Here is a 288358-nt window from a genome sequence, read left to right as displayed (position 1 = left end):
TGTGGGTACGACAATAGACCAACGGGTTGGGGATCGAACCACCACCCTCGGTGATGAGTCCGACCGCTCTTACCGTTGAGCTAATGAGGCTATTGAATCTACTAAAACGCTATAATATATACGAGTTGCCACAGTCAATAATCACACTTAACATTATAAAGCCGAAAGTATGGGTGTGTATGTGTAAGTATGTTTGTTCCTCCTTTACGCTGCGGCTACTGAAGCGATTTGTGAAAAATTGAATTCTACGCGGACGAAGTCGCGGGCGTTCGCTAATAAATACATGAATGGTTGTCAATTGCGGGATGCAGTATCTCATATCATTAAACACTAATCCGCATTTATTCCGCTATCTGGACAGTAATCGAATAGAAGTAATGAAAGGACTCCGATAATGAAGACCATTACTGTGTTTACTCGACTCTTCACATCGCTAATTCACAACAGAAGTCGTTCCACGATATAGCGGTCCATGCAATTTAGTCTTTCAAGGAGTCTTGATAGCATACATTTAAGCTTTATGTAAAAAAAAAAAACTGCATTATAGTTTTTTTATGTGATAGGTTATTGAGCTCCTATGAATAAAGAATCTAGCTAATTGGGTTAACACTAGACAAGCGCTTACTTCTTGAAATTCGTGGTGTCACCTATCCTCATCAAAAGAATATTGAAAATTGAAATCTGTTCTTATATCTAATAATATCATAGAGAGGAAAGATTTGATTGTTTGTTTGTTGGCATTGAATATTCTCTGAAACTACTGGACCGATTTTATTGTTGGGAAGCTATTCTATCCCCAAGTGCTTTAGGCTATAATTTTATTATCCCCGTATTCAGACGAGAACGGGAACCATAGGCGTCTACTAGTCTATAATGAAGACAAATTTAGCTAAAAAATAATAGCGCTCAAGTTTTTGTCACTTTTCGGTATCGATTCTTCATCGCAATTTTTTTTCTATCAATTAAAGTAGCTGTTGGTCCTTCAACCAGCTGTTGGTACTACTACGTTAGATAGATTTCGTGATGAGTGACCTTTCGCTTTTTATACACATACATTTTTAATTATATTTAGAAGAAAAATAGAAGATGACACAAACACAATGTATGAATATGTTGACTTGCCAAGTTAAAATAATCTAGATATAAGCAACAATGTGGCAACAAAAATATAGCAGGTGCGATAAGAAGCGGCCCCTTGTGATTAGACTCTTATAGCCGGCACACCCTCAATGTTTATCACAGTATGTGCCATTCACCTACATTTCCTTAATATACTAGCAGACACACTGCGAATTCACCCGCGTAGTTCCCGTTCTCATAGAAAAATATAGCCTACTAGCGAACGCCTGCGACTTCGTCCGCGTGGAAATTTAGTTTTTCACAAATCCCTCGGGAACCGTGGATTTTCCGGGATTAAAAGTAACCAATGTGCTAATCCAGAATAAAATCTATTTCCATTGCAAATTTCAGCCAAATCGGTGCAGTTGTGGCAGCGTTAAAAAGTAACAAACATTCAAACATCCATACAAACTTTCGCGTTTATAATATTAGTAGAAAGTAGGATGACACTCAAAAATAACGTAGCTTTCAGTTGGTAATGGAATTTTAAAAATCGGTTATCCTCTGGTATAACACAAACTTTACCTCTTAGTAATACCAGTATAGGAATCAGGACAAGTGTGATTTTCAAACTAGTGAGAAGAGGGTCCCGTAATGTAAGTTGGTATGCACAAGATTTAGTGAATTGCTATATTATTCTAAGATCATGGACTTCTTTTATAGATTTTCCCACAGTCTAGAAGTAAAAGATGTACCTATAATTTAATGTATTTTTTATGAAATTGTAAATTTAGTAGTTACGAATTCTGGGGGGTTGGGATCAGATTTCAATTTAGTCGGTCTAGTAATTTGGACGAAAAAATATACTGTGACCGACGGACAGGCGGAGTGATCCTATAAGGGTCTCGTTTTTTTATTCGGACATAATATGGAACCCTGAAAATTGAGCTTGGGGCTGTTTGAAACTGTTTCTGGATCCACGCAAAATTGATTTGACCCGCAACTTCATTTTCTAGGATCACACTCACAACTAAGTATACCTATTATTGGTGAAACACTGTTACCTAATACATATGAACATCTGTGTACCTATCACTAAATTTAATGTTTCTTGCAAAAAAATTATTCTATCTCCGATTTTGTTTGATGGTATTAAATGAAAAGTTGGACCCTATTACAAAATGAAACCATCTTCAAAAGTAATACAGTGATTGTTTCGTATATGTACCAATCATCATAATAATAATTTATTTCAACAGAACAGTTTTAAACTGGTAGTTTAATAGAATATTCGCTAAGTAGGTACTAAGGCAAAAAATGTTCACTATGCAAACCCAGTATAAGATTAAACTATCCTAATTTACCATTATCAACCCATATTTGGCTCATTGCTGAGCTCGAGTCTTCTCTCAGAATGAGAGCGGTTAGGCCAAATAGTCCACCACGCTGGCCCACTTGGCACTTCAAATCTCATGAACTCATCATCAATGAACCTATTCTACTCATAATTAGTAACACGAAAATACATACCCGTTACACTTTTTGTACGCTACAATTTCGACAATAAAATACCACATGGCTATCGTTACTCCTAATAGCAAATATTATCGATCGTAGGATATCAATGGATCGGAAAAAATGATAATAATTAATCAGTTACGTAAAATAAAAGGGAAAAATGATAATAAATAATACTGTCAGACTAATAAAATGAGGTCAAATTACGAGTACAGCTCGTGCGATTAACTTGACACCAGCCTCGAATGATGTTTGTACTGTGTTTGTTTGGATGTGTTTGGCAACCAGGTGTCAAGTTAATGCGCACGGGTTACATTTACATTTATCCCCAACTAGCGGACGCCCGCGACTCCGTTCGCGTGAAATAACGTTATTTACAAATACCGCGGGAATCATGAATTCCTAAATAAAAGTAGCCATGTTCTTCTCCAGTATCCAATTTATCAAATCTATACACCAAATTTCATCAAAATCGCTTCAGCAGTAAAGCCGTAAAAAGGTGACAGACAGACAGACAGACTTATTTTCGCATTTGTAATACTAGTATGGATGGATTCCGTCCCGCCAAACTGTAAGCAAGCCAAAAAAGGAAAGGTCATCAGTATGAATAGGCTGTTTGCCTTGGCCAATTTTTTTCTTTTGTAGGCACTGTAAGAATAAAAGTTAAACAATTTATGAAATTTTAAATGCAACTGGCAACTCTGTCCTCAACTTTTCTCATATAATATTTATCGGCTCGGACCTCCCGACCATTCAACACAGTCCCCGAAGCTATAGAGCACCTCATCCGTTTTTGAAAAACTTTTTCAATGGACTGCTGAACCTAGTTGAACTGACCCTATTTTCAAGCTATTAAACTGCTTCTACACTATGCTTGTACACAGTTAAATCTACGAGTATATATTATGTGGGGTAATCTCTGAATCTACTGAATCGATTTTGAAAATTCTTTTACCACTAGAAAGCCGCGTTACTAGTGAGTGTTATAGGCTATATTTATTTTCGTATTCCCACAAATACGGGAAATACACGGGTGAAAACGCGGGGCGTGGAGCTAGTAATCCTAAAAAATAGAAGAGTAAGAATAAGGTAGGTACTAACGTTTATTTTAAACCCATTAAGACAGAGAGGACTAAACAGAGGGGAAAAATAAAGAGCCTAGCCATATTCGGACTTTATTGTTACATTATTAGATGGACGTCCTTAACCCTACACCATCGGTCACAAGTCTGGGGGATCTGCTCGGGTTTTTTGGATGGACGATGGACCCGGCAACCGCACGGTGAATCCTGAGATATTTCGTCTCTTATTTAATAGCACTTAATTAAACATTTAAAAATGTTAAATAAGTATACAGAATAATTAATTTTATCTCAATATCATAATCATTATCATTATTATCAACCCATATTCGGCTCACTGCTGAGCTCGAGTCTCCTCTCAAAATGAGAGAGGTTAGGCCAATAGGCTGGCCCAATGAGGATTGGCAGACTTCACACACGCAGAGAATTAAGAGTTGTCTGGTATGTAGGTTTCCTCACCATGTTTTTTTTTCACCGTTTGAGACACGTGATATTTAAGTTCTTACAATGCACCTAACTGAAAAGTTTGAGGTGCATGCCCCGGACCGGATTCGAACCCACACAATATGTTTGTGGGCAAATAATTTTTGTTTAGTTTTTAAAATGTGTGTCCTTTATCTCAATAACAAAGATAATGTCGCGGTTATACCATACTTATCGCAACTACTTAATGTGAACTAGGAAAAGACGAGCATCATAAACTGACTGAAGCGACGTCTTCAAAACTGCACCTATTGCATTTCTCGACTACAAAAGGAAGACCCCGTTTACACGGCATTGTCCTGCACGTTTTTTTTTACAGTATACGACCTAATAAATAGTGGCATATACATAGAACCGTAACACACATAACACATAGAACCGTTTTCACGGCGTTAAAACGTATGACTATTATTATTAACACTATACCTACATTTAAAAGTACTTGTTGTTATAATCCCCCCGAAACCCCGAAAATCTGTCTAACTGCTGACAGACCGACAAACGGTCAGCGAAGTCTCAGTAGGGTTCCGTTTTACCTAACCTTTCAGTACGGAACCCTAGAAACGTGCAAGAAATTGTCAAGTGGAAGGGTCGCTCCTCTATCAAAATATGACACAAGCTCACGATCATTGTGTTATGTAAAACATATCAATTTCCAGTGGCCGTGATAGACGCTGCGTGCTCGCACAATGTGACGGTCATCGGAAAACATTACGTGATAACTATCGACATAACGATGGTTACGTATACGTATTGGTATTATATTAAACGCCGTGTTATACGGAGGCACGGCTAACTAGGCGCGCAGTTAACAGTAAAGACAAAATTAAACTAAACGAAATATTACTTTGAACCTCAACTTCTTTTTTATTCTTTACAAGTTAGCAATTGACTACAATCTCACCTGATGGTAAGTCATGATGCAATCTGAGATGAAAGCGGGCTAACTTGTTAGGAGGAGGATGAAAACCCATATCCCTTTCGGTCTCTACACGACATCGCAAAATCGTTTGGTGGTACGTTATCAACTTATTTTAACGGCCTTCATAATACATGGCCAGGCTATCTTCTCTTCATAAGAGAACAGACATGGAGACATGGACTCACGACACTGCTCTTAAGCGTGTTGGCGGACTAGTTAATGTTGATATTAATGACCAGATACGGGACCGACGGACTTAACGCACTCTCCGAGGCACAAGGTGTAACACCACAAAATACTCAGCTCAGGGCTGACAAATTTTACTGAGAAATTCTCAGAACTAAGTAAAACTCAATATTTCGTATCCCGACCTGGTGTTCGAAGAATTTTTACTGTGAATTTCTTAGAAGAAAAAAAAGCTCAACTGCTCAATACGTAACCCGACCTAGTGTTCGAACCCAGGACCTCCTGATCCGAAGTAACTAGGCTAAATACCAGACTAACAAAGCAGTTAAATCACTAGCACTACAGGTTATTTTAATAATAGCCTGTAGTACTGTTTGTGCTTAAATGAATATGTAATCCATGTTTTTCATTTTAATTACTCTACTATGCAAATTGTAATTACACACATGCGCTTTCAAAGCTTTGTACAGTTTTCCAAGGTAATAACCACGATTAATCCAGTTTACAACTATAGTAGCATTTATATCACCTATCGGTCAGCAAACGAGAATAACATAAACGCAATAACTCGTACAGTTCTGTTAGTAAAACGCAATAAATCCACGACCTACTTGCAATATATTAGTCTTAGATATGCTTTATATAACAAACAATAAAAAAAAATACTGGCGTAAGCATCTCCTGCCCATAAAAGCTTGAGGAAACTGTGTACTTACTTCGGAAATTGTTTTGGCTACACAAATACTTCAGGACTTAGCTCGTTCTTTATTAACTCTTTATTATAATAAAACTAGACTAGAAATGTTTCTGTTGGAATTCCTTTGATATAGATCGCCAACATAGCTTTACAAATTCAAAATATGTGTTTTCTTTTCATTCATTTTATGAATGAAAAACATAAATCAAATCGGAGAGACTAAAATCGTTTAGTATTGACTTCTATAGAAAACAAATTCTAAAATCTAAATATAATATTGTAGGTAATCAGTTAGAGATGTTTTATTTTTGATTCGATATCGTGAAGTATAATACGAATAAACGATATATTATTACGTATTCTGTGGTAGGGACCATATATGTACCTAGTACCTACTTACATAATTACCAAGAAAGGTTCGCAGCGTGTAGTAACTTTCCACTCAACTTTCGCTCTCGTTACGAACTAAAACTTTGTACCGTAAACGTACTCGAACGTACTCTAAAAACTGAAAGCCCGTAAGTAATTATCCGATCTACTTAAAGTTTTCCGATTTAATGCCAACATTATGATCCTTGTTCCATTAAAACTCCATAATAAACTAGTCGATTCGAGGAAACTTTTCAGAAAAGTATCCGATGCTCAGGGCTATTCAGTAACGATGTTTTGTATAACTCGCAAGTGCGAGTTTTGGATTCACCTCTGTCTCTCTCTCTCTCTCTCTGTCTTTTTCTCTGTCTGACACGATACTATAGAAAGAGAAAGATGGAGGTGAATTCGAAACTAGCACTTGCGAGTTATACAAAACATCGTTACAGAATAACGCTACTTCTCCGAAATAAATATGTTTACAAGTTAAACATAATGAAATAAGGTATGCAGCCCCTGCGATAGAAAATGTTAACGTTGTTTTCATTTCAGAATTAAGAGCCTTGTAAATCAATGAAGTGACCAAACTTATAATTTTTTTTTTGTCAAACAATTCGATCGTCTGCGGCTTCGTTTGAAGCGAAACATGATCATTATCAACTCATATTCGGCTCACTGCTGAGCTCGAGTCTCCTCTCAGAATGAGAGGTGTTAGGCCAATACCACCACGCTCGCCCAATGCGGATTAGCAGACTTCCCACACGCAGAGAATTAAGATAATTCTCTGGTACGCAGGTTTCCTCACGATGTTTTTCCTTCACCGTTTGAGACACGTGATATTTAGTTTCTTAAAATGCACATAACTGAAAAGTTGTTGGTGCATGCCCCGGACCGGATTCGAACCCGCACCCTCCGGAATTTGAGGCAGAGGTCATATCCAATGGGCTATCACGGCTCTTCTGCTTCGCGGGCGTCCGTTAGACAGTAATATGTTTGTTGTTTTGTTGTGTACAGCTAATGAGTATAATTCCTCACCTCCCAAAATCGCTGGGTAAACTCGTGAGGGACATATCATTGAGGCCGAGGACTGTGAGTGCTCGCAGCTGGCTGAACCCCGCCGGCAGCCGCGGTATGGGGTTGCTACTGAAGTCGGCGATCTGCAGCGCTCGCAGCTTTTTGATGTCTTCTGGTATGTCGGGAATGTCTGAAAAAGATAATTCAGATAAATAACCGACTATCTAAAAATATAAAAATCTGCAAGCTAATTCATTAACATTGATAAGTGTTAGTTGACATATACGAAATTGAGACCATTCGTGGATCTCATACAGTAAGTAGATGACACTTCTCAGTTATTTTAATAGGTTGTTAATAAAGACCAAATTAGTGAATAGGTCAGCTGGTCCTCCCCCAATATTTAATCGCGATTTTAGTATCTCTATATGAAATATATCTGGCGAAATTATACTTCCGTGTCAGCTAGTAGGTATATTTTACAACAACGGCGGAATACAAACAAATTGCAAATTAATTAGGCGTATAAAGTACGAGTAAGCATACACTTAGAAATCTGTCTCTAATCTAGCTTACTTCTACCTATCTGCATTGTTTTTCTTTATTTAAAAAGTACGGTAAAAATTACAAGAAAATGAGGCGTAACAACTATACCTCGGATTCACAAGAGCAACAGGGTAGCGCATTGTAGAATGAGTACCTTGAATGCTTTGCTAAGTGTTAAATAAAAGTGATGTTATGCACTTAACATGAAGTTGGCCATAAGTTTCTCAGTCGATAGTCGAGAAAATATAATAAAATCTTGTGTGGTCGTTAAACTTAAAAAGCTATAAAATATCTTTTATGGCTGAAATAATAGTATTTGCTACTTCAATATTAGACTAATTAAAAACAATTTGCAGTAGAGCGCTGCGAAATTGTCCTCCTTCCATGATAAGTACACTATTAAGGATGTTCACTATACAATAATAAGTAATAACACACCCAAAAAACTTGTGCTAGCCACCCGCCATCCAATAAGCCCTCATGCCAACAGCGCAAACGGCTTAACATCCGATAAAACTGATCGTGTCTTGGTTCATACACACGATCAGTTTTATCGGACCGTGGGTTGCTCGCATTAGAGATGATAGAATGGCCGCAAAGCGTAAACAACCGCCGTAACCCACTTTTTTAATTAAATATAAGCTGTAACTAAATATTTCCTGGTTCAATGAACAAAATCCACTGTTCCATTGTTGGGTTCTCATTAGTTAATTGTTTTGTCATTTCGTTTCGGTCGGATTTGTGAATGGTTAAAGATTGTGACGGTCTCTGTTGATTTATACAAATTGCCATCAGGGCAGAATAAAATATTCCTATTGCACAGTGAAGTAGGAATATTCCTACTTTATAGCGAAGGAGGAATATTTTATTTATGTTTATTTGAGAGCGAGACGATTGCTATTAATATTTAAAATTTGTTTGTACTAAAAGATTTTACGTTATCATTATCCTTGGTATATGGAAGGCATTTATTTTCCTGTCTCTAAATAGTTACAGATTTAGGCATTAGGCACTGTGATCCTTAAGTTACATTATTCATTCGGAATAGAATAAATGTAACTTTTAACAGCCGAGTGGCGCAGTAGGTAGTCACCCTGCCTTCTGCATTCAAAGATGTGGGTTCACGACTGGAAAATGTTTATGTGATGAGCATGGTATACCTTAGTACGCATTACATAAGCTAAGGCTAAGATTAAGTTATTGGACATTATCTTAGTATAATAATAAGATATTATAAGTTTAGGTTAAAGTTAAATTACTAATTAGTCACATAAGTAGGCTAGATCGTAATTTTATGAAGTACCAAATTGGTACTTTACAACAGAGAAAAAAAAATAATAATAACATAAGCTAGGTAATTACTAAATAGCGATATGTGTGTCTTATTCAAATATATATAGCTATAGCTAAACTAATATTATATAGAGCTAAGATTTGATTTCTTGATTATTTGTTACTATTTAACACAAAAACTACACGACCGATTTTAAAAAAATCTTTCAGCATTTAGAAAGCTATATCTTCGCTGAGTGACATAAGCTATATTAATTTATCCCCGTATTCCCACGGGAACAAGAACTACTCGGATGAAATCGCGGGACGGCTGCATGTCTATTTTATTTTTTGAACAAATTAAAATTAACACTCAACAAACAATAATCTAGATACGTGTAAATTGTTCGCAGGACTAGCCTTTGAAAAGCATAAAAGCTAAAACCAGTTCTTAATAAGTACAAGATGATTTTGTAACACTAAAGGCATTGAATAACCAAATATGGTGACCTCTTCAACATTTCGGTCCACGACTTTAACGTGTTTTGTGCGACACTGTATTGTATTGTATGACATTCGTATTGTATATACGTAGGTACAATGTACAGTAATAATTCTACATCTGATCTTTAGTAGGTACCTACCTAACTTAAGGTATCAAAATCAGAGAATCAGAGAATTAAATTCTCACGCCTTCACGTGAATAATGTTATACTGCGCAATTTGTTAGCATTATAAAAACCAAAGAAGACTTCAAGCTGCTACGATGAATCGAAAAAATCTGACAAGCACCTACTGCACATAGGTACCTACTTATTAAAATATACCATATAGTAAGTAATCAACAAAAGTAAATTGTCGAAATTTATTTGTTATTCCTTTTTTTTTCATCATTATATCCTAACATTCAACGTCTCATTAGTTTAACGGTCAAGGGGCGGACTCAACACCGACCGGTCGTGGTCCAATCCCCGCCCGATGGACTATTACTGTACTCTCTTCGGAGTAGTTGGAAGGGAATGGAAAAATTGGTCGTATTTAAAAGATTGGTGAATATTCTATTTAAAAAACTATCCCAGCAGATTAAAACATACTTGTCAGCCATAACAATCAATAAAAGATCTTTTTAACAAAAACAATTGAACCTACTACAAAATCACAAAAACTAAAAAGCGAAAATTAACATCGTATGTGATACCTTCTGATCACTTTGAAGCCGGTGTCAAGCCAGTAACGTATTAATTAAAGCCGTTTCTGAAAGAACCACGGAATAGAACTGTCTTTTAATCCTAAAAGTTTATGATTAGTTAATTCATCACTGTGGTGGCACCGCCTTCAAAGTGATCAGAAGGTATTGTTTTTAATGTGTCCTAGCATTTAATTTTGATAAAAATCAGTTCAGTAATTTTATGTTAAAATTAAAACAAATAAATGGCCCGTACTGAAAATTAAATGGGACCAATCTGGAAGTATACTCTTTCAAACAAAAAAATATTTTTTAAAATTGTTGACGAAATGACGAAGTTATGCGTTAACAAACATTATAAAAAAAACATACACGTCGAATTGAGAACTCCTCCTTTTTTAAAAGGTCAGAATGTATAATATTCTGTAATTATTTACATTTTTTAAAACCGAACAGTTATTGTTTCGAATTGAGAAATTTAATTGGCATCGTAGGTAACAACAATTGATTGAGTGTTATGTTGCATGAACAATTCCGTGGAACAGGAGTTGTTGAATCAATTAAGAAGCAAAGTATTTTAGGCTGCCCGTTGAAACGATCCAATTGCGGTGATTACTGCGCTTATTGGTAGCACGAGTGCCCGGCGAGGCATACAAACGCCGCCTCTGGAATAATTAATTGGCACATACACGTAATAAACCAGGATCCGGGGGACGCTTTTTTAAAATTAACTTTTTTGTTGGATTTAGGTGGCAATGGCGTTTGGATTCGTCCGTTTAAAAATCATTTAGTCACTACTTATGATAGAGTTGGTGAATCAATTTAGACGCATAGTATTTTAAGCTGCCCGTTGAAACGATCCAATTGCGGTGATTACTGCGCTTATTGGTAGCACGTGTGCCCGGCGAGGCTTCTAAACGCCGCCTCTGGAATAATTAATTGGCACATAATAGACCAGGATCCCGGTGACACTTTAAAAATTGACTTCTGTAGAGAATATTCTTGAAGGATCTCAAAGGACTATCTGTCGGATCTTTAGCGATATTCTGTAATAATGTCTAACAACTCGACAGCGTGAGTCTCGAATTCATCTGTCTCTCTCTAAAACGATACGATAAACAGAAAGAAATACAGAAAACTTGGAAACTCACACGACGATGATTTTTGAAAACATCTTTACTGTATATTGGGTGATGTCTTTAACTCGTTCGTTTTTAGCAAAAAAAAAAGAAATCAATTCGTCACTATTTATAATGCACTTCCACAAGTAAAACTTGCTTTTATTCAATAATTGACTAGCACAAACCTCGCGGTTTCAACCGTTTAGTTCCCGTTTACGTTAGAATGTGGGGATAAAACGTAGCCTATGTTACTCGGCGAAATGGTAAAAGAATCTTTAGAATTGGTCGAGTACTTCTGATTTTTATCGTAATAAACAAACAAAAAGTTTTTTCATCATCATCATCATTATCAACCCATATTCGGCTCACTGCTGAGCTCCAGTCTCCTTTCAGAATGAGAGGGGTTAGGCCAATAGTCCACCACGCTGGCCCAATGCGGATTGGCAGACTTCACACACGCAGAGACTTATGAAAATTCTCTGGTATGCAGATTTCCTCACGATGTTTACCTTCACCGTTTGAGACGCGTGATATTTAATTTCTTAAAATGCACACAACTGAAAAGTTGGAGGTGCATGCACCGGACCGGATTCGAACCAACACCCTTCGGAATCGGAGGCAGAGGTCATATCCGCTGAGCTATCACGGCTCATAAAAAAAAAAGAAGTTTTTTATTTGTTTGAAAAAACAGCAGCTGGTTAGCAACAATTCGGATGTTATTGAAATAATTTGGAAAAAGGGGAGGTCATCAAAAATTCTTACATACTTGTAGCTAACAGGGGTAATACTTAATACAGCATTTTTTTACAAAATAATGGATAATTTTCGTTTAAACACAAAAGTTGAGCGGCCCAAGACGAAGTTACTCACTGAAAAAATTGCTTGATAATAATCAAGTGTAAAAATGTTCCCCGGATCCTGGACTATAAACATTGCGGTTCACAAAATAATTTACAATTGTTCGCCGTTTCAAAATGTTAAATCTAAACATTGTAGCGTCTGGGAACAAGGTCATACTGAACGCAATATTTCACGAACGCTGCCTCCACGGCGCAGCGGTGTGCCACGTGGCCTTTAACTGGGAGTTCCAGAGTTCAATTCAAGGAACAAACAAACAAACCATCAACAAACGATATTTCATTTTTAAATTTTAACGTGTGTTTTACGCCTACAGTAGGTATAACATTGTAGCCTAGACTAAAGTAAATTACAAAGAGATTTTTATTTTTCTTAGAATCGTATAGACTCCGTAACTACAGTTTTTAAAAATTCTTTCACAAATGGAAAGCTATATTAGCAGAGAGCAACATAATAGCACTTTATACTTATTTCTACTACACGGGTGAAACCTTCGGTTCATTAGTCTTATAAAATTATATAAAATTACTAAAAGGAATAGCGCACTTTTTAGCGCACAACCGTAATATCTTAATGGATTTCCGTGTTTAATCTTCGCGAATAAAAGATTCAAGGTAGATTCAAAAATTAAATCAATACAGTTGTGCATTTCAGCGTGATTCAATTTTAAATCGAGATACTATCTAAGATTAAAGTACAGTTAACAGAATACAATCCGATTTCATACGGTACGGAGGGGACGGTTAAGATGCGGAACTACCGACCGGGGACCGAGAGATTATTATTGGTCAAGTTATCAAGTCGAGTCGTCAATCATTATACTGAACTTAAATATTGGATAGAAGCAGGCGTTACTTTGCGGAAGTTCATCATGAATATATAATAATTTATTTATTTTGCTATTGTCCGCAAAAAGCCGGTGAACCCATGTGACAACGTCACCCAGGTCCGACAAAAGACGTTGTATTGTTGTTGTACACGTTGTAGAGTCAACATCTCCTGAGGATGCTCCGGTTTCGGGGTGAAGCGTACGTAGAGAGTATTTTGTCGGACCTGGGTGACGTTGTCGCATGGGTTCGTCGGCTTTTCGCGGATGATAGCAAAATAAATAAAATTATTATATAAACTTATACTTAGATTATTTTTCTCCGGCTCCATAAAGGAACCGCAGCGACGTCACCGGGGGTTTTGGGCGAGCGCAGAAGCATTGCCTGAAGAGACCCGAAGGCTGAAAGAGGACGGAACGACTCTCTAAGAGCGTCTCCTGCGAGCCTCGGACCTAAGCTTATGGAAGGCCGTTTTGGAAGAGTGTTCGGGCGCCCCCAAGATAGCGAGTTAGAAAACCCACGTCCGAGTGACGTTAGATATCAGGAACCTCGTCTTCACCGGTGAAGATTTTTATCAATGTTTTATTAACAGTAACAGTCTAAAATATGAAATTCTTTTAGTTTTATAATTCAAAGCAATCAGGCTTAGGCTTAGTCCACGGACTAGGTAAAGTTTAAACAGTTCCTTTACTAGGTTAGGTAACATTACAACGCACGTGAAAATAGCACGTACTGATATATAGTACTTATCAAATACACGTTTACCTACATATTGATATTTGTTATCAATTCGTTACGCAATAATACAAAACGTGATAATCCGTTCTGTTCACATCTAAATCACAATATCAACCAAAATTTTGATAAAACAATTAATTAATCCAACCCAAATAAACTACACAAGCAAATTAAACAATAAGTTAATTTCTATTTACGAATCAACAGTTAGGTAGTTAACTTCATTTACGGCATTGTGCTCTTAGTTAAAAATACATTATGAACTGGTTTTCTAATTCCACGATAGTTATTAACGGCGGTGCGGCCGGGTATCCGGTTTTTGCGGGCATTCCAACGAGCGTGGCGTCATCAATTATTTGTCAAAGTAGGGCAGATATTATCTATGGGGGAATAGCAAACAATCAACGATATGCCTCTGAACTGGCTCGATTAAAACGAAAGCGGGAGTAAATGGGTCAGCCTCCGTCAAAAGATTCATAGAGATCTTTAATTACTGCCGACCTCTTTAAAAATATACAAGAAGCTCTGAGCACACTACTCGGATAAGTGGGAGATACCGGCATCGCTTCCTGTCGAGAGGTTTAAGCCTGATCTAACGGGCAAAGAGAGAATGCTTAATGATTTAGTACATATCCCCATATTATACGTACAAACCTGGATTAATAAAATACGATATATTATAATTTATAACTAATCCTAGGGTTAACGCTTTAAAATTGAAATGTTTCAGCAGAACAATCAAGTAAAACATGAGATCGCATATAACCGTTACTTTATTCTTAGCATCTAAAAAAATTTAGATGCTAAGAATAAAGTAGCAGAGTAATTAATTATTTTCATTAAAAGTTTACTCTAAACCAGTGACGTAGCGTGGGTTTTCGCCACCCGGGGCCGACTGAAAATTTGCCAACCTCCCCTATTTCAATTATTACTTTAAAGTTAAAATATTTTACTCAATGTTCCTGATTTACATCGTACAACTTGTTCAAAATCAAGATAAACTACCACTGCTTCGGAAGGAATACAAATCTATGAGAAGAAATGGCCAATCGAGTGAACATTACCTACGTTAACGTTGAAGAGGCATATTTTTGTGATAGATTTTTTCTAATGAGTTTTACGAGACATTTGGATTTTTCCAAACTTTTTATTTTCAATAGCCAAAATAGTGGCGGTTGCCGCCGCCGGTTCTCCGTTGAAAACAATAATTAGTAATTAATTCCCTAGATATAGAATTTTAAAGTATGCGCACGTTTTACGCCGTGACGTCATCAAACAACATTTGCTCGCCCGATATAGGCAATTTCGTACTTCTGCCTTACCTACTGACGATTAAATGGTTAGAATTGAAAAATTCTTTTTGTCTTGAAAAGCCCGTTCAAATGAGTTTGCGTACCTGGTAACATTATCCATTACCCCCTTGCCCCCACACCAATACGCCACTGCTCTAATCCAGTGCCTACGTAAATATACATCTACTATCGTGTTGTATAAAGTTTGTTACGTCTATCTATCACGATTTACTTCACCTGTTGAATGTTTATAAAACGGATAGTTTATCCAGTCATTTTTTAGCCTGTGCTGTTAAAAATGGGTTTCGCTTACGTTATACGGTCGGCAAGTGTGTCTATTTTGGGTAAGGTATGCCCAGCTACGATGAATCTGTCTTTAAGTGCATCGCTTTTGTTTATGCGAAGGGTGAATGGCTTTTCAAAGAAATAGGAAACAAGTTGCTACGGATGCGGCGGTGGGCTTTGAAATCACTGTAAAAGCAAATTGAAAGTTCCGTTTCCATTTCTAGTGAGTGACGTATTGCTTTTTATGTGTAGGGTAGCGCTGTAGGTCCCAAATAAATATTAAACTTTTAAGTATCACATCACACTATATTATAAAGGCGAAAGTTTGTGTGTATGTTTGTTACTCCTTTGTGCTGCGGCTACTGAAGCGGCTTTGGCTATAATTTGGATTTTACACGTAGGCTACTTTTCACCGCGAAAAAATCCATGGTTCCGGCTGGATTTGTGAAAAACCGAATTCCACGCGAACGAAGTCGCGGGCGTCTGCTTGTAATCTATAGCCTGTGCACCATGTTATTGACTAAGGCCTACCTTAGTCAATAATGCCATCATTATAATTATGTCAGTAATGCCTACATTACCTATACATACCACTTGTATAAAATGGGATACTTCTCGAGTTCGTAATGAGTCCTAAAGGTAGGCAGAGTCGGTGGACTTTTATGAAGTGAAATTGAATGGGTATGTTTATGTAAGTATCTTCAAAGTCTATAGCGAATTGGGATCTTCTAGGCAAGCGGGCTTATAAGACACTAGCTGGCGCCGCCCGGTTACTCCCGCGTGGTTCCCGTCCACGTAGGAATACGGGGATAATATATAGCCTATAGCCTTCCTCGATAAATAGGCTATCTAACACTAAATGAGTGTTTCAAATCGGACCAGTAGTAGTAGTAGGACCTGAGATTAGCGCGTTCAATCAAACAAACAAACAAACTCTTCAACTTAATAGTATAGATTAAAATTGTCATGCCATACAATACATTGAATAGATAGCTTTAACTATAGGTGCTAGAAAGTTCACCGGGTCAGCAAGTATGAAATATATGGCGCACCACAGGCGGTACTGACGAAGGGCCGCGCCTTGAAAAATATAGCATTCTATGTTGTTATGCGCGAACCTACTCGTAGGTAATTGACTCGCCTAGTCTAGAACAACCGCGGTAATGTCCTTAAGTTGTAGAATATGATTAAAAATCATAAAAAAATATTATCTATACTAATATTATAAAGAGGAAAACTTTGTTTGCATGTTTGTTTGATTGTAATGAATAGGCTCAAAAACTACGTGACCCATTTTAAAAATTCGAAATCTACATTACTTACTACATCCACAAGTAACATAGGCTAAATTTTATTTTGAAAAATAAAATAGGGTTCCGTAAGATATTTGGGTTTTTCGGACATAAGGTGTAAAAAATCAACCAGAAAAGTAGGGTAGGTGTAGGTAGGAGTAGGATAGGGGTAGGGGTAGTCTAGGGGTAGGATAGGGGTAGTTGAAAGTTTACATCGAGTTTCACGCTGACGAAGTCGCGGGCGTCGGCTAGTTTTATATAAAAATAGAAAATCTGTGTAAGGCGGCTTATATAAATTAATTGTAAATGCTTACTACTATTTCTTAGCGCATATCTCTATTTATTGTAAGCCAGTTATTGATATTATTTTTTTTATTATTTTTAAAACTAAGAAAGACCACGTTAATGTCAGCCACTGACGATCAAGTAATCGTCCCATAAAACTGATCGTGTGTTAGTCACGATGGACATGATGTCATGCACATCGCGACCAAGACACGATCAGTTTTATTGGTTTTTATAGATAACTTTATCGTCAGTGGCTGACATAAGCCGTCTGTCGCGGTCATTATCATTAATATCTGATAATGATTGTAAATGAATTACATTATCATTCCAAGCTCGCCAACCCGCATTAAAGCAGCATGGTGTGTATAAATATACCTACTTGCAGTCAAACCAGTTAGGTACATTCGGAAATCCGACAAGTAGGATATGAGGACAAGATAACATTTATTATATCATCATGAATAACTAGGACAAAATCTGCATATTGAATATCTTGTATGTCTTGTACATATTTGATTAGATTGCTTTGGATAGATCAGGATAGAGAACTTAGGATAAACAACACAATTATGTTGTCTCATATCGACCCGCTATATTAACTATGTAAAGCGGGTTTACATGGAAAAGCTCAGTGAATAAATGGTACCTAACTAGCTCAAGTGAGTGCATTGTTTGATTTCATGTATTAATGAATGAATGAATAAAGATTTTTCATTTCATGTTTGATTTTTCAATTTTCTTTTTATCACGTAATTTTCTGTACCTATTTAAAATTTTCTTTTGCAAAATTGTTCGTTTAGATGGACATTGGAACTTGCAACTAACATTTGATATTATTTAACATTTTAAAGACCCAGGTGCTAAAATGACCAAGCACTAGAAAACGCAGTGTTTGTCGACCTCACCAGGTGGACTGACGACATCAAGCGAGTCGCAGGGATTCGCTGGATGCAAGCGGCCCAGGATCATGATGTTTGGAAGTGGACCTATGACCTGTAGTGAAAGTCCATCGGCTGATATAATGATGATGAATGATAATGATTTGACTATTAACCCAACTTATTAAAATAAATCCTAATCTTAAACCAAGTAATTAAGCGAATCGCAGAATTAAGTATTTTGCCCAAGTTTATGACTATAAACTAAGAGTAATTATTATTACCTACTAGTTATTTTTATTCTTAGTAATAATAACGTTAAATAAAGCCAGGGAATACAATTAGCTAAGTAATTATAAATTTGATTAGCATTTTTCCTGCTATAATGGGAACTTTCACAAATATCCAATGTAAAACAACAAAGTCCATTTAACTACACGGGCAACTTTACACGACTCTACACTGAACCGTTACCAGTCGCAAAATAACTGTATAACAGTACTGGAGTTACTTCAAATTAAATATTCACTGAGAGCATTATTAAACCGGTAGGTATGCAAGTGTATTTAGTTTACTAATTTGCCGTGATAGCCTAGTGGATATGACCTCTGACTCCTTTTCACCAAGATATAATTTTGTAAAATAAACATATTCAATTCTACATCAAAGAAAATAAACGAATTTTACAGTTCAATAAACATAACATTTTGAACAGTTAAAAGATTTTTTTTCCGTACATTAAAACCTACATCTCGAAAAGGCTTATTGGCTATTGCTCAAAAATCAAACGGTAGGAAAACATCTTTAAGTAACTGCAAAAAGTTCCAATAATACACGCAAATTTACGCAAGTGTAAATAAAAGCTGGTACGTAAATAGGTGTAATTACTGCGGAGAATACAATTGAGCCTAATCAATTGAAGGAGGTTAGGAATATCCTCAAGCAGATTGACAATTGAAGCAAGCAGCAAGCAATACAAATAGCAGACGGTCTCATAATATCCGTTACAGTAACACAAACAACCGCTGCATCAAGTGACGAGGAATTCGAAGGAAATTACTTAATTTCCACCATACCTTCCCATCACATTTGGCCCTAGTTTGTTTTGATAACATAGAAGTAGTATAAACATTGTGTCGTCCAAGACAAGGGCCAGCCAGCCATGTAGCCACAAACGCTAACGCTTCAAAAACTGAAAATGAATGGGACTGACAGTCCGATCGATAACTTGATCACGTGACCTGTCTATAACGGATGTCATTCCCGTACATTTTTTAATTTTCGATTGTAGAAAGAGAATCGACGTGCCACATGGCTATAGGCTAAGGTCCCCGTTTCTTACGTCACCTGTAGGCCGTAGATGCGCACTACGACATATCACTAGAAGAGCCTAAGAACAAACGTCGACCAATAGCGATGAAATCAAAAATATCGCTCTCTTACCTCCCATCGCAGCTAAAGATAAAGAGTGATATTTTCGATTCGCCGCTATTGGTATTCTCGACAATTGTAATATAGTAATACTCATTGATGCAATGAGAACCATATATATTTTATCTAATATATAAAATTCTCGTGTCGCGGTGTTCGAACTTGAACTCCTCCGAAACGGCTCGACCGATTTTTGTGATCCTTAGCGTGATTGTCGGCCAGGGTGGAGAATCGGCCAACATCTATTTTTCATCCCCCTAAATGTTAAGGGTAGTCCACCCCTAAATTTTTTTTTTTATTTTTTAGGCAAAATTTTTTGTTTTTATTTTTTTATGACACAGCATACAAAAATACATACAACCCTAAATTTTCACCCCTCTACGATCAACCCCTATTTTTTATTTGTTAATTATAAACTTTAATTTTTTGGCAAAAACCCTAATAGCCCTTTTCTTTTTCCCATACAAATGATTTGTAACTAAAACGTAGTCAATTTGAGCTTTATTGTTATTGTATAAAGTTCATATTAATAATAATTAGAAAACGGGGTAGGGGTAGGGTAGTGGTAGGGTAGGGTAGGGGTAGGGTAGTGGTAGGGTAGGGGTAGGGTAGGGTAGGGGTAGGGTTGGGGTAGGGTAGGGGTAGGGTTGGGGTAGGGTAGGGTAGGAGTAGGGTAGGAGTAGGGTAGGGGTAGGGTAGGGGTAGGGTAGGGTAGGTGTAGGGTAGGGGTAGGGTAGGGGTAGGGTAGGGGTAGTTGAAAGTTTACATCGAGTTTCACGCGGACGAAGTCGCGGGCATCCGCTAGTCAACATATAAATTTTATCAACATACCTATTTTCTAAGCTTTATATGGGGAAATGATTGCTTAAAACATTAAAAGCCGGGATACGTTTACTCATAATAATAGTAATAATTGATTGATTGATGACGGACAGACACGGTGAAACTGCAAGAGGTTCCTTGTCGTCTACGGAACCTTAACAAGTAAGCTTTCGATGGACCATAAATGGGTTAGTAAATAAAGTCTCGCGTGGCCTGCGGAGTGGAATTCCATTATAGATAGCGTTATTGGGTTGTTTGAAAACACAAAAGCCATGAGTAAACCCTCATTCGCACAAGAGTTTTTTAAACAGACATTAAAAAAGCATTCAAATACAACAAATACATTACCAAGTCTACGTTCACACGACAGCGTTTTTAAAACACGACGCTTTTGTTCGAGCAGTGTTGCATTTTCAATTTTGGGCGTTGGAAATAGACCTTCATTTAACTACATACTATATTTGAACGTTTTTTTAACGTACGTTAAAAAAACTCTCGTGCAAATGAGGGCTAAGTCTGTGCCGACCCGCCGCCCGTGTTAATCGATACAACGTCACTCGGGGATACAACGGATACATATAATATAGCCTTAGGATACATATTGGCTAATGGTACACAACTGACCCAACAGCACACAATGTATTGGAGTAAGAACAATCATAAAAGAATAGTCAATCGTCCAATTAATTATTTGTAAGAAGCACATAATTACATGCTTAACTATAAGTAAACTTATAAATAAGCAAAAACTAATTACACACAAGACTTCTTCGGGAATTCTCAAATCTTGCGGGATTCATGTATCTTCTGGGATAAAAAGTAACCTATGTTATGTTCCAAGGTCAAATGTATCTGTTATACCTACATCAAAAATTTTCTAAATCCTCCAAATTCAATTTAACCGTCAAAAGGTAACAAACTTACAGACATATAATATATTTACTTTCACATTTATAATATTAGTATGGAAGTATGGATAAAGATAGTTTGGATGCGAAAGTGAGTTAGTTTGTTATGCTGTCACGTCTAAAGCCCCAAATCGATTTTGAGAATTCTTTCACCAATGGAAAGCTACATTATCGGCGAGTTACATAGGCTATATTTTTATCCCCATGTTCTCACATAAGCGGGTGAAACCGCAGGACGTCCGCTAGTTTTAAACATTTATTCCAAGAATCTAATAATAAAACCGTACCTATATTGAGAGCTTTTACGTAATCATCGAACGTTTAATAATACCACTTGTAACGCTACTAAGTTGGAAATATTGGAAAATTGGTGAAATAGACACCCCCGTCCGCTTGACTGCGAGTGGAATCCCTATTACGCGTTATTAAATTGTTTGCATCACAAAAGCCATGGGCAAGTGGACGGTTCCGATCCAGCGCGCACCGTAATGGATCCCCGAGTCCCGGCCTCCGGGATACAATGGATAGCCTCCGGGTGGTATTTATTAGCTAACTCTTTATTTACGTTTCTAACTATAAAAAGATTACTACTAGTCTTAGGTTATAGTATATATTTACATGTACAACTTAATGTAAAATCCTATACAATGAACAAATGTAAAAGTTTGCACATGTCTGAGTATTTATCTTTAAAATTATGGCCATCCGTCACGCAATAACTAATATACAGATTTTGATAAAAATGTTTGTTTTGGGTTCCGTAGCTTAAAAGGAAAAAACAGAACCCAGAAAGAATTTTCTTGGCCGTTTATCTGTCTGTTCGTCCATCTGTCTGTCAAGATTCTTTTAACTACAATCATGCGTGGTGGAAAGCAAAGATGAGGTCCAAGTTAAAGCGCATATGCCTAGAAGATACCTAACATTGACAAACTGGTTACTTTTTATACCGATTTTTGATAATTTCTAAGCTTAATTTCAGAAATTTAAGTTAATTTGAGTATTTCACGGTCACATAGAGTAAAAAAATATGAATTCACAAAGTCGACCTTTACAATTTTAAAAGGTGCCACTCAGCAATTAATATGTATTCCTTAAATCAGCGTTAATCATCTACGAAATCAAGTAGAGATTTTTAAACAATTACTTATAATTACAGGTAATCAGAAATCTGAAACTACCTTACCTTAAATTATCTTAAAAGGAATCTTAGTATGAGCCAAGAAATCGCGCGAAAAAATAAATCTTTGAAGTTTTAAACGTCTTAATTAAGAACTCTCAAGCCGGTTAATTGCCTTCTCGTCAGAGGGGGATAGTTTGTTTGTAGAGTCAATGATTGGCCCGAGCTATTCAGCGCTGCAAAACCGTCTAGCCGACAATATTTTTTATAATATCGAACAAATCCTCTTACAAATAAGATTTATTCTAAGCATCTTATAGTCAATTATTTTAAATTATTTTTTTAATTAAATGTTCGTAGTGGAATGTAATTGGTCTTATACAATATTTATAAGTATTCAATTGATAGTCTTTGGAGAACAATAACATAAGCGAATACGCTTAGGAGTGGGTACAACAATAGTCCAACGGGCGGGGATTGAACTCATGACCTTAGGCGTTGAGTCCGGCCCCTTAACGTAGAGCTATTGAGACTATAATGAGGGTATGCATTTATAATACTACGAACGAACGTCCGCTTTTCCTGTGTAACCGATATTTGAAAAACAAGTTGTGAAATTGAGAATTTTCATAACTACACAGTTTATTATGATCCACCAAGCCTTTTTAAATATATTTTCGCGTGTTTTACAAGAAATATCAAGGATATTATACTTGAAAAGTAAACTACTATCTTCTCCGATATTCCGTTTATCACTGTGCCAAAATGTAACATAAATTTTACTTTACTCTCTGTAGGGGCATGCATACACAGTGCAAATATGCAGTACAAAATTAACTATAGTTGATTTTTCTATACTAACTATAGACGTTTTTTTTTCCTTCACAAGTTAACCCTTGACTACAATCTCACCTTATGAGTGATGATGCTATCTAATATGGAAGTGGGCTAACTTGTTATGAGTAGGATGAAAATTATTTGGGTTTCTACACGACATCGTTCCGGTACGCTAAACGGTATGCCCTTGTCGGTGAAGTGGTAACTAACCACGGCCGAAGCCTCCATCTAGCCAGACCTGGATCAATTAAGAAAACCTCAATCGGCCCAACCAGAGATCGAACCCAGGTCCTTAGTCTTGTAAATTCACCACGCATCCCACTGCGCCACGGAGGCCGTCAAAACTTACTGACAAGCTTAAACCCGCCAATCCGAATTGGAGCAGCGTGGTAGGTCTAAGCCCTAAATCCCTTCTCCTATGGAAACATTTGCCATTGGGCCATTGAAATAACAAAATAGGTATTCATTGAATTTTCAGGCATCGCACCACACGTAGTTGATGTCCCTTGGACTCGAAGCGTCCTGGCTCTTCATTCCTGATATGCATTGCGAGGTTATGGAAAACCCTTCCAACTTCCGTTTTCCCTACCACCTACAACATGGGTATCTTCAAGTCCAGAGTGAACCTTTTAAGCAAGCGCGTTCCACCATAGGCTTACAATAAGGCAAGCGTTCTGGCTCTTCGTTCCTGATTTGCAATGCGAAGTTATGGAAAACCCTTCCAGCTTCCGTTTTCCCTACCACCTACAATATGGGTATCTTCACGTCCCAGAGTGAATAGGCACCTTTTAAGCAAGCGCTTTCCACCATAGGCTTACAATAAGGCAAGCGTTCTGGCTCTTCGTTCCTGATTCGCACTGCGAAGTTATGGAAAACCCTTCCAGCTTCCGTTTTCCCTACCACCTACAATATGGGTATCTTTAAGTCCAGAGTGAATAGGCAACTTTTAAGCAAGCGCGTTCCACCATAGGCTTACAATAAGACTCGATTGTGGCCGAGCGCTGGCCTCTACTTTAGAATGGGTATTATGCATAATGATCACAACTATAACGCATAATAGCACATAAAAGCTGAAACCGCATCAGTAATGGCGCTCAATATAATTAGTCCCGGAGCGCACTTAGCAGCCCGAACTCCATTATCCACATGGCACGCGAAACGCGATACTGTACACGTTTGACGAGTCAAGTAATTGATAGGTCACTCATTAGATACAAGGGCTACACTTTTCGTTCATTTTATTATTTAACTAGCTGACGCCGCGCGGTTTCACCCGCGTGTTTCCCATTCCCGTAGGAATACGGAAATAATATCTAGCCTATAACATTCCTCAATAAATAGGCTATCTAACACTGAAAGAATTCAAATCAGACCTGTAGTTCCTGAAATTAGCGCGTTCAATCAAACAAACAAACTCAGCTCAGCTTCAGCTTTATAATATAGATTAGTATATTGGTATAGATACCGTCCAGAGAGAATAACCTAAAGTATACTACTAATCCTACTACCCTAATAATATTTAAATGCGAAAGTTTGTATGGATGGTTGTATACATTGATGTTAGTTTCTCTTTTACGCAGGGGACGCTGAACTGATTTAGCTTTAATTTGGAACAGATATAGAATATACCCTAGATTAACACAGGCTACTTGTTATCCAAAAAAAAAATCATAGTTCCCGCAAGATTTGTGAAAAACTGAAATTCCACGCGGACGAAGTCGCGGGCGTCCGCTAGTAGATAAATTATCCGTTGATTAAGAAAGGCTACTAAAAACGCGAGCGACACCGGAAGGCATACCTAGTCAACAATTGTAATAAAACCGTCAGACACTGACGAGAATATCATCGTCTGGGTCACACACCGCCTACCCATCACACTACGGAACGGGAAATCATAAATGGGATGTTGTTTAACACGCCTTTTTGTTCCGGTTAGCTGTTATTGAATTGATGAAACCACGCGGCTCTATTTCATTACTTAGACGAGCACATTTTAATCAATTTTGTAAACGGTGTAAATGTTTGCACGAAAATGTGTTGAATTTTCGACTATTAATTTATGAAAAAGCAATAATATGTAGGTGAATCGAGGACATCAAGCGGATTGCAGGAAGTCGCTGGATGCTGGCGGCTCGAGACCGTTGTGCTTGGAAGTCTATGCGAGAAGCCTATGTCCAGCAGTTAGCCCTTGACTACAATCTCACCTGATGGTAAGTGATGATGCAATCTAAGATGGAAGCGGGCTAACTTGTTAGGAGGAGGATGAAAATTTACCCCTTTCGGTTTCTAATATTATAACGAAGTAAAGTGTGTGTGTTGTAGGGGATAATCTCTGGATCTACTGAAGCGATTTTGAAAATATTTTCCCACTAGAAAACCACGCTATTTGTGAGTGTTATAAGCTATATTTTATCTCCGTATTCTCATGAGAACGGGAACTACGCGGGTGCAAAACTGCGGGGCGTCGGGCTAGTAATAAACTACAATGACTAATATGAAACCAAAATAGGTTGAGTAGGTCCAGTGTTTACCTCCCTAAAAATCTCGCATAGTTTACCTCTTTTTGACATTAGACATTATTACTTTAACCCAAAATGGAAATACAATAGTTCGTGCGTCCATCAATTTCAAAAATAAAACACCAAGATCAAAATAGCTAAATATTATCGATTTAACTCATTCGTGCCGGGGTTAAGTATCTTGAGGAATCTATATCTGTATGTATATCTATATAGATAAGAAAAGATACCAGCTACTACTGAAAAGATTACCGATAAACAATACCTATATTAAACATACCAACACGAAGTTTTGTGCATACCAAAATAAGGAAAACGAGTGATACACTCTTGTTTATACCATGTATTATGTGTTTATACAATACGTCATATATAGTAAGCGCGTTATCGAGTGAGTCGTTCAGCCATCAATCATTTCCCTGTGTATATTTATAATACACTAACCTACGCCCTGCGGTTTCATATGCGTAGTTCCCGTTCTCGTCAGAATACGAGGATTAAATATAGTCTTTGACACTCACAAATAACGTGGCTTTCTAGTGGCAACAGTTTTCAAAATCAGTTCAGTAGAGTTCTAGAGATTACTCCCTACAACACTACGTTACCTCTATAATATTGGTATAGTTATTGACGCATGGTCGACGGTTCAGTTGATAACGAAAATTCAGTGGAACCGCAAGGCGTCTGCTAGTCTTGATGTTTTTTGCGAATTGTTTCTTGCGAAAGGTTCATTCATCACGATATCTCGAAAACCAAAGTTGAAGTACAAAGTTGAAATTTGACAGGGAGGTAGTTCGTAGGTAGAGCCGGATTAGGGAGGTCTAAGGGCGAACGAAGTCGCGGGCGTCCGCTAGTATTTATTAATATAATAGTCGATTGTTTCGGTGGTGACCATTTAAAGGTTTATCCTAGGTATGAAACGCACGAGATTGGTTTACATTTAACAACATTAAATAACCACACGGTCTGGCATTCAATTTGTTTATCATATCGCCTACAATCCGCGTATGGATTAGTCACACCTGCGATGTAAACGTGCTCTCAAACTCCGTTAGGTAGATAAATACGTGCGTAGATGTCTCGGTTTTATTACTCTTCCGTTAAAGTTTTAGTGCAATAGGCAAATATAAAGTTATGGGGAATTTAGACATTCGCGATAACCTTTATTGGTCGTAAAACACAAATATGACACCATTAGACGTATAGACCTATTTATTTAGACTTGTCTAAGGCTAGCCACACACAAACAATAATATCACATCTATAGGTACTAATCTATACTAATATTATAAATGCGAAAGTAAGTCTATCTGTTACCTTTTCACCGCAAAGCCGCTGAATCGATTTGAACGAAATTTGGTATAAAGATAAAGTGCACCTTGGAGCAGAACATAGGCTACATTTTCCCGGAATAATCCACGGACTAAAAAAAACAGATTTCACGCGAAATTTCGGGCGTCCGCTAGTTAAATATAAAATCATACCTATCTTTGTGAGTATGTCTGTGTTTGACACTAATCCATTTCAAAACTTCTGAACCGATTTGGCTGAAATTTACAATGGAGATAGATTATACCATGTATTAAAATGTGCGAATAAATTCATCGATTCCCGCGGATTTTATAAAAACCGAAATTCAAACGACCGGATTCGCAGGCGTCCGCTACGGGGGAGGGGGTTGGATAGACAATATTATTGTTAGCCTTAGACCAAGCCTGTGAGAGGGACCTAACATTCTAATGAAAGTGCTACTACGAAAGTTTTCATGAGAACTTAATCCGTTGACGTAGATGTATCTAACATGGTAAGAAGTACATCTATTTGTATAGTATTTATATCAACGTTCTATTTCAATAATACAAATCGTACAAATAAGAAGCAATGAATGGCTCATTATTAACACTTAACAACTTGTTTGCTTCTATAAGGGAAAAAACATGGAGATTAGCCTTTTAAAATGTCACTCACGTAGTACCGTTCTGCTTAAAAATGCGTGTGCCATACTGCTTAATCATACTTTAGTCACTGTTACAAAGCGGATTTTGAGAATGCCGTTTCTGGACACTACAGAATAACCGTAAAATAAATAAAATAAATATTCTTGCAAGTAATATTAGAAGGACTTGGTCGCTAACTATGGGCCTCATAAGAAGCCTCAGAGTCACACAGCGGGCGATGGAACGAGCTATGTTAGGAGTGTCTCAGCGTGATCGAATAAGAAATGAGGAGATCCGCAGAAGAACCAAAGTCACCGACATAGCTCAACGAGTTGCGAAGCTGAAGTGGCAATGGGCGCGGCACATAGTTTGAAGAGCCGATGGACGTTGGGGTCCCAAAGTGCTGGAATGGTGACCCCGCACTAGTAAGCGCAGTGTTGGCCGACCCTCACCAGATGGACTGACGACATCAAGCGAGTTGCAGGGATTCGCTGGATACAGGTGGCTCAGTATCGTGATGTTTGGAAGTCCCTACAAAAGGCCTATGTCCTGCAGTGGATGTCCATCGGCTGATATGATGATGATGATGATAAATATTAAAATGTCTTAATACTGCCGTGCTTATGACGAAACAACGTATATACAAAACATCAATTGAGAAATCGCAGTTCTTTGTTTTTAGTCCACAACTTTTTGCTAGAAACAGTGTATACTATTAATGTATTTATCAGTCTTAAAGAACTTATTTAAATGCCAAGTATAATATATGTAACCACGTGCGAGTAACTCATTTATGTGTATTACTACAAAATTAGTCCTACGTAATTATTGTACAAACGCCATGAGGAAATATCTTTAAATAGTATCAGCATTCGTTATAGCAAGTCATACATCCTTATGTGAGATACCATTGCATGGTTTTCTGGAGACGCCATATTGCTTAAATATACCCGTATTATATGTTAAATAAATGTGGACATAATCATAAAATTGTTCGTGTGTGCGATCCCGAGCGTAGACTGCTGTACCAAGGAATACGATACACCATGAGTTTAATGGTTGCTACTGCATCCGCGTGGAAATGAATTCCAATTCCATTTAGAACGATTTTTGGCGTAACTTCATAAACACACGAAATGGGATTTAATGCTGTAGCTCTATTGGTTCTAGTGTGATGTTCATACCATATAGATTTCCTCGATAAATGAAATATCCAAAACAAATAAATGAATCAATACCAATTCGAACCAATAATTCCTGAGATTAACGCGTTCAAACAAACTCTTCAAATTTATAATTCTTAAGTTTAAACAATACACCATGAGTTTATTGGTACATATTTAGAGGCAATTAGATCATGGTCAACAAAAAATTCTCACGGCTTTCAGGTGTGTCAACAATGTACCTACGAGTAAATTGCTTCACTACTAACTTATTTATGGTTTTGCAAACATAGGATTTTAAGGCGTAGTTAAATTTTATATAAAGTCCTTTTCTAATTATAATTCAACTGCAGAGAATTAAAGTTTATTTTAAAATTTACACGCGATATTAAATAAAACATACTTAATTCAAAAGAAATAATAGACTTATCACTGGAAGATAGAGGAGATTATGGAGCAACATATACTTTCAATTATATGGTTCAAGGAATACATGGTTCCTGTGGGTTTTGTAAAAAACAGAATTTCATTTCAATTCGCGTACGAAGTCGCGGGCGTCCGCTACTAAAATTCCGATTGCTGTATGGGGTACGAGATACTTAAATCATACATAACAATCATAGCGGACAAAATTGGATGGTGAGTTAATTTTTTTTTTACGTTGGCATGCGAATTTTTAATTAATATACATAATATTATACTTATTTACTATAATTGATGGAATCAGTATAAAACTGACGGCAAGAAGTGATTTAGGTTCGATTTTAACGGTAGTTAAAAGTTAAAACCCCTAAAAACAGTATAAACGACGTAACAAAACCGGTATAAAAAGTGATCTCACTGTCTAGTGATTCGAAGGCCTATGACGGGAGGCGCGGGGTGTTACGAGTATATCACATTCCCAACTTTTATGGAATGAAATTTATTTCGAATTACTCGTAGATACGTACATTTACGCGGGCGCATACTCTCTCAGATGTGTTTGATTGCGTTACGTACGTATTTTACGCACGGAGCCATTTAAATTGAGAAAATTTCCACATTTACGACTATATGGATAATTTTGTTTTCATCGATAGGTGTCTACAGCAGTAAAATAGATACATTAACTTATACAAATCGAAATTCAAATTCGTTTATTTCAAAGTAGGCTAAGTTTAAAATCACTTTTGAAACGTGAAGTTTATTTATTTTTACTCTACCGCAGATTCGTATAGAACGTTGCTGTTTTAAAACAATAATTTTAATTTTATATAATTTAATAAATTAAAATTATTAATTCTAATAATAATAATTGTTGTAGATAGATGAAAGCCGATCTAATTGCCTTTCAGTATCTTTGTCACGAGTAATTTCATATATTACGTCTTCTCAAAACGAAAGTCATTCTCACTGAGACTTATTTAAAAATATAATTAAATAAATAACCACTGTCATGATTTTAATTACCATTACTTACTTAAAGCATGAAAAAATACAAACATAATGTTTTTATAATAATTGCATTCCAATGCTGTTACTTACAACATATCTTGGTGACGTCACAGTAACTTGCGCAGCTTTCAAAAAGCTTAGCAGGTTGCCATGACGTCATTGATTACCGTTGGCGCGCGTCTGTTATCTAATCACCATGGCGCCTTTTAAAGTCAATTGTATTTTGATTTTATCATGGAATTACAAAGAGCAATCCAATTACCCAATTGAATAACTATGTAATAGGAATGAAAGTGCGAGTAGTAGGTAGGTACAATGTTTTGGAAGGAAGTTCTTTTATGCGGCTTATGCTACACCTACCATCCAAAAACCCCATTTGGCCTAAAGAAGCCCAATTGGTCACGAACTGCATGATACCATGCACATCGCGACCAACACACGATCAGTTTTATCGGATGTCCTTCCGTAAGCGCTGCACGCACGTGGACTTATTGGATGGTGTGTCCACCAATCGCACAGTTTTTAATGATGCAGCAGTCATTATTCATCAGCCTGTTTCAACGGCCCACTACTGGGCTAGGCTTCCCTATAGAAGAGGTGATATTGACTTTATGCTAGCCACTCACCACCCAATAAGTCCACGTGCCGCAGCGCTAACGGCAGTACATCCGATAAAACTGATTTACGTGAACTGGCAAGAGTCTAATTGGATAGTGAGTGGCTAACATTAATAAGTGATCACTATCAGATATTATAGTAGTAGGAGAGTCCGGGATGCTAAATTTGCAGTTACATACTTATTTCGCTTTTAGCGATGGAAAAAAAACTGCAGTTTTTAAGGCAATAACTTCGGCTCACTGTAATTATCAGAATTAAAATTAAAATTAAAAAGATTATTTTTGAGATTATTTTCTTTAAATTAAGTAAAAAATTAACCGCGCTTGTGACTCGGATCCTTAAATATAAGGGTTTTATTTTGTAACTTTGGAACCCTCCCATACCATTAGCTATCAACTAGTCCACTTTATCCTTATCTGACATGCTAGATGAGTATTTATGAGCTTAACTTATTTTTTTGGTTGCCTAAACGTACCCACTAATATTAAGAGCTCATACTTGGTGGAGGTGCTCAACAGCGCCGCGTATATTCAACTGCCGCGCTCGAGTAACTGCAAAAATCCCCTCTTCGGCTCTTCTACTATTAATGACCAGCGGACGCCCGCAACTTCGTCCGCGTGGAATTTAGTTTTTCACAAATCCCTCAGAAACCATGGATTTTTCCGGGATAAAAAGTAGTCTATGTGTTAACCCAGCCTATAATATGTCTTAATACCTAATTTCAGCTAATTCGGTTCAGTAGTTGATGCGTGAAAGAGTAACAAACATTCATATCATCAAAATAATCAGTTTTAGCAAATCTCGGGAAACCATGGTTTTTTTCGGGATAAAAGTAGCAGTAGTAGTAGTAAAAGATGTGTTAATCCAGAGTAAAGTCTATTTCAATTCCAAATTTCAGCTAAATCGCTTCAGTAGTAGCGGCGTTATAGAGTAACAAACATCCAAACATCCATACAAACTTTCGCGTTTATAATATTAATACGTTCGCTGCGGTACGAGGTCAATTAACCTCGTACCACACCACAGTTTTAGTGCGAGGTCAAAAAACCTCGTAACGCACCGTACGAGGTCAATTAACCTCGTACCACAACACAAAAAGTTTTAGTAAGAGGTCAAAAAACCTCGTATTGTATTGAAAAAGTACTGAAAAATCAGTGCCGCAGCGAACGTGTTAAGTAGGATATTAGTAGGATAATACCGGGACCGACGGTTTAACATGCTCTCTGGGGCACGGGGAGTAACCCCACTTCAAAACTCCGCTGTAGTAGGTAGTAGGTAGGCAAGAGAGAAGTAAAAGTGTTCCGCCGGTTGTGGTGCAGAGGGTTATGGGAGATATGATCCGAGATTGCGACTCGGCTCGGCGTGGGAGCGAACTACAATGCGGTTAGGTTCAACAGCCGAATAAGCCATAGAGGCATCGAACCGAACAAACAAGTTATTCAAAGTAACGACTTTTACGTTCCGTATCGATGGCCCGTACAAGGTAATCTTTATTATTTTTTTAGGCTAATATACTGAAGTGAGGTTCTAAACTCGTAGCTTACGTAGTACGCACGACTAGTACCATACCTGTTGCGCAATTACCTGACTGGCGAAGTAGAGTTATGTTTTTTTAGTATGTCCGAGGTCCGAGTATGTGCATTAAATAATGTATCTTTTAAGAAAATAGGTTCGACGAATTTTAACACAACAGTGTGATTAGATTCGTCTTATTCGTAAAAGACAGGCCGTGGCGTGCACAAGGTTTTTAACTAGAGTATGCGCTTCTAAGTAAAAACTGGAAAATTCTGTGTTTATCATATATTCTGTGATCCAACATAGGTTTCTATTGAGTTCTCATCCCCATCACAATATACAGCGTCGGGTTCCAATAATTTACCCTATTGAAAAATTTCGTGACAGAAAATCCTTTAAAATTTTCGGTGTGCCTTATACGACGTTCATCGTAAGTATATAGCTAAGAAGTACCTTACTTCCTAAAATCAGCTTTGTATTGAAAAAACACCACATCATAATCGATCCATCCGTTTGGGAGTTGCGGTACAGAGACTCAGGTACGAATACAATATTAGGTAAGTAACATAAGGTAATCTACACAATAACATTTTCCTTATATACAAGTCATAATATATAATCATAAATATTGTTATTGTATATTAGGTGTATCAGCATAACAATAATTTATCTGGGTCAAACTATTAGGTATTAAACTGTTATCTTAATCGTAAACGTAATATTCAGATAACACCTGCTAGGTACCTGCCTAATACATTAATAGGACCTGGGCGACTATTCTGTAACGATAGTTTGTACAATTCGCAAGTTCGAGTATCAAATTCATTTCTATCTCTCTCTTTTTAACACGATAGTGTAGAAAGAGAACGTTAGATAGAGGTGAATTCGAAACTAGCATTTGCGAATTATACAAAACACCGTTTCAGAATAGCTCTCCAGTAAACAAATTAAGTAAGTAAGAGATAAATAGTGAAAATAATTACCTATTTTGATTAGTTGTTACATATAGAAGATAGAGATTTAGACATATACACCCTCTGTCAAATCCCTCAAAGGCCGGCAACGCATTAGCAGTACCTCCGGTGTTGCTAAATTGCCAATGACCATGGGTAATCACTTAACATCGACTGACCCGCATGTTCGCTCGCTTTATAAGCGACTAGCAGACACCCGGCGTAGTTCCCGTTGGAATACGGAGACAAAATATAGACTAAGACATTCAGTGATGTACTTAGCATACTAATGGTGAAAGATTTTCAAAATCAGTTCAGTAGTTCCGAAATTAAACATTACAACCTCACAAACACAAACACTTCCTTTATAATAAATATACCTAGATGTAAAGATAAAAAATATACCAGACAAATACAACCCTTCTTCACACACAGATCAAAAGCTGTAAAAATTATTAAAACTGTAAAAAATTTCGTGCGATAGTTGCAAAAATATGAAAACGCTTTTAAAATAAACAAAAAAGAAGTGTTAACTTATAAGATCGATGATCGAAGATTGAAAAAAAATTGATAAATCCGTACAAATAAATAACTGTCCAATGTTTGTTGGTAAATAAACAGTTTTACTCAAATTATAGAATTTATAGACCAACGCGTTATCGCGCTTATCGCTATGTGGAATGCGTCTATGGAAATTGTAGGTTAAAATTATCATTAAGTGGTTGAAAATAACATTAATACACTACGACCAGATTTACGTTAATTTATTGGAAGAAATTATCTTGAGATAACAGAAATAATACCAAAATACTGGACATATTGACGTGGTGTAGTGGGTATGCGCTGTGGATTTACAAGACGGATGTCTTGGCTTCTATCCCCGGCTGGGCCGATTGAATTTTCTTAGTTAGTCCAGACTGGTGGGAGGCTTTGGCCGTGGCTAGTTACCACCACCCTGCCGACAAAGACGTACCGCCAGGCGATTTAGCGTTCGGGTACGACGTGTTAGAATATTTTTTATTCATACGTGAGATTTTACTTTACGTGTTAATTCAAGATATATATATATTTTTTTTTTATTCTTTACGAGTTAGCCCTTGACTACAATCTCACCTGATGGTAAGTGATGATGCAGTCTAAGATGGTAGCGGGCTAACTTGTTAGGAGGAGGATGAAAATCCACACTCCTTTCGGTTATATATATATAGAATAGGCTTAGATTTTTAGATAAGATTTAGGTATATGATTTGCTAATAGACCTTTAGAAGAAGCTTGCTTAAAGTGTAATTTAGCGTAAAGACATTTTTTTTTTAATTCTTCAACATTTTTTTTATTATCGCCGTGTGAGTAATTTTATTCAATGTACAGACACAGAAGTCTAATCTTTCGTTATACATAGTATCTTATCTTTTGTTATCGCTGTCGTAACTGCACAGGAAGGGGACGGATATCAAACCAAGTTGTGCCGTACTACGGTGGAATGTAGGAAATCTTTATGCAAATCAAGCGTACCCTTAGCTACAAGTCAGGTCTACCTAACTGTAAACAAACACGGTTATCACCTACAGTTAGTTCATATGACTATTATAATTTTATGTAGGCCCAAGTATGCGATCTATGCACTAAGGAGTGATAAACTAAAACTCGATTTATATTTAATCTTGAAAAAAGTGGGTAAAATCAACAAGTAAAGAGTTCATAGTTAGTCTAACTACGTAATAATATACGGTTTTGTAGAGAAAACTGATATTTTTGAAATTGTACTAAAAACTAAAGTAAAATACTTCTTTAAAAAAAATTGCAAAGCGATTAATCGACGCCTCCCGTGACCAGAAGGCTGGTCTATATTTAAGCCAGAGAATTAGTATCTACTGTCATACAACCACTGAAATTCGATTCGGACGAATTCTTCGACTTCGAGTCCTTAGATATAATTAAAATTTAGTATATTTCCTTTTTTATTTTTTATTTTAACATGTAATTAATATACTAGCTGTAGGAAGTTAATATATAATAGCAGTTTTAAATTATTGTAAAATTATATTCATTAACGAGTTAATAAAAGTAATAAATACTAACAAAATAAATTAAGAATAACATTTTACACAAACACACACACAGTTTATTAACTTAAACAAGATGTTTAATAGGTTACAGTAGACAACTTATTACTGTTTAACTTATAGATTAAGTTAAACTTGGAACCTTCAACTGACATAGAATGAAAACATATGCGTAAAGCAAAATTGTCGCAACACACAATATTAGTCGAAAAAGGCTACGCTTGTAAGAGCATTGCTAACTTTTCGTATAGCTAATTGGTAGCTATTTGCTCAAAGCGAAACGTCTATAACCCGTCTGGTTTATGTAAAGTAACGAAATTCATCATTAAATTTGGTATAGCGTCTGTATTGTTTTAAATTTAGAACGGAGCAGTTAACTGTACATAATATTTAACACAGTACATACTACACACAGCACATGTAGAGTTCGCAGGAAATCTAGTTCATCTACACGGGTCGCTGGGATTGCAATCAAATCACGAACCGTGAACTTGTGTTTCCGATGATAAAATATAATTTTATGTAATAATCTTGTGGTGTGTTTACGAAGCGTGTCTCGATGTGACAGTGGATATTCGATTCGTCATCTCAAGTCGTTTACGTCTGGAATAGTTGATTGAAATTACGAATAAATGCTCAAGTAACTACAAAGAAAACTATATTAATTGTTTTTTTATAAGCCAAAGAAATTGAGAAATTGCCATGCTTTATCGAGGCCCTGTCAGCATGTGAAAAAATACCTAAAAAAGTAACATCTTCATAAATATACTGTATAATTCAGTCAATCTGTAATGAAATAAATGCTACCCTCAGGATTTAAGAAAAAGTTTGACATCATATAATATTGGCGGGGTCCCCCTCCCGCTGTTTTTGAGAAAATCCAAAAAAAAATTTAAACGCGTTTTTCTCCGAATCTATGGGTTTTAGGGAAAATGTGAACTACATTTTATGTCATTGGAGCAACATCATACGACTAAAAATACAAACAGTAGGTGGCGCTGAAGTATAAAAAAAAAAGGTTTTTCGTTATTGTAAACAAAAAAATATAAATAAATATGTACCTACTTGGTTGCCTCGTTTGCCTTGCCCTTATTTGTGACGTTCATTAGCAGTACAAAATAATAGACTACAATAATAAACAAATAAGAAAAAAAACAAAATAGGTATGCAGTATGAATCGTAGTTAAATTAAATTTATTTATTGATATGCATAATAATCTAATACCTACTCTCTATTTTGAAGAGAAAGTAGTTAAACACATTACACTATTAATGTACTTCGGTTATATAAGGTAACAAAGCAATAGCTTTACATTATAATTAATGATCATATGAAAGCGTATTGATTGGTATTGGCATTTCATATTGATGCAAAACCCCGAGGCACTTTATTAGATATTACGAATACCCGAGGTTTCACCCTCGTAGTACCCGTTCCGGTAGGAATACGGGAATTAAATATAGCCTACATCACTCAACGATAGTGTAGCTTCCCAACAGTGAAAGAATGTTTCAAATCTGTTCAGTAGATCCAGAGCCTATTCAAAACATACAAATAAACAATGAAATCTTTGCTCTTTATAATATTAGTAAAGTAAAGATTAGCGGATGCCCGTGGTTCCTCCCGGTACGAATACGGGGTTTACAATGTACTCTATGCAATTACTAGGCAATAATTTAGCTTATAGCTTGGTGAAAGAATTTTTAAAATCGATTATGTGGTTTAGGCGTGTAACGTTACAACAAACAAAGAAACTAACAAAATATTAATTTGGACAGGTAGAGGCAACAATAGGATTTTCAATTCAATTTATTCATTTAACTTTAGTAAAAATTGTGATTATAATGTAAACTCAAATTAATGTGAAAATTGTACTTTAGTTGTTCTTCGTTCTTTAATGTTCAGCTAGCTGTAGAAATAAAGATTGTTTTCAAACTTACCATATTAAGGTTAACCATATTCGTGTCAACTGCCCTACCCTATGAACCGAAAGCAAATCGTTTACCAAAATTACGCACTACTTGTTACAAAACCTGTTTTTGGGTGGCTTTTTAATACAGAACAGACAGATGTGGCACACTTACGAGTTAATTACGTAATATTAAACATTGTTTAAGCCTCTATAAACCTGATAATATAATTATGTCTGTAACCAAATAAGCACTGAGTTTTGGAATTAAATCGAGCCTTACATTTTGTCTTTAGAATTCTACAAAAACTAATCACTTGTGTAACTAAAGTTGTAACCTATTTTGAAGTGTAGAACTGATACGTCGTTTTAGAGATTTACATAATGTGATTAAAATTTTTTTAATCCATCTCCAAAGGCTTAAAATGGGTTGCATATTTGTCTTAAAACTTACAAGTTATTTACTTGAAAATTTATACATATACTACCGGTTAAGTAGGTCATCATCATCATCATTAACAACCCATATTTGGCTTACTGTTGAGCACGAGTCTCCTGGCCAAATGCGGAATGGCAGAGAGAATTAAGAAAATTCTCAGGTATGCAGGTTTCCTCACGATGTTTTTCCTTCACCGCTTGAGATACGTCATATTTAACTTCTTAAAATAACATAACTAAAAAATTGGAAGGGCATGCCTCGGATGCCTCAGACCGAATTTGAACCTACGCCCTCCGAATCGAAGGCAGAGGGCATATCTACTGGGCTATCACGTCTCGGTTAAGTACGTACTAAAGTAAAATAAATTAAAAAAGAAAAGTGCCGGACCCCTTATTAAGATCTCACCACTATTCAGAGTACTAAAATCAGAAAACACAACATCGGCAAAGCTGTATTGTCATTACTCATTCATTACCTAACTTGCAAGCTTCACGCTTTGTCGGAATTTATAAAGGGCAGGGTCTAATAAAATTGTTTGCATTGAACAAATACTAACTTACCGAAATATTTGGGCACAGTTTATAATTTACCAAAGAAACAATCAATAGCGGGATATACAAATACAATGACACATTATCTATACTAATATTAAAAAGCTAATGAGTTAAATTAACGAGCTAATCTCAGGAACTACTGGTCCGATTTGAATAATTATTTCAGTGTTAGAAAGCCCATTTATCGAGGAAGGCTATAGGCTATATATTATCCCTGTATTCCTACGGCAACGGAAACCACGCGGGCGAAACCGCGTGGCGTCAGCTAGTTACAAAATAAAGTCGCCAGCCGCGTCTGTCTGCTCGTGATATATTTGAAACTACTGAACGAATTTTCACCCAGTTTCCATCAATAGACAGTGATTCGTGGAAAAGGGTTAGATATACATATAATTTATATAGATTTTGCGTAAATTGGTTGAAATATGACGAAAATTGTTGGAAATTTGAGATATTGTCTTGTAAGACATATGAAAACAATGCATGGGATATTAGACTCTTATGCATAGAAGGATACTACGCGGGCGAAGACGCGAGTGTCTGCTAGTATACATTATCCGTGATGAATATTGTATTATTTATTACTTATAGCAGAGTTTCGCAAATTTAAGAATACGAACCCAATTTAGTAGCTTATTGAGTAGGTTCTACCTGAGTAATTTATTTAATCTTTTCGTACTAAAAATAAGACGTAAAAGGGAATCCATTAAAGTACATATTACAGAAAACGTAGAAACGCGATATTGCCAAATTGAAATGAGATGAAAAATTATTACTTTGCAAATTTTTCTGACATGGGTTCTAAATCCCATAATATTCGTAGGAACCTATATTACCCGTGTAACAGATAACCTCATTCGTCCCTAAATAAAGTCAAAAATGTATAATCACAAGGCGTATATTGTTAGGTATGTACCTATTAATAAAATGTTGTTAAGAAAAGGATAAGGATTAAATAAACACGAAAATAAGTATGCCTGTAAAACGTTTTGATATTTTTTTTTCTACATGCAATAATAAGTTAACAGTATCAATTCTCATATTAATATTAATCTATCTGTCATATGTGGTTTAGACCTATACTGTGGTTAAGTAAGTGTTGTAAGATCATACAATATTGAACAGACTACCTAACAAAGTTGGTAAGCAACAGTTGCTTTTGCGGCCTGTAATAATAATAATTACTTAAAATTGGATCTATGATAGAAGACCACTATCATCATTATCAGCACATATTCGGCTCACTGCTGAGCTCGAGTCTCCTCTCAGAAAGAGAAGGGTTAGGCCAATAGTCCACCACGCTGGCCCAGTGCGGATTGGCAGACTTAACACACGCAGAGAATTAAGAAAATTCTCTGGTATGCAGGTTTCCTCACGATGTTTTCCTTCGCCGTTCGAGACACGTGATATTTAAATTTTTAAGAGACCACTACAATACTGGAAAATCAATGAAAAAGAATATGATTTATTAATTAGCCTACCTTACTATGGGAAAAATTAAATTTCTTACAACACTTTCTAAAGGCATTTTTGTTAATAAATGAAAACTTATTGTAACGGTTTTTACAAAGTTCACGGTTTACGGATTTTCAGGGTCCAGTAATCGATGGCGAATGTTTCGGAAACATTCCATTTAAATATCGGTTCATTGAAGGACACTTCATAGACCATATCCTTTGTCCATTATAGTCATCTACAAAATCTTATTAAGCAAATTGAATACTAGCTGACGCCGCGCGGTTTCACCCGCGTTGTTCCCGTTCCCGTAGAATTATGGGGATAATATATAGCCTATAGCCTTCCTCGATAAATGGGCTATCTAACACTGAAAGAATTTTTCAAATCGGACCAGTAGTTCCTTAGATTAGCGTGTTCAATCAAACAAACAAACAAACTCTTCAGCTTTATAATATTATATTGAATATACTACAGCCTTTCTTAATGAGTACTGTTTACCAACAAACAAATTAAAAATGAGGGTATAAATCACTAGTCATTTCACACCTAATAATAATAATAATTAACTTGTTCTTAAATTAATGAAAATAAATTTGATTAATAAGCTTAGAACAATTAGATATGGTTAATATATTTTGTATAACATTTTATAAACAAACCATACATAATTTAAAATAAATAAGTTATGAAATGATATGCGTTTTCAACCTTCATTTCTAATTTATTTGTTGGTAAACAGTACTCATCAAGAAAGGCTGTATATAGATGTTATCGATTTATTTAAGTCAAAATTAGTATTTTAGAAATTTAAGTCTTCAGTGGCTTAAATTACCGGTTTTGAAAATCATCCTCCCTTTTCTCGTACGGGGTACGCGAAGTATTCATTTTAATGTACAGTTTTGTCAGCCTTCTTAATGTACTCTGTACATTAAGAAGGCTGACAAAACTGTCTTCAAAAGCGCGCAGACGGTGACGGACATGTCGAATCTATAAGGGTTCCTCGTTGATTAAGGAACCCTTAATATTGCATATATTTGAAAAAGCCATTACTTTTTGGTTCTGTATACACTTAGTCCCTTAGGTTACCCCAGAACGAAATGCAGGTGCAATATAACCATTACACATTAAAACGGTACCGTGTCTCGTAACTGGAATTTCAACACAATAACAAAGTTCCCGCGATGACTTGCCCACGGCCACAAAGTGTCTCATTAAGTACATAATAAACTCGTTACACTCAAAATAAGTCTTGCAAATAGTTAACAAAAACAAACATTACAAAACTTTCCGTTCCGTTTAACTTGTTGAAGTAGTTAGTTGTAGTTTTTACGGTTAAATGCAAACTTTACCAGTCATTCAAAACGTTAAACTAGAGGGAAGCAGTTTTAAAACAGAAACACTAAGAAAAATGCTCTGATTGTATATTATAAAGAATAATATTTAAAAAGAGACGGACTTTAAAAAACATGTGGTGTTACAGGGAGTATCTCTGGATCTACCGAACCGATTTTGAAAATTCTTTTACAACTAGAAAATCGCGTTATTTGTGAGTGTCAAAGGCTATATTTTATCCCCGTTTTCTCACGGGAACTACGCGAGTGAAACCGCGGGGAGTTAACTAGTATTAAAATTAATTATAAACTTAATTTGTTGTAATATTTTGAAATGAAATCTCAAATCTAACAACACCTACTATCTACTTACTTAGACGGTTGATGGTCTGGACCATAGATTAATGCTACCTTCCATATGCACCACATTTAAAACTCCATACATGCTACCATGCTCACATTTATTTTAGAAGCCTAGGCTGACGAACTAACATCCGTCACTTCATAAAAAGAAGTATTTCTTCGCTGGATTCGTAAGCCGTTATGTGCCCCGAAATAGGAGCCCTTGACGCATCGCTACGTTACGATAAGTACGCTTGTGTGCGTGCCGGTGAGTGAAATTAGCTTAGCTCTTACGCTCACACAGTCACAGAAATGGCTTACGTTTGGAATGAAAAGTTGTTAGGTCTATAGGTTATTAGTCTAAGGGTACATTATCCATACTAATATTATAAAGCTGAAGAGTTTGTTTGGTTGAACGCACTAATCTCAGGTATTACCGGCCCGATTTGAAAAATTCTCTCAGTGTTAGATAGCCCATTTATCCCCGCTATAGGCCGCTATATGTTATCCCCGTATCTCACCACGGGAGTGAAACCGCGCGGCGTCAGTTAGTAATATATAACACTTAAACGCATCTATAATATGCGTCTACATAATATAGCTAACTAGGCGTTTATCTATATTACTCTGTATGTATGCTATAACTTTATAGAATAAAAAACACTTTAGTATAAAGAAACCATGAGTTTCCCTAAACCTTCAAACCTAACAAAGCACTTACATACACGAAAACCTTTAACCGTAATTGTAAAGGTGTCGCTAATTAAAAGCTCTAATAAGGACCAAGGCTTTGAGCGCCTTGAATGAAATTACAACAGGTTACGTACCTGCGACATGTTACAAACAAACTCATTGTAATAACTAGGGTTGTCACCATTTTACATGTTAACAAAAACTATAAAACTAAGCCACAATTTGTGTAGGCTTAGATCTTTGTAACTATGCAACGTATTTTAATGCGATTTTCATCAGTAGAAAGAGTGAATCAAGAAGAAGATTTATACATATTCGCTAATTAAAAACTCTAATAAGGACCAAGGTTTTGAGCGCCTTGAATGAAATTACAACAGGTTACGAACCTGCGACATGTTACAAACAAACTCATTGTAATAACTAGGGTTGTCACCATTTTACATGTTAACAAAAACTATAAAACTAAGCCACAACTTGTGTAGGTTTAGACCGTTGTAACTATGCAAAGAATATTATTGCGATTTTCATCAGTAGACAGAGTGAATCAAGAGGAAGATTTATACATATTTGCTAATAAAAAGTTCTAATAGGACCAAGGTTTTGAGCGCCTTGAATGAAATTACAACAGGTAACGTACCTGCGACAGGTTACAAACAAACTCATTGTAACAACTAGGGTTGTCACCATTTTACATGTTAACAAAAACTATAAAACTAAGTCACAATTTGTGTAGGCTTAAATCGTTGTAACTAATGCAAAGGATTTTAATGCGATTTTCATCAGTAGAAAGAGTGAATCAAGAGGGAGATTTATACATATTCGCTAATTAAAAGCTCTATTAAGGACCAAGGCTTTGAGCGCCTTGAATGAAATTACAACAGGTTACGTACCTGCGACATGTTACAAACAAACTCATTGTAATAACTAGGGTTGTCACCATTTTACATGTCAACATACTTATAATGAAACTGTAACAGGTCAATTCTGTACTTACATTGAAGATATTTAACCAACTACAAAAGAAGGAGGTTCTCAATTCTTCGTATGTAATGTATTTAATGCAGGCTGAAAGTTTACATCGAGTTACACGCGGACGAAATCGCGGGTGTTCGCTAGGAAACTATAAAACTAAGTTACAATTTGTACAGACTTAGATCTTTGTAACTACCCAAAGGGGACTCATAAATTTAAATGTCTTATAATTCAAATAAAAGTATTTAATTTAAATAATATAGAATGTCTCTTTGATTAAAACCGATGGGAACATTTTTTCACTCACAACTTCGTCCACGTGCAAAGTCTCTAGTCTTATTTATCCCAACAGGAACCGTATATTTTTACGAGATACGAGAAATATTTTATCTCAATGCAGATCACGTCAAACCGTCGCCCAGTGATGAGAGGAAACGAACTTTTCCGTTAGAAATATCTATCCCAGTTTCTACTTATTACTCGTATATCCTAGTTTCTTCTTATTGTATTATATACTTGTGAATTATATATTAAGCTATATAGGACAGTGGCGTAGCGACCACCACCAGGGCCCTGGTACAAATAAAAAAATGTGACCCCACTACTATATAAACTGGTTAGGTTTTATTAAGTAAAAATATTTAATATATACCTACAAATACATAAAGCAGCTAAGCTACTTTATCATCAGCTCTTTTTCGTTTTAGATTTTTTAAGTTCAGTTCGATCGCGATTTTCTGGTAAGGATTGGAGACCCCCTGAGTTTGAGGGCCCCTGGGCATTGCACCGCCTAGCCCCCGGGTAGCTACACCATTGATATAGGAGTATATAAACCCAAGTCAGGTCAGTTGGGCTACCATTTATGTAGTACTTAGGTTAAGTACGCACAGACGAGCCGTACCTAATAGGTCCATAATATTTCCGTGGATATGGCATCTGCCTTCGATTCGGAGGGCGTGGGTTCGAATCCGGTCCTGTGCATGCATTACAGTTATGTGCACTTTAAGAAATAAATATCACGTATCTCAAACGGTGACGGAATCCAGCTAAGAATTTTCTTAATTCTCCACGTCGAAGTTTATGTCTGCCAATCCGCATTGGGCCAGCGTTTGTTGGAATCAACTCATATACGGCTCACTGCTGAGCTCGAGTCTCTTCTCAGAATGAGAGGGGTTAGGCCAATAGTCCACCACGCTGGCCCAATGCGGATTAGCAGACTTTAAACACGCAGATAATTAAGAAATTTTCTGGTGTGCAGGTTTCCTCACGATGTTTTCCTTCACCGTTTGAGACACGTGATATTTAATATCTTAAAATGCACACAACTGAAAAGTTGGAGGTGCATGCCCCGGACCGGATTCGAACCTACACCCTCCGGATCCGATTCCGGCAGAGGTCATATCCACTGGGCTATCACGGCTCTTAGGGTAGCGTGGTGGAGTCTAACCCCTCATTCTGAGAGACGACTCGTGCTGAACAATAAGTCGAATATGGGTTGGTATAATTAACAACTCATATTCGATGAAAAGTACGTATTATACATATAGGTATCTCAAAAATAATAATATAATATTATTGCTCCGCCGAATGACGCGAATGAACGAAGTGCACCAAATAAAATCCAAACTGGACGGCAGTTGACAAAACAAACCTCTCTTTTATAAATAAACATTCGAGGAAATGAAACCGTAAAAATGGAAATACATTTCAACTGCTCGTGTACGTACAACACGTATTACGTACTCGGAATTCCCAATAAAGCTTTCTTTGCAATTTCATTTTAAGTAGTTCACTCAACACGACAAATTAAAAAAAATATATAAAATTCCCAAGGCACCTTTTTTAGCCTACCTAAACTTCTAACTAACAAAATCTATACGAATAATTTTAAGTTACTTGCCAATGTTTGGGTATACATATATCGCCATGAGATAGCCATAATATAATTTAATAGTTATTACCGGATCATATCTAGATATCACACTTCACCTCACACTAAAATTAAAAAGTAGAAAGTTTGTGTGTATGTTTGTTCCTCCTTTACGCTGCGGCTACTGAAACGATTTGGAATAGAAATAGATTTCAATCTGGATTAACACATAGGCTACTTTTCATCCCGGAAAAATCTATGGTTCCCGCGGGATTTGTGAAGACTGAATTCCACGTGGACGAAGTCGCGGGCGTTCGCTAGTCGTATATTATAATATGTATAAGTATTGTATATACTAATATTAATAAAAAGAGGTAACATTTGTGGTATTGTGGGGGGTAATCTCTGGATGTACTGAATGAAATGTGTGAGTGTCATAGTGTCACTTTATTTATCCCGTATTCTCACGGGAACGGGAACTACGCGGATGACACCAAGAGGAGTCGGCTAGCATTGGATACAATACGGCACAAGTATATAGACTATAGTGATATGTAAAATATACGGACGGTACAAAGAACCTAGACTCCTACAATAAAGCGCGCAGCCAGTAAGTTGCGAATGAGGTCCTGAATGAAGCAATGTTAAGGTGAAGAGGAAGCTGAATGAAGGAGTGACGGAATGAGTCCGTTTTGTTACCTACCTAAATTAGGTACCCACCTATGATGGTTAGGAGCTTAGGCTGGCAAAGTTCTGACCACCATTCTTATTATAACTTCGTGGTATGGTAAAGCGGTCTTATTAACCATACGATATACTAGTAATTCTCAAAATAAATTTATGATAAAGCGGCGCTATAGATTACGCTTGTAATATAAATATTTATTTAATAAAGTAGTAAAACATTTCATAAATTCACCTGTTCAAATATGTTGCGAATTGCGATATTACAAATAGGTACTCGACCTGCATGTTTACCATGAGTAGTTGCATCATAGTCGTCATGCCATGTGCTTACTTATTTTTGTTTACACTAACGATAACATAAACATTAAACACTAAGTAGCCTGTCAGAATTTTTTTTTTGTCGATAAAGCAAAGACGTATTGCCTTGTTGATGCCATGAGCGCTTAAGCCTAGTTCCGACTACTTTAGTATTTTAGTCGAGTACGAACGATTTTTGATTTTTTTCCGTAAATTCAAAAAATTTTCATACTCGACTAAAATACTAAAATAGTCTGTACGGCCTCTTATGCCTAGTTCGGACAACTTTAGTATTTATGTCGAGTACGAACAATTTTTGGATTTACCACCCAAAAATCGTTCGTACTCGACTAAAATACTAAAATAGTCCGAAGTAGTAGTAGGCCATAGTAGTAGGACCATGATATAGCAAATATTAATAGTCCAATACAAACCTATAATTTAAACACCTTCAAAATACGAGTGAATAGGCATCTTATAGGCAAGCGCTTCGCGCTTTAACTTAAAAAACAAACTACAATGCCAGGCCTCCCAATTTATCGGAGATTTGCAACTTAGACCCAACACACTAATCCAATGCGGACTGGCGAGCGGGTTCATCATCGTCATTATCATATCAGCCGATGGACGTCCACTGCAGGACATAGGCCTTTTACAGAGACTTCTAAACATCACGATCCTGGACCGTCTGCATCCAGCGAATCCCTGCAACTCGCTTGATGTCGTCAGACGTCAGGCCACAATTTAAAACGACAAATAAATAAAAGAAAGAACATGGCGCCACGACTCAATTGACTTCAGCGCATTTTAGTGTTGATCGAGCAATATGATTATTCGCTACGCCCAAAACATATCCATTGCAATATCATCCAATGAGATGGTCTCAATGTCATCGTTATTAATTATTTCACACCTGCAGTTAGTACGCACAGTTATGCGTTTGACGAAACTACACGCGACGCGCATACAAATAGCCTTACTACATACACTATTTGGCTCTGCCAGTTTACTGTGTTCAATCAATATGGTTTTAGCGTTCTGTAGCCAAAAATGGAAACCCTTATAGGAATATTTGTTTGGGCATCTGTTGGTGAAGACTTTATCTATACTAATCCATACTAAAATTATGAATACAAAAGTAAGGCTGTCTGTTACCATGGTTTAACACTGATCCAATTTGGATGAAATTTAGTATAGAGATAAATTGGACCTAGGAACAGAACATAGGATCTTTACATCCCAGAATAACCCATGGTTCGCAGGGGATATGAAAAAAAAACCGAAATTCACGCGAACTGAGTCGCAGAATACTGCTAGTAATATTATAGGAGGTAAAGTTAGTGTATTTGCAAGGTTGCAAGGAATCTCGGGATCTACTATCCTGATTTTGAATCTGACTGGATTTATAAATCAAGCCCGGGTTCTCAGTTCAAAATCAAGAAATTCCCAACCATATCACAATGGTAACATGTAATTTAGAGTTGTAGTCAGAGCACATAGTTCAAAAAACCAATGGACGTTGGGCTCCCAAGGTGCTGGAATGGCGACCCTGCACTGGAAAGCACAGTGTTAGTTGACCCCCACAAGATAGACCGAGGACATAAAGCAGGTTGCAGGGTGCCACTGGATATTGGCGGTACAAAACTATGATGTTTGGAAGTCTATGCATAAGGCCTATGTCCAGCAGTGGACGTCCATGGGCTGATAATAATGATGATGATTTTAGAGTTCCCACTTCCACTGATTATTTCATAGGATATTAGATTATTAGATCAGTGACTTAAACTGTGTATACTGCAGTTATGTTGCAGCCGCAATTACTTTTTTGATGGTGCACAAAAGTTGTTCCCAATGCTAAGCAGGGAGCAACTATTTCATAAGTTTTAGAAGAATTATCCATCATAGATTAAATCCTACAGCCTTATCCTACTGACTACTTTAATAAACAAAAAGAAATTACTGTGAAGACATAATAAATTAAGTTAATTATAGGAATGAAAAATTAAACATTTAATATTTGTCATTAAATGTTTAATTTAAGGCTCTTATGCTTAAATATTTTATATTTGCTGTGATTAATTAAATAATTTAAAAAGTTACAAGACTAATTAATTAAGATTAATTAACTAAGTTGATTTGATTTAGGATTATGAGAATTAACAATTTAAGGACAAGTTTTTCAGTATAGCCATAGAGTGGTCATCTCTGTTTAAGTAATGATGAGTCAATTATCAGCTGCAATGACAAACTATTATGCATCAGAACAAAGTTCAACACTAACCAAACTAGGTGTTTGGTTAGTACCTAAATAATAAATAAAAAGTACCTAAATAACAACATTGTTATTTAGGTACTTTTTATATTAAAATTTTAAGACTGCATATCACCAAATTCTATACAAACTCCATGGAGCAATCTCCAGAGATCAACATGAAATAAATTTAAAATCATTATATATATATGTATATATAATTTTTACCCTGACAAATATAATTTTACTGTGATAGATGAGTGCTAAAGGACAAACGGTGGACTAAGAAAATTACCTACTGGAAAGGTCCACTTGGTAAAAGGAAGGTAGGAAGGCCTATAGGAAGGTGGGTAGACGACATTACCGCAGTGGCTGGCCAAGGTTGGATGGGACTCACAAAAGAAAGGGACAAATGGAAAAAGATGGAGGAGGCTTATACCCGAAGGGGCCCATTATTAACTAGTACATAAATTAATTATTTAGATAAATATATAGATTAGTTAGAATAGTTTTAAGATATTGTTAAGTACTATCTAAATGGGAAAATAAAGCTTATTATTATTAGATGAGTGATATTGGACGATATTGCAAATATATAGATGGTGGAGATGGAGCCAGATCAATTTGACACATGTAGAGCTAAATATTTGTCTACTGATAGAAAGCAAAGGAATATATATAATAAGTATATAGAAATTAAAAACTTACCATTGCGTGAAACATCTAGTTCAACTAAGTTTTCAAAATTCTGTATATCTGGTGGGAGCTTGTGAATTTCATTATCACTAAGCCCTAATCGTCTTAGGCGATGAAGTCTGAAGAAATTCTGTAACAAGAAAAGATTTTTTTATTTTATAAATATTAAAATAACAGCTATTTGGATATTTTTTATAGTGAAAATTCATGGAGAAAGCATGTGGGCTACCAGAACGCTTAGCATGTGTCAATATACATATCTCATGACAAGTGAAACAAATATTGTCACAAGATATGTTCTATGCTAGGAGTACTGTGGGCCTGCGACATGAAACCCATGAGATAAACTCGTGAACGTGAAAAATAAACAAATTTCAACCAGATGGTGCAACTGTTAATACCGCGATCTCTTTCATTGCGTTGGGACCAAAAGAGATGGAACTGCAACTCTGCCACCATTGGACAATAATTTGTCTAATTCTCTTTATTTGGTCTCACATTATCATCCCAGGACATCTTGTGGAGACAAAATGACATATTCTCAAACAATAGGGCCAAACTGGAAACATAGCCCTCTCTTTCGTTGTGTTGGGGCAAAAGAGGTGACGTTTGGACAGCTCTGCCAGCTCTGCCACAATTGGTCTACATTGCTTATTTTCATCACAAAATTGTCATTGACACATGACTTAAAGTTACTGATGTAGGTCAATGTAAGGAACACAATGAACAATATGCCTGTACTGATTGATTTATGCCATAGCCTAAGTACAGTCATGCTATAATTTTATTTTTGTTTGTCCAACATTGCTCTGCAAATCTCAGCTGACTAAGTTAGTAAAGGACATTGTTTACCTTAACAACTTAGTCACATTTTTTATCAGTGTTTATTTGATTTTGATATTTTATGTAATTTAATTAAAAAGTTAACTTTTTAGTAGTAGTAGTAGTAGTAATAGTAAACTTTTAAACAGAACCTGTATGGGGAAGTACATCATATTTATTTGCCGCCAAGCAGCATTGCTATGAATGTCCTATATGTGTGTTTGCTGGTTAAATTATAGGCACAAGATATTTCACACATTTATTTACACATAATAGGGTCCACAAACAAAAATTTTCAATTCTCTTTTAAAAATTTTTTTCAACACAGAATACTTGTTTTTAGTACATACATGTCAATTTGCATAATGCCATCAAAAACCACTGAATGGGTTTTGATGGGGTTCTCAGTACTTAATGCATTAAGGGTCAACGAAACGAACGTATAATTCCGTTTACAAACGCTGTGTTTAGACGGACGCAGTACTGAGTAATTTAAATTTTTTGTTCGTTTCGTTCGTTGTTTTTTTGATACAGTTACAACAAAAATAAGGCAGGTCTAAGCTATTTACACTCAATGATAAGGCAAACGCCCACGTACATTTTGTCAAACATAAAACACACGAAAACGTTAATTACCTTCGGTAAATCTCGTATATGGTTTGCGTCCAAAAAAAGTTCCTCCAAACTCCTGGAATATCGTAAAATTTCTTCAGGTACTGTTGGCAAAGAGCAATGCCGCTTGTCCACACATTCCACTTGGCGATTACATTTGAACAAAGGTATACATCGAAACATGTTGAACCCTACACTGCAATCGAACTATTATTTAGTAAATCACTGTCACGACACATATTTGAGCACTTTACCGTTTGTAACACTACTTCAGCATTTTAAAACTGATCAACGACACCAAAATACGCGAAAGTTTACCAAAGCACACCTTTCCCACGAAAATGAAGCCACAGACTATCAGTGCTGCCAGTAAAAAAATTTAAGTAAGCTGCCAAGCTGTGCTGCCAGTAAAAATAATAGATCATAGAGCGACAATGGGAACTCAGACGAAACAAGAGCAATAAAAAACACAGATTATAATATTAAATTTTATATCTGTCAAATTGTCAATCTGTCATTTGTCATGTCATCTGTCTCTAGTCTTTGGTTATAATTTTTTTAGGTTATATTTGTGATAATAATTTAAATCATTAATCATTAATTATTAAATAAAACTGGATATAACTCCATTTTAATTAAAATGACATTTAATGTAGGATTTATTGGAGGTGGAAATATGTCCACAGCTATTGCCAAAGGAATATTAAAAAATGGTAAATATATTGCAGAATTTAATACATTTATGAACTAAAATTTCGCTGTTATATAATGACGTTAGATTTTCACTAAAACCGTATTCGTTTTGAATTGAATTTCTAAATTTGAAGAAATAATTAACAAAAATTTTAATTACTTATTAAAAATTTTCTGTAACCTGCCAAACATTTGACTTCTATGTTTACTTCTTACTCATGATGTACTTGCAACATGCCTTCCGAAGGCCGAACCGCTGGTAGTGGCTACAAATAGTCGAGGTTGATGTTTAAAACTGCCTGTAAACTAATCTTACTTGAAATAAAAGTAGGTATTTTTTTTTTAATTCTTTACAAGTTAGCCCTTGACTACAATCTCACCTGATGGTAAGTGATAATGCAGTCTAGGATGGAAGTCGGCTAACTTGTTAGGAGGATGAAAATCCACACTCCTTTTGGTTTCTACACGGCATCATACTGGAACGCTAAATCACTTGGCGGTACGTCTTTCCCGGTAGGGTGGTAACTAGCCACGGCCGAAGCCTCCCACCATCCAGACCTGGACCAATTAAGAAAACCAAATCACATCAAAAAATCCTATCAAAAATCACTTCAAGTTTATCATATATAGTTTATTTAATATAGATAGTACAGCATCTCTTAAATATGCTACATATAAATGTACTAGCTGACGCCGCGCGGTTTCACCTGCGTGCTTCCCGTTCCGGTAAGAATAGCCTATAGCCTTCCTCGATAGATGAGCTATATAAGACTGTAAGAATTTTTGAAATCGGACCAGTAGTTCCTGAGATTTGCGCGTTCCATCAAACAAACAAACAATCTCTTCAGCTTTATAATATTAGTATAGTTTTTAGCTTTCTGCACTTCATTCTCGTGGAGTAAATATTTCTGAGTTAGGTACCGTGAATCTCTCTTTGTCTCGAGTAGTGAATTTGACTGGTTTAATTAAGTTATCCTAACAAATATTGTAAATCATAATCTTTGTTTGACATTGGTTTTCTTATTTTTGTAATTAACTTCTGAGTTTGCTAAAAATATATTTGTTATTTACAGATAACCATCCAGTGTCAAAAATATGGGTATCAGGACCTAGATTGCATAGCCTCCAACAGTGGAAAGAATGGGGTGCCAATGTTACAACTAAGAACAGTGAACTGATTTTACAATGTGAGGTTGTCTTCATTGGTGTAAAACCTGGTGTTTTAAATGAAGTTATTACAGAGTGTCTATCAACTATTAAGCCTATTACAAAAAATGTATTATTTATATCAATGTTAGCTGGTACTACAATTGAACAACTGCATAAGGTATCATTCTGAAATTTCATTAGTACTCTGACACTTGTATTCAGTGCTGTGCATAAGGTTCTTAATTAGACTAGGCACTATATGTAAAAATTGTACAAAATGAGAAATCCCTGCTTTCATACACATTTGCTTGCATCTATGTACTGCATGCCATTGCCTGTTTTCTTTGTTTGTATTATATGTATATATTTTTTCAAGATAAATTGGGTTTAGTAAGATAGATATGACATAATAAAAGAGAAATGTTTTATCATATCTTGAAGTGATTAGGCAGTGTGTTTTATGAAAGTTCTGCTTGTATTTTTCCAACACAATTAATGTATTTCAATCATCAGTGGATATGTCCTCTGCTTAAGATTCCGGAGGGTGTGGGTTTGAATCCGGTCTGGGCCATGCACCTCCATATGGGCATTTTTAGAAATTAAATATCACATGTCTCAAAAAATAAAGGAAAAACATTGTGAGGAAACATGCATACCACAGAATTTTTTTCTCTGAGAAATTCTCTGTATGTGTGAAGTCAATTTGCATTGGGCCAACATGGTGACCTAACCCCTCTCATTCTGAGAGGAGACTCAAGCTCAGCAGTGAACCAAATATGGGTTGATGATGATGATGATAATGAATCATTTTACACAAAATCTTAACTACCTCTTTATAATATTAGTTTGGAATAACAATCACACTAATATTATAAAGGCGAAAGTTTGTGTGTAAGTGTGAAAGTTTGTAAGTGTGTAAGTATGTTTGTTCCTCTTTTACACTGCGGCTACTGAAGCGATTTGGCTGAAATTTGGAATGGAAATGGATTTTACTCCGGATTAACACATAGGCTACTTTCCCCCTAGTCATCAATATGAATTAAATATTTCAGGCTCTGGAACAGTTACCATTGCAAATACAAGTGATGAGAATATTCCCCAACACACCAATGGCAGTTGGGGCTGGATCCTGTTTGTACTCCGGAGACAGTAGCGTAACACAGGAAGAGTGTACACTGTTGGAAAAATTATTACGAGGCTGTGGAGTGTTGGAGCATGTGCCAGAGAAACTCATGAACACCTTGGGTGTACTCACAGGATGTGGCCCAGCTTTTGTAAGTTATTCTATGTTGGTGCTAAAATTAATCATCATCATCATCATTAACAGCCAATGGACGTCGATAAAGGCCTCTTGCATCTTCTTCTTCGGCCCAACTAGTGGGAGGTCGATCAACACTGTGCTTCCCGGTTCGGGGTTGCCATTCCAGCACCTTGGGACCCCAACATCCAGGGGCTCTTTGTATAACGTGGCCTGCCCATTGTCACTTCAGCTTCGCGACTCGTTTAGTTATATCAGTGACTTTGGTTCTTCTGCGGATCTCCTCATTTCTGATTTGATCACTCACGAAAAAGGCTCAAAGTTACTCAGCAGGCAATGGAGCGAGCTATGCTTGGGCTTTCTTTGTGTGATCCAATCTAAAATTAATGCTAAGCATTCTTTTATCTTTATTGAGAAAGATTTAAGTAAATGGGAAACTTAAGCTAATTTGTCTTAATAACTATACAAATCGAGCCCTTGTGTAGTGTTGCCAAGAATACTGGCTGCATTTTCGCATTGGAATGTCATAGTGCAAAATGTAAAAAGCATAGTGAAGGTTATATTTGAGTATTCAGTGTGCCTAGTAGCAGTGTTCTATCGCGTAACCGTAAACGCGAATTTCTAAGGAATTTAAACAGTTGTGCAGTAGTGCCACTAGATGGCGCTATTTTAATTCCTTAGAAATTCGCGCTTACGGTTACGCGATCGTCACAGTATGAAAACATTGAAAACTCCCACCACTCTGGTTACCTGAATAGTTAAGTTGTTACTTTGTAACGCACATTTAACATTCAGAACATTACCTGCCACCAAAAAATACATGTAAATAAAAAAAAATATTTCAGATGTACATGGTAATAGAGGCGCTAGCAGACGGCGCAGTAAAGCAAGGCGTGCCGCGTGCGATGGCGCTGAGACACGCTGCGCAGATGGTGGCGGGCAGCGGACAGATGGTGCTGCAGAGCGGCAAGCATCCCGGCGTGTTGAAGGACGAGGTCTGCTCTCCCGGGGGCTGCACTATTTGTGGCGTCACTGCTCTTGAGAATGGGAAACTGAGGTAAAAAAATTACTCTTTGCTAAGTCACTGTAAGCATCCACTGAGCTGCGCTGAGACATGCTCCACTATTTGTGGCGTCACTGCTCTTGAGAATGGGAAACTGAGGTAAATAAATTACTCTTTGCTAAGTCACTAAGCATCCACTGAGCTGCGCTGAGACATGCTCCACTATTTGTGGCGTCACTGCTCTTGAGAATGGGCTACTGAGGTAAATAAATTACTCTTTGCTAAGTCACTGTAAGCATCCACCGAGCTGCGCTGAGACACTCTGCACTATTTGTGGCGTCACTGCTCTTGAGAATGGGAAACTGAGGTAAATAAATTACTCTTTGCTAAGTCACTGTAAGCATCCACCGAGCTGCGCTGAGACACGCTCCACTATTTGTGGCGTCACTGCTCTTGAGAATGGGAAACTGAGGTAAGTAAATTACTCTTTGCTAAGTCACTGAAAGCATCCACTGAGCTGCGCTTAGACACACTCCACTATTTGTAGCGTCACTGCTCTTGAGAATGGGAAACTGAGGTAAGTAAAATACTCTTTGCTAAGTCACTGTAAGTATCCACTGAGCTGCGCTGAGACACGTTGCACTATTTGTGGCGTCACAGGTCTTGAGAATTGGAATTTGAGGTAAATAATAAACTAAATTGTAGAATACTACCTGACATGCGATCAACGATTTATCTAGCAGAGAGAAATAGACTTTCAACCAATAGCAACCCAACCGGAAATATCTTTATCTCTTTCGTTGCGTTGGGACGAAAGATGTGGCACTGGGACAACTTCGCTGCTTGTGGTCGACATTTCACAAAATATGTTGTTGGTGATTGGTCACATGTTTGTCCTTCTGGTCTCTGTAGATTAATCTTAAAAATAATTTCATTCAAAAATAGTAGGTGGTATGAAATCATGTCATATTGTATGTATTAATGTTTTTATGACAGATTTGTGAAGAACCTAATTTATTATTTCTGTTTATTTGTATTTAGTGTCTGTATTACTATTTATCATCATAATCATCATCATCATTATCAACCCATATTCGGCTCACTGCTGAGCACGAATCTCCTCTCAAAATGAAAATGGTTAGGTCAATAGTCCACCACGCTAGCCCAATGCAGATTGGCAGACTTTATACACATGAGAATTAAGAAAATTCTCAGGTATGGTTTTTTTTTATATCATTTATATAAAGTTATATTTTCTGTTTATTTCAGAGCCACAATGATCAATGCTATCGAAGCGGCTGCATCAAAAACAAAAGATATGGAAAAGAAGTAAATCTACACATTCAGCACATTTAATTTTATTATTTTATTTTATTCTTTTTTTTTTACTTTCAAAAGTCAACATAAACCATAAACACTTTACCTTTTTTTGTGTTTGTACAAACAAGAAATCTCTAGATCACAATGACAATTTTAACTAGATACTTTAGTGATTATACTTTGCTCAAATGCTCGAATATATTTTAGTGTATTTACAGTATTTTAGGAACATTCCACACAATATTATATTGGTTTTTTTTTCTTTAAAACTTAGCCCTTTATTACAATCTCACTTGATGGTAAGATACAATTTAAGATCCTTTCGGTTTCTACATGACATCGTACCGGAACGCTAAATCGCTTGGCGGTACGTCTTTGTCGGTAGAGTGGTAACTAGCCACGGCCGAAGCCTCCTACCTGTTTGTATTTAGTTGTTCTTAAAATTATTACCAAGATCAGTTTTTTTGTTATTAATTATTCAAACTTTTGTCACTCTACACTCATTCTTAGGACTCTCTAATTTAAAAATAGATGAAAAAAAATTAAAGTTTTCTAGTTTTACATAATATTTATTAATTAATTACGTTTTGTTATCCAATATTACCATTTTATTTTATTTTACTTAAGTATTAATATGAGATCTAATATTGCGTGATTTACTGTGTTAGATCGTTTCATGTGGTATGGTGCAGGTGACAGTTCGTTTCACTCTAGAAAGTTTACCGCGATTCACGATAATAGTACGTATTATGAACGTCATATGGCAACTGTCACCGTACCCATGCTAACTGAAAAACACTTTAGTTATAGTTGATATTGTGTTATTGCTGTTTGTTCTCTGACTTTAAGATATTTATTTAATTTATTGTTTGGGCGTTTGCGTGATGTTCTTTAAGTTTAAGTAGTTTTTGTGTAGTTATAGATTACCTACTAAACTTTAATTAATTGGTTTCTAAAACGTAATTCAGGGCCATGGAAAAAAGAGAGAGATGAATAATTTTATTTACTAAAAGATAACATTCCAAATTCTCATTTTTAAATTGGTTAAGGATATAATTTGATTTAATTGGTATGAAAAGTATTATGTACCTACTATATTTTTCAGTATTATTTTATTTTTTATAAAATAAATTTATAAAGTAAATTGCAGTATTTCCATATTCACACATCAAGATCATTAGCATTTGTAAGTTTTTATGTGACTGACGCAATCATGAATATACACAAAATAAAATTAATTTGCAAGCTGAAATGTTAAGAAGAAAATAAAAAAAAAAATCTTCAATTATGTTAATGTAATGTAAAATGAATTTTTTCGACAGATTCGTTTTAACACTAAGTATTATACATTACCTATTATTCGTATTATTATTACCTATTATTTGTATTAAACATACATTTATTAAACAACCAAATAATAACAAACAGTGATATGCCTGTAAAGTACCATACCACCAACTTACCACATGAAGTATTTTATCTTTTTGTAATACATATATAAAATACTCGTCGATTTATCATATTAGATTTATTTATGTCATGAAAGTTATTGATACACATATGATAATTTAATGACAACACATGTTATAGTCTGGCAAGTTCATTGATGACACTCCCGTGATATACGGGCGATGGGGGGAAAGACGCCGCGGGTGTGAATTCGTGCGTGCGGGGAAGTGAGGTGCGTCAGTCGTCGGTTTTTCATTAATCGCTACACGTCCCCCGGCCCGCGCGGATCATCGGGAGTGTTACGAGCGAAGTTGCCAAGCTATAGATACGAGAGTCTGAGATCTGGAGTTACATCGATGCACTCTTATGGATTTGTAAAATTAAATAAATATTTCCTGAAATATAATTGTAAAATGTAAAATGTAAATGTATAAAATGGTTGCTGTCCCGCAACTATGTATGTTTATTTTTCTCACGTTTATTTACTAGTCCTTAATTAATTTTTAATAATTTTAATAAATTGTAAAATTTAATAATTTTGAAAATGACATTTGGCAAAGTAAATCCATACTTAAATTGCGAAAGTGTGTTTGATCTGTTCATTTGTTGTGCTTTCACACCTTAACCTGTGAATGTACAATCACACCAACTTTGTGAATGTGAATCGATTTTTTAAATTCTTTCACTATTGAAAAGCTACATAAAAATTTTAATAAAAAAAATACAACCGACTTCAAAACCTAAAAACGTACCCACTAAACTAAAAAGCGAAAAATAACATCATAATATGTTCTACCTGCTGATCAGTATGAAGGCGGTGCTAAGCCGGTGATGTATTAATTCAAGCCATGTGAGAATATCTTATAGATTTAGATTTTGCAGACAGTGTTGTTTCATGTGGTCCTGTCAGAAATGGCTTAAATTAAGACAACACCGGCTAAGCACCGCCTTCATACTGATCAGCAGGTAGAACATATTATGATGTTATTTTTCGCTTTTTAGTTTAGTGGGTACGTTTTTAGGTTTTGAAGTCGGTTGTATTTTTTTTATTAAAATTTTTATTATTTTTCCATTTTTAGTGTTTCATCTCAAACGAATACATTAGACCCCTAATGACAGTCATAACCCATCTTGGTACAAAATTCTCAGCAATACAAATTAATCAAGCCCAAGCACAAGGTAGCTACCGTAAACCGTTAAGGAGTTCCCTTAGTTGAGCTTAGTCTTCATCATCAGACCCCTAATAACAGACACAACTCATCTAGGTAGAAAGTTCTCAGCAATACGAATTAATCAAGGCCAAACACAAGGTAGTTACTGTAAACTGTTAAGGAGTTCCCTTACTTGTCCTTGGTCTTCATCACCAAACCCCTAGATGACAGTCACAACCTATCTATGTGGAAAGTTCTCATTAATACAAATTAATCAAGCCCAAACACAAGGTAACTGCTGTAAATCGCCGAGGAGTTCCCTCGTCTGTTTTATGGCTCCATCATCAGATCGATTTTAAACCTTCATGGAATTGTAGTGCTTAAAAGTACTTAATGGAAAAGTTTACGAACACACTAGACACCCATATAATTTTCGAAAGTTCCCCTCAATTTCTCCAGGATTCCATCATCAGATCTTCACATGAGGGCAATGGGACCAAATGGGGACTATACCGTTTCAAACAAAAAAAGAATTTTTGAAATCGGTCCAGGCGTCTTTGAGTAATCGGTGTACATACATAAAAAAAAAAAAAAAAAAATACCGACCGAATTGAGAACCTCCTCCTTTTTGAAGTCGGTTAATTATCAGCGTGTAACACGGGCTATATTCCGTCTCCATATTCCTATGGAAATGGAAACTAAGTGTGTGAAACCAAGGGGCGTTCTCTAGAAAGTTTTGTTTATTATATACTCAGAGGCACAATGTGACGCGAGTATATTAAAGTGGGCGCATACCCACATTATATACCTACTCGCGTCATATTAAAGTGGGCGGATATTTGTACCTCTGAGTATATTTACAAATAATGTTGTTATGAGAAAACTGAAGACGGTATGTCGATGGGATCCTATATACAATGTAAAAAAAAATATATTTAATTTTTCATTTATTTTTTAGATTTTTATTAATTTTCCATAAATCATACAACAAAACTATTGTTGGACTATCTTAATCGTATTACTTTCTTGATTTTAGAAGTACGCTCTTGAGAATTGTTGATAATAATAATAATTAATATAATATCTACAGTTCGTTTCATGTAGGATGGTGCGGGTGACAGTTTCACTGTTAAACGTTTACTGCTATTCACGAGAATAGTACGTATTATTAACGTCTACAGGCGACTGTCACCATACCCATCTGAAAAACACTTTACACGGAACATTACAATTACATTATTATTATTGAAGTGTTCGACCTATATTATATTATAATAATTATAAAAGATTGTACTAATATTTTTATGTATAAATCACCAAGTAGATCTGAATAAAATACTATGCTGTCTTTGAAATAATATTTACTGAAAAGCTCTCAAATATGAAATCGAATAATCAATAGATAATAAAATTATACGTATTGAGAAGAGCATTTTATTTATTAATATTTTAGTTTATTTTATAGGGAAATATTTGTTTAACATTTCCTTTTATCTATACTTATAATAAATCTGTAGAGAGGTCAATTCTGTACATGAAACATATTTCCAAAATAACTATCAGGGGGTGATTAGTAGTCGATACTGATGCCAAAAATGAAATCAGTAAAATTTTTGTCTGTCTGTCTGTCTGTCTGTCTGTCTGTATGTTCTTTATAGAAACAAAAACTACTGGACGGATTTTAACGAAACTCGGTACAATAGGGATGATGACAGTTTTTTAAATTGTATATAAATTAAGAGTATACTAATAGTAAAGCAATTTTGTAAAAGGAACAAGGTATCTGCGATCATTACTTTCGGAGCTACAGGGATTTAAAGAGTCAGATTTGCGGCGCTGCCGCGGATCCCTGAAAAACGCCCCATACAAAACGGCTCGAAAAAATGACGTCATAGGCAATGTAGTGATCGTTAGATTTGTATGCGCGTTCAAACAAAATTACTAATATCTTTGTTATTTGTGCGTTTATCTTTATAGTTCATATATTAAAAAATGTCACATTTAATGTAAGGAAGCTAAAACTGTATGAATTTTCATCTAATTACGATAAAAAAATTTTAGTAGTTTTTGAAATTTTATAATCTCATTTATTTTGCAAATATCCAGACAATCTTTGCTTTTTATGTATAAATTAGTTAACATTGACCCTATTTACGCGAATGTATCATAAAAATCAATATATTCAAACCTAGTCATCATCCCCATTATTCTTCATACTCCTGGGCAGGTTATAGTATACTTTTCATCACGCTACGATGAATACGAGCAGAGCAGTGAAGGGAAATGTTGGGAAAACGGGAGAAGTTACTCAATTTTTTAAGCTTTCGCCGCGTGGTATGTTTGTTATAGAAACAAAAATTACTCGACGGATTTTAACAAAACTTGGTACAATTATTTTTCATACTCCTGGGCAGGTTATAGTATACTTTTCATCACGCTACGATCAATAGAAGCAGAGCAGTGAAGGGAAACGTTGAGAAAACGGGAGAAGTTACTTCATTTTTTAAGCTTCCGTCGCGTGTGCAGCCTTAATGGGTAGGGTAGGGGAAGGGTAGGGTAGGGAAGGAGTAGGGTAGGGCAGGGTAGGGTTAGGGTAGGGGTAGTTAAAAGTTTACATCTACCTTCACGCGGACGAAGTCGCGGGCGTCCGCTAGTATAAAATGTAAATGTATATAAACATTTTTAAAGGGTGTTCCATTTTCACTGTTAATAATAGGTACAATATAGATGATATACAGGGTGCTCGGGAGTATTTCCCATAACTCTAGGGTTATATTCTTAAAGGAAAATTAATTAAAAATGTCTAAGGAACAAGTGTGCTAAAATGAATTTTCGTAGTAAATAACATGTCTTATGTAAATAGATCTTAAATCGTGTCCCGTATATCGCATTGTTATATTATGACCTAGCCAAACTTATTCATTGATAAATATCATGAAGTTGCTTACTAGTGAAGTGCGGAGTGCCAGTTGCAATATCTCGATATCGACAGTACTAGACAGACAGACACTACGATTATGCATTTTAAAATGCAAGGATAGATAAAGGCGTGTGTCATGACATGGATAGTCGGAACTATTTGAATTACTTTGTATGAAAACATAAAAAGTATTTTTTTATGTTTTCATACAAAGTAGTTAAAAAAAAATGTTGCGTCGTTCGGCTACTGTAAGTGGACTTATCAAAATAAAATCATAATCAAAATCAACACCTTAAGGTTATGGGAAATACTCCCGAGCACCCTGTCTATATATTTTGGAAGGCTTAGAACGTAGTACGATGACGCGTTGATGTGAGTAAGGAAGCTGAAGGAACGTCAGCATAGTAGAGACGCATTGTTAAATTATTATTGTTGCTTAGCAACCAACTTGTTTCAGATTTGCTGACGCTACTTTAATATAAACACGAAACTACTTCGAAGCCAATCCGTATTCAGAAAATCATAGATTTATAATATAAATTCTATGCCGCAAATAGAATATACAGCTCGTGCGGATTACCTTGACACCTGGTTTAAATTATGTTTGTATTGTGTTTGTTTGGTTGTTTAGTAGGCAGGTGTCAAGTTAACGTGCACGAGTTATACCTGCCTACCTGGTTCACTTCACATGACAATTCACAAATGCATGTTATATAATTTAAATGTCATTTTGTTTCGTATTATGTAAACACGAGATTCTTACTTATCGAAGCTAAATAAATAGAATGAAGTAAATTATAATGTATTTTTTTAATACCTTAGTAACAGAATTAGTTTTCTGATAACAAAATTAGAATAGTAAGTATTTTTTGTAAGATTGGTCATACATCCAGGGGCCTTAGCCATGTGGTACGTCAATTCTCGATCTACAAACGCTAACGCTTCGAAAACTAACGAAATGTATGTGAATGACAGATCAATCGATAACTTGATCACGTGACCTGTCTATAACGAATGTCATTCACGTAGGTGCATTTTTGATTTTCGAAGCGTTAGCGATTGTAGAAAGAGAATCGACTTGCCACACAGGTATGTATGTACCTACTGACAAAGTTAGTTTTCAACATACATCGTAATCAATGGGCGTTGGCAAGAGGTAGGTAAAGCTAAATCTTAGAAAGTAGAATAAATAATTTGCGTCTACTTGTACTATTTAGGTACCTATTTTGCAATGTATATAAAGTAGGTATGATAATATTTACACTAAATAGGTAAGTTAGGTTATTATGCGACTATTTTAAGATCAGAAAATAAAGTCGCTCCATGTTCAAAAGCATAGCTTTATTACTCGACATTAGATAGATACCTTATATCTTTTATTTAGTCTTTAATCACATTTTCTTTTTTCTTTCAACCTTCGCCCCTAAACGCTCCTTTACAGTAATCCAAGTATGCCTTAGTATTAGTAACAATTAATATAATTATTTAAAAAAAAGATATTCATTAGGTGTTAGGTATTATAAAAACGTTTTTACGTTCTAGGTATATAATCAAGTCATATATAATACAATACCTATTTTTTTTAATCTCACTTATAACACACACCTTAACTTGGGGCCCTTTTTCAGCGTACTTTTAGACACTAGTAAGCTGAGCCACATTACATATATAAACCAAACAATTCACACAATTATTTAATCGTCATTCAACATGAAGAACTTCCTCGTCGTCTGCACCGGCGTATACGGGTGATACGGATGTACACAGCTCGATCTTTTTGTGAACAAAAACAGGGACATCCGTCTAGCGAATCCAACGCCGATGTCTATGCTTTTGTGTCTCGGCATCTCCATCATCATTATTTCCTCCTCTTCAGTTTTGAAACAGTTCATTTTCTTCAGGCGGTTGCGAAACTTTGTCATAGTCGGTAGTCGAAAGCGAAGTTTTTTCACTCGATGGAAAACGCCTCTTTTCAAACGTCCATCGCTGTTTTTCTCGTCATGCAGTAAAGACGCCTTGTCACTGTCTACCGTTGTGCGTTCTTTCGTCGTCTCCGCTATTGTGATTAAAGCGAAGTCGTCTCCACTCATAACTTCAAGTTTCCCGCATAGTTAATGCGTAATAATGTGCTTTAATTATGTGTTAAAGGTATTAGAGGAAAGATGCTACTTAAGTTTGGCATTGATTGAGTGTGACGCGAGGACGAGATAAGATTAGGCGCTGCGATTACGTCTATGATTTTTTAAATTCTTTGATTTATTGGCGTACACCATTATCACGGTTTGTTAATCACTTTAATTTCCTACTATTTATTTTATTTGAAACACCAAAGCTTGATATAGCAAACCGAACGTAACTGTTGTTATTGAAGAGTAAGCAAAACTACGTATTCTTATTCGTATAAAACGGTTTCCTTAACAATAATGACCAACAGTTTTAAGCACGTAAGTATACCTATTTCATAAAATGACTCAATCGAGTCATATTATGGACTTTTTGAAATTACTTATTCAGTCATATATTTTGCGTAATAATTTGTAGGTTCTATAATAAATTTGATAGACAATGGGTAGTAAATACCCATTGTGATTATGAATGGACCAATAAACTGTATTCTCACGCAAAACATAGGTAAATGTAAACATTATAATCCATACGTAAGTATTTTTTTTTATGTACAGGTTAGTCTTTGACCACAATCTCACCTGATGCATAGGATGTGATGATGCAATCTTGGATGAAAGGCTAACTTGTTAGAAGTAGGATGAAAATTCACACCCCTTTCGGTTTCTAAGTACACGACATCGTACCGGAATGCTTAATCGCTTGGCCGCACGTCTGCCGGTAGGGTGGTAACTAGCCACGGCCGAAGCCTCCCACCAGCCAGACCAGCTGACCTATTTTGGTCCAACGTATTAAAAACATTAAATCAATTGACAAGATGTGTGACTGTGTGATATCCACCAGTAAGCACCAGATGACATTTGTTACATAGAATCCCAATTTCGTACATGTCAACTAGCATACGTCAAAAATAGTGAATTAGCCTGGACCTCCGTCTTGTAAATCCACTGCGCCATGGAGGCCGTCATACAGATTAACTGGCTCGTTGTAGTGGCTTGTGCTGTTTTGGGTTCAAATCCTGTTTCAAACCATGAAATATTGATTTTTTTTATTTCAAGAAATTTGTCTTTTTTACCGGAAGGAAGGAAGACTTTTTAACAGTTCTTCGGAGAGCACATTAAGCCATCGTTAAGACCTAACATGCCGCCATCGATATATCTCGTGCAGAGAAATAGACAAAATATCAACAAATAGCGACGCAACCGCGACGAAAGAAAGAGAAGAAAGGAAAGAGAATAAAAACCGGCCAAGTGCGTATCGGGCCACGCACAGTGCAGTGTTCCGTAGATATAAATCATTAGCACTATAAACCGTTATACAATGCACAAACATACCGATAACGATACCTCACAGCGTGGAATAGACTACAATGAAAAAAATCATCCTCACTTTGACTGTACAAAAGGAACCCCAAAACAATTTGTTTTCTTATAGACGTAAATAATATTCATACCCATTCCAAATTTTAGCTTTCTAGTTTTAACAGACTCCGTGTTATCTTACTGACAACTTAATCTTTTTAATTAACAACGGAATTAGTATACAATTTTCGATTTCCAATTACGTTTTTTTCTCTTTAAATAGCAATTGCTACTTAGCTGTTATAGTTTTCCTTGTAATTTCATTATAAGAGTATAACCTACTCTCGAGTCTCGTGAATTTATTCACGTTTCTAATAAATATAACCGTTTAGCCGGTAGAAAGTGGACACTTGACTCTAACAAAATTTGCTCTTAAAAACATAATATTTTAAAAACGGATGCCTAAATCGAAAAATATTGTTAGTACGAGTAGACCCCTTGCTTGTATATTTCAAAGACCTATCCAACGATACCTTACACTATGGTATAAACTACTTACCCTAAAAAAAAATTCAACATTTTATTCTACGACATTGTTCACATTTTTAATACACATATTCATGCTAATTTACAGCTTTCTAGTAGTAATATTATTTTTTGCGTTTTGGTTCTCTCGGTAAAACTATTACTGTGGTTTTACCAGAGTAAAGATATTTACTATGTATATTTTATATCTTTACTCTGGTAAAACGGTTTAGATATTAATTTAAAAATAGCCGAACCGTGATAGCCCAGTGGATATGACCTCTGCCTTCGATACCGGAGGGCGTGGGTTCGAATCCGGCCTGAGCATGCACCTCCAACTTCAGTTGTGTGCATTTTAAGAAATTAAATATCAGGTGTCTGAAACGGTGAAGGAAAAACATCGTGAGGAAGCCTGCGTACCAGAGAATTTTCTTAATTCTCTGCGTGTGAAGTCTGCCAATCCGTATTGGATCAGCGTGGTGGACTATTGGCCTAACCCTCTCATTCTGAGAGGAGGCTCGAGCTCAGCAGTGAGCCGAATATAGGTTGATAATGATGAATTTAAACATTGCAAACTGCATAGAATAAGGAATAAAAAATTCAATTGCTGAGCGAAAACAAGGTTTCAGCCTTGAGTGAAATAGCCATGAGACGCGAGCTGTTCTCTACTACTTAGGTACTCTTAGTGCTACGTAGATATCCGATTGGAGTATATAGATAGCTGTGATTAGATTTATTTAAGTAGATACTCGTATTCGAATTAGAAATAAGGAGTGACTCTCCTTATTTTTAAATAAAATAAGGAGAGTCACTCCTAACCACACTAAATTATTAAATTAATCTGCCAGCTCAGCGAGTCGCAAAGCTGAAGAGGCAATGGGCAGACCACGTGGTTTGTTGGGGTCAGTTGACTATTTGTAAAGATTCTATCACCGGTTCGGAAGGCAGAGGTTCTGCTGAGAAGAAACCGGAAAGAAACTCAACAGTTGCTCTTTTTAAAAAAAATATACATATTATAATTTACAATTGATGACAACATTACGTTTGGAATTATGTTTGGAAGTCCATGCAAGAGGCCTATGCCCAGAAGTGGACGTCCATCGGCTGTTAATGATGATGATGACGAAGAAGTATAGATATATAAGAAGTATATTCATAAGTAGGTATCCAGGTGGACTGACGACATCAAGCGAGTCGCAGGGATTCGCTGGATGCAGGTGGCTAAGTATCGTGATGTTGGGAAGTCCCTACAAAAGGCCAATGTCCTGTAGTGGACGTCCATCGGCTGATATGATGATGATGATGATGATGATGATGATATTCATAAATGCTCTGCTTACCCTCCGGACTTGTTAAAAACCTATATTGGTCAAGGAGTTATGTATGTTGTATAACCCCTAGTAAAAACCTTATTTAATTATAGGCACTTTTTTTGTACACCACAACTTAAGAAATAACAAATAATAAGACAGAAAATGAATTGTACAGGAGTAGGATACAAAACACAGCCTTATCGCTACGTAGCAATTTATTAGACAAATTAACACGAGAATGTAGGCGGTGTAAATATTTTATAACTAGTTTATCTTGATTTTTAAAGTAATGATTGACGGCGAAAACTCACGCTACGCCAAATCAAATAGGTACGATGCGTAATGCAAAGAAAAGTTCTTGTTTTACCACGGAACCCTAAGAAGTCCGCCAATAATATAAAATAACCACGCAACAGAGCAAGGTTAAAAAAAATACGTTCTCATTTTCCGAACCAAGGCAATATGGACGTTGTTTTCATTTGAACATTTCGTGTAGTACAGTGTAGACTGTAGCTTGTGTTCTTTTACAGTGAAATAAATAGAGATGGTTTCAAGGCGTTTGTTGCGCGCGCGCCTACGTCACTAGATTTTCCCGCTGTGACAAACCGCATTAAGTATTTGACCTGACTCATTTGTTGCCATTTTGGATTTCATAAGTACGATATCACCATACGTATCGCCCGCTGTCTCGGCTTCCATGTAAGTAGCATTTAAATTTCGCTATTCAAGTAACTAGTGACTGCAGGTAGTATTTTTAGCGCCTACATCATGCACCTTTAGATGATATTTATCAGTGTTGGGTTATCATATTATATCATTATCAGCGTATCATTTTTATCGGTTTTTTATTACATTCTCAATAGCGCTGTATTTATGATAGGAATATTTTAGATAGATACGTATTTATATTTTACACGCGACTTGCCAGGTTGCATTTAATTTTTTTAAGTTTACCTCGAATATAAAGATACTACTAGTTAAGAGTATAGTATTACGACTAGTTAAGTAGTGTTTAAATTTGTAGTACAATTCTAGATAATATTTTTGAATTTAATTCAAACTAAAGTAGATAAATTTATTACATTCATGTAAGTATAATATTATATGTTTTATCTGGGTAACCACCTAACTTAAGACTTCTTAAAAGAAATATTGCAACCAATTTTTCCTTAACATTGTTCGGTGAGACAATGGAATAAAATATAGACGTTAAAATTCTAATTTTCAAGGTAATATAAGTACAAAACATTCATGAAATAGGTACTTTATCTTTATCATTAAATACCATTTAAAACAGGTTAGGTACTTGCATGTTTAATATCTTTTAAAGTGTTATCATTAACGAAATGAATTAGTAATTAATTTTCTGTTTTATTTTATAGTTAGAGTACAAAGTCATCTGTGACTCACATATTACCTAGTATCTTTTATCAGGAGATAACTGCGACAAACTAATAAAAAGATAAATTATACAGTCAACAAATAAATATTCTAGATTCTATTGTTTAACAATTAAAGTCTCATTTCGCTTGGGTGTAATGTTTCATCCAAATAAGTATATCACGTTGGTGATAAGGTGATACGTACAACGAGGAAAACTAGTCATACGTGCATGTTGGTTTTAGTTAAAGAAGCAACATAGCAAGAAATGGGGCTCTGCTTTTCGTTTGACTGCGGGGACTGTGACCTTTGCTGCAATCCGTGTTGCCTGGCCCTCAGCGCCTGCTGCCTGGTGCCCTGCCTCTGTCCAAACGCTTGCGGACAGCAACAACAACAACCGCCGCCCACAGTGATAGTTCAACAACCACCCGTGATAGAACAACCTCCGCCGCCACCTGGCTACCCCTATCCCCCACAAGGCGGTTACCCCGGCTACCCACCACCTGGAGGATACCCACCACCTGGAGGCTACCCCCCGCAAGGAGGCTATCCCCCACAAGGAGGCTACCCGTACCCAGACCATATGCACAGATAACCGAACTCTAGAAATCTCAAAATCTTACAACTATATTAAGGTAAGAAACCGTATCTATCTTACGTTAATTATAAACAGTGGGTTTTATGTAACCGTAGATCGGATCCACACTTATTCGCTAGGCAAACTGTTATTGCGATTATAAGAATGTGGAATCAGGAATGCTATTCAACAGTTTCAAGCTCTTTGTTTTGACTAGCTCCAAAACAATTTACTCGTGGCAGTCATGTTCTGTGTTTTCGGAAGTGTGTATCCGGTAATAAAAAATACAATTAAGTAACCACCTAATTGTGTTTTACACTTTCCATGGGCGTGTTCTGTGTATGTCTCGCTATGTATTAATCATAACTTGCTCATGTTTGCTATGCATTCTTTACGTCCCTAAAAGTAGCATGTTCGTAATGTTACCATTGAAGCTTTTGTTGTTTTCGTTACTTTTTGAATCGTGCCATTAAAATGGTCTAACACTTATCTGTCAGGTAACATTTCCATGACTTTGTGCCCACTCTTTGCCGTCATATTTTCATACTTTCCTTACAGTTACACCTACACTATTGTACCTTAACGCTTCACTAGTACCTAATACAGTATAGTAAAATATAACATATCACATAGATACCTATACAATAGTATGTTTTGTAGCTTTCCTCACTTTCCTTGAGGTTCCTATCTTCTGTACCGGAGCAGGCAATAGGTGTTTTGTCCTTACGAAAAATTGATAAGACTTTTTTATAATAGCTGACATCATTTTGGGCTTATCTTTTCTTTATATATGACTACTTTAAAACCTTTTGATGACTGCTTCGGTGCCTGATATTGTTTTATGGAATTTCGATATCAGGCTTTACGTATAAAAATTGGCTATTATTTTCTTAAAAATGCTTGGGTAGGTAAGTATACTTAGATATATGAATACAAGATCCTTTAAAGTGTTTGTTTCTTTGTGCTAAGAGCACCTGTCTATTTATCTAAATAAACTTGATAAAGCATTCTAAGGAATGCGTCACAAGTAAAGATAGAAGATAAACACTCGATAGAGTAAATCCAATTTTGTTAGCAGGGGTTATCTGTGATATTTAGCAATTCTGTAATTCTATTTAACTTTACCTTGGCCATCTCAAACGTACCGTAAAGATAGTCGAGTAAGAAAAGTTTTTTAAGTTGCACAAAAACTTAGCAATTCACTGAGACACGTAACCTAATAGTTTCCGTGATTTCGCGTAGGCATCTTGAATGTCGGCCAAACAATAAATTCCTTCTTCACATCATGAAGTTAGAGTAATTCATTGTATCGAAGTGATTTCTAGCATCAATCTAACAACAATAGTGGTTTATAGTGACCTCGAAACATTACTATTCGTAAGGAGGAACCGGGAACTCTTAATTGAAAATTACATACAATATTTAATAGTATATCCGGAAAACTACGAGGAGGTATCTAGGTACCTATCAAGAGTCTCTAGGATAACAATGGTGCGATCAGATCAGGGGTGTAGCTACCGCCGTATCAGCCATACGGAGTCCCTGGACTACAGCCCCTCCCCCTAACTAATTTTGATACGGGCCCCTCGCAAGCTACGCCCCTGGATCAGATCAGATAAAAGCTATCCTCTGCTATTGTAGAATGTGATAATTCCTACCTACTGTTCCCTAAAATACGTGTGTTTAACCTTGAACATATCGTGATAATTTCAATTCAAATCCGTTTTCCTCTTTTATTTTCATGGAATTTTGTTCTTTTCTCTTAGCAACACCTCTTCAATAATTTATGGTTTATTAGGTCAATTATATTATATATTAAAAAATTGTTATTAATACATAGCAGTAATTGTAACGTGGGTACGTAGATATATGTAAAGTAGGCGTTATTGTTTTACACGTGCTAACATCACATGCTCTAACTCCATTCACACTTCCATATTGTATGCAGGCGCAACTAATTCTTACCTCGTCGCATCGCCTTCTCATGAATGCTTAACTTGTTTGTTATTAATATAAGTTTTTACAATATTTCGAACGAAATTTTCATCCTCCTCCTAACAAGTTAGCCCGCTTCCATAGATTGCATTATCCCTTACCATCAGGTGAGATTGTAGTCAAGGGCTAACTTCTAAAGAATTAAAAAAAAAAAGTTTTAGTAAGATGCTGATACCATTATCTCATAAGTTGTATGATGAAACCTACAGGTTTTGGCTTCTTATCAGGTTATTAGTCACAACACATATTATGATGAGTTCAAAACAACTAATCACACGAAAATTTTGATGTCATGTATTAATTTTGCGTTTTTCTCATTCCAGAATGGGTTGTAACATATCATGTCGTCCGTGTTGCTGCTGCTGCATCCCCTGCCTCTGCTGCGACTGCTGCGCCGACCCCCCTCGCCCCGCCGTCATCCATCAGCACCATCATGTTAACGTGGTCCAAGTGCCGCCCGCACGCAACGGACAATTCCAACCTCCTCCACCGTATAATAGATAACGTCGTAAACCTACATAATACATTAGTAACAGTGGCGGAGCTAGGTAACCAAGGGCCCTGGTGTAAAAAATGGGGCCGCACTGCTATAATATAAACTGGTTAGGTGTTATCAACTAAAAATAACTTAGACCAATTATAGGAGGACCTGTATCGCACTCATAGTCACGAACAAAGTTGTCTGTCATTTTCTGAGGAAAACGAGCTTAGATTTTGTATATATCTTATACTAAACTAGAAGTTTTTGCCCGTTTTTTACACAATTCAATTACACAAAAAGGTATTTTTACGGAGCTCTTTAACCGACGAACGCGATAACAACTATTTAACATCGATTCTATAGAGACAGTTCTTATAATCGCATTAGATCGTTGATCATATACTTTAACAGAAAAGTAACGTCTAGCGAGGCAGGCCCTATACATTAATTGGTGTGAGAAAAATAATCATCAGCTCTTTTTAGTTTTTGTAACTTTCTAAGTTCATTCAAGGGCCCCCTGGGTATTGCACCGTCTAGCCCCGTCTAGCCCCGAGCTACACCATTGATTAGTATGGACAATTCTAACCTCCACCACCTTAAGTAATAATAGATAACAATGACGTAAATCCTATGTTTAGAATGGCAAACTATTCCTTTATCATACACACACACACCTTCATCATTCATTAATACCATTAAGAAACTATTCATTTAATAAGCTCAAAAAATAATAAAATAATTAATAATTTATCAGATATGAGCCTGTTTCACCATATTCTTATAAGTGGTTAGTATAAAAGTAAAAGCCACTTTATAGCCACCAAATTAGCCCACTACAGAGCCAGGCCTTCCAAATAAAAGTGAACACGAGTCTCCTCTTAGAATGGGAGGCCTTAGTCCACCATGCTGGCCCAATGCGGATTGGCAGACTTCACACACGTAGAGCTACTTAACATAAATATTTTCCTACCTAATTCTGTATTCAGTATTCAGTATTTGTTATCCGGCCAAACATCTAGCCTTTTGATCTCTATACAAATATAGACTTCTTATTTGTCGTTTTGTTATTCAAATTCGTAAGATTGCGTAAAGAAAATCTATGTTGTATTGTTTGCAGTTAGCATTTATCACTGCGTCGTTAAATATTGTTAAAAGATCTAGTATTAAGTTTGTTTATATAAGAATTTTGTTCATTTAATTTATCAATTTATACCTACTTCATAAGTGTAATTTTAAACAAAATAAAACATTATATTCATGATTTTTGCAATATGTAAGATATAATACGTATAAGCACCTAAATTAATATATTTTATTGGACACCATTGGTCTATAACAGGGTTAAATACATAAGAGTGTATCGAGTCGGAATATATTTATTTAGAACTGCAAATTGCCCTTGAAATACTATGAACTTCTTCAGTCTACGAGTAACTGCATATCAACTGCAATTTCAAAACTGCTTTTGCATAGAGTTCATTCAAATGTAATCCGTGGATTTTAATTTGTGTACATTAGTCACTTTATAGGATTTACAATAATTGTTATGTTTTTTTATTTAGTTCGAATTTTTATTTATGCCAGCGAATTACAGGTATTGAAAGTCTCATTGCAGATAATACGAATACCCGTTTATATTCGTTGATAAATATTTACATACTGAAATACTTTAAGTAGGTACTCGTACTCGTATCTACTACTAAATAAATATTTATATGTATTTTAATAAATATCTTTTATTAGATTTAAGCTGGTTTTCTAAATAAAATAAAATTAAATGTGTAAAATATGACACTCGTTAAAAGATTTTTTTTTCGTAGTTCACATCGTCTATGTTTCTAGTGCCGCTAAAACAACAAACGAAATATTTCCTGGGTCCAAGAAAGAAATATTTATTCCCAGCCAAACAAAATGTACTTACGTGAATGTATTATTCATGGCGATTGGCATGGATATGGATAAGGATAACAATAGATATGGATACGGATAGACAAAACTTTATGAACGTCTTCGTTTTTCTAGTCATCTACTTCAGACTTCAGTGCGTCCGGTAACAAATACCCCTGAAAATTATTCGACAAGGTCACGACTTGATTTTAAATAACTTTCTTAATCTATTCTGAAATAAAGTTTCTGAGATATAGTCAGCCTACCTACCTAACCTCATAGGTATTATTTTCTCTATTGACGAAGACATTAGGCTCAGTCTTAGGACTAGACCTTATAGGCTCAATCTTAGGACTAGATCTTATAGGCTTAGTCATTTAACTTAGAGAGACAAGAATCAACACCATGTTACATTACGTTACGTTACATAAGGAGCTTGTGTACAACATAACATGGTGCCTGCTACACGCGTAATAGTGTCTGGTTTGCAACGTAATTTAAGTATGGAGTTTCAGATTTTTTTAAGAAAATACTAAGCGGTTTAGTTCCTCTTTCCTTATACGCATTGCAAAGACGTGGAATGCTCTTCCAGCTTCCATTATCCTCACCACCTAATATGATTATCTTTAAGTCAAGAGTGAATAGGCACCTTCGCAGCATCATTGCTTACAATCAGGCGTGATTTCAGCTAAGCTCTTGCTTATACAAAATGAAAAAAAAAATGAGATATGGTGAGACGATCTTTTCTCCTTTCTTCAGGGCCTTTTCTTTTTTCAGACATCTTTTCGTCATTTAACAGGCAATTAGCCTCAATAGCTCAACGGTAAGCTCAATCTTTCCTGACTAGTTGGAGGGTAATGGGAATATTGGCCATATTTTAAAAGATTCTAGCGTTTGTTTGTGTCGTTTTGGTTCAAGATTCTTATTTTTATTCTCGTCGAAGAAATTGTATTACTGTAGTGAAATAATAAACATACAAATATTAATGAAACATTTATTATAATCAAAATAAATAAATTATTAAGACTACATCTTTCAAACGCTATACCTACTAATACTCACAATTAAGAATCAAATCGGGTATATTTGTAGATTAGGCTCATTCGTAATATAGCTAAGAGTAGGCTAGGTAGAGCTCATAGTAATACCTAATTTGGCTAATACCAAATCGGGTTGAGCTAATATCTAGAATGATTTTCTCGATTAAAATATGTAAGACTCACTTTAAATTGAGTAGTAAATATTTTAAATTCATTTTGCATTAAGTAAATTCAAAATATAAAAAATCTAATTGAAAAGAAAATATGACTTAGTTTACATTAATATAAAATTCATTTATTTTTTTCAAGATTTCCAAGATCAACAAGATCTTAGAACACATCTCCTTTGTAAATATTTCTCTCTTAAGTTAATTATTTTCTAAATGTAGAATACAACTAATGTTAAAATATACATTTTTAAATAAATAGATAAATAAAATAAATAACACCTTCGCTTATATTATGTAATACTTTTCAATGTACTACAAGTATGCCAATATGGGAGTCCAAAATTATATTTTTTAAATAATCTGATGAAGGATAGACTGGCAGATATCTATATACTCAAATGCAGTCTCCTGAGAAAATTTCAATAAGTTAGTTAAAAAAGTATATTGTTTTACCTACTAAATATTTTTTTGAGATATTCAAAAATAAAAAATTGTTATCCAAATATGAAGCTTAGAGAGACAGGTAAAGTTCAAGGTATATATTATAATTATATCATACGGTTCGTCCATGTCTAATCCATGTAATTCCCTTGCAAATTAAGATATATTATGTAAATATAAATTTGTAAATACTGACAGGAAATTGTATGCTTTATAGACTTAGTTTCTTTAAAGAGCAAGCTGTATGTGTAAATATTGACATGTAAAGTTGATTTTATTCACATATACGAGTTCGTTGACATATATATGCGCATCAAACACGAAACTAAAATAATTAAAGTATAAACTTGAAGTCTATACTTTAATTAATTTTTATATTATGATATCTTAATATAACGGTGAAAAATCCAACCAACATCTGTTTTCCTTAATATTAGGTGTAGGTGCAGGGGGTTAAATCGAGCGAGGTTATCTTTGCCAATCAGGCCCGTCTACAACGTTGACCCCTTCCGGGGGGTGGTCAATCACATTAACCCCCGGGGGGTGGTCGATGACAGTAACTCCGCCGCCGCCATCATTGTCGTTACTACAGCAACAGCAGCAACAGAACGGGAAACAACAACTTGTATTGTTACCCATTATTTATCCTGTAAAAATAAATTAGGTAATATTACTACTAAAACAAGTATAATTATGGACCTAGTTATAATAAAGCTTAGAAGTTAGTAGTCAGTTAGTACTTAGTTAGAGCTTGAAACATGGTGGTGATAACCAGTGGCGTAGCGTGCCTTGGAGGGGCCCTGTATCAAAGTTAGTTGGGGAGCCCATCAATAGACGAGCGGTAAATCCCGAAAATCTTTTTAGCAGTTTCTTTATATGTTTTATTTCTCTGACAAGCACCAAATTAAGGGCTTTGTGGGTTAAATTTTACTAATACATATGGGGCCTCTGTAGCTCGGGGGCTCCGTATCATAATTATGGCCGACAATAATAACTAATTACAAAAATTAATATCACTTTTTAGCAAAATCTTCCTCAAGAATTAACTAACATCTTACTGAGTATATTTCTATTGCGAACTTTGGTTTTAGTGAGTTGGGTTAATTTTGGATCGTCAAATACATTTTTTTAATATTTTAACATTAATAACAAGTAAAGTAAATATGTAAAAGTAAAGTCGTAAACTTAAAACGAAAGTTACAAGGTTCTAAACGCGCCTTGGTCAACAGCCAAACTTATTGAGAGAGAGAGGATTGCTTGGCACTTTTTGTTTGGAAAACTTTCCATTGAATAAATAATATCAAAAAAAAATTAAACCAGGCTTACCTACCTAAGGAGATTTGTACTATCTCAGAAATCCGATAAAATCAAGGATATTTACTTATATAGATTATTAATTGAATATTTACAAATTAGTTCTGATTTGTAAATATTTAATAAATCTTTTAAACTCTATTAATACAGGAAAGAAATCATATTTTAATCATGGGCAAGGGCGTTTATGAAGTAATATTTATTTATGTTAAATTATCAAAAAATTATCCACATAATAAATGTACTTACCTAGCGAGTTTTCCTATATTCCTATACTTATTACTAACAATTTGGCCATCCAATGAAGACTAATCTACTTATACCTATCCTCAATATGTATGATAGATTAGATAAATTGACCGAACGTCCTACATCTACCTGCATTCATAATCTATAGATTAATATCTGTTATACAGAAATATGAGCCATTTCCAATTATAAAGCATTGTTTTCGTATTAGTTAGAAATATTATGTAACTAGGTAAGTAAAAACATAGATGAGTAATGAAACGGAGAATCTTACATAATAACAATACTTACTGTAAACTTCTGTTAAATAGTAGTAAAAGGAAAATATATGGGTTGCCTTCAAGGACGTAGATGTAGGCAAATCTAAACTTAGGTATTAGATAATATTTATTATCAGTTTCAGAATAGATTAAAATCTTCAGAGATATGTTACCTAGATATAATCTAAATTACTGAAGCTACTTAATTTACTTACGTATTTCATAGTTGGTTGAAATTTATTAAGATTAAGACGTGATATTCTTTAAATAATTATGACTTTATACAGTGGCGTAGCGTGCCTTGGAGGGGTCCTGTATCAAAATTACTTGGAGAAGCCCAATGAAGGGTAAAGCTCTAAAAAAATGCTTGCTTAAAATAATTATGATAGTGACTTAAGTAAAGGATGTTTAGGTGCAATATTTGCGTACACGCTTAAGCTGGGAAAATTGCTTTTTTCGACTTTTGTCATTTCTGAAGTGACCACCACTGTCGGGTTATCGGGTAGCACCAGATTTGACTAATTTTTTCACACGTAAGGGGCTCCTGTATTCCGGGGGTCCAGTATACGGCAGATATGGCGGCAGCTTTGCCCCTGGCTTTATATAATAGAGAACTTTTAGGCATTGGTGACCGCATCGAATTGTTACACCCCAATTGACGATTAAGTTGTTTTCTACTCCCTAAAAGTTTATAGTTTAAATAAGTTGCGTTAGCCGATAATTTCAGGGTATCCCCTAATATCACAGAATTTTCAACGAAAAAACCAAAATCACGAGTTGACATCTGGTTAATGATTATGATTAGCTTTCTCAGTAGCGAATCGTATATGTAATAGGTTATATATTATTATCAAGACTATGTAGTATGTACCTATCTATAACATATTTTTGTAGTTAGTAGGTTAAACATTTCGTGGAAAAAAATGACTAAGCCTGACATTACTGATAATATACTATCGATATCTTAACGTCAAAAAATGTATCATTGGTGGACAAAATGGTTTATCGAATAAAGTCTTTAATCTAATCTAAATAAACCTGAAACACAAAAGTTATGACTAAATTGTAGAAGGATTTATTGGTAGCAAGACAGTAATCTTTGTAAGCAAAACAAGGCAGTAAAGAACCAGATTTGTATTCGTAAGTAAATTATTATTTATCCAAGTAGATTTAAAATGATACGAGCAACTTTATTTCTTCTTACTTTAATCAGTAAACGAAAACGAAGCATATCAATTAAAAATTATCAGTAACTTCGTTGTTAAGTTTGTATCAACTATTTTCGTTAATTAACGCCTGCTTCTCAGTATCACTAAAAATGATTCTAATATATTATTAAATCAGGCGTTACTTTAAACGTTTATACTACGATATTTTGACAGTGCAATTCATAGACGTTGTAGGGGCACCCCCAGGGGTCAGGGGTGAGTGTCAAATTCTCAAACAAATATAGGCTAAATTCGACACTCAGCGGCTGAATTATCCCCTGGGGGTGGCCCTGCAACGTATATGAATTCCACTGTAAATCATCTTGTATCATAGGATGTGATAGCCGTCATGTCATACTTTATTAAAGTTAAAGTAATTTATATTATAACGGTCACTTACTAAGTCAATGTAAACCCTCATGTTTTTATGACGTCAGCTTACTGTATTAGCGGTAGTTTTCTTTTGATGGTTAATTTTAAAGGTACCAATACCAAATACTATTCATAATAGTTACTCTTTGATTATTATTATTAATTTCGTTCTTTATTCTAAGCATTTTCCATTTCAGAACATAGCACGAATTTTATTCCTTTACAGTCTTAGTAGAAAAAGCAATATTTTTAGTTAGAGAGAGGTTTTTTCACGATATTTTTCCTTCACCGTTTCAGACATGTGATATTTAATTTCTTAAAATGCACACACCTGAAAAATTGGAGTTGCATGTACCGGATCGGATTTAAACCCACACCCTCCGGAATCGGAGGCAGAGGTCATACATACCCACTGGGCTATCACGGTTTTTAATGACTGTATACTAGACTATTAAAAATAGACGTATAATTTTATTGAAGTAAAATAAAGATGAAATTTAAAAAAAAAACAACTGTTTGATTTTCCAGAAAGATATAGATAAAACATGGGGGCTTCTTGCAGCTGCGATTGCAACCCGTGCCCATGCTGTGACTGCAACTCTTGTTGTTCGAGTTGCGCGGAATGTTGTCCGTGTTGTGCGTGTTGTTGCGACAACAACAACGGCGGCGGTGTCAACGTGGTCGACCACCCCATCGTCATGGACCAACCAAATTATAGATGATTGTGATTATCTTTACTTTTGTTTACAAAGTCGGTATCATTTATTTCATTCATTTTTCGATGTAAGAGGCGGTTTCACCATCTCCCATCCATCCATCCTCCATCTCATCTGAGAGTCTAGTGGCAGTTTGATACTGACGCTATGGCGTTAACGTAAACGCGAATTTCTAAGGAATTGAAACAGCGCCATCTAGTGGAAATATTGAAAACTAACTGGGCACTCTGATAGCTTCACAAGTTTTGCCTTTGTCATTTTGTGTAAAGTTTCTTACTTTTAGTTTACGGTTAGACTATCCGAAATTTATCAAAGATAGTGAAACTGGCCCTTACTTTAATAAAACTTAGTAGGTATCTGTTTCAACATTTTCCGATAAATTCTGGATACTATATATAGGTTTTCTCACTTAATAAATTTTACGCTCTCATCATCATTAAATATTTATTTAACAAAACCTTCTCTTGTAAGTCATTATAATTAGTCATCAATAGGAATGTGTGTATTATGAGTATCGTTGTCCTTGGTATTTTTATATATTTTGTAAAAAACGTAAAATTCTTTGAAAAATTTTTAAAATAAAGATGTTTGATTGAACTTTGATGGGTAATTTCTTAGTGTAATTTTAGACACCTAGACTTTTCCCCAATATTTTTACTATCTTTCTTGAAACTAGCCTACCTAGTTTTACAGAAAAATCTCATCCAATCGATAAACCAATCGTCATCATTATTCATCATCATCATCATAATCATCATCAGCATCATCATCATTGTCATCATCAATGATGTTAGTAACCCATACTTTTATACAATCAATCATGTACCTATATTCAACATTTTTACCACCACTGTTTGCTCTATTAATAGTTAAGAAAAGTTAAATAAAACAATAAATTGTTTTTATATAAATTTTATTTAAATAAAGATTTTTAATTATTTTACAATAATTGTTTAATTTAATCCTCAGTCACGATCTACTTCATAATGGAAATAATTTTGTAACATAGAAAGTCGTTATAGAAATCATTTTGGAAATTTGGAAATCAAGGGGTCGAAATTGGGATCTCTCTGCTCTTCTTTAGACTAATTAGGGGTTTCTACACTATTTAAAAACATGAGAAACTTGGCGGTGACCGTGACTAGATTTATTAACCATTAACTAGATTTTTTCATTATTAGTAAGTGCTGCTTAGCATCGTAATTTTCAATTAATATGGCGTAAATTCTGCAGTTCGGCACAATACCTCGTACTGCCTGTTGGCCACCTCGGATCCGCCGAAAGAAATGTAGCAAACTTCGTGGCTAGGGTGAACCTATAAAAAATAAAAATAAACTTCCAGCAATCTGTTTTGTTCGAACAGAAACAATTAATCATTGATAACTGGATTAACAATATTTATCATTTAACTCTAACAATGAGTTTTTATCTATCTACACTTCTGTACTATTATTGTAAAGAGCAAATATTTTATTGTTTGTTTGCACTGAATAGGCTTTTCACTGTTGGAAAGCTACACTATCTTCACTTGCTATAGGGCCTACAGGCTATCCCAGTATACCTACAGGAGCGGAAACCACGCGAGTGAAACCGTGGGGCGTCTGCTTGTAAAATTATAAAGAGATAAAGTTTATAAGGTTGTAGGAGATCTATTGAATCTACTGGGGATCTACAGAATCGATTTAAAAAATTCTTTTGACTCTGAGCCTTGTAACGCATATAGTCACTAAATATCAGATGGATATCTGATCAACATAGTTCAACGTGTCGCGAAGCTGCAGTGGCAATGGGCGGAGCACATAGTTCGAACAGCCGATGGCCGTTGGAATGACGGCTCCACACCATTAAGCGCAGTGTTGGTCGACCCCCACCTGACTGACGACATCAAGCGAGTCGCAGGTATTCGCTGGATGCAGACGGCTCAGTATCGTGATGTTTGGAAGTCCCTACAAAAGGCTGTCCTGCAGTGGACGTCCATCGGCTGACATGATGATGGTGATCTGATTGACTGCCTCGTTGGTGCAGTCAGCCTGTGTGGATTCCCTTGCTTAGCATGACGCTAGCTAGATGGGTAGCTTTTTTTATTCTTTACAAGTTAGCCCTTGACTACAATCTCACCTGATGGTAAGTGATGATGCAGTCTAAGATGGAAGCGGGCTAACTTGTTAGGAGGAGGATGAAAATCCACACCCCTTTCGGTTTCTACACGGCATCGTACCGGAACGCTAAATCGCCTGGCGGTACGTCTTTGCCGGTAGGGTGGTAACTAGCCACGGGCGAAGCCTCCCACCAGCCAGACCTGGACAAATTAAGAAAATCTCAATCTACCCAGCCGGGGATCGTACCCAGGACCTCCGTTTTGTAAATCCACCGCGCATACCACTGCGCCACGGAGGCCGCCAAGCTTAATGATGAATAGGAGAATATCACTAATTACCTTGCCAGGAGATAAAGACCCCCTGTGTCGGGCTCGTCCCACGTAGAGTGGTTCGGCAGTATTGGTGTTGCCAGCTATGATGGCCCCCGGGGGCACTTGTCCGTGACTAGCGGCCACCCATTGGACGGCGTGGGCAGGGGCACACAGAACCTGGAAACATTTTCAAGATATTGATATAAATAATTAAATTAAAAAAGTTAATATATGTAGTTTAACAAATAAGAAGCAAAATTCTAACGCCCTGGAATACAACATTATATATATTACAACATTGATGAGTTCCTTAAAGATAAAAGCGCTTGGAGGCCATTGGATCAGCTTCCACCTTCACACAGGAAATAAAACTATAAGAAATTGTAATTGTTATTAATTGTAAATTATAATACTGTATGACTTTTTCAAAAGAGCAACTGTTGAGTTTCTTGCCGGTATCTTCTCAGCAGAACCTGCCTTCCGAACCGGTGGTAGAATCTTTACAAATAGTCAACTGACGTGTCAAAAGTGCTTGTAAACTGAGCCTACTTGAAATAAATGATTTTTGATTTGATTTTGATTTGATTTGATAGCTTCTTTGTAATTTTTAACTGTCTACTATTGCATGTGATGCTAGGTTTGAGACTATATATCTAACAATGAACGTCTATTCGCTAAGGATACCTGAACCTTCCTTAATTCATAGGTTCTCAACCCTCTGGTGCTACTTACGCCCTAAAAATCTCAGCACAAACCCCCTAGATCTTCTGCTTAAAACACTACAGGGGACTTTCTACTATTGCATGTGATGCTAGGTCTGAGACTATATATCGTCTTTTCGCTAAGGATACCTGAACTTTCCTCAATTCATATGTTCTCAACTCTCTGGTCAGTGCTAAGTACGCCCTAAAATTCTCAGTACAACCCCCTACATATTTTACTTAAAACACTCAATGCTCAAATAAGGATGTGCTAGATACCTAATCGATTGACGCTGATTATCGTCGTCGTCGTCGTCCCACCGACTGGTGACAGAAGGGCCGGCTTTTTTTACGCAAAGGAATAACAAGCCTAGCTGTCCAACGCGGAATATTCTTGCCACCATGGCCACGCGGGCAATTTGTATAGTTATTAGTAGTAAGCTTAAGTTCCCTTTTGTATTCTTTCTCAATAAAGATGTAATTTAAAAAAAATGTGTTGGGTGCATGAGATCTTACCTCAAAGTTATGAACAGGTATTTCTCTGCCAGCGAACGGTATGTACGCCGCACGATGCTTGATAGCCAGCTTGCCGGGCACCAGGCCTCCGTTGTGGTGAGCTCGTATAGACCACAGGGGGCTTCCGTCCCAGCCCTCCCGACCCGCCGGGTACGCTCGGCCGTACAACGTGTGAGCCTCCGCAGGTGTGGTGGGTACCCAGTCAATGAGCTCGGGAGAAAAATCGGGGACAGGATCTGAAATGTATATAGTTGACTTTTATTAAATGGATTCAGCATTCATAAAATTTCTTGCAAGATACAGTGATCTTGGTCAAAATTAGGTATTTTAGCATTTTAGCCCTCACCCGCACGAGAGTTTTTTTAACGGACGTTAAAAAATAGCGTTCAAATATAGTATGAGTTAAGCCCTCATTCATACGCCAGCGTTTTTAAAACACGAGGTTTTTTTTTCGAGCAGTGTTGCATTTTCAATTTTGAGCGTTGGAAATGGACCTTATGAGGAATACATATTTTGGGGGAAAATCTTTCGATCTACTGAACCGATTTTGAAAATTATTTTACCAATAGAAAGCTTAGTCATTTGTGGTTGTATACTTTATCCTCATATATCCACGAAAATGGGAACTACACGGTTTAAAACCACAGGGGGTCTGGTACCTGATATAATAAACTGTCTGGAGATAGGTACTGTAAATATTAATAAATAATTAATTATTCATATTTGAGCACAAATTACCTACTTACTTCGATTTTATATTATTTTTGTACATTGAACAAAGATTAATTCGGTATTTATTAGTACTTATAAAGAATCGGTTACGTAAAATGTAATCAATCTTTTGATATTTGGTAGGATGTATGAACTAGCGACATCTACTTAGTGTACACCTAAATTCAATAACAAACATGATAATGTTATCAGTTTATACTGCTTATATTGATAAAGCTGGTGACGGTATAGAATTATATCATAGTCTATTTAAAACATCACAATTTCTATGCAAATGCATTTTTGATACTGCTCATACGATCTGAGTACCTACTTATTCTAACTCTTACAAAGATGCTGAATAGTTGTAAAATTAGGACCGATCGCAGTTTTTCCCTCCTTCTAGTAACTTAGTTCTGGTAATCTTTTTGGACGTATTTAATAGTGTCTACTCTGGTTGAAGATAGACACAACATTTATTGCTAGCTCTATTATTTATAGCTAGATGACAAATTACCATTTGAAAGTCTCACAGGACATATCAGAAGTTTATAACAGATCATCTCCATTCACCTTACCATAAATGGTTTACACTTGTGGCCATTAACCTGAAGTACAATGTCATTTCTATTTACCCTTTATGCATCACACCAAAGTACAGCTAAATAATCGGTTGGTGGCAGACATGGATAACAATAATACATTTCTAGATGATCTATAAATTAATTCTGGTTCTAGCTCAGGACTTGCTCATTTTATACGCAAAGGATCAGCTACCTACTCTCCAACGTAGACATGCAGAATATTGCCATATGCATAGCATGCATATGGCAATATTCTTGCCACCTTTCCACGCGGGCATGATTTGTATATTTTTACAGTTATTGGGGTATATTTTTGTAGCTTTAACTAAGCATATTCTTTCTCAATTAGGTAGTGAATATACTCACGGTCTACAACGTGGACTGGTTCTGGTATAGGTTGCGGTGGGTAAATATAATTGGTCACGTAGGTTGGTTGCGATGGTGGACCTTCTGGTGGTGGCGGGAACACCGGCATCATTACCGGCGCTGGGACGTATGCGTAGGAACCCGGTGCTTGACTGGGTGGTGGAGGGTAGCCGAAATATGGGGGTGGTCCACTTGGTGGGGGATCTGAAAACGTGGATAACGTGGATATGTTAGTTAAAAATTGTGTAACGAATCTTTAATATATACTATACGAGATGTCATAGGTTATTGGCTTAATTGCAGGGAAACAAGAAGGGTCATGTGTAGAAAGACAGACTTCTTATCTTTTCAAACAATTTGTATAGGATCAGGTAAACAAAATACTTTATTTGGTTTTAGAAATCATTTTTATTGCATAGTTGTTATATATTTTTAGATACATAAAGTTTTTAAGGTTATATTTGAACACTAAACCAATATGTATTAAACGTAATCACGTGAAACCTATACATTTCTCTTTGTAAATTACAAGTAAATAACTATATATATATGTACGTATAACCTGGATCGACGATAATACAACCATCTTTTTCTTTAGTAGATAAGAAAAATAACAAAATTAAATACTTATTGGTCACTTACTGTAAGCCATTTTTGGAAAATCCCTTTGAAGAAGACACTGAGACTAAAATAATATATGCACTTTTGTTTCTCAAAAGGACTTTATTACGACTTTAGCAGTCACTGAAAAATGTTTATCGATTCGTCCGTACAGTCCTAATCAAGTCTCATATCTCTGTAATTTTCAAAGTATTGATTAGATAAGTAATATATCCACAGTAAGGTGGAATACGATTAATACAATTTCACCAAACTATGACATCATTTTAATGATTATTTGAAAATAAGATATACATTTCAGGTATCCTAAATACAATGAATCTTGATGCAACGTTTGATAGTACATACTAGATAGTGATATATTCTCGTAGTTCTAATTTTTAGGTTTCCACAGTTATCACGGTTCTCTTTTAATTTCGCCGTCGGTGTGTATGTTTATACGTGGCTAAGATCAGAAACTGTTAGTACCAGAAAGTGGAATGTAGGCACGGATACACAGTTCTATGTATCAATTGATCAATTGATCAATAAAATAATAATCTTGAAAGAGTTATTTTAGCGTACGTACACAATATTCTTATAAATAGGAGAAAAACAACAAAAAATGGGGTGTCGTTAGGTAGATAGATCAAAATAACTACTTAAGTTAAAAGTCATTTAAAGAAATTATGAAAAATTTAGAATTTTAGCTCTAATTTTTATTAGATTCAATACTACTAATAACCTTGCTAAACTGTTTTTAAATGGATTAATAAATTACGGCAGAAATAGGATACTTAACAGATATGAAGTCAAAAGGGAAACTTTCCAAACGAAGTAAACTTTACAAATAATACGTAGATCGTTTAGTATAGAAAACAAATGATATAAAAATATAACCCTTTAAATCACAAGTTATAAATATTTTATTAGGTATACATTCCGTATCGACATGATCTAATGTAAAAGTCTTGTCATGTTATCGAATACAACCGTCATCATTTCATAGGCTAGATTAAGTACACAATTATTGTTTTCCGACTGTTATTAAAATTAAATCAAACCGATATATTAATGAAGTAGGCAGTAATTAATTACATTTAGTAAAAAAAGTATAATTGAAAGCGAACGTAATAAAATTTAATATTGTTCCTAGAATAGCAGACGTCGAAAATGTTTTACTATTATTTTCGGTTTTTCAATTGGATATGCACAATTTTTGGTTTAAGGAAACCATTCAATTCAACAAATGCTCAAAAACTATGGACATCTCCAATGTTATGGAACAATCTTTGGTCTATAAGCATTGTGATTTGTGTTATTGTAACACATTTGTTATTTATAGACCTGACTCTAAAATTTGATATCAAAAATAATTTAGACGAAATTTCAAACATTAATAACGTTTTAGTAAATGCGTTAATTATGATAATTAATGTAACAAATGGCGATAATTTACATCGGAAAATATACAAAAGTATTAACAAAATTCTCTTTAATTTGAAATTAAGTAACAGGAGCATAAAGATGATGTCGTTGAAGTTATACATATGGTTTTGTATACAGACATTAGTTTTTGTGCTTGCTATAACTATAGAGTTTATTTTTTCCGACCCACCTTATGTAATGATATTAAGGATACCTTTATTTCTTTCCATGTATCATTTATTAATACATTTATGCTTAATCGTGTCTATTCTAAAAATTCTTAACCGGGAAATGATTGAGATGCTTAATCTGAAAAATGGGACATCTTGCAAAATATTCTTCGTAAAACCTCATCGCACAAGGCTACTTTTTTTTTACTTCATGGATTGTAATATTTATTTTATTTATAAGAAACCAAGAGGAGCACGACAAGATTTAAAATGTATGTGTCAAATATACGACGATCTCTGTACTTGTGTTCATCTTTTACAGAAATGTCATGGATTGGAGGTTTGTTGTTATCATTTTGATTAAGAATGTTCGTCTAAATTTTGCTATTTCACAGATTTATACGAAAATAATATTTTTACAGATATTACTCACTCTATGGTTAATGTTTATAAGCGCAGTTACAAGTATAACTTTAATATCAAATGGGGAGGTATGTATGTTAGCTTGGTGTTTAAATTATGCTCTGACCCAACATATACCATCTTCTTGTTACTACTAACTCTTCCGAAATAGCGTTTTAAATTATAATTACAGACACAAAATCTCTGGTTAGAGATCATAAAAGGGATCCAAGTTTACATTTGGTTTGGTATTGAATGTTATGTAGACGACCAAATAAGGCAAGAAGTTGAAAAGATGGATTTGTTATTAATTAAAAATATGATTGAATTTAGATGCGGTAAGTTATTGAATAAGGCACAAATAACTGGTATCTTACCAATTAAAAAAATATATAAATGTAACGATGCTAATATCCTTTAAGTTTAGTCATCACAATATATCAATGTAGTAGAAAAAGTATAAAATTAGAATAGGCGTTATTAAGAAGTAAGTTTCCATTCTCCTCAAATCTCAAATTTGTATTAAGGATAGACTGGGATTAAACTATGTATATATACATATAGTGTCTCGTAAATTATAGTTACAACACATCACATAAATGTATAAAATTCCCTTGTCAATTTATTAGAACTAATTACATACGCGGTACTTTAGAATTTTATAAATTTAATAAAATTTTCTAATTTTTTAGATCCCATCAGAAAAGATACTCTCCAACTATTCAAACAAATAGTGAACTCTAACCGCTTGCAGTTTACAGCTTGCAACCTCTATCGTCTGAGTTATGCTACTATACTCGGTACCATTGTCAGTGTTATTACTTACAGTGTTATATCTATACAGTTGTTTTAATAAATGATTGTCTGCTTATAAATCGTAATTTGATTAAATATGTCACCTGAAAAAAATGTTTTGTTTTTCATTCATCTTATTCGTACTATTTGCTTTCATAAATCCCACTGGAGGTTCATGTAAAACCATTTCATTACTTAAGCAACGTCAAGGTATTTATCAATTGTCATAAATACTAATGAGCTAACAAGTCACAAACAAATCATCATTAGTCCTAAAGATACCAGTAATAGTCTAATGCATAAAATATGGAACAAGGAGAGTTGTATAAATATTTTATTCTCTTAATTTAAAAATCATCCGTACATTAACAAAAATAAAATGCTCAGGTATTCTGACAAAGTTTGGATATGGTACTTCTTATTTCTGTTGCTTATCCTAATTATAAGGATCAATTATATTCATAACTTAATTATTATTATCATTAATTCCAACTGTCATCCATCTAATAAGCCTAACTTTCTTATTGTCTAACTAATTACAAAAAATTGACAAATTCTAATTAAAACTACAAACGCGCTAAAAACTACAATGAAATTAGAAACCTATGAAATTAGAAAGAAATAAACCTTAAAATTAAAAAGTAATTAGTGAGGTACTCGTATTATAAAGTCTAGAAACCCTTGCATTCAATTTCTTTCAAGGATAAATCGAATCCTATTCGAATTCGATTTATCCTATCGAAATACCCAAGTGAAGTTCTGAGCCAGTTAGTGAACCCTGAGACTTGGGATCAGGGTTCTGACCTAATTATTAGGTATTTATTTAGGATTTCAATTTATCTAAGCATGACTTTAACAGTAATAGAAGATGTACATGAGCAATTACATTGAATTAACATGAATTTAATTTTTTTTGTCAACATTGTGTTGTGACATTTTTGTTATTATGACGTTTGATAACCGATAGCTATTGCTCTAGGGTTGCAATTACAAACTATAATTATTTCTAAGCATTTGAGATTTCTGCGGAACGTGGTGACGAAATAATCACTTGAAACAAGGGTCTAGACGGTGTTGGCGCATTTGGTTGGGGTACGCCGATCGAAGTGATGACACCGACATAAAGCAGTGGTTCGGCTGGTAGACATTCGCCTGTGGTGGTGGTGCAAAGCAGGGACCCGCGTAAATAACACGAGGTGGTGCTGGAAGCCTCACTGGTTCAACTGCACACAATCTGCTGGGCATGCATGCCATCATTGGGTTGTACTTTGGTTGTTGCATTCTGAAAAGATAAAAGAATAATTAGGTAAAAGTTCAAGTCAAAAATAAAGTAATTCTACTCGTTACTACTACTTCAGATATCAAATAGAAGAGAGACAGATAGTAGGAGAATCCATGTAAACAAAATGCGTATGTTAAGGTGGATGTGAGATGTGACAAGAATGTATAAAATAAGGAATGAGAATAAAAGAGAAAGTCTGAAAGTGGCGTCAGTGACAGAAAAATTGAGGAGTGAAAGGTTAGCTTGGTATGGACATGTAATGCGGAGGGATGAAGTAATATTACCAGAAGAATGTTGAAATTGCAATTGGAAGGACACAAGAGGAGAGGAAGACCGAAAAAGAGTGTGAAGGAGAATATGTATGTCAAGGCAGTGCATGATAAGTTGGCGAGTAATAGAGATAGGTAAATAGTGACTTATTTTGCCGACCCCACCTAAGTGAGATTAGGTAAAGAAGATGATGACTACTACTACTTCACTATCATCATCTTTTTCGGGTAATTAACATCCACTGCTGGACATAATTGTACATACTAGAGACATATTGTCTCTAGTATGTACCTACTTCGAAACACCACGGTGTTGAATGACCAGCTCCAGCGTATCCTTGTAACTCGTCTGATTTCATCATATTTACTTTCTTGATTTATAATATTTTGCTCATTTATATTTTGCTAAGCTTGTGAAATATTATATCTGACTGAAAGAAAAATGAATTTGGGGTTGGAAATATAAGAAATTGACGATTTTATAAATGATTCATGAACAAATACTATATGAAGATTTGAGCTTCAGAAAAAGATGATCAGTCTCACCTATTTATATTTAATCATTATAATAGTTAATGCTAGAATTTAGTGACTGTACGGAGTAAAATAACTTACTTGATGCTTTTATATTAAGTTGTTGATCACAGAGAATTAATGGCGCCAGCAGGTGACCTGAGTGCAGATGCTAACGAATGAATATGCAAGATTTGAATCGTTCGCAAGCATTTATACTAGTTGTGTATCGCTTTTTATCTGATGATTATCCCTTTAGCAACAATAATTTGAGAAAGAAAACAATAATTGATAAGATCTGTTCATCGGTTCTAAAAATAAAAAGTGCTAAAAATAGATGTCAATTGTCATTATCATGGGCATCCTTGTTGACGGTTAAGATATCTATAAATAACTCTGAAGTAGTGACAATAATTTTTATTGACATTGAATTACGGAATTGAATATCAACCATAAAAAGTATCATTCAGATATACAAGGAATTAGTGACGTAATTGTCGTCTACAGGGTTTTTATATTTATAGCGCTGAACTTTTTTCAATTTAAATACCTACATTAGAAAATGGTAACCGATTTGCGTATCTATATTATTGTGCAGTCTCAAATTTTCTCTGACAAAAAGATTTAGAAACACGAACATGCATGATACTTTCGTCGTTATTATCAACCCATATTCGGCACACTGCTGAGCTCGAGTTTCCTCTCAGAATGAGAGGGGTTAGGCCAATAGTCTACCACGCTGGCCCAATGCGGATTGGCAGACTTCACACACGCAGAGAATTAAGAAAATTCTCTGGTATGCAGGTTTCCTCTCGATGTTTTCCTTCGCCGTTTGAGACACGTGATATTTAATTACCTACTTCTGATACTTTCTATTACAGTTAATTTTAACGGAAGTTTAAAATAAAATAAATAAATAAAATAAATAAAATAAATAAAATAAATAAAATAAAATAAAATAAATTAAAATAAAATAGAATAGGTATGAATGATACTTTCATTTTGTTTTTTTTTCTGAATCCAAGCAGTGTTTGCCGCTTGAATCAGTACGAGCATTATCATCATGTTGACTCTACAATATTCATTAGTAATTATCATCAGCAACCACGTCCATATGGACATAGGCCTCTAAGAACATCATAGAACTAGCAAACTCATAGAATTTCCTAACGCCACGGTATTGAGTCGCTTACATCCAGCGCCTCCCTGTAAATTCTTCGATGCGCTTTCCGCTATTCCAGCACCTTAGGACCCCAACGTCCAACGTCAATCTGGATTATGTATTTGTCGTTGGCTCCTTAATGGAACCTTATACCTATCTACACTAATACTATAAAAAGGTTCTTAAAGTTTGTGGTATTGTAGGGTAGGGTAATCTCTGGATCTACTGAACTGATTTTTAAAATTCATTTACCACAACCATGTTATTTGTGAGTGTCAAAAGCTATATTTTCTCCCCGTATTCTCACAGGAACGGGAACTACGTGGGTGAAACTGCGGGGCGTCGGCTACTGATACAAATTCTACGAGTACTTTATTGCTCATCTACATCCTGGGTTTATAGAGTTTCATGTCATGTAACGTAATAACAAAATGAAACAAAAAATACAACAAACTACCACGACCACTAAACTAAAAGCGAAACATAACATCATAATATTATCATGTTCTACCTGCTGATCAGTATGAAGGCAAGAATATCATAAAGATTTAGGTTGTTCAGAGAGTACTGTTCCATGTAGTCCTGTAAGACAACACCAGCTTAGCACCGCTTTCATACTGATTCCCATCCGTTTCAAGAGCCGAACATTGCAACTCCTCCTTTTTGAAAATCGGTTAAAAATAGAAAATATACATGGGGAATCGAAGGAGTGTATTTTCGGATTCACCCAAGCGCGTCAATAAACCTAAGAGAGGAAACTTTCATGCTGTTGCCCTCAATATTGATGGGTATGCTTAGGGCAATTAAAAAAAAATAACTTCAGAAATACTCAGTCAGCACGTCAATTATAAGGTAAGGTGCAAAAGCATTTCGAAAATCTAACGATTTGAGCTTAAGGGAACGCTTAAGGGAACGAAAGGATCACAAAAATGCAAAATAAAGACCTTTAACTGTTCTCGAGCTTCAAACTCCGTTATTTATTTTACTTTCAAGTAAACATAAACCCTCAAGTTTAGCGCCTCCAAGTTTAGTGGAAGTTTAACGCCTTCTACTTTTAATATCAATTATGACTTTCTTTGTCAGAATTTAAATATTTTCATTTCAGTCATATAATATACGAGTACAATAAGATGTAAACATGTCTGTATATTCGTTTAATCCTTTGCTTTGAACAAAAACAAATTATCGCTATCAGTCATAAAAATAATATGAATAAAACAACAAAGATATACTTAAATACAAACTTTATAATATTTTTGTATTTTAAAAGTTATCATTTGAACAAGTATCCTGATGGCGTGCTCATATATTATTATATTGACAAGGTTGTCTGTATTTATCTAGATATTATAAGTAACTAACGTAGTTAAAATTTTAATGAATAAAATAAATGCTACTGCCTATCTAACAGTATTAATAATTAGGTAACTACATATCTAAAACAATATAAATATTAAAATCACAGTAATATTAAAATTAGCTATTAAACATAACTTTCACATTCTTCCTTATAAACAATTTACAAATGAATTATTAACTTCTTTACTAACTAACTAGACGAACTTAAATTAAAATACATCCACGCAATAGACATAAATTTGTATTCAATAACTAAGTAAATAGTTATATAATTTTTAATTAATCTATCTTCTAGAAATTGCACGAATCTGCAAATACAATTTGTCTTTTGTGATGATCATTGTGTATTCAATGTCATATTCAAAAAATAATTCAACTTCTTTTGTTATTACTTGTTTAGTTAAACTGTGTTTGCATTTTACGTGACCTTAGAGCTTTTTGACGTCAAGATATAACTAATGTAGGTACTCTTTGGATATAACTAGTATATTGAATGCTCATCGCACTAAAGCACATTATATACAAAATAACTACTGGTGCAATTAAATAACTATATCTAAATATTTCGAGATTCTGGGGATTGTGACGACGAAATAATTATTTGAAACGAGGGTGTTGCATTTGGTTAGGGTACGCGGATCGAAGCGATGACACCGACATAAAACAATTGTTCGGCTGGTACACATTCGCCTGTGGTGGTGATGAAAAGCAGGGACCCGAGTAGTTAACACGAGGTGGAGCTTGGAGACTCATGGGTTGAACTGGAGCGAGTCTGCCTGGCATGCAGGCCATCATCGGGTTGTATTTTGGGTGTTGCATTCTGAAATGATTAGGAGAAATTAGCTTGAAAATTTACATGATATATGACTACTGCTGTATTTAAGTTTTTTTATGAGATCAATGAATATTTTCCTAGAGAAAGATAATTGAATACAGAGCTGTTTATTTTAATTTCATAGTTATGGCGCCTTCCTTGCCATCTACTTCGTAGAAGAAAGAATATAAGACGTCGTAAGCATTAAATTATACTTAACTAATAAGAGACTTTACAATTCAAAAATCACTATTTTGTAAATGGCGGTCTTGATTTAAGAGGAATTCAAAAATCACTATTTTGTAAATGGCGGTGTTGATTTTAGAGGTCCGATCATATGTAAGTCCAAAAATGTAATCCCTATTAATTTAACCACGAGAATTTAAAGCTTCAAGAAAAGATCAAGTTGATTAATCTTTATATTTATTATTTTATTTTATATATTAACAATTGCAATAACAATATATATAACTGTGAAAATAAGTACTCGTAGGTATGAAAAGAACTTACTTGATACTTTTGTATTAGTTGTTGATCACACACAAGCAATGGAGCAGGTGAGCTAGATGCAGATGCAAGCGAGGAAATATAAAACATATGAATTATTCGCAAGCTTTATACTGGTTTTTTATCTTTTATCTAATGAGTATCCCTTTAGCAACAATAATTTTAAGAAAGAAAACAATTGATAAGATCCGTTCATTGGTTCTAAAAATAAAGTGAGCTAATATTAGATATCATTATCATACGGTTAAGATATAAATACCAATGAAGTAAAGCTTTAAGCAATAAAATTGTTTATTGATATCGAGTTACAAGATTAAATAAAAACCATAAAAAATATTGTTAAACAACACATGTTTACTAGGAAATTAATGACATAATTTTCTACCGGTAAGTTAAAGTTGTCCGTGTAATAGAAGTAGCCATACTTTTCTACTTAGGTATATTATTATAATAAGGTTTCTTAGCTCGTCCGGGAAAGTATTACCGTCTTTCCTTCCTTCTCCCTTTCCTTCTCCTTCTCCTTTTCCTTCTTCCTTTCCTTTCTCCCGCCAAGCAGCATTGTTGCGTTTCGCTCTGAAAGATATTGTTATTTACAGGCTTAACAACAGGCCTCAACACTAGTAGCAGCACTCTGTAGGATATGATCTTTGCATGCCAAAATGTTACAATGTTTTTAAACGACGGTTGTATACTTACCATCAGGTGGGGCCAATTAGGTACTTATTGTTATAAAAAAAGTCTTATAAATATCGCTTGAAAGCAGGAATTGATGATTCTGTAATTTTAGACAAACTGATTTATTATTATGATAAGTACTAAGAGGTACTTTAAGCCTAATCTCTAATTGGCTCTAGCGAAATTGTGTAGAAACTTTTCCATAGCGGGTTTTATAATCTTGGATATAAAACTCTTGATAAAGAAGCAGGCATTATTATGCGCAAGATCAATGTGAATAATGAATAAGTATAAATAGATATTTTAAACACAAAACACATCGGATCCAAACAACAAAGCTATCCCAAACGAACCAAAAACCCTCTAAATACTCGTACGTCTCACACCGAAATTCATCATCATCAAGAGATACTGACTTTAATATTAATGTACCTAAATAGAACTGGTTATTGTTGTAAATTGACTTTCATGTTTTTTGAAATCTGACCTGTAACCAAAAAAAGTGTGGATTTTTTTTTAAATATTTATCTACATACCCATCAACAAAACTAAACATAGGCAAAAAGAGTTGAAGACAAATTTACTTCCACACATAATTAATGCAATTTAGGATCAGTCGTTTCGGAGGGGAATGGTCATGGTTATTTAAGAAAAGGAATGGTCGTTGATTTTCTTGGATAACACGGAAACTTTTTAAAAACTTGAAATGAAACTATGAAAAAATATATTTAAAATCCTCTTTCATTTGATATATCACCCATGCAGATAGCATTTTTAAACTTAAAAGCATTCCCAAACCCTCTTTTATTAGGTACATATCTGAAAAGTGTAACATAGACCCTCTTAATTTTTTGGAGTCGGTTGATAAAAAAGGAAAAATAGGTCAGAAATAAAAAAAAAAGTTTTACATACTTTAGTAAATTATTATATTCCTGTATCGACTATGATCTTTATTATAATAACAAGATTACACAGTTGTATGTACAATTATTATTTATATAAAATAGGAAAATTAGGTAGGTACTACTGAAATCTACTTATGAAACTAAAAAAAGTGATGCCATTGTAGATATATATAATTTAATGATATAGGAATTATTTATTTATTCACAAACGTACAACTTACAATGTTGTGGATAAATCCATCTATACTATGCCAGCCATCAAAAATAAACGAAAATTAACAAATATCGGAAAGTGAACCTAGTTTCTTAAAAATAACTTATAATAGAGATTCCGTTGTATTATCACCGATTAATTTTATTTGAAACAGGGATCAGGGCGTGGCTGTTGCATTTGGTTGGGATACGTGCTTTTAAGCGTCGATACTGACATGAAGCAGTTGTTGGGCTTGTACTGATGATGGGTTGGTGGGCCGAAGCAGGGCCCCGCGTGGTTGACCTGTGGGGGGCCGAAGTGACTCGCGGGATGAATCGGGTAGTGTTTGCTCGGCATCGGTGAACACGCTATCATTGGGTTATAGTTTGGTCGCTGCATTCTGAAAAAATAGGTCTCATTAAATTTATTATATTATATGTACAACCCACTGCAGAATCAGGCCTTAATCCTTCCAGGAAAAGGGTTAGACCCGCCACGATGCTCCAACGGTCACTTTCAGATCATTATGATCGCGACTGACGACTCCAAAGCCCGGGTTTTTTTTTTTATTCTTTACAAGTTAGTTCTTGACTACAATCTCACCTGATGGTAAGTGATGATGTAATCTTAGATGGAAGCGGGCTAACTTGATACAAGGAGGATGAAAATCCACACTCCTTTCGGTTTCTACACGAAATCGTACCGGAACGCTAAATCGCTTGGCGGTACGTCTTTGTCGGTAGGGTGGTAACTAGCCACGGCTGAAGCCTCCCACCAGCTAGACCTGGACCAATTAAGAAAACCTCAATCGGCCCAGCCGGGGATCGAACCCAGGACCTCCGTCATTAAATCCACCGCGCATACCACTGCGCCACGGAGGCCGTCGAAACAAACGGGTGCAAACCATCAACTTCCCAACACCAGACTGAGAATGTTTACTGAAAAATTCTTATCCGATCCGAGGTCACTTAGGCTAACCATAGAACCAATAAGGCAGTTCTTGTGGTTAGGGCTTAAAAATAACGATACGAGCGTGCGGCAAAAAACAAGAGTTTAGACATAAATAAATTAGACATGAGACAAGTAGAATGAGAAATTGATAGCACGCGGCAAAAGATGAATAGATTTTGAAAGCGTTTTGTACGGAAACACTAAAAACATATGAATATAATAAAATAACTTCTTGCTAATACTGAAAACGCCAAGTAAAGTCCAGGACTTGTGACTACTGGATGTAGGGTTAAGGAATTCCTTGACGAACGATCAACACTCCCCTTCTCTGCTCGTGTTGATAGTTAATGCTAACAAAATTATGTAAAGTAACTATGCCATAACTTTGGATATACTAGTAGGGATACAGCTGAGAAATAAGCCAAAAAGTTTTCACAAGGAAGAAAATAGTGAATTTTAAAATAGAATATAATGGAGTGAATACTGAATACTTACATGAATATATTATTTTATTTACTGCAAGTTGCACAATCTGCTGAAATTATTTGAATTAATCTGAAATATCGAAATCTTTTGCTTTTTATACTGATTTTATTATCGAATTTTATCTAATGATCGTTATCATTTAAAATCTGCTTGAGAACAAAAAGTCAATAGAATTAATAGATAAGATATTTTATTACTTAAATTATTAATATAAAAATTAAAATTAATTTCTTTTAATTCCAATTTTATTATAACTTTATGCACTCTGCATATTAATTGCTTTATTTTATGTGTACCTACTTATGTTACATTTACAATCACTATCGAGACTATTAAATAAAATCAATAGGCTGATTAGATTTTAGATTTAGATAGATCGTAATAGTACAAAATTATGATATTCCTATCCGTTTCAATTATATATTTACTTTCATTTAAGTTTTTAACAAAGTATTGCATTTGTCTTCCTTTCGCTTCCTGCGAAAGCTCAAGTGAGTTTTATCATGTATTTCTTATTAGATGACTTCCATATTAGTTATTATAATTATAGGTTAGGAGTACCTACATGAGAGGATACCTATAGTTAAAAGTCTTCAAGTTAACTTCATTTGGATATCAATTTAAATTTTAAACCAATAGCAGACAGCAGCAGAGAATATCCAGTTACTAGTAGATATAATATTATTCTTTTATTACATTTTACACGAACTTCATTCACCAAGGAACTTACTTTATTTTATGGAAAAAAAATTAGCAACACACAGGTACAGGAAATAAAAAACGAGAAATTGTAAAAAAAGAAATTATATAATAATTTTATTCATGTTACATTAAACTAAGATTAAATTTTAATGTTATGAATTGCGTATAGGCAACATTTCTTTATTTTTGAGATCATTCTCTTTGGTATCGTCACGATCGTCGATTTTCCGAAGAGGCACTTGTTTTTCAGGTATTCCATTAGCAGGGTTGAGTCGCTGCAGACTTCTGGTTAGTAGGTATGAAAGAAGTTGTATGACAGCTAGAATGATGCCCGGTATGAGCCAGGCGTCGGGGACGAATGACACAGTTTTTGTGTACAGTAGGGAATATAATGGTGATGAAATTGTTTGAGTTGCAGATTCCAGGGCGCCCAGTACACTGTAGATTTTACCTGAAAATTAAATAGTATCTTAATATGGGCAGAGTGCATTTTCTCAATTAATCTAGAAGTTTGGTCCCGTTATTGGCATGTGCGGGTATTTCTTTAAACTCTAATCTAGAGTTCACAGTGGTTAAATCTATTTTGTGTAGAAATTCCTTTTTTAATGAACATTTTTAACTCTTCCTCCATACAAAAAATATTGCTGCTACATATTTATGTAAAGAGGAAGAGTTAAAACGTTCATGTGTAGGTTTGTTATTCACGACTATTACTATTTAGTAGTAATTCTTACAGGGTAAAAAAAACCTTTTATTATAATATAATCAAAGGGTAAAACATTATTAGCCGCAACATTAAGGAGTAGCTTGGTGGGTATATGTTCTAAATCCAATGATCTATCTATAAGATGTAACTGGTACCCCGCAGCACAGAATATGTACCTAATAGTTAAAGTACTCGTCAACATTATCATCATCATCATCATCATCATCATCATCATCATCATCATCATCATCATCATCATCATCAGCCTGTATCCGTCCACAGCTGGACAGGATCTTACACATCATCGATCGACACAGCCCTTACGAGATCATACACGTTCCTCCGCCTTCCTCATCCAACCAGTTCCCACTTCTTAATGTCGTCGGACAATCTGGTTGGAGGGCATCCTACAAGTACTCAGTGAGCTATAAAAAATAGATTGACTGATAAATGAATAAGTGCGATTATCTCAAGTTGCATAATCATTTAGCATTCACTTTGATCGTGATCAAACGAAAACCGACGATTTGCTACTACGAAAAAAGTGAATGAGTCATACAAAATAGCTTGTCGATCAAATAGTGCAAATACATAATTTGATAAGAGAATGTTACTTGTCGGACTTATCAACAGTAAATTGTCATACTATTTTGAATGGCTCACTGCATGGTCCAGTATAGGGGCTCTCATATTTAATTAAAATTCTTGCATTCTTAAATACTAATATTCTATAAAAAATCCCTCTGTTCCCGTAGTGTTCATTCCAACGTCTCTGTCCCTCGGGACGAGATAAATTCAAAAAAAATAGGCAAACGGCAAACCCCGAAAAGTGCTTTAATTTGCGAGATATTTCAGAAAACATCTTTAGTAAAAAGTTATACCAACATATTCAAAGAAACTCCGCCCACGCAGTAACTATGCTATATGTTTATATAACTATATGCTATGTTTAGGGTTTAGATTTTAGTGGTTTGCTTAATTCATGATAAGGGTTAAGTTAGACAATACATGCTTTCTTGTAAATCATCTGTGATAATGATTGTTGAAGATTATTGAAAAATACCCCATCTGGAACCTTTTCTAACGTGCTACATATTTTATTTCCTGGCCTTATTCTTATTCGCCAGAAACTATCATCTTCTGCGTACATTCTTAGTTAACTACTCGTGCAAATCTGAGAAGGTAGTGTATAAAAAGCTGCAATATTTACCTTGCTCAGTTGGTAATATCTGCTTATTTAGTAATGGTCGCTGTACAACTTGGGATCCCTGTGATATGATTCCGATTATTGGAACTGAAAATAATGAATTTTATGAAATAAATAGTCGTTTTAGTTTTAGGGAAAAAATGCACCGGACTGTAAGTTTTTGGAGATGGAATATTTAACTCGACACAAAGAGGTTATAGGTTCGTGTAGGATTATTGTTAATCCATTACTAAAAGACAAAAAAAGTTATATAACACTCTTTACTATAGAGACGAAATACTGATTCAAAAATGTCACGTCTAATACGTGATTAAAGGAGATGGTCCAAAATCGTATGGAGCCCAGGATCAGTCATTGTACCCTAGCGGAAATCTACTAATCTACGATTTTACTTTAATTGCAACTAAGAAATGCAACAATAATAGGGGTAATAATGGCGGATAGATGACGTTTACAATGCATTAATCGATTTGAAGTTTGCTGTCAATTGTCATGTCATAGTTGCTCTATGGGCGCCATCTTGATATAACTCAAAAACTTGAGTTTTTATTTTATTTCTTTCTTTTTATTTAGTTAGATTTATTCACTTTAATATATTTCAATAAAATCCTTGTATTTTATAAATTTCAATGATACGGGGTACAAGAGTGGAATTGAAATGGACCATCTCCTTTGCTACCAAATATTCTTTAAACATAAGTATTGCTAATTGAAAGTATTTGTGTAAAATTATCTCGCTTTTTAAGTTTATTAAAAAAAAACATTTTTTGTTTATGGTGTTTTAATGCTTCAATAGCTCCAGGTTTGTCTTGGTCGGAGTATGTTTATAACTACTGTGAAGTTTGGAATGTAAGCTGTCTTTAACTTCGTTTATTTTATCTATTGTTACTGATTCTCGAAAGTACACAATCAAACTTAAGAGTAATTTAAGTGCAAGTCTTCTTCCGAGAATTTTCCAATACCTTTGGACAAGTCTTGGAAGACTGATGACGCTTTAACTAAAGAGCAACCATCTTAGTACCATAGTAGGTCGAATTTGGAATTAATAAAAAAAAATAACAGATCTCCAAAATTACAACTTGAGTTCAAAAAAAAATATGCCGTTACTAAACTTACTTATAAACACGAAGATGGTGGAGGTGGCAGCAATGAGGGAACTCGTAGCGATGATGTAGGACGTGCAACTCAGCATGCCAACCACCTCGTCGGAGAGGTGGAGACGACGTTTGAATATTGTGAGAATTAACAAAGTACCTATGAACAAAATATACATATTTAGTATTATATATAACTCCCATGGTTGCCCAATGGATATGACCTCTGCCTTCGATTCGGAGGGCGTAGGTTTGCAACCGGTCCGAAGAATGCACCTCCAACTTTTAATTAATGTGCATTTTTAAAAAATCACGTGTCTCAAACGGTGAAGAAAAAACATCGTGAGAAAACCTGCATGACTGAGAATTTTCTTAGTTCTCCACGTGTGTGAAGTATGCCAATCCGCATTAGGCCAGCGTGGTGGACTAACCCTTAATAATCAGATAGGAGACTCGTGTTCAAAATTGAGCCAAATATGGGTTGTTAATGATGATGATGATATAATCATCGCCATAAGCATAGATTGCGTTATAAAAGTGTTTTGGTGGGATAGTTAACTAACTACAAGATCTATAATTGCTAGAACTGTATTTATTTCTTTTTCACGAATGTTTTTAACAATAACCTCTTTCTGTTGCCGAGTATTAATCACGTGAAAGATGCCAAATCACAATTCTAAAAAAAAACAAACAATTTTCCACTATCCAACGTTTGATAAAAAGGTTGATACAGATCTCTCGATCGGAGATATGGAGCAGTACGTGACGGTTGCATAAATTTTCACTTTATTGTGTTTCCTCAAAAACTTCAAATTGCCTATGATCCTCAAAATTATAATGCAATTATTATTGACTAAAAATATTCTAACTTTACTTGCCCTAAACTAACACTCATCATAATGTATGACGTTCTACGTGAATCAAATTCTTTTGATTTAATATCTACATAAACGCTTAAAGTATCTTTTTTAATTTTTCATGGATCATTTCATTATAGATTTCATGACCCATGATCGATCCTAATCGGTCGATCGATTTTACTACAGAGAGTTAGGCAGAGCGCTGATCCAATTTAGACATATCTCATATTTTTACATACATAAGTACCTAATTAATAAATATTTTTATTACAACTGTCTATACCTAAAATTATAAAAACAAACAATAACAACGTTAACAATTAAATTCGAAATCTTCAAAACGTCCGATATAAAAAAATTACATCAAGATATCTAAAGTAGAAATTAATGTACAGACAACAAAGAGCATGTCACTAAACTATTAGCTATTTTTATAGAATGTCATGTATTGTTTCAATTAATTTTTTTATTAATCTTTTAATAGCCTATAAATTAATGTGATAATGAAATCAAAATAAATGTAGCATCACTATTCATTGTAATGCATTTTGATCCAAATCTAAACGAACGATACACTATTTGATTTTGATTTAGCGTTCCGGTACGATGCCGTGTAGAAACGAAAGGGGTGTGGATTGTCTTCCTACTCCTAACAAGTTAGCCCGCTACCATCTTAGATTACGTCATCACGTACCATCAGGTGAGATTGTGGTCAAGGGCTACTTGTAAAGAATAAAAAATTAAAAAAAAAAAGACTATTTGATGGATTTCGTAAATCTTATCTAAATAAAGAGGTAAGGATTGTGGGTTTGTGAGTACTAGTAATCTCTGGATTGTACCCCCTAGAACATCAAAAAAACAAACCTCCGAATAGAGCATTTTAACAATCGGTTCAGATGATCTAGATTTGTAGAATTCTCTTACCAATAGAAAGTCACGTAATAGTTAGTGCCTATATTTTATTTCATAACTTGGTTGCTAACTGTGGCCCTCATAAAAAGACTCAAAGCTGCGAGGAGTTGGACTTTCTCTGCGTGATCGAATAAGAAATGAGGAGTTCCACAGAAGAAGCATAGTTTAATAACTTTGTTTAGCTCGACGAGTCGCAAAGCAGACGTGGGAATGGCACAGGGCACATAATTCGAAGACCCTATGGACGTTGGGGTCCCAAAATTCTGGAAAGGCGACCCCACACCGGAAAGCGCATTGTTGGTCGATCCCCCACCAGGTGGACTTACGACATCAAGCGAGTCGCAGGTATTCGCTGGATGCAGGTGACTCAGTATAGTGATGTTTGGAAGTCCCTACAAAAGGTCTATGTCCTGCAGTAGACGTCCATCGGCTGATATGATGATGATGATTCCCACAGGAACGGGAACTACGCTGGTGAATTCATAGGGCGCCTGCTAGTAAAAAAAATGATACTCGTATGAAGAGTATTAGTACACACTAGCGGATGCCCGCGACTTCGTCCGCGTGAAACCCTATTTTTACCCCTATCCCTACCCTACCCCTAACCTACCCCTACTCTACCCCTACTCTACCCCTATCCTACCCCAACCTGACCCCTAATCTACCCCTACCGTACCCCTATACTACTCCTACCCTACCCCTGCCCTACCCCTACCGTAGGGTACCCTATCATATGCTTACCCTACCACTACCCTACCCCTAACCTAACCCAACCCTACCCTTACTCTAACCCTACCACGCGACGGCGACGGATGCATAAAAAATTGAGTAACTTCTCCCGTTTTCTCAACATTTCTCTTCACTGTTCTGCTTCTATTGATTGTAGTGTGATGATACACTGTACACTGCAACCTGCCCAGGAGTATGAAAAACATTTGTACCAAGTTTCGTTAAAATCCGTCGAGTAGTTTTTGTTTCTATAAAGAACATACAGACAGACAGACAGACAAAAATTTTACTGATTGCATTTTTGGCATCAGTATCGACCACTAATCATCCCCTGAAAATAATTTTGGAAATATATTTCATGTACAGAATTATCAAATCACGAATAGAAATTTCGAGATGTTGATGTCTTACATTGCGTTTCTACCTACCATTATTAATCAGATGATAAATGTAACATTATTGATAGTAATGTACGATATGGTATTTGTAACTGCATATCGGCGACAATTTTAAAATCAGATAAAGCGAGTCTGCAATAATAATGCAATACAACAATAATAACATTTCATAAGATAGTGTTAAAACAATAGCAACAAATAAACTTAACTGCGACATAATTCTATCTATATAACTTTAGCACACAATTTATTCAGTTTTAATCAATTTGTACTATCAAAATAGAGGTTTGTGCAAAAATTGCAGCTTCTTCTGTTCGAATTCTTCTATCGAATTCTGTTCGGATATAGTTATTGGCCCAAGAACAAAAAATATTTTCCGTAACTAACGCACTGAAGTCTGGAAGATGGCTTGAAAGAAAAACACCGGATAAAATTATCAACGTAGAAAAAGTCTACGTTAATAATTTTGTCCGACTTGCCGTGAATGACATACACAAAGAAGAGTATGTATTGATAATGTTTTGTGTTATAATTATTGTTTAACAGAAATTGTTTAATTTGGGCATGGAGAATATGTCTGGCAGGGAAGGTGAGTGTTTATGCATTCTAAAAGGATCCTTTAAACCTACTTCCAATGTCACAAGTCCTGGGACCTGCTTGAGGTGTTTCCTCTACCACAAAATAATGGTACAATCACTGCCGCTGCTACCCTTCACGTGTCATATGGTCATTAATAAATATTTTGTATATGGACCATTAGTTTCGAAACATGGTTTTAAAATAAGACTCTTTCTTTATAAATGAGAATAATGTGTATAACTCACCCGCAAAGCTGATAGTGTTCCTGTAGGCGAGGAAGGATCCAAACAACACGTCGTCCCATTGGAACTTATACCGATAGTACATATAGGCGAGCAGTACCTCCGCTGTAACAAATTGAATAATTAAATATCATAATACAAAGTCATCATCATCATTCATGAGCTGAGCACTAGTCTCTCAGAATGAGAGGGGTTAGGCCAATAGTCCACCACGCTGGCCTAATGCGGATTGGCAGACTTCACACACGTAGAGAAATAAAAAAATCTTAGGTATGCAGGTTTCCTCGCGAGGTTTTTCCTTCACTGTTTGAGACACCGCTTCCGATGTCCGATGCCCTGATCCCGGAGAGCATAGGTTCGAATCCGGTCCGGGGCATGCACCTCTGACTTTTCTGTTATGTGCATTTTATAAGAAGTTAACTATACAATATAATTAACAATGCAAAGTGCAAGGTAGACATTCTGTTAGGTTTTTTAGTTACATGAAGAAATCCAGACGACCCGCACGAAACAATTATTACTTTTCTTATTTGAATGCGCTTTCGCTTTCGGTGAATGTGTTTCTTATCACCTATATGAAACACATTCACCGAAAATATATTCTATATACCACTTTGCCTTGGCATTTTCTAGGAAATTAACTTAATCTACGGAACCCTACACTGTGCGTGGCCCGACACGCACTTGGCTTGTTTTTTTAATTTAATAATTGCAATTCACTAATAACTTTGTGCATCATTTACAAAATATAAAAAAAGACTCTTTTAATATTTTTTCTGCCATTCAAGGTGAAGTTAAATTCAAAAAATTAAAGATCAATGCCAGAAATTGCAAATGGAAGAAACATAAAAAGAGAGGAAGGCCAAATAAGAGATGGTTTGAGTGTGTACAACCTGTGTCACATAGGCCACATGGCATGTGTGTAAAAGGAGTAGATTTTAATTGACGACTGATAAAAACGAATAGAAGAAATTGAAGTAAGAGTATTTTGCCCCCACATAAGGATACTGATATGATGTGATGAACTTCTAAGGAAAAGGAAATGATGAAACGGCGTAACTAACTCGACTTTGTTAATTAAGTACAACAACACATTACTTTGTATTGTATCACTTAAAGATGATTTTTTCACACCTTCTAAAATATTGGCACACTATAGACTGTCGCTATGCTGCATTGACTGCACTCAACTTTTCAATGAGTAAAATATGCTCCTACCGACAATCGACGATAGTACTTCATTCACTATAGCGAAAGTTTTGTATGCAGACTTCTGCTAAAGTTATGACCAACTTAAGAAAGATTCTTTAGGTATTAGTTCTAGATCGGAAAATCCTGTTGCAGTATGCGACGAAGACAGTTTTCTTGACTATATATTTTCTGTTCAGGAGAAGTTATGCAAAGAAAGTATTATTGCTTTACCTAAAGTTTATTTTGCCATTCCAACTTGAGGTATGGACCAAATAATAGGATATAAAGGCATTTTCTAGATTATCCACATTTTTTATATAAAGTGGAAAAATGCTTGGAAGACTTCCTACATTCTTAAATTATTTATTTATTTATTCTATAGACTGTTTCGAGTATTGTAAGATACTAGTAGATTTAGAGAATTATTTTGCATCGTGTATGGACATAATAACAGTCTTTAACACTTTTTTATACTTATTATTCATTTTTTATTTAGCTCCAGTATGATGACAACAAATCAAAATTTACTTATTGCAAATTAGGTTATAATCCTTGATCCGAGGAGCATTTTTACAATTGATTACTATCAAGGTAATTTTCCGTGAGTAGCTTCATCTTGATGAGATGCTCCCCGGATCCTGGACCATTACAGTTAGATATTATTAAAATAAACACACATGTAACAATATTTTCAATTTAGTAGAGTTATATCACGTTGAGACACGTGATATTACTTTACTTAATTGAACATATGAAAATATTGTGAGGAAACCTGCATACCAGAGAATTTTCTTAATTCACTGTGTGTGTGAAGTCTGACAATCCGCACTGGGCCAGCGTGGTGGACTATTATTGACCTAACCTCTCTCATTCTGACTCGAACTCAGCAGTGAGTGGAATATGGGTTGATAATGATGATTTACATAGGGCGTACAGGTTCGGGCAACCTTGCTCTACTTTATGAAACTACTGTTTCAAATAGTACCTGCTTCCCGCCTATTTCGTATAGATAAGTGTCGCCGCCTAGCGTATAGTAGCGTCATTTCATTCATACTTTTATGACTTCCGGTTATTATAGTTAAATTTAATTAAGTAACAATGATTATCAATCAGAACAGTGGAAAGGTTATTATTAATTATTGATATAAATATAATTATTTATTTTACATGATATAAATTCATCATTGGGTTTTTTACTCTTAACAACTATGACGTCACGTTATGATTTAGTTTGTATTTAATTTCTCAACTTTGTGTTTCGATATTTTAATATTATTTTACGATCGTTATAAATATCCTTTATTAATGTGTTTTAGATAGAATTATGACGTTTGGTTTGTATAATAATACTCCAGAACTATTATTAAAACGTACTTATTCTAAACATATTCGTGCTACCAACAGTAGACACTAACTTTGCAAATATTATAAAACTAGCAGATGCCCGCGACTTCGTCCGCGTGAAATCGATGTACATTTTTGAACCCTTCGCCCCTTCTATTTACATTTTCGAATTTTTTATATATGAAAAATACAAAATCATAACCCCTATACAATTAAGTGCGCGTTTTTTTTGCTTAGGTAAAATGCTTGGTAACCACGGTCGGTAGTCCCATCATAAGCTCCCGGCCGAAGTTTTTTGTGCTTGGGTAAAATGCCCAGCCTTAGCCACGGTCGGAGCCCCTAGCACAAACCCCCGGCCGAAGGCCGGTGTACAATAAAGTGCCCGGCCGAAGGTCGCGCGTTTTTTTCGCTTGGGTAAAATGCCCAACCTTAGCCACGGTCGGAGGCTCTATCACAAACTCCCGGCCGAAGGCCGCGCGTTCCGTTCTTTGTGCATCGGTAAAATGCCCAGCCGTAGCCACGATCAGAGGCCATATCGCAAACCCCTGGCCGAAGGCTGGTGTGCAATAAAGTGCACGGCCGAAGGCCGCGCGTTTCGTTTTTTGTGCATCGGTAAAATGCCCAGCCGTAGCTACGATCAGAGGCCATATCACAAATCCCCCGCCGAAGGCCGGTGCACAATAAAGTGCGCGGCCGAAGGCCGCGCGTTCCAATTTTTGTACATCGGTAAAATGCCCAGCCGTAGCCACGATCAGAGGCCATATCACAAACCCCCGGCCGAAGGCCGCGCGTTCCGTTCTTTGTGCATCGGTAAAATGCCCAGCCGTAGCCACGATCAGAGGCCATATCGCAAACCCCTGGCCGAAGGCTGGTGTACAATAAAGTGCGCGGCCGAAGGCTGCGCGTTCCGTTTTTTGTGCATCGGCAAAATGCCCAGCCGTAGCTACGATCAGAGGCCATATCACAAATCCCCCGCCGAAGGCCGGTGCACAATAAAGTGCGCGGCCGAAGGCCGCGCGTTCCAATTTTTGTACATCGGTAAAATGCCCAGCCGTAGCCACGATCAGAGGCCATATCACAAACCCCCAGCCGAAGGCCGCGCATTCCGTTTTTTGTACATCGGTAAAATGCCCAGCCGTAGCCACGATCAGAGGCCATATCACAAACCCCCGGCCGAAGGCCGCGCGTTCCGTTCTTTGTGCATCGGTAAAATGCCCAGCCGTAGCCACGATCAGAGGCCATATCGCAAACCCCTGGCCGAAGGCTGGTGTACAATAAAGTGCGCGGCCGAAGGCTGCGCGTTCCGTTTTTTGTGCATCGGTAAAATGCCCAGCCGTAGCTACGATCAGAGGCCATATCACAAATCCCCCGCCGAAGGCCGGTGCACAATAAAGTGCGCGGCCGAAGGCCGCGCGTTCCAATTTTTGTACATCGGTAAAATGCCCAGCCGTAGCCACGATCAGAGGCCATATCACAAACCCCCAGCCGAAGGCCGCGCATTCCGTTTTTTGTGCATCGGTAAAATGCCCAGCCGTAGCCACGATCAGTGGCCATATCACAAACCCCCGGCCGAAGGCCGGCTTGCAATAAAGTGGCGGCCGAAGGCCGCGCGTTCCGTTTTTTGTGCATCGGTAAAATGCCCAGCCGTAGCCACGATCAGAGGCCATATCACAAACTCCCGGTCATAGGCCGGTGTACAATGAAGTGCGTGGACGAAGGCCGCGCGTTCCGTTTTTTGTGCATCAGTAAAATGCCCAGCCGTAGCCACGATCAGTGGCCATATCACAAATCCCCGGCCGAAGGCCGCGCGTTCCGTTTTTTGTGCATCGGTAAAATCCCCAGCCGTAACCACGATCAGAGGCCATATCACAAACCCCCGGCTGAAGGCCGCGCGGATTCTTTTTTGTTTGGGTAAAATACCCAGCCGTAGTCACGGTCGAAGGCTGTATCATAAACTCCCGGCCCAAGGCCGGCTTACAATACAGTGCGCGGCCGAAGGCCGCGCGTTTCGTTTTTTGTGCTTGGGTAAAATACCCAGCCGTAACCACGGTCGGAGGCCCTATCATAAGCTCCCGGCCGAAGGCCGGTCTATAATAAAGTGCGCGGCCAAAGGCCGCGCGTTTTTTGTTCTTGGGTAAATTGACCAGAAAAAAAGGAGGGCTATTCATACAAACTTTTCACCGCCTTCAGATTTTATTTTCGTTATTAAAAGTATACTTTATCTTGCTCCGTATTATATTCTCATACCGTGCTAAGTTTCATTTGAATTCATTCAGTAGTTTCAGCGTGATGCCCGGTCAACAAAAAATACGGACAGACAGACAGACAAGAAATCAAAACAAATATTTTGTATCGATTGTATAATGCCCTCTAATCAAAAAATTTTAAAATATCTTCTATGTACAGAATTTGACAGAAGTATAGATTAGCTATTGCGCCAAATTCGTGCTATTTTTGTTTGTTGGCCGGCACTAATTTCATAAAGGCCCAAAATGAATTATCTCCTTTTAGGTCTATCAAATAAGTAGTTATTGCTTGAAACAGTAATAAAACTTGCATACCATTATACGATAAAAAGCAGACAATGTGACTATTTAAACACAAAGAGAATTATCCAATTTGAAACTGAACTTTCAAGTAGTTTCTATGATTAGCTAGGCACGTTCAACCAAATAAACAAACAAATTGGTCAGTTGAGTATAGAATATGTGCCTCAATATCGATATTACACGGTTTTAGTGGAAAACTCGTTTGTCCAAATAACGCCGGCGAATAAATTTGAGCAATCCGGTTTTTTCAAGATAACTTTTTTTCTATCTGTCCGATCTTAATGAAACAAAGCCTATATGTTGCCCTGAACTTTGCTTAATCTATTTGTGAAAACTGCATTAAAATCCGTTCAGTAGAACCAGAGAATAGCGCGAACATACAGACAGAAGGACAGACAGACAGACAGACAAGAAAATTAAAAAAAATATTTTTGTATTCTATTGCTCTTTTCTAATCGCCCTAACTTGATTTTAGTTAAATTTGGGCAAAGTACAGACACTCGATTTCTACTCTTTTATTATAGTATAGATAGATAGATAGATAGATAGATAGATAGATAGAGGGTTGTTTAGCAGATTCATTCATATACTATCATCAGCGTGTAATATTAACATTATTGCGGAAGCTATGCTGAAATTGTTATCGAATAAATTTGTGTACAGTGAAAATATTATTTTACTTCTCCCACCTTCTGTTACACTACTTTATGAAATGCTCTACCCCAAGAAAATGTTCATCACATCATAAGTTTACCGGCGACAGAAATCGTGAAGTCTGTAGCTTTTGGAATTTGAAGTTCAAGAAAGTTTTTAGAACTTATTTATATTCGAGAACCTTTTATTAGTATTTAATATCTTGATGTGGTACAGATTAGTATCATAGTTTTACAGTATATTTTTTTATTTGTCATAAATGTATTTATTTATTAGTATTTAATATCTTGATGTGGTACAGATTAGTATCATAGTTTTACAGTATATTTTTTTATTTGTCATAAATGTATTTATTTATTAGTATTTAATATCTTGATGTGGTACAGATTAGTATCATAGTTTTACAGTATATTTTTTTATTTGTCATAAATGTATTTATTTATTAGTATTTAATATCTTGATGTGGTACAGATTAGTATCATAGTTTTACAGTATATTTTTTTATTTGTCATAAATGTATTTATTTATTAGTATTTAATATCTTGATGTGGTACAGATTAGTATCATAGTTTTACAGTATATTTTTTTATTTGTCATAAATGTATTTATTGATGATTATTGATGAATAGCTCTTATTTTCCAATTAATAGCCTGTGATGTGAATATTATATTCTTCTTATACAATATATACGAGTATAATGCTAAAAATGTTTTATTATTTTTCGTCGAATAAATTTGAATAAATTTTTGACACAGCTATAATTTATTTCCTCTCACTTTCATTGTAAGTACCTCCAACGCTGGTGCCCTAAAGGCCATTTTTTGTTGCTCATGTCTTATAAAATTCAAATGAAATGTATGAGACATGAGTAACAAACAATGGCAGTGACATAAATGCATAGTTAAAGCCTCAATAGCTCAACGGTAAAGGGTTCATTACCGAGAGGTGGTGGTTCGATCCCCGCCTCAACTATGTTTATGTTTCCGTCCCTTTTTTTTAGATAGAGTATTCGTGTATTTCACATTCACAAAATATGAAATAAATGTTTCAACAGTTTTACTGTCATTTAGGTCGGAGGAAAATTTAATTAATTAAAGATCAATTAACTCGACTTTGTTAAATACACATCAAGTACCTACATCACAAGTGAGTTATTAGGATAAGTTAGCCCTTATTGTATTCTTTGTCAGTGAAATAATTTTAAATAGTTTAAAAAACTAAAAAACACGCTTTTAGCATGCAATAAAAATTACAAATATTGGATTTAAGTTACGTGACTCTTTTTTTCGTATTTCTGACAGCAAACCCTTTCATTTGATATCCATATCATGGGGGTGAATTACAAACTGCCAGTCCGTCATCTTGGGAAGGCCGCTATATTGAATTTGTAATGACGTTTCTGAGCTAGTCATGTATTGTCTTCAGAACTCAGAGCGTGTGCAAAATTTCATCCTACACGGAGACCGGGAAGTGGGTTACAAGTGAAGCTAATATGAAGCATGTAAAAATCTACTTTAACAATACTCAGAATCAGTAAATCTGCCTAACATACAACATTCTGTCTCCAAGAGCAACTACCAATATGAGAAATATTACTATCCTCTTGTGTTCTTCTCATTTTCCTGACGAGGCATTGGACGGCATTAAGATGTTATCGCCAATTCCACATTGACACTTTGTTGTTGATAATTAGGTCATCTATACCTATCAACAACATTCTACCTCAAATTCAATCAAGAGAACTTTATACATACTCAGAATAAGTAAATCTACCTGACACACAATATTCTGTCCCCAAGAGCGACTACCAACATGATAAGTATTACCAGTCCTCTTGTGTTCTCTCTCCCCGAAGCTATTTACCGCTGCATTGGAAGATGTCTGGACTGGAACGGATTTGGCATCAACATCAATAGTGAGTACATCACTGAACTACGGTTTACCGACGATGTAGTTATTATGACAGAGACCCTGGATGACCTCAATGAATGCTCAACGACCTCAGCAAAATTTCTCAACGTGTGGGCCAAAAAAGGAACATGAGCAAGACGAAGATTATGACTAGTGCTCATGTTCTATGTACCTAAGACACACAGTCCTAACTGGACTGTGTGTCCTAGGTACATATAGGGTAAGTCCAGGATAGATGCCCCACTTTTCGAAAATGCTAAATAACTACGAATTTTATAATCTTAGAGCATTGCGTTCTTTGGGAGATATTAAATATATTTCTTAATGTTCTATATTATCTGAATCTTTCTGATATAGACTGTGTAGATTTTGTGTAAATTGTAATTTTATGGACCTCTAAAAAATGGGATAGACGCCTACTGTGGCGGATAGAAGACTTGTCATGAAAAATCTTCTGAGGATAGGTGCCCTTAGTGGGGATTGGCGACTTAGATTGAACATTGTTATTGGTTTGTTCTGAAATCAAACAACTATATTATTATAATCAGTATTTATGGTGTTTTATGTAACTTTCATTTTCATTTATTCAGTTATACTTTAGCTGTAGCTTTTTAGCAAACTGGTATGCTAACTGACGTATTTCTGTTCGGTCCAGCGGAAATCCAGCTTCTCCCAATTTGAATGTAAGAGCCACGAGTCGTTTTTTGTTATTACAGCATGTTTTCATAAAACAAATAAAAATAAATGCTGGATATATATTATTTTTTTCAGTAATAATTATGCCAGACAGTAACTACAATGATATGATGCAATACAATACAAAGTAAAAGTAATTCAAAATTTAAAACAACAACACATACAGTAACTTTAAAAATAAGAATTGCTGTTAACGGCAAATCTTCGTCTTAATATTTTAGATGCTATTCCTTATATTCTAGAAATCTGATTTACGCCTTTCTCTCCCTTTTTCATCTCTTCAAACGCTGCTAGCATACTGACTTCGGTCTAGGTTACAGTACGAGGGACAACACCCTGTTTCCTTTTATATTTACGAGGCATTTTGCTCTCCTGCAACAACACAACACTTATAATAAACAGTTGGGGATAGTTGCCCTTAGGGGCATCTATCCTAATAAAAAACGGGGCAACTATACTTTTTGTAGGGGATAGATGCCCTTATCAATAAAAACAAAAGTTGAGTTTCAATTACTATAAAATCTATCACTTTACATAGGCTAATCTTCAATGCAAGCAGACAAATAGAAAAAAAAATAAAATTATAAGCGAGAGAAAAAATACACTGTTGAAAGAACTTACGAATCTTATTTTGGCGCCTTTTGTCGTCTCACCGCGGAACATTTTTACTCACACAGACGAAACGCATGCACTCCGGTCGAAATTCCTCCCGACACTAAGGTTTGCAGGGGGAGGACTCGTTACTTACAGTAAAATTTAACTCCTACAGTGCTCCTAACATAGTGAAATAAAAATCAAGTCATCTATCCCACTGGGGCATCTATCCTGGAATTACCCTATTCGTCAATAATTATCAATTAACAATTATTATACCTATCACAACATTCTACCTAAAATTCAATCAAGAGAACTTTATCCATACTCAGAATAAGTAAATATACCTGACAACAACATTCTGTCTCCAAGCGCGACCACCAACATGAGAAAAATCACTATCCTCTTGTGTTCTCTTTTTCTGACGAGGCATTGGACAGCGTTTATAGGTAGGCGCCAGTTCAACACTGTCACTTTGTTGTCGATATATAATAGATCATCAACCTATCAACAACATTTTACCTAAAATTCAATCAAGATAACTTTATCCATACTCAGAATCAATAAATCTACCTGACAACAACATTCTGTCTCCAAGCGCGACCACCAACATGAGAAGAATCACCATCCTCTTGTGTTCTTCTCTTTTTCTGACGAGGCACTGGACGGCGTTTAGAGGTAGGCGCCAGTTCAATACTGACACTTTGTTGTCACGATTCACGTTCACGTCTCGGACCATCACTACCACGTAAATGAGACTCGACACCTGGAAAAAACAAATAAGTAGTATTAAAATATTTGAATTTTTAAATATTTTTTTTCGTATTAAGTATTTAAAACGCAGATTTTTAAAAAGCTAATTCGCTGTTACTTAATAAAAAAGTAGTAGTAAAAATGGAGACCAAGGGCCATTTATTTTAACTTTTCAAATAAATAAAAACTTTAGTCATTGTATAATAATAGAGATAAAGTTATTTTAGGTTTCTGTAAATTAAATTGTTTTTAAAAAAAATTACATGATTACATATTCGCTCCAAAACGGCTTAACTCTGTCGTGAAACTTACAATTTCGGAAATCCTTTAAGTTATTTAATAAGTTTAAATAAATAATAATGTATTAAAGAAAAACTACATATAAATAAATAAAATAAAACTGCATAAATAGAGAAACTCGCAGTCTTAGATTCTATTCCTTTTTAACCGACTTCCAAAAAGGAGGAGGTTCTACGTTCGGCTGTATGTATGTTTTTTTTTTTTTTTTTTTTTTTTTTTATGTATGTCCAGCGATAATTCCGTCATTTGTGGACCGATTTTAAAAATTCTTTTTTTGTTTTGAAGGGTTTGATTCCAGGGTGGTCCCATTTTTTTCATGTCAGGATCTGATGATGGCATCCTGGAGAAATCGAGGGGAACTTTCGAAAATCGTATAGACGGCTAGTGCGTTTGTTAGTGTTTCAATAAGGTATTTTAAACCACTACAATTTTATGAAGGTCTGGAGTTGGTCTGATGATGGAGCCGATACACAGACGATGGAACTCGTCAACGATTTACAGCAGGTACCTTTTGTTTGGGCTTGATTTATTTGTATTGATGAGAACTTTCCACCTAGATGGGTTGTGACTGTATTAAGAGTCTGATGATGAAGACGAAGGAGAGTTAAGGGAACTGCTCAACGGTTCACAGTAGCTACCTTGTGTTTGGATTTGATACATTTGTATTGATGAGAACTTTCCACCTAGATGGGTTGTGACTGTATTAGGGATCTGATGATGAAGACGAAGGATAGTTAAGGGAACTCCTCGACGGTTCACAGTAGCTACCTTGTGTTTTGACTTGATAAATTTTATATTGATGAGAACTTTCCACCCATATGGATTGTGACTGCACAGGGGGTCTGGTGACGAAGACGGAGGACAGTCACCTTTCACGTTTTTCTACATATTCATATTACGTGTGGATAAAGGGGGAGTGAAATTTTGTATATGAGTTAAGGTAGTATTTATAAAATTGGGATTGTAGGACAATTTCAACAAATTGCTTATTAATTTTTGTTCACACTCAGTAGGTCTGCTAACACTAAAAATTAAAAAATAAAAATTTTAATAAAAAAATTCAACCGACTTCCAACTCAAAAATTAACCTAAACTAAAAAGCAAAAAATAACTTCTTACTTATGTACTACCTTCTGATCAGTTTGAAGGCGGTGCCAAGCCAGTGATGTTTTAATTCAAGCCGTTTAAATTACAAAATTTCTGTAGTTCTTTCAGAAACGGCTTTAATTAAAACATGACACTGGATTGGCACCGCCTTCAAACTGATCAGAAGGTAGTACATAAGTAAGAAGTTATTTTTTGCTTTTTAGTTTAGGTTAATTTTTGAGTTGGAAGTCGGTTGAATTTTTTTATTAAAATTTTTATAGGTGAATTACAATTTGTTGGAATTTGTAGCAGTCATAACTAGGAAGTTTATTTCACACATATTCCAACATAATATGTTCGTCATCAACCGATATTCGGCTCACTGCTGAGCTCGAGTTTCCTTCTCAGAATGAGAGGGGTAAGGCCAATAGTCCACAACGCTGGCCCAATGCGGATTGGCAGAATTCACACACGCAGAGAATTAAGATAATTCTCTGGTATGCAGGTTTCCTCACGATGTTTTCCTTCACCGATTGAGACACGTGATATTTAATTTCTTAAAATGCACACAACTGAAAAATTAGAGGTGCATGCCCATGCCATGCAACATAATATGTTGCATTTTACTAATTTGGTTGAGTTGAAATAGATTTTGTACCTATGTAAGTACAAACCCTCCGCGAAAATAAGGTATTTCAATAATTTCACAGATTAGGATACGTATTTTGGCAACTCTGATAGAATAGAAAATTAAGCACTTATATTTCTTTTAATTATAGGTAACTGTTTTTGTTTATTTGTTAACTGTTTTTGGCGAAACCACTGTACCGTTCCTGATAAAAATTGGCACTAAGGTAGACTGCAAACTCGAGACGCAGCGACATCAAAGAATTCGCGACGCCACGAATCTTTATATTTGTGAAGTTAGCTGCGGAATGAGTATGCGCATTCGTAAAGACGCGAACACTCCCCGCACGCGCCGTTTGTACCGTTCATTGCGCAGTCATTTGTTGCTAACTTCACAAACACAATATCTCGTGGCGGGCACTGGGATACATGGGGATATATACATACTAGGAGGAGATATGGAGCGTAGACCCACCACGCAACACATTGGCGGGATTATATCGACTAAAATAAGCAAAGCATTTTTTGAATAAACAACTAATGCAATAAACAATTTATTGAAGCACATTAATTTCTTATACTAACAGCCTTGGTAATTGGCACAAAACATTTGTGTGAATATAATCACAGTATACATATATTTATTGTTTAGTGCTAAGTTGTTCATAGCATCACAGTTTAGCAGTCATACAGTATGGTCCAATTCGTGACTTATTAGTTGTGTACTCCATAAACATTGGAGCCGTGTATGATTGCTAATCTGTGGCAGCATCGAGTAATAAAAGCAAGTACCTGCAGTAATAAAACAAGAGGGAACACACCGTAGAATCCGAGGCGGCGGTAGAGCAGGGGCCCGCTCACCGAGCCCACTACGTGAGCAATTTGTATGGCGGCGCGGTGGGTGCCCATCGTGCGGGTGACGTCACGACCGGTCGCGTGGCACAGCTGAAATGTACATATTAAGGCTTGTAGAAAAAACAGTAATTGAAAAAAATGTGTTATTGGTCCTGTGCCTCTGCGGCTTCGGATCTTGAGGTCCTGGGTTCGATTTCTGGGTCAAACTACATAATCATGAGTTTTTCTTTCTTCCAAAAAATACGTGACAACCGCGGCCGAATCGAAGTTGTTATAGTTGTTTGGCATTCCCCAAAATATGACTGTAGAAGTAGAAGTTACTTCAAAACTAGATGTTCACGTTACAGGTAAAATTGACCACATTAATAGTGAAGGGAGACCGGGATGCTAAATTTGCAGTTACTAAAGCGTCATGGGGACCGATTACATTTGGTAGATTAGGCAAGAGCGCTTAATCTCATCATTGCTTTCCATCAGGCATGATTATAGTCAAGCGCAAGCCAATACAACATAAAAAAAAAACTTCAAAACTAGGAGATACGGCAAAGTCAAATGTAGAAGTAAGTATATAAAAAGTAAATAGATTTTCGTAAAGATAGTCATATAAGTAGGTAACCCCAGCGAAGGATGAAAAGCCACATGTTATAGTACGAGTATCTTATTATTTCGTTATCAGTTGCACTTGCATCAATTATTGTTATTATTGTTCATTCACATTCACATGAACAATGTAATAAATTGTAATTATTGTTGGTGTTATCAAAGACATGAGATAACCTGAGATAAACCTTAGTATCTTTAGGGGATCATATTTGTAGCTTGGATTCACGTCTATTGAATCTGCTTACATAATTACATCCCAATCTCTATGATCCAAAAAAAAATCAAAGTCATCGTTATTCGAGTACAGTGCGCGCAAGATAAGTCTGCTCACAACTGGTGGCGCTCTTAATGCCAGCTCTACCGCGATATTTTTTACCCGCCTAGAGATACAAGTAGATAGAGTTAGACGACAATAAGGCGGCATTTGATTAGCACTCTGCGATCTTTCATTCTTTCGTCACTTGAGATGTGCAAAACATAATAATAAACTAATCCATACTAGTCCATACTAATATTATAAATTCGAAAGTAAATCCGTCTAACTGTTGTATGTATGTTACCTTTTCACGGCTTATCCGCTGAACCAAATTAGATGAAATTTGAAAATAGGTCAATTATTATCCTGGAAATATAATTGGTTCCCATGGGATTTAAGAAGCTACGGAACATGGAGCTATAGGTGCTTTTCCACCAGAGATGTGCAATGAAGCTATGCTGCGAAGATGTGAAATCTGCGTTACGAAAATATGTGACCGTTTCTATCAATACTAAGCTCTGTAGCAGCGTGACATCCTGTAGCTCGAACTAAGAGTATACGATGATCAGGCATTCATTGGCACACATCTATAGCACGCATCCATAGCATGCATTCATAACAGGTATCCATAGGACGCATCCATAGCACGCATCCTTCAATGGTGCACATAGCTTAGCATTATAATGCTAAGCTATGTGCACCATTGAATATGATTGGTGGATTTCAAACGCATCCACAATAACGAAGCGTAGCAAATCTCTGGTGGAAAAGCACCTTAACGCTTTTAAATGCTGTTGAAATACTTTGTGAAATGTGGTTGCAATACTTACATCTCCAATATGGCTAAATGACGCTGCCAGTAATAGTCCAAAGTTTCCACCCATCGATATAGGTATTTGTACTACGTAGAGAACCTGGGCCGTGCTCGCACCAGGAAATGTAAGCATTAACAGTACTCCTGTAGTCATTATGCACATTCCCACTAAGGGTAATACGAGCAATGGCTTCCTTCGGCCACTGCAGTCACTCCATGGTCCAACAAATAACAGCACGATTGTTGAAATAAGGGAACCTATGAAACTTCTGCTGACATTTATGCTGGATACCAAAGCTTGGCTGTCTGCCTGGAATTACAAAAAAAACCCTAAGAATTGTGGATTATATTTAGCTACAAATACCTAAGTATGATTGCGTAACAGTTACGAGTATAAATAACAAAATTTGATAAAAATATTTACAGATTGTGTTACGGAAATAGGAGTACAATTAATGACAAACATAAAAACTTGGAGATTATATGATACGAGTATCAGGTAGGTCTTCAAGAAAGCATCTTTTTGTTATTCGTATAAATATTTACATTTTATGTACATTTCTTCATTGCATATACTTAAATGAAGGATTTCGTAAGTGGTATGTTATCATCAAGGTTTTTACTTGAGTTTGCATTATGTAAATATTCAGCTACTTATAGAACCTTTGTTCCGCTTCCGTATCCGTTGATACGCATCGTTTAATTCGACCAAGTACATCAACTACTACTCACATCTTAGTTAATATATGTTCTACTTCCTAAGTAATATGTGATAATTTTACCTCGGCCGCGCGAAATTCTTCACCAACACCTCTGTCGCATATATCGGCTGTATAATTCAGTTCGTGGCATGCAGTCCGCAAATAAAAATTCTGAAGCGAAGTCTGGCTAAGATTTATGGCCATCATAGCACCAACTAATGCCGGTTCCAGAATTAATCGCCACTTGTGCGATGCTTCGACTATGCTCGGTTTTGGACATTCTGATTCCCGGTGAAAACTTGGGGATCTGAAAGTGATAAGTTTTTATCAATATTGGTTCTGTTATCTGAAATAAAAGTCCTTGTAACTAAATATGGGAGTGAATAGTAAAGTGTGAAACGAACCTTAATTTTTCCAACTCCTGAAGATCTAACGAACTGTCCGTCATAGTAGCTATGGATAGATACGCGATAATTCAAAACGACCATACAAAGTTCATCTCTCAATCGGCACTCGAATATTATTTAACCAATGCAAGATTTCACATCACAGCTATCGTTCGCGAGGCGTGTAACCGGTAACGTATTACTTCGACTAATGTCAAACGATAAGATAATGTTGTTCTGTTTGCATATTGGAAACAATGAGACTTGGTTAAAAGATATCTCGCTGAGTTATAGGCGTTGCATTGTAAGTGCAACGTAAGATACACTACCGGCTCCGACTGGTAAGAGTTTCGCTCGACTGGTCGCGCCTGTGCCCGATTATTCCAATTGGCAATGATAGTAGGCACTCAACCGGTATTACATGTAAGGATTGAGCCGTTGCGATGCAAGTAAATGGGCCTCTATTGATATAATCAACGCATTATCAATCTCTACTTGATACTCCTACACAGATTGCAAAATCTGCTCTCTTTAAAACTATACACTTTGTTCAGTTTACCAGACACTCGGTTAATAATAACAAAGTAATAACATTGTTTGATATTTCATAAATAGCACTACTTCCTCCGATTAGGAAGCCGTAATTTTATCAATTAAACCGCAGGTAATAGGAGTGTTAGGACAAAGACGCTAGTGATAAGGAAAGTCGGTCATTGTGACTATAGCACAGTACGAATCGATTCGGAGTGTTATCTATTTATGACTTATTTATTTCGTACCAGCACCTACGTGAGCAGTATCACATAAGTATTAAGTCTGAAAAGGGTAGGGTGTGTTGGTTTAAATAAATTACTCGATTCATATTATATGAATTCAGAATTAATTATTTGATTTCATTCTACACATATAATATGATATAAGATTATAATTACATAGATTCATATTTAGTAACTATATTTTTAGTTGTTTTTATAGATCCGTGATAACCCAGTGGATATGACCTCTGGCTCCGAATCCGGAGGGTGCGGGTTCGAATCCGTTCCGGGGCGTGCACCTCCAACTTTTCAGTTGTGTGCATTTTAATTCACATGTCTCAAACGGTGAAGGAATAAGGAAGGTGAGGAAACCTGCATACTAGAGAATTTTCTTAAATTCTCTGCGTGTGTGAATTCTGCCAATCCGCATTGGGCAGCGTGGTGAACCTAAACGTGAACCTGAACGTGGTTGGCCTAACCCCTCTTATTCTGAGAGGAGACTTGAGCTCAGCAGTGAGCCGAACATGGGTTAACAATGATGATGATAATGAACTATATTTGTCCCCCGACTATTCACAGATTTAGCGCAACTTAGATTTATTGGCAGGACCCCAAGCTACAAAACTGAAAACCATATTAAGATTATGTTTAGGGCTTTCACGTGGAATCTTAATAGCACAACACAAAAATTCTAAATTGCATTATATTTGTTATTATTTTCGTTATTTTTTTTACTTATTAGATCTGACGATGAAAATAGTGGGTCGGGAGATTAGACGCGGTAGTACCTATATATAATTTGTTACTTTTTGATAGTTTCTGATGAATTGCTGTAAATTTCAAGCAGGAGCCTGAATCCTCACGTCTTCTCCATCAAAAATCGAATAAGGATCTACTCATTCGTGGACTTTATAAAATAATTATTATTTTTCTTAATTAAATTTCCTCGCCAAAATTATATTTTAGACTTTACTATAGAGATGTCGATATTGTTTAATTATTATTATTGAAAACGAACATTAGCTGTATAGGCAGGTCTCACACACAAACACGCAGACTTGACTGGAATTGAAAATAATAATTTAAATTGACCAGAGATGGAATTGAACCTAGAACTACCTACTCGTAGTTATTAAAACACGAATGACAGCCTCGACACAGGTCATCAAGGTTACTCTTATAAAGCGCTAATTCTGCATCAATTATTACATAGGAGTCGAGGCAGTCAACGAACGACATTGCGAATTGCTCATCAGCTTCTAGTAATGTGCAGCTGCCTACTTATACACCTTTGCAATATTTTCACGGCCAAAGCGTGCCAGTTCTAAAATAAAACAGTTGAGAATCTGGTCTCGGTCGGCACGCGTGGACCATAATCATTATTACGCGTCGATTACTTGTGCAATTATTTTAGTGCGTACGGTAATTTTGATTAGAAAATACATAATACAAAACTTGACGGTTACGTTAACACATATTTACTTCAATCTCTAAGCTTCCTAATATTCATATCTTTAAGCTGTGATTGGGACCATATTATCATTATTACGCGTCGATTACTTGTGCAATTATCTCAGTGCGTACCTACAGTAATTTTGATTAGAAAATATTTTATACAAAACTTGACGGTTACGTTAACACATATTTCTTAAATCTAAGCTCGCTAATATCCTAAACTTCAATGTCGGATCCGGGACTATAAAATAAATACGCGTCGATTATTTGTGCAAATATCTAATTGTATAAACAGTAATTTCGATTTGAAAATACTCAATACAAAATTCAATTAAACCATTTTTGAACGCTTTAACGTCCGTTAAAAAAGCGTTCAAATATTACTATGAAGTTAAATGAAGATCAATTTTCAACACCCAAAATTGAAAATGCACCACTACTCGAAAAAAAGCGTCATGTTTTAAAAACGCTGTCGTGTGAACATAGACTTGAGAATGCATTTGTTGTATTTAAACGCTTTTTTAACGTCCGTTAAAAAACTCTCGTGCGAATGAGGGCTAATAGTACAAGAGTTTATGGTTGACCCTCATCTCAATCTTAAAAGTTTATGCTATTAACTCCGAACTTTTAACCTATAAGCTTTTATGTATTATGTCATCTAACGTTATATTTGTTTCTCAATTACTGTGTACGTATTCTATCTGAAATGTAATGCATGCGCTACAGTGCACTCATTTTATTTTATTACTCAACCCCGTTTTATCCGTAAAGCAATGTACTATCATTTATTCTGAGAGGACGTAGGCACTATTTTAGAGATTTTATCGTAATAGCATACCTTTGAAATCTAACTGAATAAAATTTCACTGTAATAAGTAAAAGTAAAATTTAATTTAGTAATTCACAATAGTAACTTTGGAATTAAATTCTTATATAATGATTATATTATTAAGGACCTAACTATAAAGTCCGAGTTTTACTTGCATTTACAAGAAATGTAATTTAAAGCAGGTCAATTTGGTTTACCTTAGAGATATGATACTTGTAAGAGATTATTATGAGAGTAGTATAGTATAAGAGGTCTAATTAACTAGCTTTTTCTCACAGTTCCACACGTGTCTGTGCAAGAAAACTTGAAATGAAATGTATCCTAGGTGGCTTACTTTTTTGTGTGCTTCACATACTTATGCAAAATTTACTAATGATCAGCTGAGAATCGTGATAAACAAACAGATTGTCAGGCAGTCTCATATTTCGTCACATTAGTTTACATTTCAAAAATAAAATAATATTTGTCTATCGAAAAATTAGTCACGAATCAATGACAAATTATACGCCATTATTCAATTAATTAATGATGCCTGCTTTCTTCAATAAAAATAAATATTATGTCATTTAATTTAAATAAATATAGATACCTTTGTTATGTTTATGAATTTAATTTAAATAACATTCCTTTGTTAAGTTTATGTTAATGACATCAAAAGGAAGTCGTTTACATTTTTTATATTGGCAGGAAACGACTTCTTTTTTTCACAAAAATTCCACCTAAGCCAATATTTGGCATTTCTGATAATTACCTACATGAGCAATGAGCATACTAAACAAGTTCGTCGGTGTTAATTAATGCTATCAGTTCTGTAAAACGAGTTTAAATCTACCTACCTATTTCGTACTGTTGTTTTCGGAAAATTGGCTTCTAATATAAAGTACGCATGCAGCATTTTCCTGCGTACCTAAATTTTCACCTGTACATTGTCTTGCAGTACCTACGTCCTTAATTCAGTTGGTTCGAATTACAGTCTGTAGCAGACGGTTCAGTTATCGATTACAGAAAGGATTACTATATTGCAAGGATTTAAAAGTGCGAGTTGAGTGTGGATTTTTCAAGTGTGTTGTGTCATCTGGATCATTCGTCCCATCATTTATTACTGTATAAACAAGGTATGAATTAATGATAACAAATATTATTGCACTTCTAACTGCAGTTGAACCAATAGTCGTACTTAGAGATAGTTAACAAATGTAATTTTAAATTGCACTTGTTAATTTATTTGTAGCGTCTGGAATATTCGTCCTAGATCCCATAGATTTACTACTGCATCAACATTTTTTTTATTATTTAGTTATATATTCAATAACATGATATAAATTAGGAAAAATAAATAATATTGTTGTACTCTAAACTGCAATTAAACCAATAGACAAATGGGTATTAGAGAAGGTCCCAACAATGATTTCAAAATCAAGGCTTGCAGATTTAACTGTAGTTTATAAGCAACAACAAAGACAATTAAATGAGCCTGTAATAGTCAGACCTACCTTTATTTTGTAAAGGCTGAACACTTTTGTCAGCCTATAATACTACTGCAAGAGAGCGGGTTTCATAAAACATTTTTTGATATTTTCTACGGGATATCATGAGGAATTACATCATAGGTTGCCAGACCCTTAGACACGTGGTAATCCTTCGTTAGAAAGTTTGATCATTATTGTGTTTGTTGAACGGTGTCTGACTGGTGACTGGGGGGGGTCTGGACAAGATTTCTGATATTGTGCCAAATTAAATATTTATAAAAGAATAAGTTTTATATTTGCTACCTTCCAATGTCAGTCCAATTCCATATTCCAACTTCATGATTGGCTACCATACCTTTAGTAGGAGTCTTCATAAATTAAGGTGTGTCTGGCTGTCGCAGGCTCTTAGTCCATAATAACTAACAAAGTTTATTTTTGCACCCCAGACCTTTAAGGTTTGAAAAACGAAAGTAAAAGTTTATGAAGCTTCTAGTTACAAAAATATTTAGGAAAAAATTCAATTATTAAGGTTTGTTAGAGTTTTACGCAGTCCTAGGGACTACCGAGATTTAGAGCTATTGTCTGGCAACGGGCTACCGGCACAAAGCCAAAGCTCAACTTCCCTTGTACTACAATACAGCTTTCCCCATGAGTAAGGCTACATTAAGTGCGCAAAGTAGGCTAAAGCCGAGCATTGTTTTTGGCACTTGGAAATGTCACCTATTTTAAAATAATTGCAAATTTCGAAGCAAAAGCGAACATAATGCTAAAATTACTTTTAGCACTTTTACCCTATCTAAAATTACGTAAACAAGATTATTATTATATCTTTAAATTAACAACACCCTAAAAACAAACTATAAAAACCTAAAAGTGTATATTTTATGCAGTGCCGTAAATAGCCTTTTCCGCGCCCTGTGCGAGCTTCTATAACTGCGCCCTATTTAAGTAGACCCTTTGCCTATCATTCCACCCACTGCGTCTCACTCACTAAAACTCAAAGGCAGGTTCACTGCAAATGCGTTGCCCATTCTGATGCTTAATTCTGTCTATTCTTGCGCCCCCGAGAGTATACGCCCTGTGCCTGGACACCGGTGGCACCGCCCTATTTACGTCACTGATTTTATGTATATATACCTAAGTGTTAGACACTTAGCAGCAATATAGAGCAGCAACATAGATCAAATATCAATTGAGATAGAATACAATAAGGAACTTAAGCTAACTTATCCTAATAACTATACAAATCATGCCCACGTGGAATGGTGGCAAGAATACTGGCTGCATTTCCGCGCTGGACAACCAGGCTCATCATCCTTTGCGCAAAAAATGAGCCAGCCCTTCTGTCACCAGAATATCAATTAATATAATTAGAGCAGCAAAGTAAAAAGAATGTTATATTAAATTAAAATGCAGTAACGATGCAACGTTGCAATTTATAAATCACTCGATTTCCTTATAGTCCCCAGGAGTATTATAGAGCTACCTTCAATTCAATCGAACGTCTATGCAATTCTCTGATCGTGAAAGCGAAATCCCTAAGGCAGAAAACGCATTGAAACGGAATCCATCAGACCCTATTGTAGCAAACGGACTTGATACAAATGACGCAGTACGATTACCATAGAATCATACGTTCCTAATGGGGAATGTTACTGGCCTTGAAATACGTTGAATATGAAGAATGTAGCCGATTGAAATAATTATTATTTGCATGTTTATTATACTGACCTATTTAAGCAAACGGAAGATTTTTGATTGTGATGAAAGATTATGACATTAATTACGCTCAAATATATAACAAACTGTTTAGAATTTCCTAAAGTTTTGGCCATACCCACTTATTAACTTAAGTTACTATTACGTATTACTTACAAGTGGACGCCCGCGACTTTGTTCGCGTGGAATTTAGTTTTTCACAAATCCCTCGGAAACCGTGGATTTTTCCGGGATTTAAAGTATGTAGAGTTTAATCTATTTCCATTACAAACAACCAAATCGGTTCAGTAGTTGCGGCGTTAAAGAGAAACAAACATCCAAACAAACAAGTAGGATACTACTTTACTTGTATTACGGATACAGTCTACGGAACTTTACTGCTATAAACTAAATCTCTTTGCTTCATAAGGCATTGTTGATAGTCTAGCTAAGCTTTTAACTAGCTGCGTGTATACATGCCTCCAGCAATATGTAGCACTTTTGTTAGGGACCTTACTTCTGTGAAATAGACCTTTTTGCTATCCATAAGGCACAGTTCATACATGACACTCTAGCTAAGCTTATACCTAGCTATGTGCGTACATTCCTTTCGATAAATTTAGCTCGTGTAATGGTATTACAATTTATAAGCACAGTCAATAATACATACGTGCCAAATTGCGAACCGCTTAGTTTTTCTTTTTCATCAGACATGTCTAATAAATCTCTTACATTTATAGTTATAGTTGCGGAAAGAAAAACAAATAACTATATTAAACGAGTCTGCAGATATTTCCGTGTCGTGAAGGGAAGTGGAGTGGAGTCTTCCGCACGTATGTTCAATGGCGTGACGTCATTATATTGATCCCATGCTCTATTGTCAATGCGCTTGGAGTACGGCAGTAAGGGTGAGACTTGCGCGCGCAACACCATGAACTTTCCATATTCAAATTTCAAATATAGAACATCTAAGTGATACCAATTACAAAAAAATAAATTACGTATCTGTAATTTACAAATGTTTTTCGTAGCAATAATTAGAATTAATAAACAAAACTGGTAACATTCGACCACTCAGTTAAAGTTGAGATACTGAGTTAGCGATTACCGTACCCCGTAAAGGAAAATTGGGGCGCATGCGTGGAAAACATGGCGTCCCTCGACGACCTCACTGCAGGGTGAACCAGGCACGTACTAACTTCGAAATTAAAACCATCACCTTTTCTAAATTAAAAACAACAAATGCACAAAGTGTTACCCTAATAAATGTGATAAATCGAAAAAAAAATAACGTCTTCAAACTTAAGTACATCGCGCGTAAAAAATTACCACAATATTATATGTTAAATGTTAATAATTTGGCAAAAAAAATATACTGTGAAAGTGAATTTAGATATGTTAATTTAACTAGTCAAATATTTTCAAAAAGATTGATGATAAACTTTAAACAGGTCAGTTATTCAGTGGGATTAAAATACGGATCTGTATAGGTATTAACAATCGGCCACGCTCGGCTGACTTCGTGCATTTCCGCAGTTTTCCAACCCTCGTAGAGATGCCTCTACGGGAACCCAAAAAAATCTTTATCATCCCCCACAAAACCTACTCAAAATGGATTTAAATACAAGTGAACATATAAGAGACTGTTTAGTTTAAATTTGTGTGTATTTATTTAGTCACGTTACAGTTTTTAGTTGAGTTTTAGTGTTGTGTAGTTAAATGTGCATTACTTGGTGCTTGGAGTAGAAAGGTAAAGTCACACGTAGATTAAGTTATATGTAACTTGACACAAAATATTTGATGATAAATAAAAACAATAAAATCAGAATTACACGTAAAATTAAAAATGTAAATTTACAAAGCTTATACGAAAAGTGCATGTAAGTTTCTATAATGTAGATTGCAAATTGAATCAGGGGCGTAGCTACCGTTGTATCAGCCGTATCCATAATACGGGGCCCCCTACAGGCGCCCCTTACGTATGAAAGTAAAAATTGGTAAAATGTAATCAACAATGTCACTTAATTTGGTGCTTCCCGGAAAAAAATCATACAAAAAACTGCCTATAGAGTTTCACTTCAGAAAAGATAAAATTCAAATAAAGGAATATTTTTTTCCCTGGTTAAGCATACAGCCTGGATGAGCTGTGATAGCCCCACTGCCTCTGATTCTGGAGGATGTGGGTTCGAATTCGGTCCCGGGCATGCATCTCTAACTATTCAGTTGTGTGCATTTTAAAAAATTAAATATCACGTGTATCAAACGGTGAAGAAAAACATCGTGAGAAAACCTGCATACCAGAGAATTTTCCTAATTCTCTGCGTGTGTGAAGTCTGCCACTCCGCATTGGGCCAGCGTGGTGGACTATTGGCCTTACCCCTCTCAATGAAAACATCTTACATAGGTTAAGTCACTGTCATATTTATTTTAAGCAAGCAATTTTGTATTTTTTGTGAAAAAACTTTACCCTGGCCCCCCCAACTAATTTTGATACAACACAACAGTAGCGTGCCTTAGAGGGGCCCTCTCCAAGGCACGCTACGCCTCTGTGTGAATGGGTACCTAATGGTGCAAGCTTAGAAAGCAGGGCTTAGCAGTGACGTAATTTTACTCCATTGTTCCAGATAGTACCATGAAGAACGTTGATGACGACGATGACTGAGAAAGAAGTGAACAGGATGTTGGGTGAGTACTTTTACTTTCGTTTTACTATTTGGGTTAAACGTAAAATTATAACGCTTCATAGTAGGGGAGTCCGGGATGCTAAATTTGCAGTTACTAAAGCGTCATGGGTACCGATTTAGTAGATTATATAATAAGAAAAATAAATGGTTATTTACTTTTTTCGCGGTGGAAAAAAAACTACAAAATTTAAAAGCAATTTTCATTACTTTGGCTTCCTACTCTACAATTTTCAGCCGAAACAGCAATTAGCAGCCTCATTCAATTAAAAAGTCTTCAACTTTTATATTCGTTCTCGACAGTAATTTACTTAATAACTTGCGTCAAAAGTATATATTATTTTACTTAAAAAAATTTCGAAGAATTTGGAAATGTTGAGTGGACAAAATCATCAAACACGCTTGTTTGGTAGTCAAATATGTTTTATTTATCCAATTTTATAAAGTTTTACAATAATATTAAAACTACCTACCTAAATATCTATAACTACATATTATAAAAATTAAAAATAAAATATACTAAATTTAAATTATATCTAAAGGCTCAGGCGTCGTAAAATTCGTCCGAATCGACGATCATAGGTAAAGTGCCCAGAAGGCTGGCAGTATTGCCACGTTGTATGGCAATGCTAATTCTTTGGCCTAAATATAGGCCAGCCTTCTGGTGTCACGGGAGGTGTCGATTAAACGCTTTAAATTACGGATTTTTTTTTAATTTTTCAGTAAAGAAAAAATATGTGAAATGTAACAGTAAAACTACAGTAGTCAGTAACTAGTCCAATGCGATTTAGCAGTCAAATCTAATTAAAATGTTGGATGCAGCACCATTCCGGATGCTACGGGCAACGATAGTAGTCCGTATATTAGTCGTGAGTGAAATGCAACGTCCTTGGTTTCTCTGCTTTGTTATATTCTATTACTAGCTGATGCCGCGCGGTTTCACTCGCGTGGTTCCCGTTCCCGTAGGAATACGGGGATAATATATAGCCTATAGCCTTCCTCGATAAATGGGCTATCTAACACTGAAAGAATTTTTCAAATCGGACCAGTAGTTCCTGAGATTAGCGCGTTCAATCAAGCAAACAAACTCTTCAGCTTTATAATATTAGTATAGATAGAAATATGAAGACCCTTGAACTATATTATTCCTTTTTCACTTTGACTTCATGTTTTTTATTCATAGACACATAAAGCTTTATAATTACATGACGTATGTTTCCATATACCAGGTTACCACGCAATTTGTAGTACATTTTGGCTGTTAAGTTGTATAACTATTAATTAATCAACGTTAAAAAAACATCTGGTTAGTAACAACTTTTGATAAACTACGTTCCGACGCTCAGAAATTTTCATTTCCTGGTAACTCATTAAGCTATCAGAATAAAGAATTTTCGTAATTAAAAAAGTTGATCGTCTCATCGAGATGCAGCTACTCACAAAAAAATAACTTGATACTTGATAGTAATCAGTTGTAAAATGTTCTACTGATCCCGGACTATTACGCAAACAAAGCGTTTGCATTTAAATGTTTTTTTTTTATTACTTTTGAAATTTGATTTCGGAGTGACGCAATAATGTTGTTACTTATCTAATATGTGTTTTTGTTTATTTTTTTTTTTATCATTTTCAAGCGCAGGAAAATGCTACAAAATTATAGCGTCTTTTCATTCACGTTCGCAAAGATAAAAGAAATATCAGACAAAACATCTATAACACAAGGTCTATGAACCTCGACTGCTTCTTTATAATCAGCACGTACCAACATAATATGATTACCGCTACGTCGTATAGCGACTTTATTTTAAACCGTTGCATTGCCATAACACACCTGCCCTTCAAAGATATCAGTACTTTTTATATACCAGCTAATTATAACCAGTTATCCATTCACAGTAGTCAACACAACTCCAGTGATCCAAGTGTAAATCAATCCTACAAACATAAACATTGTAAATCATCTATGTAAACAATACCAGTAGTTGTATAACACCCAGTGTTAGTGTTGTGTATTATTTGTTATTCTTAAAATATGTATAAACGCGTGTGGCATACACTTTTAGCCTTAATAATAATACCTCCCGGATCGCATATGATATGTAGCGATGTTATTAGCTGAATAGTCACACAAGTAGCCTCGGTTTAATAGTCGTGGGATGATGTAGAAGTGGGTAGCGATAACCTGTAGATAAACTGAGAAGTCACTGGAATAGTGGATAAACTTGAACGTTGAACAATAGGTGCAGTGTTTATTGTTGCTGTGACCGTAAAGGTGATGTGGAACGTAGTGCAATTCCTACATAAAATATGTTTGAAGTTTGTACTACGTTGTAATAAAGGCCGATTAAAAAGAACAGTGTTAAACGTGAACCTTAGAAGGAGGAAGAAAGGCCTTGAGTGTCGATACTTAAGATAAGATAGGGAGATCTCGTGATTGTAGAAGATGATCGGTCTTGTGTTATGCGTAGTTGCAAAATTAATAGACTTGGCGATAAGTGCTTATTACTGTGAGAATGGCGGGCGATATGAATTTTTACACAGAAAGCGAAGGCGGAGGAAAGCAAGCCAAGGTAATAAACGAAATCTATCTATACTTATAATGAATCTGTATAAGAGGTCAATTATGTACATGAAATATATTTCTAAAATCAGCGGGTGATTAGTGATCGATAGTGATGCCAAAAATGCAATCAGTAAAATTTTTGTCTGTCTGTCTGTATGTTCGATAAAAAACAAAAACTAGTCGACGGATTTTAACGAAACTTAGTACAATTATTCTTCATACTCCTGGGCAGGTTACTTATACTTTTCATCACGCTACGATCAATAGGAGCAGAGCAGTGAAGGGAAATGTTGGGAAAACGGGAGTAGTTACTACATTTTACAGCGATACTACTGCAAGGGCTGGATTAAAGAGGTCTAAGGGCGGACGAAGTCGCAGGCGTCCGCCAGTATCTAGTAAATTACTCATCTTTCGGTCACAGTTTTCATTAGAAATCTTCACAGTACATAAACTACTTTATTCGCAAGTTTTAAGAGAAATATCTAAGATATGGCCCAGTGAAGTATTAACGCACTTATTTCTGCTGTCGAATAGCAACATATTTCAGTTACATTAAAGGCAAGGTCTAAGATTAATGCATTTTTCTATTATGTATATGCCCTGCTAGGTATTGCTAAATTATAGAGGATAGTTTTCACTTCAAATCAGGTCAATAATCTGCTGGTTCGAACAAATAATAGTGCAAAGAATTAGTTATAGAACTCCAAAACAACGTATACTTAGATTTTGCACTGTATTCTACTTATAAGGCGGTTATATGACATCGAATGGCGTCGGAGGATACGCACGGCTGAACTCCGTAGAGTAAGGGAATCCTATCAAAGAACCCATCTTGCAGTGCAATTTATTGCAAATATTTATGACTACCAGACACCCCGTGGTTTCATCCGCGTAGTTCCCATTCCCGTGGGAATGCGGAGATTAAATATAGACTACGTTACTCGCTGATAAAGTAGTATTATGAAAAAAATTCCATAATACTACAGTAGTTTCGGAGCTTGCTACCAAACAATCAAAAAATGAAATCTTACATTTTTAATTATAAAGAGAACATTGCAGTCTAACGGCAGGCGTTGTTCGATCCCCGGCTGGGCATATTGAGATTTCCGTAATTAGTCCAGGTCTGGCTGGTGGGAGGCTTCGGCCGTGGCTACCACCCTACCAGCAAAAACGTACCGCCAAGCGATTTAGCGTTCCGGTACGGTGCCGTGTAGAAACCGAAAGGGGTGTGGATTTTCATCACTTACCATAAGGTGAGATTGTAGACAAGGGCTAACTTGTAAAGAATACAAAAAAAGAAACGTGCGTGCTGTGTGGACTAGCTAAATTCGGATCACTTTTTGAGGTGATTTTGTATGCACAAACTGTATGTATTATTATTATTATTATTATATCTAGTACCTATAAAATATCGTTACCTACAACCAAAGCTTAATACCTACCAGTGGTAGACACTGGTGGGTATTAGGTAGTCACAACTCTCGATTTCTCTTGAAAGAAGAAGTCAAGAAGCCCTGGGATCTTGGCTTACATGATATTAAATTCCATACAGCGACATCTGGCTTCACTTTATGAAATTAAGTAGATAATATGTGAATCCAACGCCTTCACTGTGTCGCACTCGCACGCTCGCCAGGTGCGTGACATCGATCGTTCGTTCATATAAATCATACTAGATGGCGGCACTTTAAACATTGAGAAGTGAGCACTATTATTCGGAGGTCGTAGGTTCGAATAAAGCCTGGGGTTTGACCATGTGATTAAATGTCAATAGTCTCGAACGGTGAAGGAAAAACATTGTAACGAAATCTGTATATGTGAGATTTTTTAAATTCTTTACGTGTGCGAAAACTGCAAATCCACACTGAGCCAGCGTGATAGCTAATCCCTCTCATTCTGAGAGGAGACTAGTGCTCAAAAGTGAGCCGCGAATATGGGTTATAAATGATAAATGATGAGCATGGTCAACTCACGACTTGTGGTCAGGTGATCAATGATCTTTGCGCACAGGACCAAATAGGTATATTATCTGCATATTCAGCTTCAATTTTTGTGTAAGTATGTGATACTACTCGTAAAGGCGACTCGGACAAAATTATGAACGTACGCCATGGGGTGTTTTCTTTTCAAGACCTCTTTCTTTCTATACTTCGATGCATCCGATAGAAATAAAAAAATTTAATAAAAAAATTCAACCGACTTCCAACTCAAAAATTAATTTAAACTAAAAAGCCTTCTGATCAGTTTGAAGGCGTACATACATACAGCCGAACGTAGAACCGGTAGTTATGCCCCCTTAAAATTGTAGATTTCGACTTGATTTTAAATATCTTTCTTTATGTATTCTGCAAAAAATAGGCTCTTCGGTTGTTTATCGAATCCTTAAACAGAGAGAAAAATGAATAGAATCTTTTCGTCATGAGACAATTGATTGAATATTGGAACAGTAACGGATGACTCAACATTTCTCGCGACGGTAATCATACATGAGCAAAGTCCATAATTATATTTTGAGACGTAGGGACTACGTAACTATCTGATTAGGTGAAATTATTGTAATATTAGTTGAGACTGTTATTGGTTCAGAGGTTAGTCTATGTGGGCTGTGGCTTCGGTTCACGAGGTTCTGGGTTCGAATCCTTGGTCAGGCTATGAAATACTAAGCTTTTGTTTCTTATAAGAAAATATCAGTAAAAATTCTCCGGGATTTTGGTGGTGTAGGTATGTAGGTACACCTTCGTGCTTTGGACACAGAATAGCAGTCGGTCTTGATCATTATCATTTACATTTTATTATAATCGTAATCTTATCATTATCACATTAAAGTAACGCGAACTTGCATTGGATCAGCGTGGTGGCTCCAAGCTCTATATTCCCTCTCCCATAAGAAGGGAGGCCTCACCCTGAAGCGGGTAGTTCAAATAGACTGGTAAGTGATAATTAGTGGGCAGGTATCTTCTGTCTGTATATATACTTATATTATAAAGCTGAAGAGTTTGTTTGTTTGGTTGAATCTCAGGAACTACTGACCCCATGTGAAAAATTGTTTAATGTTAGATAGTCCGTTTATCGAGGAAGGCTATAGGTTATATATTATTACGCTAAGACCAATAGGAGCGGAGCACCAATGAAGAATGTTTCAAAATCGGGAGATTTTTTCCGATTGAGAACTTACGCTGCATTCGCTGCGTATACGATTAAAGTTTCGCAAAAATCATGTAAGATTTGTTTCCCTTTAAAACTTCTATAATGTCGGCGACAGTACACGCAGGATTTGTGAAAAACATAAAACCACGCAGACGAAGTCGCGGGCGTCCGCTAGTTTAATGTCTTCCGCCGCGTCTGTATGTCTGTCTGTCTGTTCGCGATAAACTCAAAGACGGATTCTCATGCAGTTTCTACATATAGATACGAATTAGTGGCGTGCACTTCATAGATGCGAAAGTTCACTGCCTACCCTAAGCACTCATTACGAATCTAGGTTGAGGAAGGAATACACATTACCTATATCTACAAGTACAAGCAAAGTTGCTTAATCAACGCAAACAAAAGCCGTACCACCAATCACAAAATAGGATTTATCAATAAACTTAATAGGTAGGTACCTAACTAGAACTTACTCAGTAAATACCTAGTACATACCTCAACCTAACTCTGAAGGTTGAACAATATCAGACAACACATACTGTAAATAATATATATGCTGTGGTGTTAATACAGGTGAAAATGTCTTAAGTAATGATGTTCGAACGAATGGAAAATGATAGGGGTGATTACGCTATATACACCCACCTATTAGCTATAGGTATCTACCTACTTGAAGTGCGCTTAACGTCTTGCTTCGCGAGGTCATTCACTTAGCCTCATATTATTAAACCTTGCTTGCTAAATGTACCGTTAAATTTTCGACTGAGAAAAATGAGATCGCAAATGACCACAGACATACTTATGGCGATTTTACTGACAACTATTTTGATTATTTCGTAGAAGCACTGTTTTTAAAATAACAGTCATAAAAGATGTAAGAAGTTTATAATATCCGTCGTACAGTATTCATATAATGTCCTGTAATAAAAATTCAAAACATCTTACTGGTTCAATTTTTATATTAGTAAGTATGTATGTACTTATACCAATGATGTTAAATACTGTTAGATGTGTTGCTATGTCATGAAAAATGAGGTGCTCAAATGAGGAATTTTCCACATCTCAATGTTAGTTGTGGTCAACACGTCTATCTCGAGTTGTGTGTTCAGGAAGTGTAAAAACTATATACCTACACATAAATAAATAAGGGAATTAAAGACAAAATTGTCCATGTGTACGCTCAGTTTTTGTAGCCTATTTATTAGGATCACTTTTTGCGGTGATTTTCTAGGGACATAACCGATCTATAGTATAAAATTATCATTGACTTAAACTCAATGATATTTTGTACTAAAAAAAATAATCAATAAGTATTAAGTACATAAATTATATAATACATCTAATCAATGGCTGTCCCGAGTCAGATTATAATTTATAAGCCAAATTTCATCGAGAACCAGACATTAACAAACACTCATACATCCCAGAGCTCACTTAAACATACTTACTGTGTAATATCATTACCTACTATCGTCTCCTTTACGTTATAATTTTCTGATGTTGCAAGAATCTTCATGGCGTATATTTATTCGCCCCTTCTATTTCACTTTGAATTCATGTTTTACCGCAAAAAAACAAGATGACGTCGAGCACTGGAGTGAACTTAGTACGCATGCGTACGTCAGTTACGCGCACTGCGCCTGCGCGTTTGACGTTTATACGGCGGTGGTGTAGTCAAGATCCGATTAACAACGTCAGTTTTATTATTATAATAAACCTAAACCTATCTTAACAATATTACTAAAAGCGGATTCTGTGTATTGTGCCACTTGATTTAGTTTTGTTTGCAAATCATTTATCTATGGAAATATTTTTATATGAATTTCGTTATTCATCAATGAGCATGGAAAGTGTGTAGTGGTTTTGTAATGCTCAATTGTTTGTAAATGGGTTTTTCATATTAAACTTTTTTTTTTTTAATGTTCTAATTTGAAGGTAAAAAATAATAAACTGTTTGATGCGCGTCGGTCGCGGTATACGCCAATTAATCCCATTCTATTTTTAAACTATTCCCGTCGCTCCCTGACATGTGTATCTAACTTCACAACGTTGCGTCCCGCTCGCACGCGTCAGCGCGCTCATTCAAGCGATTAGCCACCCAATGTTTGAATAGGGAATTTCGGGATAGCGCGCGGGGCAAATCAGCGCGCAGCGCAGCTGTCAAATCAAGTGGTGCAAACGCAGTAGACGCACGTTCAATCTACCCTATAACAAAAAAAAATACTTAACTTCGTTATTATTACTAATTTTGGTTATTTCAGTGTCTTTACTTGTGTTTGTCCCGTGCAAAAACAATGTGAAAAGTGGTTGTTATGTAAATTTTCAAAGTAACTTGTATCCTTTTTGACATTAAAATCAATAAACACGAAACATGTGATATGGTCTCTCAGTGCCAAGTGTACAGTGATGAAAGAATTTGTTATTTGTGTTATATTTTAATCGAACACTCATAAAGGATACATTGGAAAAAGAAAATGCGGATCAAGACATATTCAGACTATCGCCCGAATGGTAAATATTTTAAATGTTTTTAAAAGTTATTACTTTGTGATTGTTACACATCTGTTAACATAAACACAACTTAACTGTTTCAGTTTTTAAAGTCATGTTAAAAAATTACAAACTTACCCTATCCACTGTAAAAACAAATTTCTTAATCAATTCTCGTTAACTATGGACTCCTAGTAATGACTTGTTCTTGTTTTATGATTCATTCATTTGACTCGGTTTTATGTAAATTTGACGGCAGCTGACTACAATAGGTTCAATCCAATGCCAACATAAGTAAGTATGCATTATAGTAAGTATACTTATTATTTGGTACGGTAGGTGGATAGATAATAACTTTTTAAACCTGAGATATCCTGGTAGGTATCTCGTTGTTCCTACCCAATAACTCGTGTATTGAAGAAATCCAATAGGTATGTTGGGTCCCGAACTGAAGTAGTTTTTTAGAAGTCTAGTTCATTTCTGGGGCCCCCTCGGTTAAACGGAGGCCTCAAACCGAGGGGGCCCTGAACCAATGTAGACCTCTAAACCTAGGGGTAAACTGACCGTCTACTAAACCATACTTTTCAGAAAACTACACATCAGATTTTTGTCAGATTTTGATTTACGACTAATACTTACCTACTCGTAGCTACCTACCTACAGTTATTTGCTCAAAATTCCCATTAGACTCCTTTTATTTGGTCACCATTTTCGAAAATGAGCTACTTAAGTTGGTATGCCTACGTGCTAAATGTGACTTCGCGTCATAGGTAGGTAGGTACCTATAACAAAATATATTTTACGTAGATATGGAATGTAGATTCTGGTCATTAGTGGATAGAGTTAAAGCATCAATTGTCTCAAGTCAAGTCTCCACAGTAGACATTGCTCGTGCAGTAGAATTGTAGAATAAAACAATCACCTGTAAGTACTCAAAACAGTATAATTCAATGCGCCTGCCTACTCGCATTGCAGCAGAATGATGGGTCTAAGCTCCATTTCCTTTTCTAACAGGGATGAGGAGGTATGTATCACACAAAATTGGACCACTAACTTAATAACGTTCTAATAATATAAATATGGGATGGAGCTTCAACCCACCACGCTGCTCCAATGCGACCAGGACCTCATGATCCAATTGTACAGAAGCTAAGCACAGTACCTACCCACGATACAAAACCACCGGGTTGATCAATTTACGTCTCAAGAAGTCTCAGGAAATCATCACAGTACTGGGAACAGTCAGTTCCACAGACTGGTGACGGTCATAATGACAGTTTTATAGCGTTCATGATCGTGATCAAACCGCGCCTCGACCTCGGCGGCCACAATTACTTCAATGAGCGACCGACGGCGTCATTTAAAACATTCAAACGGCAGCTCGCATTTTGTCTCGCCAGCGAATTCTACCTACAGTGGCGTGCATAAGGTTTTTAACCACTGTATGCGCTATGCTTATACAACTTTACAGATTGTCATCATCATCAAACAGCTGATGAACGTCCACTGCAGGACATAGACATTTTGGAGGGACTTCCATATATCACGGTCCTGAGCCGCCTGTATCCAATCCTTGCTACTTGCTTGATGTCAGTTCATCTGGTGACTTGGTGAGTGGTCGACCAAGACTGCACTTTACACGCCACTGTATACCAGCTGTGACCTGCGGTTTCAGTCGGGTACAGTTCGTTTCATGTAGGATGGTGCGGGTGACAGTTAATTTCACTCTTGAAAGTTTGCCGCGATTCACGTTATTAGTATGTATTATCAACGTCATACAGACTGTCATCGTACCCATGCTATTTGAAAAATACTAGATCTTCAGACGATATAAAAATACGTATTCCAAAGCATACTCTATCTTTATGTTTTCTTTTTGGAAGTATGTTGAAAATCGAAAGACAGATGATGAATGACGCAGCATTATCAAGGTAGACACTATTAAAATCAATCATATTGTTTCAATGGACCTATACGTCTACTCCTAGATGATTCAAAATAATATAGTCTCTATCGACTTAGATAGACTGGCATATTAACTAATTTGGTCTTTATTAACAAACTATTAAAATAAACATCAAATCACCAAGAAATGTCATCTACCTTCTGTATTATATCCACGTAGCTTTTCGTCCGAAATTCCTCAGTGCCTGAAGACGAAAGTCTTCGAACAGTGCGTGTTGCCAGTGATGACTTACGGATCCGAGACTTGGTCGCTAACTATGGGCCTTATAAGAAGGCTCAAAGTCACTCAGCGGGCGATGGAGCGTGTTATGCTTGGGGTTTCTCTGCGTGATCGAATCAGAAATGAGGAGATCCGCAGACAAACTAAAGTCACTGACATAGCTCAGCGAGTCGCGAAGCTGAAGTGACAGTGGGCAGGCCACATAGTTCGAAGAGCCGATGGACGTTGGGGTCCCAAGGTGCTGGAATGGCGACCCCGCACCGGAAAGCGCAGTGTTGGTCGACCCCCCACTAGGTGGACCGAAGACATCAAGCGGGTTGCAGGGAGCCGCTGGATGCTGGCGGCTCGAGACCGTTTTGTTTTGGAACTCCATGCAAGAGGCCTATGTCCAGCAGTGGACGTCCATCGGCTGACAATGATGATGATGATGATGATGAGGTTTGTCAGTAGGCGGATGACATTTGTAAAATAGAATCTGAATTTCATACATGTCAACTAACATACGTCAAAATTAGTGAATTAGCCAATTAGACTGCGTCATCATTTTCGTAAATTCTAGGTTACTAATCTTCGATGTCATCCTAACAAGACATAAGTCGTTATTGCTGATTATTTGGAGAGAGAAATGGAGTTCTCATTTCGAGAAAATGCATTAAATCTCAAATGCATCATGTGCAAGTATAATTTGCACATTGATATCGCGACAAAAATACGCACGACTTTAATAAATGGAATGCGCAATCATTTGGTTAGGCTGACATTTTTGGTTTGATGATAATAACGCGCCGAACTTCGAGGATCGGAATTCGGGCCTCAGCCATCCATCTTTATAGCCGCACTTATCATGCCTTTTTTGCCAACAGAAATGACACCACGTCTCTGATAAGGCGCAATGATTTTAAGATTAGAGCAGTTTGACACATTCTTATCACAGTTTTGAAGTACGATAAAATGATATAAAATTATAATGTTGTAGATTTTCTTCAACAGTCGCTTGCATAATTACTCTTCACATCTATTTAGCAATAATATTGATTAGATATCTTTAGATTGACGGAAACCATACAATAAGAAAATGTGCTAGGTACTTTAATGTAACTGCGTCTAATTATGAGCTTGATTTGACAAGTTAAGGGTTAAGGGTAGCTACTATGCTATGGATTGTGCTATAAAAAAATACATGGCCAGGCGTCCCTCATAGAGGACCCACCATGCTGCTCCATTGAGGGTTGGTGTGAGAGAGAGGGTGTAAATGTTTGACTATCAAATGTTAGTGGTAGGGACCGATGGCTTATAATTTCCCAACAACACTAAATACTAACTTCCCAACTCGGATTTATTATTGAAAATTACTTAGATAACCTCAGCGTTTCATAGCTCGACCTAGCACTCAGGAATTAGTGATCCGAACTGAAAACTAATATTAGACTTACTTATCAAAATACTTGGACCTTGCTCACGAGATTACCCCCATGTGGAGTGTTGAGTCAACTATTATTGTTCCGATAGTTGTTTCAGTCAATGGTCTTATAGCGAAAAGCTTCGACCAACACTTAAAGAAGCTTTCGCTTAACTGTTGGACCAAGAGTCGGATACAAAAGGCAGTGATTCTTGAGACGGCGCGTATTGTGAGGAGGTTCCTCACTCTGGAGCTCTGACCAACGGTTGCTTGGGCACTCAAATGTCCCGCAGCGGGAGGGTTGATTTTTTTTTTATAAGTTTTTAATAGTGTTTTGTATATTTTATGTTAAAAATTGTTAAAAATTTAAAATTGGAGAAATAAGTAAATGAATGAGAGAATAATATATACTTATTAGATTTCAGTTACATTTCATTAGAATCACAGTATTCCGGAGGGGTACACTTATGAGATCATCCAGTCCCATATGCGATGCGAATTAATTTAATGTCTGTCTGTCATTTTACGCAGGCATCTCTGCCGCGGTGAATCATCAGGGATACGATGAACAGGACACGGGCACTTGTCAGTTAGCATTAAATAAAAACCGGCCAAGTGTGTGCCAGGCCACGCGCAGTGTAGGGTTCCGTAGCATCATCAATGCCGACTTAAAATGGTGTTTTTTGGTTTAGTTGAACTATAACTCTTTCAATTTTCATCCCTAATCAGCTGTGATAGTTTTCCCTTTAATTTCGTTATGGGTACTTTTGTGAATATTACATAGTACTGAGACGGGCAGCGTGACGTCAGGAATGGGTATTCAGCAATGAAAATCTTCGTATAGTTCCAACAAAGTGTATTATCACCAACAAAGATCGCGCTCGACTGGCTATCAGACGACAATATAATTACCGACTATGACTCAAACAGTTTTACAATTCAAAATGGTTTCTGTATCTTACAACTACTTTTTAATTATACAGTTTTACGGCTTAGTCTAACATTATGAAATTAATATCATTATAATATTAAAATTAATTATAAAATGTAAATAATTTACTTTAATCCGAGTTTAAATAATAAAGCTAAAGATCTGAATCTTTAGGTTTAGTCAAATCAGTATCTAATAAACGAAAAACTGTAATCATGACATTGAAGAATTATTATCAGCAAATAACAGACAATGTTTATAATAACATATAGATAGTTTAGTATATTTATAGTTTGTTAGATAGAACTCGTAGGCCCTCGTAACATACAACCACATTAAACAACCGTTTAGCTGACAGAGGGAGGGTGGGACCTCTTAACTCTAATTAAATTAGTTAAAAAAATAGCATTTTAAACCGTTATCAGATAAATAACACTCTTCTTTGACAGACGATTAAAAATAGAAAAAGACAAGTTATACTTAATTAACTTTAAAAAAGTTTAACTTAACAATGCAGCTAAGGCTAAATTATCCATTGTTTCTTAATACCATATTAATGTATTAATGGGTCAATTAAAATGTAATTTCATGATGCCAAATTTATGCGTATCCGTATATTAAAACGTATCCTATTCTAATTGTAATAGCATGGGTACGGTTGCCTTATGACGTTCATAATACGTAGATACTATTATCGTGAATCGCGGCAAGTTTGAAGAGTGAAACGAACTGTCACCGCACTCATGCTATTTGAAAAACACTTTAAAACACGTATTGAAAGTAACACTACAGTAAAATTGGAATACTGAAAAATGTGAAAGTTGGTACAAATCTTCACTTATACGCTACGGTGAACAGACATCGTGTTAAAAAATGGTTTTTGTGTCAAAAAAATTAAAAAAAAAGAACGGAAGTGTAGGTTCAATTTCAATGAAGCGAACATTATCTTAACTTTACAAGTTTGTCCAACCTTTGTTACAGGCTAACGAGGTGGTTTGTTGGAACTTATGGCGTTCTATTGTTACTCTCAATACAATAGCGAACACTAATCTCTGCTCGTCTCATTTACGAGTACGTTGCCTTTATTAGAGCGGTATTTTAATGAAGCGGATAGGTGCCTTGCTGTTTTCATTAATTAGTAACGGTACAAAGTACATCATCATGAACCACCCATAGTCAGTCCACTGTTGAGCACGAGTCTCCTTTCAGAATGAGAGGGGTTAGGCCTTAGTCCACCACACTGGCCATATGCGGATTGGCAGACTTCACACACGTGCATACTGGAGAATAAAAAAATATCTCCGATATGCAGTTTTTTCACGATATTTTTTTTCACCGTAACTAAAATGTTCGAGACGCATGCCCTGGACCGGATTCGAATCTACGCCCTTCGAATCAGCAGAGGTCATATCCACTAGACTATCACGTCTCACATAAACATAAAGTACCCACACATCTTGTACTAATTACTTATACATTACTTATTTAAAAAAAAAACAGAAAAACTGTGTAAATTCGTTACGAGTAAACGTGATAATTTGTATTAAAAAAGAATAAGTTTAAAAACTTGAATTTTTCTTGCAAACTCGTCCGCATAAATTCCACGGACTGTTTCCCTGGAATGGGAAGTAGCTCTTTAACAAGGAAAAATATTTCTTTTCGTACAGGTCTATGTACAGACATAATACTTAGAACTTAGGTATCTATTGTTTTTAAAAACGAAAGTGATATATATATCTAGGTTCCTATTACTTTTATTTTGACGCCCTCCGTGGCGCAGTGGTATGCGCGGTGGATTTAATGACGGAGGTCCTGGGTTCGTTCCCCGGCTGGGCCGATTGAGGTTTTCTTAATTGGTCCAGGTCTAGCTGGTGGGAGGCTTCGGCCGTGGCTAGTTACCACCCTACCGACAAAGACGTACCGCCAAGCGATTTAGCGTTCCAGTACGATGTCGTGTAGAAACCGAAAGGAGTGTGGATTTTCATCCTCCTCCTAACAAGTTAGCCCACTTCCATCTTAGATTACATCATCACTTACCATCAGGTGAGATTGTAGTCAAGGGCTAACTTGTAAAGAATAAAAAAGTCATTTTATATCGCTCTAGCTAGATTAAACTAAGCTAGGTAGGTAGGTATGTGAAAATAAGTACATGCTTAAAAAATATATTAATGATTATCTACTTCGGATGTAGTTGGTAATATTATACCCATTTATTTGTATACAGTTACAAGGTATTACTCATTATCTTGTTTTAAACATAGTGGCAGAGACTCAGACCAATTATTGTATAGGACTTGCCTCGCTAGACGTTACTTTTCTGTCAAAGTATATTATCAACGATCTAAAGCGATTATAAAAACTGTCTCTATAGTATCGATGTTAATTAGTTGTAATCATATTCGCCGGTTAAAGAGCTCCGTAAAAATACCTTTTTGTGTAATTGAATTGTGTAAAAAACGGGCAAAAACTTCTAGTTTAGTATAAGATATATACCAAATCTAAGCTCGTTTTCTTCAGAAAATGACAGACAATTTTGTTCGTGACTATGAGTACGATACAGGTCCTTCTATAATTGGTCTGAGGGCAGAGAACAGTGCTTTAGAGTTATATATCTTACTTGTTACTCGCAGTCGTACTTACAATATAGCAGTTGTAACTACACATTTTATACAGATAATGTCAACTTTCCAACGTCTGAAGAAAGCGAATGGGAAGTAACAAGTAAGGTTACGAATGCATTGCACACAATAGAACGTCACTCTTTATGTTAACGGGAAAAGATACAAGTAAAGTGTTCTAACTTTGAATCTTTTCCCGTTAACATAAAGTTGAGTTAACCTAAAAGAAGCCGGCTGAGTCACGGATTCCCTGCGTGCATGCCTACCCTTGAGCCTGGCCCCTCGTCTAGGGGAGGCTCTCCGCAATCAATCGATACCCCCTCGCCTTCATTCACGTAAATATTTACTCAAGTATCTACTTGGAAGTAGGCACGTATTTTTATAAGACTCGAGATGAATCAGATAGCCGTCAAATGAAACCAATCGTCTGTATCATTGAGATATTATTTTGTTAGAATGAGGGCCTTAGATGGTGCAGTTAAAACAGAATTATAAGTAGAAAACGAAATTTTTTAATTATGAAGCGGATCTCAAGCTTACTTAATGGTAGTCGGAAAAACTATATTCTACTAAAGTTATTATGTAAATTTGATATGATAAAAAATTACATAAAATCTTTTACCTACGATTGTAACTTTTAGTAACCAAGTTCTATTATGAGGTAACTGGTCTAAATCCTTGATTTATTTTTAAATATTATAGTAAGTAAGTGCCTACCTACATTTTGTTGTATATATGTAATCGTCTTGTAGCATGTAGCAAATCAAAAAGACAAAAGTTATTAACTCTTGGCAAGGGAAATTGCTAAGTCATTTGCCGCGCCACTGAGCCGCTAGAAAAAAATAACAACATACTCAAGTATCATGACTTTCAAGATAAAATATTTATTATAGTCGAACCAGTATGTAATAGTAATCCGATCAATAATGTAAAATTAGAGCCAAGTTTGGTACAAACGATAATTTCGGCTAGCGTCACCTATTGGTCGAGTTCTAACACTTCTAGGAGTGTAACATTTATATAGAAAAAGATACACTTCTAGAAAGTTTCTCAATGTTTATGCTGAGTTGTAGTGGGTGTAGATCGAGTCTAAGTTATGTAAGGGGTCCCACGTTTGCTATTAGCTTAGCATTATGCCTTGATCTAAAAGAAGATTTTGATAAGTTAGTTTGAAAGTGTTGTAATGTTGTATTAATTACACTCTCGATACAAGTCTCTTTCAGTGCGCTTTCATTTGAGACCACTCGAGTATATTTGCAGACATTTTAACACCCCCACAACTTATAAACAACTCAACCGATTTTTATCAAACATGTCTAAGAAAACGCATACACCTTTAATACAAAAAAAAAATGGCATCGCTTCATCCATTCGGGAATTATGGTGCCACAAACAGACTGACAGACAGACAGACACGTCAAACTAAAACACCCCTCTTTTTGCGTCGGCGGTTAAAAACGAACATTTCGAGCTAAAAAGTATAATTTATTGGTAACGCAGTGCATTTTTCTTTTCCGAACTTGGCTGAAACACTGCCGTGTGTTCAACACACAATTCAAACAAGATTCAATCTAATTTGAAGTGTAACTAAAACTTAACTTATATAATTTTCGGACACACATGCCATCCACTGTATTAGGTAATTCCTTTGACGAGTCAACTTTCATTTGCGCCCAATGTACCTTGAAATTGCTTTTAAAAAGATCCGGTAATAATATTAACCTTCTCTAAGTTCTAGTTGAATGATTAACGAACTTTTTAATTTTCTAATTAAACGATCATTTAGCAAGATTGTCTAAAGCGTTAGCTTTAACGCTTTATGTATGTTCTGTGGTTAAAGGCAACTTGAACAAGTAAATACTTTTTTTTATCTCGCTGGGAAGTTCATTTGCTTATGCATCCCTCCCGAAGGTGTCGCAGAAGAGACTAGACGGTACGCTCTGAAGGGTATGTAAGACTCGCCGATCAGAGGACCAGAATAGAACAAGTACATAAAGTCCTTTTCATGAAAGTAGTCCCCCCAGACGCGGCGCTAATGTCTTTACGGCGTTCATTAGCATTTGGTAATGGCGGTCTTATTGTTATTTGTAAGGCGCTGTCGATTTTGTTCAGGTTTTAGCCGCGGGACTTCTTTCATGAAAAGGACTCCACTAGTTTAACTCATAGACTAAAACTAAATACGTTAAAATACTATAGACTAAAAATTGGCCCTTTACATAACTAGATCAAATGTTTTTTAAGGAATTTCCAATGGAAGTTAGTAACTTTCCTACGAGTATAATTTTCCATTTTATTAAGAAGTTTTCTTTCTTCAGCTTTAAAGTTTAGCGTCGCTTCTTGTTATTTTAAAGCTATAATTATTCGTTTCTTTGAAGTCATGTCTCGTATAATAGTCTCGCTAGTACGGCGAAGTCTTTTGTCAAACTCAAATTGTCGTTTTTACCAGATGGGACCGCATAATTTTAATGACTTCCTAATATAAAAGGGGACAAAGTTATAATACAATAACTAAAAGCCAAGGGTCAATATAATAGACTAAGAGCTCGTGAACCCCAGACCTTCGTCATTTTATAAAAGCTGAAAGTTTGTCAGCTCATGCTCCTACTATAGATGAGTACCGCAACTAACTATAGAGTTTGGACCGTGGTGGCTTTGGGAGATAGCAGGTTTTAAGGATCCAGACTCTCAACCATCGAAGTATAAGTGTAAGTTTTATATATTTTATCAGCATATTATGAGAAATGATATCCCTATTCGCCAGACACTTTGCTTCATGGCAACCCTCAATCAATCTAAAATCATTTATTTCGAGTAGGCTCAGTTTACAAGCACTTTTGACACGTCAGTTGACTATTTATAAAGATTCTACCACCGGTTCGGAGGGCAGGTTCTGCTGAGAAGAAACCGGCAAGAAGAAGAAAGTATTATAATTTACAATTGATGACAACATTACAATTTCTTATAGTTTAACTTCCTGTGTGAAGTTGGAAGCTGATCCTCCAAGCGCCCTTCGCTAGCGACACTTGAAATTTCAAATGAAACAGTCTTTTTCGAAGGGTTGCCATGAAACCAAGTGTTGCAAATGGGGATATCATTTCTAATATTATGTCGATAAAAATATAAAAATATACTTATATAGATACTTAGACGATTACTTAGAGAATATATAAATATATAGATACTTAGACGATAGTCTGGATCCTAAAAACCTGCTATCTCTCAAAGCCATCACGATCCAAACTCCATAATTGGTTACCGTACTTACTTATGGTAGGAGCATGAACTGACAATCTTTCAGCATTTATAAAATGACGAAGGTCTGGAATTCACGGGCTCTCCGTCTATAAGGCAACGTGAAACGGTACAGGCTCCCAAAAAAGGCAATATGAGCCTCGTTGTCTCCGACAAGGTGTTTTTGAGACCAGGTGAAGTGAATTGCATCTGCCCGTGTACGACACTGTACTTTATCACACTCATTAAACATTAATGTATAAAAATACAGTACTACGTGAATAATATGAAATATATATTGTACATATCCCAGAGCCTTGATAGCCCAGCGGACGACCTCTGCCTCCAATTCCGGAGGGTGTGGGTTCGAATTCAGTCCGGGGCATGCACGTCTAACTTTTCCGTTGTGTTAATTTTAAGAAATTAAACATCACGTGTTTCAAACGGTGAAAACATCTAGAAGAAACCTGCATACCAAAATTTACAAAAAAAAAAATCTCATTCTGAGAAAAGACTCGAGCTCAGCAGTGAGCCGAATATGGTTTGATAATGATATGACACATATGATTTCTGTGGCAGAAGTATTATATCGAACAAAAAGTATTTTTGATCTGTAAACCTCCTTAAACTAAAAAAATCACACACACATGGTGAATAAGGGCAACACGAAAATTTCGTAATTACTAAAATACAACTGACCTCTCTCGTAGAGTTCAGTTCATCCCATTTTCCATTTGATGAATCACCCGTGGAAAAACTCGTTAAAAGTAGATGTGTTAGTGTGTGCGTAACGCGCAGGGGGTTACACCCCTCGCGTAAATCTAAGGCTTTATTACTATTCAGGTTCCCTAGGGAAGATAGATATACTGCTATCTCAATTGGTTAGTCTGACCAGCATTCACGTCTAAAATCTATATTTATCCTAATAAAATATGAAATAGAAATTATAATGTGTATGTGATATAAATACGTAAATTAAAGTGAAAATTTCTCGTATTTAAAGGATGGCTAAAATGGCAAAATTGACCGTTGCTGATTTAGTCTGTTTGTCCAGAAAAGGCCGTTTATGATACTTAGGTAGATTCGTCGGATTTCAATGAAAAGACCTTCGACATAAGTTCTCTGGTATATTCCATTTCAATAACTTTCATAAAGAAGCTTTATAAAGATAATTATGACTCCCAGTAGGTAGATATCATGATCAAAATACTTAAGTCTGGAGATATCTTTTCTAAATTCTAAATTATCTACGAAACTGTATGAAGACAATTATGACTGCCAGTGGGTATCATGATCAAAATACTGAAGTCAGCAAAAGATGACACATTTTCTAAATTATCTACATTTTATTTAAATTATTATCTACCTCGGGCATGTTATACGTGTTTTTAAATATAAATATAACCTTAAAGTTCTATAAAATTCAGTATCTAAAGACTTCTTCCCTGTTTACGTTGAAGCTTAGCTCTCAGTTGAATTGCTCTTATAACGCTCATTATAAACTAGCTTTGCAGACGCCGGTTAAAGATAAACTGTTTCGCTTTTATTTTATGCGTTGATATACCTATAGTATGGGTAGGAACTTGTTTTGACCACTTTTCCGAGAATTCTACAAGGTTGGGGTGAGCCACTGAGACCCCTCCGTACGCACTCCCACTGTCTGAGGCGAAATTGTTTCATGAATCACTTCGAGGAATTGTAAATCTTTTGTTATCTATACTCTATACTAATATTATAAAGAGGTAAAGTTTGTAAGTTTGTAAGTTTGTCAATTTTTTAAATGGGGTAATCTTCGGAACTACTGGTCCGATTTTAAAAATTCTTTCACCAGTAGAATGCTACATTATCGAGGAGTGCTATAGGCTATATTTTATATTGGTATCATATATATTAGCCGAGTTATAACAGTTTTTGTCATACAGGTCGGACTGAAAATCCTCTTAAACAGACTTATTCGCATGCGCTGCCTTAACTATTGTGTAAAATTGAAATTAATGTATGGAGACTTTATGTATCTTTAAAAGTTCTACAAAAAAGTCCGCGACACTGTATATCTATCTTCTATATATTAGCAGATATAGTACCTTTTGTGTTTTAAAAATTATTAATTTTATATACTTAGGTTTACGTCATTATTTATACAACTAAACTTTAATCCTTATTAAAATAAATTATTTAATAATCACAAGGATATTATGGAGATAAGATTTGCCCTTTACAGTATGTTAATTACTTAAATAGTTTCGGAGATAATACAAAATTTCTAAAAGACGCAGAAATTCCGCTATATGACGCCCGGCGCTTTTATTTACGTAGTTCCCGTTCCCGTGTGAATATGGGGATCAAACATAGCCCATGACACTCGCAAATAACGTAGCTTTCTATTGGTAAAACAATTTTCCAAATCGGTCCAGTAAATCCAGAAATTACCTCCTACAACCACACGAACTTTACCTCTTTATATTATTAGCATAGAAGTCTCTATTTCTCTTGGTCATACCACCACTCTAGAAGGACTGGACCGATTTTGCTAAGGGTAGGAGTAAGATAGAGAAGTTACAGGGTAGGGTAGGGTACGGGTAGGAAAGCGTAGGGGTAGTGCAGGGGTAGGGTAGGTTTAGGGCTGGGTTTAGGGTAGTGGTAGGGTAGGGGTAGAGGTAGGGTAGTGGTAGGGTAGAGGTACGGGTAGGATAGGGAAGTGGTACGGTAGGGGATAGGCGTGAGATAGGGGTACGGGCGGGATAGGGGTAGGATGGGGGTAGGGTGTAGGTAAGGTAGGGGTAGGGTAGGAGTAGGTTTGGGATAGGGTAGGGTAGGAGTAGGTTTGGGATAGGGTAGGGGTAGGGTAGGGTAGGGGTAGGGTAGATGTAGGGGTTGGGTAGGGTTGGGGTAGTGGTAGGGTAGGGGTAGGGTAGGGTAGGGGTAGTATTAAAGTTGACATCGAGATTTACGCGGACGAAGTCGCGGGCGTCCGCTAGTGTTAATATAAAGTTTATTTTCGTCTGTGCTGTTGAATAGAATCTTTATTCTAATTTGTTTTAGCATTCGTTTTTACTACCTTTTTAAATAAACGTAAAGAATGTTCCAAATTCATTCTATTGTCAAGACAAACTAGCGCCATAATTCTGGATCAATTAGTAACATTAACTAAAATTGTGTTTTTTTTTTGTTGTTTACACACAACTTTACAACTGATTAACGAATTTATCTAGGCGTACAGTTTATTCATCTCATACCCTTAATTACTTTCTAATCGGAACCCTACCGTAACGTTAAATCACTTGTCGTCCTAACCAATATTAATTTTGTAAAAAGACCAAACCCTACAGAGAAATTACAAAAATTCCTAAATTAACCCGACTATGAAATCTAACCCAAAACATCCCAGCTATAAAGCTTCCTACTTTAAAGAGGTCGTTGTATTATAAGCTATAAAATAATCTTTAATTTAGAAGCCTGTAATATTGTATACAGAACACGCGTTAAATTAATCCACTTCAAGAGTGAAGTATAATTGAGAATGTTGAAAGCCCTCAAGATGAGGCAGCCTGATATTACTAAGGACCGCTATGGCAAAGCAACGCGTAACGACGCGACGGGCTTTAAGATGGCGTGACTGTTTTAATAATTTAATTCTCGCAACCCAACTTGATAATCGTTAAAATGTTTTACGCTGACGTTGAAGTTAATAAAGTTTGGCTTCGCAACAGGGAAAACGATTCTGTTGTATTTATGCACGACAAGGAAACTATACGAACCGTAGATGTTATTTTTTGCAAGCAAAATTAAAATTATACCAACAAGGTCGAAACGAAACACGCCAAGATGAGCGTGACGTCAGTCCACGAGAGTATAATCACAGTGCAATCTGCAGAACAATAAAACTCACTTTCGTGGTGAAGATGAATTTGCATGGAATACCTAAGGAATAAGTTTCCTTTCGGAGCACGATTAAATCGCGCATTTGTTGGCTTCGCGACGCCTGGCTTGACGCCAAGTTTTCCTTGCAATTTTACTGCTCGCCGGCTCGATACACGGACATTTTGCAGCCACATTCTAGACGAGATGGCAATAACCTATCAGTTGAACAGTTAATGTTTATGGATTTCAATGTACTCGACGCCTATGCCGGCTACTTTCCCTCTGCTTGTGAATCATGTGGACGGTGTTATTGCAAAATCAAGTTATGTAAAGATGCAATAACCAATAAAATAAATACGCATCGCATTGCCTTTTTTGGATGTTGTTTAAAAGTATTAAATAACAAAGATTTATGTAAACATTGAAGTTAATGTTTTCTTATTCGTGTGGATATTACATGTGCCATATGCGTGGAATTGAAAGGAAATGCTAGATTCCGACAATTTCTGCTAATGTACATTTGCAAAGTACACGACCCAGTTCGTTGCAATATGGTGTAATGTAGAGCGAGGTTTAGTTCTTATAAAATTTTATCTATTGTTATTACTGCCACCATATTTTATTTGAGAAATAAATTATACCAATACTTGTGTTTATTTTTATGGTAATGGCTGACGAGAGAAGATGCCTGCCTGTTTGTTAACGATACCTATAAATTCGATTTAAAAATTTACATAAAAACAATTACAGTTTGAGATTCAACGTAAAATGATAACTAAAGTGTCATCTATAAAACAAAATATATGGTGCATTTCAACAAATGAAAACATAACTACTAAGTGGAAAAGAATCTAACTAGTAAATATTAATTTACTATTTTGTTGTAACCAAAATCTGATTTACATAGAAGAACTACAAATAGTTTCGCTTGGATAGTACTTGTTATGAGTATAGCTAAAAATACCGCGAAAGAATTTAATTCAGAGGCTCTCGAGAAGCATAAAACAGACACTGTTGAGTGTTTGACAGGCATTATATTAAGTGTGATGATCTTAGTAACGGCTTCTGTACATAATTATATGCGCAAAGTACAATTACATTCTTCGCAAACTTTGCAGAGCATTAAAAGTATATTACCATGGAAGACTCGTTATTTTACAATGTACTGTAAATAATGATGCAAAAGGTATTGTGTAAATTGACTGAAATGGGAATATAGTAGTCGAAAATGTCATATAAATTAAAACAATTTTTAAATTATCTTTTTTTGTAGGTAACTTCCTCATTTGTTGAAATGACGAAGTATAGTGTCTTGTCGTGAATCTCGGTGTTCTATTTCATCGGCAATTTTCAATTTTTGATTTACAACATCATTAAGCGCGGCCGCAGCTATTTGATATACTAATTAAAATGTAAAATGATCTAACAAATTAGTGTTTTTTATTTAAGTATCTGCTTCTATTTTGTATTTGTCAACAATATCAATATCAACCGTTATTATATATCCCACCTAAATCTTTGTTGAGTTCTATAATGTCTGAAGTATCGTGGTCGGATGTTGCCTACGCCGCGCCGTGGAAACTAACATATACCATATTAATCCTTCTAGTTATATCAACAACATATAAGTCATACATACTGAACTAATCTATTAGCAAGCAAATTGTAATATTTTGAAATCATCTTCATCATCAAGTCATCATGCATGTAAATCACATTTACATTATGATGTGTAATCTCTTAGCCTCTCTCTTACATAAATGATTAACCTTTACAACATCAAAATTTGCATGAATGTTTTGATGAAATGTTAATTTATTTCGGCTGCAAATACGGGTATCTTCTCTGGGTTTTGTATCAACAAGTCAGAACATTTGATTTGTTCGTACTGTTGACATATCATTAAGATCAGATTGCAACAGTGTTTGACTAAGATTAAGAATTATATTGTGTTGAAACTAAATTGCACATTCGGCTTCCGCCCACGGGACCAAGTCGATAGTTACTACTTATTGCGCTAACACTGCCAAGTGCGGGCTGCCAAGGTTTGCCGCGGGGGCGCCAGCATTGACTCTGATTTTATTTTTATATTATACCCTTCTGAGCGTCACCACGATAAACATATTTGTTATTTTATATTTGTAAAACGTACTTATAACCAAAGCATATAGTCATCATTTGGTCTTATACACGTATCTACCTTCATATTCAATCAATACCTTTTTTGGTAAATGCTCTAATTAATCTATTCGTATATTGTTTCCGGTTCCATCAACAAATTAGACAATCATACCTCGAAATAATTTATCTTCATTGCTGTTTTTGCAAAAAATAACAACAAGGATAACAATAATAATAATCAATTTATTTAAGTCACATTATGTCATTTTACTTATTTCTTTATGCAGTTATGTAGATTTTAATTGTAATACGACTATGTCTTTATTTTATCAGCTTTCTTATTCTCGTACTATTATAAACTATAGCATTGCGTTTTTGAACAGCGATTGCGAGTGCTTAGCTTGTTAGTGGCGATTGCGTTTGCAATTTTTCGTTAATAATGACAACCCGTCATCACTGTTTCGTTCTTTGTTGATTGCAATTATTGTTTCGTAAGTACAAAAACAATGGTATTGTAAAACGTTGGTAGCATTTTACCACATTGTGTAGCAGTTACAGCCGCAACGGTCAAAGTTTTGTTTAGCTTGGGAGTTTGTTCCTAACTTTTGGAACATTCATTGTTACAAAGCCTGTTTATTGTATAAGTTATATTAATTAGCTGAAATATTCCGTTAACTTCTTTGTATAAAATTTTCCTTCATACAATTAAGTTTAAAGTTTTTTGTTGTTGAATAAGAGTTGTAGTTAAAACAATCCTTTCAATACAGCTAAAGTAGATTAAATAGTTCACGATGATTCAACTCAATGGAACATAGAGTTGTAATAAAGTATTACGTAATCTATCATTGAAGGTTTGAAGCGGTTTCTGGAAAGACCCTTAGATTTCAGTTTCACCTTGATTTAATCTTATGTTACGTTTTTAGCCTGTTTAAAATGTTGGCTTGTCCAATAACTTTGAATTTAATGAGATGATAACATTAATGTACTGCCCGCTATATAGGTCTGTATGCATCTGCTTGTACTTTTGGATTTGACCTACTTAATGCTGTGTAAACAACATGACATTGTTTACAACGTTTACCTTATTTCAGTGTTTGCTATACGCCAAATCCATTGTACTTAAATCTACTATATTGTAGAGCCAAAACAATACGCTGCTATTGTTTTGAACAGTTTATTGCACTTTTTCAGATAGAATTATTAATGATATTTTATATAGTGTAGGTAGGTACATACTTGCTCGCTTCTTGGTGTCATAATCTCTCTGAACAAAATTTGTACATACTGTACCTACTTATTGATTTTGTATTCGAGTTTCTTCACCTTTTTGACAGTGACTCTTTTAGCACTTGTTCGGGGTAGTTCTACTGGCTCTACCGCCAAGCAGCATTCTTGTGTTGGATCAAAGGGTTGATTGCTGGCAAAATAACAGACACAATAAGGCTTTACTTAGGCTTAGATCAACCTATTGTTAGGATGTAATCCTGGGGTAGATGTATTAAGGGTGCCTCTGTTATCCTCTGTTATGGCGAATGGACTTCCACATCATCCATTTTTGGTTCTACTTTGTTCCGTAAATTATTATGTACTATGAAAAAACGCACTGTTTAATTTTAAGTAAATGTTTTTCCATCTAGTAATGGTGCAGTTTACCGCCAAACACTTTAATTAAATTTATATTCTCTATCCCATCATTCACACAAAACGGTTCTACAAAATTTCATAAATTGGACAACGTGGGAACCGCACCATTCGTTTTGTTGATCGCCATTTTGATTACAACACAATGAAGCTTTTCTGCACGTTTTTATCTTTACACGGCAACGCTTTTAATCAAAGACCAATTAATTTTTGTGGTTTTGAGCACTAACACTGCGGCGGGCCTGGGTCGTTACGGGGTGAATGAGTGTTGGATTTTTAAAGAGTTACGTAACATATTGGTCAGCTATACATATATTTTTGTTTAAAATTTTAATTTTAATTGGCAAAAAAACAATAAAATGAAAAATATTTTTTTAAAATAATATTTTTTTTTCATTTTATTGTTTTTTTGGTAGTAATTTTTAAATTTCTCTACGGCAAATTTAAAAATTACTACCAAAAATTCTAACTACGGCATGTATATCCAGGGCCTCTATCCGTGAAGCGTTTGTAGAAAGAGAATCGATTTTCTGAAGCGTTTGTAGAAAGAGAATCGATATGGTAACATGGTTAGACACCCCGTCCAGGACTAGTACTTAACCGACAGACAAGTTACCTGAAAGAAACTGAAAGTTATAAAACTGAACTGTCCAACGTGAACAGGTATAGAATTCACAGAAATGCCAATTTCTATTTACCAATCATACGTGCTTTCTAATAAACATGCAACACACGTACCTACACGTTACAATTGATATGCACATAGTTAAATCGGTTTTCCAACTAAGAATACAATAGTGAATATTTGTTATTAATACGTTTACCAAAAATGCTTACTTGCAAGTAGGTAGATAATTATATTGATAGGTACCTATATTAATAAAACATCTAATTATTATATTCATGAAAAAGTAATAATAACAGCATTAATTATGTTTAAATGTGAATATAAATAAAAAATATTACTTAAATAATCTTACAGCATTACTTTTATTATAAATGTTTATATGTTAGATACAGCACGCCCACCCGTCTATAATTATTTTGTAACAATGAATTTGAAACGGTTGGCTAATTGGCAGGTTGAGAAAAATAACCTAGATAGAATTTTGTTTTAAAATTTAAGAAATAAAAAACATACATGCATAATGTTTATGAAGTTAGTTACATCATTTATAACTGCAGCTGTTCCAAGCTTCAACTGCAGATGTTCTAAATTTGATCCAAATTCGATATCTGGATGAAAAATAGATAGGTATAGATAATAGTTTTATCCCGATATACCCCCATGAATAAGATTTACGCGAGTGTAACCACAGCATGTACCTTTACCTATAGGTAGAAGACTTTTCAAAAATACTTAATATAGGAAAACTGTTTATTTCTGCCAACAAATCTGTGTTATCTTTCGATGGATAGGTGAAATGGCATCAAAAGGGTTTACGTATTTTATTAACGCCTCTAGTTGACCGGTAAATAAGGCAGAGTATTATAGGATATTTTGTTAACAAGTACCTAAGCCTTGCAAGAGATAGCTGTAGACCAAGGTTACACTACTCATCATATGGTAGGACATTTACTTGTAACGTTCAGTCCGTTGTACTCAGTGATATCCTTGAGGTAGATCGACATCACATGATTAGTAAACACTATAAATAATATCTTAACATAACGGAATACCTTTTACGAGACGCGGTCTCGGACTTGGCTATAAATGGTTGTCTGAATCATTCATCGAACATGAGATCAGAATATATAATTGAATATTAAGAACAGCGAATTCGTAGTCATGCAAATAATATTTACGTAATATAATCGTACACGAGTATAATAGGTCTATCGTCTTAGATTACAGCCTTAATATACCTAGCTAACATGTAGAGGTCTCGTCGTAGCAGAGCGAGACCAATCAATATTGTAATTAAACTTGAATATTTAGTACATAGGTTGGGTTAGGTTAAAGATTATAGTACTTAGTGTTTTTCAGATAGCATGGGTACGGTGACAGTTGCCTGTATGACGTTCACAAAGAGTACTATTATCGTGAACCGCGGCAAACTTTCATGCCGGCTCCACATTAGTGCCGTGAAGCTCCGTGAATGTCGTGTTCGACGGCCTCCATGGCGCAGTGATTTACAAGACGGAGGTCCTGGGTTCGATCCCCGGCTGGGCCGATTGAGGTTTTCTTAATTTGGTCCAGGTCTGGCTGGTGGAAGGCTTGGCCGTGGCTAGTTTTCCACCCTACCGGCAAAGACGTACCGCCAAGCGATTTAGCGTTCCGGTACGATGTCGTGTAGAAACCGAAAGGAGTGTGGATATTCATCCTCCTCCTAACAAGTTAGCCCGCTTCGTTAGTTCTTCGATTGCATCCTCACTTACCATCAGGTGAGATTGTAGTCAAGGGCTAACGTTTACGCCTTTTCCCCGATCAGAGTCGGTATTTTGTTCTGCGACAAAGTGTTCGCACCTCCTTCTCGCGGCGTTCACGCATACACATCCACATTCACGGCCCATCTAAATAGTGGTATAGTGACACAGCAAACAAAGATTCTACGTCCATTCCGCGGCGAGTTTCAATCGATTGTAAGCATCCCATTAATGTGGTGGGCATGGACTCGTGCCGTGAATTCATGGCGAGAATTCGCGCGTGAATTCACGGCACTAATGTGGAGCCGGCATTAAACGAACTGTCACCCGCATCATTCATGCGGGTGACAGTTCGTTCGTTAAGCAATGTCATAATATGTGTAGGTAGGTACATGATCCTTCAGATTGCTTTTCTAAACAAATCAAATGGAATGAACATTTTTGCCGCAATGCACAATCAGAGGTAGGTTCTTACGAGTACAAAGCCAGACTTATCACTCATTTGGTATCGCGTGCAGCTGTAGAACCTACTTATATTAGCCAACAGCCAACTGAATGCATAGCTACTTCGAAACATTGGTCGAGTCTGTTACGGAATGCTGCATTTTATGGTTTTGAAAAGTAGAAAAGTGAGGATTAAGTTGATAGCGTCGGTTTTGCTTCCTACGATAGAAAATTTATAGATATGGAATTGAAACTTATTCTCTTTAATCTTTATTAAAATTTATTTATGTAATCTTTGATAATTATATGAATCTATTGGTCTTGAAATACTTAAAATATCAAACATTAATTTTTATGGTGTGTAAAATATCTCTGAAATATTAGCTCTTAGCTGACGTTTTGCGGTTCGCAGCCGCGTGGTTCTCGTTCCCGTAGTAATACGGTATAATATATAGCCTAGATAAATGGGCTATCTAACACTTAAAGAATTTTTCAAATCGGACTAGTAGTTTCTGAGATTAACGCGTTCAAGCAAACAAACAAAAAACTCTTCGGCATACTCTCATATTAGTATAGATTTCATCATTCATTAGCACTCATCTTATTTTGTGTGTTACTTAATATTATAAATTATACTTTTTAATAAACTAACGAATTAATTATAAAAATACACTACTGTTACAAATATACTTACTATTATGATTTAATTATGCTAACATAGTAATTAATTTAGGTCAAGATCATATCGGCAACAACTTATACCATATCTGAATTTTAATGAGCATAATTTAGCGAGGCAGGTCTAAGTTTAGAGGAAAGAGTTACGAAAACGTAATCAACACCTTATACAGGATGTCCCGTAAACAGATAACATACTTACAGGTGATAGCTGTATCAAGGCTTAATAAAATAACAAAAATATTTTCCAGAAAACTTAATTTTTTTATGTTACTTACTAATAAATTTTCTACTTTACGACTAAGAAGTAAGTTTTTTATAACAACTGTAATTGTAATAAACTTTGCATGGTCCATTTTTTTTATCCAATTATCCACGTTAAATTCGTAAATTAAAAAAAAACAAATCTACTTTAATTTTGTAGCTATTTACGGGACATCCTGTATATTATGTCGATGATTAATACTGAACAGTATGATAGATTAGTTTAATGCTTGCAGCAAAAATGTGTTGAAAATAAAGGATATTGCATGCGGTTAGTGGGCGGTTGTTAGAGCAGGAAAGCTTTAATATAATATAGGCGTAAATTGTGGCTATACGCAATGATTATACGCCTTTCTTATCTAGAAGTTCGAACCATCTGGTTTTCATACGATGCACGACGCGACAAACGAGTGGTTATTCAATCTAAATCGCAGAGAATTCATTTTCATGTCTTCGCTAGTGGTTCGTTAACCTGGTTCATATTAATGTAATGCGGGCTACAGACCTTCAGTTTTAACTGTACAGTCTTAATTGCACAATTTTTAACTATACAGTTCTACTGTATAGTTTAAACTGCAGGTGAGTAGCCTGCATTAGGTGATTATAGACCTTCAGAATTAACTGCACAGTTTTAACTGTACAGTTCGACTGTTTTTTAACTGTACAGTTAAAAATGCGGGGGCCCGCATATTAAGTAAGTTGGACAAAAAAATAATAATAGTTTTGGATGAAAGAAAAGGCTACTTTAATCCGGGTTAAAGATTTTGATATGAATTTCGAATATGGAGCCAGTAATTTAAAAAAAAAATGTTAATTTTCTACATAACCAAGGATATTAATCAAAGCTCTCCAATTAATAATTAATAACTTTGTACAGGTTTATTAAAAGTTGTAATAAACCTACAAAGTTGCTTGTAGAAAAAGCAAAAACTTTATCTAGCTCAGTTAGCTTTAATTAATGTTGTAAAGTTGAAAATAAAATTTCCAGCAGCTTATAAAGGTGTGTACCTAATAGGTTAATTGAATGTGTTATAGAACTTATAGATAGTTGGTATGTCTGACCAAATGGCCATGACAGCTATGTAGATTTAGTCGTAGATATATAGATAGTGCATGCGGGCTTTCACAGGGGAATCGACCAGTCCCCTGTCTGTTCCATTACGGCATTCATCTTTCTGACGATTACTACGTTGTAGAATTCGTTGTATCGGAACATTCGGCGTGGACGTAATTGAGATTTTTATTATGTACTCGTTCTTATTTATTAAAGTACCTAATTATAATTGCTACTTTTTGCTTTGCCTCGCGATTTCACTAGCGAAGACACTTTTTCTGAAGGAATATCGGAATTAAGTTACGTTTTATAACATCAACTATCTGTCGGCAGAAATCCTGTTTTAATCCAGCAGTTTCACAGATAAGTCGGAATAAACAGACAGGAACATTTTAAAACTTGTTTTTTTTTTAATAAAGTGCTAATAGGTAGGTACCTACTTTTATATGTATTTAGTGAAAAGCTGGTAATTTGAAATTAGACTTCTATTTTATTTATTGGACTAATAGTAAGGTAATGGACTGTTGTTGGACTTATATACCTAACTAGTAGACGCCGCGCAGTTTCACCCGCACAGTTCCCGTTTCCGTAGGAATACGGGAATAAAATATAGTCTAGCCTTCCTCGATAAACGGGCTATCTAACACTGAAAGACTTTTTCAAATCGGACCAGTAGTTCCTGAGATTAGCGCGTTCAATCAAACAAACAAACTCTTCAGCTTTATAATATTAGTATAGATGTGTCTAGGAATCAGCTCCATGGTAATGGGTGACAAATTAATATAATATAATGCAATAAACCGTATCACTGACGTCTAGATTCTTGCATGTTATTAGTGTGTAAGTCATGCGATGATTGTTGTTTGTCTAGTCATGCGTAGAAATAAGGCATTAATGATATTATGACAATGATTGTTTCTGTACCCATCACTGGTCACGCTGTATCATAGAAATGCACTTTCGCGTTCAGGTTTTTTTTTTTTATTGTTTACAAGTTAGCCCTTGACTACAATCTCACCTGATGTTAAGTGATGAAAGCGTCTTAGATGGAAGCGGGCTAACTTGTAAGGAGGAGGATGAAAATCCACACCCCTTTCGGTTTCTACACGGCATCACGGCTACACGGTACGTCTTTGCCGGTAGGGTAGTAACTAGCCACGGCCGAAGCCTCCCACCAGCCAGACCTGGACCAATTAAGAAAATCTCAGTCTGCCCAGCCGGGGATCGAACCCAGGACCTCCGTTTTGTAAATCCACCGCGCATACCACTGCGCCACGGAGGCCGTCAAAAACGTACTTACTGTTTGTTGATAAGAGATAGCATTATTATTGCGATATCCATCCAATTTTTAAATAATCCGTAAAATTAATTAACTATTCCCCCTTTATAAAATGAGTCAGAAGTTACCCCTATAGCGGTTACATTAATTAATAACATTTTTTATTCAAAACGACGTTACTGAGCGCCATAAATAGGGATTCTTTCCTCATTTTACCCTCATACTTGTATTAAATCGTCGACATAACTTGCGTTTAAGTATAGCTATATAAAAATTATTACCACAATCTTTCGACGAATTCCTTAGTAATAACTTTATTTACATTATCGCAGTTATTAAAACTTATTTGGACAATGTTCAGATCTTATCAGAAATACCATTTTTGGTAAGACAGTCTTTTTCTCACCACGGTCAGCGCAACTACCAAAACCTAGAACCAAATATGGATATTTCTGATCGTGGTGTGATGTGACTCAAATAGGTAAGTGATCATAAGTAGTACTAATAAAGGAATTGAATTTTCCTCTAATCGGAAAGACGAAATGTAAAACTACATCTTAAACATACTAAAAACCACTCATGAGGTAGTCAAAGTCATCTATATATATAAAAGAAAGACGTGTTAGTTACTCCACTTATATATAACTCAAGAACGGCTGAACCGATTTAGCTGAAAATTGGCAGGGAGGTAGTTTAGAGCCAGGAGAAGGACATAGGATACTTTTTTTTTACGGGTAGGGTAGGGGTAGGGTGGAGGTAGTTGAAAGTTTACATCGAGTTTCACGCGGACGAAGTCGCGGGCGTCCGCTAGTTATTGATAATGATAGTTTTAGAGAGAATCCCCTTACTTTGCTTTCATTTAAAAATTATATTAAATGCAGCTTACAATATATTATCACATTGTTTTATTATTTATCTTATTCATGAAGTTAATATTTGGAGGTCATGGAGATTTTATTGCCTCTGCTAAGATATAATTTATGTCTTGGCTACCTGCCTGTACGCTGCCTACATTATGTGAACACTCAAGGGCCAAGGTTCACTCGTTAATATCAACTCATTGTCATAATACATTGTACAGGAAGTAATTAGGTCATGACTCTTGATTATGATATGTAACAATAATAGCTAAAATAGATAATATGTTATAAAAGTTGGGTAGATTACAACACAATTCATATGCTATGAATATGTTTGTCAAAATCAGTATCGACGATTCATCAGTGTGAGTTTCGAATTAATCTCTCCCTCCCTCTCTCTACCTATACTATCATTTTAGACAGAGAGATAAGAATAAATTCACACCCTCGAGTTATAAAAACATCTCATCATTGATATCGTAAAAATTTTTCATTGTGTTGGGTGTACTCTTAAGATCCCCAAGACGGTTATGGACCTGCTAATGCATAAGTACAAGCAATCTGTTAAAATTTTTAAACTACGTCCAGGTTTACTAAACAATTGATGAACCATGATTGAGCCTAGTGGATCATCTTCCACCTTCACACAGGAAGTAAAAAAAATATTTTAAATATTGTATGATTTGTTCAAAGAGCAATTGTTGAGTTTCTTGTCCGCTCTTCTATGAAGAACTGGCCTTCTGAACCGGTGGTAGAGTTAATAACCTTGACGTTTTAAAATTGCTTGTAAACGCAACCTTTACTTGAAATAAATTAATTTTGTTTTATTATTTTGATTTTTGGAAAAAAGCGCGAGTAAATTATGTATAGAGAAGTAAATACTGAAATGATAATGTATGTGAGCAAACGCTGTTCCATGAAATGCTATTAAGAAAAGAGAGAGCTAGTCGACTTGTAGAACAGGTGATAGCTCATACATACTTATTTGGTGAAACAGGCTGATCGCCTTCGAGATGTGTCAATAAAAACTTAACTTTCTAAAGATATTGACGATATCTATGACGTTATTCATTGAAAATTTTATTATACCACTTATTTTATTACTCGTCGATGCATTTATCAAACTTTGTCACTGCATTGCAAACTGATTTTTAAGTTACTTTTACTGAATGTATGTGCTTATTCTTATAATCAATCTTTCCTACTTTAGCCACAGAATATGTAGCCACTATACTAGAGCCTAATTCGGCTTCGACTCGATCTAAACAAACCACTTATTACCATAAATAGTATTGTCAAATGTTTAATAACAAACGTAATTTTTTCACCTTTTCGTATTTGTACAATAAAAATAATATTCTTATGGTGTTATCTGAAACTCAACTCAACCGTCCAATATGTACTTAATATTTAAAAAAAAAATGTGTTAAATCATGTTATTTTATGACTATGAGTACAATTTTGACTAGTTACAAACATAACTCATTAAGCGGCTATTTCTCACCAAACTATTGAGTAGGTACGTAACATTTGGTTTTATTTTCATCAATAGTTACATTGAAGATTTGTAGATTTGAAATAATTATTAAATTAACAGCACTACTGCTGTTTTAGATTTAGTTGAAAACGTAATGATTTCCTAAATTAATCCATACACACAACAAATTTCTAAGTATGTGTAGGTTAGCTTATTTTCTTTCGGTATGAAGAAAATAATTTGCAATTATAATTAGATGGTTACGAATGTGTGTATGTACCTATGCTAATATATCCAAGCAATTTGATCTTATCGCCATATTTCGTAGAATAACGTTTTCTTGTTACTTAGTAGTTTGTGTATTTCAAGCACAACAGACAGTTATTATTTCTCAAGGTATTTTGTTTATTACTATCATTCAAGACATATTCTAAAATTCTTTTGTTTAATGACAATTATCCTACTAATCCTACTAATATTATAAACGCGAGAGTTTGTATGGATGTTTGGATGTTTGTTACTGTTAAACGTTTACTGAAGCGATTTGGCTGAAATTTGGAATGGAAATAGATTTTACTCTGGATTAACACATATTTTTATCCCGAAAAAATCCATGGTTTCCCAAGATTTGCGAAAACTGATAATTTTGATGATATGAATGTTTGTTACTCTTTCACGCCTCGACTACTGAACCAAATTAGTTGAAATTTGGTATTGAGATATATTATAGCCTGGATTAACACATAGGCTGCTTTTTATTCCGGAAAAATCCATGGTTCCCGAGGGATTTGTGAAAAACTTAATTCCACGCGGACGAAGTCGCCGGCGTCCGCTAGTAAATTAATAAGGTAACTAGGTCTTAAACCAATCACTACGATGGATATAACTGTAAAATTCGATCGTATATTTGGAAGTAGGTCGAAAAATAAATTTTATTGTATGCATAAACCACATTAAAGTTGATATATTGCAAGTGATCAAATGAACGGTACGGCATAATTTACAATATCTCAGAACATTTTGAAGGCAAATGGTAAAACGGAAATGAGATTCTCTTCAAAAAATATTGTTCGATCATATTCACGTTGTATGTAATGCCTTTTGTTCCAGTGTAACTTTTGTTGAAACAATGGTTGGTGTCAGACACCCACTTTGGAAAGTTATTACACCTACTGCCTACATGCTGTGTGACATTGGCGAAAGTTGCCGTTTTTTGTTTGCCGAAATCCGTGCCGAGCTCCTTCGTCAACATTTGCCGTAGCGGTCTCTATGTGTTTAAAAAATAGACACAGTCAAATGTTTAATCACTCTTTCGACCTACTTTTACAGTGCCCACTATCATTTTTAAAATTTTAAATGCTTTTAAAATTTCAATAGACTTATTAACATATCTATCTTGTAGATAGTTCCTTTCATATTTTGTTCTTGGTTTTAAAGAATATCCACGGTAGGTACGTATAGGTATTCAATTTGCTATCGAGTAATTCTGTTACTAAGTCACTGACGATCAAGTAATGTCACATACCTGCAGCGGTAACGGAAGGACATCCGATAAAACTGATTAAAATAAATAAAAAAAATAAATAAAAATAGTTTATTTCAGTAACATCAATCGAATAACAAATAATTAAAGGCTAGAGTCTTCTTTTAAGAGTTGTACACTCCTGTGACAGAAGGCTCCGCTCTTCCATAACAAGCCGTAATGAAACATATTTAAAATTAATCATAGTGGGTAGGTATAAATAAAACTAAAAACATGTGTATGAGTGTGTGTGCGTGTGTGTATGTGTGTGTGCGTGTGTGTGTGTGTATGTGTTTGTGTGTGTGTGTGTGTGTGTGTGTGTGTGTGTGTGTGTGTGTGTGTGTGTGTGTGTGTGTGTGTGTGTGTGTGTGTGTTGTGTTATGTTATTCTTGTACTCGTATTATGTAATATTCTTCAGTAGAGATTCAACTTCTTCATAATTTTGTGTTATTAAGAATTCTTTTAATACTGATACTATACTGATTGTGTGTTGGTCGCAATTTGCATGGCAGCATGCTGATCGCGACCTACACACGATCAGTTTTATAGGACGTCAAGTGGCAGTGTGAGTTGTGCTTGATCGTCAGTGGCTGACATAAGAGAACAATTTGTTGTAGCACACGTTATTACTACAACATTAAATTACATGTCACAAAAAGTTGTTGTATTATTTAGAACCATTTGAGAAGCTTTTCTGTGAATGTAAACTAATATGTTAGTATAAAAGACCGAGGTCATTGCTCTGCAAAGCATATTTCTTGCATCAATAGAAGCCATTCAATTCAGTCGCCCGCATCCCGGGCGTGTCTCTTAATTACTGTGGCTTAAAATTTGATATTCAACCCAATCAAGGGGACCGTTTATTACATTTCAAACAAACACTGTTTTTCGGGTAATCATTTCCTGATAGGGATAATGACAGATGACATACAGACAGACAGATGATAGGGGTATCTGCGATCATTACTTTCGGAGCTACAGGGATTTAAAGGGTCACATTTGCGGTGCTGCAAAGATTGCTTAAAAACGCTCCACTAAATGGAACGAAGGAATGACCTAGCTTCATGAGATCGTTAGATTTATATGGGCGTTCAAACAAAATTACAAATATCATTGTTATTTGTGCGTTTATGTTTATACTTCATGTAATTAAAAACGTCACATTGAATGTAAGGAATCTAAAAATGTATGAATTTTCATCTAATTACGATAAAAGATTTTTAATTGATATTGAAATTTTATAATCTTATTTATTTTACAAACATCCAGAAGTTAACTAGTTAAAATTAATCTTATTTACTTACCCGAATATCTCATAAAAATCAATATACACAAACATATTTTTGTTTTTATTTATTTCATTATTCGTCATCATAAGGGATTTGATCTGGTAAAAGATGTCACTGTAGTATGTAAACTCTAGCTTGAGACCTGTAAGTGCTTCTTTTCACGGTTCACGCTCTGCTTGACAGTTGACATCTTCGTACGTCGCAGACACCTTCAATCTAATTTAGACTTTATTACGAGCTCAAAGGTTGTAATTTACTAATAACTTTTTTGGCATGTGAGCTCGAGGCGCGAGCCAGCGAGGTGAGCAACTAGAACATAAAGAAAAGTGTCCTTCAGCGTACGTACTTTGTTTTGCAAAGGACATGCTTTGCGATTTTCATTTCAGTCCTCATCTAGAGTGACACTGCTCGTTGTTATATGTTGTATTAATGATGGCTGTGGTCATATTATCATTAATTAATAAATACATAACTGTTCTTGGTGTGAATAATTTGAAACTCTCAATTTGATAGTGTCTGCTTACTTGTATTACTGGTAAGTTTATCTATACTTTTCTTCTAATGTTGTCCATTATTATAGTCTAATCAAGTACATATTATACATATATTGTGTTTAGGCTAAAATCAGTAGAACTACGAACTGAATTAGATACTGTTTGGATAGTAAGTAATATTTAAGTTAAGCTTGTATCAACAGTATTATTACTTAATTAATTTTACTATGGTAGTGTCAATATAATCATTTATACTAATATTGTATAGAAGTATAGTTTCTGGTATTGTAGGGGGTAATCTCTAGATCTACTGAGCCGATTTTGATAATTCTTTTACCATTAGAAAGCCACGTTATCTGTGAGTGTTATAAGTTTATTTATATTTTATCCCCGTATTCTCACAGGAACTGGAACTACGCGGGTAAAACCGCGGGGCGTCGACTTGTATTTGTTCTTAGGCTACATTTATCAATAAAAGTACGAACTGAATTTGAGCTAAATACATTAAGTTAAGTTATGTATCGGGAATTTTATAACTCAATTAATTTTACTATGGTAGTACCAATATATCATATTGCATAATTTAAACAAGATATTACTTAACATAAACAGGTTTTTTACTTAATTTAATTTGATAGAGGAAGACTTTAATTGCTTCGGCATTTCTATCTTGTCTAACTTGATCGTGACGAAAGAAATACACCGCTTTTTTTCAATAGAAACCTGTTATTGCCGTATTTAAAATAATAATATAACCGGAAATTACGCAACATGTATAGGAAGGAAAAGTCTAATATAATAACTAACCATGTAATAACGAATAATAACAATGGGGATTATGACTAGGTTTGATTATATTGATTTTTATGATACATTCGGGTAAATAAGGACAATTTTAATTAATTTACACATAAAAAGATTGTCTAGATATTTGCAAAATAAATGAGATCATAAAATTTCAGAATCTATTAAAAATCTTTTACCGTAATTAGATGAAAATTCATACAGTTTTAGCTTCCGTATATTAAATGTGACATTATTTAATATTTGAACTATAAACATTTACGCACAAATAACAAAGATATTCGTAATTTTGTTTGAACGCACATACAAATCTAACGATCATTACATTACCTACGTCATTAGTTCGTGCCATTTTGTATGGGGCGTTTTTCAGGGATCCGCGGCAGCGCCGCAAATCTGACCCTTTAAATCCCTGTAGCTCCGAAAGTAATGATCGCAGATACCCTGTTACTTTTACAAAATTGCTTTACTATTAGTATACTCTTAATTTATATACAATTAAAAAAAACTGTCATCATCCCTATTGCACATTGTATAGTTTAAGTGTGGCAAGTCTAATTCAATTCGCTTTTTTATTACTTATTTTCTGTTTGTTTATAGTTAGATTAACATTAGTGCGTACATAAATACAACTATAAAGATCATTTTATGTTACGGGCATAAAATTAATTAAATCTTGTTTAGATCTAATATCGTAGAACCAAGAAACTTTATACTTAATCAACTTAGTAGTTGCAACATGCCATAAACGCCTACATACAAAATGGACTTGGTAGTAAAGGGTTTGTCGTTCTATAGTAGTCTATGCATTAACATGAGAGTACGACGTACAGCTAGTCACTCATAAAATCCGATGACTAGTGAGTAGTGAGGGAACAGAGAGTGCACCTGGGCTTGCGCACACACTTGTGCACTATAATATATCCTGCGTATATGGTTAATCTCAACGTGAGATTGGCTACCGTGGTCGAAAATATCGGTCGGGAGTTTTTTTTTTTATTCTTTACAAGGTAGCCCTTGACTACAAACACATCTGATGGTAAGTGATGATGTAGTCTAAGATAGAAGAGTGATAACTTGTTAGGAGGAGGAAGAAAATCCACACCCCTTTCGGTTTCTACACGACATCGTACCGGAACGCTAAATCGCTTGGCGGTACGTCTTTGTCGGTAGGGTGGTAACTAGCCAAGGCCGAAGCCTCCCACCCGCCAGACCTGGACCAATTAAGAAAACCTCAATCGGTTCAGCCGGAGATCGAACCCAGGACCTCCGTCTTGTAAATCCACCGCGCATACCACTGCGCCACGGGGGCCGTCAAAATCGTATTATTATAATAGCTAGTCAAAATATAGCTAATCTACAAGTAGTTAGTATACACGAGTACCTACCTACTCTGTCGATATTTAATGATTTTCTTTTTTTTATTTAACCGTATTGTCACTAGTTTGTTTTATTACTTGAAATAGTGATGAGGATGTAACTAAATATTTAGAGATACCTACCCGGTATAGCAGCAAATGCAAATCATTAGATTCAATCCAAAGTATATTTATTTTGATATTTTTACCTATGTTTAGTATATTATACCTATATTGTATGTAAGTAAGCTTTTTTTATTTGATTTCGATCTCATCTAATGGCAAGTGGCTCAAGGTATTACTTAGAAAAATGCCTTTTCACTCCATAGAGTTACTATATACTATGTATCCACTCTAGTTTTTAAGATATCCAAGTCTGTATTTCCTCATAAATTTTATGAGAAGAATGCATTCTCGCCCATAGCCTGCTATTAAAAAAATATGGCAAAACTCTAGTACTTCCACAACATACTTCTTTATGACGTTTACGTAACTTTTATGCAAGTCACGATAGGCAGGCTATTGATATTTATAAAGTAATGATCCATCATTTTAATATAATTTGGTTGATTGATTCGACATTTATTGATATTTATTTAAATACTTATGCAATACTGTCACGGCTCGATTAGTCACATTTAAATTGTGATGAAGTATGTTTAATCTTTGTGCTAAATCTCTCTCAGATCTCTCTCAGGTAGGCAGCTAATCGAAACAAAATATATGTATTTAATGGTACATTATAATAGTCTAGTAGGCACATATACCTGGCCAAGAAAGCTTATCTTCTGAGAAATTCTTAGTGAAATATCGCAGCTTGGAACTAGATATTAGGGTAGTTGAAGCATGTTTGTCAAATAATTTCATTATTTGTGGCTTTGTTTGAAGCGTTTGTTAAACATTGCTAGATGAAAAGTCAAACGCAACAAGCAAATTTGTCAAACATATTTGATCTTATCCAGTACCTGGGAGAGTACGCTAAATTCGTCGGTCCCGGTCGTTATCATTAACATCTGATAATGATCGTTGTAGAATGAAACCATCCTGCTTTAATGCGTGTGGCATTCAAGGAGAAATTCCTGGCCCTATGTCGTTAAAATAGGGCGATAATAATGATGATGGAATCTACTTAATTATACGGAACCGTTTTTGATAATCTCAACCGCGTATCCATTCGGTTTCATTTCATTACGGCATCACAAACCGCGATAAATTCGTGACGAATTATATGGAATTGAATTCGTGGGCACATACGTGACGTGATCGAGTCTAGATGCATGTCTTCCTGCAACTAGCGTATACACTAGATTTCAGTTAATAACTTGCGGTAAGGAAAATTTTTTAGTTTCTACAGCTACGTAACGTAACTCAGTGATGTGCCATATTTGTCTGTTACTTTCAAATATGGAACTTTTATCAAATCCAACGTATTTGACATATTGTTTGATCAATTGCGGCTTCATTTGGAGCGTTTGTCAAACATGTTTGTTGGTCTGCAATACCCTCAATAATGCCAATTAAACATTATAGAAGAATGCCAGCCAGCCAGACCTAGACCAATTAATAATATCTCAATCGGCCCAGCTGGGGATCGAACCCAGGACCTCCGTTTTGTAAATCCACCGCGCATTCCACTGCGCCACGGAGGCCGTCAAAAATGAAACGTTATAGAAGAATGGACGTCATTCTATTACTAGGTAGTCCAGTATTCATGTATTCATTCCATTCACTTAACTACGATGAGGTAAAAAACAGCGTTATCTGTACGTTTTGACAGTTTACTCCAAAGTTCAACTTCTTTAAGTATACTATTAGGTACCTAAACGTTCCCCATAATTCGGCAATCATCATTATCAATCTATTTCACCGGCCCATTGTAGAGCCAGGCCTTCCTTTTATAAGAGAAGGAAGTAGCTTACCCCACAACGCTGCGTCAAAGCTGGTTGGTGGGAAAACGCTGCGTCAAAGCTGGTAGATTGATATGTTTGACTCTAACAATAACTATTACTGGGACAAACGGTTTAAAAACGTGATCTCCAAAGTACGAAGGATGCAAAAACACAAATCTATCATATCAAAATTCAGACGTACTTAAATAAATGTTACTACCTATGTAGGTACAATCTTAAAGTTGTTTTGCAAGGTATAGCTGGCTGACTAGCTATCTACCAACTCGTATTATATCAGGCCATCTATTCATAAGTAACTGTCCGTTGACTTGCAAAAATAATGCCTCACAATAGCCAATGAATAAATGTATCGGTTACATCCTTGTACTGTGTTATTTGTATTTTATTTGTGTTGTCTACTTTTGATAAAATGTTGCCATACAATAAAATACAACTAATATTAAAACCAAAGAGCTGATTTAACAAACAGATTACAATGATTTTTCCAGAATAGACAAAAAATATTATAATAATCAAGTTTATCGAAAAACGCTGACCCATTGCGGGTTGGCAGACTTCACACACGTAGAGAATTAAGAAAATTGTCAGGTTTCCTTGCGACGTTTTTTCTTCACTGTTTGAGACGCGTGACATTTATAAAATGCACTAAAGTTGAAGGTGCTACCTCCGAAATCGCCCTCCGAATCGAAGGCAGAATCATTTCCACTGGGCTATGACGGCTATTTCTGGGCCTAAGCACCATAATATAATACGAGTATTTTGTTTCGTTATTTACATTTATTTGTCGTATTGTATTATACCCACATTCAAAATAGCTTGTTTGCGTCTGTAAACCAACTGGATACGTTTAATTTCATTTATCATTTTAAGATCAGATGCATTGATTTTTGTATTTTCCACCATCTCTGCATTTTAAATATGCTCTAACATACGCCCCCAGTTTCCTTCCACGTAGATCGTTACTGCCAAGGTTACGACGTAGAATTCCACTCTCATTTTAGCTTCCCCGCATCTTTATGTGTTTTCGAAACGACACATTTACTTTCAAGTGCTTGTATTTTGGAAGACTGTTAAAGAGCTTCATAAAATTCGAAATGCATTTTAGGAAGATATTCTTAGATAACTAAACTTAATAACACACCGCACCTAACGTGCTATCCGTAAAATCAAAGGAAGGGTTATGATTTTAGCAGTCTATGTTTTATGTTTGTATAATTATCAATGTTCCTCTGTAGTGCCTGAAGGATTCATCTGATTTCGATGAACAAGGTGTCAAAATCAATTCAGTAATATGAACTAGGTAAAAATGCTTAACTTTAACCGTATTTAAAAATAGAAGTCCTTTTAGACTCGGATTTTAACTGATTATTTTCTGATGTAAAGTTAGTTATGTTATTTTTTCATGTTTTATATATAATTGTTTAACGACTGTTGTATCCTACTGTATAATGCCAAATAGTTAAGGATACTACTATATATTTTATTATGACCAACATTAAGTTATAAATTAGTAGGTGACATTTTTGGAACATTGAATTGTGTTACCCTTTTTTATATTTATTATCAATATTCCACGCGTTCCACTTGCTATTATAATAATGCTTTTGTACAACGAGACCTATGAAAATAAACTTATGCTCTCCATTTTTATAAAGCTTCATCTTTAAACATTCATCTCTGTATCAACCACATACCACAGCAATCCTAACGGTAGTCATCAGTATACTAAACTGGCCAAATTTGTCACACTCAGTGTCTTGATGACAGATATATTAATATTTTTTGTTAATATGGCTCAATTTTGCTTTGAAGTGTGATATATGAGACACACCACGTTGTTTAGATTGTCCTACAACATTTATATTATGAATAAATTTATTAATTAGTGATTTAAATATATGTATGCTAGTTGTGTCTTCAGGATTTACTCGCAAACCGTTCTCATTGGAATATCGGAAAGAAATCGTCAAGTTTCCTGAATTTTTTTTGCTTTTTAAAATTTTTAATGCAATAAAACCGACTTCAAAATCATAAAAATGTTTCTACTAAACTAAAAAGCGAAAAATAACATCGTATGTGCTATCTTCTGATCGGTTTGTTAATTAAAGCCGTTTCTGAAAGAATTGTTTGAAAAGCCTAAATCATTATGATTTAAAGGGCTTGAATTAATACATCACTAACTTGGTACCGCCTTCAAACTCCTCATTTTTTGAAGATGGTTAAAAATTGTAAATTAACCGCATGAGCACCAGCTTTCATCGAGGGTAAACATTTGAAATGCAATCATGTGTGCCCTTTCCCGTCCATCCATATGGAACGCGTCTAGTCTACGGAATCCATTGTCCATGCCGACCAACCGCTCTATTTATAAACCCCAATCAACAGACTGATTTCTATCTCTGTGCTCTTTTTGTATGTAAATTACAAAGATTATTGTTCAAAAACTTATTCTTTAGTAAGAACTATTTGTCACAAAGCTAGTCTAATCTGATATTATAAAAAGGTCATATTTGTTTTTTGTTTGTTTCTTATGATTGAACTTGAAAAATATCAACATTTAAAAGCAGCATCTTTATTATTTAACTAGTAACATAGGCTGTATTTTATCCCTGTATTCCCACGGGAACGCGAACTGTGAAAGTAAATTTAAATAGGTAAGATTGTTTTAAATTAGAAATTACTTGCATAATATTTTAAACGACAATAAAAATTTAAATAAAGTTTTGGCTAAATTTTGTACAGATTGTCAGGTGTTTTATGTACCAACTAGGTTGCATGAGGATTCATAATACATAGATTTACTACTAAATTTTAATAACAATCTCCATGAATCGGTAATCGAAGTTTTCACGGAACGCAGTATATTATGGTTGATGACTTTGTTATTTTACTGATCGCATATAAAAACCTCAAAAAAACGTCTCGCCTTTTTACTTGCATTGTTTTGTGCAACGTTTCGTGTAAAGTATACAAACAAACAAAAACCTAGAAAAAAATCTGTATTTAGTGAAAATTCGGACAAAAATTTCAGAAACATTCTAAATAACGCATAAATTGCCCGAAGCTAATAACCATAAAACCAGAGATAAAACGCTTGACACACTATGTGGTGTCCTAGATTGATCGTTTTTGGCGTGTTTGCGTAAATCACCTACACATCGTTACGGTTTTTGTGACCTGCTCCGTATCTACGTTTTTTACTGCTACGGTTTCAGGAATTTACATTTTAATTGCTCTATGCGCTTCGCTACCTATAAATTAATTGACACAAATAGAAAAAAACTCAAAGAACTATAAACGTGAAAATCATGCTCTAGTCGATAGATAGCTAGGGTCTATTAATTCGTATCTTAATAAATCCTCGGTTAAGATCTCATTATAAAAAATACACAATCAGCGGCCCAATGCGGATTGGCAGACTTGACATACGCAGAGAGTAAAGAAAATTCTCTGGTATACAGGTTTTCTCACAATGTTTTTCCTTCACCGTTTGAGACACGTGATATTTGATTTCTTAAAATGCACACAACTGAAAAGTTGGAGGTGCATGCCCGGACCGGATTCGAACCCACATCCTCCGGAATCGGAGGCAGAGGTCATATCCACTGGGCTATCACGGCTATGTAACTTTGTTACAAACGTTGAATTTTACAGTTTTAGAACACTTTATACACATATACTCGAATATAAAGTATTTTTAGAGTAATTTTCAAGATTTATTAGTAAAATGAGAGATATTTACATCGTTATTTACTGGCCTATGATTGGCCAATCAAGTTCTTGAATTGCGTGAATATTGTAATTTCACTTTGAATAAGAAAATTGGCCATTCAGTTGCCAATTGGGGTTTCTTTTCACAGTGATTTGCGTATAATAAATTGGCCGGACCATGGTTACCGCAATAACAGCCTACTATATATAAAACCAAGGAGAGAGGCTCGGGCCGACCGTTCCAGTGGCGCCAACTGCAGTCAAGGACAATGCGTTTGTGTCAAAGATAATTTTATACTATAGATCAGTTACGTTTCTACGAAATCACCGCAAAAAGCGATCCGAATAATAGGCTACCAAACTGAGCGCACACATGCACAATGTTGTCTTTAATTCCACTATTTATTTATGTATCTTTACTAATATTATAAAGCTGAAGAGTTTGTTTGTTTGATTGAACGCGCTAATCTCAGGATCTACTGGTCCGATTTGAAAAATTCTTTCAGTGTTAGATAGCCAATTTATCGAGGAAAGCTATATATTATACGGGAACGGCAACCACGCGGGTGAAACCGCGCGGCGTCAGCTAATACTTTATATATGTAACTGTTGAGTTTCTTGCCGTCTTCTTCTCAGCAGAACCTGCCTTCCGAACCGGTGGTAAAATTTTTACAAATAGTCAACTGACGTATCTAAAGTGCTTGTAAACTGAGTCTACTTGAAATAAATGAATTTTTAATTGTATATAGTTTTTACACTTCCTGAACACACAACTCGACATTGTTTTTTATCGACGATATTTAGTTATTATTTGTTTAAATAACGTTCGTTGTTGACCACAACTAACATTGAGACGTGGAAATTTCCTCTTTTGAGCGCCTCATTTTTCATGCGCTAGTAACACATCTAACAGTATTTAATATCATTGGTTTATGTAGTATTCTGTGGTATTGTTTACTCCTTGCTCCATTGTGTAAAATAGGTTTGTTAGTAATGAGTTCAATAGCTCATTGTATTTTATCTTATTAACATTATTATCACGTCCACGTGTGTTGTTTCCTCTACTTATTGCATTGATATTGTTATACTCACTACTCACAGGTTTACTATAAAGGATAATATAGTCTTGTTTACTTATTTTTTTTTTTTTTTTTTTTTATTTATTAGGTTAACCAACAACCTTACATTTCTTACAAGCTATATAATATTTTAATAATATAAGGCATCAAGGCAAAATGTTCGGCCACTTATAGGTTAACACTACATGCACTAAACATTAAATTTATCTAAATATTACAATACTAATTAGAGTTAAACAGCTCTACAGCTACACACAAGAATATTCATACAAAATTGTAAAGAAAAAAAATCACAATCGCTTATAAATGTCTTAGAAATATATTATATACCTACATATTTAAGAATAAATCAGAGTGTAATGGGACTAACACGCATTTGCTTTTTGAAATTAGCCAAGGACCCACAATGGATGTCTAACATATGAAACTTATTGTATAATTTCGATATTCTTGAGATTGGCGAGTTTGCACCAATGACTGTGATGTACTTATTTATATTTTACTAAAAAAAGCTAAATAATGAACAGTTTCTCCTTCCTTCATAAAGCATGGTACTGTTTTTTATCTCTCTTTGGTCAGTTTACTTGGCTCGGATAGAAAGAGTAAACTGAATAGATCAAAATGAAATGGTGAAATCTGGCTTGTGCACCAAAATATATGTTTAATAGTTGACTAATAAATATGATTAATCTTTAATTAAATACGACTGATAGTATAATAATAACTGGTCTTGGAAATTGCAGGATGCTCGATTTTTTTTACCCCTATGTGTAGTGTAATAAATTAGATCATATCTACCCCCGACATTTTAAAAGATGTTTCTTGAGAAAATCTAATCCAAACTAATATTGCACAGGGGTATGATTTGACTACTACTGGACCGATTTGTAAAATTCTAAATAAATAAATAATAACATGGACTAGATATATTAATATATCCTCGTATTCTCACTGAAATGAGCTTCACGCGGGTGAAACCTAGGTCTGTTGATCTGTATACCAACAGAAATATTTTTTTTTTTGCATGAGTTAAGTACTTAGTATAATAAGCTCCATTATTGTTGTTTAGTTATATAATTCCTATCCTCGGTTTGAACGTGCTCTATAAACCAGTAAAAGGAGTTATGAGATATGAAAAGTAAACAATTAAAAGAGTGTGTGGGTCCAAACAATAGAATGTGAGTTGTCATTATGATGTATGCAGGGAGTAGGGATATCATGGTTAATGCATTCGGTCGCCCGAGTCGTAGCCGACGTCTGTATGGTCAGGGGTGCCTCTCATGTAAATATAAATTTATTAATACTTTTGTACAACTTTATTAATACTGGTCCTGGGTTCGTGTTCTTGTTTAGGCTATTAGGCTTTCTTTCTATCAAGATTTTTTCAGTTGCAGCTGCAAATTGTGTAGTTGATCGGTAGTGGTAGTAGTGTCATCCTAAGCTTGCCAACCCTCATTGTACCAAATTCTCTACTTCCTTCTCGGCCAGGCCCTGTAGTTTATAAATGGGTTGATGATGACTTATATAAGTTCACTATTTTTACAATTGCAAATAAGCTATACTCTTTGCTCAATTATTCAATCTGTTACAAAATTCATTAAAATTATAACATTTTTAAAAATGCACACTTAATGTTGTCAAGTATTCTACTTTGCAAAGATTGTCACTGAAAGTTGTTCCTAGCCCTTGCTGTTCAATACAGTGATAATTTTTTTATTGGGTTTTTATGTAAAGTATCATGGGACCGCCGAAACGAAAAGTGTGACTTAGGGGAATTGCAGAAGCTAGCCCTATGGCTCAAAAATCTAAAGAGAACTAAAGGGGAGACCCCCTTAGCCGATTTTGTAATCATATCGTTTCTCAGTGATTAGTGGCAGCCCTGGACACAATGAAACCAATCCGTTGGCTTTGTATTCTAAGCGAGGCGGGGCATTCGTTAGGCCATGTAATTGCGTGAACAGCTAATGACTCGATTTCCCTAATACTATACTGCATATTAAATATAATATGCTATTGCTGTATTCAACAATAACAATTTATGATTTAAATTGTTGTTTATATATCAATAATATTTTTAATCAATAGTATTTTAACGCAAACCATACCTCTCATTATAAGCTAGATAGATACTGCCTCTTTATTAATTGTATAATATTCATAATTATGTCGATCACATCACAATGTTGTCTTAACTTTAGTGTGATAACACTTTCCACAAATCCCGAGGGAACTATGGATTTTTCCGGGATGAAAAGTATGTGTTGATCCAGGGTATTATCTATCTTCGTTTTTAAATTTCAGCCAAATGGGTGAAGTAGTTGCCGCGTTTATTAGTAGGATAACTTATATAGTAATCTAAAACAGTAGCTCACTAACACCTATTAAAAAAACTTGATTGCATAACTCAGGTATGGATAATTGTTATACGATGGTATCTTGTTTTCTGCATCGTTCATTTCCTCTTTGAATAAATTAAAGAGAGCTCTAGCCTAAGGTATAAGTGGGTAGATTCAGAACCTTGATTACTTAGTCGTAGGTCGAGTGCATGTTGACTTTTGCAAATGTGTATCTGGTCAGTGGTTGCATAAATAATACAAAGTAACCTTTACCGTTTCTTAATTTTAAATCGCTTGTTAGTATTAAAGGATAAGTTAATCGCTTAGTTAATAAGTATGTACCTATGCTAAATCATAATATACAGCACACACAGCTTGGAGAAATAAATTATCGTGAAAAAACTGTGACATAACACGTAGATGAAATCGCGCTTTTTAAAAGCTAGCATAAAGATGCTGACTATTCTACCTATCCTAGAAAAAACATTATGATCATAGAAGGTATTTTCGTTATTTATTATATGCCCTGGAGTAGCACAATAAAACCAACTATTTACGTTGATGAAAACGATATTAAGAATGAAAATATGCAGGTTTTACTAAATTCAAAAAAGAAGTCTCGCCGATTAAAATTTTCGCTAACAGTAAAACGTATTCTCGTATCTACAATAAAATAACAAAAGTATATGATTCAGAAAAGAATATTACTTCAATAACAATACAGGAAGAGCCTTTATAATGCATTTAAATTTTAAATGCGACAATTATTGACACGTAAATGGATGAAACACTGAACAACATCTAGTATCGCACGATCCATATAGTAATACCATTACTTCTGTTTATCTATAATAGCTTGGCTGTCAATTTGTGCGGACCCAAATTGTACATATCTAGAATTCGTATCTCGCGCCTGGCATTCACAGTTACACTAAAATGCCGCTTTGGTGTTACGAGCTTATTATACAGGGTGCTCGGGAGTATTTCCCGTAACTTTAAGGTGTTGTCGAGTCCACTTATAGGAGCCGAATTGAATAATTTTAGTTTTTTAACTAAAAATTAAAAACTTTCATGTTTTCATACAAAGTAATTCATATAATTCCGCCTATCCATGTAACAAACGCCATCATCCTTGCATTTTAAAATACGTAAAAGTTGGCTACGTCTTATCTATAAGGATGCGTATAAGGGACACATTTTAAGATCTATTTACAAAAAGAAATCTTATTTCCCCCGAAAATATTAATTTTAGAACACATGTTCCTTGAACATTTTAAATTAATTTTCGGTAAATAATATAACCCCAGAGTTATGGAAAACACTCCCCAGCATCCTGTATAGTATCTAGTATCTAGGTAAGCTCGAGAAATTTGTTTTAAAATATTGAAACTCTTCTTCGTTAAGTTCTAAAATTTAAACAAACGGTATCCTGAATCATTCTGTAGGTAGGTATAATTAACATGGCTGAAATAATTACTTTAAATAAACTAAACTAAATATATTATTACTAAAAACCATTAGTTTTCTGCACTTAATTGTTTGCTATTTATGTGTGGTATGAAGATAGATATAGGATTGTAACATTGTATTTTTAAACACTTGTCGTCCGCTGCTTCAGTTGAATAATTGTCGTAAGGTAAATAATACTCTAGAATCTAGATTATTTTTAGATACGCGTATATAGATACAAGCGTTGGAGTATTTAGTTTAATATAGACTTGAAGTTAAGTTGTTAAAACAATCTTTTGCGTGGTGGTCAATAAAAATGAAACTTATAACAATGGTTTTAAAGGTTGAATGACATGCATAGATTATTGAATTAAACAAGTAACTAATCCTTTATTTATTATTTTTCACAACCACGTCTCCAACATTGGTCAATTTTACACAACTCATGACTGCCTTAGTTTAACCAATTTCTTCGTTATAGTTTTTGTATTGAATATTGAAGAGGTTTATAAAAAAGCCCAGTTTGCTCCGATTTCTCTGACCGCTGGTTTAATAAACAAAAACTGAGTCACGATAGCCATTTGTTAACGCTATAGCTTTTTAGCGTAGGCGTCCCTTGTTCTTTGAACAGCTGCTGGTACTATCAACGGCATCGTTCATTAATTTAATTAAACTAATTAAATTTATAATAGACAATGAATGCACATTGGTATCAAATTGAGATCATACAGTGGATCACTTTCATATATAATAATAAATAGAATAATTAAATGTTAACTAATAAATTATTATTACTTTTGTTTTAATAATAAGTAGTTAGTTAATCTAAACATCTGGCGTTGCCGCTTGGTTGGTTTGGCGGAAAATAACAATAAATCAATTAAATATTTATTGTTCATTAGTGATTACCTAAGTTATTTTTCTGCAATACTTTTTTTATTCATGTTTCATTTCAATTTAGTTAAGGATTTATTTATATATAAAAATAACAAAAACAATGCCACATACAAAATATTCAAGGTTTTTGGTCAATACTAAAATATCAGGTTTATCAGATTTTAGAGGAAAACTACAAAATTGTTTAATGCATATAAATATATCATGAACTTCTTAAATGTAACGCCTGATTAGCTATAACAATTTCTTACTCATAATTATTTTTGCATTTATTAGAAATATAGATTAGGAATGGTTTTAAGAACAATTTTGTGATACTTAGAGATATATTAAATGGTTAAAACGATAAGAACAATGAATTTGTTTTTAACATTTATGTAATATGGTATACTGATTAAGAATGAATTTAACTAACCATAAATCTAAATTGTACCAATCTATGATAAATGTTTGCTGATTGCTGTACTAGCAACAACAATGCTACGAGTAAATAATAAAGGAAACCCTAGTCAATTTATGTTGTCGTTCCTAAAAGGAAGTTACCGTTTGGACCTGAATCGTAACTAACTGCTAGATTCATCACTAGTTTAAAGCATATAACCCTGAGGTGTACCTACAGTGCGAAACGGAATGACTTGACTACCTACTGGCAATTGTTGAACGCGAAAACACGTTTTAAATAGACTCTATTGTCCTATTAAAGCGGTTATCTCATTAATTAGTTAACATTTCGACCTTCAAATACTGTGAGAGTTAAACAATGCGTGATTCTGTCTCATCAGAATTGAATTTTTATAGGTATGCCACAAATTTACAAGCATTGGTTATAAAATTGAATAAAAGGAATGGCAGCTTTTCTTTTAGCACATTTAAATGTCCAAAGATCATCAGGCAATTAATGAACGCATTTTAATAGAAATATAACCAATGCTTAATATTTAATGTATTTTTAGCAAACTCAGAAGTGGATTAAGGACAATTTAATTAACACATCAAACTGTAATCAAAATAAGACCCTAGAATGGCAGAGATGACCTTGAGTGGAGTCACGCACTTGTAACGTTGTGTGTAGGGTTAAAGGCGCCCTTGACAAGTCACTCTCCCCGCCTATCCCAAGTAACCCTTAAAGAATTACACAACAAGAAATATGGATGGCTTGAACGCCACGAGCATACTGAAGCCGATTGTACGATGATCGCTTTATATCGCACAATGAGCGTCTAGCATATAGCAACCGCCGCTAACCGATCGCGACCCCTCTCTAACTCCCCACTGTTTACAGAAGCAAGTCGCGCCACCAGACTTCATATTCCTCTCAGACTACTATTTCCTTCAGTAGTATAATAATGAACACCTTTACCTATGTCACAGAAAACTTATGTGTATTTAATTTGTATGTTCTACAGTGTGTTGTGTATCTAGGAAAGTACATAATTCAGCGAGGCAACATCAAAAGATCAACAGGTAGGTAAATCTGTACATGATCTGATACACATTTTTTTAAAAATAGCACAGTGTTAGTTAGTAGAGTACTACTAAATTCCTTTTCTATAGACGTTCGTTGAAGATCGCTCCAGTTCATATCGGCTGAGTACGGCCGAGGCTCCATTAGTGCGTTGCGCTGCGTTGCGTCGCGTCATCGCAACGGAACAACGCATTGTATGCCACACCTGTGTTGCGTTGACGCTGCGCCAACGCAACGCAAGAGGGTATGCACGCCGACGCAGCTGCGTCTCAGTTCAGCCTTTGCAATGGATAGATACAAACGTGTTCTTTTGTTGCTTTTATTACGGCACCGCCGAAATAAACGTAGAAATCATAGAAGATTCTGGATATCTCCTTTGATAGCATTAAGAAATAGTGATGGTCAGTTTTTTATGCAGGAATATAGGGAGTTGTTATTAGATGAAAATACATTTTTTAATTTTTTTAGAATGAGTGTGGCCAGCTTTAATAATTTGGTTGAAACCTTAAAACCACATATAAAAAAGCAATATACCAAATTCAGGAACCCTTTAGAACCAATTGAAATGATTGGTATTACATTGAGGTAAGTAATTCAAATATCATAATACTCGTAATGTTAATCAGTTATTAATTTATTATCTTTAAAAACAGTTTAATTTAAGTATTACTATTAGGTAACAAAGCAAAGTTATAATCTTCTTCTTGACTATCATCAGTAAAATTATTAATCGTAGTGTTGGTTGAGTAGGTAGCTTCGAATTCATCTGTTCGATACGATGATGGCGATGGTGACTGGGCATGTTGTCCAGTTTGATATCCGCGTGACTGCAATGGTGTTGCTTGATACTGTTGTCCAGTTTGATATCCGCGTGACTGCAATGGTGTTGCTTGATACTGTTGTCCAGTTTGATATCCGCGTGACTGCCATGTTGTTGATTGAGTCTGTTCCCCGAACCGAATTTCGGTAATGATATTTATAACTTTGCTTTGGAATGTCAAAGTTTGTAATTCCGTAAAGCTGTCCAAAGAAGGCAAAATTCCTTTGAAAAATGATAAGTGGCGGTTTTCTTTCTCTTGCAACGCTTTTAATGCTTGCGCCTCGAAATCATCTATTGCTTGGTTTGATCTCTTACGGCTTGCAGGCACGTAGCGAGAAGGACCTGGGGGTAACGAGGACATTTCTTTTGTAGGAAATGGAGAAGATGATGCTGTGTTTTCATTTCGTTCCGTTTCTTCAGACACCATTTCAAGGCTACTATCAGTTTTATTTTGGGCAACTTTCATCAAAAACAGCAACTGATTGTAATAATGATATTTCTTCAATTGTTTTGCCCCTGATCCAGACGAACTGTTTTCTTTTATTTTTTTTACGTATCGAAAAAAGTTGTCCTTCACGCTTCTCCATTTTTTCACAACCTCGTTACCTGCAAAGAAAGAAAAAAATGTGTAAGTACCTAACTTGTCTACACTGACCAATCTAAATGGGCCACCCTGTTTATTTTTTTGTGTTTCTATTTCAGGTACTTAGGCAGCGGAAATTCGATAAACGACTTGCATTTCAAATTTAAACGTGGAAGAGCAACAATTTCTAGAACTATTTCGTCAGTTTGTCAAGCTATATGGAAATATGTTCGACCACTGTACATAGAAGAGATCACAGTAGAAAAACTACAAAATATTGCATTAGATTTTGATCTCAAAGCTAACTTTCCTCATTGCTTCGGGGCAATTGATGGGAAACATATACGTTTAATAAAACCAGACAAAAGTGGCTCTCTGTTTTATAATTATAAAAAATATTTTTCAATTGTTTTGCTGGCGGTTGTTGACTCAAATTATAAGTTTGTTTTTGTCGACGTGGGTGCATATGGTAAGGAAAGTGATTCTACTATTTTTAGAAATTCGACACTGTACAAGATTTTAATGAGAAATGAATTACCATTGCCTGATCCTCAACCACTTGGAAATGATCATAATAACGAGCCACCCATCCCTTATGTACTCGTCGGTGATGAAGCTTTTGGTTTAAGTAAGCATGTTATGCGCCCATACGGCGGATCCAATCTCAATGTGAAACAAAGAGTTTATAATTATCGCCTTAGCAGAGCACGTAGATACGTGGAATGTGCATTTGGGATCATGGCAAATAAATGGCGCATTTTACATAGGCCAATTGATACGTCATATGATTTAACTATTAATATTGCGAAAGCATGTTGTGTTTTACACAATTTTGTTATACAACACGATGGGTTAAAACAACAAGACAATATGGCAATAAGTAGGTTCTCACAATTGAGACCCCATAGCAATGAAGAATCATTAGCCGAAAATTTTATCAGAGATCAATTTGCTAATTACTTTATGAGTCCAGAAGGGGCTTTACCATGGCAGTTGAAAAAGATATAAATTAACTTATGTATTGAATTTACAAATAATATAATAAATAACAACTCACCAATTTTGTTCTTTTTTTGGTCCTCAAACTCCTCGTAATCTTGAAATATTTTTTTACAAACAGCTACCCATTCATTCGCTTTACGAAATTTATCACTGTAATGTTCGTGTGATTTATCCCATATAATGGGTCTTTCTTGGACCAAGGATATGAGAAAATCTATATCAATATCCTGCTCACTCATGGTAAAATAGAAAATGTCGTTACGCTCGTCTAGCTTTCTCCTCTAGCAGTGCATCACTGTCCGTCGTCGCAGCGGAGCTGCGACAACGCAGCGCATCACCCTCCCTCCCGCTATAGTCTCTTGTCCGTCGATCCGTTGAAACGTCGCGCGCGACGACGCAACGGTCTAATGGGGCATGTCATAAAAAATGTATGGAAAATGACGCAGCGACGACGCTGCGACGACGCAACGCAGCGCAACGCACTAATGGGGCCTCGCTCTACTATGCAGGTAATTCATACTAGCTCGACACCAAGTCGTTAACCTTTCAATGTTCAATCAAGGTTAAACACTATACAGCCTGAATTTTTTGTTTATCAAACTTGCGACGTTTGATGAATCAATTTTTTTACGTAACAAGAATGCTTACTTGTAAATGCATTGTTATACAGCCTGAATAGATGATTTAAATTAAAGTGAATCGATCATATAATATAATATGTATATAGGATCGATATGTATAATTACTTGTTCTGACTGGTTGATTGACTTATTCGTCAACGCATAGCATGAACTCCGGAGTCAAGAAAGACGAAATTTTAGACGTTTATAATAAAGTATTAATTGTAAATTGCTTTTTAGCTTCAGGGTTACCTTGTATGATAGAATTTATTTTTTCAAGCAATGAACGTGAAATACAGTTAATTAATAAGCACTTAAAGACGAAAACTTAAAATTAAAGTTACGAGGGTTCCAAAACGCCTTGGTCTGAGATGAGCCCACAACAAACTCAGCCAAGTTTTTTTTTTATTACAGCCATTATAGAAACTTATCTAGAACTAAGTACGAGTAACTACATATCTTATTTAATTTAAAGCCTAATAGAAATAATTAATTTTAAATTAATATTTGTGTATCAGTTTGTTTGGGGAGGTAAATTTAATTAGGATTAATGGTTATAGAGTTGAATCTCCTACATTAAAACCCTATCTACCTAGAACATTAATTGTATCATATCAAATACATAATATCGTGGTTCAGGGCTTTCCACACGCCACATAAATTGAAACCTGTTATTTCAGAGGGAACTAAATCAGGCGTGCGCCGAGTTTGAACGAGACGCTTGCTCACTGGTTCTATGTTTTTGTACCATATAAGCTCTTTGCATTAGGAGGGTACGCTACGCGAGTTATAAAATTAGAGAATTGGTCATACAGTCGCTTTAGAAGGGACTATTTATATTGCCAGTATTCTTCCATTTTGATTCCTCGTCGGCTGAAATTATCCGGCGTTAGTGTTGCCAGGCGTCATGATTAAGCCGGACATAGGATTTTTGATTGCGTGTCCGGTCAAATTAAACGGTGTCCGGCTTGTCAGGCTTAAGCTTTTTAAAGTACTTAGACTACCTTGTTAGTTCAGCGGTTCGGATTACGAGGTTCTAATCCTGAATCGGTCTATGAGATACTGTGAATTTTCTTTCTTCTAAGAAATTATCAATTAAAATTCTAGGGGTGACATTTTTTTTTGGGTTAAGAAGTTGAGAAGTTGGTGGCGCCGCGCCGTGCCGCGTCGGTCCCGGACATTACCATTAACATCGTGGTAGTGGTCGTTAATGAATTTAACATTGTCACCCTAAACCCGCCAACCCACATTGGAGCAGTGTGGTGGTCTAAACTTTAAATCCTCTCTCCGTATAAGGAGGAAGGCCTGGCTCTGTAGTGGGCCTTCAAAATAGGATGACAATGATGATACTTAGCATAATTTGGCAGTCGATTTTATTTATATTTTATAGTTAGTCAAAAAAGCTTGATTTTACTGTAATTATTAATATTGATACACAAAGTCCTCAATAATGCCGGCCGAATTATTGAGGGCTTTTTTGCTCAAATGTCCAGCCAAACTGGCTGGTTTGTCCGGCAAATAAGTTTGGCGACATGGTAACCCTATCCGGCGCCATGCATCTCCTTTTATTGTCACCGCCATGGTTTAACGGTTCCTTTTTCTTATGACTCATTTACAAATACGATGTTTAAAATATCGCCATTGGATGGTGCTTGCGAACTTTAGTGCTTTCTGTTTGCTGTGACTGACATTAAATATGGCAGTAAAAGTGAGCAAATATAGGATTTTACTGTATGGCTATGGATGAAGTTGAACAGCTTGGTTTTCGTAAGACATTCCTCCTCAAACGATTATTGGTACTATTGACTGTAACAAGAATTTTGTAGTATGTCACCGGTGAAGGAAACAATATAATTCACAACAAAATAATATTACAAAGCTGAAGAGTTGGTTTGCTTGATTGAACGCGCTAATCTCAGGAGTTACTGGTCCGATTTGAAAAATTATTTCAGTGTTTGATAGCCCATTTATCGATGAAGGCTATAGGCTATATTTTATCCCCGTCCTATAGGAACAGGAACCACGCGGGTGAAACCGCGCGGCGTCTACTAGTGAGGATATAACACTATACCCATACTAGATGTTACTTATATTATTGCTAGATATGTATGTACATTAAGATTCCATACGGCCATTAACACTTGCCTTGCAGAAATCAAATGACTCATCAGCGTTCGTATAAGCTCATTACATATTACACACTCAAATAGAATAGGTTCCATCTATTCTCAGTATCCCACATACATGTACAATACATATTTGGTTGGTGATATACATTGTATATGGTTTAAGTTCTGTTCTTGGAAAGTAGTATAAAGGTAGTCTTCCACCGTCTTATTGATTTAATTCATCTAAAATTAATGGGGAGTTGAGTAAAAACTTTTAGATGTGATGTACTTTAGTAGTGTTAAAAGAACAGTATTTGTTTGATTTAGGAGTTAAATAATACATATGCATTCAAAAAAAGTCAAGAATTGAGAATTGGATTGAGAATAAGGTTAAAATTGGGTTAAAATCTTACAACTCCACGGACACATTTTTCAGGTATAAACAAGAGGCGGCGGAGTGCTTTTTTTAACCGACTTCAAAAGAAGGAGTAGGTTTCTCAATTCGACCGTTCATATTTTTTTTATGTGTGTTCGCACATAACTTCGTCGTTTATGAACTGATTCTGATGATTCTTTTTTATCTTAAATTATTATTATTATTTAGTTACTTTTAAAAGTCACCTATTAAGTTATGTTTTCTAAAATTTTAACGAAGTAATTATCGTAATTTCGAGCTTACTAAAGCAATCATGCTTGCTTACTCGGATTTGATAGACATATTCGCATTTAAGAGTATAGTAAAACGTTTTGTGACCAGTAGAGGTTCAGCATAAATATTGATCGTGTTATCTCCCGGTGGTCTCGAAGCAGTAACTTATAAGGAAAGATTAGTCAGGTTAAAGGTTGCCCTTCACGGGTTGGGACGCGTTACCATTCTCACGACTCGTAGCTTAATTTTTTGTCGAGATCTATTTTTAATCCACCCTCCTTTAATAGTCAAGTTGATAGAAATACCATATGACATGATATACGATATGTGTCGTTAATGACCACAGTTGAAGACGCAAAAGGCCAAGTGTGGGTGAAGCGTAGGAAAAACTTTGATATATTTACAATATTAGGTACTTTCCGTTTTTGTGATCGTGTGGGAGTCTGGCGTGCATGTGAGTTATAATTATGTGTTTTTACTATTTATACTTACCTCATAGCTTCTAAGGAATTCGTTTAACATTAGCTTAATCAAAAACTTTATTTTTCTCTACAAGTTAACCCTTGACTACAATCCCACCAGATGTTAAGAGTGAAGAGTAGTATGAAATCCACACTCCTTTCGGTTTCTACACGACATCGTACCGGAACGCTAAATCGCTTGGCAGTACATTTTTATCGGTAGGTTGGTAACTAGTCACGGCCGAAGCCTCCCACCAGCCAGACCTGGACCAATTAATAAAACCTCAATCGGCCCAGCCGGGTATCGAACCCAGGACCTCCGTCTTATAAATCCACCGCGCATACCACTGCGCCACGGAGGCCGTCAAATTATATTATACTGTTCGGTCAGTTCATCTAGCATTCATCAAACCGAGCATTTAAAAATACTCGGTTAGATGAAATTTTTGGCGAAGCGATTTCATTACAAATTCAATTTAAATTCGTTTATTTTTAGTAGGTTTAGATTATATACAATAAAGTTTAACCGCCAAGTTTTTCCACAGTTACTACAAACTTTGTTTGTTAGTTATACTGCATTTTTTTAAATTTTGATTGCCCGAGAAAATGACGTAATATTAGTTTTGTGCAAAAAACTAATACTTGTTCAAAGTGCATAATATTTGCTCTCCTACATAAGATGTAACTTTAAAGTAGTCACTCGAGTTTTAGATAATGTCAATGTCGTGTCTAAAATAAATAACTCATTACCGCAACAGCTTGCTGTTTGAAATTGAAGGTTACTTTATAAACTAATCAAAGAAACTACACAGTTTAATACCTGACCTTCTTTTTTGTTCCATTTTGTACAAAAACAATATGGTTGCTCGCAATCTATCAGCATTACGTAAAGTCATCATCATCGTCATAAACAACCTATATTCGGCTTACTGTTGAGCACGTCTCCTCTTAAAACGAGAGGGGTAAGGCTAATATTCCACCACACCACGCTGGCCCAAAGCGAATTGGCAGACTTCACACACGTATCTATATAATTAAGAAAGTTCTCGGGTGTGCAAGATTCCTCTTCCTCAAAATGTTTTTCCTTCACCGTTTGAGACACGTTTTATTTAATTTCTTTAAACGTACCGGATTTGAACCGCCTTCCAAACCGAACGCAGAGGTCATATCCACTGGGCAATCACGGATCTTTACGTAAAATAAGGTAAAGGTATTACGTAAAGTAAGGCCGTGTTTCTTGATAAAGATAGCTTGCAATAATGTAGGTAATATTTAGGGCTGTAGGTTACCTAAATGTCAAAGCAGTATATTGCCCGTGAAATGTTAACCTGTTCTTTATCGTGGAACCGTGAAGGTGATCGCAGCCCTGATTATTTAACATTGATGAGAAATATTACAGCCAACCGGAAACATTGTGAAGTTGAAGCTCTGCAATGTAATATTCAAGTTTCTTCCTTGTTCATGTACCTAAGAATATTTACCAGCAAAATATGCTTTACTTTGTAGCAAATGGATGTTTCAAAAATTCTTTACCATAGAAACTACTCAAAGAAAAGAAAGAAGTGGAACCTTATTGTTCTTTAACTTTCTACGTCATTTCTGTCACCTCTACTACGAGTACTCTATCCGGATCACAAAGAAAAACTAGTAAAACCCTTGCCCTGTCCTGCATTTAGTTTTTTAAAAAATGTCAGTAAATTGATAAAACAAAACATATCATTTTTAAGAGCCCCAAAATATAAGAAACACTTTTGACCCGTGATATGACTACAAAAAGTTTCTATATAACAAGTCCTAACAGTTAATATGTAAGTTCAATTATATAAAAGGTTCCATTTTTAAGAGCCAAACAAATTGAAACAGTGATACCTATGATGACTAAAAGTTTGTAAAGTAAGTACTATAATTATATAGTCATAGTTGACCTTAAGTAACTTAACTAATCAAAGACTGTGTAAGTATTTTTTTTGCACAGTTGTTTAAGTATAGCAAAGAAGTTCTTATTTTACAATTACTTAGATCGATTTGTGTTGTTCGTACGTCTTTAATCGTCGTCAATCGTTAAATCGTTAATTAATTCGTCTTTAGTCTTTAAAATCCGCTTGTCTTCGTTAGAGATACGGCTTTAAGTCTCGATGCTGTTGCAATTCTCATATCTTAATTAAATAATTAATGGAGTCAATTGCCTGTCTGCAATAACAATTAATTACTTTTATATTTAATTGTTTTTCAGTGTTTTAACATCGATTTGTACTTAGACGTATCTGTTAATCATTCATATCGTTGCTGCTTTTCTTTTTAACTTCAATTTTAACCGACTTTAAAAAAAGGAGGAGGTTCTCTTCTCAATTCGAGTGTGTTTTTTTGCTAGACAGAGGAAGTGAGATCCAATCTTTATTTCCAATATTTATTTGTTGCAAATCCTCAATCCTGACGCTGCAATAATAACCTGAAGTCTAGCATATAACTTAGCAGAAATTCGCCCGACTTCAAAATGTATGATCTCACCAAAATATTATTATACTTAAGATAGCGATGCTTAAGATAGATTGGTTTTCGAACTGCATAAATGGTTTTCTGAAAATTGCATTGTATTTTCCTTAATTAGAAATTTCACAAGAGATCAATAAAATCTACTATCGAATTTTAGGTATACACACAATAAAACTTATAAATGAAGATCTTGTCTTTTTTTGCTTTCTTTTTTTCTTACAATAGATAGGTAAGTTAAAAATACGAAATCAATTAAACATATATCTCTTTTAATGTATTATGCCATAAAGTACAAGCGAAAATAAATATTTCTTCTTCAAACGGATTAAACTGTTAACAATAAATATCTACTTACTTTTTATATAAAAGAAACAAAGTACCGTGGCACAGGCAACCGACCTTCGTATCCGGGCCTCATGGCCAAATTGCCGCCAGTGCATTGTTCGGTGGACGTTGCAAAAATAACTGTGAAACGGTCATTGTGATAAGCAATTAATGCTAATTTCACAACTTGATCCGCCTTACATCAAAGCTGGCTTTGGTCGAATCATTATCATTAATGTCTGTTTTAATAAATAAATACATTAATATAAACTATCTGATGTTGAAAATTCATAACGGTCTTAATTTAACCTAGCAGAAATATGATGTTTTTATTTTTTCATTAAATCTTATTGACCGTAACGATACAGAGCGTATAATATAATACAATACCAACTCGTATATGTATATAGTGATATCCCAGTGGATATGCACCTCCAACTTTTCAGCTGTGTGCATTTTAAGGAATTAAATTTAACGTGTCTTAAACGGTGAAGCAAACCATCGTGAGGAAATCTGCATACCAAAGAATTTTCTTAATTCTCTGCGCGTGTCAAGTCTGCCAATCCGAATTGGGCCAGCGTGGTGGACATACTCTCATTCAGAGAAGAGACTCGAGCTCAGCAGTGAGCCAAATATGGGTTGATAACGAATATGTGTAGTATAGATCCAAACGATCATATAAGCTAATAAAATAATACATAATATCTATGAATATCACACAATTATCCCTTTAGTCGTTCCGGAGACTCGTTGACGCAGGCAGACAGATCGGCTTACAATGTAACCATTGTTTATTGACAAATATATAATAAAATATTAATATACTTACAAGAGAATGAAAACAAAAAAGACTTTTTTTTTAAATTAACAATATAAAGTCTGGCTTCAAAATATCTTGACATGAATAGCAGCTTTTTGGGCTTAACACGGATATAAATTGGTGTGTAGTCCGAGTGATATGCTTTTAGCGAGCGTGCCTTCGCGCTTCTCAAATACGTTCAGTGATTTCGGAGATTAGCGTGAACAGACAAACTAAATCAGATAAACTGTCTGTGCTAAAGTTTGTCTAAATCGATTCAGCAGTTTTCTTCCGTCTGGAAAAAGTGTAGAAAAAGATTTAAGAGCTATGTTTTTACACTCTGTAATTAAGAGACGAATGTCAGGAATCAACAACATTTAACAATATTGGACTTTTCTTTCTTCCACAATCAAATAAGTTGCAAGCAACTACGATCACGATATATAATATCCACTAGTACATTTTAAAGAATCAAATGTCTTCACCCTACCCGCTTTATATGCGTAACAATGATTCTAAGCTATTCCCTCGTCGCCTATGCCTATGTAGATGAGAAGATGTCTGTACCTTTCAATGCGCCATTAAAAATAGACTGATGATGATGATGATGATGACATTGCGAATCTGGAGATCATACTAGCAGTTTACAATATAACATGTTCACATAACATTTGGAGACGCCGCACTAGAAAGCGCAGCGTTAGTCGACCCTCCACCAGGTGGACTGACGACATTAAGCGAGTCGGAGGGACTTGCGGGCTCAGGATCGTGATGTTTGGAAGTTCTTACAAAAGGCCTATATCAGTGGACGTCCATCGACTGATATGATGATGATGAACATTTGAACAATGAAATGAAAAGCGTGTTCCGCTATAAACACCGCTTCGCCTGTGATTTATTCCAACGGATACGCAGACCAAACTTTTACATTAACGCAGTGTTCAGAATTCAGATGCCACTGTAATGAAACAAAATGGGGTATAGTGTTTTGGATCACGATGATCTGGCAAGCTGCCATTTTTTAAATGGGAAATATAAAAGACAAGAAGAAAACGAGCTTTTTGTTTGAAAATAACTCTTTTGACCCTGATCGGTCAAATAAAGCGCAAAGAATTAGGCTACGAATTTATCGATGAGGAAACGACTTCCATGTAAATTTTAATCATACGATTATTTACTCGTAATAAATACGGCTGTATCTACTTTATATTTTACAAGAAGTAAAAAAAGAATATCTTTGTTCCACACAAAACGAAAAATACAAAAAAAATAAATACGCTGAAACGATTGAAATTATTCGTTAACTGAAGTTCCAAAATAAACCTTCTAGTGTTTGAAAGTTTGTATAAAATATTTTTTCAAAAATTTAGATAGATAGATCATTCCTATGAAACTCCAGGCAGGTAGGTGTTTCAATTATTTATAGAGTGATAAAAATTTACATTTCAATCGTTATTGAAGCTATAAAATGAAAATGTTACCATTTCACGCCGACGGTAACGCATATAAATATCCTGCTTGAAATTTTATAGATCGGCGCACAGGATAGCCCGGTAACCCACGTTAGAGCAACATGTTGGGCACTTCAATGGTGCTGCCCTTTCCTACAAGGGAGACCTGCAGGGTTATTATGTAACTCGGTGTACCATTCAAATAACATCAACACAATACAACAAACACAATAACAATTGTGATCATCTAACAGAGTTATTTCAACGAAATTACGTAAATAACGGTTTTTCGTTAAAATTATGTTTTTACTTGCTACTACCATTACTATATTACTACCATAAACGAAATAAACGATAGATTGCATAAACGAAAATATGAAGACGATGTAGTGACTTTTTATTTGAACGGTACACCGAGATACATAATAACCCTGCTGACCGTTAAACTTTTAACCATTAGACATTAGACTGATAATCAGTAGAGTACAATATAATTAAGTACGTATAAGCAAATAATGTATGTGTGTTCTATAAATTTGTTATAAGTATATTATAATGATGATTACACAGTATGACCAATGATTTGTACACAATAGGCAGTTATCCAAAACGCGATAAACGTAGGTACTGCTAGTAAAGATGTTATCTTAAAAATTCAGTAAGTATTACGTATGTTACACAAGAGTAGTGATTGATTAGCTATTGATACTTTGATTACAAGAATAAAAAACAATTCATAAGTATTTTTAATGATACTGGTACCTACGTTTGTTATGTTTTCGATGAATAAGTGTATAAGTATGTTATACTATCTATTAACTTTGAGTAACTAATTCATTTCAGTTATTCAACTTATTTCTCGATTTAATATTCAAACACTTGCTATCTTATAGCTATTGTTTTACTTTAACTTTTGTCATTTAGCTTATGTACACCATCTTAGACGAAGCACCCGGGAGCATTTCTAAAGATTCCCCTATTATTTGCATCTGTTAAACGGAGACTGTAAAACTCAGTTGTACAGAATGCTTCAGGATGTTGTTTACGTTAACTTAGTGTCATTTATCTCTACACTACCCTTGACATTATCAGTTCTGTAAAAAAATTAGTAGGACTTTTAGAAATTCCTCTATTATTTTCATCTGGTAAATAATGTCTGTATAACACAGAATGTTCCAGTAGGCGTGCCATCTTAAACTCTTCTGTCTCAGTTTTTAAAAATGTTACTGTTTTACGTTTACTTTCTTTGTTTATTGTCTTTTATCTTTATTCTATACTCTATCTAAGACATTATACCCTTCTGTGAAGTACCTAGGAGGATTTCTTAAGATTCCTCTACCATTTGCATCGGTTAGATGGAGATTGTAAAAGCACAGTTGTACAGAATACTCCAGTATGTAGCATGCCTTCTTCTTAAACTCTTCTGACTCAGTTCTTAAAAGTGTTATTGTTTTACGTTTACTCTCTTTGTTTATTGTCTTTTATCTTTCTTCTATACTCTATCCAAGACCTAGTAAAATACCTAGAAGAATTTCTCAAGATTCCTCTACCATTTGCATCTGTTAGACGGAGATTGTAAAAGCACAGTTGTACAGAATGCTCCAGTATGTAGCATGCCTTCTTCTTAAACTCTTCTGACTCAGTTCTTAAAAGTGTTATTGTTTTACGTTTACGCTCTTTGTTTATTGTCTTTTATCTTTATTCTATACTCTTTCCAAGACCTAGTAAAATACCTAAAAGAATTTCTCAAGATTCCTCTACCATTTGCATCTGTTAGACGGAGATTGTAAAAGCACAGTTGTACAGAATGCTCCAGTATGTAGCATGCCTTCTTCTTAAACTCTTCTGACTCAGTTCTTAAAAGTGTTATTGTTTTACGTTTACGCTCTTTGTTTATTGTCTTTTATCTTTATTCTATACTCTTTCCAAGACCTAGTAAAATACCTAAAAGAATTTCTCAAGATTCCTCTACCATTTGCATCTGTTAGACGGAGATTGTAAAAGCACAGTTGTACAGAATGCTCCAGGATGTGCATGCCTTGTTTCTCGGACGCATAATTTGATAGTGACATAATACCCTTCTGTGTAGTACCTAGGAGGATTTCTTAAGATTCCTCTACCATTTGCATTTGTTAGATGGAGATTGTAAAAGCACAGTTGTACAGAATGCTCCAGTATGTAGCATGCCTTCTTCTTAAACTCTTCTGACTCAGTTCTTAAAAGTGTTATTGTTTTGCGTTTACTCTCTTTGTTTATTGTCTTTTATTTTTACTCTATCCAAGATCTAGTAAAATACCTAGAAGAATTTCTCAAGATTCCTCTACCATTTGCATCTGTTAGACGGAGATTGTAAAAGCACAGTTAGCAATGCTCCAGGATGTGCATGCCTTGTTTCTCGGACGCATAAATTGAAGAAATGGACTAATGCAGCGTGTCCGCCCACCCTAGCCAGGCGTCTGCATGCCCGAGGCAATGGAATGCTCTGAGAGAGCTCGTTGCCATTTATATCGACATTTATTATTTCACTATTGAATGTCACACATGTTTTTGTTTTGACTTATCTAGTTAGGTAACCATATCAAATATATCAACAGGGTTATAGGTACTTAAGTTTTGTTCTTCTCAATCAGTTTGTGTATGAAAAGTTATCTACCAATATTGTTGATAAAAGATTATTGTTAAAAAGCTTTTACCTAACGTCAAGTTTGTCCGTATGGGTCCAATGGAAACCAAAGGGTTTAGGGGGATTAGAGGCCTATGAATGGCCAAAATTTTACGAAAATAATGTCGCGGTCTGAAGATGATCAAAATTTATTATGATTATATTGTTAATATTACTTAATAAGATCATAATAATTTTCCTATAGTTTGAAGGGAAAAATATATTATTTAACTTAGTGATTACTCGACAATGCCACAACTAACTTTCGATTATACTGTCACAAGTCGTGTTATTATATTTTTGGATTGCGTTAGTATTCTCTAATGATTTACAAAGGTCTCATGTGGCAGCATCTTGGAAGGAATAATCAACCCTCACAAAAATCTTTGAACCACTTCTCCTAAGCTTATAACTTAAATTATGCATGCTTCTTTTATTGTAGTGATTTCTTAATTAATACAAACTTGCTTGCTTGCTACTGCATCCAGGGCTGTCTCCTCGTGAGGGTAATCTTCAACGGTCCGGTAAAGAACACTTAAAATCCAATTAAGTGCTCATTACTGAACTGTTGATTTGATTGACCTCAGACGCACCATGCACGGCTCCTGTGAACCAGATGTTCGAGAAGAGTTGGGAGGATCAAGAAAGCAATCTACATCAAATTAGTGCGCATATTTCATGTGTGTGTGTGTGTGTGTGTGTGTGTGTGTTCTGTGTGTCTTCATACATTTTCTTGGGTCCAGACAACGGACATAAGCGTAGCTTAAGTGCTTTATGTTCTGTGGTCCAGACCATTAGAGGAAAATGTCAAAATGGGTAATGATCCAGTCCATTGTTCTTAAAAATAGGTTTTATATATATTATATTAAAAAAAACATATACTTAATGTGTTACTTATCTAGTTAAAGTCAAAGCGTTTATAATACTTATACCTACTTATAAAAATTAACGGGTTATACATTTACATTACAAACAAATTTTTCCGCTTTCGATTTTCGATATATACTCATAACTAGGATTTCGCAGTTTTTTATACGATTTCGTTAATAACACTTGACAACGATAAGCTGGGTCTATCAATTATATCTATTCGAATTACTGATTTAGCAGTAGCGGAAGACCATAATGAGCTTAACATTTGCCGACTGAACGACTAGCTTAATCACAGGGGCTTAGTATTTGGATGACGTCATACAATGTACATTGTACAAATGGACATACCGAATTATAGTTATAGATTCACTAAAGCTATGTCATAATCATTAACAGCTTATCTAACGACTCACTATAGGGCCAGATCATCGCGAAGAATTAATATGGAGCTTAGACCCACCACGCTACACCAGTGCTGGTTGACGGGCAGAATGCATGTACTGCCCAGAGGAAGATGATGTGAAAATTATACGTAAAGGCCAAATATAAATATAGTCCAATATTCAATAAAATCCCAAATTCAGCGCAAATTCAACCTTATGGATTGAGTTTAAGGTAGAATTTGCAATTGCGACTACTTTAATTGAGTGCCAAGAAGTTGTTTGGCACTCAGAGTGGGGACGTTTTTTGGTCGCTGATTGTGCATCCACTTTTAATAAGATATCGATGATTGGTCTCAAATAAACACAACATATACTCGTACTCGTAATATAAATCCTCCTCCTTTTTGGTAGTCGGTTAATAAGCAAAATGATTGTGGAGCGTTGGCCTCGCTTAGCTCGTTTAGGTGTAGGTACTATTTGAATTGATATTTTATGCAAACAATCGAATATTATCCCAGTCGCTCTATAAGCAACTATAATATGACATTCAAAGATTGAGAAAACGTGATCGAAACAAAAAAATACTATGAAACTGACTCCGCTTGTGCATTTTAATCTTGAGCTTAAAATGCACAAGCGGAGGATAAAAGTCGTTACGTGAATCATAAGAAGATTATATGTATAGACAGAGGGCCTGCGATGGTCAGATCTACTTCATTGTAGAAAGACTGTTATAGCTTGGCAACTTCGTTCGTAACACCCGGTGGTCTGCGCGGGCCGGGGGGCGTGTAGCGATGAAGGAAATCCCGCGACCGATGCACCTCTTTTCTCTGCACGCACGATTTCACACCCGCGCAGTCTTTCCCCCCGTCGCCTGTATATCATGCGAGTGTCATCAACGAACTTGCCAGACTATAGAAGAAGTTTTTCAGCCCAAATTCCTACAATAGGTAAGTATGATAGCCTTTCAGCCCATTATACCAGCACATACATACCAAAGTTAAGTACTGTAGCCAATGTTGGAGTTTGGACTGTGGTGGCTTTTGAATAGATTCAGGTCCTCAATTGTCTATTTATGGACTGTATTTATTTGATATTTTCTTTTTTTTATTCTTTACAAGTTAGCCCTTGACTACAATCTCACCTGATGGTAAGAGATTATGCGATCTAAAGTGGAAGCGGGCTAACTTGTTAGAAGAAGGATGAAAATCCACACGACATCACATCGTAACTAACCACGACCGAAACCCACCAGCCAGACCTGGACCAATTAAGAAAACCTCAATCGTCCCAGCCTAAAGGCAAAGACGTACCGCCAGGCGATTTAGCGTTCCAGTACGATATCGTGTAGAAAGCAAAGGGAAGGTAGATTTTAATCTTACTCCTAACAAGTTAGCCCGCTTTCGTCTTAGATTACATCATCACTGGTAAGTGTAATCAGGTGAGATTGTAGTCAAGGGTTAACTTGTAAACAATGAAAATAAAAAAATAATATATAGGAATATGTAAGAATACGAAAGTATATGTAAGAATATGTAAGAATACATTATGTATGATGCAGTGTACTGAGTGTATGCACATCAATATGGTATTATTAAGGAAAATACTTGTTCAATTTATAATACCGCCTATTTAGCGAGGCAGAAACAATAGAGAGGCCATTGGTAGCCGTTCTCGTATGTATCATGGCTGAGTCACAGTTGCGTCACACGGTTTCCTAACTTGTCTCCATTAGCGACTTCGCTGATCACCTTACAATGTGTGACGATTATTGACCCCGAAGATACAATAGAGCATATCAAATGAATTCTAACATGAAGACGAAGAGATATGTAAAAGTAGAGCTGCTTCTGCTTTTTGTGATCGAGGAAGTTTCTACTACCCTCATACTTAGACATTTCTGGCATCTTGCAGCTCTCCTCTCCTGTGTGCCGGTCTTAATGAATTTTTAGGCACAGTGTATTAAATTTATTTAAAGCAGAAATATACTTTTGAAAATTCAATTTAGTCTTTCAATGAATTGTGACTTTAATGCCGTCGATATATATGGAAACAATGAATAATTCAATTAGGTTATGTCTGGCACGGGAATCAATATTTGTTTCAAGCAAGTACGCAAAGAAACTGCACTTTGTCGGTGCTTGTTTTTAGGGTGTAACAAAGCGTTTAATATCAACTTATGCTAGCCACAAACGGTCAATTATTCTCACGTTTCTGTAGTATCCACGACTATAATCGATCGTGTGTTGGTCACTGCGTACATGACTTGTATAGTATGCCGCGTGGGTACTGCCGTTTGCTTTTCAGAAACGTCAGAATAATTGACCGTCAATGGCGACCTTTACTGAGGAAAGATGTGGTCCCAAAAATGCCTGGCAGGTTGCTTTCATAGTGAACCCAACATTTACATACATTTTAAATGGTTCGAATGTAAATGTAGCGTCAGCAATGATATCAATTCGGAATGCAATTTCTATCGAGAATGCTTACAAAAGTTCGAAAAACCCGAGTAAATACGAGATCTTGGAAAGTTTTTTTGTACGCGTTGCTTTCATAATATTTTTCCTCGTCCCTTGGATGTTGGGACTTACAAGTTTCCATAAAAGGCTTGTAGCATGCTAACGCACCCACGCTCAATATGTAGGGGGACGAGAAACCTACGTTTTAGTAATCTAAACTAATATTATAAAGAGGTAAAGTTTTGTGGTTGTGGGGCTATTCTCTATACCTACTGAACCGATTTTGAAAATTCTTTTACCAAAACAAAGCCACGTCATTTGTCAGCGTCATAGGCTATATTTTATCGTCGTATTCCCACGGAAAAGAACTATGCGGGTGAAACCGCAGGGCGTCCTCTAGTTCAAAATATTCTTTTATGAACATTAAGCGCTGGCTTCAACTGGCTATCCGGTTGCGGCGGCTGGATAGACACATATTCAATAATTAGTAATCGTTAGAAAACAAATATCTTCTTTATCTCTATCAGAATGAAACCATAGTGATTGCGTCTACGTATGGAGACCTTGAAGTGTATGAAGAATGTTATAGCTTTTAATATTAGTGGTAGAAATCTTTTTGATTGAAATAAATTAAACGTTATTAGATTTTATTTTTCTAAAGCAAGCAATTATTCACAAATAATGTCCTATTTTAGATAGTTTCAGTATACATATATATACCTACCTAGTTTTGTTCATACTATTTAATTTTTATAATATTAACAATAATAATCTGTGCTGTTTTAAGACTTGTATCGAACCAATTAGGAATTTCAAGACTATAGTAAAAACAAAACCCTTTTAGATAGCTGTGGGTACATGATCACTGCTTTATATTGAATGTTTAGTAATTGAATCATCATCATCATTGACAATCCATATTCGGCTCACTGTTGAGCTCTAGTCTCCTCTCACAATGAGAGGGGTTAGGCCTTAGTCCACCACGCCGGCCAAATGCGGATTAGCAGACTTCACACACGTAGAGAATTGAGAAAATTCTCAGATATGCAGGTTTCCTAACGATGTTTTTCCTTTACCGTTTGAGACACGTGATATATAATTTCTTAAAATGCACATAATTAAAAAGTTAGAGGTGCATGCCCTGACTGAATTCGAACCTACGCCCTCCGAATCGAAGACAAAGGCTATATCTACAGGGCTATCAGGTCTCTCAATTGTGATTGAATACCGAAACTAATTTTGCTTGCGGACATCAGCGTCCATACTCCATTGTTTTCGCAACGGTTGGATAGTTCCGTGGTCGTTTGATTGACGGTCACTTTCTGTTAACGTTTTCGGTTGATGATTGACGAGAACTGTCTGGTTGGTATGTTAAACCTGTGCTACTACGGTTCATGAGGTTCTGGGATCGAGGCTGGGTAGGGCTGTGAATTACGTTAATCTTCCTTCCGAGAAATTTTCAGCAGCAGTCTAGAAATTGAATTGTTTTATGTAGTCTACCTCGGATAGCCCATTACATTAATTAGTAAAAATAAAACAAAATATAATGTGACACGAGAATTTTTAAAATACAACCTCTAAAGAGTAGAAAGAGGTTGAAGTTTTGTTAATTGAAGCTTTTAAAAAATCTAAACCTCTTTTAGAAAAACCGGCAAGAAACTCAACAGTTGCTCTTTTAAAAAAAAATCATACAGTATTATAATTTACAATTGATAACAACAATACTAGTTCTTATAGTATTACTTCCTGTGTGAAGGTGGAAACTGAGCCAATGGCCTCCTAGCACCTATCCATTAAGGAACTCATCAATGGTGTAGTAACCTCGACTAATTTACTGTTTTTACCCGACTGCAGGAAGGGTTATGTTTTTCGCGCATATCTTGTATGTATGTATGTCATATTCTTTATTATCTCATATCTTCCAAACCACTGAACGGATTTACGTAATTAGGATATCGGTAGATTTGTCTCAATAACCCAAGTGTTTATAGATAGGTGAAACTAAAATAAAAATAACAAGACGACTGTGAGACGCTATAGACTCGAGGTAAAAAAAAAAAAATCGACTGCATAAAGTATAAAAAAACTGAAAAGAAAAAAAACAAGCTCAGTCCAGAAGTGTAGAAAGCAATTAGAAAACAGTCGGGACCTATTGAATAATGTAGAAGAAAATCATTCTAACCAATATATAAGGATTTTGTTATAGAAGAGTACATCCATAGCTACTGTGTTTTGACGTGTCATGTCTTCGTGTTCCAGGGCCACCGCCACGGCTGGGGCTGAAGGCGGCGAGCCCCAGCGTCCCCGACGAGGACTGCAACAGTAACACCAGCCTCGCCGGAAGCCTCCACTCGACGCACGATGAGCTCGACGCCCACTGCGATAACTCCGGATATTTATGGCTGCTCGATTATAAGTAAGTATACTGTTCATCTTTTTTAACAAACTTTAAGCCTTTAAAACTCCTCGTTTACCCGCCGGCCACACTGCACGAGTGGCGTGGGAAGTATCTAGAGAAGTAGGCAGAGACGTCGTGTGCTGCTCCCAATTTTGTTGGCGTGAGTGCAATGCAAAGGGCTAGTTCGGGGAGTAGCGATAATTTATTTGCGCGAGAGCAGTGTGTAGGCGAACTGGACATCATCGTGGCAGCGCGAACAGCAGCATGAAGTAAGTAGCATAGACTTGAACCAGAATGGCCTTGGACTCTTGGATTTGATTCTTGCCTGCTGGACTTGTCTCTAAAATGATTGAGTGGGATGTCAAGTAAAACAGGACAAAATTCTGTATAATTTCAAATACAAGCCTAAAATGTAGGTTTACAATAACCAAGACCCTAGTGAAAACCTTATAAATATTTTGGTACCCACACAAATATAGTAACAATTTTACTGTAATCTATTAGGCCCATTTTATTTTAATCTTACAATTACCATACCCACGAAAATCATCAGTTTTAATGCTTAGAGTATATATATAGACAACTAAGCGAATTTAAAATACACTCACCTTTGATCTTTAACTTAAACAAATATTAGCTTTCTGAAAGTGAAGCATTATTATAATGAGTTATTTAAAGAGAAAATTACCAATTTGTATAATAATTTAGGCAAACACGACCCTTTTTACGTAAAGGTCAGATAGATTAGCGATGTTCGTTTCGTAAAGTGACGAAGCATTAAAAGGTTAACATATTTTGCCCTTGCTCCACGCAAACGATTTACGCTTACGTAAATTATAATTAGTCAATTTAGTAGTAGAGCTTTTTGTGACAAACGTTATCCGGGGTAATACTATTTATATTTCCAAGCAGCGTTATCCGAACTTCAGGTCTACTACTAATACGGCCAAGACTGATACCTTCTTCTTCTGATAGTGCCACCTCCTACCTGAGGTCAGCAATCATTAAGGCTAATTTCATTTTGTTCACTGCTGCCCGAAAGAGTGATCTGGTACTCATTTTAGACCATTGGCGTAAGTTCTTGAGCCAAGATGTACGTCTACGACCAAGCCTTCGTTTAACCTTTATCTTTTTCTAGATAATAAGCTGGAGCAGGTAATATTTGGAGTTTCGCATTGTATGACCCAGGTATTCGAGCTTCCTCCTTTGGACTTACTGCAGAACTCGGGCTAAAAAAGCACTAGATTTTCGAACGGCCTAGGCCGCTAGCCGAGGTCCGAGTCTCAGGGGACACACTCTTACAGAGTCGTCCTGCCCAGCTCTCCTTCAGCTTCTGCTTTAGACCCCCATCAGGCGATGCTTCTGCATGCTCCAAAGCCCCGATACACAATAAAATGAATCTAGGGCTAACCTGAAGTAGTCAAAGCTGCCTCAGGTTTTCAAACGCAGGGCACAGTGCGTTGCGTTTTTTAAAGTATTTTCCTACGAATATTGTTGGTTATAGGCGATTTTTTACTTAACATTTTTTTACCAATCAGACGGGCTATTCGTATCTGCTTGTTTTTCCACTATTTACGTATTTAATAAAAACCAAAGTAACATTACTATTGTATCTTTTTCAGTCCGATGTTTCGGGACGGATCGTGCCACCACATCTCAGTACTGTCCTCGGTGTCCGCATCCTACAAGGGCATAAGCGACCTCACGTCACGGTTCGAATTCGCATCACGCTACAAAGACATCGCCCGGGATCTGGACGCCAATCTCGCTGAAGCCGATATGGAGAGTTTCAAGACGGAAGACATCCACGCTCTCTTGATGACCGGCGACTTGCCTCACGACGCCATTATTGATGATATAACACACGACGTGAGTAAATCATTTATGGTCGTAGAGAAAATTTCGTGATTATAATTTATAGCTACGGACATCATTAAAAAATGAGGTCAGACCTATTAGATATGGATGTTAAGACCCATGGGGCATATTGATAATCACGAAGCAGATTCAACTGTTTTCTACGTTTTGGTAAAGTTATGTATGTTTAAATTTATGAATCTAAATTTAGACTACATATACATCGATCTATTAGACGCTATCTTAGATATTTCGCATGGAATTGGTTACCGAAATCCCTTGACGCTTCATTTATACTCGAGATATTGTGATTTGTGACCTTACTTATCAATGACTGATTGTTCATTTTATTTTAAGTGCAAGTTCCAACAAACTACTATAACATACAGAATAAGTCCAAATTTCTTAAAATTATTCAAATTAATGTAACCATTTTAAGTTCTATTTACTTACAGTAGTATTCATTGACTTCGTAGGTGCACGCCCAGGGGATCATTCACCCGCTGAGTGTCAAATTCTCAAACAAATAGAGGTTAAATTCGTCACTCAGCGACTGAATGAACCCCTGGAGGTCTATGAATTCCACTGTTAGTCAATACTTTGAACTTTTTTACAAATTACTTTTCCTCAAATTAAAACTCCCACGGAAACAAAGTTTCTCAATAGCAAACGTCATTGGGCCATAATTACAAGGACTTAAAAGGCATCCGAGGAAATGTTAGGCATACCGCATTAAGGCGTTCGTGTTTTCACATTTTCACTTCGGCTTTACCATATGCAATAACTTTACGTAACTTTAGTACGTGCGTTTCAAAATACTAACACAACAGCAATTAGATATATCGTTTATGGTTGTAACCTACATGTTTTAACGTTTTTCTGTTCTAATATGTAAGTAATATCGACAAATCGACGTGTTCTAGTAACACATATTGTTTTAATCTTTGCTGTTATAAAATTGTAATCGATATGACTTATATCTGAACGTTAGGTTATGTAAGAAATCTACTAGTACTACCTAGTAAATATCTAAATAATGTTACGGCATCATGCAAAAGACTTCACCCTTTATTGTATTTTAGAGTAAATTTAAAAGTCGGTTATTTCAAGGAGGCTTTAAAAAAAAATAAAAAAAAATAAAAAAACATTTATTCAGCCAAAACAACATAACATAAATAAGAAAAAAACATGAGAATTAATACTAACTTAATACTAAGACTTCGGCTGAATGAAGCGCTGCCTCAGCTCTATGCTACAGCTAAGTAACTGTAGCGCTGATTTTCAGGCATGACCCCAGGGTGAGCTCACGGACTGATCGGGAGAGCGTTGCGTCGTTTATTGGTTACAAATTTAAAATAGATAAAATAATATACTACTATGTATCCACATATCAATAGTAAGTAAAAAACATACATACAGTCGAACGTAAGACCTCCTCCTTTTTGGAAGTCGGTTAAAAATTAGATTGGAAGTTTTAGTTTTAGTTTCGAAACGTCATATTAGGCTAATTGTAGACTTTGCCACTGGCTCGAAAGGCAGTGGATAACTGGTATATGTATAGTGCATCATTAACAGCCTATTTTAACGGACCAATCAGGCCTTTTAGGAGAGAGCATAAAATATATCTTTACTCTGGCATAGAGCTTAAAGGTCCATTACACCTTCTGGCCACCCTCCTAACAGGGGAGGGCAAAGAGGTTAAACTTCCCACGTTGTTCTAATGGGGATGGCGGGTTATTACTCTCGTCACGATCACAATCAAAATCAGATTGAATAATCAGAGAAATTACTGAGACCGAAGGTATACTTACTTGCCAAGGCACAGGGCTGTAACATTTTTCCCATCTTAAATGAATTTTTTTGCTGAGAATTTCCTGGAAGAAAACAAACTTCAGTTAATTTGGTTCTTAACATAAAATCCTTATTAAATTCAATAACCATTACGTAAATTAAAACTTATAATTGCTTTATTTATATATTTTAAAATCAGAAAAACGTGACCAACTCGCTAAAACTGGTTAGTGTCAACATAAGGTTTTTATTACTTTCGCAGTACGAGGAAAGGTAATTCTTAGAAATGATAAGCCGGTAGCTTAACACGTAAGTATTCCTTACTTGCGAGCATAATATTCCAAAGCAAGTAGGTTTTGTTTCTTGTGACCAACTTATTTTTTATAGAGAAGGAATACAATAAGGAACTTAAGCTAAATTGTCCTAATAACTATGCGGCAAGAGTACTGGCCGCATTTCCGCGCTGGACAGCCAGGCTGATCCTTTGCGCGAAAAATGAGCCAGCCCTTCTGTCACCAGTCGAGGCAACTAGCTGCGGTGAAAATTTGACCAACTTCCAAATACAAAGAAGGAATTCCTTAATTCATAATATTTTTGTATGATGTATTTGATTGTATTTCTCAAAGATTATTCTCTGATATGCATTTTTTTCTTAATGATGAATTTAATATATTACAGTTGCATGCGACGAATATTTCAAGATTTAAAATCCAAAATTGCGAAATAAATAATGGAGTCACCAGCGCGTACTGCAAGCTTTTCGAGTTAGATTGAGAGCCAGTTAACGATTAGGTAAAGTCTAGGGTCTCTAGCGATATCCACCATGGCCAAAGCAACATAGACAGCTCATTGTTGAATGTATTCCTATCATGGTGATGTTGATGCTCCGCATAGGGGATAGCATCTTACTATAGTTATCAATTATCATCATCATGATCACTGACTCCCATATTCGGCGCGCTGTTGTTGTTGTTGTAGTTGTTGTTGAGTAAATTCTTGTAGGTATATACGTATTGTCAAAAAAAATCTTTTATTTACGTCTCAAAAAATATGATATTTTTTTTTAAATAGTGTCAACTAGCCTATTATAAATGAAATAGAAAAACGTTTAAACGTTTTTGACATAAAATCTCAAATTCTCAGCCCAGCGTCGTGTGATGCAACGAACTCATAATTTTTTACATATATTTTTGATGTATTTATACCGTAAATTTTTGATGTATTTGAGACATAAACAACCAACGTAAAAAATTGAGATCGAGAATAATATATTATTAAGAAAGTTTATATATTCAGATATATATTATACATGGAATATATAAATTTTATTAATTTGAGCCCGTAACAATTGTATTCTTTGTTACCGGTATAATAGCCATGCATGTTTCATTGCATGTATCGTGGCTTTAGAAGGACAATTATGTTTTCTCAGTAATACCTATGTAAAAAACGGTTACATAATCACAGTCATGTTATGTGTTTAAAGTTTAGAATTGAATAAAGTATAATTTATTTAATTTATTAATAAACACGCCATGGCAGTTGGCTAAAACTGGTATACATCTCAATCTGATGATTGCCTAACTAAAAAGAAATAAAGGAAAAAATATGTGAAAGTAACTATAACAATAAGGTTGCATTGCTGTTTGTTTTTTGAAGGGAATTGATGCTCGACCGTCGCCGCAAGGTTTCTATCATAAGTCATTAATCAGACAGGCTCCAAAAAATATATTTAGACTGCTTTGAACGGCATGTTGCCAGAAAAAGAGGAGTGAAAAAAATATGACGAGCTGCTTTGAAGCATTATGATTATGAAAGAGAGAATTTGAAAGGAATTGCTGCTACAGTAGTGTGCGTAAAATTTACTACCATAAAATTAATCAGGCAGGCTACAGGAAATATATTCAGACTGCTTTGAATGGTAAGCTATGAGAAAAAGAGTATGTATTAGAAAAATTATGACGAGCTGCTCTGAAGCATTGTGATTATGAAAGAGAGAATTTGAAAGGAATTGCCACAGTGGTGTAGGTAAAACTTTTCTACCATAAAATTCATCAGGCTGGCGGCTACTGGAAATAGATTCAGATTGCTTTGAACGGTATGTTATCAGAAAAAGAGTATGTTTGGAAAAATTATGAAGAGCTGCTCTGAAGCATTATGATTATGAAATAGAGAATTTGAAAGGAATTGTCACAGTGATGTAGGTAAAACTTTTCTACCATAAAATTCATCAGGCTGGCCAATAGATTCAGATTACTTTGAAGGGTATGCTATGAGAAAAAGAGTATGTTTGGAAAAATTATGAAGAGCTGCTCTGAAGCATTATGATTATGAAATGGAGAATTTGAAAGGAATTGCCGCAGTGGTGTAGGTAAAATTTTCTTCCATAAAATTCATCAGGCAGGCTACAGAAAATATGTTCAGACTGTTTTGAACGGTATGTTATCAGGAAAAGAGTATGTTTGGAAAAATTATGAAGAGATGCTCCGAAGGATTGTGATTGTGAGTGAGTGACACCAATGGGGAGGTCATTTTAATCCGTGCAAGGACATGCACTGTTTACAAAAAAATCAAAGACTAACATCTTGAAATCTAAAAGTAACACTTTTAATGGTGATCAACATACAGTTAGCGTTTACGTTACGGTCCATCGATTGTGCCACTTTCTTGGCGCTACGTCTCAATCGACCACGATGACAGGTGAAAGTTATATCGCTGTTTAGTTATATATTAGAGTGAGCCTGTAATCGCTAGACCTTCGTGATTTTATGGACTATGAAAGCTAAAAGCTAGACATGCACCTACCTAGGTAAGAACTGTACGTAACTACTTAACTAATTTGGATCGTGGTGGCTTTGGAAAGTAGCGCTTTTTAAAGAGCCCAGACCGTCTCTAATTGTAAAACTTAATTTAATTACATTAATATTTTCTTTCTTAAATTCTTACATCTTCTTACATTCGCCAACTCTCCAATCACAATATAGTAGGGGAATCGAGGAGGGGATTATTGCATTTACTCAAGCGCAGCAATTGAATAAAAGAGACTACAGCTTGCACGTTGTTGAGTACCTCCACCAAGTATGAGCTAAAAGGTGTGCATTTCGAAAATTGACAGTAGCGTTACGGTTTATTTTACGTTTTATTTTGTAATATACAAAATATTATTTTTCAGTATCCGAGCCACAAGTGCAGTCAATTTTTTACTTGTTTGGAAAGAAATAATCGGCAATATTTTCAGACTCGCCGAATTAATCAAAAGTTGCCTACCGTACTTGACAGAATGTCGAAAGTCTGACTCTGACAGGCTCTTAGATCATATGTCTTGTTAACTTAAGTGTTTTTTGACAGCACGCATTTAGGAATATGTGTGACATGAAAATATAATATGCGTGCTATAACAGTATAATTAAAGGTTTAGTTATTTTAAGTAGTTTAATATTGTGTAACGTATGAATATGTAATGTTTACGTAATACATACTATTAAAGCAATTATTAATAGAGCAACAGTTTTACTTCTGTCAAGTTGTTGACGACCTCTCTGGTGCACTTGGTAGTACTGTGGTTCTCAACAGAGGTCTCGGGTTCGATCCAAGCTCGAACCAGTTTAAGATTTTATAATTTGTAAATTGGCTCAGGTGGTACGCATTAGCATTAGGCCGTAGCCAGTTACCACTCTACTGACAAAAACATACCGCCAAGCGATGTCGTAGAATTCTACGAGTATAATAAATATCCTTGTGTCTATTATATGTAGGCCCGTTTCCATCCAAGACTGCATTATCAATTTACATCAGTTGTGAGCAGTCCAGGGCTATCCTGTAAAAGAATAAAAAAAAAGTATTGCTGTGATCGCTAGGAACCAACAGTACGACTCTTAAATAAGAGGACATCATTGTAGCATGCCATGTGTTATTAAATGCGATGGTTAGCCCCTGTATATGGGGGGGGGGGGGGCTTACCGATATGGAATTATATGGGACCAGGCCCACCAGGCTTAAAAGAAAAAGATCCTAGGTTCCAGTCCTAAATTAAAGTAAAAATTAAATTTCTACGGGATGATTAATGACGATTGTAATGTTAAACCTCAGTGCCTGGACAACAAAATCAAAATCAAATTCCAAATAATTTGTTCTGGTACAAAGGTTTCACCCCGTCGTTAAAATAGGCTGATAACAAGATACCTTTATTTAGAAGTTTTGCGTGATGCCATAATTAACACTTTTAAGGTTTTAGGATCTTCTAAATCGATTTTTTTTTGTTTTATTCTTTTTTAAATATATCGAAGTCATAATCAGGTTAGACCGTTGTATTCAATTCATGTCCTATACATACATACGTATATCAACAACGAGTATAACTAATTTAAGGGTCAACTATTTTACAAAATTTCATTCTATTATAATAACATCCTATTAGAATTTAGTAATAAAAAATACCTACTCGTACTATCTATCTTCTACACTAGAGCAGTATACAAATGTAGAAATAGGTATACATTTGTATACAACCTTTACTTAATTTCTACACTTAATATCAAAGAAATGTATTTAATACTAGCAGACGCCCCGCGATTTCACCCACGTTATTCCCGTTCCAGTGAGAATACGGGGATAAAATATATGTTCATCAGGGAAAATGAAGAAATCTATTGGTGAAAAGATTTTTCAAATCGGTCTAGTTTTAGAGCCTATTTGTTACAAACAAACAGTTAAATATTTCCTCTTTCTAATCTACACTTAATATTATAAAGAGGTAAAGTTCATGGTTTTACAGGGGGAAATCTCTGGTTCTACTGAACTGATTTTGAAAATTCTTTTACCACTGAAAGCCACGTTATTTGTGAGTGTAATATCCTATATTTTATCCACGTATCCTGTAGGGAACGGGAACCACGAGGGTAAAACTGCGGCTTTACGCAAATATCACGTGGCTACGCTTGAAACTACTATTTTATGGTGTCATGTTCTGCCACCACGTCGAGCTAAAGTTTAGCGGTTAACCGCTGCATCGTGCGTAAGAGGCAAATTCTTGATAATCAAATGCCAGTAGGAAAACCGGTCGCAGTATTTAACACTTGTCTGCATTACACACCTATGCAAAGCCATTAGTAGTCATGAAATGTAATGTCAAATTAAAAATAACTGTGTTTTGCGGCTTCGCCCGCATAGATCCCGTTGCTGAGAGAATATCGGGATCATCATTCATCATCATTATCAACCCATATTCGGCTCACTGCTGAGCTCGAGTCTCCTCTCAGAATAGGGGTTAGGCCAATAGTCCACCACGCTGGTCCAATGCGTATTAGCACACTTCACACACGCAGAGATTTAAGAAAATTTTCTGGTATGCAGGTTTCCTCACAATGTTTTTCCTTCACCGTTTTGAGACACGTGATGTTTAAATTCTTAAAATGTACACAACTGAAAAGATGGAGGTGCATGCCCCGGACCGGGTTGAGAAATTGAAACAGTTGTGCAGCAGTGCCACTAGATGGCGATGTTTCAATTCCTTAGAAATTCGCATTTACGGTTACGCGATCGTTACAGTATGAAAACATTGTAAACTGCCACTACATACACGTATATGTATGATTTTACTCGTTTAACGTATGTAGGCATACGTCATTTGTTTTCACCAAAAGTTATATTAGTGACTAACTCAACCAAATTATTAATAAACCAAAATATTTGTCCCAGAACATTTTCAATTAAATGTCCTTTACTTTTCCATTAATCATTGGGCATATCCATATTTATCTTTACTTTTTATTAAAATGTATTCATAACGACGGTGGTTGGAACCCATTATTTATTTACTCGTGTATTTATTATGTATGTTGTACGATGTTTTTTCTATATTCTATTTATTGTTTATTTTTCTTCCATAACATGTTTATTTTTCAGTTCTATACTAATTTCTTGGTGGACACGGTATCATGTAACGGTGTATTGCAGAGTAACCCCCAAGGCGAGATGTTCGCGAGCATATCGAGCTCACTATTGGAAAAGTTTCGGTTCGACAGTTCAATGAGCGGCAGTAGCTTGCAGGTTCGCGACGCTTTGCTCTCAATGTCTCATTTCTATCATTTGATTCGTCTCATCAACGCTGTCACCATTTCCGCACCACACACATACACATCTTGGGCCGTAAGCCTGCGATAGCGAGACATACCTTTTTTATGTAGGCTGAAAGGCTGAAAATTTTCAGCCTATGCGGAACCATAGGTATATACGGTAACCAATTATAGACTTGGACTGTGGTGGTTTTGGAAGGTTTCAGGGGTCCAGACGCTATAACATCGGGTATAAATTCGCATTTATATGTATAATATTCACATTTATACACCTATAGATAGATATTTAAAAAATGCCTACTTATACGCATTTTTATAATATTTTGTTGTTATCATGTCCCCAATTTCCAGTCACTTAGTTTCGCGGCAACCCTATAAAAACTCAATTCAATTCTTTATTTGCTGAGAACATATACATTCAAATGTGTTCGGCCATTTCTGGCATACAACAATTTAAGACAACAAAAAAATAATCAAATAAAGTATTGTACTGAATTATATTAATAAAAATAAAAAAATCGTTTAAATCTATACTAATATTATAAAGCTGAAGAGTTTGTTTGTTTGTTTGCTTGTACGTTTATATATTCTAAAGGACAATAATTTCATGCTTTCAAGCAACAAATTAAATATTTTAATACCCATTCAATGGCAAATTTCTAAGTATGTTGCAGTTTTGGAATCATACTTATCTGGGGTATCTGTCGAAGGAAAATGAGGGTCTGATGACTGGAGGCATGATTCCTCATGATATTCTGTAGAAAATTTCAAAAGATTGCGTTTTATTCGTCGTTCAATTGATGATTTGAACACTAAAAACTGCTATCTTCCAATCCACCACAGTCCAGACTCCGTAATTTGCTACCGTACTTACCTATGGTAGAAGCATGGCCTGACAAACATTCAGCCTTCATAGAAAGAGGTACGTCTGGCTGTCGCAGGCAGGTTCACACCACATACATACTCATTTAGTAATTTACGAATATGCTGCTGGTTTAATTGCAATATGGCCTACTTCGTTAATATACAACGGCCACGCCATCTAGCGACAGCTTCACTGAACTATGCATTTGGCTTGCCTATGTCTCAAGAGATGTCGCTTTGTGATACTGAATATGTACCCAGTTAGAGATATTTATTGATGAAAATTCTTATTTAAAAAAATAAAATATACGACTACCTCTTTTTAATTTTCATACAAAAATTAATCGTAATTACAAGAATATGCAACGTTGCTTTGCTTAAATCTTTGACATGAAATGTTTACAATTTTAACAATTATTAACTACAAAATATGACAATTGTTTAATTATTACCATTTTTTGATATTCTATAAATATTTGTAAAATTGGGACTCATAATGTCTATAAGAAATACAAAATTGTTAGTAGTCATTTTTGAGTTTTGAGGTCAAGGAGCGTAATTTAAAATGTTTAAAACGCTAGTCACCTTTTTTTTCAAACTTTAATGACAAAATGCCGGTTGCGTAAGCCACTAATAAAAATAATTCAAGCTAATAGCAATTCTTTTAAAATTTAGCACTAGTTATCAAAATATGTATTTATCAGTTCATAACGCGAACTTATAAGAATAGCGAATGATTAATGTTCTACGAAGAGTCATATAGACTCAAATAGAAGGAAAGTCCAAAGTACTCCGCCCGCATTCAAATAAGACTTCCTATACAGTACCCCCATAGTACGTCGATCCCACGGGATGCGAGTAGTAGAGATAAAATAAGACCAATGTTAATGTGTGCGTGGACCGTTCACACCGAATTGCGTCAATCATTTTAACAACACTCTTTATTCCATAGCACATACAGTCATTCCCTCCTACTAGTTGCATGTGTGTGTGTGCTATATATATTTCCTCACTATACGAACGTTCGGACATGCGGCAGCCATGTGTGTGTTGCCAATGGAGTCAATCTAATAGGCGCATGTTCCCAAAGTTTCGTCCACTGAAACTTTGACTTAGGTTAAACGTTATATCGTAAAGTGCCTCGTTGGTTGGTGGTTAGCTTATGTGTTAGCTTAGCGTGGCTTCGGATTCCGAAGTCCTGGGTTCGAATCCTGGGTAAAATTCTCAACCCGAAATTGGGAGGTTGGTGGTGCAGGTGTTATAACCCCGTATAATAAACCGTCGGTCCCTGTCATTATTATTAACATCCGAATCCTGTCAACCCACATTGAAGCAGCGTGGTGGATTTAAGCGCCATTTATCCTAAAAGATAGAAGCAATGGCACTGTCACTAGGCCATTAAAATATTAATAAACAACCAAAAAGTAGGTAGTGTAAGTCGCAATAATAACTTAGTCTAATTAGGTTGTAATGAAATTGTTGTCGTGCTAATTAGGTAGAACATTCACATAGTTTCATTTTTATTACGTTTTGTGTTGTGTTTACATTCATCAGTTGCCGTTTAGTACTGGAGTAGTGTAGACTTACGCGGTGGTGTTAATTACAATTCCCCTTGGTTAATTTTGATACTTTGAGAACCGCTTGCTGTAGCTAATATTAAAATTAATATCCCCGCTGCCCCAGTAGCGCCCAGGGCTTTCGGTTGTGCTGTACTCTCAATTTTATAGCAATGAGGGCTATAATGTGTCATTTTCTAAATAAGGTCAAATCAAGCATTTTACGAGACATAATAAACAATTGTGTATGCGTAAGATAGTGATAAGAACACTGACAGTTCTTTTAAGTGATACTAAAGTTATTAATTAACAAATTAAAAACCCAAAAATATTAGGACTTGTTATCATTTAGTGCTATAGACTTTATTAGTGTCTAGAAGATTTCATTTAAAATGGGTGTAACGGATTGGGATTCCCGAATTGGGTACTATTCAGTAAGTACATAGTTATTAGGCTTAAAATTTAAACCACTTTGCCTAAATGCCACTTTTCTTCACACACCGCCTTTCTATTTTGCGCTTCGAACGAATCATGAAAGGTTAAAGATACAGAAATAACTCTGCAATGACACTTTACAACTATTTTTATTTTATTTTCTCAAAATAATTAGACACCTACAAATTTATGTATTTTATTATATTTTCTATGATATGCATCTATAACCTAAATAAACTGGAATGTACATAGCTTTTAATTAAGTGTGTTATTTACATGTTTCATAATTTTACTAAATCACCGGTAATTATATTGTTTATTTACCCAATAAGTTATTGACATGATGCCTAAACATGCGATAACTATTACTTATTCTAAGAAATCACTTATTACTTTTATGATATACTTAATACATAATATGAATCAGTATGATAGTGCTTTCAAGAAAAAAGGACTGTCATATCACAGTTAGTTATTGTTTGAATTGTGACCTCATTCGTGGCAGGAAAAGGAATTAAATTGATGATAAGACCAACTCCGATTCGTCATGTAGAGGTACCTACCTACCTACTAGTAGCAACTACAATAATTAACAGCGCAAACTTGTTACATAGTTTGACTGTAATATTTTTTTGTGTCTACCCTCGACTTAATACTTCTTTAACTTTGACATTAGTCCTGTTTTAGGTAGTTCTAATTATACCCTAACTAGAAAAATAGAAAACCTTTATTATTGCTGTGTTGAGGCAAAAAGGAATCAATTTCTTATATTTGCAAATTAAGCACTGCTAAAAAGTACCTTCACCGTGGTTTTTATATTTCTGCTCCGGCTATAACACTGAATACTGTTATTTTAAATTCATTTAACCACAATACCAAACTTCCAATTCGGTTCACCACCGCCTAAAATACACTTGCACGTTAAAATGTTTATGTTTCAAGTAACTCGTTTACATTTCGAAATCTTCCGGGAACTTTACCGAATGCTTTCAGTTGTACCTACTTGTAAAAAATGTGTAAGTAGTGTGGACGTAGCTTTCTATGTAAAATTGGGATTTTGGATAACATCATCATATTGTAAAATACAAATGGGCAAATCTAACGTGTTAATGTCCGTGTATGGAACAAGGTAATATAAACACTTAATCTATAATTTTTTGGACCTCACAGGGTGAAGAATCCGTCGGTTCTATCAATACAATGTCAATATGTAAATCGGAGTTGCTGTTCTCTCCGGTGAAAGAAGGCGCCCATGGAGTTCACTTCAGCGTTGATAGCCTTGACTGTGAGCTGCCAACTGAGCAAGATCTCATTCTCACGTGTCAGGCTAATAAGGACAATTACACCATTGCCTTCGAGGGCAGTCTCACCATTTACTCTGAGGACAGTGAGTGTGCTGAACCCGCCGTCAATCAAAAACATGGTAAGCATAATATCCTATCCTCATCATGTTCTAATATGATATCAATGACATATTACTTCATGAAAGTATGATGTGGTGAATCACCTCATTACTCATGATAAGCTTCACCCTAATTTTGTTAATCGTTTTGCAGACAAACTGGTTAAGAGATTACACGAGGGTACAGATTTTAATATAGCATTAGATAGTGATGAACGAACGCGCAGGAATTTAGAATTATTAGAGAGATGTAAAAAATTAACTAATAAGCTAACTACGTCTATGGCTAGAAGTGATTTAGGATTAACTACCTGGTGTAAGCTTAAGAAACAGACCAATCAATCGCCTTTGAAGAGGTAAGCATATACTTTTTACCTATATAATTTACTCTTGTATGTTTAAAGTTGTCATATATCTCATAAAATTTATAATTCATAACTTTGAAACTTTTTAGGCACCCATCTGGAAATAACAATGAGAACACAAATGAAACAACTGATGCAACAAATGAAATGTCCAATTCAGTAATCAAAAGTCAAAGCTTACCCAACTTGTATAGAAGGAAACTGCTGAGCAGTTCAATCAATTCTGCAGCCTTGAGCAACTCAACGGTAAACATCTGCCAAAGTGTTAATAGGAAATTATTAAAGCGATCATGTATATGTGTGAATTAAACAAATTATCACTTTTGTTTTTAGGTCGACTCTTTTACAGCCAACCAAAGAATAATTGGGACGTCGACATGCATGAAGGTTTATGATGTTTCACAAAACCGTTCTACCCTTGGAAGCCAACATTCGGAACCTATGAGTACCTCATCATCAGATAATCAATCGTCATCTGAAAAAAGCCAAACAAAACAGCAGCCTTTTAATTTAGTAAAGCTGTTTATGAAACAGAAAAGTATCAGTAATGATGGTATAGTAAGCATGGATCAATTAGATCGATCCGAATGCTGGCCATCAAGTTCCGGTGGAGAAAGCGGAGAGTCAATGGGGGAGCAAAGATTGGGCACTTTAAAAAATACTCTTCTTGAAAGGCCTCAAGTTGATTTACCAATTGAAGCGCTCGAAGAAACGTCATCAGCGGTATACGAAGAAATCCGACCAACAAATCCATATAATAGAGTCTATGATGAAGTATTAATAGAAGAAGAAGAAATTGAAGGTTCTAGGTTAAGTGATAACGAATCTAATTTATATGCTGTTGTAAACAAACCTCATCTTAAAAGAGCAAACCTAAATATTACAAATAGTCCCTCAAAGGGACGATATAGTAGAAAATCCTGTTCCTCTCAGTCTTCGGCAACCAGTGTTAGTATTTCTAGTTGTTCAGAGTCTGATGGTACCCAAATAACAAGAATGAATAGGGTGCTGCAGAGAGAGCCATGTGATACAAAAGCCACTTCAACGCATTTTGAAGTCGATAAATTAGACAAAAGCATGCAAACTTCGTCACTACCAGTTTCATCTATATCACATGACCGAGACATGTACAAGATCGTAGAGGCTTCATTTCTTGAAAAATTAAAAGAGGGTGATTGTGAAAAGCCCGTTTTTGTTTTATATCCTAATTATACTTTGCCAGACATTAGCTTTTTGAACGGAAGACCTAATATATATTTGAGTCCTGTAAAGGTAAACATATCACCGAAATCAACTGACAGCAAAAGAAATAGAATGCATGTAAAAGGCAAACGACCTTTTTCATGTAACGATGTAGAAATGCTTAAGAAAAAAGGTCTCGGTCATATCAAAGATTGGGATTCTCTTAATTTCTTGTTACCCCTAGAATGTAGGCAGTTGCTTTCAGAAATGCCTGAATTGATGCAATACGTTAAAGAAAAAGAGGTATCAAATAAATGTGATAAATATTGTAATGTCTTACCTGCATCAAAACAGAGGAATAGACCAATTAGTTGTGATTGTAATAATTTAGCTAACACTACAGCAGTTTCATCAAGTTCAAGTACAGCCACACAACCTTCATCAGGATATCGAGGTTCATCAACAATGTTAACCGATGAATCAGCTCAGAATAGCCCGGCTCCTACGGGAAACTTCAATCCATTATTTGTATACCGCTATGACAGTGCTACAAGTTCGGAAGCCAGTTGTGCTAATACTGAAGGTCAAAGAATAAACCCCTCTATACCAAAACGGTCATTATCACTTGCCGATCAAAATAGAATGGCGAAACAGGGAGAATTTGCTCCTCCACGGCCTCCGTTACCCAAAAGTATTTTACGTAAATCTATGGATAAAACGCGCAAGTCTACTGCACACACTAAACGATATAGCATGTTCGAATTAGACGATTTTCTTCAAGATCCAATTGTGTGCGGCACAGCTGCTGTGGAGCATAAAACTAAACGAAGATCACTACAAGAACCTTATTATCTCCAAAATCAAACAAATTTTGAGTACAGAAAAAATAATGATCTGGCTGCCAAAAGGTTATCTCAACAGTTCTTAGACGCAGCTGATAAAGACGCGGATTATAACGAATATTATCAAGATGAAGGAGTTGGTACTGAAAGTAGCCTTGAGTCAGGCAAATCTAATGAAATTAAGTTTCACAGGCCTCATACGCCACCACTTCCTAAGCCAAGAACAAAGCAAATGGAGTATACGGATTTCCCACCACCCGGCGCACTTATAAGCAGCGCTGATTTACAGCAGCTAGAAGAATTTCTTAAGCAAAGTGGCATTAACTGCCAAAACATGGATGAATGGGATCAAAATCAAGTTCAAAAGGTAAGAAGTCAAGTTACAAAATTTCTTCAAATGAAACGTTCCCAAGAAGAAAATCAAAGGTCTACAGATTCAAGTAGCAGTAGTTGCAACAGCAAGAAATCTGTTAGCTTTGCTCAAAAGCCAGATACTAAAACTGAGGTACCACAAACACAGACAAAAGCTGTTGACGAACTAAAAGTGGCAAGTGTTGCTACACCTCCAAATTCTCCAAACATATCTGCTATGGTAGCACAAAGACACTATCAGGTAACGTTATTTTATTGCCCGTTCAATCTGCACCCATAAAGCCAGTTCGTGCCTGTAAGTATTTTTGTTCTTTTATTTCTTTTCATTATTTTTTTATAGCAGAACTTCGGCATGTCTCACGGTACTACTTTTTAGTTACATTATTTATTTTAATTTGTAATGATGCAAACTTTTTCTTTCACCCTATGCTTCATTCGTTAGCTACTTTCATGCTGGTGAAATAGCTAATTATTTATGACACCAAACTCCAAACAATGTTTTATGTTGTAGGGCAAAAATTTAGCTGAGATCCCTATTTGTGAAGAAGGAGAAGTTAGTCCAGATGAATTCTCAAATCCTACTACACATCACGATGGAAGACAAAAGTACGACCTGATTGATGTTTCCCAAAAAAGAGGTATGATCTTGAATCTCTTAAATATGAAATGAGTTATCTTCATGTGCTGTTAATTTAGTGTTTTATGTACTAACTGTTGAATGTTTTGTCGACAGCATTAGTATCTAATGTGACGGATGCTGTTGAGATGTTGATACAACACTTCTCCCCCGCCACGGATCAGGCCGAACTAGGTTTTCTCGGTGATTCAAAACAGTCACCGGCTTGCGCTAAGATTGCCCTAAATGCATTGTGCCCAGCATTATACGCCATATTCAGAGATGGTCTAAAAGAAAACATCGAAACTTCTTTTGGTGCAGTCAATAACTCGGTCTGGCAAATGGTAGAAGCCACTGCTAGACAAGGTAATTTGATATTATACTTATATAAATTTTAACACAATAAAAGTATGTTTATTATCTTTTAACGATTAAAATGTCGTCTACTGTAAGGAAGTTTTAAACGCACTAAAAACATTGCTCGTTTTTTGATTGCCGTTAAATGAATCTCCTAACTTCAAAGAAGCCCTTTTAAACAATTCCCCATTCTATAAATTGAAATTTTGAAAAATATTTTTTGAGTATATATTTCTACGGATCATGTCGAAAACTGAAATCACTGACTAAATTTAATCTCCGTCCGTCAGTCAGATATATCTACATTATACTTTGTTCGCCCAAAATTAAATTTAGATTATTTTGCAGGTCCCATAACAAAATCCCTTAATGAACTGGTTTTAAGAATAAACAGCGAAGACGCAGTAACCGAAGGGTTGGTCAAATTCAACGCATTTATTTTAGGTTTACTAAAGTGAGTACCTCCGAATATGTTCCTCGACCTTTTTGGTTACCTGAACAGAATAAAATATGTTCTTTATTCGTTTCAGCGCACAATCTGTAGATGCCTGGGTATCGTATGTGCGGACGAGAGAATCAATTCTTGCAAAGCACTACGACCCTGATTCCCTCATCTTAGCTGGTTGCGTTGGAGAATCGCGTTGTAGAGCCTTGTTGGACACTTTGCTCGCCAGTCTCGAACCACTGAGATTATTGCCATTCTCACTCGATCTTATGTTTGAAATGCGAGAGTTACACCGGAGCTTCAAAAAGATCGAGAACGACATGAGAGCTGCTAGTCGGGTAAGTGAATTAATAAATAATTTCACTAAATCACTAGAATTTTAAGTAAGTATGGAATGTCTTTCGTGCATTGATGCCACATACTACCAACACATTAACTGCGCCGCAAATCTAAGCAGACATCGCTTTATTTGCATTTTATTGTTTATTGCATGTGCTTTCGAGACACGATTCACCGCGATCGGAAACTTTCAGCGTATACTTTCGTGCACAGCTTTCATAAAATGCAAATAAAGGCTTAACCGAACGATCGATGTCGATAGGTTTGTCAAGGACGTTTTACCCATAATATATCTAACAACAGATAGTTCGTTGCATGAACTTTAAACTTTGGTGTATTTAACAGCCCACTACGATTAACACTCCGCCACTAACACTGAACCAGAGAAACCTGCTGAAGCTGGTCCGTTCGATGCAATCCAGCGCAATTTCGAGTGACGACTGTCAGACCAGTGTCATCATGAGACACAAAGAGCCGAGAAACAAAGAGCCGTCCACGCCAGACTTGTTGAACGAATCGGCGAACGTTAAGACTACTGTTGAGAAAAATAGACCGAGGTCGTGCGTTAATCCATCCGCTATAGGCTACGACATGTGCCCTAACAACAGTAGGATCGAGTTAGAGACTAACAGAAGATGGTCGGGAGTGCATCTTGGCTCGAAACTGATGCAAGCTTTTGACAGATTAGTATTCGATGACAGTGACGATTACACTGATAGTCTCGAAAACAATAAGCCCCCCGCTAAGGCAACCGGCAATGACACGAAGGTAAAGGAGGGGACCTGTGTGTGGAATACATGCATTTGTGCTTTGTTTTCGTAGCGTTTTTGTTAGTTATCACTTTTTTACAGGATTAACCGCTTTTAGCTTACTATGTTGTGTTCACATTTTAATTACTTTATGTTTTGCGATCATACCCACCATTTTTATTGCTTTGTTGAATGTTCTCCATAAACCGAAACCATATACATAAATCATATCACCGTACAGGAAATTCTATCGGCATTGCGCCGCCGTTCGTACTATACGATCTGTGGTTTATGTACTGAATATGTCGAGTCGTAAATAATACCCAACTTGCATGAATACAGTAAAATGACTAGAATTATTAGTTTCCTTATTTGACCTTTATGAAAAGTTTGTACGTATTGAAATTTTGTGTTCAGCTTTCTGATTTGACCTTCATGAATTTGTATATATGTTTAGGCAATTTATTTAAACTGGAGTTTAGCAAATCATAAAACACGATAGTCTTTTCCTAATCTGGCCCGAGCACTTTAGATATTTGTTGGATTTATAGACAGTATCTTTACTTGGGTTTGTCTGTTAGCTGGACACGAGCGGCGAGGAGCATTGGCGGCCGAGTTCAGCGAACAGCAGTGCGAGTGGCAACACTGGCAGCAACTCGGGCGGGAAATTCCGACGGTTACAACTCAAATGGGAAATGCTGAGTACTGCTGAAAGCCCTGTCACGCCTTCTGGTGAGTGAGACTTTATTAGCAAACAAACTAGTTCTCAAAACACACAAAAACTAAAACTTGACAGAATTCAGGAAAAAAATTATGAAGTAGAATTTTATATTTTAAAAAATATAGATGGACTTTGGCAATCGCCCTAAGCAATCTTATTAAACATAATATGTATTACTTGTAAGATATATCGTGTTTTCATGCAATGGCCAAGACAGTCTATGTTATTTAAAATACAAAAGATTTTTAATATTGATAAGGTCACTATAAGATGTTGTTATGTTAGCTAATTACTTAAGACGGAAGGGAAGGTCCCTTAAGTACGGACTTAATAAAGTAACCGACTTAGTATTACATGGATTTCACAACTTTTTACGGCAGAAGAACTGATTTGCGAGAATTGCTACATTTTTACATTTTTGTTTTTTATGGCATATGTAATTTTCAAGAAATAAGAACTGAAGTAGTGGCATAATTTTTGTGAATGATATTGAGGGAATTTGTCATGGAGGATAATCTGAACTCAACTAAAATAAATAAACCATGACATAGGCACGATGACGCACATGATGGCACACCATGTGCGTATTAGGTATTAGGATGTTTATGTCCCATAAGTTTTCGTAACATGTACTTGTTAACTCCGATCGCATACTGATAAAATCGGATACTTATGTATAGAACCAACGATATTTTATGCTAGAGATAGGGCACTAGCGCAGCAAAACTAAGGCGGACAATTAATGTGCATAATTGACTTAACTTCATTTAGTCGCATAATAAACAACGAAAGTTATTTGAACAAATAATACCTAAATATTGTCTACAATGTTTATACTACAGCTTTTCTTGATGAGTACTATTTACCAACAAACAAATAAAAAAAAAATTAAAAGAAATTAAAAATGAGGGTATAAATCACTAGTCATTTCACACCTAATAATAATTATAATTAACTTGTTCTTAAGTTAATTAAAATAAATTTGATTAATAACATGTAGATATGGTTAATATATTTTATATAACATTTTTTAAACAAACATTATATAATTTAAAATAAATAACTTATAAAATGGCATGCGTTTTCTACCCTCATTTCTAATTTCTTTGTTGGTAAACAATACTCATCAAGAAAGGCTATATGTGTGTGATCAGGAAGTGTAAAAAGTTAAATAATTAGATATGTTATGTAAGTAAACACAAAATTGTGCATGTGTGCGCTCAGTGGAGTAACTAAATTCGGATCACTTTTTGCGGTGATTTTGTAGGTAACATATCTATAGTATAAAATATCTTTGTATAAAACAATGAACAACGCCACGGATACGGCAGCACACGGCCAATGCGACTTCCGCAGCGATCATATACCGTTATACAACACCTACAAAAAGTATAAGACCGTCATGACGCAATTTTAAGCCACCTGTTTACCTAAACTGTATAACTGCCTCGTTGGTATAGTGGTTAACCTATGTAGCTTCAGATTACAAGATCTGGGTTCGAGTCCTGGGTTAGGCAATGAGATACTGAGCTTTTTTCCAGTAAAGATAATGTCAGGGACTATCTTTACTAGTTCTACGGGAGGGAGGTTTTTGGTATGCTAAAACAAACATTTGACCTTTTTAAATTCAAGTTAAGAATAATTAACAAATGTACTCACAGATTAAATTTAACAGATTATTGTAATTTCCTTTACCGTTTGAGACACGTGATATTTAATTTCTTAAAATGCACATAACTGAAAAGTTGGAGGTGCATGTCCCGGACCGGATTCGCACCTACGCCCTCCAAATCGAAGTCAGAGGTCATATCCACTGGCCCATCACGGCTTTTTGAAGGAAAACATCGTAAGGAAACCTGCATACCTGAGAATTTTCTCAGTCTCTAGTTGTGTGAGGTCTGCCAATCCGCATTGGGCCAGTGTGGTGGACTATTGGACTACCCCCTCTAGAGAGGAGACTCGATTTCAATGATTGTCATTTTTCCTTATCTAAGGATTTAAGATTTTAATAGAATAGCCTATTTGTTGCCATAGATACTTACCTCAATATCAATATCCATCCTGTGGAAACTGCATCCACTTATGGCCTATACTACATCCGTTCTTAATGAATACTGTTTTTTTTTTTACAAAGAAATTAGAAATGAAGGTAGAAAACGCATGTCATTTCATAACTTACCTTATCAGCCGATAGACGTCCACTGCTGGACATAGGCCTCTTGCATGGACCTCCAAGCACAACGATCTCGAGCCGCCAGCATCCAGCGGCTCCCTGCAACCCGCTTAATATCCTCGGTCCACCTAGTGGGGGGTCGCCCAACACTGCGCTTTCATAACTTATTTATTTTATATTATGTATGGTTTGTTATTAAAATGTTATATAAAATATATTGACCATATCTAATTGTTCTAAGCTTATTAATCAAATTTCTTTTCATTAATTTAAGAACAAGTTAATTATAATATTATTAGGTGTGAAATGACTAGTGATTAATACTCTCATTTTTAATTTGTTTGTTGGTAAACAGTACTCATCAAGAATGGTTGTAGTATAGATTTTGCAATTTTAAGTGCAGACACTCTATTTTTACTCTCTTAAAGACAACAAAACGATTGCAACATTGTTGCATTTTGGCGCCCTAAATAACCTGTTAGAATAACCATGCTATTTATTACAGCGTGGAACATATCTTCCGCTTTTGTAATCGTTGTTGTAATACGTCAGTCAAGTCCGAGTTGAACTGGGTTCATAGGGATTACAGGACAGAAATAGCTTCAGACACAATAACTACGTCAAACACGGCTGTTCGAATAGTTAAGACAAACTGCAGCGATACACAGACAGACATAAGTTAGCTAAAGCTATTAAAATATCCCGTGTTATTTTAGGAGTAGGAAATGTTTTTGTGTCTATATTTCTCCGTGGTGCAGTGGTAAGCGCAGTGGATTTACAAGAGATTGTGGATTCGATCCCTTAATTTCTCAAGTCTGGCTGGTGTTAGGCTTCTGCCGTGGGTAGTTACCACCCTACTGGCAAAGACGTGCCAAGCGATTTGGCGTTCAGGTACGATGCCGTGTAAAAACCGAAAGGGGTGTGGATTTTCATCCTACTCTTAACAAGTTAGCCCGCTTCCATATTAGATTGCATCATCACTTACCACCAGGTGAGATTTTAGTCAGAAAATAAAAAGCAAGAAAGAAAAACACGACTGTTCGAATAGTTAAAACAAACTGCAGCGCTACACACACATAAATTAGTTAAAAGCTATTAAAGAATCCCGTGTTATTTTAGGAGAAGGAAATGTTTTGTTTCTATATTATTTGTTACCTACCCTAGAAGTAAAACTTAACCAGAAGTTACAAGTCTTAGTTACGTAATTATTGTGATTGCATTTTAAATAATAAAGTTGCGTTAATTGGTTGTTAATTGCATTAGTCAACTTCAAAATTGCAATCATATGACATGACGTGATAGCACAGAAATAAGAGAAAAAAAGAAAGAAGAAAGAAAAAATCTTTATTACAGCATTATGCCACACAACACAATATGCTCAATATCATACAATGCTATCAAATAATAGAGCAAAAGAGCATTATTACGATTATAAATCCCAGTCAGTAAAATGACAAGTGCGACTGTCACTGAAATGTCATTTTACTGACTGGAATCAATAGTACATACGATTAATTTTACTTAAGATTATTAATTCCAGTCAATAAAAAATTTTAATAAAAAAATTCAACCGACTTCCAACTCAAAAATTAACTTAAACTAAAAAGCAAAAAATAACATCTTGCCTATGTGCTACCTTCTGATCAGTTTGGAGGCGGTGCCAAGCCAGTGATGTTTTAATTAAACCCGTTTAAACTACACAATTTATGTGCTTCTTTCAGAAACAGCTTTAATTAAAACACGACACTGGATTGGATTGGATAAATATAATCAATTGTCTTGACTGTCCCTCGTCTTCATCAGCAAACCATACAGTCACAATCCATCTAGGTGGAAAGTTCTCATCAATACATATTTATCAAGTCCAAACACAAGGTAGCTACAGTGAACCGTCGAGGAGTTCTCTTCACTGTCCCTCGTCTTCATCATCAGACCCTTAATACAGTCACAATCCATCTAGGTGGAAAGTTCTCATCAATACATATATATCAAGTCCAAACACAAGGTAGCTACAGTGAACCGTCGAGGAGTTCTCTTCACTGTCCCTCGTCTTCATCATCAGACCCTTAATACAGTCACAATCCATCTAGGTGGAAAGTTCTCATCAATACATATTTATCAAGTCCAAACACAAGGTAGCTACAGTGAACCGTCGAGGAGTTCTCTTCACTGTATATCGTCTTCATCACTAGACCCTTAATACAGTCACAACCCATATAGGTGGAAAGTACTCAGAAATACAAATTAATCAAGCCCAAACAAAAGGTGACTGCTGTAAATCGTTGACGAGTTCCATCGTCTGTATTTCGGCTCCATCATCAGACCAACTCCAAACCTTCATAAACATGTAGTGGTTTAAAATACCTTATGGAAACACTAACAAACGCACTAACCGTCTCTACAACTTTCGAAAGTTCCCCTCAATTTCTCCAGGATGCCATCATCAGATTTTGACATAAAAAAAATGGGACCACCCTGGAACTAAACCCTTCAAAACAAAAAAAGAATTTTCAAAATCGGTCCATAATTGACGGAATTATCGCTGGACATACATAAAAAAAAAAAAAAAAAAAAAAAAAAAAAAAAAAAAAAAAAAAAAAAAAAAAAAAAAAAAAAAAAAACATACATACAGCCGAACGTAGAACCTCCTCCTTTTTGGAAGTCGGTTAAAAATGACATTTCAGTGACAGTTCTTGTCATTTTACTGACTGGAATTAATAATCGTACTAGAGCAATAATATTGTTATGATTATATTAAGAAAACTTAAATTCGTAGTTTGTTATTTGTTGTTTTGTACTTACTTACTCGTATAAAACTTTATGGAGTATCTTTAATTTATCTCTTAAATCACATTTAAGACTGAAAACATAAGCAACTAACTACTTCGTTTTTCTTGATGTTAAGTATCGAATTGTCGATCAAGCTACCTATACCATGAAATTAATAACACAAAGAGGTTCATGTGGTAATTATTTACTACTGGCGGAGGCCCCGCGGTTTCACCCGCTTAGTTCCCGTTTCCGAGAGAATATGAGGGTAATATATAGCACTCGCTGTTAATGTAGCTTTCCATTGGAGAAACAATTTTTAAAATTTAGTAAACGGCTTATCTGTAACAGCGTAAACAATTTTTCGATAATGGGTCCATACCCATTATCGAAAAATTGTTATCGCTGATAGATTGTATGAAAAATTTAAAATACTTTTTGTTGTAGGTGAAACGTCGCCAGCTACAGCGCGAGGATCCAAAATTCCACGGCCTGTTTCATCACCTGTCCGGCCTCAGGCGCCGGCAATACAGTCGCCAGCCAAGAACACCCACCGGTAAGACTATTACTACCGGATTTTTCAGCTGTTCATCAATATTTTACGTAACAAGACCATGAATGTTGGCGTCAAGTGGCAGATGAAAATAAATAAAACAAGAGCGATAATTTTTAGCTGTGCTATTCGAGACTGTTTCAGGGTTGCCAATCTTCTATAGAGTATAATTAGTCATCTACTAGAGATAAATTCTTAAGTTAGAAGGCTTAGGTACTCTGTGTTTACGATGTATTTTCAATGAGTTTATAAATCCTAGCAGATAACTTGCTTTTGCGGATGCCACTGACTGGGTTGTGGTCACCAGAGGCCTAATTACAGTCAGTCAGTAAAAGTCAACCAATTACAACAACCAACTACCAGAAATATCGCTCTCTTTCATTGTGTTGGGACGAAAGAAATAACTGGGACTACTACACCGCCATTGGTTGAAATTTTGTCTATTTCTCTGCAAAGAATGGCTCTTTGGTCGCTTGTTAACGCTACCAGCAACGAGATCAAAATAAGACTCGCTCACTGTTGGATATTTTTGCGTCCGATATATTTGCTATTATGAAACAATGCTAAATAGGTCTTACAGATATAAACAAAGTCCTTCGTTCTTATCTCTGCCAGACGGGGACGGTATTACGTATTAAACTTATTTTTAATATGAAACTTAATAAGAAGTACAGAACATATTTTATAACAGTTTATTATCTCTCTGAAGCAGACATCCATAAATACTTGCTAACGTCATAAAAAGGCCTATTATAAAATGTATCTAGTAAATAGTGATCTCAAGCGCAATAGAGTAATACGTTGTATCGATGTCAGAAAATATTTAACAAGCTACCTAATTAACGCCATTTTTTACGGCATCTTCTTTCATTTGGCAGTTAGATACTTCATTATACTTTTCGCAGTAATCTCATTTCATAAGTTTTCTTATTTGCTTGGCACAGATCCATTTGGTAACTGTTTATATGTGTCATAAAAAAATCCCATCAACATTTTAAGTATCAACACAAACCCTATAAATAAACTACACGTTAAAAGTTAAATCTAACAGCCGTCGACCAAGCTTGTGAAAACAACATTAAATGTGTGACTTTTAAATTAATCTGCTCTTTCATGCTATTGTTTGTACGTGTAGAAGTGAATCATTCAAAAAAACCCCGCTGTTTGTGTTGTAATAACCTGGAGTGAATAACGAAGTATGAATACACGATATTCGTGCCCTCAATTGCTTTTTATATTTAGTTGGGGCAGTTTCATAATAGGGTCTGCCCTATTTATTAAAATGGGTTGAGTACCAAACTTTACGCTGCTTTTTATCCTTCTTGATATGAGTAATACATACATACAAAGCAGGGGCGTAGCTAGAGTAGGTATCAGCCGTATCAATGATACCCCGGCCTACAGGGGCCTCTTACGTTTGAAAGTAAAAATGAGAAAAATGTAAATCCACAATGTAACTTAATCTGGCGCTTCCCGAAAAAAAAACCTTAAAAAGACGCCTATATTTTTCACTTCAGAAATGACAGTAAAAAACAGTCTCTTTTTTCCCGGGTTGGGAAATAGGCCTGTTACACTGGTACAAAGTTCTATTGCCCTAACTAACAAAATAAAGTAAACTTTCTCCATTTTTCACGTTAACTCAATTTTATTTAGATTTTACCTTTACACTGCAATTGCTCCTTTGATGTTAATTTCACTTTGATCTTCGTTATTTTATGCTATCACTTGGTTAACTGTTACATTTAACTTTTAGTAGGTAATCTTTACTAATCTTTTTACATTTTCAAAGTTTATCTTAACGATGTGAAATGTAAATATTTAAAGTATCAGTCAACAGCTGATAAAGTATTGAAATAGAGATTGGAATTATTTATCAAAGATCAAATAAAACATCAACGACCAAACGATTTTGTAAGTTTCAATTGGATCTAAATATAGCAGTTACGAGTATTTTTACCTATTGACACAGAAAACTTAAAAGTAAATGCTGTTTATGAGAATTAAAATGAATTTAAGTTCTAATATAGAAAATGATCTCCAATGAATAGGAGAATACTTACTACTAGATACTAGAATGATCTTAATATGATTTTTCAATTATGAGATTTAGAGAGTCACTGAGCAAATAACCCAATTGACTATATGAATGAATATGAACTGCATTTAACTTATAAACGGTAAAAATAAATGAACTTATAAACGGTTGTTCTTAAACACAGAGGCATTCCCGTACCAGTACGTAAAGGAACGTCGCCTACCTCCGCGACTCCGCGTCCCAACACAGCAAGGACGACCGCAGTCAGTAAGAAGCCGCCGCAACCAGCTAACAGGTAAACACAATTATATATAAGTATTATATAAAGTAAATAGAAACGACAAGACTATATCTACACCACCACTCTTAAGTTCCATACATCTTTTATTTTTGTAGAGGTATGTAGATTAAAAACAACGACGTAGCTTCCCAAGTGTTAGGCGGTGCAATGCCTAGGGGTCGCAGCAGGGGGCCCTCTGATTCTTACCAGAAAATCGCCATCGAACTGAATAAAAAAAAATTATAAAAGATGAATATTTTTAATTGATAAACCTTTATCAGTTTAGATGGTGGTGGGGGGCCTTTTTTATCTGCACCAGGAAAGGGGTCCTTAGTTACCTGGCTACGCCACTGATTATTATAGAGGGTCACCTTATATTTCAAGGTTCTGATTAAAATACGTTTATTATTTTCAAGTGCAATATCGTTAACTTATTTACAACTGGAGAGTTTCTTATTTGATAAAAAGAGTAAAGGTTAATATTTCTTATCTCTTGTATATATTTCATTTGCTTTATATATAGAAATTGTAGTAATATGTGTTTTAATGTATTTCATTTGTATATCAGTTTGAATAAACAAAATTATAATTTGTTCTTATTTTATTTGTTAAAAATGGTGTTGGTAATTTCTTAAAATTTTTTATATGTTTTTCGACTATTTGGTTTCTGGGCTATTTATTTTACACGCTTTATTTTGATACAATTATACGCACGCTTCAGAGTTATACCCGAGAAGTCGACGAGAAAATCTACGGACAAAACTCAAATACCAAAGGGTGCTGTTAAAAAAGCAAACATTCAGAAGTCACCGTATGTATTATTTATATGGGGCTTGATGTTTCTATTAAACTAACACATTTCTAACATTACTATACTATATTTCTTCTAATATATATTCGGTTGGATATAACATTAAGCATGTTTGCACGAAATATTGACGATCTTCGATGATGATTGATACAAATAACCCTTATCGAAGTTATTATTGGGTATTAAACAGTTTTCTTTGCATTCTATTGATTGATAAATAATTACGCACGGTGTTTTTTTATTATACTTAACTTGTATTTTTACTATTTCTGACTCTTTACTCATTAACTTAACTCATTAAATTTAATTAAAGAGCCGTGATAGCCCAGTGGATATGACCTCTGTCTCTGATTCCGGAGGGTGTGGGTTCGAATCCGGTCCGGGGCATGCACCTCCAACTTTTCAGTTGTATGCATTTTAAGAAATTAAATATCACGTGTCTCAATCGGTGAAGGAAAACATCGTTAGGAAACCTACATACCAGAGAATTATCTTAATTCTCTGCGTGTGTGAAGTCTGCCAATCCGCATTGGGCCAGCGTGGTGGACTATTGGCCTAACCCCTCTCATTCTGAGAGGAGACTCGAGCTCAGCAGTGAGCCGAATATGGGTTGATGACGACGACTCATTAACAGAGTAATTAAATATGGTAGTAATAGAAAATAACATATTACCTACTTATCAATGTATTTGTTGCATTAAATATTTACGTAAGGTATGATAACATAAGAATCCATTTAAAATGTAACTTTCGTTTGGCGGTCTCGTTTGATATGGTGACGGAAGATCATACACATTGCAACATTATTTACGAGTTTTGGTTAAAGTATAAAAAAAAAATCTTTTAAAATTTTGGGTCTAAGCATATTAAACAAAATATTTGGTTTTTGAAGTTTTTGATATTTTTTTTGGGATCTACGTTATTTTTTTTTTAATCTTTGTGTTGTATTCGATGTGACTACACATTATATAAATTATTTTACTTGATACCTCAACAACATATTGTGATTGTCTGTTAATGACCGCATGGTGACATTTGTTGTCTCTATCCCGCGCGGAGTCTTGTATTTCATAGACACTATTTAAGCCCAGTGTGTGAATGTGAGAAATAAAATAATTTATAGAATGAACTGTATAATCCAGTCACATAAGCTAAAACAAGGTACCTCAGACTGAAACTTATTGAATTTTTGAATAAATCCTTATTTAACACTTTACAAATGACTTGACTATTAAGCCCACGCTTGACCTTATGAAACTATAAGTTTATATAGATGACTTTTGAAAAGCCTATCGAAATGATCCTATGAAGTCCTTATGATTTAGGAAATAACAATGCCAGGGTTCAACTTGCGTCATGGTACCTATACGATTTTAGCCAACGTATTTCGTTGACAATATTATGTGTAGGAGACCTATGATGGACTGGAATATACGAGTATATAATCAGATTGATATAAAGCCGCTGCCACGTTTATAACGAGACATAACTTCAAGTATATAAAAGCCAAACTAGATGCGAAATATTTATCAACAATTAAATTAAAAATTAAGGTATAAAATGTAGGTCATTTCACACCTAATAATATTTTTTAATAACTTGTTCCTAAATAAATGACAATAATATTAATTAGCTTAGAACAATTGGATATAATTAACATACTATTTTAAATAAAATTTTATAAAAAAAAATCGGTTATCTGTAAAGTTTACTGACGATAGTTGAACGTGACAACGTCATAAGAAAATACTGATGGTATGGTTGCATTTTCCAAAAAAGAATGTTCTTTTTTCCAAAATACTGTTTAATAATCTTCATAGACCAGATTATACTTTATTTCTTGTAAAAAAAGTTGGCAACCCTAGAGCGAGGGAACGACGCATGACGTCATCTGTTTTCGAGTTTGCATCTGGCTTCATCGAATTATAAGACGTTGTCACGTCAAAAAAACAATATACAATTTTAAATAAATTGTGCATTGGTATAGGTGTGTGAAATGACATTTTCTACCTTCATTTTCAATTTTTTGTTGATAAACATTCCACATCGAGTTTGACTTTAGTATATAGGTCAGAGAGCAGTGATAGCCCAGTGGATATGACCTCTGCCTCCGATTCCGGAGGGTGTGGGTTCGAATCCGGTCCGGGGCATGCACCTCCAACTTTTCAGTTGTGTGCATTTTAAGAAATTAAATATCACGTGTCTCAATCGGTGAAGGAAAACATCGTGAGGAAACCTGCATACCAGAGAATTATCTTCATTCTCTGCGTGTGTGAAGTCTGCCAATCCGCATTGGGCAAGCGTGGTGGACTATTGGCCTAACCCCTCTCATTCTGAGAGGAAGCTCGAGCTCAGCAGTGAGCCGAATATGGGTTGAGGACGACGATATAGGTCAGTATGTTAATGGTCATTGCACGCGCAGGGCGTCTCGCGTAGACGGCGCGTGCGTGGGCGGAGCGCCGCGGCCTGCGTCGCTGCCGTACGGTCGCGCCGCACCGCCGCCCGCCCCGCGCCGCGCAGCCTCCTCGTCTGCGGCGCGCGCGCACGCTCACCACGCACAACAGCAGAAGAACAAGTAAGCTACCGCAATTTTAATTTAATTCATCATCATCATCATATCAGGCGACGGACGCCCACTGCAGAACATAGTCCTTTTGTAGGGACTTCCAAACATCACGATACAGAGCCGCGTGCATATAGCGAATCCCTGCGACTCTTGATGTCGTCAGTCCACCGGGTTGGTCGACCAAACCTGCGCTTTCTAGTGCGGGGTTGCCATTTGAGCACCTTGGGACCCCAACGTCCATCGGCTCTTAGAACTATGTGCCCCGACCATTGGCACTTCAGCGTCGCGACTCGTTGAGCTATGTCGGTGAGTTTGATTCTTCCGCGGATCTCCTCATTTCTGATTCGATCACGCAGGGTTACTCCTAGCATAGTCCGCGATGGAATTAATTAGGTACCTACGAGTAAATTGAGAAAATCTGGTATGGAAAATTCAGTTCAGGATTTTTCGAGATAAAAAGTAGTATAGATGTTGGTCAATAACCCCTTCTATCTTCCAGTAAAGTCCCAATAAAATCGCTTCAGCCGTCGCCTGTACCTAAGATTAGGCAGACCAAAATTTTAAAAATGTTTGTTTGTGTTTTACTATCGCGTCCATATTTTTGCACTTGAGAAAACATAGTTATTTTAAAATCACAGACAGACGATTCAGTTTCGTTTATATGTATGTATGTCAAATAAATATGACCAATATTCCGATTTACCCGATATCTGGATTATAAAAAGACTCAGTAGGCTATGCTCAGAGTATCTATGCCTGATCAAATCAGAAATGAGAAGAACCCCAGAAGAACAAAAGTCATTGACATCAATCAACAAGTCGCAAAACTGAAGTAAAGAATTGCACGAGGCTCATATTTCGAAGAGCATCTTTCAATCAAATCACTCAATCAGCTTTCAGCACTTTAAGACCATCAGGTATCTGAAATGGAATGGCGACCCCGTACCGAAAAGCGCAGTGTTAATCGACCCCCGCTAGGTGAACTGATGACGTACGTTCGAATAATAAATAAACATGCTTATAAGATTTTTTTTTAATTTACTCCGCGAAGAGAATTATTCTAACTCAACAGCGAAATCTAACCCTATTATTTATCTATGATTTTATTGTTCTGCGTTACATAAATGAAACACAACTCCTGTCTGATAGACGATCTTCGCATGACGGTTTGTAATGCGGTTGATCGTTAAATATAATATTATTATGGTGAACCAATGCTAGGGTTACCTATAGGAAGTTACATTCATAGCCCCACGGTATAAATACGAGTACAATCTACCTTACGACTTATGTCGGTAAGTTTTCCAAGTAAAGTCCTTGGACCTAGGAACAAAACATAAGTAGTTATTCATGATCATAGTGTTCAAACTTAGTTCAAACTTTGTGTTTGTGATATTGATGGCGAGTCGGACAAAATTATGAATGTAAATAATGTACGAATTATGATGATATGCCTTTTTCCTTCCAAGCCATTATTCAAACTTCGGTTGCGTCAAATAACAAATATGCTCGCCCCCTGAAAATTTAACGACAATATTACAACTTGATTTAAAATATATTTCCATATCTATCACAAAAATCCTCTGCTCCAAGGTTGTGCTTTTTTTATTTTAAGAGTATGTTGAATATTCAGGGGGCATATTTGCCATCGGACGTAGCTGTCTGAAATATGGCTTAGAAGGAAGAGGACCCACCCACAATGGTTCGTTCTGTCCATAATTTTGTCTGATTCATGTCATGAATATTACATACACAAATATTGACCAAATAAATGTTTCTTTTACTGGGGCTCTTGAAGGGATTTCTAATTTTTTCTCTTCTGGCTTTCAGATACGTGAGAACGCTTTGGCACAGGCTGCCGTCAGATTCTGGTCACCTGGCATTCAACGAAGGCGAGAGACTGCGGCTGATTCTGGAGGTGGACGACCTGTACTTGCTCTGCTGTCGCGGAGACCAGAAGGGATTAGTTCCCCGCGATGCTGTGCTTTTAGAGGATTTCTGATATTGGCAGGGATAGCCCGACTGGCAGCCGCACTGGCGCCCTCTGCGTCTTGCCAGTAACGCGCGCCACTGAGTGCCAGCGAGCCAGTGCGTGCCAACTAGCCAGTGCATGCCAGTGCGGCCAGTCGGCTTAAGAAACACACTTTGTAGAATTATGTGTACTCTTGTGCAGTGAATAAGTGAAGGAAGTGGAATAGATAGGGACATGTTAAAAGTTTCGAACTGTTGTCGGTTAGTTAGACAATTGAGTGGTATTGAAGTGAAGTTTGTACATAGGTGGACTTATGGCTGTATGTAATAGTCTTCTGAGGTTCTGGATTTTTTCAGTATTTAATTGTTTATGTTACCCGAATCGAATATTTCTCATCCGGATTGTATCTCCTGCCTTTGGGCGGGGATTATCGCGACTGCGATATCGCTTCTATTTTTTTCTAATATTGATTTTTCTTTTTATTCTTATGACATTTAATTTGATAATACAATTTTGATGTAAACTTCCTTGAGTGGACATTAAGGATTTTTATAAAATTATTATATTGACTGATCGTTACGTCACCCGTCGTGACTGTCCCCGCCCACCGGTGAATTTGACATCAAACAGAATTTTCGCACATTTCTAATTTTGTAGTAAAATCTAGTCTTACGTTTTAAGGCACGACATTGTCTCGGACTGTACATAGATCGTCGTAAGTTACACTAGTTGCCGGAATGTTCATTGTGGGTGCTTGGAGCAAGGCATTTAGGGATTTATATTCGTGACACTCGCAGTCAACGTTCCCGCAATGGGATGTGATATAGATGTTTACATTTTACTCTTAAGGACAAAATCTCGTACTATAAGAACAAACTCCCGTTTACGATAAATCGTATCGAAGCTCAAGTCGCCTCGAGAAAGACGCTCGACGAAAAACGATTAGATAAATTTATTGGAATCGGTGTCTAAGAATAACAGTAACTTAATAAGTATTTAACGGTATATAGAACGTTTGTATTATGTATATAGAAATTGTATCCCTGTGTAATTTTAAATCGTCGTAAAGGGTAAAGGTCTCTGATTCGTTAAAGCCTTAAGGCATCACGGGCACTGCCAATAGAAAACAATAACTGATGTACCTCAGACATAACTTCTGTGTAGTTATTAACAGCATGCGGCCTCTCCTTTACACCATCCTTTTTAATCTGTGGTATTGGATATCGAAAGTTTTTTAAACTCTTTGTTTCTGGCGCAAGTGTACATAATTGTTGGAAGCGTTAACAAGGTTGTGGTACTAATCGCATGGCCTTTGTCCAATCTCCTTTCCTACGTATTCCTACATAATGTACTCCGCGAAGGTTCTCGAAGGTGTTGGACTAACTTTGTCGGCAAACTGACCGCATGCGCCCTTCCACTCTTTCTCCTCCTAACTCCAGCACTACAGTCAACTCAACTATCAGTCCCGTGCGGATTCAAAGGGAAAACACTCATTTTCCTCATTTTCCTTCGCTTTATGCTAAGCGTTGCCCGTATTGTGATAATAAATCATATCACCGCTTCACGCCGGGAAACGGTAACGGATAGAAATCATATTTTTGGTATGTATTTGTATTGCTCAAGAGGTGGGTTTTATTAGATGTTGTATTAATCGAAAACATAATACTCCTTACGTAATAATCGTATTATATACTCGTGTTTTAATCGCAACGTTCGTTAATCGTGTAAAGTGTGTAAATAAATATACTTAAACATTGGTCGTCGTATTAGTAAAAAAAAAAATTTAAATAAATAATCAAAATTGTAACAAATTGAAGCACGATACAGTTCCTCTAGTAGTCGGGCGTGCTATCGAGTCACAACATCGATACGTTGTATTGTAGTTGTACTTATTGTAGTGCAAATTTATCGTAAACTGACGTCTTTCTCGAGGAGCCTCACAACTTGCCGACTACGTCCGTATTCATGAGGTCCATGAGGTTCACGACCTCACGGCCCTCCCTAGGACGCCAGTTGACATAGAATGTACCATAGTGAATCGCTTATACAGTAACTGTTCTAACGTTATTCGTAGCATAGTGCATCATGTATCCATTGTACGTTTGTAAAATAGATTCATCGTGTTAGTATTATTCGCGCTTTGTGACTGAATGATGTGATGTGGCCTTTTGTATGTATTTAAAGAATTATAAAAATATGTTGTGTGTGCTTGCAACGTTGGTATCTACATAACGTCGCCGCGGAGAATGCTTCGAAATTATCAAATTCATACCTATCTAATAGAAATAATAACGATATGATATACTCCAAGAAATCTCTAATAGCCGTTTAGGTGAAGTATGCCTTAAATTAAATTGAATAGTGATTGAACAGATACGCAATGTTCTCGCTTCGACGCTCGGAACTAATCGCTTGATACGCGCATGTTAACTTTAGAGGAGTTTGTTTAGTCGTAAGTTTTTAAACGGTTTGTATTGTGGAGGATGTTGAAAGTTAATTTTTATAAGTGATATTCCTGCGCGTTCGCTCCACGCGTTCGCTCAGCGCGTTCGCGCACGCGTTCGCTCCGCACGTTCGTTCCGTGCGTTCGCGCCCGCAGTGGTGAGGTGTCCTCTGGTACAAAACATTAAATTATTGAGTTCTTTGCTTTGTATATTTTTATTATTTATAATTTATCTGTACTATTGGGAACAATAAGTTGAAATTTGAGTTATAGATTTTATTTTCTTAAGAAAAAAAAAATTATGAATAAAAATAAAAAATAGAGATTCGTTATTACGAAACTCGACGAACGACTGAGAAAATAATTCCGAATATTTATAAGTTAATCTCGAAATATCATCCCGTTTTTGATTAGAATTTCATCATCAACATTGTATGTATTGTTTAAAGATATTATTGTGTTAAGTGCCATAATTTAAAGATTTAACAACTCATAAAATATTATTATAATGCATAACCATGTACACCAATAAAACATTATTAAACAAAATGTTGTTTCATTACAGTAATATATACAACAGTCCAAACAAATTACATAATTTTTCATGTCAAAAATACAGGTATGGCTAATGCTTTAGTACGGGTTTTAACAGTAACCATAGGTGTTTAATTGCAGTAACTGGGACCATACGATAAAATATAAAAAGAAAGAAGAACCACCCTCACTCAGCCTGATTTTCGGAAAAGATTTACCAAAGATATAAGTTAAGACGTCATTAAGGCGTCGAAACTGAAGCGAACAAAGGTGTCTTATTGCCTTAATTTCATTGTGACAATGAAATTTATTTAAACAAATAACACCTAAATATTGTCGAGTTGTATGTTCAAAAAGTAAAAAAACATACATTACTAGCTGACGCCATTCCCATAGCCGTAGGAATACGTAAATAATATATAGCCTTCCAGATAAATGGGCTATCTAACACTAAAAGAATTTTTCAAATCGGATCAGTAATTCCTGAGATTAGCGCGTCCAACCAAACAAACAAATTCTTCAGCTTTATAATATTGTATAGATTATTGTAAAGTAAGTAAACACAAAATTGTGTATTGAACTTACACAATTTTGTGAACTCTTGAAACTCAAGTGTACATACATCAGTATTTGACGGCCTCCGTGGCGCAGTGGATATACAAGACGGAGGTCCTGGGTTTGATCCCCGGCTGGGCCGATTTAGATTTTCTTAATTGGTTATGTTTGGAAGTCCATGCAAGAGGCCTATGTCCAGCGGTGGACGTCCACCGGCTGATAATAATTATAATGATGAACTAGATAATATCTTAGTCTGGTCTCTAACAAAGCTGATTTAAATCTAAATTTTAAATAACTGGCTGCATATGCCTTATATCAGACTAGCGGACGCCCGCGACTTCGACCGCGTGAAATTTAGTTTTTCACAAATCCCTCGGGAACCATATATTTTTCCTGGATGAAAGTATTTGCCTATTTGTTAATCCAGAGTAAAATGTATTTCTATTCCAAATTTCAGCCAAATCGGTTGCGGCGTAAAAGAGTAACAAACCTCCAAACAAACATCCATACGAACTTTCGCGCTTATAATATAAGTAGGATAGAATTAGATTCTTAGCAATGTTTGCTTGCAGACATGTTTGGACCATATTGCTCTAATACTGGCGAGTGTAGGTACTCATTTATGGAGAAAATCTTCTGTAATAAAAAAAAATAAAACTGCCATTATATTTAATAACATTTATTAATTATTTTGATAAAATTTCTAAAAGACAATCAACACGTAAATGCACATTTCGATGTAAGTGAACGACTAATTATATTTGTATGTGTGTGAGTTCGCTAAATCTAATAAAAGAATGACAAGACAACTATTATATAATTATTCTATCAATTTAAATAAGAACATTTCGCCTCCTTACTTCAATAACTTGATGTCTCGATTTTGCAACTTTTCAACATTAGTTTTCACACGAAATTTTTTTTGTTTATAGCAAATAGGCGATTTGCTTTTAAGATAAAAATTAGTTTTAATAATTAGTTACAATAAAAAACCTATTATTGTGTTTTTATGTTCGGTATCAAACTACTGCATTTTTACACTGATGGAAATTACCTACTATACCTACTACAGCCGCTGCCGTTCTTGAGGAATACTGTTAACCAACAAACAAATTAAAAATGAGGGTACAAATCACTAGTCATTTAACATCTGATTAATAATTATAAATAACTTGTTCTAAAATTAATGAAAATAAACTTGATTAATAAGCTTAGAACATATGGTTAATAAATTTTGAATAAAATTTTATAAACAAACCATACATAATTTAAAATAAATAAGTTATGAAATGACATGCATTTTCTACCTTCATTTTTAATTTCTTTGTTGGTAAACAGTATGTTCATCAAGAAAAGCTGTAATATAGGTAAAGTACCTAAATGGAGGAATCTTGACCTACCCCATGTCAATAATTCAAATATTACGTAGGGTGATAACTAGCCAATGCCAACCAAATCGCACCAAAACTGAGCCAAGTTAAAAATGTAAAATTGACCCGAACTAGTAATTGAACCCAGAACATCTCCATTGATAATCCGATGAGACACCAGACCTTCAAGACCAGAAAGAGATCAGACAAGAGTCAAGAACAACGGTTCTACGATCTATCCGAGGGGGTAGGTAGGTAGCAATCCCTACCACTGATTTCCCAACTCGAAACCGTTGATCTGACCCGGGAATCGAACTTTGGACCTCATTATCCGTAGACTTTGGACCTCATTAAACGAGCTACTTAATCACTGAGCAAATAAGGCAGTTGAAACAGAATAACTATATAAAATTACTATACTATTTAATTTTATGTAGTGCATGTGAGCAATGGGTGGTTTTTACTTAATTATGGTTTTAACTTAATTATTAAGCTACACATACACGTAGGGCTCTGGTTGAATAGACGATAATTTATACAAGACTAGCCCGTGGCGGGCTTTGCCACATATAAGACCCGGTTGTTTTAAATGAAGCAGTCAAAAATTTTCTTTATTCTGAGCTTTCAAATATGATGGTACGATTGATCAAAATAATTTTGGGCCAATTCAACGTGTCAAACAGTTAGAACCTTTCACAATAATTTGATGTAAGTAAATGTTATTAGTGTATATTTTACCTGACTGCAAAAAGGGTTATTTATACATAGGTAACTGGTGGACGCTCAAATGAAATTCTGTTTTTCACGAAACCCGCGGGAACCATGGATTTTAAAAGCTTTTATTTAACTTGCAAGTTACGGTGGATTCTTTGAACTCAATTTTGAAGTAGATATCTTCAACCGATTGAGGTGTTGTATACACATTAAGTTTCGATGGCGATGAATGTTATGATATGACGACAATCTAACTGCAATATGGCGGACTACCCAAGAAGGCGGAATAGTTATTTTTAAGATATTTCTACAATATGGGTATCAAATGAAAGGCGGATGTTGTGTCTTGTTCGTGTCAAATCTCATAGTGCCCGCCACAGCCAAGCTCAGAAAAATCATCCCTTACCTTACTATCTATAGGTAATTTAATGTGTAATAAGTATTCATAATGCTTAAACTATAAATAATTTATGCGCAAAGGCACCTAAACATCAAATACAAATACGGGCTTATGCCACAAACTTTTTTGAACCGGTGGCCAAAACTGGAATTACGTCACGGAGGTCGCCATTTTACAAAACATTGAACTATGCTATAAGCGCGACAAAAGCGACACCGTGTCAAGTAAGTTTGTGACACTAATTATGTGTACGAATTTTCTTTTGTTTTAATGCACTACGTACAAAAGTGTTTTCGACTATCAATATATTCTTTAGATTAAATATACTTTGGTAAGTAACTTACAAATAGTTTTACATATTTAAGTGTTCGATGTGCCTACAGTGGATTACATTAATACACACGGACCTACTAGTTACTCGTACTTATAAATGTAAATAAACCGATTTAAAACGTTTTAAATAAAATTCTGCAGTTTTAAAACTCGACTACGAAAATAAAATAAATGTGTTTTTTACTTCATTAAAGGATAAATTGTGGTCATCTGTCATCATCATTGTGGTATTCCAAAATTTCTTCGACAATAAAGAACTGGTGAGTTTGATAAAGGAACAGTTTGAGTTGAACATTTTCTTAAATATACCTGTTACCTATTTTTATTTAGATAGGTGGGTAAGAATATAATTTCAATTCATTTCTTAGCCTGTTAGCCTCGAAATAGGTACATATAATTTTTATATGAAAATGGACAGTATAACATTAACATTAAGAATTTTGTGTACGTACCTACATAAAAGCCTAAGTTAATAAAGTATCTACTATGTACCTACTGTAAAGAAAATTCGTAGGTAACGTTACTTGAAAAGTGAATTGAAACTGACTGAAAAATTAAAGACTCCCTCAGGAGTCTTTAATTTTTCATAAAACGGTTATTAAATTGCGTACTTGTTGATTTGTCGGTTGACGACCAAGAGGTGAAAAATAAAACTAGATTTACGGGAAAATTTTAAAGCCTCGCGTACACTGATGTAACTCTTTGCCAAGAAATGCTTGTGATTGTTCATTGGATACCAGTGAAAATTGGTAGGTAACTATATCAATTTACACAGGGCTTTATTGTAGCATACGAATGCATTGAAGATTTTGGATAAGGAGGGTAGAGGTAACCATCTTTTTGTGAAAAAAATCGAAATTCAATTATAAAGGGTCCACTGCGGCTCGAGTTTAATTTTATCCCACAGTTTTATCCTCGATATTAAATATTCGAACTATGGAAAGTAAAAAAGTTTGCACTAGCGTCTTCTGATCGGACTTCGAAACTAAAGTTAAACTAGTTATAGTTATGCTCAAGGCTTACGTTCTGAAGCTGAAATACGCAGAACGTGCTGTGAACGTGTATATTTACTCCGCCAGGATATGTTTTGTACATACGCCTCATGCATGTTCAGGATGGGCGTATGGGATCTAGAAAATTGGCGAAATTTAAACTTGTAAAAGGTCTCTTACAAACGGTATTCTTAGCTTAAATGGTGAGATAGATGGTTATTACCTTTACCCTCAATACTTCTGGTAAGATTACCAATATATATTTAATATATAGTGAATGCAGGCCGTGGTGTGATCGAAGCTCGCCGCGAGCACGCGGAGCGAGGCGGTTCGCGAGCGGATGCGCGTCTGTTTCTATCGTTGCGTGCAAATCGTTGTTCTTCGTCGGGCTTGCGCGGCGAGAGCGCACGCGGCGTGCGCGGTGGACGCGTGAAACGAGCCGATCGGCTGCGCGACAGTGGACGCTCAGCTTCAGCCCACTCGTGCATTGACATGTAGTAATCATCCTGTGTATATAAATAAAAATATATTAATTATATCACGAAGCCACTTACGGCCGTTTTTAATAACCTAATAAAGAATAAAAAAAAGGAAAACCTATCCGCCATTTCGCTTACTGAAGTTAAAAAATCTATCTTTCTGTTCTTATCTACTTTTCAATATCTGACAGATAGTTTGACTATGTAAAGATAGACTATTACTGATAATCGTGGATAGCTATCTATTCGTAATCTTGGGTAGGTTATCGAAAACGGCCGTTAGTTGGCGTTATTTAATTATTCTGGTTACAGATTAATCTAGTTAAAATGTTAGCATTTAGTCAAATTGTAATTAATCCTTAAATTTGATTGCATTTTTTTGTAATAATTACTGCTTCTCATTTTTTTTGTAAAGATTAAGCATCAAATTGCGAGAGCGTGATTGGGCACTTTTAAGATTAATTCCTATCTGGTTAGTAACTAGTTAATATGAGTCATGTAAAAATTTAAAACTTGTGTCGATTTTGCACAAAATAAAGCTAAGAACGTCACAAGTAAAAACAAAGCATCAAACTGCGTGAGGGTTCTGCTTAATAATTTATTTACGGATCAAACTGCGTGTGCGTTCTCTTTTATTAACCGACTTCAAAAAGGAGGAGGTTCTCAATTCCTAATTTACTGTCGTGTTTATCAAGTTGAACACAATAGGTAAGTACAATACAATATGTAGAAATTCTTCGTTCTATTTTAAATGCTTCCAATGAAGTAAATTTTCCACTTTTTAAATAATACTCTCGTTCGCTCGGTCGCAGATTTTCGCTCGTTTGCGTTGACCTCAAAAGGTTAGTTCATCTGTTAATGTTAGTAAGTACATTACATGGTGTGGTTTTTTATTTAGGTACTATAAATATCTAGATAATAAATTAAAATTATATTACTATAATATAATTGATTACTTACCAAATTATTGTGTAGGATCTTTATCCGTATCCATTAACTATAGTGCTTGTGCAAAGTGGATCAACTTTGTCTACATCGCAATGATCAAGATGATTTGTGGCTTAGCTAAATCTAAACTGACAATTACGAACTTAATTAGGAAATTACCTTAAAATAAAACAAGAATTGAGACATTAACTTGTATTAAAATTACGTGTTTCATTATCTTTCATTACACAATAATCGTATTGATTCTAGTTGTTTATAATTTCCAATAATGTCTACAATATTAGTAAGGTATATTTATTTAAAAATTCTGCATAAATTTAAAAATTCACGATGAGCTTAGATGGATACTATCTAGTTCTTGAATATTTATAAAAAAAAATCGTGATGAACGATTTATTACAAAGAATTACAATTTCCAATGTCTTAAATTAAACAAATGCAGCGCTCTACGTTACATAAGTTTCAGTGTCAACGCAAATAAATGTGACTTAAGCATCAGCGTTAACTTAATACGTCTATCTAAATCTAATTAAATCTTACAACAATAGTCACATATAAAATACTAATACTCTAATAATAATAATTTTGCTCAGTCAATCGCGAACCGGCACAGTTCTCGGTTCAACGCCATATTTTAAAACGAATTCTATGAAAAATCTCCGTACAAAATATGCAAAAATCCGCGTGCCATTTAAACAATACAGTCAAGCAAGGTCAGCGTATAATACTTGTAGTACAAATCACTCGGTGCTGAGACGAGAACTCTGCATAATTTCAGTCACCATTCCATGTTATACCTACTATCTTCATACACACAAATCAGTGACATGTTATTACCCGGTGCAAGTCAATGATTTTAAACCTACTATACGTCTGCACTCTATCGCTGTTTACTATCGACTAAATTGAAATGAAACCATTTGGGTGCCTTTCAGTGCAGTTTCATTGACGGTATCGTCGAGATGAAAAGGTGAATCCTGAGGAATATTGAGGTATAAGTAGTCAGCGCGTTATCAACTGAGCCATAATTTATTTATTTTATTCATCCGAAGTTACCTGCCACTCCTCATTGGAGTAGAGTAATGGCTATCCTAAGCTACAAATCCACTCTCTTATAAAGCCTACCACTGATTACTAGGCCGTATGGTGTTATCATCGGTAGAAGGCCTACAAATTGGCTGTAGGTATATTAAGGTCCTCTTTAAGGGCTGTATAACGCGCCGATTTCAGCGACAAAACGAACGCCTGTTCTAGAGGTAATAACATCTCACTGTGCAAATCTATGATAAATATCCGACACGTAGGGACGCCAAATAAAAAATTGGTAACATTATTAAGCTCAAAACTGTCATAATATATATCTAGGTAGAATAAAACACGTTATATAGAGGCACAAAAATCATTTCAATATGTGCATTGATTTACAATATAAAAAAAATACACAAACTACTGACTAAAATGTAAATTTTACCTGATGAAATTTTTTTTGTTGGCTTCGAGGAACTTATCGGGTTTGTAGCTCTAGAAACGCACAACTTACGTATCCTTGTAAAATACTTAAAAAATCTACTAAAAATCTAGTAAACTAAATGTGCTTTTTATATTATAAATCAATGATTAATTAAAAATAATTAATATATAAAGTGTGCTACTCGTGTTTGTACAAAATACAAAGTGGGAATTGCGTTTCCGACTACTATGATACTAAAAAGACCAAAGCTACATTGGGCCGATCACTTGGCGACACCATATTTTTATTTAAAATCGACAATCCTATATGTACTTTCAGTGGCGAAACTAGATAACTAAGGACCCTGGTGTAAATAAAAAAATGGGCCCCGTCCAATCATGTAAAAATATACATCTGTTCTTTTTTGCTTTCGAATTTTTTTTAATTTAAATTCGATCGCGATTTTCTGGTAAGGAAGGGCCCCCTGAGCTTGAAGGCCCCGGGGCACTGCCTAGCCCCTGGGTAGCTATGCCACTGTGTACTTTTAGGTATTTACCATAGAATATTGTTTATTAGAAACATCTCACTGTGAATCATTTACCAAGACGGAAATTATGGTTATTATTTCTCGAATATGAGTCGGTAAAGATTGTAAGGGGGGTTCCCTTCATATGCCGTATATTCGTATATTCGCTATATTTTTTTTAATGTACTCAGAGGCACAATTATCCGCCGACTTTAATATACTCGCGTTTATTAACCGAGGGCCAATAATTGTGCCTCTGAGTATATATCCACAATATTCTGTCCTCGAATCACTGTTTCAGCGGCCCAATATAGCGTCAGCTTGAAATCTGATTATAACTGATAGCACTACCTAAACGATATATTGCATGAATCACAAAATGAATTAACTGTTATTATTTTTGACTGTAACCACTCTTACTGTAGCTCTGACATTGTAAAAAAAGCTGTGTATTCGTGGTTTCAGTTATGTATTAACACATTTGTATCAAAAATGTGTTTTTTAAACAGTCCGACGTATTTTATAGTATTATGTATTGGCACTCATTCATTCCTTCTATGTTGTAGCTAAGAGAGTAAATATACTATACATAGATCAAAATAACAATCGTGTACACAAACGTATTCAACATTCACATAATATTGTCCAAGAACGACATGACAATATGTAAAATTATTTTAATTATGTGTATTAATTAAACTCATGAAAATTTAATAAAGATGGAAATTCGCACAAGATTCATACTGGGTACATTAAACATTAACAAGGTAGAAATAAAAAAATATACTCAGAGGCACAATTATCCGCCCACTTTAATATGATGCAAGTATCCACTTTAATATCAAAGTGGGTGGATAATTGTGCCTCTGAGTATATATTAAAAAAGTTTGGACTCTTCAATTGGTGTCGATAATAAATGAATCGACATTGAATTTGCAGCATGGCGTGTTTTAACACGGTTGTTGGTTTAAATTTTCATCTTCCTTCGGAGGCTGCGCCGGCGATGGTACTGGGCTCTATGACAAAACGTAATAATTATAAATAATTCGTTTCACAGATAACAATCATTATAAATAATTGGCAATTGGCAACAAATGCAGAACGGATACGGCATTTAACTTTATATTTAAATTCATTCATTTTAAATAGGCATAAAATAAATACAAGAACTTTTGAAAAGTCAAATCTGGCTCCCAGTAGTTCTTTGGGCTGATTCAGCCATGAAGAATTATTTATTGAAATTGCTCTCTGCCGCTCATCGTGGTGTAAGTAAGTTAACTATTTAAGTATATTTGGTAGTTTTGGTAATTTTAAAGCCTCCAAGTTACACTTACGATTTGATTATATTATGTATATACGTCTTTATAATCAAAGCACTCAAATTAGTTTTTGAAATGTGAGAGCAATTTAAAACAGTCACTATTTAAAATATAACAACTAATCAAAATGGTTCCAATAAAGACGTCTCAGTTGCCAAATGCCAATTAAACAAAAGATAAGTTAACAATAAAAAGAACCCATTAATTAATCACGCAAACATAAACACCATAAACAAAAGGGACAGTGATTAAAATAAAGTTTGGAACGCAGGAGACAAAATAAAATAAAACGTTAGTGTCAGTTTAGCACACGATTAGTATCTAAAATACCTTACGCCACCAAAACTTATTCAATAATATGTGTATAAATATTCTGGCTGAAACAAAAATGAAAACTGTTATGAATTTAAACGAAAATGAACGAGATGATAATGTAACCCTTCACCAGAAGGAAACGGAAGAAACAAAACAATATAAAGCGAAACGTAAAGGACAGGAACTATGGAGCCATGTTTGTCTAGCTCTCACCTCCTGTCGCGACTGGCCATGGCTATTGGGAAGAGGAGATTGTCCACCAATTTGCTTAATGTAATCCTTGTCGTCAAATATCTTAATGTCGCCGCCGCCTGGCTTGTGTTTTACGTTGTCGAGTGAGCCAACTTTGCTCTGCGCTTTGAAATCCAACTTTTGATTTTCAATCTGTGTAAAAAGTTATCGTGCAATACATACATACATAAATATATAATATTTAGCATACTGTCGTACATAAGCTTATATTTACAAAAAGCTCTATTATTATCCCAGAACAAAAAATTAATACAAGATGAGATTTAAGAAAGGAATGACCTTTGCTAAAAACATGGGATTTTCATAGAACTTTTTGCATATAAACACAAAATGTATATAATCGGTGGCTTATATTATGTACTGTAAATTGTTTAAATACTGCATAATTGTAAAGTTAAACATGTATTAGATATTTATTATCAGTTCGTGTAAAATTCCATACGCAAATATATGTAGGAATGTATATATAAAAATATCTATAAAGCTGTAAGTGGAAATCAATCAATATCATAATATTGAAATTGACTGATTGGCTGTGCTCATATAATTAGAATTACGCATATTATATTTTTGTAGTTTTGACATGCAAGTGAGCCTTCTCCTACCGGCTGGTAATAACTTTTTTTACATCAAAAACGTTCAGAATATATTGATGCGTGTAGAACATAATAATATTATAATATAATATATGCTTGAAAAATAACAAATCCGTGTGGTAAGGGTTTTGTAAACATTCTCATTCAGATAGTCCCCCACATGAGCAGGGTTAACTATATTTCACAACCTGTGTACATACTCGTATGCATATGATATACCTTGCAGAATCAGAACGTCAAAGCATTTTGTGATGAACAGCCGCAACGAAGTAATCATTCGCCCTAAAGACGCTTTCCTTATCACCCTAAAAGTGAATTTAACAAAAACGGACTCCGTAGATGGTGGTCATGCAAATGTACCACACTAACCTCCCACCGATGTCTACGAAAAAACCGGAAGGGCCTATTTGAAGCACGCCACCTTGGTAAAGGCCATTTTATGAACTAAAAGTATGAACAATTTAAATAATAGATTCATATAAAATTTTCACAATGTTGCCTTATTCATATTTAGTGCTCACATTTATATGATGCTACAAACAATTAGAAGCGACTTTGTCGTGGATAAAGCATGATTGTACGTATGAATTACTCACTGGTCTCATTCCGCTGCTTCTTAGAGTCTATGAAAGAACAGCAAGAATACAATTTACATTTATGTCCATTGTGATTAAAATTGTATTGCAATTGGCAACGTCAACCTAATTTTACAGTGCAAATGATAATAATTAACGTCACTAAATACTTGCTGTACAGTGTACACCTAAAGTATCCTACTATATTTTTTTTCTACGCAAAATACGATTGTGAATTACAAGTGATTTCCTGTGAATTAAAAAATGCATCGAACAGGTACTCACTTTCATGTCTGAAATCTGCGTAGGTAGTTAACGTATCGCATTGTTTCTTGTACGAAAATATCAGTGCTTAAGAGAATTTTCAATAATATTAAAAAAAATAGTTAAAATTTTCTTTATTACCTTTACACCACCACCTCCAGGTTTGTGAGTAATGTTAACAGTGGAAGCGACCTTTGGCTTCGCCTTTTCTTTGAAGTCAAGTTTCACTGTTTCTATTTTCTTGTCGCCTCCTCCAGGTTTATACGAAGTGTTTTGTAGTGAACCAACCTTTGACTTTACATTCCACTCCAATTTCGTCGTTGTAATCTGCAATGATAACGTAAAAAGTTTTAAACGACTGTCAGGTACTTTAGAAATATGGAAAGCATATTAATACAAGGCAAGGCATTTTTACCTTTTTAGCTCCACCACTTGGAGTGTAAGCTTCATTTTTAGCGGCAATTTTTGGTGTTATGTTATTAAAATCGAGCTTCCTATTTTCAATCTTCACCTTTCCACCGCCTGGTTTATATGTAGTGTTATCCAAAGAACCGATCTTAGATTTTACTGCTTTTATGTTCGGAGAAGGCGCATTACCAACTTGAACTTTGTTCATTGGTACTTCTGTAAAAAAATAATTAAATAACGTTGATTTTTGCTAATTAAAAAATAACTATAGCCCTCATAAAAAGGCTTGAAGTCACTCAGCGCGCGGTGAATAGCTATGCTTGGAGTTTATCAGCGTGATCGAATCCGAAATGAGGAGATCCGCAGTAGCAAGAACCAAAGTCACTGACATAGCTCAGCCAGTCGCGAAGCTGAAGCGGCAATGGGCAAGGCAAATAATAGAAGAGACAACATATAGATATCGGCTCTTCTATATGTATAGAAGAGCCGATGGACATTGGGGCCCCAAGGTGCTGGAATGGCGACACCGCACCGAAAAGCGCAATGTTGGTCTATCTACCACCCACTAAGTGGACCGAGGACATCAAGTGGGTTGTAGGGAGCTGCTGGATGCTGGCGACTCGAAACTGTGTTTGGAAGTCTATGCAAGAGGCCTATAACCAGCAGTGGACGTCCATCGGCTGTTAATGATGATGATGATGATGATGAACATTTATGAATTTATTATAATTCAACGTACTCTTCTTATCATTTGGTTGTGGAGTCTCAGGTGTTTTGGCGGTGGCACTTTTGCTTGATGACCGTGACAGACTCTGTTTTAGGCTACTGCTAGACTTCTCTTTCATGGGTAATTTGCTCGGCAACTTCTTATTAGGTGAGCCAGGAGACCCGTTGATATCCTTTAAAATGTAAATTAAATTGTATATTAAAAATAATGCGCAAATACATTTCTTTAATAGAGGACACTCAGGAGTTCTACCGCGTGATATTCATTGTTTCACAGATTCCGCGGGAATTTAAAGTAGCCTTTGTGTTGACTCAGTATAATCTATCTCCATTGTATGCAGCCAAATCCATTCAGTAGTTCTTGCATGATAAAGTGACAAACATACATACAAATGTTCATATTCATAATATTAGTGTAGTACTCGTACACATTAATATTAGAAGGATTTTTTGTATTACTTACATTTCCCTGTGTAGATTCGTCCACACCACTGTCATTATCTCCATCTGAAATTATATATAAACTATTTTATAAAATGCCTAAAATAAATAATCCCAACAAATATTTGGTTCATCTCAAAACAATATCATTATTAAAATAGTCACGTTAGAAAGTCTAGTTAAAGTTAGTCTTACCTTTCTGGCGATAACTTGGAGCAGATACAATTTTACGAGGGGTTGATTTTTTAGAATCAAAGGGAGTAACTGAAGTTTTCAGATCGGTAGGTTTCTTATTATTGGAAATAGGTGATTTGGATTCTAATATAGGAGATTTTGAAGGTGTTTTAGAAGGTGTAACATTTTGTTTTATTTCCTTAGGAGGCTCTGGCTTGTATTCTTGTTTTATTTCCATTTTTGGTGTTTTTGGACGCTGCGGTTCTGGTGTACCCCCTTGAGATTTATTGGATAAAACAGAACTTTGAGATGTATTTTTTGGTTCTGGTGACTCGTCACTTCGAGTTAACGATGGTGATCGATCAGAAAGATCAGGCTTATTTTGGGACGTTTCATTTTTCATAGTAGTCAAGTAATTCTGCGAAACAACATCATCGTCATCGTCTATTTTTTTCTTAGGAGTTAGATTTGACAAAGAACCCATAAAAGATTCTGTCATCTTGGATCCAGCAAGACGTGACTCTGGGCGTTCAGCTATATCTTTACCCCCTTCTACAGATGCTTCTGATCTTATGCTTTCCTTGGACCCACGAATATTGTCCTTACTGGCTCTCATTTCTTGGATTAGCCCAAGTCCCGGACTTTGACTAGCCAGTTCTTCGTATCTCCCACCAACAGCACTTACTGATTTTCTTCGGTCATCCATTTCCATTTTCAGCGGACTGGGTGCCCCTGGCGCGGCTGCAATACTATAACTTCTTCCTTTAGTCGCTCCCGACACTTCATAGCCAATGTCAGGTTTATTAAGACTTTCATTGGATGCATTTTGGTTCTCCAGGTTGACTGGTTTGTTTTGGTACCGGTTAGACAAGTCTAGACCTTTTAAGGACCCTTGTGAAGATTGCCTGGTAAGTTGAGTATTAATTGGTGCGTTTAATGCAGTATTTATCTTAGGTGTCCCGTTTGTTTGAAGTATCGTTTGAGGTCTGGCTCCCTCAGGTGTTGTTACGCCTCCAAACTGTGGCGGTTGTCGTGGGCCAAATTGAAGATTATTCGGAACTGGACCTCTTTGTTGTATAGGAGCAGCAGTAGGAGATTGTACGAGTCTTGGGCCTTGCTGAGTCGCAGTAGGTTGTAGAGACGGTCTTATGAGCGGAGCTTGATTTCGAATCTGTGGCGAACCTGGAGGGCCGGCGGGGACAGGCCCCCTCTGTGCTTGGTTTCCGGATCGAGGAACGAACTGCGGTGGACTGGTCACGGGTCCACCGGGTTGGAACTGCGGCCTCTGCTGTGGTTGCGGTACAGCTGGCCTAAGTGACTGCGGTGAAAAAGATGATCTCGAATCAACCCTTGTCAATGGTGGACGGTAAGGTAGACTTGGCCCATTCGGTTCTGATCCACTTATTATGCGTGGCTCAACTGTTGCCTTAAGAAACAAAGAATTTATAAGTTATACTTATACATATTACACAAAGAATAGTGGTAGGTGTTTAAAATGTGTAAAAGATGATAAAGTACCAACCGGAAAATTGATTGTAGGATTCTTAGTGTATTTTATCGAAGCTTACTATACCAATAACGTGCAACACTAACTATTATGTGAGCTACCTACCCATTGTCATGAGAGAGGGGATTTTAGGGCGGAGATATCCGCGACCTCACAAGTCCTGTCTGTCGAGCTACCTTATGGTAAAATGGTAATGCTGAGCGTTACCATTGCGTAGGTTAATAATATATTTAACAGTTTGCGATTTGACATGTTCAATGTGCTTGTAAATGATTCATCGGTGTCATACCCAAATAAGAGCTTATTTTTGATTTACGTAGGTATTTCAAAAAGTAATTAAAGTAGGTATATCAAATTAAATATACTAATAGGTAAATATGATTATGCATTTAATTTTGGTAACTTTGGCTGTTACAGTAATTGCTTAAATAGATTATTGTTTAAAGCTGCTAATAAAATTCAAAATATTTTCCTAGCGAAATTTTTCGAAACGATCCATTCCTCTTTTCAATTTCTGTATTTCAAGGTTCAGTCTGTAGGCTCTTATGAAACGTCCAGTTTGTCTGTTTAAAAGTTCTGAAGGCAAACGGTTCTGAAGGCAAAATATACAGAGGAAAACTATACTCAGCTGTTGCCCGATTATTTCTATTGTTAAAAAGTTAAAACTAATATTTAAAAAAAAATCCTTTCTATCTATGCAAGTATGTAGGTAGGTATTAGGTATGTCTGCCTACCTACAAGTGCTGCGGGCAATGCCCCGGGACAGAAGTTGTCACGAACTCGGCTACTAGGTCAACACTGTATTGATGCAAAAGAATTAACTAGAATATTTACATTTCTACAATTATTATGTTAATGTCTACTTGTAACAACTGTAGTTACCTTACAAGGGGATGAATGTTTTAACTCCTGAAATAACAGTAAGTTTTTAGTTTTGTTGGAACCCTCGACGTAAAAAGTGGTTTGTTAAGTCCTTAATATTATTATACTAGCTAACCTGATAAACGTTGCTCTGCCATATAAATTTTTTGATACAAAAATACTTAAATTGCGACAACAATGGAGTGTGGTCTATTCCTATTCTTATACCTATAAAATACTTATACAAAAAAAAAAATGATCGAGCCGAAAAGTGTGACATCAAACCGCGTGATACAAGAGTTAAGCTCTGGTAAGTATTAATCAAAATATAAAAAAAACTCAAGGCCATTTTGAATCTACTAGTAGGTAGGTAATATAATAATTTAGGTACGCCCAAATTGACCTTACACGTCGTATTAAAACATGCAATTTTTAGGCAATGAATATCTGTAGCCCCTTCGTAGATTTCACTATTTACTACAACCTTTCTTGATGATTACTGTTTACCAACAACGAAATTAGAAATGAAGGTAGAAAACGCCTATTAACTTATTTATTTTAAATTATGTATGGTTTATTTATAAAATGTTATAGAAAATATATTAACCACAGCTAAATGTTATAAGTTTAATAATCAAATTTATTTTCATTAATTTAAGAACAAGTTAATTATAATTATTATTGGGTATGAAATGATTAGTGATTTACACCCTCATTTTTAATTTGTTTGTTGGTAAACAGTACTCATCAAGAAAGACTGTAGATTACTTTCGATTTCAAGCAGGCCAGGAATTCAAAAATATTATTTCCTCTAGTAGAAAGGAAGAATCGTATTTATCTTGTATCATGCAAGCAATCATTAAATTACATCGGAGAAATGCTATCTTGTATTATAAGAGTTTACCATTCCCATACGTCGCGTGTCTTTACAGTCATGTATCGAGGAATATGATACAGTAAATCAATAAAATAATGGTACTGTACGACCACACGTCACCGAAAGGCATCCGAAAGGTCAGATATTCGTCGCGTGGTTACATAATGTTCTCAAATAACACAAGTTTATATCAAAATACTATAATTTTCAAATATCTACGCTGTCATAAAATGCAATTGCAGTTTTACTCTATTCGAACTAGACTTTATTGGTCTGGCGTAGTTTTAGGATTAGAAGCCTCAAACATGAAATTCGAATTTGAATTTGAGGTGAATTGAAGTAATTTCGGGCAACATTTACATAGATTTTACATTACAATTTCAATGACAAATAGTGGTACATTCTAACAAAGGCCACAACAGCGATATCTATATTGTTACCTACTTAGAGATTACTTCTATAGATAAGAAGGCTGTATGTGGCTCCAATACTTTATCGAAGCATATAAGACAGCAAATCGATAGTCGATACATTTGTACCAATTTATATTAGTGGTAAGGTCAGTGATAACCATCGTGTTGCTTGCTTTAATAACAGTCCTTTACTCATCAACAATTTCTTTTTTATTTCATTGCAAGTTAGCCCTTGACTACAATCTCACCTGATGGTAAGTGATGATGCAATTTAAGATGAAATCAGGCTAAATTGTTAAGAGGAGGATGAATTCCACACCCCTTTGTGTTTCTACAGGACATCGTACCGGAATGCTAAATCGCTTCGCAGTACGTCTTTGCTGATAGGATAAACGCAATGCAACCCTGAGGATTAATTACGTACCTACCTGTATTGGAGGAAGAATTTCCCATTTTGTACAATTTGTACCTATAGTGCAAACCCTAGTTAAAAACTTCTGCACATCACTGCGTACATCGTTACGTGAGTAGTTACGAGTACCTAATAGTTAAATAACGTCTAACACTGTTTGATTATCAGACATGGCAAAGGCCTAACAGACCAAACCTGAGTCAATTTAAAATCCTAAATTGACCTGAGGTGACAAAATCCTCCACCTGTTTCTTTATGTAAGTCATTACTTCATTATTAGCAATAGCACGAAAACTTCAATGAAATAACTTATGTATTTAATTAAGTAACTCGTATTTAACTTTAATACAATTTTAAATAAATTAAACACAAGAATAATATTCCTAATTTATAGGGTTCTATCTTATTACCAAAATGAAGGAAGTCATTACCTCTATTCAATGAATAATATTTCAAAATGAGACTACAATATTAATGGTTTGGTAACACAATAAATTGCAAACATAAATCAATTTTGTTGAAGTTTGACGATTTGTGGAGGTATCTGATTATTTTATGTATTTGCTAGGTTTAGGAGATATTAAAATAATAATAGCTATACCTAATATTGCATAGGTACCTCTTTCTCAAAATTAAATTGAACAATTTCCACATCAGTAAGTATGAGTAGGTATGGAATACCTATACTTATCCTATCAGATGACCCGGCCTGGAACTATTAATGAAGGTATTATACACAAAGTTGTTTATTTGTTTTCTTTCCAGGGAAATGTTAGAAAATTACTACCGTCGAAATTGGCAAACTTTCGTGAACGAATAGGTACGAAGCTTTATTTATTACATCATAAATAACGAAAAATTTGTGAAACTATATTTTTTGTCATGCCAACCTACTCGTATTTCTTGAATATTTTAACGCGTTTAAAATTATTGCTAACTTGACTACCTTGGTAACTAACTTGGTTATCTAACTACAAAAATGTACTTGACTACAATTGCCTTTGCCTAAGCAACTGTTGAATTTATTTTTGGTTCTTCACAGCAGAACCTTCTGAAGCTGGCAGAGTCTTTACTTATAATCAAACGTGACGTTTCAAAAGTGCTTCTAAGCCTACCTACTTGAAATAAATGTATTTTGATTTACAATGCCTTGAAGATGTTTAGATTTTATTAACTACATTATTTGGAACAGTTTACAGTTTTGTATGAATCTAAAATAGCAATAGAAAGCAGGTTATCTTCATACAATGGAATCAATCCACCTACGACTCGTCAGTCGTCCTCTTAACACGCTTAGACTCTAACATAATACATATATGTACAAGTCTTTAACTAAGTTTTTTCTCCAATGCGATTCACCCCTTCTTGGTTTTTATATGACTTGTTCCCAGATAGCTTAGTCGCTTGCTAGTTACAACCTAATCAAAGAAGTACTGTTTACCGGAAGGGTAGTAATGAGCCACGACTAATACTTGCAACTAGACCAGACCAGACTATAACAAATTCCAAAGCCTCAATCGCTCAGTGGTAAAACGGACTCAACACCGAGAGGTAGTGGTTCGATTCACGCCCGCTGGATTATTGTCGTACCTAAGCCACAGTATTTTACGACTAATTAAAGGTTAAAGGGAATATTAGTCATATTTAAAAGATTTGACAAATATCATTTAAAAAAAACCCAAGCATGACCGAAGCTAGGATCGAATCCAGAACCTTTCGGTTATAACAGACACTAACATATTTGCGCCAAAAGTACCAAGCAAAATAAAATCTCTACTAAGTACTTCTACCTACAATGAAAAAAAAATACCAACAAGTAACAAGTAAAACCTCTTAAATTATGAGTAAAACATGAGTCAATATACTCGTATCTACGTCAAGGAGTGTTTTTATGGAAGGCAATTAACACGTTCGCTGCGGTACGAGGTCAATTAACCTCGTACCACACCGCAATTTTAGTGCGAGGTCAAAAAACATCGCATAGCATGGTACGAGGTCAATTAACCTCGTATCACAACACAAAAAGTTTTAGTACGAGGTCAAAAAACCTCGTATTGTATTGAAAAAGTACTGAAAAATCAGTGCCGCAGCGAACGTGTTAACGAATCAGTAGATTTCGTATAATTATATCATGTCAATGACGTTTACATCTACGTATACCGTTGCATCATCTCGTATAGTATAGACGTATTTATAACAAAGTCCTCCGCCGTGTTCGTCTGTTATACTGAGGACCCAATAGCAGTTTTATACTGTGACGATCGCGTTAACGTAAACGCGAATTTCTAAGGAATCGAAACAGCGCCATCTAGATTCACTACTGCACAACTGTTTCAATTCCATATATATTCGCGTTTACGTTAACGCGATAGTAACAGTATGAAAACACTGAAAACTCCCACTAGGCACACTGAACTCAAAACGGATTTCTTGCAGTTTCCACAATAGATAGATAAACATTCTATCTTCAAAAGAAATGGGCACACAGGTAAAATCCGATTTTACCTGTGTATTTTAAATATTTTAAGTGTTTATACGGATTTTATCGCGGACGAAATCGCAGACTATCACTAGTGTATAAATAAAATGGTCTTCAATTAATAAATCTATTTGAAATAGGGGAAGTACTTATTTAACAGATTTTAAAATAATATATATATTTATGTTACAAATTATGAAATTATCTAAATAACTTTATAATATATATATAGACCTAGCGGACACCCGCGACTTGACTTGACTCACATTATATTTCGTATTTTTTTTTTAATTAGGAACAATTTTTTAAAATTGTAACTTAAAATTAAGGACTTTCCATACAAACTTTCAACCCCTATTTCACCCCCTTCTATTTTTATTTTAGGGTCAAAAAGTACCCTATGTTTGCTCCAAGGCACAGAAAACATATCCAAGTTCGGATTTACCATTATACCAAAATTCATCTTGATCGGTTCAGCCGTTTAGTCGTGAAAAGGTAACAGACAGACAGACAGACTTTCGCATTTATAATATTAGTATAGATGTTTTATTAAAGCGGACAATAACTGTAGTTTAATAAAATTTGAATAGATGGGAACCTACTACTACTCTCAAACCGGCCTTGAGAAAAATAAAGGGTTGCGTAATGTTTTTACCAAAACCAAATAATCTTATGCAAATGAAATACTTACCTACCATTGGAAAAATATGTTTGTTACACGATTTTGTTTCAAAACAAAAACAAAACCCGCTCATTGTTATGACAAAAGCTTTATAACTAGCTTAACTATTAATAACTAGTAACTAACCTAATAGATACTGTGCAAACTTCAAAGTCGTAGTGTATATTTGTGATAATATGAAATTCAGATAAGAATCACATATGTATAGAAGAAAATAGAGAAATATTCATATTTTTTACAGTAATATTTAATGAACCAAGCAGATTAATTGGTTGGTTATGACTTTTTCACCCCCGCCGCAAAAAAAAGGTGTGTTTGTTTGTTTAACGTCTATGTATACATATGTGTGCGAGTGTGTGTATGTCTGTGTTTTTTTTTTTTGAAGGACAGTTTCCTTGCGGTAATTTTAGCTATGTTTGGTTAATATCGGTTCAGCAGTGTAAGAGTATCAGCTCTTATCCAAAATATTGTGAGGTGTTTATAATGATGATAAGTGGAAAACAATCACAAGCAATAGTTTGCAGATCATATAAAGTACATTCTTTAATGTGTCCACATTTGCCCATCAACCTGAGGAGTTGGTGTTTAGCCTCATTAGCCCGTAATTATATCGGCCACCTTTCAGGCGGGATAAAAGTAAAGTTGATTGGCGGCAAAAATAAGCATAGCACAGTACTTCGCTCGACGAGGTTTGTCACAAAAAGCTCAGCTACTTATACTATTTTTTTTTTAAATAGTACCATAAATAATTTATTTCTTTACTTTAAAAACTAATAAGTTACTTGGAAAAGCGATATAGCATTAACATATAAGCATTATGCAATTTCAATAGGAACTTGACTAATATTTATTCGTAATTTTAAGCTGAAAACCGGCGAAAACCAAAAACTAAACCTTGTTTACATACCTACCTTTAGTTAAGATAATAAATTTGAAATTATAAATGAAGCAAAATATGTAAATGGCATGTTTCGTGGCTACTATTATTATATTTGTAAATGTATGTTTTATCTAATTACGAGTACGTGTACATAATATAGCTGGACCTATTTAATTTCCATACGTCCGTTTGCAGCTAAATATTAATAGTGTGAATAAACATTTCTATATTTAACTACTATACACTAATAACACAATTAGTAAGCAGCTAAATTCATCCTACGTTGCATGCTCGCCCAATTACCATAACCATTTGGAATACATGGAATAAATAGTTTAGATTTGGTGGATCCCTTAGAAAGACTGGTCACTGGAAATTCAAACATCACAAATATACATAGATGTAGTCTCACCGAGCATACGAGTATGAACCTATATACCAGCCTTTCTTGATGAGTGTTTTTACCTACAAACAAATTAAAAATGAGGGTATAAATCACTAGTCATTTCAAACTTGTTCTTAAATTAATGAAAATATGGTTAATTTATTTTATATAACATTTTATAAACAAACCATACACAAATTAAAATAAATAAGTTATGAAATGACATACGATTTCTACCTTCATTTCTAATTTCTTTGTTAGTGAACAGTAGTCATCAAGGCTGTATTAGTGTACAGGTTCCATCAAAAGAGTTGCCTATGCATGTCTTTGAGACTCCATAGCTGTTGTGAAGTGTTGGAAAATAAATGACACTAATAAACATTGGGCTCAATGAATAACAAAATTTTGCCACTTTCCTTTCAAAATCCTGAGACATTCGTGCAACAATTAGGGTTGCCAACTTTTTTAGAAGAAGAAATAAAGCATATCTGATTTCTAAGGAGTCAAATTAGGAGTAGGTATGGACTTGAAAAAAAGAGTATCATTTGTTTTATATTTTTAAAAAGGTATTTTTTTGTACTTTTTGCAGCACATAACAATTTTTCATTGTTTTTAAAAGAATTGCATGAGTCCAAACATTCTAACTCTAAATTTATATTAGATAGAGGTCATTTTTAATCATTTTCAATGAAGCTCTGTTTCTCTCTTCTCGCCACTTCACATTCATGACAATCATTTGCACGTTTGACGTAATGACATGCGTTCACGAACGTCCAAATGTGGTTGGAGGAAATTCGGGGATACTAACATATTAACAGTAAATAGTCGACTTTATTGGTTTTGATTATGGGTTTTTGCATAATATTATATGACTAGAAAAAATGTGTAAAAAAATAGTATTTTAGCGTACTCTATTAGTGTTATAGATTATAGAAGTACGCTTACATGATATATAGTACTCTATTAATATAGTACTCTATTTTAGAGTACTGTTGGCAACCCTAGCAACAACGCCACGCACAAAACACTCTCAACCAGTTGAATTAAACATTTTCGGGATATGTGTTGACTCAATAACATCTTTGACTAATAAGATACTATGTCTCATACTCTAGTATCGAATCTATGTTGCGTTTATCAGATTTTTGCTAAATATATTTAGTTTATTTTGTTGTAAGTTGGGTCAAAAATCCATAAATTTAACCAATTTACCCTATTCATCAGTTAAGGTCGTTGGAAAGGAAGAAACTTAATTATTATTTTTACATTACAATTTGTACAGACATTCAACTAAACCATTTGTGGAAAGTGCGACTAGTGACTGGGACACAATGTACACTTTTAGTATTGCTGTTATATAACATTTTAAAGCTATTTGTTAGTCCGTTCATAATGTGACTCGAGATCCTTGTGCAGATACTACATCATCCCTGTGCATTACAGTTTGCCGTGAGGCTTACCCGATTAACGTGGTTATTCGGTATTTGCTCCATTATATTTACGATCGCAAACTCTGGAGCAATAAAGTCTTTATGTCATAATCTTCACACGACGCAAGGGATGCCTATTTGCGATATCTCCTTGAAACTATAAAAACAATAAACTTTTATTACTATGATTTCACGCAAACTTTGCATCGTAAAACGTGATACCTGTGCTCGGCTGCCGCAGACGACAACTATACCTACTTCCAAACTACGTTGTGTCTAAAGGTTGCAGTGTAAAGCTATAGGTTATAACGAAGGTATATTTTGACTTTGCGCTACCACATAGAACTTACTTTACAATAGTCTGAGATCCGCAGAACATTTTTTACAACTGATTGCATTTTTAGTGAGTAGCTTCATCTTGATGAGATGATCAACAATTTTATTTACGAAAACTCTTGACTCTGGTAGCTAACTGAGTTACCAGGAAATGAAAATTTCTGAGCGTCGCAACGAAATAATTTATCACGAAATTTGTGGGGCATCGTGGCTATTAAGTTGTATACCTATTAATTAAGCAACAGTAAAAAAACAGCTCGTTCATAACAACTTTTAATAACCTCGTTGATACAAGTTGGGAGTACTACTTACTACCCTTAGTTTATCAAAAGTTCTTACTAATTAGATGTTTTTATTACTGTTGATTGATTAATAGTTATACAACTTTACAGCCACAATGTCCGACAAATTCCGTGATACATTATCTAGTTCCGACGCTCAGAAATTTTTATTTCCTGGTAACTCAGTTACCTAGCAGAATCAAGAATTTTCGTTAATAAATTTGTTGACCGTCTCATCGTGATGAAGCTACTGACTGAAAAATTAACTTGATAGTAATCAGTTGTACAAAATGTTCTACGGATCCCTAAACTAACAAGGCTAATCGGGCATTCTGTGGCGTGATTATCCGAGACTGGGAAGCTTATGCCAGTACTTGATGCACTGCAGAACTGGGTTTCTATTGAACAAAGTCCATTCAAATGAAACACAATTCATTTTATTTTATATCCCGCCTCAGCTAATTGCTCCAGTATCGCGCTCTCAAAACATACCTTAAACAATCGTGTAATCAAAATCACACGTCATGAATTAATTAAACATTTAGTGCACTTGACAATAATTACGTATTAATTTTATCTACATGGTTTGATTAGTCATGATTATGAATTAATGATACATCTAAATTAATCGAAATGTACGTCGTGGATGATTTGACTCAACGAGGAAACAAAGTTAGAAATCTTCAAACCTACACACAAAACCAAAAAAAAAATACAATTTGGAGACGTCATACGCGTATGATACTAATCAGATAATATGATACCATTAAATAATGAAGGTAGGCATGATGAATAAAATAAAAACAATGAGTTTTAATTTGAATAGGATAATATAATATCTACCTAAAGTTCTCTTTTCACCGATGACTCATTACCTTTTTGTATTTCAAAGCCATTCTTTATCACCAGATTACTTACGATTATGCCCGAAGTAGAAGACAATGGAATATTAATGCCATATACATAATGTAACAATAACACTGAAGGAAATTGAAATTATTCAAATTCTTCCAAATTTGACGTCAATTTATTTTTATAATCTCGACTTTGACCCGATAAATATTGTTATTTATATAGAAACGAATACGTATGATTCAGCCCCCTTAAATTATACTCGTGATAAATAAGAATTAATTATACAAATACAATAAGGTAAAGTTTGGTAAATCTTCAAAGTACCTATATTGTACATAATTATTAACGAACCTGTAAATACAGATTCGTTAATAATGATGAACATTTGGAAAGAAATTACAGATGATAAATAATGTATTATTATCTCTTTCCAAATGGAAAGAAATTATATAGAGCAAAACAGAAATGACGTAAAACTATTCGCATATGTTCAATTAACCTCGTAAATAATGCCAGTAAAAAATAAGTATGTTTTGTTTAAAAAGTATATTGTAAATCATTATCACCTGTGATAACATCAAGGTGAAAATGGGAGCCAAATTCAATATTACAAATGTGTCGTAATCGATTTTGCCGACAAAAGGACTGATATCTAAGTAGGCGCAAATTCTATACATTATAGAACTTAGAATACGTTCTAATAGTCTTTGTTTGAGCTTTACATGGCTCATTAATTTTATAGTAAATAATTTTAGATAGAGCAAGACGAAAACAAAGAAACACTTAGGAATAGGGATGATGACAGTTTTTTAAATTGTATATAAATTAAGAGTATGCCAATAGTAAAGCAATTTTGTAAAAGGAACAGGGTATCTGCGATCATTACTTTCGGAGCTACAGGGATTTAAAGGGTCAGATTTGCAGCGCTGCCGCGGATCCCTGAAAAACGCCCCATAGAAAATGGCACGAACTAATGACGTCGTACGTAATGTAGTGATCCTTAGATTTGTATGGGCGGTTAAACAAAATTACTAATATCTTTGTTATTTGTGCGTTTATGTTTATAGTTCATTTATTAAAAAATGTCACATTTAATGTAAGGAAGCTAAAACAGTATGAATTTTCATCTAATTACGATAAAAGATTTTTAATAGATTTTGAAATTTTTTAAGCTCATTTATTTTGCAAATATCCAGTCAATCTTTGCTTTTTATGTATAAATTAGTTAACATTGACTTTATTTACCCGAATGTATCATAAAAATATATTCAAACCTAGTCATCATCCCAATTCTCTCGATGTTTGTGGTCTATTCACATTTCAGGCGCTGGTGTACAATGTCGAACAAAATTGTCTCCAAGCCCGCCGGCTCTAGTAAACAGACCCCAGCTTGTGTTTACACAGGCACTCCTCAGGGAGTGGTGCTGTAACCTTCGCGACACGGATGACGCTTTCACAATCTAGCTCATTGTCATGCATCTTCAACGTATTTCTAATTACTGTACCACCCATTTATGTGTATCTTAGTTTAAGTATATCAATTTACAACATTGTTTTTTTTTAATTATACTTAATGTTTTATTGATCTTTGCAAGTAAACTAGCAAACGCCCGGTTCCACTCTATTAATTTACTTTCCCGTGGGAATAGGGGATGAAACATAGAAAAAAACTGCTTGAATTAGTTGTGGGCTCTTCCCAGACCAAAGCGCATTTGGAACCCTCGTAAGTTTAATTTTAAGTTTTCGACTAATCATTATCACTTTTCAACCTGATGTTTCGAAAGTGCTTCTAAAGTAAATTGCTAATTGAAATAAATGAATATTGACTATTGACAATAGGACACTCGCTTAAATTGTGTCTTTCTATTGGAATTTTTCAAATTGGTCCAGACTTCAGTAGATCCAGAGAATGCCCCCTACGACCTCACAAACTTCACCAATTAATATTATGATAGATAAGTATAAATTTGCCGACTCGAGATTTTCTGTTTATATTATTTTTGCTGGACTTAAATATTTTCTAATTCGCGTTAATTCTAGTGAAATAAAGTTACGTTGAAAGTGATGACAATGACAAAAAAATTCCACACTGGTAATGTGGTAATTCAGAATTATTTATTTTTATTTCTACACTACAATAATTAGAACATAAGCGAAACAGAAACACAAAAAAGTAGAATATAAAAGGCAGCCTTATCGCTTAGTATTAGAATACAATGATTATTACCATTATATTCTAATGATAATAAAATTAAAAAATCCGTGAAAACGTATATTATGTTAGTCACTAATGACATAATAATATTTTATTAGTATATTTTCCTTGATAAGAGCTGTGATAGCCCAGTAGATATGACCTCTGCTTTCGATTCCGGAGGGTGTGGGTTGGAATCCGGTTCGGGTAATGCACCTCCAACTTTTCAGTTATATGCATTTTAAGAAATTAAATATCACGTGTCACAAACGGTGAAGGACAAACAATAAAAACATGCTGAGGAAACCTGCACACACGCAAAGAATTTTCCTAATTCTCTGCGTGTGTGAAGTCTACTATTGGCTTAACCGCTCTCATTCTGAGAGGAGACTCGAGCTCAGCAGTGAGCTGAATATGGATTGATAATGATGATAATGATATTTACCTTATGACAGTAAAGTCGTCATAAGATATATGGAGTATCAATATCCGTAAGAAATTGTATTTATAACCCAATGTTAAATACTTAATACAGCTCATAATATTATCAGCATTGTTTATAGATAATGTTAAGGACTGGGAAAAATGACGTGAAAACTCAAGTGCTCAACGATAAGGCTTAAAACTTCTTTGATATGAGTATAATATTATTCCCACTTAAAATTACGTAGGCTAACTAATCCTCAAAATTTTCCACCACCTTATTAGTAGCAGCCTTGGTCAATTTATTTGCTGACAAAATTATGAACCTATTAGAAGTTTTTCACACATTCAACTTCAAAGTTGTTACTACTATGAACATGAAGTACGTATTTATCTCAAACTTGTGAAAAAATGACGATTTTTAATTGTAATGTAACATGTTTTGAACAACAAATATTTTATCTAAGTAGATGTACTCATAGATATCACAATTCATGTAATATTTTTATTATCTTTAGAGTTCAGTTACATTACATAAAAAGAAAGTTCCATAGAAGATTAAGAATAAAAGTGTCGAGACATTTTCTGGCAATTTTAATTATTAGTAACTTAAGTGATGTTTATAAGTACATATTGTATACCTGACTTACTGACAAGACATTGTGGTCATAATGTATCCATATACTAAATACCCTCTAACTTAATAAAGGTAAATTAAGTAAGTAAGCTAAATTAATAAGCACATCACAAAATAATAAGTTTACTTATGTATTTTTTGGAAAGAGTGTGAATTTTTATTGGCAATAGAACTAAAAAATACAGAACTTAATATCGATCAACCTTAAAAAAATAATTAGGTTGAAATTCGTACTCGACGACCATTACTTGAAACTAATAGGCACGTTAAAATCCTAGAACTGCATACTGCAGTTACGGTATAATCAATTACTGACGTCACACAATACGCATCACGCGTATGACACCTCAATTGGTGAGTAACTAGAACCATTACTGATAGACATTAATGACAAAGACCTTGTTCAAATTCCTATAATCCTGATGGGCTGTTCAATTATAATACGTAAGTCTCAAGTCTCAGGCTTATCTTGGCTTTAGTTGAAAGACAGCTTCGATACGTGTACCAGTGAGGCTCTGGCGCGGAAAATGCGTTATCGTCATACAATCTGGCGTCAGGGGCCGTTCTGACGTAGACTTCATCTGTGCCAAATGTGATTCAGATATAAAACGAGTGTGTTGGCCAAACACAGCGCATTTCGTGTCCAACCGTCCTGTCGTGTGTTTGTGTTATTATCAGTGGCAAATGTTTGTAAGCGGTGTGGAAGTTATCAGCTCGCGTTTGAATAATATCGCTATTGATTCATTAAATAATCAATGTAAGTTATTTCATTCAGCAATTTTTAGTTCTACCTGTAACGTTTTTTTAGTTTATTTTCTTTGGTTATGGCTTCATAATTCCGTTAATTTATGTCTTTATTTTGATTGATTTACTATGGAATTCTTAATTATTTATTATAATCGTGTTTATCAAAAATAAATTTTAAGTTCTATATGAGCATTACTGTATGTAGATGTGTTTATTTAGTTTTAATATTTGTCAAGTCAAATTTAATTTCTAATTAATATTATGGAACTAGATTTATCAACTTCAACTTCATAATCGTTAGCATCAATTTTATATACTGTCTTTTGAATAGCTCACTAATTTATACTCCTTATTTAATAATGAAATGATTTATTTGAATTTTGGAGCCATTATCACAGCAATCATTTATACATTACATAATTATAATATTGAGTATGATTGTATAAATTATTGCTATAATTCAGTAGTTATTCATGTACGTGTGTTGACTCAAGGTCAGATTTTAACGTTCTCTATAAAGTTATGAGTCGCGATAATAAATCTAAAATCGGATAAAATAACAATGTAATGGAAGCAATAAAATAATTATTTAAAACAATTCTTATAATAATTCTTTACAATCGAGTTAGGAATTTGTTTATCTTTATCGATTGATTTTGATCTTGATTGATGGTCAAAAAGATTATTGGCTATTTTCTTTTATTTTTAAAGAAATTCTTAATACATCCTTGAGTGGACATTAAAGACACCCTGGAGATGGTTTTTTGGCGGTGTAACTGTGTTTTTCCTAGTTGGTTCCAGTTACTATTAATAAACATCTGATAACTATTGATGGGTATCTATACTTATAATAAATCTGTTGAGAGGTCAATTCTGTACATGAAATATATTTCCAAAATAACTATCAGGGGGTGATTAGAGATCGATACTGATGTCAAAAATGCTATCAGTATTTTTTGTCTGTCTGTATGTTCGTTATAGAAACAAAAACTACTCGACGGATTTTAATGAAACTTGGCACAATTATTCTTCATACTCCTGGGCAGGTTATAATATACTTTTCATTACGGTACGATTAATAGGAGAAGAGCAGTGAAGGGAAATGTTGGGAAAACGGGAGAAGTTATTCCATTTTTACAACGATACTACTCGTACCTACTGCAAGGACTAGATTAAAGAAATCTAAAGGCGGACAAAGTCGCGGGCGTCCGCTAGTTAATTATAAACTCTTAAGTATTGTAGCAGCGTGGCGATTTAAACCCTTCTTCCTTCTGTGTGCTCTACAGAGGGCTATTAAAAATAATCTGATGTCGACATTTTATAATAATTAAAATTAATTGTTTCAGCTAACATGCATCCCAACGCAGACAAACCACCAACATGCCAGAAGAACACGCTGCCGCTTCTACATCTCACTCCTACCACTGCCAATCAAAGAAGAAGTGACAGTCCACAACAAGGAGCTGACAACCCTTGGCTGCTGAAACCCCAACACGAAATACCGCCTACTCCACCACCAAAAAATGACCAAAAGCAGGTCAACTTCTTCCCACAAAGAATTGGATAAATTCACTAGGCCAGTGAAAATTGAAATATCTTTGAAATGGCAAGTTGCCATCATGTTAAAATACGGGCTTTCGTGTAAAGTCGAATAAAAATACTCCATTGCGTTAATAGAAAGTAAACATGTCTAAAACTTGTACACAACAAGCTTTTGGCCAGAATCTTAAAACCACTAGATGAGCAATGCTGGGATAGCCGATTATCTAATTATTTATATCGTGTTTGGTGAACATGATGGTAAAATTACAGGCCATATTTGATTACTCTTTTGATTCCGGAAGACTAGAAGTGTGAAGTTATTTGAAGAGTTATTCGTAGGAAATTGTATGGATTATAATATGTTTATACATATTATAATCCTAGGCTTAGAAGATAAGTAAACAATATAATTATATGTTGACAATAAGTTATGTAATTTTTGGGTTTAATGGAAATAGTTTAGTTTAGTTTTAATAGAAAAGTTGTGAAAAATTAGATGATAGACAGATTTGCATCACTAAAATTAGGTATGAATCTCAAATACATAAATTGGTCCTTCGTTTACAAAGCTATATACGCAATATATTTAAGGAGGTTAATAGTGATACATGTATATTTATATGTAGCAGAATCACTTCAACATTAGACCTCGATCTGTACCCGAATGTAATAAAATTCAAAGAATATGTCTTTTGCTAACATCAAACAGACACTCCTCTAAACATAATATATAACGATACCTATTAGTGCTAATAATAAAATTGTATTATATTTAGGTGCGCAAAAAATATACTTTCTGACGGAGGTAAATTTTAATTCCGTTTAATACAAGAACTTTGACGTCATATGCTGTGATATTTTGTGTGTCACGATTTAGGTGTATGTAGTAGGTATATTATAGTGACGATAACTAAGTTATATATAGGTACTTAATGAAAATACAATGGCTAATAAACTAGGAACTCTGCCAAAATTGACCTCTCGGAGACAATTATTTCGTATTCTTTTCCGACATTTCATTATGCCGTGGTAAAAATACTCATTACAATTTCTCATACATTATGGATTATTCTCTTTGTGATAGTGTTCGTGAAAATATTTCGCACCGTTGTTGAAATAAGTAAATTGAAATAAACACCTACACCGTATTTCAGAAGCATGGTAAAAATACATTAAACATTTTAAAAACAGAATTTATAATAATGATGAAGTAAATTAATGAATTTCTCATCCATCAAAGGACAGAAATTGGGGTTCTAACGACAAAATTTATTATCAATGGCATACTAACGACGCGATTAGAACATAAGTGCTTGTTTTAAGTTATTTTAAGTTAATATTATCAACATCTCGTACAAATTAAAGACAATGTAAATAAACATTTATATTTTATTTATTAATTAAATATATGTGTATACATATTGTACCTATTCCTGATAGAACTACGTTCTGCAAGATCACTTCCTTTGCTGGAAGCAGGACTACTGTAGGTAACAGATTTCTAGATAGTTTTCATTGTTTCAGATGATGATATTAAAGAACATATTCAATTCAAATGACGTGTGTTTTCTACCTTCATTTCTAATTTGTTTGTTGATAAACATTGCACATCGACCCTCGCTTTAGAATAGTGTTGGTAACAGGAGTGTAGCTACCGCCGTATCAGCCGTATCAATGTTACAGGGCCCCCTGGATTACAGAGGCCCCTTACATGTGAAAGCAAGAATTAGTAAAATGTCGGAAACCCTCAATATCTTTTTTTCCCTGGTTAAGTGTGCGCCCAAAAGTTAAAAACATCCTACATAGCTTAGGTCTCTGACATAATATTTTTTCAAGCAAGCATTTTTGTTTGTTTTGTGAGAAATCTTTACCCTTAATTTGGGTCCCCCCAACAAATTTTGATACAGGGCCCCTGCAAAGCACGCTACGCCACTAGTTCGTATTGATAAATATTGGAATGTTTCCATACTTAGACTATTGTATACTCATGTATATATTAAAGTCATCACATTAAAAATGAATGTTAACAGCATCTCAGTTTGAAGCAATGCTACGAGTAAATTATCACGTTGTCTCCCTCCGCCGCCCTCGATTTGACGTCAATAACGTCAAATCGAGGGCGGTAGTATACCTATAATGTGTTTGATTGATTATGAACAATGCTATGTACTTACATTAGCTAACAGTTAATAATGACAATAACTGTCGATACATCACGTTTCCAAGTAACGGTCACGTGTAAACCAATGGCATTGAAAGTTATATCATCCTATCTGCTATTCACCCCTATTGTTTGCATAACGTCCATGCAAAAGGCCTAATGTCTAGCAGTGGACGTCCATCGGCTGTTAATGATGATGAATAGATGATGATGATGTGTGGTCATCACTCATCAACAATATCAGCAGCCTATTTGTATAGAAAAGGGGATTTGGAGTTACCCACCACACTATTTCAAATATGTTTCCCGGAACATCTAAAAGACCCTAACCCTTTTGTAGTGACAATCAGTGACGTAACTACAAAATTCATTGGTTACCCCCCTCCCCCCAGTAATGGGGAGCCGGTCAAGTCAAGGGTCCACGGCTTTCTGCAATGCTATAGTTACGCAACTGGCTGTATAAATATATATTATTTATTTAGAAACTTTATAACTTAAAAGCTGGGCTAAAATTAACTAAATTTTACTATTTTTAATCCATCTTTTAAGTGTAGAAAAACGTGCATGTATCACTAGCCAACGCCCTGCGGTTTCACCCGCGTAGTTTTAGCCTATGACAGTCACAAATAAAATGGTTTTCAATTTTTTTTCTTTTGTTTTTTATTTTTTACAAGTTAGCCCTTGACTACAATCTCACCTGATGATAAGTGATGATGCAGTCTAAGATGGAAGCGGGCTAACTTGTTAGGAGGAGGATGAAAATCCACACCCCTTTCGGTTTCTACACGGCATCGTACCGGAACGCTAAATCGCTTGGCGGTACGTCTTTGCCGGTAGGGTGGTAACTAGCCACGGCCGAAGCCTTCCACCAGCCAAAAGCTAGTGGCAAAAAAAATCCTTAATCGGTTTAGTAGATCCACAGATTATCCTATTCTATCCTATAATAGCACAAACTTTACCTCTTTATAACATTAGTATAGATACTCGTAGGTACCTAACTTTACGTAGATAGTAAGAATATAATATGTATGTAACTCCAAAGAATTTTTGAATTTTAAAAGGTGTGTCATGGGTGTAGGTAATGCATGGATAATGTAGAACGACTTTAAAAGACATAAAAAACGAATGATTCACGGCATGACTCACAAGTGTTACTTGCTAAAGAGTGAAAGTACCTATACGCCATGGGGAAAACTGTATACATACTTACTCGTAGCGTTCAAACACTTTTTCAGACTGTTTTAAGTATTCAAATGTTTCATTCTCTTAGAAATACTTTACAAAGTATTCGTATGATGTTAGTAGTAAATAAATACAAGTAAGTTTAAATAAATAATATGCCAAGAATTTGTAACATATAGTCAATTTTGTAATGTGTAAATTATGTAATTAACAATAAATACTTATTACTGAACTATCCATATTTATTTCATCTTTAGTTTTTAATCAACCTGGCTCCTTTTATCATCATCTTAATAACCTTCAGGTACTATTATAAATATCTGAAGGTTTAATAAGATGACAACACAAATATTAATTGGTCATTATATTATAATGAAATATTATTTATCAGTCAAATTAATAAATTGTAAAAGAAAAATTAATTTAAACAGTTTTTCATGTAAAGTTTTATATAAGCATCGCTTTTCATTGTGATTTTATATAGATAGTTTTTCCAATTTTCTTTATTTATAGCCATTCAAAGTTCTATATTATTATACTTAGTATACTTTAGGTAGGTAGTTATATTACAGACGACTGTCAATAATAATTTACTATTTATTATTAGCTTATAATAGCTGGTTTTTTTAAATATTTATTACCGCTACTTTTTGTTTAGTTATCTTGTTTCAATGTGTAGTAAATAGGTATTATTGTATGTAAATAAATATAAACTATCCATTATATTACAATTTTACACTGCGCCAGTGTTTTTTTGTACTTGTATTTGTTTACTGTATATCTCAATGATATATTTTTTGCTCAGATTGCAGCAGGCACAGAAATCATTGTTATTTAGTTATATATAGTTATTTTATTTATATATCAACGATATTTTTACAATACAGTTTATTTTACACATTTTTTGTTTTTTTTTTTATTCTTTACAAGATAGCCCTTGACTACAATCTCACCTGTTGGTAAGTGATGATGCAATCTAAGATGGAAGCAGGCTAACTTGTTAGGAGGAGGATGAAAATCCACACTCCTTTCGGTTTCTACGCGGCATCGTACCGGAACGCTAAATCGCTTGGCGGTACTATGTACCTAATTACATACGCAAGATGAAATTTTCAGTCAAAATTCGGTGCTACCTTCATAAAAACCGCAAAACATGATCTTGCGGTACGCTAGACATACACAAGTAGGAATAGAATATAGTTTCAGAATGTTGAGGTAGACACAGATAAAAATAATCCTACTAATATTAAAACGCGAAAGATTGTGTCGATGTATGTTGGTTTGGATGTTTGTTATTATTTAAATTACTGAAGCGATTTGGCTGAAATTTGTAATGGAAATAGATTTTACTCTGGATTTACACATAGGCTACTTTTTATTCCGAAAAAATCCATGGATTCTCGAGATTTGCGAAAACATGATGATTTTTATAGCATGAATGCTGTTATTCTTTCACACCTCGGCTACTGTACCGAATAACCTAAAATTTGAAGTAGATATAGATTATAGTCTGGACTAACACATTAACTACCTACTTTTCATTACTTTTTGTGAAAAACTGAATTCCACGCGGACAAAGTCGCGGGCGTCTGCTAGTATTGAATATATATTACACAAATCTAAACTAGTACCTACTGGCATGGACTCCTAAGATATTTATTGCAGACTAATTTAATTATTTCAAAGTCCTAAGAGTCAAAACAACACACCGTAGCGTGGGCGTAATGGTTTTGTCAAATGTCCCAATTGGAGCTTGTACGAGTAGATCGCTTGACTCATTCCCAAATTAAACTTCCTAATCGCCTCTACCTACATTGAATATACAGTTATACACACGATAGCCTGAATAAACAGAATTATAAATTTTATGACCTAATTCTTGCCGAAAGAAACATTCAAAAATTTTAAATTACCGTGTCTTAATGGATTTCCTGAATATTATCACTTTTACTAAACGAACGGTATCATAAATAATTTCTGTAATCTCAATTACAGAAATGATGCTCAATCTCAATGCAGTCCTGAAAAACTCAGTAACGTAACTACTGTATATTTTAACCTCGAATATTTTAGAAGCAAGATATTTAAAAAAAAAATAGTCAAATAGGTACCTAATAAAAGCGGCTCCTAATTTCAGTAGAACCCGACAAATTCAAATGGGTATATAAGTAGTGTACAAACTAGAAGACACAACACATTATAGACAATTTTCTTCATCTGATTTTCATAAGACTCTAGTATGATTTCCATGCACCATAATTGCTTTGATTGACGATTTGTTCCTAAAGGACATCCCCGAGGGACGAAGTCCAGCTATCTCGTTAATATAAATTACATATCGGGGTCATGTCTAAGGAAACCATCTCTATCACATTACCTAATATAATAGCATCACTAGTGTTATTAATGTTTAATACACATTATTTTATCCGTATATTTATGAATCTATATAAGTAAAACACAAAATTTTCTTTGATTTCAGGAAAATATCTATCTACGCACCTCCTGCCAGCCGCTCGGTCGATACTTAGTTCAAACCGAACACCGTGGGAGTTTAGTCATGAAAATATAAATACAAAATTGTGTTCAAATATATTTAGCATAATTAGATTTAGAATCGTCGTTGGAGTCATTGAGTTAATTAATGAAAATGATTGATAAAAGCTTTTAAGATTATTGCGCTGTTTCGTAACCAACAGTATAAAAGTCAAATATACTGTTGACTAATTTCCCCAAAGGGTTTACTAAGCGATCGATGTTACAAAAATAACCCACAATTACACTAATACATTGTACATACATTGCGTAGTGATATCGAACGTGAGTACTAGAAATTTCGAATTTCGAATGATCAAGCGTCAGCAGTGCAATTGCAATGAGAGACAACAACTCACCTGAGATGCCGATAGACACTGATATATGTGGATACTGAATGTGGTTAAGATATTATTTGCTAAACCTGAACTGGCTCAAAGGACGCCCTCCGATGAGGTCGCCGGCAAAGCCTGATATGCCGCGACACGTTACTGCCGCTATTGGCGACTACAGTACGTGAAGACTTGAGTACTTTCAGACTCGGCTCGATGTTATATCAATACAATACTTGTAAATAGCTTGGGATGTATGTTTGTGTAACTTTAATGATCTCTGATATTTTCTTTTACCTAAGTATATCTATCTAATGTAAAGCATTCCTACTAGTTAACTGTCAATACAGTGAAACTGTCAAGATTCAAAGCCCGGTTTGAACGACTAATTCAAATCTATTCGAATTATATAATAAGTTTATTAAATCAGGCTGTGATTAAGTACCAGTACCTTACCTATTACCTTGCCTATTTAAATATGGGCCAGAAATCTCAATTGCTTAATGTTTTTGGCAACATTTTATCATTATTACGAGTACGTAAAATAAAAGGCCTAATCTAATCTTACTAATATAGCAGTACAACTTAATTACTTGTATATACGTCATAGTCACTTCAAACCAAAAGCCTCGCTTTAATGAAGCCCTAATAGCTCCACGGTGCTAAAATGCTTTCTGTGTCATAAAAATAAATGACCTCCGCCACGTAATGTTAACTCTCTGTCCCGGAATGTTAACGATTTTATTAATTTTATTACATTATTGTAAGGAACAGTAGAGTTGAAAAATGGTTTCAACAGCCAACCCGAGAAGAAACCCACAACAAACTCGTGCAGGTATTTTTTATATTATCACCATAAAAGAAGAGTCGCAGTATAGAAGCTGTCAGCTGTTTCGCGAGTAGTTCCTTGACCCGCGCGTATCTAGACATTCATAGCACTCGGCGAGGGTGCGTCCTGCGCCCTGAAAGCGATGCGCGCGCAGCCACCGCTGTTTAACCCTGCCAGATACACCTTATTGCACACCAAATGAACGACATGTCGTACGACAAAATGTTTCTTCATTATCAACCCATATTCGGCTCACTGCTGCTCGAGTCTTCTCTCATAATGAAATGGAGGGGTTAGGCCAATAGTCCACGCTGGCCCAATGCAAATGGGCAGACTTCACACACGCAGAGAATTAAGAAAATTCTGATATGCAGATTTTCTCACGATAGTTTTCCTTCACCGTTTGAGACACGTGATATTTAATTTCTTAAAATCCACACAACTGAAAGGTGCATGACCTGGACCGGATTCGAACCCACACCCTCCGGAATCAGAGGCAATGTTCATATCCCACCAAATGTTATAAAGTGGTAACTTTATAATAAAGGTTAAAATTGCCAGTTAGCCTGTGTGACTTCGAATCAAGAGAGTTCAAGTACTGGGTCAGGTTAAGAAATATTGAGGTTTTCTTTCTTTCACTCTGAAAAGTGACTGAAAAATACATCTTACGTTCATTAATAGACATTATATGATTAACTTGTGGTACTTGTCTTGTACTAGTTATTATATTATTCTGTGTTAAAGGACCTAAGACTCTTCAGGGCGAAGGTACCAAAGGCACGTGGCGAGTTATTTTACCCCAATAACAATTAGTGCAAAGGATCACGAACCTCTTTAATGATAAATACAAATCAACAGGTGACGTTAAATAAGTTAATCGGCACGAACAAAAGTTTCACTGTCGATGGGAAAGTTTGTAACAGTTTTTTATTCTTGAAATTATTCTACGTAAACTTATGTAAGTTAATTTATTAAATATAGTGTACTTAAGTAAATATAAAAGAAAAGTAACGTTAAAAAAGTAGTTACAATTGAGCACCATAAATCTCGAAGTATTTGAGATGGGGGGGTTTGTAATGATCAATGCCAATGTCAAAAGTGTTAGCTGATTGAAGAGAAAACAAAAAGTCTACAGTATGCTGTTATTCTTATCGATTAGTATATTTAGATCGAAATTAAATACCTAGCAATCATCAATGTGTCGCGAATATCCAAACATAACAATTACATATTAAAACCTAGCAATTGATATAAAGCTCGAGTTTTTCATATTCAAACCAGTAACCCCTAGTGAAATAGTCCTACATGACTAAAATGACTAAAATAAGGAGCATGGATAAATTATGCTTTGAGTTTAGCGTTTCTATACACCAGACAAATAGACGCCAAGATATCTTCATCCTATGGCAGAGCTACGATCCCCATAACAATCTGAAATTATTAAGCCTTTATTGCTGATACTACATTACAATTTTTAAACAAATCAATAGGTTTTCTCCGGGTTTCACTGTTTACTCAGCACGTCTATGTCACTATAGTACGATTATTAATTCCAGTCAGTAAAATGACAAGTGCAACTGTCACTGAAATGTCAATTTACTGACTGGAATTAATAATCTTAAGTATACTGGAATTAACAATCGTACATACGATTAAAGTAAGGTTAATCGTATGTACGATTGTTAATTCCAGTCAGTAAATTGACATTTCAGTGAAGTACAATCGTACATACGATTAATCTTACTTACTTACGATTATTAATTCCAGTCAGTAAATTGACATTTCAGTGACAGTTGCACTTGTCATTTTACTGACTGGAATTAATAATCGTACTATAAGTAGGGCTTTATAATTATTCTTTTCTGTTTATAGTTTTTCTTGGTCTTATTGACCCTCCAATTATCCTAACAAATTATCAACTAATAAATTAATAATTACAGCATTGTATTAAATTTTTTTTAACACTAAACAGGCTAGTGTTTAGCTGCAATCATGCCTGATACATACGAAGAGAACGGTGGAACGGACATGCTTAGAAGATACCCTTCTAAGCATGTCCGTTCCACTATTGACTTGATGTTGCCCACGTTTTAGGTTTTAGGAAAAATGGAAGCTAGAATTCCATAACATCGTAGTGAATCAGGAACGAAAGACCAACACATTTTGTAAATGTCGAAGGGATATCGACTACATAAAGGTATTACTGCGTTGCCTGGCGGTCCAGTGGTGAAAGAGTGTAGGAAATAGATAAAATTTCCTGGACACAACAACCAATAGACAGACACCTATCGTGGATTTCCCAATATTTAAAGTTTCGTATTTGCGAGGCTATAATATATAGGTACACCTGTTACTTACTATTGTACCTAAAAGAGCTACAGAAATATTGATATCAAAAGATATCGATTTCCCTGTAAAGTAGATAACAAAAACTCTTCTTACCTCTGTCTAGGTAGATAGATTGTGACCTTGCTATTGATTTGATAAGATTATGTTAATACGTATCTATATAACAATAAATTATCTACGCTTAAGATCTTTATATTGAAATAAATTGCAAGAGAGTAATTATATAGATGTTTAAGTGAAAGTAACGAAAATTCTATAATATAAAAGGAAAAGTTAGTGGAAAGGGCAAAAATTGTCACACCGACACGTTTCATGTTAATATTTCCTTTCACCAAAGGTTGTCTGGGAGAGATCGCTTTAGCGATAAGACCACCTTTGCACGCTATTGGTAGAATAAGCTTCTCTTCTATGTTTGTTAAATTTTCTTATAGGTATTTGTGTGCAAGAAATAAATAAAAACAGGTTGCCTGTGAAAAACTCTTTGATATAAGATCATCTTTTGCTTGTAATGGTCTGCTCTAGGTACCTTTTTGTGTGTGCAATAATTATGTTTAAATAAATAAAATATGTTTTGAGATGAACCAAAAATGAATATATTTAAAAACACAATAATAATTTTAACAAATACCTACTCAAACTCATACTTATTACTTCAACCGCCAAAAAGTTTACCTGCAACAAAATAATACATTTAATTAACAAGTATTTTCTTATTGATTAGACAAATATATCAATTATACAAATGCATAAAAATATTTGATTATAAAGTAGGTAGGAGTTAGTTTTCAGTTATGTGCATTTTAAAATTTGTTTTTCCCCCTTTCACATTCCTCTCCAACTAGTCGGGAAAGGCTGTATTAGGATACGATAGGAACGGGGCGGCGATCTAAGCACCACCCCTCGGAACTATTGAGTCTCTAAATTAATTAAAAAAAATTAAATGTCACGTATCTCAAACGTTGAGGGAAAAAAATCGTGAGGAAACCTGCATACCTGAGAATTTTCCTAATTCTCTACGTGTAAGATGTGTTTCAATCCGCATTAGGCCAGCGTGGTGGACTATTGGCCTAACTTCTCTCATTCTGAGCGCTCAACAGTGAGCCGAATAATGTGTTGCTAATGATGATGACAATTACATTTTTTTTAATTCTTTTTGTGGGTTAACCACATGATGGTAAGTGGTGATGCAATCTAAGATAGAAGCGGACTAACTTGTTAGGAGGAAGATGAAAATCCACACCCCTTTCGGTTTCTACACGACATCGTACCGGTACGCTAAATCGCTTCATGGTACGTCTTTGCCGGTAGAGTGGTAACTAGCCACGGCCGAAGTCCCACCAGCCAAAAATTCAAGACAGTACTTTAATAAGTTCACTTAATCACACACGTCTTTAGCTGGCTTACTCTAATTTAATTATAATGAAGCTTTTGTCTGAATATGCAGGCTCGTCATCAACCCATATTCGGCTCACTTCTGAGCTCGAGTCTCCTCTCAGAATGAGAGGGGTTAGGCCAATAGTCTACCACGCTGGCCCAATGCGGATTGGTAGACTTCACACACGCAGAGAATTAAGATAATTCTCTGGTATGCAGGTTTCCTCACGATGTTTTCCTTCACCGATTGAGACACGTGATATTTAATTTCTTAAAATGCACACAATTGAAAAGTTGGAGGTGCATGCCCCGGACCGGATTCGAACCCACACCCTCCGGAATCGGAGGCAGAGGTTATATCCACTTGGCTATCACGGCTCTTATTTGCAGGCTATCGTCATTTAAAACTGAAAAGCTGTTACAAAAGGCAAACACTGAAGCGCCCCTTTCAGCTGATCGACCTGAAACACGTGTGCTCCATGAGTCGTTGAACTAGACCGCTGGAAAACCGCAGAGTAAGTAAAACTGATCACGTAAATAAAATCCCACGTGACCCATATACTGAGTACTGACACTGTTTTCATAGGACAATGACCTTTAGATGTAGAAAATAATTTTGCTGGCGACATATAATAAATCTGTAGAAAGGCAAATTTTGTACATGAATTATATTTCCATAATAATTATCAAGGGGTGATTAGTTATCGATACTGATGCCAAAAATGCAATCAGTAAAATTTTTGTCTGTCTGTCTGTATGTTCGTTATAGAAACAAAAACTACTCGACGGATTTTAACGAAACTTGGTACAATTATTCTTCATACTCCTGAGCAGGTTATAGTATACTTTTCATCACGCTACGATCAATAGGAGCAGAGCAGTGAAGGGAAATGTTGCGAAAACGGGAGAAGTAACTCCATTTTTTAAGCTTCCGTCGCGTGGTAGGGATAGGGTAGGGGTTGGGTTGAGTCCCTACTCATCCCCTGTATGGTAGGGTAGCTGTATAGTGGGAGTAGGGTAGGAGGGTAGTAGTAGAGTTTCACGCGGACGAAGTCGCGGGCGTCCGCTAGTCATTAAATATACATCTTTCTGCAGAGGACTGATATTATAATTAATATTCATATGAGTAAATCCATAAATATTTTCCTTATTGATTTTATTATTATTAATAAGTAATTTAAGGTTGTCTGGAAGAGATCGCTACTAAGCGATAAGGCCGCCTTTTGTATTTTACTTTTTTTATGTTTCTGTTTTGCTTGTTTTCTTTTATTTATTAAAATCAATTGGTCCACAAAATGTGGCTGGATTTAAACCTAAGAATCGTTGAGTTTGATCCACCTTTGAATTATTGTCGTACCTTGCGCTGTCTTTATGATTTTGACGGCCTCCGTGGCGCAGTGGTAAGCGCGGTGGATTTACAAGACGGAGGTCCTGGGTTCGATCCCCGGCTGGGCAGATTAAGATTTTCTTAATTTGTCCAGGTCTGGCTGGTGGGAGGCTTCGGCCGTGGCTAGTTACCACCCTACCGGTAAAGACGTACCGCCAAGCGATTTAGCGTTCCGGTACGATGCCGTGTAGAAACCGAAATGGGTGTGGATTTTCATCCTCCTCCTTACAAGTTAGCCCGCTTCCATCTTAGATTGCATCATCACTTACCATCAGGTGAGATTGTAGTCAAGGGCTAACTTGTAAAGAATAAAAAAAAAATCAGAGTTAAGATGTTAAAATAAGTGCGAAGAAAAACAGACAGACATCAAAATGTGCGCGAGTGATATTATAAAGGTTCCGCTTTTGTATTACGTACGTTTGGAACCCGGAAAAAATACACCATTTAAAAAAAATAATAGAGACGTTTACATGTTACACCACAGAGGAAGGGTAACATAATAAATCGATGTGTTATACTAAAATATTCTTTGGTATATTATGTATATTAAAAGTTCCTTAGTGTACTAAACAATAGCTATTCCAGAATGATTTGCGGTTTTGTAAAACAATTTGTACTTCGTAGTGTGAATATTGTTTGCTATTTTTTTCTAAAGAGTTTGGCTTTATCCTAAATAGTTCACGATAGACAGCCTTCATTGGAACCGAGGTACAATATGATATTCATTACTATAGGTAGGTCATTAGTCGATGTCGTGACTTCGATCATGGAAAATGAACGAACTTTGATATGCAAAGCAATATTCGCAAAATAAATTAATAACGTGAATCACTGAATTGAAAAAAATAAAAGAAATTTATGTTGTTGGCCCCAATAACTCCACGATCAAGTTGAATGGACAAAGACGTCTTGGGTTCTATATCCAGCCATTGAATTATTGTACCCCCCACTCAAAACTTTTCGGTGTTAATCCCAAGGTTCCTACAAAACAAATGCCACCGAATTAAAAATGTATTAATTTCTCGGAAAGCTACTTATCATCATCATCATTAACAACCTATGTTCGGCTCACTGTTGAGCACAAGTCTCCTCTCAGAATGAGAGTGATTAGGTTAATGGTCCACCACTCTGGCCCAATGCGGATTGGCAAACTTCACTAGAGAATTAAGAAAAATCTTAGGTATGGTGGTTTCCACGCTCACGATGTTTTTCCTTCACCGTTTGAGACACGTGATATTTAATTTGATATAATGCACATAGCTGAAAAGTTGGAGGTGCATGCCCCGGACCGGATTCGAACCCACAGCTATTACGGTTCACCTATAGCTCAACGGTAAAGGGGCCGGATTAAACACTGAGGGACCGTGGTTTGATCCCCGCCCGCTGGACTATTGTCGTGCCCACATAACAACTCCTTTACGACTAATTGGAGGAACGGTAGGCATATGGCAAATATTAAACAAAAACTTATTTTATTACCTTCTATGAATAAGACGACAAATAATACGGGTAAAGTTAAGCCCTACCCATTCTAACTAATTGTCCTGCCTTAGACTGCATGCACTTCACTTAAGATAAGGTAAAATCGCAGTCAAATATTTATCATCATTTCAGTTATTTACATCAATGAATGATACCGTGATAGAGTGCCATGATAGCCCAGTGGCTCGAATCCAGTCCGGGGCATGCATCCCAACTTTTCAGTTATGTAGGTATGTGAATTTTAAGTAATTAATTATTACGTGTGAACGGTGAAGAAAACATCATGAGGAAATGATATATAATAAATACCTGAGAATTTTCTTAATTCTCTGCGTGTGTAAAGTCTGCCAATCCGCATAGGGCCAGCATGGTGGACTATTAGTCTAACCCCTCTTATTTTGAGAGAAGATAACGATACCCAAGAACTGAAGCAGAGTCACCCACTGTGCCACGCGGCCGTCTAAAACTTTCGCATTTATAATAATATGGATGTTAGTATGTACTATGGGCTTTTGTAGATTGTATTTTATTGCAAACAATCTAAACCGGCACCAGAGGTATTGATTGGCTGATAAAGACGATCGAGAAAGTATCACACATTTTTAGGCAAGCGCCTAAAAGCCGACACGCACGGTCCCAGTAACCTAATGAGAAATAGCACGCGACGGCAAGCCTTCCTGCTTGGGACCGATATTCATAAGTCGTAACGCTCAAGGACTTTCCAGTGTGCCGTGCCAGGATACCCGCATTTATCTGATAGGTACCTTTGTATACGTATATCTAGTATGTACGGTGTACCATGCAGTGAGTAGAAAGAGGCTTACGTATTATATTTGTCAATTATTTATATATTTATTTGTATTTTTACACGCTTCATATTATAGCTTCACCTTTAACTATGTAAGTAAGAAAATCTTGGAACGCTCTGAGTTCTGATGATAATACATGACTAGCTACAGAAACGTCAACAAATCCAATATGGCGGTCTTCCCAAGATGGCGTACTGGCTGTTTGAAATCCACCCCCATGATATACAGGGTGATTCGGACTTTAGTGCGGACATTTTTTTTCGTGGTTCTGTATCATTAATAGAACATAAATCTACAAACAGTTCGATACATTTTATGTAATTTTTTTTTTCAATTTATGTCTCAGAAATAACAAAATAATGGACACATTCCCAAACAAACTGCGCAACTGCTGGCGGCACTTTGTAAGACGCCGACAAAGAAATACCGGCAGTAGTCATATCGCTTCGGCTTCGGCTGACGGGGGTGGCAGGGGTGAGGGGATCGAAAAATCCCTGAGGACGCCTGCCAAATTGCCGAAGGGCGACCAGTGACAGACAATCTGCCGTCGCTTGCGCATTTAAGTCGAATCATGCTTTAATGCAAAAGTTTGCGTAATAATAATCATCATTTGTATTTCATTATTCCAATCGAAAGTTCATAATTTTTATAGTCTCTGTTTTAATTTTTATTATTATTACTACGCATTATTGATGGTCCTAAGCCCAATAAAGTATGAAGGGAAAATCGATACTCAACTCAAAAGTGACGACCTTTAATTATTATAAAAAATAATAGGTACAAAAATAAATAAACGTAGAAAGGTCAACGGCCCTCGGCGCGGGCGCTCGCTAACCTAGTACCTACCAGCTGATTTTGTAGTTGCCTACTACTGTGCTATTACCTAGTACAGCGATAGGGTGACCCTCAAATTCTGTTTAAATGTTTAAACTTTAGCTAACGATAACTTTGTTATTTTTGAGTTAAAAAAAAAAAGAAAAAATACGTGATCATTAAATTTTGTTTATGTACAAAATATAAAAATATCTGTACTAAAAAAAATTTCTTCCTGTAGATATCAAATGAAAGGGTTTGCTGTCCGATGGAATACGAAAAAAAAAGTCTCGTGACTTAAATCCAATTTTTTGTGCGTGCTAAAAGCGTGTTTTTTTAGTTTTTTAAGCTAATTAAAGCTCTTTGTTTTACTAGCTAGTTTTTAGCTTATTCAACTTGACAACTTCACCTCATTGACTAGTACAGTTACGCAAGCAACCAGTAAGACAAACAGAAACTTTAGCCACTTATAATAAGATTGTTGTATCTTTGCAAACATAACAGATATTAATGTATAGGTCCTTTAATCTGTGTGGTTTAGTTTAAAAACATTTGGACCACAACCTGAAAATGCTGGACGGAAATTCACATAGTTTTCATGAGAAAGGTTTATGTGTGAAACAGAAGCAAATCTTAATTTCTGTACAACTGTCTTAAAATCATGCAATAAGTAGTTGTATTTACTTAATATTATTATTCATTACTAATACTATAAACTAGCTAACATGAAACTACCTACCTATACTTATTGCATTTTCTTTTACCAGTGCGAAGCCTTAGATTTAGATTTTAGATGGCATATTATCTGTATAATATCTAAAATGAAAGTTCAATGTCGAAACTCAGACATATCATGCTCGTATAAGCATATTTCACTATTATAATAATATTCAAAACTAGCAAAAGTTTGAAGAGATTTGAGACTATATTTTTCTATAAAGTTTCGTCGATCTAAATGTTCCAAAGCACGAAACCTATCAAAATAAAAAATATTCAACTGAACGGTTCTATACCACACGTGAAATATTGCTTTTCAGAAACTTCTAGAATGAAGTATTAGTACCTTGGTAGATATAAGAAATATGCAGGTTTTCAGTCAAGTTTAAATTAATTTGTAATTTTTCAGGTTTTAAAGCTTAACTACATTTTTAGTACAATGTAGGTACAATTTAATATTTTCAAAAGCCAAAGTGTGTGTAAGTACACAAACACTTTTAAAAATAATTTACTTGTACATGTATTCTGTGATTATAGTGCCCAGGAACAATTTGTTTTTATTATTATTCTTTACAAGGTAGCCCTAGACTACGATCTCACCTGATGGTAAGTGATGATGCAATATAAGATGGAAGCGGGCTAACTTGATAAGAGTTTGATGAAAATTCATACCCCTTTCGGTTTCTACACATCATACCGGAACGCTAAATCGTCTTTGCCGGTTGGGTGGTAACTAGCCACGGCCGAAGCCACTCACCAGCCTCCCTTGGCCACCTCATGACCATAAAGTATAGTTTATGAGGTAGGTACCTACTTACTAGTGTGATATTCATGGCGAGTTTTGCTGGTGGTGTACAACCTAAAAACTGTTGTTTACAGAATATAAAGAAAGATATTTAAAATCAAGTGTAACCCTATGTGGTAAATGGCTTGGAAGGAAAAGCGTGAACACGATTCGCTACGTTACCTAATATTTTTTGTTCAACTCGCCATGATACCCAGATACACTAAGTTTGGGCAGTAAGGGCATGAATTAATTATTTATTAGATACTAATAATACTAAATTATTATTTTAGCGGGGAAATTTATTTCAGTGAACATGAGAGCCGCAATTTACTACAAACATCGCCATCTATGAGGAATACTCAAAAATAATGTTCAAACAGCGCCATCTATGAAAAGCTTTCAATACTTCGATGCCAGTTAGTTCTACAAGGCTTTTGCGCTGTAGCTTTACCGAGTAGTTTGCCAGCTTTTTCACAGATGGCAGCACAAAATATTATATAATGCGCGCTCTACAATCGCGGAACAGCCGCGAAAGCCACGAACCGCGAGTGTAGAGGTGTTCGCGATTTCACGTTTTTCTCCGTTTTCCGAATCCGAATCCCGGTCGGTGTTGAGCCACACGGGTGGGAAGCATGAAAAGAAATAATTGTTATAATAAGTATTCTAGTAGATATAATAATTTCTATTTATTTTTATCTTCTTATTTTACTTATTATAGAAACAAACAATAATTTATTAAAGATTTTATGAGCAATATTTATAGTACATTACAAAACAAAACAGTACAAAATTGCATTTGATAATAATTAGTATTACAAATAGGTTGAAACATCAATTTAAGTTGAATACGGTACCTATAAGTAGGTATACATAAGTATTGTGTATCAGTTTGGATAGTGCCGCATTGCAAGAACCAGCTCATGATTAAGGGCCCCTTTGGATTCGAAACTACTCGGGCTTATTCCGACGGTGTACCATGTGAGTTTAAATTAAAATGAATAATACTCGCGATAGTTTAAATTCTAAATTATGTACTTAATACTTGAGTAGAAGTATTACTTAGAACTGCCAAATTTAGGTCATACAATGCTGGGTAGGGACCCCTTTAAGTGATCGCAAACAATGGTGCTTACACCATTGTTCACTGTTCCCAACCGCCACCCTCTTTCGAGGGTTGGCTTGGGTAGGCATGGTAAGAGACGAGTTATAAACCTGATGGCATTTTAGCGATGCTAAAATATTCAGTGTTTAAATATTCCTCTCATATCTTTGATACTTAACTTAATACCCTTGAACTTCGAGTACCATGATATAGTCCTTAGAGTAAAAATAGATATTTTTACTTTAGATTTAGATTTTGATACTTTTGTACCTAAGTCACCTAAGTCACCAAGATCCCTTTTCTAGAAGGTCCCTTTTAGCACTTATTAGATTGCAAATACTATTCTATTCTGAGAGATTATTTTACATGATTATTATTTTGTACAATAATATTTTATCTAATATTATAATATTAAGTCTTTCACAGAAATGTTACAAGGTACAAAGGACACAGACAACAAATAAGGGTGACCATAGATATGGTATTAATCTAAGGGGTAGACAGGAAATACAGTGATGAAGTACAGTGGCGTAGCGTGCCTTGGAGGGGCCCTGTATCAAAATAAGTTGGGGCACCAAATGTAGTGTAAAGTATTCTCACAAAAAATGCTAGCTTAAAATAAATATGACAGTTATTTAACCGAATGTATGATATTTTCAATGCACGCTTAATCCGGGAAAAAACATTTTTTACTTTTGAAACTACAGTTTTTACCGGGAAGTGAGATTGTGGATTACTCTTTACTAATTTTTGCTTTCACACGTAAGGGGCCCTGTATCATTGATACGGCTGACACGGTGGTAGCTACGCCCCTGGTATTAAATATCAGGAGCGACTGGCGAAGCATATCAATGATTTGGCAAATAATCTGGGAGGAGACGGCAGCCTGCTGTTTTGCAGACTGAAGCGCAATTGTTTTCTATCTAATTTCAATCTAGTCAAGAAAGATAGATAGAATACAGCATAATAGGAGATTCGTCAATGGACTTACTGTCGGACTAAATGTCGAATGACAGACTAACAGTTTAAGAGAAACGATAATTTAAATCTAAGGGGTAGACCATAGACGTAAAATTGAAAAAGTACCTGTCCCGAGAGCGTAGAATGTATTTATGTAGGTCTAGGTACTATGCTTCTTAAGTTGTATGTTTGGAAGGTAATGTTGATAGTTACATGTTACATGGTTGGGTAGGTATAGTAGGTAGCGATTCAGATAAATCCTATTATTTACGCCGCGTTAAATCTTATTATGATGTACCTACCTATGATGGCCGCAAAGCAAACCACTCTATTAACATTGATTACAGCTTATGATATTAGAGCATGAAATGTCATTTGTAATTGGATTAAGTTTTATTGGTAGGATTATTATATGGCGGAGTTCAATAAAAAAAACCGGACAAATACGTGTTGGACTCGCCCACCGAGTGTTCCGTATGTAGGATCAATAGAAATACTTAGTTTAGGAATCGAATTGCGTATAGATTTTCCAAGCTTTTCTCAAAATTCAGATCCCTTTTTTAAGATTTCATTACAAACTTATATGTATAGTTTTAAGACTTTTGCTTGTATTTGTGGTCTATACTTAACGAGTTTACTTGAACATTTCATAGTTCTAGTTCAACGATAAATACCTTAAATGAGTAGTGATTCCCTGAAGTGTCGAAATTTTTCGCTGAATAAACTTCCGTATCTCTTTTTGCCTTCATTATCTGCGTGTGTGAAGTCTGCCAATCCGCATTGGGCCAGCGTGGTGGACTATTGGCCTAACCCCTCTCATTCTGAGAGGAGACTCGAGCTCAGCAGTGAGCCGAATATTGCCGGTTGATGATGATCTCTTTTTGCGTGAGTAGGTACCTACATCAATATAGTTAGAACCTTGCACCACAGTATACTTATACCGTGCTTTCACTATCCAGGCCACTGATTACTGATAGGTACGTACTGATACTCCCTTTGTCAACTAAAATAGGTATGTTGCAAAATATTTTGTGTGTTTTGATGTTACACTGGGAGCTATAGCCATTTTATAAAGATACCTATTACTCGCCTATATCAGAGTAAAGAATATCTACTTGGTTAATAACAAAAGTTTTCGGGATAATAGAGATATTCAATTCAAAAGAATAAATAAAATAGGACCGGATTTGAAGTTCTTTAAAAGTTGGGGCACTAAAACCTGTTTAAGATGTAGGTAAAAAGAACGTTTGATGCACAAACGATGTTTATGATATTTAGATATTAAGTAACTACCTATTTTATTATGTTTTGTGTTTTTAAAATACCTTGATAGATTTTCAAAAAATCCTTTTTGCTGCTAACCGTGTTAAAAGAACCCGTATGCTTATTATTAAGTTTTAATAAGCTATGGTTATATTTTTGGTTTTACTTTGATAATTTCCAATGATAAAAAGAGGTGAGATTTGCTTTGGTTTGGTTTGGTTTTGCTAGGCGTTGTTTGTTTGTTTGTAATATCATGTTACCTTATCCCCGTATTCCCATGGGAATGGGAACTACGCAGGTAAAACTGCGAGGATATCTGCTATGATTAATAAAGATTTTACGTCTACCTACAATATAATTTGCAATACTTTCATGTTAGAGACTGGGGGACGTCGAAAACTGCTAGATTTCAAATAATAATTGTCGCTGCTTTGCCGTCGACCTTCGAGCGGCGTCATGACAAATGTAGCATTACATCATCATCGGATTTGCTCTCCCGCATGTTTACCTCACCAGGTCATCGCAACTGACACACCTCAATCGACTCTAATAAGCCTCACAATGTATTTCTTATACCAAATCCGATAAACCGATAATGATAAATAAACACTAGAACATAAAGCAGATAAAATTACTCATACTTACTAGATACATAGAAATACATTCAGTTCCAAACTTTAGATATTTATTTATGTGACACTCGTGTATTGAAAAAAAATATCTAAAAAAGTGAAATGCCATACAGTGGCGTAGCTAGGTAACCTGGTGCAAATAAAAAATGGGGCCCCTCTACTATCTTAACTGGTTAGGTTTTATCACGTATTTTTACGTGATAAAACCTAACTAATACTTACTTAACGTAAAATATACAAAACATACTTTAAAAATGCAAAGATACTTCATCATCAGCTCTTTTTCGATAGTAACGAGGTAAATTACAATTACCTAAATTACATACTTGATGTTGGTAATGGACCTTAAAACTAAATATTGAAGGTTTATTTTAGCTGTCATGATTAAAGTCGGGTTGCAACGTGTCATATTTACTGTCGAGATTTTCTGGTAAGATTTCGAGGGCCCCTTGAAGAGCTTGAAGGCCGCGGGGCACTGCACCGCCTAATCTAGCCTCAGGGTAGCTACACCACTGATGCCAAGACAAATGCTTATTACTTGTAAGCAATACTGGAAAATAGTTACCTGATTTCAAGTCAAGAGTCAAGAAATTGACTTGTAGCGAATTTATGTCTATTGGACCTAAAACTGCCGAACTTAACGATCCTCACGATGACATAACGACCGACAAACAAAAGCTGCACGGCGTCTTCGCCATACGAGGTCCCCGATATCTGACTTCACCCGGACGTGGGCTTTTTAACTCACGATCTTGGGGACGAAAACTCTAAGCCGAGGTCCGAGTCTCAGAGCAGACGCCCTTAGAGATCAAACCCCCCGGTGACAGCGCTAAGGTGCAATTAAGGAGCCTGCGC

General features: G+C 35.4%; 8 protein-coding genes and 1 long non-coding RNA gene across 32 annotated transcripts in view; 4 read left to right on the top strand and 5 right to left on the bottom strand.

Moving 5' to 3' along the window:
• The window catches only part of LOC112042935 (protein lap4), a 136079-nt gene extending 85542 nt beyond the window's left edge, over window positions 1-50537 (bottom strand). For 8 of the 12 annotated variants that reach the window (XM_052883877.1, XM_052883878.1, XM_052883882.1 and 5 more), the window contains exons 1-3: window positions 50189-50536; window positions 48743-48860; window positions 7352-7520 (exon numbers count right to left, since the gene is read on the bottom strand). In XM_052883877.1, coding sequence (XP_052739837.1) covers window positions 7352-7520; window positions 48743-48860; window positions 50189-50347 — 446 coding nt within the window. In that variant the 5' untranslated portion in view covers window positions 50348-50536. Of the gene's footprint in view, window positions 1-7351; window positions 7521-48742; window positions 48861-50188 lie in introns of all 12 variants that reach the window. The other 4 variants (XM_052883873.1, XM_052883876.1, XM_052883874.1 and 1 more) reach the window with 2 other exon arrangements.
• Window positions 50538-50695: 158 nt separating this feature from the next.
• LOC112047172 (pyrroline-5-carboxylate reductase 3) lies at window positions 50696-55669 on the top strand. Its single transcript, XM_024084186.2, has 5 exons — window positions 50696-50877; window positions 51931-52184; window positions 53059-53280; window positions 54110-54321; window positions 55537-55669. The coding sequence occupies exons 1-5, from the start codon at window positions 50805-50807 to the stop codon at window positions 55598-55600; spliced, it is 825 nt and encodes a 274-aa protein (XP_023939954.2). The 5' UTR covers window positions 50696-50804; the 3' UTR covers window positions 55601-55669.
• An 11176-nt stretch (window positions 55670-66845) lies between these two features.
• On the top strand, window positions 66846-72595 carry LOC112047179 (uncharacterized). The gene is made up of 3 exons (XR_002886932.2): window positions 66846-67069; window positions 67996-68385; window positions 70646-72595. It is a non-coding gene; the product is annotated as an uncharacterized LOC112047179 (long non-coding RNA).
• Window positions 72596-79429: 6834 nt separating this feature from the next.
• Window positions 79430-84768, bottom strand: LOC112047173 (IQ motif and SEC7 domain-containing protein 2-like). Its single transcript, XM_024084187.2, has 5 exons — window positions 84391-84768; window positions 83749-83952; window positions 82088-82323; window positions 80898-81047; window positions 79430-79775 (listed from the first exon to the last, which is right to left on the bottom strand). Exons 1-5 carry the CDS (start codon window positions 84398-84400, stop codon window positions 79671-79673), a joined length of 705 nt encoding a protein of 234 aa, XP_023939955.2. The 5' UTR covers window positions 84401-84768; the 3' UTR covers window positions 79430-79670.
• Window positions 84769-85936: 1168 nt separating this feature from the next.
• On the top strand, window positions 85937-87201 carry LOC128198454 (uncharacterized). The gene is made up of 3 exons (XM_052884010.1): window positions 85937-86286; window positions 86542-86686; window positions 87041-87201. Exons 1-3 carry the CDS (start codon window positions 85975-85977, stop codon window positions 87199-87201), a joined length of 618 nt encoding a protein of 205 aa, XP_052739970.1. The 5' UTR covers window positions 85937-85974.
• Window positions 87202-97047: 9846 nt separating this feature from the next.
• Window positions 97048-119387, bottom strand: LOC112047182 (proton-coupled folate transporter). Its single transcript, XM_024084195.2, has 9 exons — window positions 119028-119387; window positions 118705-118930; window positions 117939-118232; window positions 116187-116339; window positions 113202-113394; window positions 103692-103793; window positions 99991-100128; window positions 98878-98961; window positions 97048-97412 (listed from the first exon to the last, which is right to left on the bottom strand). The coding sequence occupies exons 1-9, from the start codon at window positions 119069-119071 to the stop codon at window positions 97114-97116; spliced, it is 1533 nt and encodes a 510-aa protein (XP_023939963.2). The 5' UTR covers window positions 119072-119387; the 3' UTR covers window positions 97048-97113.
• A 3657-nt stretch (window positions 119388-123044) lies between these two features.
• LOC112043605 (uncharacterized) lies at window positions 123045-237023 on the top strand. 11 transcript variants are annotated; one of them, XM_052883851.1, is made up of 20 exons: window positions 123045-123163; window positions 127840-127900; window positions 200767-200923; window positions 202528-202774; window positions 210458-210601; window positions 214653-214905; window positions 215039-215240; window positions 215339-215495; window positions 215583-217886; window positions 218157-218283; window positions 218379-218627; window positions 218967-219072; window positions 219149-219401; window positions 219748-220170; window positions 220733-220883; window positions 226262-226370; window positions 228587-228697; window positions 229404-229493; window positions 231916-232068; window positions 233890-237023. In XM_052883851.1, the coding sequence occupies exons 2-20, from the start codon at window positions 127861-127863 to the stop codon at window positions 234059-234061; spliced, it is 5448 nt and encodes a 1815-aa protein (XP_052739811.1). In that variant the 5' UTR covers window positions 123045-123163; window positions 127840-127860; the 3' UTR covers window positions 234062-237023. The 11 variants fall into 11 exon arrangements, with proteins under 11 accessions (XP_052739811.1, XP_052739810.1, XP_052739809.1 ...); XM_052883850.1 differs by lacking the exon at window positions 123045-123163 and adding an exon at window positions 126385-126965; XM_052883852.1 differs by lacking the exons at window positions 123045-123163; window positions 127840-127900 and adding exons at window positions 135161-135299; window positions 135868-136117.
• Window positions 180941-183556, bottom strand: LOC112044406 (uncharacterized). The gene is made up of 2 exons (XM_024080248.2): window positions 183281-183556; window positions 180941-182246 (listed from the first exon to the last, which is right to left on the bottom strand). The coding sequence occupies exons 1-2, from the start codon at window positions 183462-183464 to the stop codon at window positions 181480-181482; spliced, it is 951 nt and encodes a 316-aa protein (XP_023936016.2). The 5' UTR covers window positions 183465-183556; the 3' UTR covers window positions 180941-181479.
• A 5956-nt stretch (window positions 237024-242979) lies between the features above and the next one.
• Window positions 242980-273135, bottom strand: LOC112043606 (microtubule-associated protein tau). Of its 3 annotated transcripts, XM_052883845.1 has the most exons (10): window positions 273027-273133; window positions 259805-259931; window positions 249870-251166; window positions 249697-249740; window positions 249247-249406; window positions 248515-248723; window positions 248241-248426; window positions 246626-246796; window positions 246428-246474; window positions 242980-245794 (listed from the first exon to the last, which is right to left on the bottom strand). In XM_052883845.1, the coding sequence occupies exons 2-9, from the start codon at window positions 259835-259837 to the stop codon at window positions 246448-246450; spliced, it is 2127 nt and encodes a 708-aa protein (XP_052739805.1). In that variant the 5' UTR covers window positions 259838-259931; window positions 273027-273133; the 3' UTR covers window positions 242980-245794; window positions 246428-246447. The 3 variants fall into 3 exon arrangements, with proteins under 3 accessions (XP_052739805.1, XP_023934859.2, XP_052739806.1); XM_024079091.2 differs by lacking the exon at window positions 246428-246474 and having other exon boundaries at window positions 273027-273130; XM_052883846.1 differs by lacking the exons at window positions 246428-246474; window positions 246626-246796 and having other exon boundaries at window positions 273027-273135.
• Window positions 273136-288358: the final 15223 nt, after the last annotated feature.

The sequence above is a fragment of the Bicyclus anynana genome, chromosome 10, assembly GCF_947172395.1.
Source record: "Bicyclus anynana chromosome 10, ilBicAnyn1.1, whole genome shotgun sequence".
Lineage (NCBI taxonomy): Eukaryota > Metazoa > Arthropoda > Insecta > Lepidoptera > Nymphalidae > Bicyclus > Bicyclus anynana.
This window is presented reverse-complemented; position numbering and strand designations above follow the sequence as displayed.

Bases quoted from the DNA above. Each gene is read 5' to 3' on its own strand.
- LOC112047172 (XM_024084186.2), top strand. From the start codon at position 50,805: ATGACATTTAATGTAGGATTTATTGGAGGTGGAAATATGTCCACAGCT. The intron at 50,878-51,930 runs GTAAATATATTG...TGTTATTTACAG, and splicing joins CAAAGGAATATTAAAAAATG to ATAACCATCCAGTGTCAAAA. The intron at 54,322-55,536 runs GTAAAAAAATTA...TGTTTATTTCAG, and splicing joins CTTGAGAATGGGAAACTGAG to AGCCACAATGATCAATGCTA.
- LOC112047173 (XM_024084187.2), bottom strand. The intron at 82,324-83,748 runs GTGAGTATATTC...TATACATTTCAG, and splicing joins ACCAGTCCACGTTGTAGACC to ATCCTGTCCCCGATTTTTCT. The intron at 81,048-82,087 runs GTAAGATCTCAT...AAATGTTTCCAG, and splicing joins TACCTGTTCATAACTTTGAG to GTTCTGTGTGCCCCTGCCCA.
- LOC128198454 (XM_052884010.1), top strand. From the start codon at position 85,975: ATGATATTAAGGATACCTTTATTTCTTTCCATGTATCATTTATTAATA. The intron at 86,287-86,541 runs GTTTGTTGTTAT...TTATAATTACAG, and splicing joins AGAAATGTCATGGATTGGAG to ACACAAAATCTCTGGTTAGA. The intron at 86,687-87,040 runs GTAAGTTATTGA...CTAATTTTTTAG, and splicing joins TATGATTGAATTTAGATGCG to ATCCCATCAGAAAAGATACT.
- LOC112047182 (XM_024084195.2), bottom strand. From the start codon at position 119,071: ATGACGGACAGTTCGTTAGATCTTCAGGAGTTGGAAAAATTAAG. The intron at 118,931-119,027 runs GTTCGTTTCACA...TATCACTTTCAG, and splicing joins CAGGAGTTGGAAAAATTAAG to ATCCCCAAGTTTTCACCGGG. The intron at 113,395-116,186 runs GTACTTGCTTTT...TGTTTTTTCCAG, and splicing joins CTCTTGTTTTATTACTGCAG to GTGTCGAGTCTCATTTACGT.
- LOC112043605 (XM_052883848.1), top strand. From the start codon at position 130,340: ATGATCGGTCTTGTGTTATGCGTAGTTGCAAAATTAATAGACTTGGCG. The intron at 130,467-200,766 runs GTAATAAACGAA...TTCGTGTTCCAG, and splicing joins GCGGAGGAAAGCAAGCCAAG to GGCCACCGCCACGGCTGGGG. The intron at 202,775-210,457 runs GTGAGTAAATCA...TTTATTTTTCAG, and splicing joins TTGATGATATAACACACGAC to TTCTATACTAATTTCTTGGT.
- LOC112044406 (XM_024080248.2), bottom strand. From the start codon at position 183,464: ATGAGTGAGCAGGATATTGATATAGATTTTCTCATATCCTTGGTCCAA. The intron at 182,247-183,280 runs GTGAGTTGTTAT...CTTTCTTTGCAG, and splicing joins CCAAAAAAAGAACAAAATTG to GTAACGAGGTTGTGAAAAAA.
- LOC112043606 (XM_024079091.2), bottom strand. From the start codon at position 259,837: ATGGAGCAAATACCGAATAACCACGTTAATCGG. The intron at 246,797-248,240 runs GTAATAAAGAAA...CTTTTTACACAG, and splicing joins CTGGAGGTGGTGGTGTAAAG to ATTGAAAATCAAAAGTTGGA. The intron at 245,795-246,625 runs GTGAGAGCTAGA...GTTTTGTCATAG, and splicing joins ATGGCCAGTCGCGACAGGAG to AGCCCAGTACCATCGCCGGC.